The sequence below is a fragment of the Vigna unguiculata genome, chromosome 6 (assembly GCF_037176805.1).
Source record: "Vigna unguiculata cultivar grain cowpea cultivar isolate G323 ecotype 2 chromosome 6, ASM3717680v1, whole genome shotgun sequence".
Taxonomy (NCBI): Eukaryota; Viridiplantae; Streptophyta; class Magnoliopsida; order Fabales; family Fabaceae; genus Vigna; species Vigna unguiculata.
This window is the reverse complement of record NC_140797.1, coordinates 33,890,747-34,146,953: the sequence shown is the minus strand read 5'-3', so window position 1 is coordinate 34,146,953 and position 256,207 is coordinate 33,890,747. Positions and strand designations below refer to the sequence as shown.

Genomic DNA, 256,207 nt, shown 5'->3' with positions numbered 1-256,207 from the left:
TATTGACAAATCTATTTCTTTCGGTAATGTTTCGACGATAATACCAATAATTTTGTAATTTATAATATATTTTTCTATTTTTTAATAGCGTGGGCTGATAAAGTAATTAGTCTGATAATTAGATAAGACTTTCTGATGTAAGCGATGTACTTGTGATGTAATTTTCAAATTACAAATTCAAATCCATATAGTACGGTATTTCAAAAGGATTATTAACTCTATAAACCAACTAATAATTATAAACGAGCAAGAATATGTTGTATGGAAGCTAGCTGATTTCTTAAAGTTGTATTTTCTTTACTCTCCATTTCAAAAGTTGTTATTCTTTTGCCTTCTTCATATAGAGGAATAAATATGTTAGAACTCCTGTAATGTGACGTTGCTATCAGAATTTGTAATATATTCTTTGCAATTGAAATTGAGATATGTAAGATCCTCATTTTAAAAGTAAAAATTAACTCAAGAATAAATGGACTCATTAAAACTGTTTTTGCAAAAAGAGTTAAAATGATCTCACAATATCTTCTCTTTTCTTCTACCTTTCGAAATCTTTGTGTTGAGTTTTCGTTTTTCATCTTTCTTCTTGCCATTCAGGTCAATAATAGGTCAAATGTAATACTACTGTAAATTAAATGAATAGTGCATTTTGTTATACCTGTTTGATGGGTCATATATATATATATATATATATATATATATATATATATATATATATATATATATACTTGCTTTTGTTCTATTAATCGTTTGAAAATATTTTGTTGAATGTTGATTTTGAGTATTGATTAAATAAAATAAAATATTTTAATAAAATCACTTAATACAGAAAACTTAATTTTGGTATGAAATAAGATGAAACTTTTTTTTAATCAGTAGAAAAGAGTTAAAATATAGGAAGTCTCGGGGTAATTCAACCTATATATAAACCGAAAAGTTTAAAGTCTTGCAAAGATCTTACTCTACTAATACACAAACATAGTGACAAAACAAAGACACTAGACCAGAGCCTATTGTAAAAAGAACTAAAGAGACCAACACGGATAAAAGAAAGACAAAAAAACAAAGATTAGTCCAGGTGGTCATAAAGACTTTAAGAAAGATTAGCATGTCTGCACACCCAACAAGAATGGATGACCCTCCCAGAAAACATGTTTGAAATGTTGAGAATAATTCAAGTGTGAGTCAAAGTCTTACATTAGATAAAATAGACAAAGTTAAACGTTATATAAGAATAAATGTCGATAATACTATTGTAGATTTAGAGTAAAAGTGGTGTCAAATCCCTTATACATGTAAGACTTATATCATATATATAGAACCACAATCTCTCAATAATTATAATCAAACCATATGAAACATATCCCAACAGTAGTATCAGAGTGGAGTCCCACATTGATAAAATAGACAAAGTTAAACGCTATATAAGAATAAAGGTCCATATCACCCTTGTCTTAAGATTTTTTGGATAAAAGTAATGTCAAATACTTTATATGTATAAGACCAATATCATATATATATAACCACAATCTTTAAATGCCTATAATCCATATGATGAAATATATAAACCCAACATGAACTCCTTCTTTTGTGCCTTTTGTACCCTTTCCAACTTTGAGTAGCAAAATCTGCATTTGAATCCAAAGTCTATAGGCCAAAAACTGCAATTGAAGCCATAGTTCAGAAGCCTGTACTGTTGCTGAAAGAAGATTTTACTGCATTCCAATAACCACAGTCGCAAAACAAATAGAAGGTTTGTCCTTTGTATGCCTATCCTACCACATTTGATTCAGCCTACCAACCATAAACTTATTAAATAATTATCAGGATGTATATGAGAAAGCTGTAAATTATAGCTCTAGATTTATTATTTGGTTTTATAATGGAAAAGTATATTACTGATAAAAAAATATTGCTTAACCATGTTGAATTTGCTAATCATTTATATTAAGGCTTAATTTCTATTTTGATTCCTTAATTTGTTGGTTAGGTTCATTTTCATCCTCTTATTTTTTTTTTATTCAATTTGGTCATCTAATTCTTTAAAAATGTTCAATTTGGTCCATGTCGTTAAGTTGACATTAACACCGTCTCTGTACATGTCACATGTCATCTTGTGGAATTTTAAAAATTTTAACTTTTTTTTTAATTTTTTAAATTTTTTCAAAAATTTTTTTTAAAAAAAATAAACTGCCATATGTCACTTTATGGTTATGACACGTGTCAATTTAAGAACTTTTTATTTATTTTTTATTTATTATTAAAAAAAAATACTGCCATGTGGCAGATCACGATTGTGTCACGTGTCAAGCTAATATTGATTGTTTTCAATTTAGTTCCTCTATTTACAATTTTGATTCAATTTAGTCCCCCGATTTTTTAAATGATTCAATTTTGTCCTCTCTAATTTGAGACCAAATTAGTAATTAAGTTTAATTACAACTTATATATACATGTTAAAATAATTTTTAATATATTTATAAATCAAATTACTCTACCTAACTATTCAAATTATTATTTTCAAGTGTGAAAATTTACAAGTGAAAAAGATGTAAGAAATAAAATAACATGAGTATTTAGAGAGTAATTTGATGTATAAATGATAAAATATTATTTTAACATAAATACATAAGTTATAATTAATCTTAATTATTAATTTAGTCTCACATTGGATAGGACAAAATTGAATCATTTTAAAAAAATTGGGGAACAAAATTGAACCAAAATCTCAAATAGGGGTACTAAATTGAAAACAACCAATGTTAGTTTGACATGTGACACGATCGTGACCTGCCATGTGACAGTATATGTTTTTTTAAATAAAAAATAAAAAATTCTTAAATTGACACGTCTCACAACCATAAAGTGACATGTTACAGTTTATTTACTTTTTAAAATTTCAAAAAAAATGAAAAAAAATTCAAAATTTCACAAAATGACATGTGTTATGTACGAAGACGGTGTTAACATCAATTTAACGGCAGGAACGAAATTGAACCTTTTAAAAGAATTCAAAGACCAAATTAAACCAAACAAAATAAAGAAACCAAAATGAACCGAACCAAAAAATTAGATGACCAAAACATTAATTAAGCCTCATATTAATCACGAAAAGGAAAATACGGTAAGAAATTTGAAATGTTATTGAAATTAAGGAATGATGTTTTATTTAGAGTGCGTAAATCTTTTTCTTAATCGTTCACCTACAGGGGTATGAGCTCACACAATTGACGTGCCTATATGGTGATATCTATCTTCCAAAAAAAAATCAATCGAAATTTCTTCGTTATAATGTATCAAAAGTTATTCGAAATTCTCCCAATACTCTGATCTGTTGACATAATTGGATTTCTTACTCAAGACCTCAAAACATGAAGCACATTTTCAATTGTGAAAGCAAGGAAGAAGATAGATAAACCGCATGGTTAAGATTCGATTCCCTTATCTTTGTGGTACCGTATATATGCCAACATTATTCTTTGAAAATAAAAAAGTAATATGAAAACAAAACAACCTCATTCTAAAATGACTGATAATATATACACAAAGCAAATTATATAGTATCGTTAATCAGATTAACAGTTGATCCCACGTAACAATATAATACACAAAATTATAGAAAGCATTTTCCTAATAAAATATGCATGTGTGTTTAGTGCAGGACGGTTTTAAAAGAACTAAAAACAAGACATTTTCATTTACTAATAAAATAATTACTTTTATAATTAATTCGATTAAAGTATATTAATATAATATCACCCTGGTCCTTAAAAATTATATAAGAAAATTATTTATTGGTAAATTGTTTTTTAATAAATTTGACAAAATTTCTATAAATAAAATAAAATAGATTAATTTTTTATTTTTTAATAAAAATAAAGAAATAAAGTATTATTTTTTTATCTTAAAAAAACTAATTTGTCAAACTTTCTTGTAATTTTGTTTGAAAAAATATCATTATCCAATTATATATATATGATACGCGTTGCCCATGATGCAGCAACCTTGAGTGACATAGTTATATCTATCAAAGAAACAATATCCTCCATGGGAAACTCATCATTCAAAGAAACAATATCCTCTATGGGAAAATCATCATTGAACAAATCTGTGAAGATCGAGCTTTACAAATGGTCAAGTTCAGAATTTGCTGAAGAATACGCTCTTGTTTACACTTCAGTCGAGGATGTATTCAGAAGCAGTATTTTACGATTGAGCGTGGATACAGACATGGTACTATGTAGACTTGCTAGCGACATGTGTAAAATCCATCAAGCACGATGTCATGTGAAGATCAGTGCTCTGAGAGACAGCAGAGGCGATTGCAAGTTCGGGGAAGTCGTAGTTTCTCAACAAGGGGATGTAACTCCATACTTGTGGGGTGAATCCGCAGGGTTCACGTATTGGTGTGACAACAGACCATCTATTATTTATTTGAAGCCCACAGAACAAAAGCTAGATCGTATGATGGAGAGAACATTTTGGGAGCTTGGCTATTTTTATGATGTTGGTGATAAAGCGCTGCTTAAATATTTTGTGAACATTCATTGTAATAAAGAGACAGGACTTAGCGTGGGATTCAATGGTCCTTGGATGGGTGAGTCTTTGCTGTTGACGGAGAAACTAGGTTTGGCGAGTAAGCGAGAGGTGTCAGGGGAGCCACCGAAAGGGTTGACTGAAAATGCTGAAAGTGAATTTGAAGCCCAAAGATACACACTGTTGAAAAGAGATGAGTACGGTTGCACACCACCTTCTGGAAAAGCTAAGAAAGCCATTAACAAAGCTGCACAAACTGTGGCTGTGATTCATACAGCTGCACAAGCCACGGGGTTGATTAATAATATAGGAGGACACACTCAAGGTAATTTCAATGGTGCTATACTCAGAGATGTCTATTTTTATGGACCACAGTAGCTTCCACGCACTGTCCAGTCCAATAATTCTGTCTGGAGGGAGGAATAATGAACTCAGTACGCTCTTTATTTTTTATATAGTTTGTATAATTTGATAATGTAAAAGGACTGATATTTTGAAAATTAAATTCTGATAATTTTTTTTTTATAATTTGAGGTCAAATTTTTTAAGTGATTTTAAAATATAAAAAATTGAAAAAATAGAAAATTATTCAGAAAATATTATTTTAAATTATAATAAAATGTTGTCAAAATTTAGATATAAAAAACTATTTTCTGATTGGTTAAAATACTCCCTTCGTCCATGTTTTTGTTGAAAAATCTCAAATAGGTCCTAAGATTTTTTTTAGTCTCAATTAGGTCCATATTTTTGAAAATGTGTAACAATTAGGCTCATTCCGTTAGTATAGAGTTAACGGTGTTAAGGATATGCCACGTGTCAGCTTCTCATTTTTTTGAATTTTTTAATTTTTTTTTTAATTTTTTTTTTAATTTTTTTTTAATTTTTAAATTTTTTTTGAAAATTATTCATGCCACGTGTCAAGTTATTGTTTGAATCTCAATTTGGTCCATATATTTGTTATTTTAATTATATTTCAGTCCATTTTTTTTTTTAATTTTCAATTTCATCATTTTCAAATTGAAATCAAATTTAACTTTTATATAAATTTTATAATGATATTTTTATTAAACAATTTAATAATATTAAGTTTATTTTATATTTTGTTTTAAAATTTTAAAATATTTATTTTAACTTGTTACAAAATTGTTTTAAATAATTTATATACAAATGTTAGAGTTGGTTTAAAATTAACAATTTTATAAATTTAAATATAAAATTTTAAAACAATTTTGTAAAAAGTTAAAATAAAAATATTTAAAAAAATTGACTGAAATGTAATAAAAATAACAAATATATGGACCAAATTGAGATTCAGACAATTATTTGACACGTGTCACCTTACTGACTTGACACGTGGCACAATACTGACGTGACACGTGGCATGAATAATTTTCAAAAAAAAAATCAAAAAATTCAAAAAAAAAATTAAAAAAATTAAAAAAATTTTAAAAAAATTCAAAAAAATTCAAAAAAATATGGAGCTGACACGTGGCACATCTTTAACACCGTTAACTCTATACTAACAGAATGGGCCTAATTGTTACACATTTTCAAAAATATGGACCTAATTGAGACTAAAAAAAATCTTAGGACCTATTTGAGATTTTTCAACAAAAACCTGGACCAAATAAGTATTTTAACCTTTCTGATTTAAGACCAACGTATTTACTGATATAGTTCGTTTCATGCACCAGATGTGATTTTTTATATCCTTAAAATTAGTTATGAGTTAATGCCCTTAAAATTTGAGTTCATAACATTCTTTGTTTCTCCGTTATAGTTAATATTATTAATGTGCAGTAAATATTTGTGTTTAAGTTCGCAATTTAAGTTTGCAATTTGATTTTCAGAACTTGGTAAGAACTTAATTATGCGGACTTATAAAATTCTAAAAGTGATATTACAGTATAAAATATTAAGCATCATATATTATAATATGAAATATTATAAGTGTTAAAATTTTGTAAAAATTGTAAAAATATGAATGATATAAAATATATGTGATAAAGAACTTGTTATTTTATTTTATTCATATTTTTTTTTCTCTGTCTATCTATTATCTATTATATATATATATATAACAAAATGTAATAGAATATAAAATGAAATGATTTCATGTAATTTTTTCAAAAAATAAAGTCATAAGTTATTGATCCAAGAATTTTTCTTTTCAATTACAGATTTTAACAAGATGTGGACTTAAACAAATATTTACTATAGATTTTGGATCTTTAAAGTTAATTATATATCTTAGATTGACTTAAAATTATTTTTCTATATTTAACCTATTATTATTTCTTTTACTGTTCTTGAATTGTTGTTGAAAGTAACGTTTATCATCTTTCAATAGTTAAATATGGAAGCAGGTCGACAAAGTGGGATCATGATTCTATTCCTTTATATATTATAGCAATTGTGGCTCCATTATATATTCGGGCATATAATTCTTAGGGCCAAACAACTAGATTTGGCTACACAAAAGTAAATTATGCTAACAAAATAATTTCATTATAATTTACTAATAATGTTAGTATTTTAATCACTAGACTATATTTGAACCCATAAAGTAAAAGAGAAAGACAACTCAGAATTTCTGACAGCTGATACAATTATAATTTATATATAATACATGATAGTCATTATTCATTGTCCGTTAATTATTTAAATAATATTAACAAAAATATCAAATTAATTAAAATTAATGAATACTAAAATTAGAAAATATCAAAACGAGTCAAATCCAAAAAAAATGGGTCGGATTGAATATTTAAACTTAGGGGTTTTCTTCCTGCACCCCTAATATTTCTTCTGCACCTCCAAACTTTTCATAAATTCCAAAACTACCCTTTTAGTATTTTTAAATTTTAAATTAATTAATCTATATTTCTCTCTCCTATTTAATGTTTTACTTGTTTTCACTCAATCCTAGCTGCCACACACCCCTTATCTCTCATCTGCCCCACTCACCTCTCTACCGTGTCTCACTGTCGTGCCCCACTCCTTCTATTTTTTTGTCCGCTCTCCCTCTTCCCTTCACCATTCCTCTCCAACAGGTAAGTAAACCTATCCCTGTTGTATATTTTAATTTTTTAATTTTTTGATTGTTTCTGCCATGTTTGCTGTATGTAGTTTTTTTTTTTTATTTGAATATACATTTGTAAAAACACAAACCCGAAAGTCGTGGACTTCCATAAAACCAGGTTCAAAAGTGTAGACCACGCAAAAAAAATGGCACTTACGGAAGTCGACTTCCGTAGTTAAAACTGAGTTTCGTGAAAGTAAACATTATTGATTTCCGTAAGAGCATATGACTTCCGTAGAGTGTGGCGTGACTTCCGTACGCGAGTTCCACTTCCGTAATAACGTAATGACGTGTTCCGTAATGACATTATTAATTAATTTTATTTATAAATAATTATAATTTTATTTGTATAGTCTCTATCACTCATCTCATTTATAAAAGAAGAGAAATCTAAGATGAAACTCAAATTTACTTGTGAATCCATGAAATTTAAAGGGAGATCGTCCATCTTAGATAATTTTAATCACCTATAATCTAACATTAGTAATCAATACCACTTTTTATAAAATAAAATAAATATAAAAAAATTAAAATATTCCTCAAACAATTAAATAAGTATAAAAAAAATAAAATATACGTAAACACTCAACCATAAAAAAATCAAAATAAATAAAATTAAATCAATAAACAATAAAAATATTCATTCAAAAATATAAAACAAAAACACAATAAATAAATAGTAAATTTAAACGAATAATAATTAAAACACACAAAAATATAACAATAAAAAATATATAAACAAAAAATAAATATTCATGTAAATATAAGTTAAATAAATAATAAATAAAACATAAGTTATTATTCAAACCCTAACAAAATTATAAATTACAAAATAAAATAAATTAAAATATCACTAAGTCTAAAAGCATGGAAGTAGAAGAGTGAAAGAAAAAAAAAACAAAACTTAGGGTAAAAGCATCTACGGAAGTGGAAAACTGAAAAAAAAAAAACTTTGTCTAAAGCCATCTACGGAAGTGGAGTGGAAAAGTGAAAAAAAAAAAGAGAAAGAAGCATGGTAGAACATAGAAAGCATCGGAAGTGGAAAAAAGGAAAAACAAGATAAACCACGGAAGTGGAAAAAATTTACTCACCACACAACTTACCAAACAAATACTCGACTTTCGGGCGAAAAATTGACTTAAAAGAGTGGAAGTCCACTTCCGTAACGCTATAAAAATTTTACGTCACTTCCACTTCCGATTAAATCATACACTTCCGGAAGTCGACTTCCGTTTCACACATACATTTCCGGAAGTCGACTTTCGTAGAAGAGAAAAAATAATTTCATTTTCGTAAAATTAGATTTGGCTTCCGAAAGTCGACTTCCGTTTTATATATGCACTTCCGGAAGTCGACTTCCGTATATGAAATAATAACTTGACTTCACACTTCCGTAAATAAAATTGACTTCCGTAAAATGTAAGAATGAAATATTAAAATCGCAGCAACATTTATCTCAATATAAACTTATCAAATATAAACTTCTATTCTAAATGCACGTATCTCTCTCTGAGAAGAAATGAAGCAAATGGTAAAATAAGAGTGGACTCTCGACTGAAAATTTCACAACTCAACCACCAACGAAATTCTTTGCACTGAAAGCGAAAGTGTAAGTGAAACTGAAGAGGGGTGCAGGGTATATAAACCACTGGCCGGTAATAAATTCAGACACCCAACTAACTCTGCCATTCATAATTCTTTAATTATTGCGTCTACCTAATTAAACTTTTTTTATTTATTTAATTTTCCAAGGACATAAATGGAAAACCATGAATATTTGGAGGTGCAGAAGAAATATTGGGGGTGCAGGAAGAAACCCCCTTAAACTTACCTACCACTCAACTTGTCCCGACCAGCCCTCCAGTCCACCAGGCCACAAAGCGGACCAATCCGCATTCATCCTGCAACATGTTTTAGTTTTAAATGTTTTATTTCTTTTTGTTTCATCATTCAACCACACCACCCATAAGGCAGAGCTGAGAGAAACTTTTTTTTTTTTTTCTCTCCCTTTGTCTCTTGATTTAGTTTTTGTTTATCCTCAACCTTTTCATATACATTTTTCATTTTGAAGAAAAAAAAAATTAAATACAAACTCATTACTTTTTCTTTTACTTATCATATGTTTGTTTCATGAAGAAAATGACAAATATAATATATTTTTATTTTATTTTATTATTATCAAATATTTTATTTTATGATGGTAAATATTATGTTGTCTTTAATAAATTAGTATGAAAGTTCTAGTTGAGTTGCTCTTCATCAAACACCTTTTGTAGGTATTTGTGGGTATTTTTCCTTCTCATGACTTATATATATCTAACATTGTATTATATTTAAATTATTTTTCGCATTTTCTCCTTTCTTGTTGATTTCTTGTCATGGTGAATCCTACTTCGTCCTCTGATCATCTCACAAACCCCGAAAATCCCATATTTCTTCATACCGGTGAGAATCTTGCTCTTATCTTGGTGTCTCATCTTCTTTCTGATAACAACTCTCCGCAATGGCGACATGATATGCTCTCGTTGCGTTGGAAACAAAAAACAAAGATTGTTTTGTTATTAGCACCCTTCCACGTCCACCCTTTAATGATCTCTTGCATGAAACTTGGAAATACTGTAATAAGATGGTAATTTTGTGGCTCACTCGCTCAATAACGTCCGCCATTAAATAATAGTTATGTGGATGGAGTTTGCGCTGACATATGGACCGATCTTCTTAAATGATCCTCTCATGATGATAAGTTTAGCATCGTCGAAGATCACACTCTTCTGTTACATTTGATACTAAAATATTTGTTTCGTATTTTTTTATCTCGTGATTCTGTTGTATTTTAACTATAATGCATTTTTTCATAATCTTATTGATTTTCCTTTTAATAATTACATCCATAAATATTTAAGTAGATTCTCATATATAGTTTTATTTTTAGTCTTTAACTTTTTTAAATAAACGAATATATTCATTTTTTAGAAAGTGATAAAAGGAAATGTACATCTAAAATGAAAACGATGCAAATTAATTTGTTCACTTATCTTAGAGGATGATATTAATAATCTAATTTTTTTTATTTTTGTTTAATTAGTAATAATTATTAAATATATAAATTTTAGATTTATTATTTTAATGCTTCCAAAATTATTAGAAATTATAGGCAGCGATTCAAGGAAGCCTATACTCTGAGTGCATGAGAATAGACTTCAGTTCTTTAAAGAATTGAAGTTTATAGTGACGCGGTGATATTTTTGAAAATATTTGTATAACTATAGGGTTTTGTTTTTTAAAGAACCAAAGTCTATAGTTGTGAAAATATTTTTGAAAATGCTACCATGTTTTTACAAGGCTTTACTGGATGACAAATTATAGACTTTAGTATTAGGTTAAACCGGAGCCTATACCAATGTGCATAGGATAGATTTGTGAATTTTTACAACTTGCAAAAGGTCATGTTGCATAGCACCACTGCATCATTCTCCTTCGTCGCTGCAATTTCGCGTTTTCCTACATCATAGACTTCATTGAGATTTTTTATTATCTTCATTATTATTTATCTTCCTTCTCCTTTCTCGTTTATCTCTTCATTTCATTCTTGTTTTTCTCTTCCTACTCCTAAAGTTATTTTTCTTCTCATTTTGGTGTCGCCGCTACATTTTGGTGACAATTGTCATCTTTTCGTGTTGAGACATCACAACATTACAAGAGTTTGTCTTGATTTTTTTTTGTTTTTGGGACATCACAACATTGTTATTATCTTGATTATTGGTTAGCGTTGGAGCGGTTGGTCCTGGTCCCTTCTTTTGTGCCTTTTGTACCGTTTCCAACTTTGAGTAGCAAAATCTGCGTTTGAATCCAAAGTTCATAGGCTAAAAGCTGCAATTGAAACCAAAGTTCAGAGGCCTGTACTGTTGCTGAAAGAATATTTAACTGCATTCCAATAACCACACCTGCGAAACAAAGAGAAGGTTTGATTTGTATGCCTATCCTACAACATTTGATTCAGCCTACCAACCATAAACTTGTTAAATAATTATCAGGATGTATATGAGAAGGCTGTAAATTATAGTTCTAGATTTAGGGTGTGTTCCTTTGTGTAGATGGATATGGGGGAGAGTGTGAAGATGGATTTGTATAGATTTAGGTGGATGAATATTTGTGTTTTTTTTTAGTGAATTTAGTGGGTAAAGTGAGTGGATTTGGAGATAATTTTTATGAAAGTTAGTGAAAGATTTGATTGATGTGATAGATAAAATTATATGTTAAAATAGATATATTTATTAAGTTACCATAATAGCCTTGTGTAAAAAAAGAGAATGATTTTGTAATTTGATGTTATAAAAATAATTATAATTAATTAATACGAATTAAAAAAATATTAAAATTATATAAAATTTTAAAATAAAAAAAATTAAATTTTTATGAATGTAAAAAAAATTATATAATTAAATTTTAAACTAAAGTTAAATAATGTTAAAAAAAAGTTAAAAAAATTTAAAAAAAAAGTCCAAAAAAGTCAAGAAAAAGGTAAAAAAAAAAAACACCAACGACATCGGTGTCATAACCGATGTCACCCCTTTGAAAACAAGACACCGGTTACATAACCGGTGCCATCACTCTCTCACTCAGCTCAACACTAGTGCCCACACCAGTGCCATCCAACCCCAACACCACAGCACCTCACCACCACTGCAAGACACCGTGCCTCGCTCACCACCCTCATCTGTCAGTGCCATCCACTCACCACCCCAACACCTGCCATGCCCCCTACAACACTACTCACAACACCGGTGCCTTCCCATCCTCCACTGCATGTGAAATGAAAAGCGAGGGCAAATACGGTAATGTGCTCATAATACTCCCTAATCTGCTCCTTCTATGGTGATGAAAAAAAATGTGTATCCCTCAAATCCGCAGTCACTTATCCGTCCAAATAAATGCAATCAAATACAACTGAATTCATCGATCCGCGCTCCCTAATTTCTTTAAACAGTATAATCCATGCAAGAGAACTAGTCCTTATTATTCGGCTTTATAATGGAAAAATGTATTACTGATAAAAAAAATACTGCCTAACAATTTTGAATTTGCTAATCATTTATATTAATCACAATAAGGAAAATACGGTGAGAAATTTGAAATGTTACTGAAATTAAGAAATGATGTTTTATTAAGAGTACGTAAACCTTTTTCTTAATCGTTCACCTACAGGGGTATACGAGGTCACACCATTGACGTGCCTATATGGTGATATCTATCTTCCAAAAGAAAAAATTCAATCGAAGTTCTTCGTTATTGTTGGGTTTATATTTTATATTTTTTATATCATATGAAAAAGAAATTCAATCGAAGTTCTTCGTTATTGTTGGGTTTATATTTTATATTTTTTATATCATATGGTTTATGGTCATGGTTATTGTTATCGAGAGACTGTGGTTTCATATAGTTATATGACATTAGTCTTACACATATAATATCTTAGACACCACTTTAATCCCAAAACCTTAAAGACAATATTATTATGGGTCTTTATTCTTATATAGTGTTTAACTTTGTTTATTCTATCCAATGTGAGACTTTTTGATTCACATTTGCACTATTCCCAACGGTTATAATGTAGCAAAAGTTATTCGAAATTCTCGTAATACTCTGATTGTAGACATAATTGGACTTCTTACTCAATATCTCAAAACATGAAGCACATTTTCAATTGTGAAAGCAAGGAAGAAGATAGATAAACCACAGGGTTAAGATTCGATTCCCTTATCTTTGTCGTACCATATATTTGTCAACATTATTCTTTGAAAATAAAAAGTAATGAGAACAAAACAACCTCATTCTAAAATGACATACATAACGTAAATTGAAAAATAATTTTTTTACTACAAAAATAATCCTATTTTTTTTTAACTTTAAATGACATCTTTTAAGTAATATTTCATTTTTTCATTCTCAATATTTTAAAATTATTTAAAAAATTTTACCTTCTATTATAAAAGAAAATTAACAAAATTTAATAATTAAAATATCATTATCTAAACAAAGTATGTTAATCAGATAACAATTGATCCCAAACGTAACAAGATAATACACAAAATTATAGAAAGCATTTTCCTAATAAAATATGCATATGTGTTTAGTGCAAAAGACAAAAACAAATTTAAGAACAAAACATTTTATTTACTAATAAAATAATTAATATGATAAAAGTATATCAATATTACGCTGGTCCAGTGTTCTTACAAGCTGATTATATATATGTGATACGCGTTGCCCATGATGCAGCAACCTTGAGTCACAGAGTTATATTATACCTGTATATACAAAAACACAAGATCCTCTATGGGAAACTCATTCAACAAATATGCGAAGATCGAGCTTTACAAATGGTCAAGTTCAGAATTTGCTGAAGAATACGCTCTTGTTTACACTTCACTCGAGGATGTATTCAGAAGCAGTACTTTACGATTGAGCGTGGATACAGACATGGTACTATGTAGACTTGTTGGCGACATGTGTAAAACCCATCAAGTACGATGTCATGTAAAGATCAGTGCTCTAAGAGACAGCAGAGGCGATTGCAAGTTCGGGGAAGTCGTAGTTTCTCAACAAGGGGATGTAGATCCAACAGTGCGGGACGACTCCGCATGGTTCAAGTTTTGGTGTGAGGACGGAGGAGCTCATATTTTTTTGAAGTCCACAGAACAAAAGCTAGATCGTGTGATGGAGAGAACATGTTGGGAGTTTTGCTATTCCTTTGATGTTGGTGATAGAAGAACGCTGAAATATTTTGTGAGCATTCGGTGTAATAAAGAGACGGGACTTAGCGTGGGATTCGGTGGTCCTTTTTTGTACAAGGGTGTGATTTTTGAGGAGAAACTGGGTTTGCCGAGTAAGGTAGTGGTGTCGGGGGAGCCACCGAAAGAGTTGACTGAAAATGCTGAGAGTGAATTTAAAGGAAAAAAATATACACTGTTGAAAAGAGATGAGAACGGTTGCACACCATCTTCTGGAAAAGCTAAGAAAGCCATTAACAAAGCTGCACAAACTGTGGCTGTGGTTCATACAGCTGCACAAGCCACAGGAGTGATTAATAATATAGGAGGACATACTCAAGGTAATTTCAATGGTGCTGTACTCAACAATGTCAAATTTTATGGACCACAGCAGCTTCCACGCACTGTCGAGTCCAATAATTCTGTCGGAAGGATAATGAACTCAATACAGTCTTTATTTTATTGATAATGATATTTTGATGTATTTTCTTTATTAATTTTAAATTTATTATTTCAATCGTCGTCTTTATTTGGGTGTGTCATATCACTAAAAAAATTAAAATATATGATTGAAGAGTGATTGGAACAATAAATTTAAAAAAAAATAGATTAAAATATTATTATATATACTTTATTGTTTGTATAATTTTCGACAGGTTATATATTTTATATCCTTTAAAAATTAGTTATGAATTAATGTGCTTAGAATTTGAGTTCATAACATTCTTTTTTTGCATGACCATGATTATAGTCAATATTATTAACGTGGACTCTAAATCTCTTGAAAGTTAATTATATATCTTAGATTGACTTAAAATTATTTTTCTATATTTAACACCTATTATTGTTTCTTTTACTGTTCTTGAATTGTTGTTGAAAGTAACGTTTATGATTTTTCAATAGTTAAATATGAAAGCAGGTCGACAAAGTGGGATCATGATTCTATCCCCTCATATATTATAGCAATTGTGGCTCCATTATATATTCGGGCATATAATTCTTAGGGCCAAACAACTAGATCTTGGCTACAGAAAAGTAAAATTATGTTAACAAAATAATTTGATTATGAATTTACTAATAATGTTAGTTTTTTAATAACTAGATTATATTTGAAGCCATTGAGTATAAGAGACAGACAACGCAGAATTTCTGACAGCTGATACAATGAGAAGGTATATATATGATATGAAAGCATTGTTTTGGTCCAGCATTTCTTCTACACGCTAACTGTAGCAGTGATTTTATTTTCTCTCTAATATTGTCTTTTGAGTTTTTTAATAAAAAATTTATTACATGTTTTCTTTTGTTAATGAAGGAAAAAAAATAGACATAAACTCATTATTTCTGTCGTCATTTTTTTCATTTTTATCTTTCATTCTTAAAGAAAAAGAAGATAACTCTCCATTGTCTAACTTGATAGTGAAATATTTGTTTATTATTTAGCACAACCTTTTTATCTCATAACCATTTTGTATACTCATTTTTATGAATATATAAGAAAAAGTAATATATTACGTGATTTTTCATAGCCAATTTTTAATTGTGACTTGATTATCATAGGTTTTTTTTAAGTAATTATATCTTTCAATTTTTTATTAGATTATGATAAATTATTTTTTAATCTTAAACTTCTTTCTGAAAATAGATATATTGATGAAAAACAAAAGTATAAATTCATTTTTTTAAATGATAAAAAAGAAACTATCGGTGAAGATGAAAAAAGTACAATATGTTTGTTTATCGCATAATAATAAAATAAAAGTTGTGAAGACTTTTGAATTAATCTATGAACATTAATAAAATGGAAGAATCAATATATGCACATTAATAAAATGGAAGATTAATATTTTAGAGATAATATAATTATTTACATTGAAAAGAAATAACTAAAAAAATTTAGTTATGATTCAATTATTGATGAATAAAAAATGATAGACAATCCTTTAAATATTATAATTTTTTTATAGTTATAACTATATTAAATTATATATTTATTTTTATTGAATTAATAATAATAATTAAATATATAAATTTTAAGAATATTATTTTACCTTTCAAAAAATTTGGTCAAAATTCTACTATGTTTTTATGACCCTTACACTCAATATTATATCAAGGGCAATAATACTTACACACTCAATATTTGAGAGACGACATTCTTCCTTTATTTTCAGGTTTGTTCATGTTCATGGCTGCTTCATCTTCCTCTGACTCTTCTTTTCATTCTAACGTAGGTAGTGGTGGTGGTAGTGACTCCTTCGTGAGACAGGGATATTGTTTCTTGATATATTCATTTTTTATTTACAACATATTATTTCTTTTACTTTCCGATTTTCTCCTTCGATATTTGATGCCCTCAACACTTGCTTTTGCACTAAGCCAATATATATTAATATTTTGTTCTATTAACCGTTTAAAAATATTTTATTGTGCAAAATGTTTATTTTGAGGATTGATTAAATAAAATAAAATATTTTAATTAAATCACTTATTACAGAAAATTTAATTTTGGAATGAAATAAGATAAATCTTGTTAAAAAATTATGAAGATGTAAAACTATGACAAGGCAGTATATTATACTTCTAGAATTTATTATTTGGCTTCGTAATGGAAAAGTATTTTACCGATAAAAAAACACTGCTTAACCATTTGAATTTTGCTAATCATTTATATTAATCACGAAAAGGAAAATACGGTGAGAAATTTGAAATGTTATTGAAATTAAGAAATGATGTTTTATTAAGAGTACGTAAACTTTTATTTTAATCGTTCACCTAGAGGGGTATGAGCTCACACAATTGGCGTCCCTTTTTTTTAATCAGCAAATAATTAAATTAAATTAAAGAGAGCACTTAACGGGTGTTCTAGTCGTTATACAAACAATCATGAACAAAATGATGTTCTTACATAGTTTTACATGTCTAACAAAACATAATTTTCAGCCTGAACCAAACCCACATAATGTACCATCTTTGTGATTCTCAATCATAGATTTGCATCTCCAGCAGATAGAATTTTAAACCAGAGCTTGATTCACAATCATAAAGGGGGAGCAATATGTAAGCATCCTTTCTTTAAGCTTAAGAATTCCTACAGAACTGACTCAACCACATTTTTAATTATTGCTTATGTGTGTTATACTCCATTGCAGAGAATAGGATAGCCATATATACCAGAATATGATATTGAAACAGTGAGAAGGGGTCTTTCTTACGAAGGAAAGAAGTATTTGCCACTGACAGTGGCTCTATTGTGAACCTCCTCCTCGAATAGTTGGTTCATATATTGTAATTCATTCCAAATGAGCAGCCTTCCGGCCATTCATACCACAACCACTAACACCTTCCAATCTATCTTCTGGAGTTCCAGCCTTGATATTGGTTTATATTACCTTCATTCATAGCACTGCCTCTTTAAAAAGTCCTTCTATCACATATATGAATCTCCTTCAACCCTTTACCAGAATAAGAGAACTTCACAGTTGGAATCTTGTGTTTCATCCACACCCAAGCTACCACTTGAGCATAACTGAAGATTTCTATAGGATCAACTTTCTTATGCTTAAAAATTACCCCATTCCTATGATTCCAGATTTCCCCTATAATAGTTAGCCACATTCCTCGTTGAGCTAAATTTTGTCTACTACTAAGGTCAAAAAGATGAAAGTGTTGAAAGTTAACCCTAGCTTTTACATGGTGCACATTACTCACCCCTAACCAACTATCACACATATTCCATACCTTTTAGGACACCCTATTGTTAGGTTTATAAGGAGGGGGTATTACTGGAGAGATACAACACCAATGAGACCTGAGCCCAACCACATAAGACATTGACATCACTCTCAACCCAAAACCTTAAGACAATGGGTTTATGGGTCTTTATTCTTATATAGTGTTCTACTTTCTCATTTCTGGTCAATGTGGGACTTAAACTCCCACTTGAATTCTTAACACCTACAAGAGAAAAATAAATGCTCAGCGATCTCCTCGTGCTCACTATATAAGTCATAGAGGTTATGTTGTAATTGGACCTCCCCTTACTTGTAAATTAGTCTTAGTTGGTAGTCAATTCAGAAATACCCTCCAACCTAGTATTTGAGCATTTGGAGTTACCCTTGTGCTCCACAACATTTTGAACTCTTCATTCTTTTCATCTTCATTAGTTCTTTGCAACGTGTTATAGGCTGAGTTGACCGAAAATACCCCATCCTCACCTTCTTTCCATTTACAGGTATCTGGATAGCCCTTACAAAATCGAGGAGCATTAATAATAAAGAGGAGTTGTTCCTCCATAGTTGACTCCCAATTAAATCTAGGTCTCCTCCAAGTTAGGTCCCAAGTTCATACGTTATCCTCCTAGTGTCCAACCTACCCGATAACCATATCTTTACACTCAGATAACGAGTATAACCTTGGGAACCTACATTTAAGTGTTGTTTCCCCTGCCCAATTATCTTCCCAGAACTTCACTTTTCTCCCTTCTCCTACCACCCATTCAAAGCTTTTGTCAAACCAAAGTCCTTGCGTCGTACTCTCGCACACTTTATTAATGTGTTTCCAACACCTTGAGGCAAACCTTGATATGTTAGGATCATTGAGATTCCTCCATGATTCATACTTTGACTCTATGACCTGTTTCCATAAGCCATTATCCTTTGTTCCTAATCTTCATTTCCATTTGGCTAAAAGTGTAGTGTTAAAATTCCGAATGTCTCTTATTCCCAAGCCCTCTGCCTCCTTTGTTTTGCATATATTTTTCCATTTAACCCATGCTATTTTCCTAACTTCTGATCCCCAACCCCAAAGGAAGTTTCTTTGAATATTTAGGAGTTTATTACTTACACACCTTGGCATTTTGTAGAAAGACAGTTAGTATAGTGGCAAAGCAGATAGAACGGATTTGATTAGACATACCCGACCTGCCATGCTTAATAGTTTGCCTTTCCACCTGGATAATCGATTGTTAACCTTCTCGATCATAGGTTGCCAGAATTGTTTGAGCCTTGGATTCCCACCTATTGGCATTCCTAGGTACACAAACAGAATTTTCATATGTTTACAATTTAAAGTGCTTGAAATCTCAATTATCATAGTCGTATCCAAACCTAACCCCCTACTTTAGTTTTGGAAAAGTTAACCCTTAGTCCTGATACTAGCTCAAAATATCTTAAAACAACTTTTAAGATCCGAGCGTTTTAAGATTTTGCTTCGCACAAGAAAAGGGTGTCATTTGCAAACTGCAATAATCCCACATTGATCCCATCAGTGCCCACTTTTGTCCCACTATATAGGTTTTTCTTAACAACTTCTAGGCCCTCTGCTACAATAAGGAATAAGAAGGGGGCCATAGAATCTCCCTGCCTAAGGCCTCTAGTAGGAACGAAGTCCTTAGTGGGACTCCCATTGACCAGAACTGATACCGACGAAGAACCCAAACATTCTTTAATCCATCCAATCCACCCATCACAAAACCCCATTCTATTTAGCATATAGTACAGAAAATCCCAATTGACTGAGTCGTATGCTTTTTCATTGTCAAATTTTATTATTACCAACCTCTTTTTTGTAAGCCTACATTCCTCCATTGTCTCATTTGCTACCAATATACTATCCATGAGCCCTCTTCCTTTGATAAACGATGATGGAGAACTGTCTATAACCTTAGGCAACACATTCTTAAGCCTATTTGCTAGAATCTTAGAAATTATCTTGTACACACATCCAACTAAAGAAATTGGCCTGTAATCATCTAGGCCAAGAGGAGTTTGTTTTTTTAGTACTAGTACTATGAAGGATGCATTACAACCTTTTGAGATTTTCCCTTCTTTCCAGAACCATCTCACTGCTTGATTGACTTCATTCTTCAATGTTCCCCAATTGTGTTTTAAAAACAAGAAGTTAAAACCATCCAGACCTGGGCTTTTAGTTTCTCCACATTGGTTTATCATCTCCTCTGTTTCCTTGTTTCCTATTTCCTTCGTTAGTTGCGAGTTATCTTCCTCATATATTTTTTGAAATTCAATATTTTTGAGATTAATGCTGAAAGTTTTAGGTGTAGAAAACATTTTTTATTTAGGCTTGTCTTACCTTATGTTTTACCTTTTCTGGGTCCTCACAACCAACCCATTCAATTCCACCCCTTTTAATTCATTAGTGATCCTTCTCTATCTTATTCTAGAATGAAAGTATTTTGAATTAGTGTCACCATGTTCTATCCATTTAAGCCTTGCCTTTTGAGTCAATAGTGCACTATGTAGTGATACTATCTTCAAAAAGAAATTCAATCGAAATTTTCGTTATAATGTAACAAAAGTTATTCGAAATTCTCCCAATACTCTGATCTGTTGACATAATGGGATTCTACTCAAGACATGAAGCACATTTTCAATTGTAAAAGCAAGGAAGAAGATAGATAAACCACACGGGTAAGATTCGGTTTCCTTATCTTGTCATATCATATCTATTCCAACATTATTCTTTGCAAATAAAAAGTATTATGAGAACAAAACAACCTCATTCTAAAATGACTAATGATATATATACACAAATAAAATTATAGTATCGTTAATCAGATTATAATTGATCCCAAAGGTAACAAGATAATACGCAAAAACTATAGAAAGCATTTTCCTTATAAAATATATGCATCTGGGTCTAGGTTTTTTACAAGGTCGTTATATATATGTTATACGCGTTGCCCATGCAGAGTAATATTATACCTAAATACAAAAACTCAAGATCCTCTATGGGAAACTCATCCAACAAACGTATTGACATAGAGCTTTCCAAATGGTCAACCACAGAATTTCCTCAAGAGTACGTTCTTGTTTACACTTCAGTCGACGATCCATTCAGAAGCAGTACTTTCCGATTGAGCGCCAATACAGACATGGTACTATGTAGACTTGCTGGCGACATGTGTAAAAAACATCCAGTACGATGTCGTGTAAAGATCACTGCTCTAAGAGACAGCAGGGGCAATTGCAAGTCTGGGGAAGTTGCAGTTTCTCAACAAGGGTTTGAAGATCCATCAGTGGAGGACAACTCCGCATGGTTCAACTATGGGTGTGAGGACGAAGGAGCTCATATTTCTTAGAAGAAAGCTTGAATATTCTGTGACCATTCAGTGTAATAAAGAGACAGGACTTAGCGTGGAGTTTAATGGTCCTTATATGTACAAGGGTGTGTACTTTTATGATGCATTAGGTTTGCAGAGGAAGCGAGAAGTGTTAGGAAAGCCCCCACAAGAGTTGACTGAAAAGGTTGAAAGTGAATTTGAAGGAAAAGAATATACCCTCTTGAAAAGAGATGAGAACGGTTGCACACCACCTTCTGCAAAAGCTAAGAGAGCCATTAACAAAGACGCACAAACTGTGGCTGTGGTTAATACAGCTGCACAAGCTACAGGACTGATTAATAATATAGGTGGACACACTCAGGGTTATTTCAATGGTGCTATACTTAACAATGTCAAATTTTATGGACCACTGTAGCTTCTACGCACTGTGTGATCATGATTTTATTCCCTTATATATTATACCAATTATCGCTCAATTATATATAGTTTAGTTAGACTAATTCTGATAAATATTCGGGCATATAATTCTTGGGGCCAAACACCACTAGATCTTGCCTACACAAAAGTAAAATTATGCCAACAAAATAATCTTATTATGAATTTACTAAGAATGTTCGTGTTAATGGTCACGTAAGCAAAAGACTCATTCACCAAATGTGATTTTTTATATCCTTAAAAAATAGTTACGAGTTAATGCGCTTAAAATTTGAGTTCATAACATTCTTTGCATCACCATTATACACCGATGGATTTTGACTAAAAGTTTTGAAGGGACCAAAATAATATAATTTTTTTGTTATCTTATTTTATCATTATAAGCTTTAAAGAACGACTATCCTATAAATCAGTTGGATTGTTATATTGAATCATTAGTGTAATGCTTTAAATGTGTTAAAAGATATGAAGAAGTATAATTGATCTTGTTTTTATCTTCACGTATAGTTTCCCTTTTATAACTTTTACAAAATAAATCTATTATCTTATTGTTTATCGATATATTTTTTTTACATATATTAAAAAATAATTTATCATGATATAATAAAAGATTGAGAGACATAATTATTAGAAAAAAAATATATATTATAATCAAGTTGCAATTAAAAACCGGATATAAAAAACACATAATACATTGTTTTTTGCTTTTATAATCATAAAAAATGAGTATGCAAAAGGCTCAAGAGATAAAAATTAATTTTAATAACTATTAAAGTAATATTTCATCAAGTGAAGAGAGAGTTACATTTTTTTACTTCGAGATATGGAGGAAACAAATGAAAAATAAGAGCAAAAATAATGAGTATGTGTTTAACTTCATTTCTTTTTAAAAAAACATGAAAATAAGATATGAGTACAATTTTGTGAAAAATTCAAAAGGCAATGACAGAAGAAAATAAAAAAAATATCTTAATAAAAATGGTTGGCTTAATTACTCTTTTAGTTACTGTTTTTTAAAATGTCAAGATGGTCCCCAGTTTTACTTAGTCTCAATTTAGTTCCAATTTTTTAGTCGCAATTTGATATTTTTAGACGAAAACAGAGACCAAAAGAGTAATTAAACCCAAATATTTTTATTTTATATTATATTTTATTATTTATTAACATTAAATGTTGTATTTTATAAAAGGTTAAAATACTTATTTGGTCCAGGTTTTTGTTGAAAAATCTCAAATAGGTCCTAAGATTTTTTTTTAGTCTCAATTAGGTCCATATTTTTGAAAATGTGTAACAATTAGGCCCATTCCGTTAGTATAGAGTTAACGGTGTTAAAGATGTGCCACGTGTCAGCTCCACATTTTTTGAATTTTTTTGAATTTTTTTAAATTTTTTTAAATTTTTTTTTTAATTTTTTGATTTTTTTTTTGAAAATTATTCATGCCACGTGTCACGTCAGTATTGTGCCACGTGTCAAGTCAGTAAGGTGACACGTGTCAAATAATTGTCTGAATCTCAATTTGGTCCATATATTTGTTATTTTTATTACATTTCAGTCAATTTTTTTAAAATTTTTTAAATATTTTTATTTTAACTTTTTACAAAATTGTTTTAAAATTTTATATTTAAATTTATAAAATTGTTAATTTTAAACCAACTCTAACATTTGTATATAAATTATTTAAAACAATTTTGTAACAAGTTAAAATAAATATTTTAAAATTTTAAAATAAAATATAAAATAAACTTAATATTATTAAATTGTTTAATAAAAATATCATTATAAAATTTATATAAAAGTTAAATTTGATTTCAATTTGAAAATGATGAAATTGAAAATTAAAAAAAAAATGGACTGAAATATAATTAAAAAACAAATATATGGACCAAATTGAGATTCAAACAATAACTTGACACGTGGCATGAATAATTTTCAAAAAAAATTTAAAAATTCAAAAAAAATTCAAAAAAAAATTCAAAAATTCAAAAAAATGAGAAGCTGACACGTGGCATATCCTTAACACCGTTAACTCTATACTAACGGAATGAGCCTAATTGTTACACATTTTCAAAAATATGGACCTAATTGAGACTAAAAAAAATCTTAGGACCTATTTGAGATTTTTCAACAAAAACATGGACGAAGGGAGTATTTTAACCTTTATAAAATAAATATAAAAGCAAGATTTAATTTCTATCAATTTTTAAAATATACTATCTATATTATGAAAATTTTCAAATATATATATATATATATATATATATATATATATATAATTTAAAAAAAAATAAGAAACATTTGGGGTCATGGCTTCTCCAAGCTTGCTTCTATATGCTCCGCCGCTGCCATTATAGTCAATATTATTAATGTAGACTCTAAATCTTGAAAGTTAACTATATATTTTAGATTTACATAAAATTATTATTCTATAATTAACCTATTATTATTTCTTTTACTTGAATTGTGGTTGAAATTAACGTTTATGATTTTTCAATAGTTAAATATGGAAGCAGGTCGACAAAGTGGGATCATGATTCTATTCCCTTATATATTATAACAATTATCGCTCCATTATGTATAGTTGAGTCTAGACTAATTCTGATAAATATTCGGGCATATAATTCTTAGGGCCAAACAACTAGATCTTGGCTACACAAAAGTAAATTATGCTAACAAAATAATTTCATTATCAATTTACTAATAATGTTAGTTTTTTAATCACTAGATCATAGTTGAACCCATCGAGTGTAAGAGAAAAACAACACAGGATTTCGGACAACTAATACAATGAGAATTTATACGTATGATATAACACGTGGCAATAATTATTCACTTAGTTTAGCAAAAATAACCAAATTAATTAAAATTGATGAATATATATAAATAATTAGTAAAAGTAAAAATTGAATATAATTAAAAAAATATTAATATTTAAATATATATATATATATATATATATGTATATATTTTTTTTTTCAGAAGTCATTTTTTGAAATTTAAAGTCCAAATTTTTTATTGGATGTCGAAATTCAAAAATATCTTTACTGAAAATAAGTTTAGGAGTGTTGAGTGTAGATTTTCTAAATTGGTCAATAAGTATTTTTGAATTTTAAAAATTTTTTGGAAGTGATAAAGAAATTTTGGAGGTGTGGGAAGAAATTCCCTTGGTTTTAAATGTAAGATCTGGGAAAAATTAAATAGTTAATTAATTAATTATTTAATAAATATGGGTAAAGAGAACCTTTAAAATAATAAATGTGGAGTGTTGTGATGTGGAAAAGTTTTAGCTTAAGTGGTTGTGAGTATTGTTATTGTGTGTGAGGATTTGGGTTCAAGTCCTAAGTATGCTATTTTTGTGTTTAATTTATTAAATTAGTATTATTTTTATGTATATTAAACATGTTGTGGAGTTTTATAATAATTGAATTATATTGATTAGTATGAAATCTGAATTGGTTGAATAGTTTGGCATTGGTTTGGTATGTGTATGGGTGTGGGTTTAAACCTTGGAAGACCCAAATGAAACTCTATTTTTGCCATTTTTAGTTTTGATTTGAAGTTGAAGGGTTAAGGGAAACCCTAACAGAAATAGCAGTCAAGGGTAGCTGGAAAAATAAGATAATTAAGTGAGCTTGAATGGTCATTACCCCACTTCTTAATGCAATTTTCGTTTTAGGGCCTTAAACCACCATTAAAACACCACTAGAAAGCTAATTGTGAGAGAGGAGAGAGATTTCTGCAGAAGTTATTGTGAGATAGGCAGAGGAGTACGAATTGAGAGTGTGAGTGGATTCTTGGGGGCTGAATTGAGGGAAGCCAAGGAAGGCCATATTGGTGTCAAAGGGAGGGAGTACAAGATTACTCAGGGAAAGCTTTAATCCAGGTTAGGGGAGCTTAATTTTCATGTTATATATATATATATATATATATATATATATATATATATATATATATATATATATATATATATCATGTACATGTTTTTCGTATTGTTCTGGATGATTTGAAATGTGCATTTTGAGGTTGCGTTGAATTCTGTCGGATTTCTGGAAATTTCCAGAAACCGCCTTGCGGTGTTGAAGGCCCGCCAGGCGACTCGTACCTCCAGACGTGAATTCTGGGTTTTCTTCTATCCACCGCCTGGCAGCTATGCGCTGCCCGCCAGGCGACACCCATTTGACCTACCCAGTTTTTCTGAATCGTGATGTTTTCATGTTGTGGGGAATGCTGGGAGGTAATTCTTACGATATGATAATCTTTGGTTGCGTGAATTGTTATCTGTAAATGTCTAAATGGGAAAAATTGGATGGTCTGTTAGGGTTCATGTGTTGATTGGGGATGAATTACATAATATTGGATAGGAGAACTGGGTTTAGTTGCGATGTGATTGTTGATAAAATGATTAGGTTTTGAACCCTGAATATGGTGTGTATGCGAAATTGTGTCTGTTCTAAGGTAAACATTAATGTTGGGGGGTTGGAGAATTCTGCTGGGTGCGAGAGGAAGCTGGGCAGAACCAAACTTTTCACGCACCGCCTGGCGGCACTGAGGCTATCGCCGGGTGGCTCATCAGCAGCATAACAGCGGTATGGAGTGAACTCGTGATATGAGAGTGGGTGATTGGGATACATGTAGAATGTGTTGTAGAGTGCAATATCTTGTGTTTTAAGGTGTATGTCATCTAGTGATATTCAAGAGAAATATGTGTGTGCGTTGGGTGGGTTAAGTGTTCCATACACAATGGTTCTGCAGTGTTGGTTTTATTTAGTAAGAATAGATGCAATTCAAGATAAGTTATGGTGGCAGGAGTAATATGAAAAATTGAACTATGAGAGAATGAGGATTAGTGTACTTGGTGAACAGGAAACAAGTTTAAGGTAATAATAGAGGAAGTGTAGGTGCACGATTAAATTGATTTGGTACGATTTGGGATTGTAGCTGTGGTGTAATGGAGTACTGTGAATGATCCAAAATTGTGCAATTGCAAAAATGTGGGTATCATAAGGATCATCTCTTGACTGTTTTACAAATGAATAAGATAACTCATGATAGAGCTTGTTAATATCTAATGTTGGGCATGAGTTAATTATACTTGTTGTGACTAGCAATATGTTGTGTCTTAAATATTATATTTGATGCGTGAAGACTGAATTAGATGTTTGAGGTCTTTTGAAACCTGTTAAAGATGCCAAAAACCAGTAGCACAACACTACTGGTATAGCGCCCGGCGGTGCGGGACAAAACCGCCAGGCGATAAAGTCATAAATTAGTGGCAGTGGCCACTGTTAGCAGGAGGTGCCTGGCGGTGGGGTTGTGTCTGCCAGGCGGTAACGGAGTTGGAGGGCTCCTGTATGGTTGCAGGCGCCTGGCGATAGGGTGTTGGCCGCCGGGCGGTTTTCTGCCAGTATCCGCCTAGCGGTGTCTAGGTGGTGCCAGGCGGTTTTTGTGGCTGTATAATTGGTTATTGCTTGATTAGTGGACTTGAAGGACTAAGTTCACTTCTTTTGTGCTTGGGCTTGATGGACTAAGTCCAATAGGGGTCTGGGATGTGCTTAGTGGTGGGGACGCATGATGGGCATGGAACCAGTTGGTTCCCGTCGGCTATTAATGGGCGAGGAATCCTTAGTATGGTGATTGCATGCGTCGGGCACACGATGGGCATGGAACTAATTGGTTACCGTTGGCTACTATTGGGCGAGGAGTCCATAGTATGGTGATTGCGTGCGTGTCAGGGTCCAAGCTGAGATGACTTAGATGTTTACTACAGACGAGGAGTCTGTGGGGCAGGACTATGAGCGGGATATGCTCATAGAGTTGGACCACGAATGAGTTAGTTTCGTGGGAGCACAGGGAAGTCCCAAGACCTAGTTCCATGCATATGACTCATGAAGGAATATGAGATCAAGGGTGGATAATTTGTAATTAACATATATCAGTAGATTTTATTGGGATGGGTATCATATTTAATTTGTTTTTATATATGCATAGCTCACCCTATCTCTGTATGTGTGGCGATGATCGGATAATTTATTATCCGGAAGCAGATGATTTGACAAGTGAGTCAGGCGACGCTTGAGACTGGAATGTATGGGTTTTTGAAGGCTTGAGTTTTAATACTTTTATATTTTGAACATTAGCCATTGTGGACTTTTATAGTTGTAATAATTCTGAATTGCAAACAATTACAATGTATTAAACTTCACGATTCTAATTTTCCCATGTTTTGGGAACATGTGTTTATAAATAAGGAATTACCAATATTATCGCGGTTATTTCATTTTATTTAATTGTTTATATTATTTTTCAAAGTAATATTCCTCATAAATGTTACATTAAATGTTTTATTTCTTTTTGTTTCTTCACTAGTTTTTATACCTGCAATTTTAAAATGTATTTTTTATTACAAATATACAATTTAAATAAATGATTAAATAAAAATACTAAAATTAGAATTTAAAAATTTTCATTATATTTAATATTATTATATGCGTAACCATTATATATATTAAAAAAATTAAATAAAATTATATAACTTGATTTTTTAAAAATTTATACGTCTTAATTTATATTTTTAGTAAAAAAAACATGTATAATTTAAATTATATAAAAATGATGACTACTTTTTCAAATATCTAAAGTTTTTAAAATAAAAATTATAAATGAGATAGTAATGTAAATGTTTGTATCCAAAAGTTAAATTTAATAAACACTTAATTATATTAAATTTATAACTAATATTCTTTAATTAATGTTAATATTTATCTTTTTTAGTAATTAAAATATATTAATCGTATAAATATTCGTTTAACTTTTACTCGCAAAAATATTTAACGATTAAATGTTCTTATGAAAATAATTATGATATTTGTGCTTAAGTGATATACTTTGTTAAACTAAATCTAAATTTTACTTTTTACTCACATAGATTCATTTATCCATTTAAAAAAGATACCGTAAAAAATATATAAATTAATTAATAACTACTAATTTTAATAAAATACTAATAATAATACAAATAATTATTATTATTTTAATATAATTAATTTCTTTATATAATATTTTTTTAAATATATAATCATGTATACTTATAAATAGAATATTTAATAAAAAGTTTAATAATATGACAAAAATTAAATAATTAATTGCAGTTATTTTTTATAACAAATTAATTAAAAATAGATAATATTATTCTATAGTAATATTAAATATAATAATGAATTATATTATTAATAATATAATATACGAATTAATACCGAACTAAATTTATAAACATAAATTATATTGAAATCTATGTCTTTTAAAGTTATGTTTAATATAATTATTACTATATTTGGAAAAACATTTATTTCTTACTTTTTTTTTTCTTCCACATTATATATATATATATATATATATATATATATATATATATATATATATATATATATATATATAGAATTCATCATTACGGTGTTTTTATGTTCTCGAAGAAGAAGTGTTCATCCAGACGTTATAGTTTTAAAAAAATATAAAATTGTGTCTCCTTACTAATACGGTAGGGATGGCAACGGGGCGGGGCGGGGACGGGTTTCGCTATCCCATACCCATTCCCGCATAAAAAATTCATCCCCATCCCCATACCCAAACCCAACGGGTATCAAACCTTTTTCCCATCCCCATCCCCACCGGGTAACGGGTATAATCTCGTACCCATACCCGTACCCGTGTTCTAACTACTTCAATATTAATTTTTATAAAAGAAAAAAAATTATGGTAAAGAAAACATAATATTATGAAATATTCAATATTAGGAGAATTTTCTTCGATGCCAAATACCTTAAAATAAATTATAATTGTTTACATTTTATATTAGAATACCAAATAAAATTTCATGTGAACCAAAACATTTATTAAATTTGCAAACTACAACATTGATGAACTTAGTTGATAAAATTAAAAAATATTTCAAAAAAATATAAAAGGAAAACAAATATTCAAATTAAAATATATTTTAAATATTTTAAAATATTTGTTTACTTCAATTTTTTAAATTCTAATGAATCTCTTTTTTATACACTAATAAAAGTTATAATATATCACTTGATCAAAATGACACAAAGAACAAATAATAAAAGGAAAAAAATATTCAAATTAAAATATAGTTTAAATATTTGTTTACTTCAATTTTTTAAATTATAATGAATCTCTTTTTTATACACTAATAAAAAGTTATAATACATCACTTGATCAAAATGACACAAAGAACAAATAATAAACATAATAATAAAATTTTGACATAGATTTTGTATCTTTTGAACTTCAATATATGTTGGATAGTGACAAAAAAATATTCATAGAAATTACATTAAATTTTTATATTGTAGTAAATAAAAGTTATTTATACAATTAAAGTGAAAAAAATTACAGTATGATTAATAGTGAGTTATAAAATAACAAATAATTAGATAGAATATATCGAAATATTATTCTACATGATGAAAATAAACAATAAATAAAAATATTAAAAAACTAACAAATGTGTGTTTTAGAAATAATTTGAGAGACTATCGAAAGAAATCGCACAAAGGAAATCAAATGTATAATTAAGGTATGATAAAATGAAAAAAAAAACCTTAGAGAACTAATTATTAAATTATGTTTGAAGTGGTTAAAAATAAATAGAAATATCATTAGTGACCAAAAAATTTGTCATTAAATTACAAATAAATTAGTAATTAAATTGGTCACTAAATCAAGTACCGATTCGATCATTGAATCAGTCACTAATTTAGACAATAAATCAACTACTAGCACCAATGATGAAAAATAGTGACTGATATGGATTACTGACTAAATCAGTCACCATTTCATGTTTTTCTTGTAGTGAATTATCATATACTATTCCTAAATATCATTATATATATATATATATATATATATATATATAATTTTAACCACTTCAAACAGAATTTAAAGTGAAAAAATTACATTATGATTAATAATGAGTTATAAAATAAAAAATAATTATATAGAATATATCGAAATATTATTCTACATGATGAAAATAAAAATATTAAAAAACTAACAAATGTGTGTTTTAGAAATAATTTGAGAGACTATCGAAAAAAATCACACAAAGGAAATCAAATGTATAACTAAGGTATGATAAGACAAAAAATATCTTAGAGAACTAAGAAAACTTTTCAAATATCAACATATATACTTAATGGTTGAAAAATAACGAAAATTATTTTAATGAAACAAAAGAGTTCTTCAAATTAAACAAAAATTAATAATAATAATAAGTAAAGAATTTTTTTATATTACCTTAAATTGAGAGTATAAACATTCTCATGTGAAAGGAAAATTTATAAAAAATATAAATATTAAAAAATAATATAAATATTCAAATGTGAGGCATAATTTTTTTTTTATTAACATACATCATTTTAACATAATTACATAAAGGTTATGATAAGATAAAAAATATATTGGAGATGAGAATGAGTATAATGACAAATGAAATAATTAAAAGAAATAAAAAATAGAAATATATATATATATATATATATATATATATATATAGGGGTTACTTGATTAATTGTGAATATTTTAATAATTTAAACGAGAATGAAGATATGGCGGGGACGGGTATTATGGCGGGTATATGTACATCCCCATACCCATCCCCATACCCAACTGAAAAAGTCGGGGATTCCCCATACCCATACCCATACCCAGTCAATGCGGGGATTCCCCGTCAAAACGGGGACGGGTTCGGGCAATACCCACGGGGACGGGTTTATTTGCCATCTCTAAATACGGATAAGATAATTCGATTTTTAGCTGGGTTCCATGATTTGATCAGTTGAGTTTCCAGTAACCCCTTTATAATATTTATTTTTTATTTTATAATTATTTTTTTGAATCGATTTTGGATCTCTTAGTTTGTTTCATGAATGTTAGTAGTAGTAGAAGGATTGGTCTTATTATAAATAGAATGATTGTGAGCGGAACAATAAGAATAATTGTAAACCTAATTTTTTTGAATTTAATAATTTTTAAATGAATTGTTTTACATGTTTAAGTACCTGCTTGATTTGAGTATTAAAAAATTATTTTACATAGGATACGTCGAATGGAACAATAAATTCAGCCTCCTCAATTTTAACTATACAATAAGTTGTAATAAAAAAAATCACATAAATTTAATTAGATGTATTTTTTAAAATATATAAAATGAGGGAAACTTATATTTATACAATATATGTAAATACAATATATTTAAAATATGCAATTGAATAATCTTATATAGAAAAAAAATATTTATAATATCTTTTGTTTACGAAAAATAATATAAAAATTGCAAACTCATAATAATATAACAATCAAATTTGAATATAAAAAAAATAAAACATGAATACAAATAAATAAATAAATATATATATATATATATATATATATATATATATATATATATGATAAAATATTAAAGAAATTGTAAATTAATGTAGAAGTTTAGATTGATTTCCTAAAAGAATATCATAATATTTTTAATATAATAATTAACTTAAAGATTTTTTTACGTAAAAAAAACATATTTGAGTATTTGTTTTTAGGAACCTAATATAATAAAAATTAAGTTTTTCAGGAAAGAAACAGATAAAAATTCTAAATTTTCTAAAAATTTATTTGATGTCAAAAAAATATATATTTGAAGTCATAAAAAAATGACTATTAATGTATTTTTTAAATTCTAATTTAATATAAATTTAATTTTTTTTTCAAAATTTTAGAGAACTATCTTTAAGTGTTGTTTGAATGTAGCTATATTTCATCCAAAAGACAAAATTTCTTCCAAAATCTCACCACAAAATATTTGTTGGCTTAAAATCATAATTTTTTTTTTTTGTCAATTTTTTATGCTTTATGCTTAAAATCATATATATTAATTACCGTCAAAACCCTTGGTTGTACTAATGAATCTACAAATATAAATTGATCCTATAAAAGATACTTTTATAAAAGGGTTTACAACATGTTTTTATACTTGATAAAATTGATATATTTTTCAAGGTAAATTTATCAAGAGAAACCATACTAATAAAACATAAACTTAACTAATATATAGGATTGATCTATTTCTGAAAAAATAAATATATACCTCCTAGAAATTCCTTTGATGTTGATCTACCCAATTTTTTAATCCAAAATATTATTTTATTTTCGTTACCAATCTTCCTTCTAGAATATATTATCATCAAAGCATCCACTTCGATTATTTTCACCACACATTGATTGTTGTATTCTTCATTCGCTTTCCCATATTTGTTATTTTATTATCTTGCACCATAAAGAGTTATTTTATGGTAGCATACTCCATTTTCCATTTACCTAAAAGGGTCTCATCAGAAGTATCTTTAACACCTAATCTTTAACCTTCTTTCAATTTGCATTTGTTCTTCCACTTCACCCACCATATTTTCTTATTCTGTAGTTGATTTATCTTTTTTGTCACTTTATTTATGATCTTAAAAAAGGAAACAAAGTGCAATGTTCTGCATATTGCTTAATAAAAAACTACTATTGAAATATATAACATGCAGAGCTTTTAAAATTAAATTAAACATGTCAGTCTTAACATATTTTCTAACATTATTCAAATAATAATTTTAAAGATTGTAATTTTTTTACTTTATTTTTACTATGAGTACATTTTTTCCTTAATATTATATATAATTCCCAATACACCGACAATTTTCAAGTGATATTAACCATTTGTTGGCACCAATCAATCTATGTAAGAACACCTGATAACTTTTCTTGATGTGTTATGGTAATATTTATGTTAAGAAATTTAAATACGAGTTTTTTGTTAAAAGATTTAGTAACATATAAAGAAAAAGATTTATAAATTATTGTACTAGTATTTTGGGTTGGATGAAATGTTAATCCCTTATATTGAATTTTGATTTATATTTCATTAGTATTAGATTTTTCCGATCAATATTTCTTGAAAATATCTATCATTCACTATTTTTTAAATATGATTATGTATAATATTTGTACTTAGACTCATTACCCGTTTATCTTTTCTTTTTTAAAAGTTGACTTTAAATCTAACTTAATGTTACAAATTCAACTTGTAAGATAAGATTTACACTCACTTATATATTATAAATTTAACTTATTTATATAAATAAGATGAATTTATGATATATAAATATACGGTAAACTTTCTATATCATGAGAACTATGATCTCAAAAGAACGGTCATAAAAAAAGTCATTTTTGTTAGGATATAGATGTGGAATCTCCAATGCATTCACTCACTGCCGATGTATATACATATCGAACATAACTAGATATTAATAAGTAGTTCAATAATTGCCCAATAATGGGTGACATGATAGGTCCAACAAATAATTATAAATCTAGATAGGCTTCTGATAATTTTGATATCATCTTAAGAATTGGATTATAAATCTAACTCACTTTATTTAGGGAAATTATACTATAGCAATTAAATTTTGACAACTTTCTCTTATAACCTGAGTTGTTATCTTTTAAGTAGCTTTCATTTTTTTCATTTTTTCATTTTCCTATATTCCAACCCCACTTAAAATATGTCAACTCAAGTTGTAAGATAAAGTTATCAAAATTTAGTTGATATAGTATCATTATAACTTTTTTTTTATTTGTAATAGAATGGTTTCTTTACTTTTGGTAGTAGAGGCAATCATTGTATAATGTTCTAATAACTCCCAAAGAAAAACGCTTTTTTTTTTCTTAATTAAGTGGGCCAATAAATTGATATATATGAAGCAACAAGAATACGGATTCTCCATGTGTGGTTCTCTTACAAAGTAGCAATGTTATTAATATACTCTTACCCGTGAGGTAGCATACATCCTGGAGTAGCGCAGGTGATAGAAATGCACACCCTAGCCACCTCCATGGCCAACAACATACCCAACACACAGCTCAAGTTTGACAGGTACAAATATTCCAGTTCAGAATTTCCTGAAGAGCATGCTGTTGTATACTCTTCACACGAGATCGAAACCAGAACCAGCACTTTACGATTGAGCGTCAAGAGAGACATGGTGCTATGCAGATTTGCTCACGACATGTGCAAAGATCACCCGATACGATTTCATATGAAGATCACTGCTCTAAAAGACAGCAACGGAGTTTTCAAGCTCGGGGAAGTAGTGGCCGGAGATGGAACTGACCGAGATCTAAGACCATTCCCGAACAGGTAAAACCCTAGTTTTAAGTTAAAGACTTACAAATTATTTATTATTAATATATTTCTATTAAATGTTGTTTTAGGATTCCGAAATTCTTGAACCGCTCCGGCGGCGGAGAACGACCGGCAGCGGTGGAGAAGGAGCACGCACGGTTCGCCTACAGGTGTGAGGAGGGAAGTGGTGATTTTGGTGTGAAGAGCGGATATGATTGTGAAAAGTGGAGGTTTTGTCACTCCTATGATGGTGGTGAGAGAGGAAACCTAACATATTTTGTGAGCATTTGGTGCAATTCTGATACAGGGCTTAGTGTGCTGCTGGTTGGGCCTTTTATGAACGACGGCAAAGGTGGACGTTTAAGGATGAGTAGGCGTGAGGTTTCAGGAGAACCCCCAAAAGGGTTGATTGCAAATGCTGAGAGAGATTTGAAATTAGGAAAAGAGTATACCGTCTTGAAAAGGAATCAGTTTCAAGATAACATGGATGATATAAAATCTAGTTTGCATGCTCTGACGACCGAGATTAGATATCGTAGGGAAGAAGCTACACGAGTGATGAACATTAGGAGAGAACGCGCACAGGAACAAGGAAAAACATATGGAGGTGAATCGCCACGAGCTAGAAGTGATTCTGAAAACTTTTGTGGGAGGAATAGCGGCTTGCAAATCCTACAAGGGAAAGAGAAACCAAACGGAGAAATGAGGATTAGTTCAGAAGAAGCTGCTAGAAGAATGGTACTAACCAGGAGGTTAATAGAGAGGTGTGAAGTGGGTAAGAATAGAAGTGCAGAAGGTAGGGCAGAAATTAATGGCGACGGGGATTCAGAAGGTAGCGTGATAAATTTTTCGGGTGGTGAAGGCAACGAACTCATTAACAATTCAGTTGGACACAGTACTCAAGTTGCTTTCTATGGCCCTGTGTACCTTTCGTTAAAGGGTCACCCGCAGCCCCTTTTTCCTTCTTACTATTGAAAACTACGTATATATGTAATACAATTTGGATAGATTCATAAATAACAATAAGTAAAATTATATTATCACTTTATTTTTCTTATTTTTATTTTATATTTTTTAACATTATTTAGTATATGATCATTGATTTAAAAAAAAAACATAATATATTAATTAATAATCCATATTAAATCACGTCAAATATAAAAAATAAAAATAATTATATCATTTTCTTATGTCAAAAAATGTAATAAAGAAAACATGTGTATTATGGCACCACCTTGTATATTATTTAAAAAGAAAAATTAATAATTTAAAATATGGTCAATAAATATGCAAGCTGATATCTTAAGATAACAAAGAATCAGAATAGTATTCTACACTAAGCTCAGGGAGAATCAGAATATTATTCAACACTTACATATTTTAATAATTATTGCTTATACTTTTTTAAAACCAAACTTTTTTAAGTAAATTCCTTTAGAAAGTGACAGGTTTAAACAATAAATCCTTCACAATGCTATGTAAAATTCTAAGTAATGTATGTCAGTACCGTGTGAAAAATAACTATAGTATATATGTCCATACAATTATGTATGCTCCACTAAAATTAACTACTATTGAAAATACAAAAAAAAAAAATCATTTCATCGTATTTTTAAACTTTTGTAATCATGTACAAAATAAAATATTTTGGTTACTAATATTGTTTTTTTCCGAAAATGAGTTTTTAACAAAAAAAAAAAAAAAACTTGTTTAACAAACTTGACAAACTTTCTATAAATAAATTAAAATAGATTAATTGTTTATTTTTTAATTAAAATTAAGTAATAAAGTAGTATTTTTTTACCTAAATAAGTAATTTGTCAAACTTTGTTAAAGTGTCATTTTCCAATCAATGAAAAAAAACTTTAAAAAATTAATTTTGATGAATATCACTCAAACTAACTATATATAACATTAATTAAAGATAACCTCAACGTAAATCAATAAAAAGCTCTTTCAAAGTTAGATGACAACATCTTACAATTTTTTCCTGAAAAATAACTTTAACCAACATTAATTAAAAAGCATCACAAACAATAATTTTGAAATCATAAAGTATTTTTTAATGTTAAAATAATTTTTTTATTTGATAATAATTAATATACTCTGTCCATATAAAAAAATTAAAATCTTTAAACTATTTTTTTATAAATAAACTATTTGAAAGGTAAACACACTGCAAAACTAAAATAAGTCAAACTGAGTATATTGGAATTTTTTTAAAATATGCAAAACTTTTCTATCTAAACACAGTCACAAAGATCAATCTTGATCTACTTGGTGATGTGTTGCTCATAAACCTAGCTAATATATTTGTATTGCATCACTGTCGATGCTGCTACTTATTGTCCACAAAGTGTTCTCATTTTCTTCACTAGTTTTGATTGAAAAATAAAGAGACTTAAAACCCATTTAACTTACAATATCGATATAAATAAAATTTTCGCAGATAATTATTATTAAAGTCAAACGGTGTGAAGAATAGAAACGTGTTTCTTCCTTTTATCTTTGTACTTTTGTTTACTATCACGCCACTAGGTAAGAGCCCATAGGCTGACATAAAACAAGTAATTACTTTCTGCACCCCATAGTTTTCTTGTGCAACTACTCATGGGGTAGTAAGAAGACCAAGCTGCCTCTCATGGCCTTGTCATTCTCATTATCTTTGTTGATGTGTTTTGTCGTTGATAAACTTAAAAAAAGAATTTATTTTGGATTATGTAATTCAAATTTATTTTTTTAAAAAAAAATTATGGATTATATAATTTAAAAGTAAAAAAAAATATTGTGTAATAAAAAAAATCATGCAAAATATGATTTATGGATTACACAATGTGAACGAAAAAAAACTTTTGAAGTGCACAATCTTAAAGTAAAAAATAACTTTTGTATTTCATGAAAATAAAAATTACTTCCAAATGTGCAATCCAAAAATAAAAAATAACTTTCAGAACCAGAATGTAATTTTAAAAACAAAGTGATAACTTTCATATTATTGAGTGGAAAACCAAAATATGGGGCAGCAAAAAGAAATTGCCCATAAAAGGGTAGAAAACAATGTAGTCCAACACTGATAATTCACAACTAAGGCCTTTACCATTCCCACCCTTCTTTTGTCTCTTCCCACCTCTAAATTTTGTTTAGATTTAATTATGTTTTTAGTCTTTATTTTGATAGTAAAATTTCAATTTCATTTATTTTACTTGAGATTTTATTACGAAAATGGAAATTAAAGATATAATTAAACCTTTTATTTAATAACCTTCGTTTCTCAGAAAGCCCCAAACAAAAACTTGTTGCCATTAAATTTTAAACACAGTGAAAATGCATTTTTGTTCCAGTGTATATTTATTTTAGCACCAGAAAAGTTGCTAATGGTTAGTGCGTTAGTGAATCTATTTGGGTAAATTTATTAATGTGACAACAAAATTGTACAATGGTTTTTTGTTGAATCATTCACCCTTCATTTAATATAACAAGGTAATTATTAATGATAATTTCATGAAAAGTTTGAATAAAAAACGTACATAATGTATCGTATTATTGCAAGCAGATATGCTATGTGGAGGAATAATAGAAGGCATGTTAAGATTACTACAATAATGCACATCCCTAATGACTCATGCTATAAACTTATCTTTTTCTTCCTTTTCACGTCATTATTATTACAAACTTTTTGTGAAGAGGTTATGGATTTAAAAGTAATTTCGTTAGGTTCCTGGAGATAAATATTATAAAAAAAAAAATAAGAATTAAATTTTCCATAATTTTTGAATTAAATGCAGAAAAATGTATAAATGATCAACATTTATTATAAACCTTTTCTCTTTTCAGTTTTCACACATTAGTTACAATTCGTATGAAGAGATTATTAAACTAAAAATGGTTTACTTAGATTCCATTAGATAAATATCATAGGAAACAACTAAGATTTTTTAAAAAATCAACTATAAAAAAAATACAATTTATTAATGATACTAGTTAAATTTAAATGATTATTAATCAATTTATTTTTAACAATATTTTTGACATAAAAAAATAATATATTCATATCTGAAATTGTTTTAAATTACTATTTAAGTCAATATTTTAATATAAAATTTAATAAAATAAATGAATAAATCAATCAATCAATAAATGAATGAATTTAATACATTAATATAATTTTTTATGTTGAACTGTAGTTACTTTTGTTAAATTTAGTTTTTAACAAAAATACTCAACAGAAATTAATACATAGAAATTTATTCAAAAATTTAAAGTATCATCAAAATATAATAAACTAAATATTTTATCATGAATCATATTATAATTGTAAAAATATAAACAACAAATTAATTTTTAATTAATCAATACTTTCAAAATCAATTTCTTTAAATTTAAAAAAAATAATGAATAACCAGCAAAAAAAAAAACCATTGAGTTTAATATAAATATATTTTTTTCATATTTGAATAAATTTTATTAAAAAATTAACTTTCTATATAAATAGTTAATTTTAATAGTAATTAATATATAAATTAAAGTTTAAAATTTATTAAAGATAAAAAAATAATACAAATTAACCACTAAGAAATAATTTTATTACTAATTATGTTATAATTTAAAGTATAATACATATTTTTTTAACAAAAAATTAATTTTAGAGTTGAATACTTAATAAGAACTATTGAGTAGTGGAAGTGCCAGAACTCAACTTTTCATAGATAAAAAACAAAAAAGAAAACAAAGAAGGGAAATCAAACCTGAATTTCCCTTTTCGGGAATTAAAAGTTGGATATTTATGAACATAAATTCCAGAGTTTGGCATATTCAACCAAAGAGCTATTGGGAGTGTGATATATGAGGAAAGAAAAAGCCTTCATTAGTATTATGAGTATATGAGTTTTGTATTAAAAGTGATAACAAAAATTTAAAAACCTTAACAATAAAAAATATAGTTTAATACATTAGTAATTTAAAAAAAAAGGTCAACTAAATTCAATATTTTCTTTAAGACATGTAATAATTATATTAAAAATGTCAAGAGAAAATAACAAAAAAAATAAAAATATCAAGAGAAGACTAAATCAAAGTCTTCTCTCACTCACCATATCTCAATCGTCAATTAATGATTGAAATTGCGTAAACCAAACATTTATTTGGTGTCTGCAGTTACATAATATCAATGAGACTACGGTGACCTGACGCCAATGAAGGTAAGAGAGCAACGTTAAAGTCTACGCAGAAAACGACTCCCAAGTCTACGGAGAAACAGATATAGAAGAAATGTTTTATAAATAGAAACCAAAATTCTCTCCATTTTATTTTAATATATACCATAACGAAAGTAGGTAGAAAATTTCCATAAATACAATCTTAATATATATAATTTGTTTCAAAAGGATAATTAATTTAGGTTTAGAGACAGTTATACGTCAAATTTAACGAAAAAAAATTATAGATCAAATATCGTGCACTAATTTCAATATTATTATATAATTAAGATTCCAATAACTTAAGACCCGTGACATGCGTTGCTTCTTTCGGTACGATTCAGATTTTGTAGTACACACGCTTTCTTCTCCGGTTCACTTGGAACTAACAACACGTTCCGGCATCAAATGAAAAATAATAATTTTGAGATTAAAATGTATTTTTAAGAACTAATTCGATAGTAAACTAAGAACTATTAGGGATAAATATAAGTTTTATTTTTAATTTTTTTACATTTAAAAGAAAAGAAGAATTAAGACGGAAGCAAAACATGATTACGATGGCTTCACCGGTCCAACGTAGTACAAACTGTGTAACTCTCACCTAGGCGCAGTACAAAACTAAGTTCTAAACCTTGTCACCAATCAAAAACAAAGCAACGGTCCCCTCCCATTAAAACATTCACATCCATTTCCATAAATTTTGACTCTTCTTCCTTTCTTCAATTGTAACGTTGCAGCAATGTCTCCTTCCTCACGCACACTCCTCTTCCTCTTCACGCTCTCCCTTCTCTTCTCCCTCCTATGCGCCCATGGCGGCCACGACGACGACGACGACGGCGGCGGTGATGAAACCGACTCCAACGACGCTCCCGTTAACCTCCACGAGAGGACCTTGATCCTGGCGAAGGTGTGGTGTCTGATCGTGATCTTCTTGGCGACGTTCGTGTCGGGGGTGTCTCCCTATGTGTTGAAATGGAACGAGGGGTTCTTGGTTCTGGGGACCCAGTTCGCCGGAGGAGTGTTTCTGGGAACTGCCATGATGCATTTTCTCAGTGATGCTAATGAGACTTTCGGGGATTTGACTTCCAAAGAGTACCCTTTCGCGTTCATGCTGGCTTGTGCCGGCTATTTGCTCACCATGCTTGCTGATTCAATCATTTCCTCGGTTTTGGCGAAGGTGGGGCGTGATGGAGATGCAGATGTCGAAATTCAAGGTTCGTACTTTCGCTTCTGCTTGTGTTGGCTCGTTGATTGGTATGCGAAAATCAAAATGTGATTCAGTTAGTATTGCTACCACTACTGCTATTAGTATTTGCTTTTTTTCAGAGAATAACTGTTATGTTTTTGGGTAAATAATTATCGAATGGAATAGTAGATATGTTTTCAAAACTTTTTAGACATACCTTTTTAATATTTTTTAAGAACTAGGATGATTAGTAGCAATTTGGTGTTTTTGTTGGTAATTCGTGTAATCAGGGTTTCTGTGATCCATATAGATTGCTAAGAACTTGCAAGTTCTGTGAATCAAAAAGGGTATAAGAACTTGAATCCAAGTTTTTTCCTAATTCTGTCCTCTACTTTTGAGGTGTGATTTTGGATTATAATTTTGGTGGGGAATGAATAATGATTCAGCTAACAGACTGGTATTTTTTTTTCCTAAGACTGTGGTTGTTTTGTTTTGTTGAATGTGTTTTTCATAAGCTGATTGGTTGCTGTGAGTGATGGAGTATTACATATCTCTTATTAAAAAAAGAAAGTAACATTATATTTTAATTGTGCAGGAGCTGATACGAGCAAAGTAAGTGGCAACGGAGTTACTTCTCAGTCACAAAACCAGGTTAGATATTCATGTTTTTGTATCAGTTCAATGAGTTGTGAACAAGGTGTTGTAATTTTAGTGCTTGCCACCTCTTGGTACTAATTTCTTGTTTCTCTGTGGTATCAGAACCATTCCATTTCTAGCACCGATCACCACTTCGCAAGCCCTGCACTTGGCTCTGTCCATTCACTTGGAGACACGATCTTGTTGATTGTTGCCCTTTGTGCACATTCTGTGTTTGAGGGCTTAGCCATAGGAGTTGCTGAGACAAAAGCAGATGCATGGAAGGCCTTATGGACAATCTGTCTGCACAAGATATTTGCAGCCATAGCGATGGGAATTGCACTCCTTAGAATGATTCCTAACCGTCCCCTTGTGTCATGTGCAGCCTATGCTTTCGCTTTTGCCATCTCCAGTCCAATTGGTGTGGCCATTGGAATCATTTTGGATGCCACAACGCAAGGTCGTGTGGCAGATTGGATCTTTGCCATATCGATGGGTTTGGCCTGTGGAGTGTTTATCTATGTATCAGTAAACCATCTGTTGGCAAAGGGATACAAACCGAACAACCCAACAAAGGTTGACTCGGCCTATTTCAAGTTTTTTGCAGTGTTGTTGGGCGTGGGAGTGATAGCAGTTGTCATGATTTGGGACACCTAAGGTTGTTCAGAAGTAGGAGACATACATAATGATAGCTTTAGTTCCAAGATAACTTCTCTTTGCAGCCTATGCATAATATTTTTCTTATTCTGTTTTGATCTTTGATTTGTCTATAGTCATCATGATTTGATGGTGAATACGTTTTAGAAAAAGTTGTGCTAGTTCCTATGGTTGAAAAGGTGGCAGAAATTTCCTCAAATGATGCAAAAGATGAGCTAGTATTGTGAAGTACTAACGCAAGTATTGAGAAGAACTAACCTTGTGCTTCGACAAAAAAAAATTTAATAATTTTAAAAAATTGAAAACATAGTATTTAATTACTTAAAATTGAATTTTTTTTTCTTGTTTGAATTCAATAATTGAAATATCTTAGATTTTAATTTTCTTGTTGGATAAAGTAATTTAATTTTTATTTTTAAGATAATTTTATTTTGAAAATATTTCAATCACTCATCTCTATCCTTTAGTCTGAGTTGGTTTAGGTTGATCTTTTGTTTGGGTTGAGTCGGCTCGACCTATGACTTAGGTTGATTAGTTTGACCATCAATTTGACCTTTAGTTCATACCTGACTTAGCTCAACCTTCGGCCTAGGTCTGACTCAGTTCGAATTTTCACTTAGGCTTGACTCAGTTCGACCTTCGAAATGGGTTCAACTCGGTTCAACCTTTTGTTTGGGTCCAACTCAGCTCAACCTTCTCCTTAGGCTCGACTTTGTTGGACCTTTAGTCGGGGTTTAACTCTGCTCAACTTTCAACCCAGTCTGATTCGGGTTGACCTTTGACCGAGTATGACTCGACTTGACCTTCAACCCATTATGATACAACCAGTGTTGTTAAACTCATGCTTCTTAAAGGGATCAAATAAACAATAAATTATTGTAACTTGAGGATTGAAACTCGACTGGTAAGAGTTACCAATTAAAGAAAATTATGTTCATAGATAGACGTATTGTTAACACTAGTATATGAAGGATAAAAACAACTTGTAATAATAATAATAATAATAATAATAATAATAATAATAATAATAATTTTAAGTTCTAAACTTAAATACATAAGTCCTTCATAAAAAGAACCAATAAGTGGGGATGATATCTTTTTCTTTCAACACTTGAGCCAGCAGAAGAACTAAGGCAACCATGTCAATAAAAGGATCGCTAGAAGGAACATAGGAGGAGAGCAAGAAAATATCAACATGACCTATGATCTTTCAATTCAGCGATCATCCTCGCATACTCACTCTGATCCGCACCATTTACAATCCACCCTCTGCATTTACTCATTGGGTGGTCCAAACTTGCAAGATCATACGAGTTTACTATCTTACTTGTGATGTTAACAACATTGGACATAGCTCGACCTTCGGTCGAGATGACTCGGCTCAACCTTCGGCACCAGCCCATTAGTAACTGAAACTTCAACCCGAGCACTCAATTATGGTCCGAGTCAACTTTGCACGACCTTAGGTGGTCTGGATCGACTCGACACGACCTTCCTCTTAGTTTGACTTGAAATGACCTTCGACCTTCGACTTTCGATCGAGACCAACTCAACATGACTTTCTATTCAAATTGAGTCAGCTCAACCTTTGTCCTTGACTGATTTGGTTCAACCTTCGGTCCAAGACGTCTCCGCTCAACCTTTGGTCCTAACAAATTCAATTCAACCTTCGGTTCAGACCAACTCAACTTAACTTTTTCCTCTTGTTGACTTATCTTAACTTTTGATTTAGGCCAACAAGTTTTGACTTTTAGCCAAGATCGATTTTAATGAGCCTTCGATCATAACTAACTTGAGTGAGTCAACTTGATTGAACCTTTATCCTAAAGTCCACTCGGAATCTTTGTGAGTAAAGTGAAAAACAGTGAAATTTTAAATTTCTTATATTTTTAGTAACATTTAAATTCTTTTATTTTATAAACTTGATATACCTTCTAAATCTTTTTAAATTTTAATTGTTTCCTAATTACTTTATTTAAACAAATCTTTTTATTATAAAAAAAATTAAAATTTTCAAATAAATTCATTAGTGGGTAACCAAAATCATTAGAGATAAAGTAAACAGAGAATAACTATACTACTAACATTACTTACATCAGAAGACTATGAAATGGCTTAATTCATTTAGTCTTAAATTGTTTGAAAAAAAAAAAAAGTTGTTGTATAGTTATGATTTAATAATATTGAGCTTTGAAAAATAAGCTGGTTAAAAAGAGAGCTTAAATATGTTTTCCGGTAGTTTAAATTTGAGTTGAGTTTGTTTTTACCTTTTAAATTTAAAGTCATCTTCTTTAATCTTTGTGATTTGAAAAAATAATATTTTTTTTAATATCTTGTCCAAAATTTTTATACCTAGACCTTATTAAAATGAACACTTTAAAAGAAAAGATAATAATTATGTTGCTGAGTGTTTGATGAGGAAAAATATAAAATTAAAATAAACTATATTATAAATAACCTGTATTTTTTCAATTATAAGAACAAAAAAATTGAATTTAAATTTAAAAGATTAAAATCAATCTTATTGTGCCAAATTGATCATGGGATCCAATTTTATGTTATTTTGGTATTAGGTCTGTTATACTGTAAATTTTCAGCAAAATGTTAATGTTGGTGTTAATATAGAAAAACTCTAAAGTTTGCATTGAAAAACATTATTAAACAGGATTTTTTCTTAAGCAACAATATACTTTTGAATTTAAGGTTTGGAACATACGAGTAACCCCTTTAGTGTTAGACAAAACAATTTACCTAGTGTTATTTATAATTGAATCTTTATAAACTTTTAAATAAATCTTTATAATTTTTCAATTGTTTCGTCATATTTTAAATTTACTTATATATATATATATATTAAAATAGATGTTATTATTATAGCTTAAATTACATATTTTAATAAATTTTGAAGTCACCCAGAGATCATATTTTCAGAAATCTATTATCAGAGTAAAAACTAATCTTGACAGCTTAATACATTTTTTTTTTTAACTTAAATAATACAGTTCGGGTCGGAAAATCAGCCCGACCCATATCATATGGCCCAAGCCATAAACCCTAACCTAAACAAGGGCTTTTCCTTTTCTCTCTCACTGTGTTTTGGTTATGGTTATGGCTTCTCGAAGGCTTTCATCATCTCTCCTCCGACCATTTCTCTGTCGATCTCCGCTGCAATTTCAACCCACGGGATCTTTCCGGTCTTTCTCTGTCCCAAAATTTACCTCTAATGTTTCTCCGATCGCGGTAAGCATCACCTCGTGTCATTCACTTCCTTACACTTTTTTATGCTAAAAAGATATTGTATTTTCTTGTGATCAGTTGATATAATGAATACCAAAAATGAGTTATATTATATGTCCTCATATGATCTAGATCGAACTTCATGAGTTTTTATTTCATTTCCCTGTCTTACAATTTTTTTTTTCATTTTTACGCTTATAATTAAGTATGATATCATTCTCTCACCAAAAGCTACCATTTTCGGTCGTGTAGTTGGTCTCTGCTACATGCTAGGTGCTAAATGCTTGAAGGTGTAGGAATTGATAAAAGAATACTACACACTCCTAAATGTATGTATATTGAAATTGAACTTGAAATTAAAATTAAAATACATTATTTATTGTCAAATAAATTTATATATCAAAATTCCATAAATAAAGTATGAATTGAGACTGGAAGAGTGACATGTTTCTAGTTCACTGAATTGTATTTTACAATAATTATCTGTTTTAGTAATGTGTTTGTTTCTATCAGTAGAATCCCTAATCTCAATCTCAAGTTTTTTATTTGGGACATATAAATAAAGTAACAATGAAGATCTATTAATAAGATATAATCTTGAACTGTGATTGGGAGATTTGTTAAGCTGAAGATAATAATGTTTACTGGATCTTCTCAGTTTTCTTGATTCTTTCTTGTTAATTATGTATGATTGAGTGGAACGAATGAAGAAGTTTAAAATGACAATGACATAAGTATCTAGAGCTCGACAGTAGGTTTATTTGAATAAATTTCTCCACGTCACTCATGTAGGAGAGTAAACTAGAAGGAAAAACTAAACAAGCTTCTTCATAACAGAAAATTAGCCTTAGGAGGCTAATTTGTAGAAGTCTTTTCACGTTAGCTTTTTCAAAAGCTAATTTTTAACTTATGCCTAACTAATTTTAGCTTATGGACATGCTTATTTTATTTTCCTAAAAGTTTTTATGGAGAAGTTTATCATGATCCAAGTATGTTTCAGTTTAGTTTTTCAAGAGTGTGACCTGATTTATGGACTTTAGCACAAATTATGTGGGATATCAGCTCTTATGGGTGCTTGCTTTTGTAGATTACGAAATCCCCTCAGACTGGGGCATTCTCAAGATTTGAATATGGCTATGGTTTAGCCTCAGTTCAGAGAAATTCTGAACTGGGACCATTTAAGAATTCTAGGGGGATCGCACCACCTTTAGCTAGCAGGTATATGACAACAGAGGCACCTTCTGTTGATTCTTCTTCTCAAGGTAGTTTGCCGGAGCCTGAAGTTCCTCCTCGTATCAAATTTAAGAGATTAGACAAAACCGGCCGGCATATTATGCAGGCATGTGACTGATCTGTATTGCTTTTTAATGAGAAATTCATCTTTTGTCATTTGTAAAAATGGTTGGTATTTATATTCTTTAGATTTTAGACAAGGAAGCAGTAGAGGAGGTGAGAGGGCAAAGGGAGATACCTGACATAAAGCCTGGTTACATTGTGCAGCTCAAAGTGGTATGAAGGTTTTTTATTTTCTGTTCATTTTTTTTTTCTTCGTGTTTGTTTGTTATAGATATATGATCTTTTGTTTACTAACATCTGATATAACAGGAAGTACCTGAGAATAAGAGGCGCATTTCTATTATAAAAGGCATTGTTATTGCCAGGCGTAATGCTGGACTCAATACTACATTCAGAATTAGGAGGCAGGTGGCTGGGGTTGGGATTGAATCTCTATTCCCTCTGTAAGTATGACCTTCCCATATTTTAAGTATAAATGTATTTATACGTGCTATTTGAACTGGTAAAATAATCTTTTCACATTTGTTGTCATTTGATGATTGTGTATTTAAATTGCTTCACTCACCATAAAGATAAAAGGATTATAGAAATAATTACTTGATGTGGTGATAATTATTTAAAATTCTATTTATGGTGCTGTTATTTGTGTTGTTTACTATTAATCTCTTTTAATTAAATTGTCTAAAGTATTGATGATTGATGAGTTTTTTAAGAAAAAAACTAAAAGGAAGTGATCTACTTTAGGGAAAATTCAACTCAATCTGTAATTTCTCCAAGCATTATCCTTAGGGAAAATGTGATCTACTTTGCTTCAGTGTACATTCAGACTGTATTTTTTGTTCTCTTTCATGAGCTTAATTTAAGGTAATTTTCTGTGATTGGGATGAGTTGTTTTTGTTATACTAAAAGGATCCTCTGTTTATCCTCATTTCAGCCTGCCATATGATTTATGTACTATTGTTTTGGGTTGGGAAGAGGGGAGGAGGAATTGATGTGATTTTGTGTTGGGTTTTTTAATTTTCAGCTGGTTGTGCTTGTAGTCATATTACATAATGGTTGATGCCTGAGATTTATGCCATATGTGAACTGTAATAGGTATTCACCTAACATAAAGGAGATAAAGGTGCTTGACAAGAAGAAAGTGAGAAGAGCTAAACTCTACTATCTGAGGGACAGAATGAACGCACTTAAAAATTGACATCAATCTTCATCTTGGTGGACATTTTTTATGATTCATTTCTCATACTTAGTATCTACATTTACATGTGTATTAATTAATTTGCTGCTGTTATGTCGTCAATTAGATTTTTTGTTTTTCAATGTGGCTTATTACAGCCTAAGGATATGGTTCTTCAGTTTTTCTGACTTATAACTTGTCACGTTTTGAATGGTGGGTAGTATCTCTAGTAATAAGAAGTTAAAGTTTTCTTGGAGGCAAGTTTCCCCGTTATGTTACATCTGTGAAAAATGGGCTAGCATACTGTGGATTTTGATTGATTAGTATCTAATTGTCCAATTTCACATTTGTATCGAAACATTCAAGCTATGATAAAACTATCTTTTAGATATTTATCAATCCATACCAGATGGTTACTGATCTGCTTTCTGGTGAAGCTAGCATTGAGTTGGGATTTTTTAGCCCTAGGAAATTGAAAAGCAAATGCTTCTTAGGCATATGTTACTGGAATATAGTTATTTGAAAAAAGAAACTTAGTGTTACTTAGTAAGAGGAAAAAAATATAATGATTTCTGCCTCTGTTGGAGATGCATCAATCTTTGAAAGGAGACGCTCTTTTTGAGCTGTGTGTGCAACTAGCAAACTCTGAACTCTAAATCTGAGTGTTTAAATTTAAACAAAGACAAAACCTAGGTATAGTATCTTAGATTTTTGTTGGGCTTTTCTTCGATTATAATTAAAGTTCCACCTCGATAATGTTCGTTGATTATTATTACGTACTATTGTTACAAGAATTGTTGAGCTAAAACTCCATTTTTAATTTGAAAACGGCAAAAACAGTAATACTTTTGTCCTTTAGAAAAATACAAAAGACAAACAAATGAATTGCTTAAATAAGTCAGTAAAAACAAACAATTAAATAATGAAAGTAAAAATTTGAAGTACCAAAATTCAGAGAAAAGAAAAACGGCAAGACATAACATAACTATATTACAAATTTTGATAACTCTTTGTTTTTCTCTTCAACCCTCAAAATCAACTATTCATGGTCAAGCTCTCTTTTTTTTCTTTTATAATTTTTATGATAGTAATAAATAAGTAAATAAATAATAATAATAATGATAAATAAGTAAATATTAATTGCGAATAAATAATAATATAACTTGTAAAATTGAATACCTAAAAATACATTTATTGTATTTCACTTTCATTTTTTTTTCAATTAAAAATCTCAATTTTATTTATTTTCAACAAAATAAATTTTATTTCCACTCATTTGTTACACATATTCCTCTCTATTTCTTTTTTTTTTTTCTTTTCCAATATGTCTGTTTCGTTCCATTTTACAGAAACAAAGGATCATAGTTTTTTTTATAGATGAGTTAATTTACTTAGGAATTAGTTCAGAAGAGATTTTTTTTTTCTATTGTATAATAGACTTTATATATCTAGGAATTACTTTGATAGAGCGTGTAGTCCTGAAGTGTCTTACTTTTGGAGATTCTTCTTTCCAAAAAAATTTAAATATATTTTCGAACTTGTTTTTGTCAATACATATTTATTTAAATATACTAAAACTCTTATATATATTGAAATATTTTTTTCTTAAAAATTAATAAATGATTATGTATTTCTATAAAAAATTGAAAAAAAATATTCTTCTACTTTTAATGAAAAATATTGTAATAAATAATGATTATTTCTCCAAAATAAATTAAATCAATTATGCATTAAGTGATATCCTAATCATATCTAGTAGTTGCTGTAAAAAACGGTACATTTTTTTTCTTCAGAATTTAGATGAGGCAGCCACACGTGTGACGGATTCAAAATGCCGTCCAGACTCGCGCTTTAAGTTTGGATGATCAAATTTTTTCATTTCGTCTTCGACTCTCTCTTTTGTTCTCCATTCACACCAAATCCTCTGCGATCCTTCACCAACTATCATCGTCCTCTTCAGATTCTTCAATTTTCACCGTCAATTCCCTTCCTTCTCTCTCAATTACTGTAGTTTTTGCTTAGTTTGGGATATAGGGTTTTTGAGGATGAACGTGGGCGACCTCAACAAGGTATGGGAAATCAGAGCTCTGAAGAGGAAACCCGCGGCAGAAGAAGCGACGAAGATGTTGGAGAAGATCGCTAAACAGGTCCAACCCATCATGCGCAAACACAAATGGAGGGTCAAGATCCTCTCTGAATTTTGGTACTTCAAATTTCCATTTTCATTATTTATTGGTTTGTTTGTTTGTTTGTTGGTTCACGTGTGCAATGCCATTCATTTTCAATTACTTGAAGGAGAAAACTTACACCCAGTATCACTGTTTTCAATTACTTGGATGGAGAGTATAGAGTTTCCTGTTTACAGTGATCAGACTCGGACCCAGGACTATTGTTTCGGGTGAAAGATATTTGTTACCTCCTCTGGATGATACCTGTTATTGACCGTATATAAAAGTTTCATTTTTCCTTTGAGTTTTCTGTCAATGGGTAATTAGGGTAAAATGAAGCATTGAAGTTTGAAAGAGTGGAGTTTTCTTTTTGGAGTAAATACCACTGTTTTAATTACTAAAGGTACTAATTAAATTAACAGCCTTTTGTGATTGGAAGTAGGAACGTTTCAGTTTATGTGATTGTTGATTTCTTTTAAAGTTTTTAGTTTGAATTATGCTTTTGTTTATACAGGAGAAAATTGTTTTTCATTTGGTGAATATATTTTTATTTTGGCCTGATTTACATCTGTTCACCTTTTAATTTTGGGGGGAGTGACTAAAGAGCTGGTTAATGTGATTGTAGCCCAGGAAATCCATCTCTCCTGGGAGTGAATGTTGGAGCTGGTATACATGTGAAGTTGCGGTTACGGAAGCCAAACAGGGATTTGGACTTCTACCCATTTAATCAAGTTCTAGATACGATGCTTCATGAGCTTTGCCATAATGCCCATGGCCCTCATAATGCCAACTTCTACAAGCTTTGGGACGAGCTTAGAAAGGTTCTTCTTGTTCCTCTGATGTTGTTATAACCTATAAATGATCATTGGGTTTCCTGCATTTTAAAATGCATTCTTTTTGCATTAGAGAAATACCCTCTGAATTTAATGTGACCTATATTTGTCGTATTTACTTTCAAGTGTATTTTTTTAGCTAATATTTTACTGGTTTAACCCTCTAGTTTATCATTTCTTTCCACGCCGGAAGATATTAGCATCGGATGAGAAGATATGTTTGTTTAGCATTTTTATAAGCTAAGATTCCCCGACAAAAATGATAATAATACAAATTAGTAAATAAACAAGTAATATGAGGCCGGAATTTTATTTTCCCAGCAACTTATCCTTAGTTGCTGGTCATGCTAGAAACTGCGGGTTACTAACAAGATAGAGATTTGCAGAATCCGTTCCATTTAACATCTTCTTTTGATGAATCATGTTGTACTTTTCAATAAACAAATATTTTACGTGGCGAATTTTTTATTAGAGGAATAGTTGAATAACTGATGCTTATGATTGTTCTAAATACTCGTGTACCGCTGTGAATACTTAATAGCAAGTTATAAAATTTATGAGCGTCTTTCATATGTACTTGATGTTAATCATGCACAGGAATGTGAAGAGTTGATGGCTAAGGGAATAACTGGCGCAGGACAGGGTTTTGACCTTCCAGGAAGGCGTTTAGGTGGTTATTCCCGGCAACCTCCACTTCCATCCCTCCGTAAAACTGCACTGGAAGCTGCAGAAAAGAGAGCACGATTGGGATCTCTTCTTCCATCTGGACCAAAACGTATTGGTGGTAATAGTATTATAATGAAAGCCCTTAGTCCAGCACAAGCTGCTGCAATGGCTGCAGAACAGAGATTGCAGGATGAAATATGGTGTGGTTCTCAATCTTCCGCACATTTGGATAAGGAAGATGTTGACTATGATGATGCTGAGAACATTGTGCATAAGGGGGAAAATGTGGGAACCTCAAGACTACCAGATAATTCTACTCTACCATCAAAGCTCTTATCTCGAAAAAGAAGTCAGGATACCTCGTCAAGTTTACTTGGCTCATCATCTAGTAGTTCTGAATTAATAGATTTGACTATGGACACACCAAAAAGGGGATCTAAACGAAGTTGCTATGGATCGGAAACCATTTCACATTCTCAATCCAATTTTCATGAAGGACCTAGTTCGGCAAATTTATCAAGTGTGTCTGTATCTGGTGATAGTAGAACATTTCGTTCTGATGAATCTGGAATGTGGGAATGTACGATGTGCACCCTATTGAACAACGTAAGTATCCAAATATTTTTGCGGACATTATTTTTTCGGTAGTTAGAAAGTATATTATTTTCATTCATTCTTCTAAATATATAATTAGCACTGCCTACTTCTGGCATTAAAAAATAATGACTTTTCTAATCTGTGTGAATGATGTGGATCATTGCAGAAATTGGCTCCCATTTGTGAATTGTGCGGCACTCACCAGCCAAAAGATGTTAGTACCAAATACAACAGTTGGTCTTGCAAATTCTGTACGTTGGAGAACAATGTGAAGTTGGATAAGTGCTCTGCCTGTGATCAATGGAGATACTCTTGTGGTCCACCAGTGTCAACCCTGGCACCTAACGTTGGTACATAGCAGAACTGTGTAATTAGCTTAATGGTTTTTTATTCATTTTTGGCTTTAGTCTTCACAAACCTGCTCCACCTAATTATTTATTGTTGGTTTCTTATTTTCTATGCACCAGTCTAGATTTAGATCATATCTTTTCCCATTAAGCTCAACGCTCCCATCATTTCACAACAGGATCGAAACATCTTTGAACTGTGTCATGATGTTTTCTGTGAGTCAATAAAAAGCAACACGCACAAAATATTCTCAGTTTTAACTGTTGACAGAATTCATGATGATATATAAACTGAATTAATAACTACAGTCCAACACCGTACAATGCTCCAAATATAGGTGCACAAAATTCATTATTGTTACCCGAAGAGAAGTCTAACAAATTATAAAAAAAAGAAGCACCCTTATAAAATATCCCCTTCGCCCTTAGCTGTGGCACTGCAGTTGCAATAGCTCTTACAATATCAATATATAGGGGAAAATCTGGTATCTACAGAGTCAAAGGCAACCAAGTGACTGTATGAATAATGATCAAGACCTGCTTGTATTTTTCATCAACGACAGAGAAATTATCTGAAAGAAAGTTGCAAATATTGTAGCTACAGATCGAAAAGAGAACATAAGTCTAATAGCACTTTAGTGGCAATTTTCTTGGAAAATATGTTATTGAACACAATTCATTTATGGTTTCTGATGGAGGTTGCCTCTGTCACTGTAAAATTCCACCAGGAATAACGGTAGAGGGGGCAAAACAAACATGAGGAAAAGAAAGACTTGTGATGTGTTCTTGAGCCACTCGCTAACATATCTTTAAATGAGGCGTTAGTGTGATTCTTTGAAAATCTCCCATACAGCTTTCCCATTCTTATTGGTTCTAACTTTGAATTACCCGTTCTCCAGTTCTCTTATATATTACTCCATGTAAACAAGAGTGTGAATATATGTATTGTACTGTTACTGATAAAAAAAATGTCTTGTGCTGTTGAAAATCATGTCATGTTAATTAATCATGTCACAAGGTAGTGTGTGCACCCGTGATAATAAAAAAATAAGGGGATGAGAAATAGAGATCAGCTAATACAAATTATATTTCAGATGTGAAAGAAAAAAGTATAAGAAGAGCCTCGAGCAACAAGAATAAAAAAAGAAAACTCTATTTACAGTTAGACCTATGCTCATCTTTTATAATAATATATAAAGAGATATTTTAAGGAGATATTATCTTTTGTATTCACATTTTGTTATTTCAATTTTATTTTTAATTATTATTTTATAAATAATTTATCTTTAACGATTATTTTAAAAACTTTTTTTTGTTTTTAATAGTTATTTTAAAAATTTCTTTTTGTACATATTTTTTTTAGTTTTACATTTAACAACTATTTTAAAATTTAATTATATATTTTTTTATTAATCTTAACTCAAATTTTTATAAAGATTAAAAAATATAAATACACAAATGTGACCTTTCTTGTGTTTTCCTTAGTATTTATTAAATGGTTTAAATATATTTTTGATTATCAAATTATTTTTAAAAATTGTGTATTTGTTTTTAAACTAAATTATAGATTTATGGAAAGTCATATATTCTCTTTAATAAATTGCGGTTAAAATGTTTTTCATCTAACAAATAAAATTATAATTTTTTTAAATGATTTGTATAAAGTACAAGAATAAAACAAGTAAATAGTATAATTTAAGAATAAAATACAAATTTTAAAAATAATTTAAAGATATATTTAATCGTTATTAAATACTAAAGTAATACTACCAGATAATTATAATATGGTTTATTTTAATTATATTTCTACTTCCATGGAATATTTTCTAATTTTAATAAATACTCATCTACTTAATTAAGTTCTGAGTGAATTTCTCTCTATAATTAATTGTTTGTTAAGAATAAGGTAAAAAAAATTAGACATAATTTGTATGATATTTTTAGTTTTGTTTTGTAATTAAAATCAAAGTTTTATTTGAGGAACATGTGTATATTGTTATTTCCATTTAAAAAAAAGATGGTTTAGCACTTATTTCTATATATTGAGTGATTTTATGTTTTCATTCGTCAAGTTAACTAATAAGGATAATTTAATAAAAAGATTAACTTTTATGAAAAGAAAATCTTAAATCTCACTGATATGAAATATATATTGATTTTCACAATTTCAATCCACTAATATTGGGACCAATGGCATGTTAATAATTATAATATATTTAGGAATAAAGAGAATAATATTTAATATGGATCTTTATGAGATGAATTATTTATGTGCAACTTGTTTCTTGTTAATCTAAATTTACTAGTTAGCGTGGAGCTGCATACATAAGGTAAAGTTTAATCAAAATAAATGAAGAATGATTTTTTTTGTTCTTACATTAATAATTTTTAAAACTAAACCTGAAGGTAGATATCATTTCTCATTTAATCTTTAAATTTTCTCACCTAACACAAAAACATATATCTTCACAAATACAGTCTTAACGATAAAAAAAAGGTAAAATAACTTACATATGAATTAAGATCAAGGATGTGAACAGAGCGGATATGGTACATGTAGTAGCTCTATGGAGCGGATAGGGTACATATAGTAGCTCTATGGAGCAGATAGGATACATGTAGTAGCTTTTCCATACCCTACCTGTTGAATAAATATGTGCTCCGTACCCATACTCATATATGTTGGGTATCATGGGTACCCGTGATTATTTACAAAATTATTTAAAAAACAAATATTTAATCAAATATTCAAATAAAATAAAATATATCACTATGTCATAAATTTTAAATAAATTTCAAATAAATCCAAGTTCATACACGTTCAAATAAGTATAAAAATAAATATAAATGACGTTCAACACAATGAAAATTCTTTAATTAATGCTTTGATCAACAAGTTCACTTCCTCCGATTGATTCTTGGAAAATAAACAAAATAAACAAATAATAAATTTCAACTGTCACGGGCCAAGTATTCTTATTTTGATTCTATCATTTGACAACAAGCATACCATAAACGTCATTGTCTATATAAAGTTTGATGTATATGCCCAATCTCAAAGAAAGAAAAGAGAAGAATGTTAAGGAGTGTACTTAGAAGAAGACAACATACTAATACTTGAAGCTAAAAGAATGAAGATAGAAGACAAAATAAGATGTGCAATTTAGAAAATATTAGGTCAGAACATGCGGGTTTCAAAAATACCCGCACCCATGAGTAATGGATATCCATTTTTAATATTTATTTCCTACCCATTACGAATTTTATTTATGAATACTCGCGGGTATGAATTGTTTTGACATTCCTACTTAAGATCATCTTATATTAACTCTAATTTAAGTCAAAATCAATTTATCATAAAAATCGATCATATATGATATTATATCATATTTACTGAATTACTGATTATAATATTTATATTTGTTATAATTAGTATTAGTTAAATACATATAATTTCAATTCAACACCTTAAATCTTTTATATATATATATATATATATATATATATATATATATATATATATATATAAAATATGATTGAAACTCACATGAAAAAAATATTGCCAATAAGGGAAAATAGGATGACATTATTCAAAGATTCAAATAAGTAAAAAAAAACAAGAAGAAGACGATAATGATGGTGATAATTAAAATAAGTAAACAAAATAATACAAATAAGTAAAAAAAAATGAATAATTCAATTAATAAAGGGAAATCAACATATGATCGACATGATCCATTTTATAACCAAAATTGCTTTTTAAATTGAATGAAGTAGAAAAATTTCTTAAACACACAAAAAAATTCATATAATTTTATTAATGTTGTTATAACTGAATACCTACAATATATATGCTCCATAATTGAAGAGATCATTCTCAATTTATCATCTGATAATCATGTGTATATTATAGGATTGTCAAAATGAGTTATTCGGTCCAACCCGGCCCAATTCATCACGAGTTAGTCACTTAGTGAGTCAATTCAACCCGGCTCATTTATTAGCGAGTCTAAAAAATTCAGTCTGGCCTATGGTGAGTTAAACGGGTTAGTTCACTTAATTAAAAAAATATAATTTATTTTCTTGAATCCTAAAAAAACTAAATTATAATTTAGATTAAAATATAAATAAGGTTAAAGCATATTTTAAGTTCAAAGGTTTACAAAATTTAACCGAAATAAATGGTACTAAAAGCCAAAACAAAGTGACATTAAATTGATAACTATGACTCTGGTGTGCCATTTTACTCTTTGAACTTTTATTTTATACACATTTACATAGTTCTATTTGTTATAAATATCTATATAAAGTTGTATCATTCATTTTACATAAAAAATGGACCAATTACACTACTTTAGAGAGAGAATTTGATAGAGAAAAACTTTTACCGTTTTAATTTTTTTAATATAATTTAATATCTAAAATTTATAGGTGGGTTGGTGAGCCAAATCGACTCACCACGAATTCAATCAGTATGAGTCAAGTTCTTAGTAAATCGGGTCTAATTTTGACCTATACCAAAAATTTTAAATTGTTTTTAACATAATTCAACTCGTACTTGTGGTGAGTCAGATTAACTTCCGGGTTATAACCCATTTTTACCACTATAGTATGTATATGAAAAAAAAAATGTGATATGATTTCTTTTGTAATTACTCCATACGTAGCATTTAGTGAAACTCAACAAAAGGTTAGATATGTTACAAGTGAGAAGATATGGTAATTCAGAAAATAAAATAGTAATAAGTGATTTGACTCTTATCATAAAATTTAGAGAATCCAATACAATAATGAAACCCTTAAAAGTAGAAAAAGACACGTAAGGTTTGGATTTAATAACGTGAAAAATTCATTAATGAAAGAAAAAGTATATTACATCAGTAGAATGAAGTTTTAATAAGTAAGAACATGAAAAGTAAAGAATGATATAGTCTATGTCTGTTGTTGACCAATGACAGCACGGTCCTGAGAGTTCTTGGTCCTCTTCTTGTTGCAAACCCAAATCCATGTTATAACTTCCAAAATGACAGCAATGGTAGCCAGTGATATGATTGTGCCCAAATAGCTCTTCTTCCACATCTTTTCAGCATTCAAAATGTCAAAACCTTTTAACACATTCCATATGGCCAAGCCAATAGTTGTGTAACCAACTATGTAATGAAAAATGTTCCAAAATATTCTGTACTTGTGATCCTTCTTAGGCCTCAAAAACACAGCAACACAAACTTGTGCAGACGCAAGACACATTAGAGTGATTCCAACGCATCGATGAGGAACATGATGAACCCCATTGTGATTTCCAATATACAAACCACTCCCAAACCCAGCAATGGCGATCAAGAAGGCCAGTGATTGGCATGCTCGATGCAAGTGAAACCAAGTGCCTCCCAAGCCATCAAACACCTTCAAGTAACGACCCATCATCACTCCAATCGGCATCATTATTCCCCAACTCACGGTATTCAATATTCCATGAACCTGCATATATAATTCACAACCTCAAATTACACTTCCACTTAAAATGTTTCAATATGAAAATACAAATTATTTCTTACGTTTCTCAACATGGTTCGTGAGTTCACGCCTTCAGTGGCTTTAGAAACCTTGCCGGATATGAAATCAATGGTTCCGTAGGATCGAAGATTAGAGGGTGAGAAAGAGTGGGGCCTGAGAGTGCCATCATCAGAAACCAAACCCTCTTGCCAAGCATGGTTCACCACAGTCTTGTTGGAGGGAAGTTGAAAACTTGCGAAGATGATGATGCGACCATTTGTGTATGACGCAGAAAGGTTGTAAACTGAAAAACTGAGATTACCCTCTTGTAGCATTGTTGCATAACTGGTTATTGGCGATGTGTATGCTCTGATGGTGGCATTTGATTTATGAACTGCGACGAATGATTGTGAACCCAGCATGCCCTTTGAGGTAGGGTTGATGGCCCATGCAACCCAACTTGAATCCTTTGCGTTGGCCTTGTTGAATGCAACATCCACTACACCTGACGCTGGATGATAGTTCCAATGCAATGAGGATTCAAGAACAGGCAAATCCTCACAAGCTGCGTAGTTGATGTTGTTCGAAAACCTGTATGAGTTGCATGATTGTGAGATGTTAGGGATAATGGTAGCTACTAAAAATGTCAACAAGAAGAAGATTGTGTTTTGAATCGGAGTCGATTCAAATTTTGTATGTAAATGGAAAATTATAATATGACCATTCTTTTACTCACATACTTTATTTTCTGACGTGATTTATAGTTTTTATTGATTATTTCAAAAAAAAAATAAAGATATATTAATTAATGATTCATACTAGGTTCTTTCTAGAAATAAAAGATGAAAATTAAAAAGTATTATCATTATCCTATGTAAATTCATATTTTAAAAAAGATTACGGAGTTATGCTTTTAAAAAACATAGGTTTCAACCAAATATATGAAAAATAACAGTAATAGTAATAGAAAAAGAAAAAGAAAAAGAAAAATCGTTATTCACATAATAAAAGATGATTTTTTTTTCAAGACCTGTATAAGTTGCATGGCTGGGAAGTGATAGGGACAGTAATGACAACAAGAAGTGTGAAGAAGAAGATTATGTTTCGAATGGAAGCCATTCTAGGAGAGAAGAAAGGAGAGGAACACAATTAACTTCTAAGGTTGCTAAATTTGGGATGATGAATAAACAACTATCACTCATGTATTTATAGATTCATAAGATTGTATATAAAGATAAAGATTCGTTATATTATCTAACCATTAAAAATATCTTTTTAAAAGAATTTTAATTTTAATCTTTTTATCTTAAAAGGTTGAATTGAAATGATATCTTTTATATTTTCTATATTTAAAAAGGACCAGATTTAAAATTCAAGAAAATTATTTTTACTAAAATACCCTTTTTTATTAAATATGTATTTGATTAAATTTTAAATATTTAAGCGAAGATTATCTTCTCGAAATATAAAAAAATGTCAACTTTTTATGCATATCTTAAGATGAGGGTTAAGATATTGTATTTCTTAATTTAAAACATCTTTTATATTTTTATTTTATTGTATTTAGGTTTGAAACAAATAAGATTTAAAACTCAAAACATATATAATATATTTACTAAAAAATATTTTCCAATTAAAATTATTTCTTAATTAGATATTGTTCTCAAATTTGATCAAGAAAGATCTTAAATAAAAATAATCATAAAAAATGAAGAGATTTTATATATATATATATATATATATATATATATATATATATATATATATATATATATATATATATATATATATATTTAAAATCATTTATAAAGAAGTGGACTTTAAAAAGAAAACCCTCTTTAATTCTCCTATTTGTAAAAAGAAATTACACTCACTTAGTATATAATCTCAATAATCAATATGGTTAACATAACAAAAGGTTATGATTTTTTTACTTTTTTGGAACAAATGATCCCTATTTTATTATTATAAGTCTTATTTAATAAAAGAGCTTATAAAATAATTTATTTTTTAATTAAAGTATAAATTATCAAATTATCTATCTATTATTTATATGTATTCCATCATAGTTGTAAAAGAAATATTATTAAGATTTTTTCTAAAAAAAACATGAATCACCTTTATTCATACATCTAATACAATTAGATGGAATTGCAATACAACATAAAATAATTTGATAATCACATGTCACTTTTATACAGATATATAAATATAAACAATGAATATAAGCGTATAAACATAATCCAATATTCAACCAACCAAAAACATCTTATAAAATACTTATATCAGGTATGTCATATAAATACTAATATCTAATCTAATAAAAATCTTATAACAATAATGAATCTAAAGATTTAAAGGTCATACTTTTCACTCAAATTTATGCAACTGTAATAGAAAAAAGAAAAATTGTTATTCACATGATAAAAGATAATGTTTTAAAACCTGTATAAGTTGCACGACTGTGAAGTGGTAGGAACAGCAATGACAACAAGAAATGCAAACAAGAAGATTGTGTTTGCAGTAAAAGCCATACTAAGAGAGAACAACCGAGAGAGAAAAAAATTAACTTCAATGTTGCTAAGATTTTTTAGAGTGCATAAACATTCCTCACTCATGTATTTATAGGTTTATAAGATTGATAAATAAATATATCTTATATTATCTAACCATTTAAAATATATTTTTAAAAGATTTTTCTTTTATCTTTTTATCTTTAAAGTTCAAATGATATCTTTTTACTTTCTATTTTTAAAAAAGATAAGATTTGAAATAAAAATAATAATTTTATAAGATCATAAGATTGATAAATATCATTTAAAATATCTTTTCGAAAGAATATTTATCTTTCTAAACTAAAAGATTGAAATTCTATTTTTTTATATATTTAAAAAAGTATCCAAAACTCAATAAAATATTTTTACCAAAATATGTTTAGTTTCTATTTAATTAAAATTTGTAATATATATATATATATATATATATATATATATATATATATATATATATATATATATATAAAAGTTCAATCTTTTATATTTACAGTTGCTTATTTTTAATTTATCCTTTACATTAAAATTATTTATTTATTTTTTAAAGACTACCTGTTATATTAACATGTTTTTTATAAAACTATTCTATCCGTTATTTCTTTCCTTCATTAACAATTATTTTATCTTCTTTTCTTATTCATTCTACTTAAATTTTAATTATAAATTTATTTTATATATTAACATAATAATATTATAATACCATCATTTCTAATATAATATTATATAATATTATATATATATATATATATATATATATATATATATATATATATATATAATATAAAAAGCATACACCCAAATAAACATTCTCAGAACCTAAATAAAGACGATCTTGGATTAAAGTTAGGAATAGTAAAGCGGGTCAGTCTGACCCATTTTGGTCCACTCCTCGTTTTGGTCCACAAAGTGTGGGTGTAATATCAGATTCATTTTTTTGACTCGTCTTGCCACGTGGGTTGGACCGTGGGTTTGCGGACTGACCCGCATTTGTGAAAAGCAAAATAATTTTTTTTATGATAAGAAATTCTTTTTTTCCATAATAATTGATATTCATTTTTTATCGAAATAAGTTAAATTAGTTTACCTAATCAAAGAAAAGAAACAATATCAACGAAGATTAAAGCTAAATACAATAATAACATATCACTTACAAGACATGTACCTAAAAATGCATACAAAAATATTTCATATTCAAGAACTAAATTCATTATCTTATATACAATGATGATGATGATAATAATAATAATAATAATAATAATAAATATAAAAGGAACTATGGAAACAACACGATGACTGATGTGAGAACTACAAAATAAGAACATTTAATTTTATAAGAAGGTCAGCAAGCCAACCCTCCCCGACTTTAGCCGCGCAGGTTGCGGGCCTATCGGGGTGGGCCAGCGGGTTCAACAACCCAATCTGCCTTGTGTTTTTTTATGCAGGCCTGCAGGTCAGCCCGCTTGGCCCGCCCCGAATTTCCATCCCTAATTGAAGTCTTTCAATTTATCATTTGGTCACAATGAATAAAAATGGATTCGTTAGAAGTTAAAAAAACTTAATTTTGAAAATGTCACGTCAATCGTGTCAAAAGTGAGTCAAATTTTAGTGTTGAAATATCATTTTCTTATTACATATTATATAATAATGTATATTGTAAATAAAAAGTAAAGTGAATATAATGATCAAGCGCTTACCACTAGGCCAAAAGCTATAACTAATAGTCAGGGTGCCACTTTTTTTACTTAAGAGTGTAATAGTCCAAGCGCCACAATTTGATTGTGACCCAGCTCACTTGGCCTCCGCCGGGACAATTGATGCCACATGCAACAATGGTATCAAAGCTATGGTTCTGTAGATTTTTTTCTTAGTATGCTTTGTGGTTGCAGTATAGTCTGATCTTCCACATCAGAAAAAATTAATTCCTTGTTGTTGGAGAATCATCCTTGTTTCCTGAAGTTGCAATGAGAATTTTGACGGAATGATCATTGTCAGAGTTGTGTTGACGCGATGAATCTACAATTGAGTTCATGGAGGTGCAAGGATTGTGAGTCGTGCTGGATCTGTAGAGGAGTTCGCGTGTGGTGAAATGCTCTTGGATTTGCGAAGGACGTCGTTGTTGGTGCTCACTTGGCCCTGTGAGTGATGTACGATGGAGATCTGATCTGTGTGAGTCACGGTTTGCGGCATGTGCGTGAAGGAAGTGCTTTACGGTTTACAGATATGCTTTAGCAAAAGTCAATGGAGGTGCTACGTAAGCAGGTGTTATGTCGACGGGTGTTGCGTCTCTAGCAAGGGAATCAATGGCACGATGGCTGCGAAGTGCAGACGTTCGATATCTGGTTTTTTGCAAGGTTTGGTGGTTTTGCATCATGGGTTACAACATGGTTCCGACAAAGGGTGTATGGTGTTTATGCGCGAGCATTGGCTAATAATTATGCAAGGTGTGTGGTGATTATACACGAGCATTGGTTAGCATTGATTCATGATGCATGGAAATTCTTGGGATGACTTAATTGGAAGTGAAAATTCTTGGAATGGTTTAATTCCAAGTGGAAATTCTTGGGATGGTTTAATTTCAAGTGAAAATTCTTGGGATGGTTTGATTCAAAGTGGAAATTCTGGGAATGGTTTGATTCAAAGTGAAAATTCTTGGGATGGTTTGATTCCAAATGAAAATTGTTCGAATGGTTTAATTCAAAGTGGAAATTCTTTAGATAGTTTGATTCCGAGTGGAAATTCTTGGGATAGTTTGATTTCTAGTGGAAATTCTTGGGATGGTTTGATTCTAAGTGGAAATTCTTGGGATAGTTTGATTCCAAGCGGAAATTCTCTGGACGACTTGATTCTAAGTGATACTCCTTATGATGGAAATAGAGTGTTGTGAGGTGTAGCGAAATTCTTGCTCTAGAGGGTGTGGATGTACTTGGGGTCAAAGGGTTGAGAGTGTTTTTTGTGTGTTGTACAAATTTACACATAATGATTATTTTTTGTAGTTGTGGTTTTTCTCCGTATTTGGAGTTTCCATATTATATTCTCTGTGTTAATCTTATTTCTCTATTAATGGATGATTCTTGGAAGTAAAGACGATAATGTTCTTAATTAATGATACATTTTTCCAATAATATATATATATATATATATATATATATATATATATATATATATATATATATATATATATATATATATATATTGGAAATAAAGGTTAGAAGATTGTGTTTTCTATGTCATTTATGGTTTTATTTTTAGTATCATATGAAAAGGCAGTGTTTTGTAATTTTGGTGTATTATTATTAAATTTTGGAAAGTCGCTAAAGTGTGTGGGTTTGGTATATTTTATTTGTAATGGCAACAAATGATATATTTGGGTGGTTTTATTTTCTTCTTATTATTATATGGTATTAAAAGTCAATTTCGTGTTATAGTGAGATTATAATATATTATGTATATAAAAGATGTTATATAATAATAAAATTAATGTAATTTTATTAGAAATTGGAAATGCTATTTTGTTTTATTTTATTTATCCGAAAATACTCCATGTATTTGTTTGGGACGTAAATGTATGTTTGTGTGGTGATTTGGTGAAAAGTAGTGAAGGATAACTTTGTGTAGTTATACCAAAAATGTACTTCATTAGAACTCTCGATAAGAGTAATGGAAAGTTCTCAATAAGAGTAATGAGAAGTTGTTTACTTCGTTGGAGCTCTCGATAAAAGTAATTGGAAGTTGTATACTTCGTCAGAATTCTTAAGAAGAGTAATGAGAAGTTGTGTACTTCGTCAAGACTCTCTCGATAAGAGTAATAAGAAGTTGTATACTTTGTTGGGACTCTCGAGAAGAGCAATGATAAGCTGTATACTTTGTCAGGACTTGCTAGGAAAGTAATGGAAAATGGAGTGGTTATTAGTAAGTTGCGTACAAGAGTTACAAATTGGATCCTTTTGATGAGATCACTAATGATTGTATTATTTGTTGTGATAACATGTTTTGAACGTGTGATGATGTGTTTAAACTATTGTGTGAGACATTAGGCTTTGTGAATGGTTGATAATTGACGAAATCATATGGTATTGTTATATGCTAGAAGTAAGAAAGGTTTGGGTGAGCGTTGTATTATGATTGATGCATGTTGGTTATGATGTTTGGATGTTTGTATGTTAGGTCACCCTTACATAGGTGATTTTCACGTGCAACGATCGTATATGTATTGAGGAAGATGCACAACACTTGAGAGAGTGATCAATATCGAGAAACATTTTAGAAAGTGTTTTAGTCTTCAATTTTTTCTTTTCAATAAAGTCTGTTTGTAATTGAAATTTTCAATAAAATAGGAATGAAATTTTATTTTAAATCATGTAATTTGTGTTAATTATATATTTTAGTGAGTGAAAAAAAAATAGGATGTTAGAATGAACGAGTGTTGGGGGAGAAGATGCATGTAGGGTCTGAATTCATCCTTGTGTGATCCATGTGAATGGGAATGAATATGATGGTTAGAAGAGAAGGAAATTTTTTTGAGAAGGGATGGAGGAATTGGATTTAGCCGTGGAAGGTAGAGTAAAATCTAGAAATTTGAAAGATGGTGATGGACATGTGGTGATAGTAGGCCAATGAGGTGTGTGAATTGTGAAGGGAAAAATGGAAGAGAGTGGTGAAATGATGCTTAGTATAATGGTTGTGGATAAGTATATTTAAATTTTAGAGTAATATAATGTATATATATATATATATATATATATATATATATATATATATATATAAACTAATTTCATTCAAAAATTAAAATAGTATCATAGGGAAATAATCAAGAATTAAATAAACTTTTTATATTTATTGATGCTTATGAATTATTTTCACTAATTTTGATATACAATGTCCATAAACATGATAATTATGTGATGTCCGATTTTTCAACTTTCATTGACAAATCAAAACCTCGAGTTAGAGAAAACAAATATTTATGTAAGAGTAGAAAAAAAATTTCACTGCAACCAAACCAAACCAAACAAAACAGGTCCCCACTTTCTCTCTCGTGTTTTTTGTTTTTATTTTTATTTTTTCATAATACAACGCCTGCGGCTACATTGGAGGCACAATTCATCAGTTCTGCAACTCTCTCTTTCTCTCCATCTCCATGTTCATGGCAATCTCAAGGTACTTTTCTTCTTCTTCACCTTCCTCTTCATCATCTCTCAGCCCTCTCTCTTCCCTCCAACGCCGTTTCTTCCTCTTCAGTGTTCCCACAGACCAAACCTTTACCGCAGTCCCTCTTTCTTGACTCATCTGGGATCACCGTCACCATTTTTACTCAGGGTATGCTATAAAGTTATAGTCTTTCTATTGGCACCCCTTTTCTTCTTTCAATTGGAATACCCTTTCGACCTTTTGGCTGATTGTCACCTCTGGAGCAGCCAAAGACCCAGTTTTTCTTTTCCTGTTGGATATTTGAGCTCCTGGATCAGTTTTCCTGAAGGGTTTCTCTCTGATCTGTTCGGAGGCACATATGTTTGTTTGAGGTTTTTGTGGCTTTGGTCAACTTTGGAGCATTTTCAGTTTCTGGAGACGAGGATCGTGCCTCTTTGGAGGCTTGTTAGATTGGACAAAAGGGATCGATTAGTGATCCTTAGAGGATGTTTTTATCTGATTTTAAAACCCTTTATAATTGCTGAGGGGTTTTTGTCTTATTTTGTTTGATGTAATTTTGGAGGGTATGCGTGCTTAATTAGGGTTTCTGATTTTTTCCCCACATGAAAAAGTACTTAGTTTTGGAGGATTCTGGTTAGTTTTATGTAGTAGACATATTTTTGTTAACCTGAGTAGGGTTCTTCCTAGTACTGGGGAGACTGAGGTTTTTCAAAAAGGTTGTTTGTGATAGGATGATGGTATGCTGAAAGCTTCTTGCTCTGTGTTATGGATTTGCTTGATTGTCCTTTTGGACTACTGAATCCAATGGGTCTGCACCCTTTGCCATTGTTTTGAAAACAAGTGCATATCTGGTGTTCTGTTAACCCCTGCTGGTATTCTCTTTAAGATGGCCGTGAACAATCGCTGTTTTGTGGAATGGAAAGAGCAATTTGTTTCACAGGAGCGTGGTAATCGTGTGGTTCACTATTACCTGAAGGATGCTGCTGGAGAATCTATCCTTGCAGTGGTTGGTACTGAGAGGAGTGTTAGGCACATGTGCTATGTTGTTGCTGAGGAGTTCCTTGAAATTTGTGGTAAGGAAGGTTCCATTCCAACTGGTTTCAAATGGAGATCTAGAAGAGAGGTGGTGGATTGGCTGACATCAACGCTATCAAAGCAGAACCTGCAGGGAGATAGAAGTGGTACGTTGATACTTCTTTATTTTAACCTGTTGCAGTCATTTTTAACGTTTTTGATTATATTATGTCGAACAATAATGTGAGAAATAACTTAGGAAACTTTGACATTATGAGCAACAAAGTGATGTAGCTATTGAACAACTACATATGTGTTTGTTTTGTAAGGCAATCACATGGATGTGGTTCTATCAATGAACCAATATTTGGTTCCCTTCTCTGTTACAGGAGTGCATATCATATGGATGTGGCTCAATCAATACTCTTGTTCACTGGCAGTTTTCCTTAATATTTTCCTATTCTTCCTTGTATTTGTTCAATATGAGAATATTTTTTCTACCTTTGTACTAGTACTCTCTGTTCATTCTGATAAAATCCCTTCTTTTATCCTTCCCATAATAAAAACAGCAGATGTTCTCAAATAAAAAAAATGGTGAAAGCATTAGGAAATTTAATATCATAAAAAATAATAGAAGATCGGTAAAGATTTTTGCCTAGTAACTTTCAGTTTCAGCATCTATGTGCTAACAGTACCTATACGCCAACTGGTGTGAAATATTTTTCCAAACATGAAAATTTCCATGCTAAAACCATTTCCAGTCATTCAAAACATCCAATACCATACTTCAGTAGAAAAAAAAGGATTAAGAACCGCTGTTTTCCTATTTTTTCATACAAATAAGATAACCAACAAAATTTTCAGTGAATTAGGGATTGAAACCTAACCTAAAAATATAACACTAATTAGTATTTGAAATGTAAGGCGCTGAATTCAAATTATACCGTATTTAATTAATATTAGTCGTAGCAAATTATACTCTATTATCTCTTATTTTATATTTTAAATCACAGTATCACCTGGTCATAACTTGGTTCAAGCTCATGAGACCACAAATGATAGTATCAATGAAATTACTGGAGCACGAATAACAGATGATAAGGTATATCCCCCCTCTCCCCCCCTCACCCCCCAATATTTTCCTTTATATTGTTTCTAGTCAATGTTTTTGACATCTACGTACTCCTCTTTCTCAGGACTTTCCTATGAGTAACTCCAAATTATCCAATTCAGACATTGTTTGGTCAGGAGTTGCGTGGAGATGTGGCAAACAACTTAAGCATTTTCCTGCTTTTTGGAGGAATGGCATCAAAATAGAGGTGAAAAGGCCTTGAACTAAATTCCTTAAAGATCTCACTTCTATCTTACTTGTAAACTCCTTGTTTTTGTTGTCAACTTCTAATTAGCTTCCTATTATTAATAATCAACCCTTAATCAATTTCTTCCGGTATTGACAAGTAAAATCCTTAATGATGTTTCTATTTAGGTGCGTGTTTCAAGAAAATTTCTTAACAATGAAATAAATTTTTGGTTGCATGATATTTGCTTGATGCCATGGACTTCACAGATGCTTGAATGCCCCTGCTCTCCAAAAAAAAAAGATCTATTAGTCAAAGAAGTCTCCTTTTTCTGTGGATATAATAATATATAAATGGTTCTATACCTGACATTTACATTCTTCCTGATTTCCAGATTCAATCCTTTGTTTTTGTTATGGGAAAGGGAGAGAATCATTATATTGCTTATGTAGAGGATATGTATGAAGACAGAAGGGGGCAGAAAAAGGTCAAGGTGAGGTGGTTTCACCATAATCAGGAAGTCAAGGGTGTAGTTCCTGTACGAAATCCTCACCCTCGAGAAGTTTTTATCACACCTTGTTCTCAAGTTATTAGTGCAGAGTGCGTAGATGGTCCTGCCACAGTCTTGACTCGTGAACACTATGAAAAGTGCATGTCTTTTTTTTCGCCCACTTCAAGGGACAGAACACATTTGTGCTTTAGGCAATTTAGAAGCAACAAAGTTAAGCCCTTTGACTTGAGTAAACTGCGTGGCTACTATGCCCAACCAATTCTTTCTTACTTGCACCTGGATTCAATTCAGAACCCTGAGCAGCTTGCAGGAGAAAATGAAGATTTGACTGCAGGTGATGATGTGAAGGTAGGAACCAAGAGGAGCAGAAGTGATAAGGGGTCACCTCAGTCTTGGATAAGTCAACAGGGAGTTAGGAAATTGATGAGAAGTAAGCAAATGATGGTATACAAAACCTTCCAGGTTGCAAATTATGCACGACCAGAAAGGAGACTGCTTTCTCGGAAGCAGGTTGAGTGTGAACCTTGGTCTATTCACAAATACAAGGTTGATGACAAGATTGAGTTGCTTTGTCAAGATAGTGGCATCAGAGGCTGCTGGTTCAGGTGTACAGTTGTTCAGGTAGCCCGGAAACAGCTGAAAGTCCAATATGAAGATGTCCAGGATGAAGATGGAAATGGAAATCTGGAGGTACACTTAAGCTTTTGAGATATTCTATATTTGATTTTCTGGTCAGTATTTAGTTTGCTTGTAAATATGTGCATAAATAAAGGTGGTTCCAATTAAAGGTTTGATCATGAACCAGAAAGAAAATTTAAGGTTATATAGTTTTAGGCTTTTAGCAACTGATCTTTAATCCTTGCAGTTGAAGTTGAAGTAAAATCTTTTGAAGCGATGAAATAATGGGTTTGTGTGTAGAATTAGAAATCATTCTAGTTTAAGTTTAATGTGAATTGTTGAAACTTAGACTGAAGGAATCTAGATTGAATCTCATGGGATTAACTAATAGGGCTAGAGATATTTCTTTGACTGTATACTGACTTTGTAAGAATGACAGGAGATTATGTAGGCTGATTTTATGCATGGATGGATTTTCAAGTGAAGTACAATAAATTCATTACTTTTATACTAAAAAATGTAGAGGGTAATGGAATGGCCAATTATGACATGATTAGAATGGCAAAGTCATATGATACAATTTAAGACGATAGAAAGATATGGTTATAGAACCAAATGAAAAGCAGAATATTCCAAGGAAAGGTTTTGTGGAGTCATTCATTGCATAGTTTTACAGCACTCACTTTTCAAACTTTTATCTGAATATTCTCTATATTTTAGGAATGGGTGCCTGCTTTCAAGTGTGCCAGGCCTGATAAACTTGGGATGAGGCATTCTGGCCGGCCCACCATAAGACCTACTCCAACTCTTGAGGAACAAGAACTGGCTGTTGAGGTTGGACATGCAGTTGATGCATGGTGGAGTGACGGCTGGTGGGAAGGGGTTGTAACTAGAATTGATCACTGTGGAGATGAAAGTGTTCAAGTATACTTTCCTGGTATGTTGTTTTAATTTAATGCCTTTTTAGAGTTTTTTAAATGATTTTATCTTCCCTTTTTTAATATATATATATTTTTTTGTATTGTATCAGGGGAATGCCTGTTGATGGAAGTGTGCAAGAAGGATTTAAGAATATCTAGAGATTGGTTAGGGGACAGTTGGATTAACATTAAGGCAAAACCTGAAATAACTACAACTATATTCTTCACTCCTAATAATAGCTTTAACACAAAGCTTTCTGTGTCCCCATCAATGGACAAAGTTGCGGACACTGTTGGTTTTGGTAATTTTTGTCATGGTGATCCTTTTAGTAAGAAGTGTGATGAAGTGGCTATTGAGGACCAGAAAAATGTGTCTTGTGAGGGCTTCACTGAAGATGGGGTCTCTGTCCCGGATAATAAACCCTCTTCAGAAAAAAACACTGAAGCTGATAATATTGAGATACATGGCTGTTGTGATGAGCATGACAAAGTTAACAGTGATGATGATAGTATGAAGAATGGAGATAATAATAATAATAATGGTAATAATAAAGATATGAAGGTGTTTGAAACTTCTGGATCGGACTGTGAACCTGTAGAAGTCATGGAAGTGGGTGTATAAACAATTTTTTAGAGTCATGCATAAAGGTATGGTAGTGCTGATTGTAGAGCTATGCCATAATCTCTCGTTGTGTTGTAATCTGTGTCCAAAGTTAGTGTGAGAATGTAAATAGTAGTTACAGGGTCATGTGGGAATCCAATTGATTGTTAACTTCGTAGTTACCTTCATAGGTGTACAGTGTTGAGTGTAATGTGCAAGTGTGTTGTTATCTTTCTTTCCATTGATTGTATTTGAAAGTAGATTTCTTTCACACGAGACAACTATTGTTGAGTAATTTCAATTGCTATCCAATTAGTTCCATTGATATGAGGCAGTGTATATTATAAGATTTTGTGTGCAGTATATTTTATTTTCCCTTGCTCTTGTCAATTCAGGCTAGGCAAAAGGTACTACAATAATTTGGAGAAGATATTCGTATAAAACTTAATAAATATAAACTAGTTTTTTAATTGAAAAACAGATTTGAGTAAAAATACTTTTATGAGTTTTAAATCTTATCTTTTTAAGATATAGAAAAGAAAAATAGCATTTCAACATTTAGGATAGAAAAGAGTTTTAAATCTTATCTTTTTAAGATGTAGAAAAAAAAAATCATTTCAACCTTTTAAGATTAAAAAGATAAATATTTCTTCAAAAAAATATTTTAAAAAGTATTTGTCAAAATATTATAAACATAGAAATACATGTGTGACAATTTTTTATTCACTCCAAACAATCTTAATACCGCAAACACAATCATCTACTTTCACATTTTTAGTTGTCATTATATGTTCTTACCATTTCATAACTATGCAACTTATACATGTTTTCAAAAATATCATCTTTTATTATGTGAATATCATCGTTATTTTTGCATTTATTTAGATGAAAAATATGATATTTAAATCTTAAATTTATTATTGAGCTAAGTTTTTTATTGGATTAGATATTAGTATTTGAGATAACATATTTAATTTAGATATTTCATAGGAGGTATGTCATTTTGTTGAATCTTGTATTATAATATATATGAACATACTTTTATATATATATATATATATATATATATATATATATATATATATATATATATATATAATTTGATAATTTAATTTTAATTAAAAATTAAATTATTTTATAAACTCTTTTGTCGAATAAGACTTATTATAATAAATTAGGGATCATTTGCACCAAAAGTAAAAAAAGAAGTTTATGTTAACTTTCTATTTTATTTTAAATTGATTATTGAGAATTAGATAATAAGTGAGTGTAATTCCTTTTTAAAAAATTATTAGTGCTTTTTCTTCTAAATTCTTAGTTCTTCCTTTTGAATTTAATAATTATTTCCATATCATTAGGACTGATATGAAAATCTTCATTATTTATAAATAAATAGACATTTCATACAAAATTTATTTGTTTGGAAAATATTACTTTATTTTTTTTAATTATTAACGTTAGTAATATTTATTTATATTTCAAATAATTTTTTAATTATCTGGAAGAGTAAATATTAGGGCATATATTTACTTCATTCGTTATTATATTTTGTTAAGATAATATAATTCAGATTATCCATTTAAAATTTCGTTTGACTAAAATTTAGTTAATGTATTAATTCATTTTATTAATGATTTTGTAGTAATAGAAGAATTAAAGGAGGTTTTCTTTTTTAAAGTCCACTAACTTCTTTTTATGGACGACTCTGCACTTTTTTTCTCTTTTAAGATTATTTTTATTTAAGATCTTTCTTTATAAAACCCTAAACCCTAAACCCTAAACCCTAATTAAAAGTTTAAAATTTAATTAAATTCAAAACGATATTTTAATTATAATTTTTCTTTTAGTAAAAACGATTTTTATTGGGTTTTAAATCCTACTTTTTCAAACATAAAGATAATAAAATAAAAATACGAAAACTATTTTAAAATAAGAAGTACACTATCTTAACTCTGATTTTAACATATGCATAATGATATTATTATTTTATCTGTATTTGATGAAAATATATTTTGGATAAAAAATATGTTTTTAGGATAGAAAGATAAAAATAATTTAAAAAAGATATTTTAAATTGTTACATAAGATAAAAACATCTTCATTCATAAACCAACCATGCAAACCTATAAATATATGTAGCTGTAATCTTTGTTTACCCAGACTCAGAATTTTAACACCACTGCAATTGATTATTTTCCTCTACTCTCTTTTCTTTCATTATGAGCTCCATTGGAAATACAATATTCTTATTCTTAACATTTTTAGTTGCTAGCATTGTCCCTACCATCTCACAATCATGCAACTCATACAGGTTTTCAAACAACATCAACTATGCAGCTTGTGAGGATTTGTCTGTTCTTGAATCGTCATTGCATTGGAACTATCATCCTGCATCAGGTGTAGTCGATGTTGCATTCAACAAGGCCAACGCAAAGGATTCAAGTTGGGTTGCATGGACCATCAACCCTACCTCAAAGGGCATGCTGGGTTCACAATCATTCGTCGCAGTTCATAAATCAAATGCCACCATTAAAGCATACACATCGATAACCAGTTATGCAACAATGCTAGAAGAGGGTGATCTCAGTTTTTCAGTTTATAGCCTTTCTGCGTCATACACAAATGGTCGCATCATCATCTTCGCAAGTTTTCAACTTCCCTCCAACAAGACTGTGATGAACCATGCTTCGCAAGAGGGTTTGGTTTCTGATGATGACACTCTCATGCCTCACTCTTTCTCAAGCTCTAATCTCCAATCCCATGGAACCATCGATTTCATATCCGGCAAGGTTTCTAAACCCAATGGAGACGTGAACTCACGAGCCACATTGGGAAACGTAAGAAATAATTTGAATCCTCATGGAATAATGATGCCAATTGGAGTGATGGTGGGTCGTTACTTGAAGGTGTTTGATGGTTTGGGAGACACATGGTTTCACTTGCATCGACCATGCCAATCATTGGCCTTCTTCATCGCCATTGTTGGGTTTGGGAGTGGCTTGTACATTGGAAATCACTATGGGGTTCATCATGCTCCTCTTCGATGCGTTGGAATCACTCTAATGTGTCTTGCATCCGCACAAATTTGTGTTGCTGTGTTTTCTGGGCTTAACAAGGATCATAAGTACAAAACATTTTGGAACATTCTTCGTTACATAGTTGGTTACACAACTATTGCCTTGACCATATGGAATGTTTTGAAAGGTTTTGAGATTTTGAATGTTGATAATGTGTGGAAGAATAGTTATTTGGGCATAATCATATCTTTGGGCGCCATTATTGTCGTTTTGGAGGTCATAACATGGATTTGGATTTGCGATGAGGAGACAACTACAGACTCTTAGGATCATGCTAACATTGATCAACTAGAGACATCGACTAGATAGTAGATAGTATATTCTATTTGAGTATTTTCAGAATTTTCAATAAGAGAATAGTTTCAAAACATATATATAATTTTTTTTAAATGACATTATCTTATATATCTTTCAAGCAACTTATATTATAATATCTACTTTATATTTATAACAACATACGAAGAATATACGAAGAAATTTTCTCTTTTGTATTCACATTTCATAATATCAATTATACCTTTAATAATATAATTATTTATTAAATTTTTTAAAATTAACGGTTATTTTTATCTATTTTTTATAAAACTGTTTATCTTTTTTTCTTTTTTTTATTCATCAACAATTAATTTCTCTATTCATTTCACTTTATTTTTAATAAATATAAATTTATTTTATATATTAACTTAATAACATTACACTATTATCACCTATTAACATACTATCATTCATATTTAAAATAAATAGGAGAATTAAAATAAATTTTTTAAATAATTTGTAAATCATATTTTCTTTAAATAAAAAAAAGTAATAAAACCTTGAATATATATTTCTTAATTATTATAATATTTTAGGGTCTTAAACTCTACACAAACTTATTTGTTTGAAAATCTTACTTAAGTTTTTTTTTTAATTATTAACTTCCACAATATTTATTTATATTTTAATTAATTTATTAATTATATGGAATTGTAAACATTAGTGCATATTTGCATTATCCTCCACTATTACATTTTTCCAAATTATTCATTTAAAATTTTGGTTGACTATAATCTATTTTATTCATGATTTTGTAAAAATAGGAGAATTAAAGGAGATTCTCTTTTTAAAATCCACGTACTTCTTTTTATGGATAAGTGTGTATATACATAAACATTATCTCTCTTCATTTTTCTTTTTTATGATTTTTTTCATGATCTGATTTAGTTTTGATTAAATTTAAGAACAAAATCCTATCCAAAATTAAAATTTTAAAATTTAATTAAATTCACAATAAAATTGTAATTGGAAAAATATTTCTTTGGTAAATATAATATTCCTTGAGTTTTAAATTTTAAATTTTTAAAAAGATAAAAAAATAAAAAAAATGACATATTTTAAATTAAAAAATACGATACCTTAACTATGATTTGAAGTTGCATGCATATTAATGATTTATCTGATGAAAATATATTTTGAATAAAACCCTTTTTATAGCTAAACATGTTATCAATTCAATAGTTATAAATAAAAAATAAAAGTATAACATAAACGATATACCATCAAACTCATTTCTAATAACCTTAACATATACGGGAATACGATAGTTTAACGAAGTTATTTTTTATAAAGTTTAACAAACTACCTTTTTAAATAAAAAGTTACCATTTTATTTTTTTATTTTAGTTAAAAGATAAAAAAAATTAATCTATTCTAATCCCAGTTATAAAATTTTTGTCAAGTTTATAAAAACAAATTGTCAAAAGATAATTTTCCTTAAAATAACTACCGTTTTAAAATTTTACCTTAAAATAAAAATGTATTTATACACAGTCAGAAGATTCAAATATTTGTATTTACCTTGATTATCAATAAAAATCCTTACAAATCCCTAAAAAAGAAAATTATAATTATCTAATCCAAGGATTCACAAAAATTCAAAAGTATTTTCAGATTTTCCAAATATATTATTTATTATTCTTTTCAAGATCTCAAACAAACCAATGATAAATTTAGGTTGACTCCTCTTCTCTCAAAATGTATGTTCTTCACAATATTTACAAAAATTAATTAAAAATATTTAAATTTATAAAGAAAATTTTAATTTAATTCTATCAGTTTTATTTTTGATAGGAAAAATACATAAACAATATGATAGTGCAACCGCCAAAATCAAACCACAAATATTTAAAAATATAAAATTTTTAATACTTAACATATTTTTTTTTAATAATAACTTAATTAATATTGTAACATTTCATCTTTAGTACGTAGTATAAAACTAATAAAATAAGACATTTCATAATAATATTTAAAGACAGATTAACAAAATAAAAAATATATTAATACAATTCTTTAAGGGTTCATACTATAAAAATATATCATTTATATAACAACACCAAACCTTTAAATGTATTCCTATATTGAACATACTAACCACTTATACATCTAGTGCAATCTCACAACTCTAATTATGGACTTCTCATCTCTCAAAATTGTCTATAAACCTACATCTTCATCTACTCCCACTCAAAATGGTGATCATCACAAAAGAAGAAAAAAATACAAGACCACACAAAATGCAATGGTAAGCTAGTATACAAAAGAGTTATCATAAGACAATTAAAACATATCAATTATAAGTCACTCATAAACAAATTTCCATAATTCACATAATTGCATACAGACAATTCACACTAAACTCAATTATCCGAATAGATGCATTTGAAATCGAAATCATTGAACTTGCACTTGTGGTGACCTCTACCGTTCTACAAAGCCACTGTCAATGAATTTCATCCTACCACACACAAGATTAATCCATGATCATCTAAGACCATTATCTTGCCTTAAACTAGGACCTTCTCCTACTCTCACCGCATGAACCATTCTATTTTATTTGAGTGTGAATGATCATTAGAGTTTCAAGATGTCACCTTACTTGAATTCATAGTTCAATGCATACACTAAAATAACACCACCATAAAATCTTCCCACGAGACCGATGAAATTACGTCAAACACATACAATGCTTGTATATACATATTCATAAACTCATTATCATCACAGTTTCACAACAATACTTTCACATTCATATACATCCTCAATCATATTTTCATATTCACATATCATTAATTTCATCTCAAATTCCAGAAATAAAACAATCACATATTTTGCAACAACATACCAAGTCAACTCTCAAAATACCAACATCATTCATGCATACATGTTTTTAAAATTAACTGAAAAAATCACAGGTTAAAAATAGGGAATTAAAACTCTGAAGCATTCTCGCTTCAGCTAGAAATTCTAGCTCGAGCGATAGGACTCTCACTTAAGCTAAAGATTCTTACTTAAGCTAAAATTAAACACAAGTAAAAAGAGTTTCAGTGACTTTGTCGCCTAAGCTAGAAATTATTGCTTGAGCGACAAGGCTCTCGCTTAAGCTAAAGATTCTCGTGCAAGCTAAAATTAAACAGAAACAAAAAGAGTTCCAGTGGCTTTCTCACTTAAGCTAGAAATTCTCGCTTAAGCAACAAAAGCTCTCGCTTAAGCTAAAATAGCAAATTTTCACCTATTCTCAACACACAAAACCAAAAAACACAAACCACCACAATTCACATGAACTCATCGATTCAACACATCAAAACACAACTAATGACCAAGATAGGCGGTTCATTTCAAATTTTCAACAAAACCTAGTTACCTTTACCTTGTGGTGCACAACAAAGATTTCCCCTCTCCCAGAAAGCTCTAACATCAAAAACCCATAGGAGACTTCTAGAACACACAAAGAGCATGGATTAGAGACTCATTCTGTTCTTTGGAATCACACTTAAAAGAAAATTCTTCAAGAGACTTAAAAGAGCACATGGGAAAAAAAAATTCTTATATGTGTGAACCAAAATAGCAAGGGAAAAAAAGGAACCGTCAATTACCTCTGAATGGGACTGAGTAGCTAGGAGTTTAGGAGCTTCTCCTTTTGATTGAGTACAACTCCTGGGTAAAGAAGAATGAGAGAAAATTTTGAGATACCGAAGAGGAAGGAAAAGGGAAAGAAAGGAGGTTAGAACATAGAAGAAAGTAAGTTTTGGTAGTAATAACTTTGTGAAGAAGGAGATGAGTTTTACAAATATTATATTAATTTATAAGAAATTTAAATATTATTTAAGCCTTTGTTTGATGCTAGTAGGTAGATTTTTTACACTAGCTTGATTTTTTCAATTCTATTCAACATTTAGCATCCTATAAAATTCTGTAGTCAAACTCTTTCATTTTAAAATGAGCATTCCAAGATCGAAGTTAAATAAAATAAATAGAACTGGTTTGACAAAAATCATGCATTCATATATATGTTCGAAATATGCATTAATAGTGCTTTTCCTACTTCAATTAATTATTTCTTTTGTATTTAAAACTTGTAAATGAAGAAACATATTTGGGCCATGTTCGTAAAAGGTTGTATAGAAAGCCATAGGGTATTTTTTCCTGCACCTTCATACTTTCTTCCTGCACCTGCATAAGTAATGTGAAAGGACAAATTTGTCCTCATCTTTTTCCTCCACCTTCCCATCATCTCATTTTCTTTCTCTACCTAGAATATAAATTTATATCCAAATTATACTATCCAATATGAAAAATAAAAATATACATTTTGGTTTATATAATACAAAATATAAAATAAAAATATCTTGACAAAAAAATCTATTCAAGATTGTATAATCTGTACTTTAGAAAGATAAAATTCGAATTTTATAAATATATGGTGGTGTAGGAAGAAACTATGAAGGTGCAGGAAGAAATGGCCGAAGCCCTATTGGATGGGCTTTCGGGCTGTGATCCATAATCTAAAAAATCAGAAAAGAAAATAAATTGTGGATAATTCTATGAGAAGTGTCGGAACACAACCTTCCATAGAGCTAGATACTAGTTCGTTCATTCAGAGTGAGATAGAATTGTTGAAGAGCTTCAATGGCGGTTTCTTCTCTCTCTGTTACTCCTCTTTCTCTCTCCAATTCTTCCCCCTCTCTATCTTCGAAGCTAAAGTCTCCATCTTTGTGCCTTTTCTCGGGTAACTCCTTGAGAGTCACATGCCCCAAACCTCTGCACTCATCAACTGTGGTTCATGTTGCTCCGGAAGTGTTGGACTCTTCCCCTGATCCCTTGGACCCACCTCCAGAAACCCTTGATGATGACTCTGAACCCACCACTTATCAGGTTTGTGGGTGTGTGGTTTGGTATTTCTTCATTGGGTGATGATGCATTACTATGAATTTTCCAATTGCTTCATTAATTGTGTTTCTAGAATGTACTAATTCAGCATGTGTGTTATTTATCTGTTAAGCAATGCTCATTGTATTTGTTGATAGTGTAAGATTTGGGGAGATAAGATGAAATGAATAATGTAAATTACGACAATGTTATTGTTTTTGTCTTTCGCAATGTCATAACTTGTTTTTTTGGAGATTTAGGAAGTATAATGGCACTGGCTTTAATGTTACTATGGTTTAGCTTGTGTAGTAGTTTTCCTTACACATGTTGAGTATTGCGGAAGGAAAAAGAGGGAGGAAAGTTTGAAATTTAAATTGAAGAAAAAATCGGTGGGGAAAAAAAAATGAATATTTGTTTGTTCAAGTTGATTATTGTTCTCCCCTTGATTTCCACTTTCCCTTTAACTGAACAAAGGAAACTTCATTGTTATCTGTTTCATTTCTGCTGTAATGTCTTTCCTCCCATCCAAACATATCATTAATGTTATGTTTTGAGCTCATTAGTGAAGTGGAGGGGTTTAGATGTTAGATGGCCATGGTACAGTTGGTATCCTTGTTAATGCAATATTTTGGCGTTTTAGGTTGGTGACTTGGGGACTCCGAGCACTTCGGCAATTAGCATTGGCGCTGATGCAGATGCAGTATGTTGATCATTTCCTCATTTCCAGTTGCTATTTAATATTTGTTTCATTTCGGGTTTTGTTCTATCTTGTACATGCGATGCTCAAATTTCAAGTGAATTTATCCAGTAAAAATCGTTGAAGAATCATAATAAGAAATGATTGAACATTTTAATTTGTGAATAGTGTTTGGTAAATCAGGTAAGAGGTTAAATGAGTTGTATTTGATGGTAGCCAGTTAGTATGTTTCATGAATATATTTGAAAGTTTATTAAAATCACATGATTGCACTTTCCATAATTTGAATTGCATAGTTTGATTCAATTCAGCAACCTAGCAATTTATATCATGTGATGAATCACTTATTGCTTTGAAACTGAAAACTGTAGAGGTAGAAATTTCTAGATAATGGATTTTAAATTTAACTTAATCTCAAAATACTAACTTATTAGATAAGATTTGCACTCACTTATATGTCATGATTTAGTCATAATATTAGTCGATGTGAGATCTTTAACACATTTTATATCCACAAACAATGTAGAGTAGTACATGTAGGATGAACTATTAGTTTGCGGGAACTCATAAAGAATCAACACTATTGAGTTTCAATTATGAATTTTTGGCTTTTGTGCTCTAGTACCATTACAATTTACTTGTCCGTAGTGATGTATGCAGGGTTCTGGCATTTTAAGTGTCGGTGAATGTGTACGTTCTAAACTGAGAAAAAGTTACTATTTGCGTTTCAAAAACCAAGTATTCTCTGTATAGTTCATTCTTTGACGGGTATGTTGATGAATATTAGTGTTGTATATATCATTCTATATGAAGCCATTTCGTATTCCATGATGCGTGATGGCCTATTAGTGTTGTATCCTCACCCCTAATTCATCAAAAGTGGGCCTAGCTCTGCATGATATAGAGGCCCCAATGATTTTAGCTTGTAAAAAATGGCAATCAAATTCAGAGAGGGCCTGGTAACTATTGAGAAGTTCCATTTGCCTATCTCAACGGGTTGCAATTAGTATATATGTTAGGCAACTTCCTTTTATGTCTGCTGGTTTTAAGATGTAATCTGACATTAATGTCCTTAGACTACAGCCCTAGGAAGTTGTCCAAGTGGTGCAAATGTTTCCTTCATGAAGAATTTGGCTAAACGTGGTGTCTCATATCTTGTTTGTCACATACCGGATGTTCTCTACAAATTTGTTGTAGTTTGTTTTGTTGGACAGTTGGTTGTTGAATGTAGAGAAAGGTAAAGGCAGCATTAGAACCTGTTAGGAACTCCTATATGGATAATGGAAAAAGAGGTCTTACATTGGCTATTAAAAATTTGTATTGTTAGCAGCTAATGTGGAAAGAATTATGTTAGAGGCTGTGTGGAATATATATACAGAATGAAGTAAATGAGTGAGGTTGGCAATCATTTGGGGTAATTTTGGGATGGCTGTTGCCAGTGTTGAGAAATTTCCTCTCATTGGTTGTCATTCTTAATTCCTATACTTTGTACCTGTTGTTCTAATCTGAGCGCTGTTCCCTGAGTAAATTCTCTATTTGTGTCCATAGTAAATTCAGTTCCCATCAAAATGACTCTTATCAACTATCTGTTTTCAACTGTTTTAGTTGTCAAAATTAGGTATTATGATTTCTTATTTCATGATATTATAATCATGAATTTTTACAATAAAAAAAAATTAAGCTCTCACTCAGCATGTCTAACTGCATTTTAACATCGTGAAACATACTGTGATTCTTTACTGTATACTGATCACTTTGATAATATTTATAGTTGAGCATTATGGAATTAGATGGTCGCTGCATTGGAAACTAATATTCTCTAATCACTGTTCTTAAGGATGTATTTAGAAATCTTCCATAGTTTATAAATAGTTTAATTCTTTCTGTACTACACTTTTCATGTAGTAAAAACCTATTTTTTCATTTTTATTTTTTGAGGTAAGTAATGTAGCATAGGCTGCTATTAACAGTTAGATTATTTATATTTTCTAGTTCTTCATGGATGAGAGGGGTTTTGTATGGCAATTCTACTATTTGGGGCTTTGAATTAATGTTGAACTAAGCGTGCTGTTAGCTTATTTTTCATAAGTTCCTTTGTGAAGTTATCTGTAAGTTCAGTTGAAAGGTCCAAAAGTAACTCAATGGTATGAGATTTTGAGTATTAAACCATTGATTTGTTTTTCTTTACTCTAACCAGAAATTATAATAAACATTTCATGAGATGTCTTTCTTTTTTGATGTACTGTCATAAAATTAAATCCTCGGATAATATTTTCTTGTTCCTATTCTTAGATGGCGCCGAAGCAGAAGATCAGAATCAAGCTTAGATCTTACTGGGTGCCTTTGATAGAGGATTCCTGCAAGCAGATATTAGATGCAGCAAGGACTACCAATGCAAAAACGATGGGACCCGTGCCATTGCCAACCAAGAGGCGAGTCTACTGTGTTCTTAAATCCCCTCACGTACACAAGGATGCTCGGTTCCATTTCGAGATCAGAACTCACCAGCGTCTCATTGATATTCTGTATCCTACTGCTCAAACAATAGATTCTCTTATGCAACTAGATCTTCCTGCTGGTGTTGATGTTGAGGTCAAGCTCTAGAGATATTATCTTCTTAGGTTGCTAACTATCTTGAATTTGAGGGAAGTTAAACTTGTTATCAATAGCCAAGTACATTAGTAGATATCATGTATTTCGCTGCCTGAACTTTACTTGTGTGGACGATGCAAAATATCCCTTTGTTTGCTTCACCTTCTGTCTTCAACAAGGTTTTCATTTAGTCTATCCCTGAGTTTCTGTTATTGCACAGATATGTGTATATCATTTTCAATGTTATGTAATTCTGATATGTCACGGCACAATGTTTTATTTTTCCTGTTTAGTTATGCATAAGAATTTTTCTTTTGATTGATTTCAAAGTTGAATAAGATGTCGTTCTTGTAGGTTTTAATCAAGGGACGGAATTGTTGAGGGTGTGATTGATTCGAGAGACCCTTTTCTTGTTAACTATTTTCACAAATAATTAAGCAAATGTTTCTTTGTTTTCATTTTATTTCATATAGTTCAAATAAATGGTGAAAAATAACAAAAGGGTGTTACTGTTTACTGTTCAAATGTTTTTGTTCCTCTCCTCCTTTACATATTGCCAAATATGTTTAAAACCAGTAAAGATCATACTATCACCTTAAATTGAAGAAATAAGAATCATACACTGAAAATGTTCTCAGTTATGAAGTTGCAGCTCTATCTGACGTTATTTTTAATGTATATTCATTGCAGTGTCAGAAGTGTTTTAACCTTTCATGCTGTATGCACTGAAAATAGTGTCAGTTCTGAACACATTTGAACTCAGTAGCATCAGTTTCTTTTGTTCATTGTGGAGGGAACTTGCAGATTGTTGTTAACTAGGAAGTTGGCATATATGGCTCAACCATTTTTATATGTTCAAGTTGAATCCATATTTAATTATGTGGAATTGGTCCACGTCCACTTGAAAATCTAGTAGCTAACGAAAGTGCTTTGGGATATTTGCATATAATACAATATGAAAAGTGCTTTGCGGATATTTATTCATTTATTTATTTAGTTTGCTTTATCCTTTAGTTTTCTTACTCTCTTTTTTTTTTGTACTTGCTCAATTATTCTTTAGTTGCTTGTGGAAGTGTGGAACCAATGTCAACCGTACCAATCATATCCCTCTCGCTTCTTTTATTTTTGTCCTTCTGATAATGCACATTTGAACATGGATCTTGTGGAGAACATCATTTTCAAAAGAACTTGTGGATTGACCAAGTCAAACATCCAGTTCATAGTTTGGTTTTATGCTTGTTAACAACATTCATAACAATTCAATATTTCTTTTTATACCTTTACTATATGTTGGCTTACTACTTGCATCATTGTTCTTACAATAGGCAAAAATGGTGATACGATCACACTATCATACAGAGCTAAGTGTGGCTGTAATTCAAATTACTAAATCACATTGTAGATTCATACATTACAATATAAAGGAAACACAAAATAAAAAATTAGTTAATTCAGCTCAAATCAGATTGACATGGTTCAATCTACCTTGACCGTCATTATTAAGATTTGATCAAACTTAACTTCTTCTTTATTTTTTACAAGATTTTGACTCGGCTTAGATTAGATCTTGTTAAAGATTTTGACTCGGCTTAGATTAGATCTTGTTAAGAGTGTTTTCTAAGTCTGAGTTAATCTAGCTTAACTTGGATTTAACCCAAATAAATTTGTCTTGATCTAATTTAATTTGAATCTAATTTTATTTGACTTGACTTTAATATGGACTGATTATAGTTTCTTTTTGTTAATTAATCTAATTTTGCAAAACTTGGATCTAACTTGACTTTACTTAATTAAGCCTAGTAAGTATGATTCAACCTAATATTTTATAAATTGAAATGATCTAAACACACATTGATTTTGAATTTTCAAAATCCAAACATTTATCTAATTTATATCAAATTCAAATCTAATTAAATGAAGCAAACTCAATATCTAAAACTATGGGTTTGGATTTAAGATAAACCTATTTAAACAGATTTAAAATAATATGAATTTAAACCATTATAGATAAATTAAGAATTTTAATTTTTTATCACCCTTAAAAAATATAAATAGAAAAAAAAAGCCTTCTATTCCATCTACTCTTAGAAAAAAGGTCCAATAAGGACCATTGTCTACTATGAATGATCAATCTAGCGTGACAATCTTGTAATTTATTCTAACATAGATATTTCTAAGCAACAGAAGAATAAAAACTCATAATCTAATCGAACACTGTTGGAATCAGTTGAATTTAGTAATGGTTCTAATGGGTATTGAGCAGATAAGTTCACAGCCGTATTTCATACCTGGTAAAACTGCAATTTAGTTAATGAATTAATTAAACAGATTCTCGCATAAAATTTGTGAGGAACAATGATGAAGTATGAATCATTTGATTGGTGAATAATACATTATTACACGTATCCTTATGCATATATAAGTTATTTGTAATTCTACGGAACCGCTTCATAAATTAGAACCAAAAACACCAAATCACAATTATAAGAATTTTGACAAGAGAATGGTTGTCTGGGATCACATCACGGCATATATGACATATTTAGCAAAACATTTAAAGGGTAGGCAGAGATTTAGTCCAGAATAGGGAGTGAACCAAATCCTAAAAGTTGGATTGTGTGGCTACCAAATTGCTATGTTCTCTTGAGTGTGCAACTTGCTAGATTAGCATCTTCAATAATTCAGACACAGTTTCATGGCTAGATATGAGATATGGTGATAAACAAGTTCTCAATTTGTCTTATCTTTTCCTAGGCCTGTCTCATAAATGGCTAAATTGCACTTCTCCCTTCAAAAAAAAGGGAGGATTTATGTATGGAACCTATTGTTGCATATGATGGAATAGTCCATTTAACAACAATTTTATCTCAATGTCGTCTTTCACTTCAATTCTTTTAGTGATTTGTGTTAAAGAAATGGTCTTTTAAGTCTTGCTTTTAAAGTAAGGTTTGCACTTACATATATAACGGATGGAACAATAGACCTAACAAATATCAAATTTTGTTAGGATAGACTCTAACCATAATTATAATACTATCACAAAATCGGTTTGTAAGGTGAGATTTGCACTCATATATATACTATAAATTCGTTCTATTTCTAGTCGGTGTGGGAGGGATCTCCAACAATGTGAAATTATTAAACATATTACAACAATATCTGTTAACAAACAAATATAAGTTTAAGTCCTACATTAAATAAAAATAAAAAAGTTAAACACTATATAAAAAAACTTATAAATTCATTGTTTTAAATATTTTTTTATTGAAGGTAATGCCAATTTCTTATATATAAGTTATGTTATTATTTCATTTTTTTATGTGTAAGTTAGATTCTTGATTTATTATTATTTATTATTTAAAGTTTGTCATATTCAAATTGTAATTTATAGATTTATCGAAAAAGTAAAAAGAAAAAGAAAAATCTTTTTTGGATATGATGTTCAAGCTTTCTCGATTAAAGAAGTACTTTAACATAATATGAAACATAAATTTGGTTAAAAGAAAGTTGCTGATTTGAGTGTTTTCTTAAAGCAAGTAACAAATAATTACATCTATAAATGATCTATACTTTCTCTACTTTTGCTTGCAAACATATTCTCGCACTACTCAATTGCAATGTGTTCAAAGCATTGTATTCGGATTCTTTTCATGCTGAAAAATACTACTTAATCTAATTGGAGATTATAAAATTTTGTTCTCAAAAATTATTTTGGTCCTCCACTTCTGTTAAAGTTTCACCAATGATCTTATGTGAAATCACTGTGCTGTGTATTGTGGTTCAGGTTTTATTATTATAATGTAACTGTTTGAGATAATGTTTTGTTTCATTCTTGTAAGAAAAGTTGATATGTGTCTATCCTTTAAAAAATATGCGTTTTAAAGAGCTCTTCATTGTGGTTCACTTTATAGTTTTCTTTTGTTGTTGAAATATTTCAAACTTGGCATATTTCAGAAGCATATACCTCTGCACTGGTCCACTCTAAGCATAAAAACAAATGACAGAGAATCTAAGGGAAATGTTTTGTTTCTTTATTGTAGGTAATTCCAAAGCTTTAGCAGAAAACATAGGCATGCTCACTTTGTTTTCAAATATTTTCAGATATTCTCTGCTATAAATTTTACTCAAAGTATAGCACACAAATTACTATTGCATTATAAGTTCTGTATTGTAATGATAGAAGAAAATAGTTCCAATTTAAATAGGAGAAAAATAAAATAAATCAATTTATTTAACTCGACAAAATAAAATAGGATTAAATATATTTTTGATAAGTTGAAATTAATTTATCTTTGAAACTTTGGTTCAATTTAGTTTACAAATTTTGTAAATGTATGAATTTTTTAGTCCAAATTTTGTTAAGCTTATTTAATATTTCAAATACGTTTTATGTTTACGATAATATTTGAGTTGTTTATCCTATTTAAAATATTTATGTTTCAATGTTAGCAATCTGTGAAACATAAAATAAACTTAATCAAAATTGATAAAAATAATTAAATCCACATACTTTTAGAGATGACAAACTAAATTAATCCAAAATTAAAAAAAAAAAAACTAATTTTAATTTTGATAAAAGTTAAATAGATAAAAACATATTTAATCCAATAAAATACTATAAGTTTATAAACCTGAAATAAGACATTATTTTAAATACACTAGACCATGTTAGCAATTTAGCAATTTAATTAATTAAAATTGATTGTGCTATTTTCTGTTAGTAAAATTTGTTTCCATCATTTACCACTTATTAAATGATGCTATAAGAGACAGAATCTCATGAGACCAAAATATTAAATGATAACAATATAACTATTATTTACTTTTTTATCCGCTAAATATTTATCTTTTTAAATACTAAATCATTTAGATACTAAATAATACAATCTGTTTTTAAAAGTGGTATTTAAAAAAAATAAAGAAAATGTTTTAAAATTATAAATACTAACAAAAATAATTCAAAATTCATAATTCAATTGAACAAATTTTAATCTATCCTAATCAATAATGCAAAGAGTTATTGAATTTAATAAAGTAAATAAATTTAACTTAATTCAACCTAATTTTTTTTATATAAAATTGAGTGATGAATGATTGAGATTGTTGATTTGTTTAAACTTGGAGATAAAAAAATAATTTAAGAAAAGAAAAGTATTTGAAAAGGGAGGTGCATAAAGTAGAATATTTGTGACGTAATGGATTACATAACAAAGTCAAAGGATCATTGAACTTCGACGGCGGCTATTATTGACAACTCACTTTTCATTTCATTTGTTAATTATTATATTTTTTATTTTATTTTATTTTATGTGATGCCAAAAGTCATTCTCAATGTTATTTTCAAATGTTTTAGTCACTTATTTAGTTAAAAATATTGAAAGTATTGAACTCTTTTACACTTGCTATTGAATTATAAAAACTAAAGTACGTAGAATTTGTTTATTTGCTTTTTAAAAAAATAAATTATAAAGTAGTTGATTTTAGTTTATAAAAAAATAAAATTTTTAATTTTTAATTTTTTTATAAGTATTTCTGAAGAAATTTTATTTGAATAGTGTGGTTGTCATACAGATAAAGTAAAGAAATTTTTATTATTCCAATTTTAAATATTGCAGCTAGAATAATTTGGCTCTATTTGCATGTACAAAACTTTTATATCTCATAATATCTTAAAATTAAAGTATTATAATTACAAAAGATTTAAAATGTATTTACAAGATATTATATGGTCATTCAATTAATGTAAAGTAAATATATTGATTTTTTTAAATATAATTAATCATTTTAAAAATAGTTATTTTATTATTTATGTTAAAAAATTGTTAAAAACGAAGAAAAATTAATCTCTTTTTAATATTAGTTCTTTATGTCTTTTTATTTATCCATTTCAAAATTTAAAACACGTTATAATTAAAATCTTCATTTATATTAAAATTATGTTTAACCTACCCTATTATATCCTTCAAATCGAAAAATTGGGAAGATATTTAATAATTAGATAAAAATAAGGACTAAAAAGCTCAATTACCTTGTTCTATCGGTATAAGATTTTCAAGTTAACCAATGAAATTAAAAACGACATATTAATATATATATATTAAAAATGTTTTAATTAAATTCATAATAAACTAGACTAAAAGTTGAATGTAAACTTGATCTTATAAAGTGAATTACAAATTTTTTTTATCATAGCTCACATTTTATGAAACTTCACCATTTATAAAATTCCAAATGGTATAGAACTTTTATTTTTTTCTATTTTTATTTAACCTCTTAATTGATTAAAAATGATTACCTAGATATAAATTTCTGTAAAATTGTCTGTCAACTCTTCAATAATTTTTCTGTCTCTTTTCTAGATATAAATGATATTTATATTAATTATTTCTAATTATACATAAGTTTACAATAAAAAAATAGTTGAAGAAAGTTATAAATATTTTTCTAAAATAAAACTAAAAACTGTTATTATATGAAATAAAAATATTATTATTGGAATGTGTAAAAAAACTTGATTGGATTCACAAAATCCAAAGAGATATGAATACAGATGTGTCTCCTATGAAACAAGAATCCACGATTTCCATCTCTTATACTATTCGGTGTGAAGCTGCACATCGAACACGTAAACGCAATTCACGAGATGGCACCAAGACAAAGGGATCATGCACTACCCACTTTATACCTTTTTTTTTTCTTTTTTAATTTATTTTCTTTTTAAATTACTAAAGTCTCAATTTTAAGATCATGTTTGTCTTCCATGAATAAATTACTGATAGTTGTTTTTGTTTAGTATTTTTATGAAATTTTAAATTTTGGTATGAACAACTTATCACATAGTATTGTAGTAATCATATTATTATCAATTTTGACGAAATAAATTATATTTGAAAAAATAAATTAAAAACATTTAAAGTAATGTGATGGAATTAATTTTTTTAAAATTATTAATAAAAAATAAAACTACATTAAAGAAACAATAGGTGGAAGGAGCATAAAAACAAATATATAATAAATTTATAAATGGAATGGAGTGTGTAAAAGTATATTAACTTTATTTATGTGAGATGTGGCCTCCTTAAGACCAGGACCAGCCCTTCCTTTCCGAACACGAATCACAGTCATTCACTCATCAATCTTTCATATTTCATCAACCAAAGCAGCACTCAAACAAGAAGAAAAATTTATTTTCCCTTTCTCCTATTTTTTAATTATTAATTTTCCTTCAAAATTTTCCTATTTTCCATGAATGTTCTGGTTCTAGGGCGCTTTTTCACTTCTCCATTATATAAGACTTCCCCTCTCACTCCCTCCCAAATCCAATTCACACCCATTTTCCTTCATCCCTTAAAGCTCCAACCTTTGCACGCAATTCACCTCTTCTCCCTCCACATGGCCACTTGCGTGGACGCCCCAACCCCTCTTTCTCGCAAGCCAAACGCCCCCAATTCCTCCGATGACCATTCTTTCAATTACGTCAAATTCTGCCGACCCACCTTCTCCGATCGCGTCCCCTGCTTACCCATTTGCAAGAATCGGGAGATGGCCTTCTCACGTGTGGAGGACTTGGACACACGTGTGGAGGGTGGTGTTGGTGTTCTTGAGTTCGAGGTTGTTGATCTGTGGTTGAAGATTCAGGAGGAGGCCAGGTCGGATGTGGATCAGGAACCTATTCTGTCCAGTTACTATTTCAGTTCCATTTTGTCTCACAAATCATTAGAGAGTGCCTTGGCCAACCAACTCTCCACCAATTTGAGCAGTTTGAGCCTTCCAAGCAGCACCCTTTTTGAACTTTTCTTGGGTGTTTTGATCGGTGATGGTGGAGATGACATCATATGTGCTGTGAAGGATGATTTAGTTGCTGTCAAAGAGAGAGACCCTGCATGCATTAGTTATGTGCATTGTTTGTTAAATTTCAAAGGGTTTCTTGCATGCCAGGCTCACAGGATTGCTCACAAATTGTGGCTTCAAGGGAGGAAGGTTCTGGCCCTGTTGATTCAGAATAGGGTGTCTGAGGTTTTTGCTGTGGATATTCACCCTGGTGCACAGATTGGACGTGGAATTTTGCTGGATCATGCCACTGGGCTTGTGGTGGGGGAGACTGCAACTATTGGCAATAATGTTTCAATTTTGCATAATGTGACTTTGGGAGGGACTGGTAAGTCAAGTGGCGATAGACACCCTAAGATTGGTGATGGGGTGTTGATAGGTGCAGGGACTTGTATTTTGGGAAATATTAAGATCGGTGATGGGGCTAAGATTGGTGCTGGTTCTGTGGTGTTGAAGGATGTTCCAGCAAGGACTACTGCAGTTGGAAACCCTGCTAGGTTGATTGGAGGGAAGGACAACCCTATTAAATTGGATAAGATGCCTAGTTTTACCATGGATCACACTTCATACATCTCTGAGTGGTCTGATTATGTTATCTAGGAGCTATTTAATTGTCTGACATGTTTTAGTGTTATGCTTAGGTTTAATTGCCACGGTTGAGGGGACTTGGTTGTTGTGCATGAGAGAATCCAAGTTCTCCAGCTGACAACAGGTGTCCTTTTAATCCTTGTGTTAGGTTCTAAAAATAGTTAAATGTAGTGCTTTGTTGTTGTAAGTTTCCATGATCACCAACCCTTTTGTGTAAAATTTATGAATATGGATTTCGCTTGTTTTTACATTCCTGTTCTCTCTCTCATTGCTCTCTGCTTATCCTGCTGGAGGATTCAATTGATTGGCAATGTCAGATATCAAATTGTTGCTGTGAATACCGATACCAGACAAAAAGCAGCATGGAACTTTGTTCTGAATTTGGATTTTCTGGTAGTTTTTTTTGTGTTACTCTGATGTAACTTCAAAATAATAAAAAAAAGACAAACCGAGAAAATGCAGTAAAAAATCTGGACTGCTTTGTTGTTTGAAAAGTTTGCTAATGGTACCTTAATACTCTGTCCTGCCCTGCATAATACAATGAGTTTTTTTGGGATTCCCTTTAGTTCAGCATGTGATATATGTTGAATTATCTATATTTTTCAACTAAATTTTTTGGAAGAGTTTATTTGGGTTTCTGTCATTACCCAACTTAAGTGTTTCAGAGAACATATAAAATGAAGTGGGTTTATGATATGGTGATAAACTATGTTTAGTTTATTCTAACACTATTTAAGGTAAAAGAGTTCAATCTTGCTTTCTCTTTAGACATGAAAAGAACTTGTAAACAAATGTTTATGAGAAAAACTACTTGTCAATGAGTACATAATTAGTCAGGTTACTGTTTCATAGAATCAATAGTGTTGTTCTGTTTTGCGTTTTGAAAAGTGTAAACGGACTTTTGATGTCGTTGAAATCTCAATCCAAACACATACCAAGTTGTTTATCTAAACTTGTCTCAAGCTGTCTCTATTTCTACTTTTCTTCCTAAACTGTTTCTGTTGAGTTGATAACTATATTAAAGAAGAAACACTGGAGTTCTAAAGTGTCTTTAGTTCTGGTTTGGAACATCAAAAACATAAAATATTATAAGAGTCAAGATTTTGTTCATTATGGTTTGGACTTTGTATACAGAAAAAACCAATCACTCCTGGAATCAGCAATAAAGAAAGTCCAACTTGGCCGCAATTTTTAAAGTTATGAGATTCAGTAGCCAACAAAATGAATAATGAAAAGGAGAATAAGACCATAATTGAATTATTAACACTGTAACTCTTTCAGAGCTTAATTATGACCTTTCTTTTTATTAGTGGTTACATGAATTTAGAAAAGATTCTATGATGCTTTGGATTTAGAAAAGTTTAGTGAGTAGTGGCTGTGCTCAACAGCGTGATAAACAAGTTGGTCAAAAACAAAAGTAGTGGCATCTATAAATTAATCCATTTTAAAAATAACTCCAAGTTTGTCTTCTTTTGTTTTCTTGATGATTATTTATTTCTGGTGAAGCTAGTAATTTTATTTTAACTTTTAACTTAGGTTTCATCATTTTAACTCAATTTTTTCCAGTTTCCCTTTGGTCTTCCCAATTAAAAACATCTCAAACACTTTCTGTCTATTCATGCATTAGCATATTTCAATTATAAGTGTATAAATATTTTCATTAGTATTGTGTGGTATTTAAGATCTTACATATTATGAGAGACTAAATATAATTTTTTGAAGACTTTTCAATGATTGAAATCCATTAACATTAAACAGTTTAGGGTTGAAAATATGATATACTAGTTACAACAACTTTTTTCAATGACTTGTTAAACAATAACTTCTAGATTAAAAAAAACCCACTTATTTGGATAACCCACTAAATAATTGTAGAATATAAAGTATGCTAATTACAGTAATAAAGACTTTTCAATGACCCATTGACAAAACCATTTAAATGAAAAAAGTCTTCAAGGATATTTTATTTTAAAAATAGATTTTTTTTGCATGCCATGTTTTAAAATATAAAATTCATAAATATAACCAAATCAACAAATGAATACAAGAGTTTCAAGTACTCAATAATGAAATCATTAAAATGTATTGTATATGTACCATAACTTTTTGGAAAAAGTATTATATAAAATTTAAAAGATAACTGACACTTACTGTCCTCATACTTGCATCATTATTCATTCATTTATCATTTAATGTTTTTCGTGTTAAATAATAATAAAAAAAGTGTTTTGTTCTCTTTTTTTTTTTTTTTTCACTCTGTTCCTGATTCCATTGTTACATCATCTTTATTGTGGACAAGCAGGAAGAGCAAAAAGAAAGGCTTTCTCTTTTCCTTATAAAGTAGCCAAGATTTTATTTGTTTCTATCAGTGGATGGGAATTTTCAGAAAAAACAAAAGTCATTCTTTCAATTCTTTTTTGCAAAAGCGATTTGCAAGTCAATTTTTTTTCCTCTTCATATATTTTCCACAAATTAGTGATGACTGGTTGTAAGTGAATAAGAGCACTCACTTTAGAAACATAATGTCTCTTTCATTTATTTGAAAATAAAAAATTGGTGTTAAGTGAAAGATAACACATTAGTTTTCATTCTTTTTATACTATAAGAGGAAATAATAAAATTATAGTTATAAAAGTAAATATAAATAATTTTTACAATTTTATTATAAAGTTTTTTTTATGTACTTTAGGTATTTTCTTTATTATAGATACTTATTTTTTGCTTAAAAAAGAATCAAGTTAAAAAAGTCAAATAAAAAATAGTTAAAATTAAAAATAAGATAGCTACTTAAATGTTAAAATTGGTAAAGTAACCACTTTAGTTTAGAAAATTTGTTACTTATTAAAGAGAGTAAGATTAAAAAAATGTGTATATCAAAAGGGGTACAGATTTAGTTTAAAAAATCTTATGCTAAAAATAGTCAAATGAAAAACAGTTAAATTATAAAAAAATGTTACTTATAGATAAAACTGACAAAATAATTATGTATTAAAAGGTAAAGATAAAAAATGTACATTAAAAGAATAAATTCTATCCTATAAAAATATAAATAATAAAGTGAGATTTATATTTATTTATATTTGGTAATTTGATGATATCACCCTAACAAATATAAACCGGTGTTTTCAAAAGTTGTTATAAATTATAAGTATGTTTGAAAATATCTTAAGGTTAAATTATGAAAAAATAGAAGTCTTTTAGAATATAATACTATGATTAATATTAGAAATGATTCGGAACTATTAATAACTTTAATTTTGGAATAACCTCATGGCACTTTTTCATTTTTTTTAACAGATAAGGACATGGTAGATGAGTTAGGGTACAAAGCGTGTATAGAAAAGTCCAAAGGTAAGGCCACTTGCCCTGAGGTGAACGTGTTGAGTTGAATTCCGTGTGAGAATGGGAAAACCAAAATCAAAACATGCCTCAGATATTATTGGGTAAGTACAATTTGAAGTCAAAAAATTGCTAATGGAGTGTCCAAAATTGTTAAGGATGTTGGTCACTATCCACATGTGTTAGATGAGATTAACTTAATGAATCAGAGCCATTTGCTTAAGGCGTTCAAGAAACATAGACTCATAATCTCAAGTTGTGCACTTTGTTTGTACAATAGTATAAAAAATGTTTTTTAAAACAGAAATTTGTCTTTAAAAGATTTATATGTTGAAAATATTAACATAATTTTACTAAAAAAAATATTTTAGGGATGTTTAGTTTTATATTATCAAGAGTTAAAATTTTCGCTAAGTAAATTTGTTCAGATTATATTTTTTCCAGACAAACCATCTTTTGTTCCTCAGAGTTTCTTCTAACCAAAGAAAAAGCTAACTTTGTATCCCTAGCATTTAACAAAAGTTTCAAAACCTCTGTAATATTATGTTGGTTTAAAAATTCTTGTTAATTATTGTGAGTTATTTAACTTTCATAACATGTATATTGAAATAACCTCCATAACATGTATAATGAAAGAACGTAAATTATTTTGTGTTTCTTTCCAAAGAAAGACAAAGGTGTTTCAATCCAAAATCTTTATACTCCTTTCTCTTAATAAATTTTACCATATGTTGTTTATTATAAAAATTAGTTAGTTCAATCAACTTTATTTATATCTATATCTTTTTTCTGCTAACATTATATAGTGTCTCTTCCTGTCAATGAATCTTAGGATGTCTACATCTAAGCTAACTCAGTTGTATATGAAGGAAATGATAGTAAGACAACATAAAGTATCATCAAATGTTATATGAGATCAGACAATCGAGGGAAAAGGCAACCAATTTAGACCATTGAACACTATATCAAATAGTATAGAGGTAAGCTTTTGAGTTTGGAGACATGATTCTCAAACTCAGTAGTTAAATAATTAAATCGTTATTTGTCCAAGTTTATGTTTTCACTCACCCTAAATGAGTTGACTTAGAAGCAAACTCATTTTTGGAGCAAACTCGGTAGACTCGTCGTGAACTCAATTCAACTCACTAGTCTACAATCCAGTTGGCGAGTCAAGAGGGTTTTTTTTTGTAAACCCAAAATGACCCATTTTCTACACGTGTTAGGATTCGTGTTTGTGTTCTTCGTAGTTGCAGGTTGTTGGTCATTGTCGTTGTCTTTAATGGTCACGTTCGCACTTCATAGGTGGTCGCTTGAGGTGACATTTGTTGTCGCGGTGGTGTTAGTGATTGCATTCTCCTTCTTTGTGATTAGCTTCTCTTTACTCGTAGTCTCTGTTCCAACGTTATTATCGTTGTCATTACAAATGTGTTGCTCGTCATCTTGTGTTCATTTGCAGTTGCATAGGTGGTTTGTTCTTCCAACCTTCTTACTACACCGGTAAAAGGAAAAAGTCATGAAGATGAAGTCACGCATGTAAAGTTTCTGTTGGCCAATTGGGCCGAATGTCTTTGGACTTTTGGATGTCAAACTTTAGACACTTTTTATGTTATATTAAATATGATATATATAATTAATTAAAATTATTATAAAAAATATTAGTTAAAAATATTTAAAAATATATAATATGATCAACTAATAATAATAATAATAAAATTTCAATAAATACATAAAAGAATATTTATAATATCATATAATAATACATTATTATATTATTTATAAATATTTAAATATTTTTTATCTAAAGTAAACTGCTACGAGTTTATGATACTTCCACGAACTTACGCAAATTTTTGAGTTTAACTACCTTGGGTACAAGTGTGGTGGAGCGGTCAGTCAGATGATGTCATGCGCGAGCTAGGAGAAGACATGATAGACTTTTACCCTCATTTCTTTCGGGGTAAGCAAATTTTCAAGCGCAAAATTTTTTGTTGTTAGGCAGCCCTTAAAAGTTAGGTTTTTCCTTTTAAACATAAAAGTAGAAACTTTTTTTAAGCTTCATGTTAAAAACCCATCACACACAACAACCTTCTTCTAGAAAAGAAGGTTTCCTTTCAAGTTTTTTTTTTCACAGCTTTTTCTCTTTTGTTAGCACAAATGGATTTGGTACATATAGATTTGATAAAGGATTGAATATTTGATTGAGATTTGATGAAAGTTTATGATTTGTTCAAGCTTGAAGCAATTGTTTGAATTGGCTACATTTTGAAGCTTGAAGATGTGACTGAACTTGAAGACGTATTGACTTAGAAATAGAAGTTTAGTGTTTGGTTGTATCTATTCAATATGTCAAAATAGTTTTTAATAGATTAAACAACTTGGTATTATAGTTTTGCAAATAACATACTTGATCGAATGAAATATTATTCAATCAGCTGATTTCACATAAAGTAAGTGAAATCAATCAATTGAACTTAAATTTCAACTTGTTCAATATGTAAACTATATAGCTTGTTTTTTCAGTGAGAATGGGAGATTCATTTTGGGCGTGAAATCACTTTGATACTTCTGGAAAATCTCAATCTCTTTAAACATCTCAGTGCTGGAACTGTTTGTGATCATCATTAGAGTCTTGGAGTTGTTAGTGCTCTTGGTGTAGGTATTGAAGTAGGTTCTTGGTTCACTAGGGAGAACCACCTTTGAGGTTTGATCCTTCTTATACATTTTATGGTGTGTTTGGTTTGATTCCAGACCTGGAAGAGAGGTTCTTGTTGTGGGCTTCTTGTGTGATTCAAGAGCCTTGGTGATAAAGAACTATCCCAATATTCCATACAAGAAGAACTTGAAGATGAACCTTTACAATTTAAAGGACCTATGACAAGGGCAAAGAACAAGAGATTGGAATATCAAAACTATTTAAGGCTCCTGACGCTACAAGCAATCTAAAATTCAAAAAATATGAAGATCATGGCTTGAAGCACATTTGAAGGATAGTTTTTAGGAAAATTAGTTTATGTTTTTAGACTTTGGGTTTTCTCTTAGAAATTAGTTATGTTTATGTTTTTGGGCTTTGGGCTTTCTTTTATGAATTAGTTTATGTTTTTATGTTTTGGGCTTGGGCCTTCTTGTAAGGTTTTAAGGTTTTCTTAAACTTATGTGCCTATATATAGAGGTACCAAAAACAATGTAGACACTTTTAGTCATATATTGAATTTGATTTCATTGAAGAGAGAATTCTCTTTGTTCTTGGCTTAGGCCTCTGGTTCTTATCAAAGATTAACATCTTTGTGGCGAATCTTCACTTGACTTATCAATCTGCTAGATTGTAGTGTCCTCCATCTGTCTTATTTTGCGTCTCTTCTCTGATTTATTCGTGTCATGCCTTTTGAGGATTCAAATTCATAAATGATCATACTCTTTCCTGGATAGGATCGTATCACTTGGTGTGTTGTATTATATTTTCAAAAGTATAATCTTGTAAGGATTTTACAAAACTTTTAAATACCAGGAATCACAAAGACTTAAGATACATTACGTCTAACCCTCGTGAATAAGGAACCTAGCTACTCTTATACATTCTGAATATTAAAATAAAATGATAAATGGCTTCAGCCTCCAAAATGGATATGCACCAAATAATTAGGTTTCACCTCTCCCACAAAACGGGAAGTTTTGTTTTGTTTGTTTTAGTTAAATATGTTTTTGGTCCCTTAACTTTCAGTAAATTTTGGAATTAGTCCATTTTGAAACTTTAGACCAATTTAGTCCTTCATCTTTCAAAATACGTCGATTTAGTCCTTTTAATCAAATTTTGTTAGGTTTATTTGTTGTTGACCAATGGCAGTGTGGTCATGAGGATTCCCGGTCCTCTTCTTGTTGTAAAGCCAAATCCATGTTATGACCTCCAAAAACTGAGATCACCCTCTTATAGCATTGTTGCATAACTGGTTATTGGCAATGTGTATGCTTTAATGGTGGCATTTGATTTATGAACTATGACGAATGATTGTGAACCCAACATGCCCTTTGAGGTAGGGTTGATAGCCCATGCAACCCAACTTGAATCCTTTGCGTTGGCCTTGTTGAATGCAACATTGACTACACGTGACACAGGATGACAGTTCCAATGCAATGAGGATTCAAGAACAGGAAAATCCTCACAAGCTGCATAGTTCATGTTCTTTGAAAACCTGTATAAGTTGCATGGCTGTGAAGTGGTAGAGACAATAATAGCAACTAGAAATGTGAAGAAGAATATTATGTTTCCAATGGAACTCATACTAAAAGAGAAGAAAGGAGAGAAAAACAATCAATTTCAAAGGTTCCTAAGATTTTTGGGATTGAATAAACAATTGTAAACATTTTTTTCTAAATTAGCATGACAAAAATGTGTATATTTTTATTTATATTTTGTTAAATAGCACGACAGAAAATGTGTAATATTAGCAATTTTTTTTACTATATGGACATTTTCTTGGAAACAATTCATCATATATTGGTGGTGAGCATGATGAAAACATTGGTTCTTGATTTTACTATGATTGTCATCTCATGAGTTGCTTAAAAAATTATTTAAATATTTGAATACTTAAAAATAAATACATAAATAATTTTTTTATGTGGGTTGGTGAGTCAACCCACTTAATCCACCAACCTGTGGTGGGTTGAGCCGGGTTGCAAAATTTCTAGCTCACCATAAAATGAGTCAGGTTGGATTCACTCATTTTCAACTCGATTCGTAGTGAGCCAACCTGTGTGAGCCGGATTGACTCACTTTAACAAAAGTATACTCTTATATGGTTACGTACAAGCTTTTTTCCACCACCCAAATAACTTTCAAGTGGTCCACATTTGTGCACGTTTGTTTTTGCTACAAATAAAGTTTGTGGTGAAAATTAATTCACAGGTCTTTTAGATTTTGAGTTGTGGAATAATTTTCTTCTCTCAAATTAAAAAGCACAGACCTAGAGAAAAAGATGTTTAAGTTATTTTAATACTCATAGATGCATCCAAAGGATAAAGGCACTAAGGAACGAAGATATATTCATGCTATAGGGAAAAAAATCACATTAAATCTAATTGATATTATTTATCTTCTAAAACATTATATCCAATAAATATCCGAGTAAAAATGGAGTGTTTTATTTTTCTATAGTCGGTTTATTGCCATGTCTCATTTATTTTAAGATTTCCATACATTCTTATTGTATTTTCAAAAGTGTTAAAAAGGTTTACTTTTTTTATGGGTTGTAAATATTTTGAATTATATCATCTGAAAAATTATATTAAGTAGTGAAATTAGAAAATATATATTTTAGAGTATATAATCTAAAAATATATTATAAATTATATAAGAGTTGAAAATTATATAAATTATTTAAATTATGCAATTCAGAATATATAATTTAAAAAAAAAAGACTTTAAATCACACAATTCAAAAGTATATTTTCAGATTGTATTATGTAAATATCTATTCCGATTGATATTATTTAAAATATATTTAAAATTACATAATTTAAAACATAATTAAAATATCTGAAAATTTATTTTAAATTTCATAATTTAGAATACGTTTGTACATTAAAAATTTTAGAAATCCATAAATTTATTCCGAATTAGATAGTTTATAATATATTTCTAAATAATCAATCCAAAATTATGAGAATTCGAGACTGTGTGTAGTATGAATAATGTTTACAAATAGAAATTTCGTACACCCTGATGGAAGTGAATAAAGAAAACATGGGGTGTAAACAACAATCGCCCACAACATATCCTAAAGGGAGAAATCTACTTGAATGACAAATCTTGGGGTCTTTCTTCCTTTATCTCCAAAATTTTTTCTACACCTCCAAACATTTCTTTAAATCTCAAAAATACCTTTTAACTATTTAAGTAAAGTCACGAACATCACACTTCCAAAATATATAATCGAAAGTTCGACTTTCAGAAGTCAAAACATATTACTGGAAGTTGACTTCTGGAAATTAAAATATTAACGAAAGTCAACTTTCGGAAGTTAAAATATATTACCGGAAGTCAACTTCCGAAAATAAAAATATATTACCGGAAGTCAAAATATAATACCGAAAGTCAACTTTCAGAAGTCGACTTCCGGTTATATATTTTGATTTCCGGAAATATTCTTCACCAAAAATGGACATTTGGAAATAATTTTGGAATGTGATGTAAGTGACTTCACTTAAATGATCAAAGGATATTTTTATAATTTAAATATTTTTAGAGATGCAGAAGAAATTTAGTGGTGCAGGAAGAAAGACCCCAAATCTTGTAGCACAGTTGGCAAAACTTGTGTATTCGATTTGCGGCTTTTCTCTATGCACTTTGATCTCTATCTCCAGTGAATCTCCACTCTTCCACCTCACATATTGAGTGAGTGATGGAAGCTGCAACGCTATGAGGAGCCTCCAATGGTTCGGATTATAAAACATTTTTGGATTAAAAAAATTATAATAAAAAAACTAAATTTTGGATTCATCGATACATTTGTCAAAAAATAAAATAGATTTATCATTTCCAAAAAAAAAAAAAGAGATTTATCTTGATATTAATGTTAAAAAAAATCATATGACTGATAATAAATATTTATTTTATTATATGACATGAAGTGCCAAATGGGATTTGATTCTGGTGACACAAAATCAAATACTAGTCATGTTTACTTTGGGTGGGGTGCAATATCATAAATATGATATAGCATGGAAACAAAGATTCTTGTTGTAAATATTATTGTTATTGAGGCAGATTTTTATATATGATTTATCATTTTTTAATAAGGCTACTTCCTATTGTATTATGATAGTCAAGTTGATATATATATATATATATATATATATATATATATATATATATATATATATATATATATATATATATATATATATATATATATATATGAGCAAAAGTTTAATGAAAAAAGACATATGAGAGTAAGACATATGCATTTAAGACATTAGAAACTTATGACTCATGATATTATTTTTCTTGCCTTTGTCAAGTCAAACAAAATTTTGCAAATCATTCTCAACCCAAAACCTTAAGGCAATGGGTTTATGGGTCTTTATTCTTATATAGTGCTCCTTAAGGCAATGGGTTTATGGGTCTTTATTCTTATATAGTGCTCCACTTTCTCATTTCTAGCCAATGTGGGACTTAGAATCACACTTGGATTCCTAATAATCTCCCCCTCAAGGGTAAGTCCCTTCAACCACATTGGTACACTCCCCCTCCAGCGGAAGCATTCCCAACCACGAGTACCCCTTCTCGTATCGCCGTTCATCTTAACGGGACACGCTTACCTGGAACCCTTGCCAGGAAGACTTTCGATACAGGGACCTGCACTCGTCTGAGTCGGTATTAACCATCGGCTCTGATACCACTTGTCAGGTTTTATAAGGAGGGGGTTTCACTTGGGGAGATCAACACCAATGAGACCTGAGCCCAACCATATAAGAAACTGACACCATTCTCAACCCAAAACCTTAAGACAATGGGTTTATGGGCCTTGATCCTTATATGGTGCTCTACTTTCTCAATTCTGGTCAATGTGGGACTTAGACTCACACTTGGATTCCTAACAATCTCCCCCTCAAGGGTGAGTCCCTTCAACCACATTGGTACACTCCCCCTCCAGCGGAAGCATCCCCAACCACGAGTACTCCTTTTCTGTGCTTACCTGAAATCCTTGTCAGGAAGACTTTCGATACAAGGACCATATTGCACTCGTCTGAGCCGGTTTCAACCATCGGCTCTGATATCACTTGTCAGGTTTTATAAGGAGGGGGTTTCACTTGGGGAGATCAACACCAATGAGACCTGAGCCCAACCATATAAGACACTGACACCATTCTCAACCCAAAACCTTAAGGCAATGGGTTTATGGGCCTTGATCCTTATATGGTGCTCTACTTTCTCAATTCTGGTCAATGTGGGACTTAGACTCACACTTGGATTCCTAACAATGTTTCATTACTATGGCGAGCGTATACTATAAATTGTGGCAATAAGGTTGAGGTATATGTATTATTATGCTCATTTTTTAAAAACACCTCTCAATAAACCCAATGACAATTATTGTAGGGGTGTGAGTCACAAACTACCCTTTAAGGGTTTATCCTAGTGAGTGTGACGGTGGGATTGCCATTGTAAGACATGAGCAAGTCTCTAAGTGACACTCGTGAATTAAGATACATACACAAGGCCATAACACACACCATTGATTAGAACCTAAAATGAACACGAACACCGATATTGTATGTGTTATTTACTAAAATTTGAAAATCTGGTTACAAGATATGTAGCACAAGACAATTAAGTCTCTACATTTTCTCGAGTGGAAGTTTATAAGCACTAGGTGTAAGTCTCAAACTCGAAAAGTTCCTTATGCTGAAATAATTAATATAATTTAAATAATAAATAATTAAAATAAAATATTATTTTTACTAATGTTTTATGCAATATTAATTTTAGAGGTAAATGTTATTTATAGATAAATGGTTTTTACATTTATTTTATTTTAAAACCAGTTTTGTTACAAGTTACTCCTAAGTCTCTCTTTTATCTATAAATACCACCTTTATGCATGCGAAAAATCCAGAACAAAAAAAAAACATTATAGTTGATACAAGAGTGTTGTCTTCTTCTTTATACTATCTTTTAAAACATTGTTGTTCATAAGATTCAGAGATCTTTTGTTGCACTCCATCGATCTAACAACTCATACAAGAGTGTTGTCTTCTTCTCTGTGGCGGACCTTTTCAATGACACATGGGAGCCACGACTCCCTCATTTTTTTTCATTTAATTTTTCATATATATTTAAATGATTTATTTATATATTTATATATTTATATATTTATATATTATTTATATTAATTTTTTAAGTTTTTAAGTTTTTTCTTAAAATCTCATATATATATATATATATATATATATATATATATATATATTTTCTCCTCTTTTTCTCTTTTGTTTTTTCATTTCTCTATTTTCTATTTCCATCTCTTTTTCATCTCTTTCTTTCTATCTCAGGTTTTACCTTCAATATCACTTCTTTTTCAAAATAAAGTTGTACCACAATAAAATTGATAAGTTAAAGAATATTTTAGATCAATTAATTTATTCTTTTGAATTAGTTTATTTTGTATCTTTTTTCTTCAGCATATATTTTCCTCTTACATGTGATAAGTTAGGTGGTGAAAAATTCATATTTTTCCAAATAGGTGAGAGGTGGTAAATTTATATCAGAAAAATTATGATAAAGAGTAAATGTGTACCACTAGGTGGTGACAAATTCATTTTTTTTAAATAGGTGAGAGGTAGTAAATTTATATTAGAAAAATTATGATAAAGAGTACAATAATTAATTTTTTTCAAGAATAAGACTTATGATGCATGTACATCAATTAAACTTGAAAAATTTCATGAAAATCCAAAAATTAAAGATTACCAAAAACAACTATCTAAAGTTCTCAGAGTTACATATAATGAATTTGAAAAATTCTAATTTGGCACCCATAAATTTTTTTTCCAAGTTTCGCCACTATTCTGCTCTATACTAATCTTATAAAACAGTGGTATTCATAAGGTTCAGAGATCCTTCATTGCACTCGATTAATCTAATAGTTTGTTGTATACTGGGAGAGAAACACAAATCATTTTGTTTTGTCCTGTGTTTTTAGGACGTTTTCTCTCTAAAGATAAAGTTATAAGTAACTCAATCTAGACTATTTATACTCCTTAGTAAATTTATAATTTTGTTCTATATTATTATTATTATTATTCGATGCTTGACTTTATAAATCTTTTATTATCCATATCTTTATCTTATTCTTATTATTATATAATTATTATTATTATTATTTATTTTGATTAATATTTTTCTAACATGTTTTTCTCAATATTAATATTTAGTTGTGTAGGAATTTGTGATTTATCTTTGGATACACGAGAAAGATCTAAATTAAATTATACTTTCAAAAAAATTAGATTAAGATCTCAAAAGAACTAACAACCCCAATCATCACTCAACAATAAATTAAGAAATTAAGAGTTTCATTCTTAAAAGAAAAAACACAAAGAAAGTCATAAAAAATAATAGAAAGGGTATAAAGGAACAAAACTATACCAAGAACTAGACCGAAATCAACGTAGATTACAGAAATACGAAGAAAATAGCAATTATCTAATGCCATAAATTTAGTCTATTGTGAAGATATTTTGCGAAATTAGATTCTGATTTTTTTTTTCCTTTTCACATTACAAGTATGCTTTGAGTGATTTTTTTATTATCTGAAACTACTCATATACAAGTTATACCATTGACTTTTTTTTTTCTTCCAAAAACTAAGTTTTAATTTATGTACAAGCTAGTTTGATCTTTTAAATAAATTTATTTCATTTTTTTCATAAAAATGTTTACAGAAATTTTTTCCATACAAACATAAAAGAAGTTTTCTGTCTGCATCTTTTCATATTTTTTTACGTTTACTTTGAGTTCTTAAGCAAAGGGATTTAATGTGTTTGTTCCCAACAGATTTTTTGTGTGCATATAAAAGCCAATAAAATTAAATGATTCAAGGAACCACCAAGTTGCACTACTCTTCGGTTCAAAGATAATGACTTCATTGAACTAAACGAAACCAACTCCAATTGTACCAAACTAAGGTTAAATCCTTTCTTTGTAAAATTTAAAAATCCCAATATAGGAGAAACCAAGATGATGACTAGGTAACAACAAACGTAGTTAAGAATGTTGAATAATTGTCTATTTTAACATACAAAAGTAAGATAAGACCAACATTAGAAATTAGGGACTTTTTCCTGCACTCCCATTTTTTTTTTCTGCACCCCCAACTTTTTCATATTTCCCCTATTACCTTCTTAATCTTTTACTGTTTGACTCTATTTTGACTGAATCTTTGACCATGGTTTTTACCGTATTTGATGTCTCCAACCTACCGTATAATATAATTAGAGATGACAAATAAACTCGACATTGATTGAGTATGGGGAATCCTCGACTTTTTAAATTGGATACGAGGATGGGTATGGAGATGTATATATCTGATCTGTTTCCGTCTCCATACCTATCATAATACCCGTCCCCACCATATCCCCGTCTCTGATTAAATTATTAAATTATTCATAATCAATTTAGTAATCTTATATATATATATATATATATATATATATATATATATATCACTACACACTTTTTTTTTAATTCTTCTAATTTTTTGTTTTTTATGAAATTCATTCGTATATCCAATATATTTTTCATCTTATCATAACATTTGTTCAATTGATGTATGTTAATTAAATATTTTTTATGTCTTACATTTGAATATTTTTATTCTTTTATAATATTTTTATTTATTATATATTTTCCTTACACATGAAAATGTTTAACACTCTCAATTCAAGTGTTTAGTAGCATAAATCTTTCATTTATTATGTAATATAAAAAATTTATCTTCTTTACTCTATTATTATTAGTTTTTGTTTCATTTCAATAACTTTTTTCCTATGTAATGTAAAAAATTCATCTTGTTTACTCTATTATTATTAATTTTTGTTTCATTTGAAGAACCTTTTTGGTTTCCTAAAACAAATTTCTCAACCATTGACTATGTTGATATTTGAAAAGTTTTCTTAGATCTCCAAGGTATTTTTCGTCTTATCATACTAATAATTATATTTGTTTTTCTATGTGCAACTTCATTCAATAATCTTCCAAATTACTTTTAATACACATATTTGAAACTTTTTAAATATTTTTATTTGTTGTTTATTTCTATCATATAGAATACTATTTTAATATATTTTATATAACTATTTTTTTTCTAACTCACTATCAAAGTGTAATTTTGTTAATATAATTGTATAAATAAATTTTATTTACTATAATATAAAAATTTAATATAATTGTTATGAATTTTTATTTTATCATCATCCAACATATATTAAAGTTCAAAAGATACAATATTTATGTTAAAATTTTATTATTATTAGTTTAATCTTTATTCTTTGCATGATTTTGATTAAGTGATGTGTTATAACTTTTATCATTGTATAAAAAAGAGATTTCATTAGAATTTAAAAAATTAAAGTAAACAAAAATTTAAAATATATTTTAATTTTAATATTTGTTTTCCTTTTATATTTTTTAAAAAATATTTTTAAATTTTATCAACTAGGTTTCATTAATATTTGAAAATTTAATAAATGTTTTGGTTCTCATAAAATTTTATTTGGTATTCTAATTTGAAATGTATACAATTATAATTTTATTCTAAATATTTGATATCTAAGAAACAACCCTCCACTTAATATTGAATATTTGATAATATTATGTTTCCTTTACTGTAATTTTATATTATTTTATAAAAATTAATTAATTAATATTGAAACATTGAAACAGTAAGAAAACTGGGTATGGGTACAAGTATATCTCTTACACGGTGGAAATGAGGATGAGACAAAAGTTTGATACCCGTTGGGTTTAGGTATGAGGATGGGGATAATTTTTTTTTATGGGAATGGGTATGAGATTGTGAAACTCGTCCCGCCCCCATCCATTGCCATCCCTAAATACAACCTCTCTCTCAATTTCTTTCAATCTCGTTCTCAGGTCCTCACTCCATTTGAGCTTTCTATTTTTCTCTTTTCTTGTCCTCACCTCCAAGGCGCTAACGTCACTCAACTCCTGGTCACCACCCCCTTCAATCACTTTCTTCCGCCACAAGCTGCTTGTCACTTCCTCCAGCCCCTTTGTTGTTAGTTTTTGGTTGGAGCTCTTCAATGCCATTTCATCTTCAATTTACAAGGTAACTAGTTTATTTTGGTGATTGATTGTGTTTTGGGTTATTCTTTAGCAATTATGTGTTTCTAGAAAGACATGAAAAACATGAAGAAGAGTCATCGGGTTTCACATTTTTAGTCACTAATTTTCGACATCCGTTTAGGCATTCTTGGCTTTTAGAATCTGATATTCTCAGTTTTTAGAATCTGGTACTCCTAGTTTTTAGAATCTGGTATTCCCGGTTTTCAGTACAGGATGCGGTAACACCATCTTTTGAAATTAGTTTTGGTTTTATCAGATTTCAAGATACGATTATACCAGATTTCGTAATTCGGTTTATTCACGTTTATTTTTTATTTTTTATTTTAATTTTTTATTTTATTTTTTTGTTGGTATATTTGAAGTTATAAGTTTTTTTTAGATATGGCAAGAACTCGCAGTGATTGTACAATTCAAGGAGAAAGCTCTCAATAGGGTGAGAGAAGAAGGTCCATTGTGTGTGCTCGGAGAAAAGCCCATGAGATGAAGGTGATGATGATGTTGCAACAGGGTGGATTTTGTTGGTGAACACCAACATGTGGAGTACCATCCCCTTGTTGACGAGCTGCAAGATGTTGAAGAAGTGCAAGAGGACCACCAAGAAGGAGTTATATATCTCGGAGATCCATATGATACCTCTTTAGTGAGTACTTATTCAGATCACATAACATTTATACTATGACAAAGGGAGGCTAGTATTTTCGTTGAAGTTTGTTATTGTTTGAATGATGTGTTTAAAATTTATATGGTTTGATTCAATTTGTTTTATCTTAACTCTAGATTAATAAAGAATTACTTTTATGCATTATCAATTCATATATTATAATTTAACTGAAGTAGTCATCATGATTGTAATATAATTGTGTAAAATATTAGAAAAAGAGATTTATTATTTTCTAATAATCATATTTCATTTATTACCTAAAACCAATTTAGCATATTGAAAGGTTGATTAATACTAGTGAATCCTATTTTGGAACTAATTAAAAGAATAGCAAAAGCCCGTCTAGCTCAGTTGGTAGAGCGCAAGGCTCTTAACCTTGTGGTCGTGGGTTCGAGCCCCACGGTGGGCGTTGAGATTATGTTTTTAATTTGGGAATTTCTTCCTGCACCCCCAACTTTTTGGAACTAATTAAAAAATTAGTAAAAGCTCGTCTAGCTCAGTTGGTAGAGCGCAAGGCTCTTAACCTTGTGGTCGTGGGTTCCGAGCCCCACGATGGGCGTTGAGATTATGTTTTTAATTTGGGAATTTCTTCCTGCACCCCCAACTTTTTCATATTTTCCTTGTTACCCTTTTAATCTTTTACTGTTTAACTCTACATGTGTTTTGATTAAATCTGACTATGGCTTTTACCTTATTTGATGTCTCCAAGTTGTCGCACAACACAACCTTTCTCTCACACTTTCTTTCAATCTCGTTCTCACCTCCTCCTCACCCCCATTTGAGCTTTCTATTTTTTTTTTCTTTCATCCTCACCTCCAAGGCATTCACGACACTCACCTCCTAGTCACTACCACCCTTCAATCACTTTCTTTCATCTACCACGAGCTGTTTGTCACTTCCTCCAGCCCTTTTGTTCATGCCATTTCATCTTCAATTTATACGGTAACTTATTTGTTTTTATGATTGATTGTGTTTTGGGTTATTCGACAGGATGCGGTAACACCGACTTTTAAAATCCAATTTGGTTTTACTGAATTTCACCTTGTTTCTTCATCTACCTATAATGGGACTATTTTGTCCAAATGTGTCTCTGGATACTGTTGGTGCTTTGGCGCTACTAATTGAGTTGTTAGAGGTTGATAGGACAAAGGCCACATATGAACTTAGGCAATGTAGGGGCCCATGTGCGATCAACTTGGTTGAGAGATTTGTATCAAGATTGTTATGAACAATGGCACTAGGAGTGCGCCATTTACATTAGTGTGTCATACCTATTGTTGTTCAGAAATCTCAGGACATGTGGGGGATATGCATAAGGAGTTGCTACACAGGCACACATGTAAGAGCAACTAGGGACGCATGCTTTGCATATACAAAGCAATTAGTTGCATATCTGACTTTTTTACAAGTATACATTGTCCTTCATTTTGAATTTCCTTTAAAATTTGTTAATGAAATAAACTTTCATTCATATATAAAATGGGATATATGAGCACTTTCTTGAGATGGAAAGGAATGAAGGGTTGAGTAGCTATGATGTGATTTGACCTCGAGTAACACGTTTGCATACAGATCTGACCTAGACAACATGTGAACTATTAACATGTCCTGTATCGATTATTCAATGTTGCCTTATATCAGCAAGTGGTGTACAACATAGTGGAAATATTGTTATACTTTTTACTAATAACAAACACACTAATATGACATTATATCTATTGGCAATAACATATCTCATGTCAGGTATAGTCATCCATTTCTCCATGCTACCCTAAACATAATTACGCAAATGGTTATAAAAATTAAATGCTAAAGTTATACTAAGTAGTGTTTAGGATGTAATGGAAAATACCTTTGACTGGGAATCCACTAGCAAGGAATTCCTTAGTTCTTCCACTTGGTCATAGCTTCCTAATAATCTGGCATAATCATCACGATATTGGCTCAGTTCTTTAAATAAATCATGATTATGACACCCACATATCACCTTTAATACCTAACCATCTGCATGGATACTAGTTTACCTATCAATTTAAAGGGACAATCACATTTCCTTGTCCCAGTTATACTAGGTTGAAGATTAAACTTATATTTCCTATACTTTCAATCTCTTTCACATCCTAGCAACACATGTCTTTCTAACATGTTGACCATTAGTTGTATCATATCTCATAATAACAACAAGGTGAAAAGTGATACCTCATATCCACTCAAGTAACTTAACACGTGTAGAAATTACCTTTTGAGTTGTAAAATTCAAAGTGTAATCACCATCCATTTTAAGAACAAAGATGGAAGAATCTTCCATGTTTAAGCTTTGATTCACTCCATCTGAGTGAGAGTTAGGGAAGGCAAAAAGGGCCAGGCCCGGAAGGCCAGCTCGCAAGTTGCCAAAAAAAAAGGTCAAGGTAGAGAATGCAACTCGCCAACTCACAACAGCCCGACCCGCCAACTCGACAGTGAGTGAAGTGAGTGCGAGGCATCCAAAACAAAAAGAACAACACAAAGCCACCACACTTTTGTGAACAACACAACATTCTCGTGTCTTTCTCCTTCGTCCAACGTGATACCCCAATGGTGATGAAGGCAATGCAACCACCACAGCCTGATAGCGAACGCAGAGCCATGACACCATGATGACAATGCAACGACAATGCAAAGCCACCACACCACGTCGGACAACGACGATTCTGACAAAGGGCGACCACCACGAACAAGTTCATTCCTAATTCACCATTTACAGCCCTAATTTGTGATTTCTTGCTCTAATTTGTAAATTCCCTATCCCTAATTTCAATTTCCCTCAATTGGAGTTGAAGGTGTTGTTGTTGGACGAATTGTTGTTGATAGCTGTTGTTAGACTAATTGGACTAATTGTTGTTGTTATAATTGTTGTTGATAGTTTATGTTGTAATTAACTTCTTTGGAGGCAATTGTTGGTCTATTTGTTGTTGTTTGTGTAGTAAATTGTTGTAATTAATTGTTGTAATCAAGTTGTTTGATGTTGGGTTTTCGTAATTGTTGTTTGTGTTGTTGTTCTTAGTACACATTTATGTTGTTGGGTTGCTTTAATTGTTGTTTGTATTGTTGTTTGAGTACACATTTGTTTTGTAGTTTGTGTTGCTGCCGGTTGTTTGTGTTTTTTGTACTGAATTATATATTATGTTTGTCTTAGAATTTAGTAAACTTGGAGTGGTTAATAAGATATAATGGATGAGTCAAATACTAATTTTCCTTCAAATAGTCATGATGAAACTTAGAATGTTGATGTGGTTGAATAACCTTTCATCTACAAATTAACCAATTATAACCACCTACAAAACACAAAACTAATACATTATTCTCTTCATTGTCATTCTGAAAAATACATTTAAAAATAAACAAAATTAGTACCCTAAGAATTCTAAATTCGGTACCCTCAATATGTTATTTGTCTTTTCATTATTACAGCACTAGTTTTCCTTTTGAATTGACTTATGAAATTATTGTATTTCTTCATATACCTTTTTTTCCTTGTACGGTATAATTTCTTAGATTTTTTTAAGAGTACTGTAAGAGTTACATGTATAAAAATTGACATGAATATTACTAAACAGATTTAATAGACTTTCAATATACATTCAATTTCCATTAAACTCTGTAACAAGTCAATTTCCATTAAACTTTGTAACAAGAAGTTATTCAACATAGATGTGTCTTAACACTTTATACTTTTCATATTCATACTTTTTCCTTTTTGTTATTTTCTTTTTTATACTTCTTGTTCACTCTAACTAAAATCATAAAAATTAGTAACACATTGCAAGAAAACTATATATTAGCTTCCAAGTGATAGTATATGCGCAAATGCAGTGTTATTAGAGTTGACTAAGTCACTCTAATGCAATGCATAAGAATAATTTTCTAAAAGGAAAAGTACAAAAGCTTAAAGTTGTTTTTAAATTTAATTTTATAATATATAAAACATATATGTTAGTTAAGTTTACGCTAACTATAATTAACCTACGGTAAGTCATTATAATAGAATCTACTTAGGATTGGACACTAATATCGTCCACTTAGTCAAATTTAAGTCAACATTAACCATTTTTAAATTCTTTTAGTAAATAAAAGTATTTGTGTTATTGTCATAATAGTATTTGATTTCAACCTTCATAAATGTCAAAAATAAATAATAGGTTAAAATACTTTTTTTAGTTTCAATTTTCATCAAATTTTGTCAAATAAATTATAATTTTGGTTTTGTGTTCAAATATGTCTCAATTTTCGTCAATTTTGTCCAATTGGGTCCATTTTTGCTAACACCGTTTAAATCATTAATGGCCATGAACATTGACTGACACGTGTCACTTTGTGGTTTTTTTGAATTTTTATTTTTATTTTTTGAACTTTTTTTAAATGCTCACGTGTCAACCCAACAGCGTGCCACGTTCCAAAATTAATGTTCTATATTCAATTTGGTCCCTATATTTGTTATTTTTGTTCAATTTAGTCTCAATTTTTGTTAACATGAACCAATTTAGTCTCTCTCCAAATTGAAACCAAATTTAATTTTTATATTAAAATTCACATTTTTTATTAAATATTTTTATATAATATATTAAAATTCACATAATTATAACTTTGATATAAAAATTAAATTTGGTCACATTTTAGATAGAGACAAAATTGGGACTAAATTAAAAAAAAATAACAAATATAGGGACCAAATTGAATTTAGAACATTGACTTTGACACGTGGACATTTAAAAAAAATTAAAAAATTAAAAAATTAAAAAATTAAAAAAATTAAAAAATTAAAAAAATCACAAAGTGACATGTTAGTAATTTAAACGGTGTTAACAAAAAAAATGACCAAATTAAACAAAATTGACAAAAATTAGAAACTATTTGAACACAAAACCAAAATTAGGACTTATTTGATCAAATTTGACGAAAATTGGAAACAAAAAGATATTTTAACCTAAATAGTATTAGTGTCTGTTAGTTGACATTCATTTTATTTATTTTTAATATTAATAGTTATTTAACTTGGCATTGGCCAAAAAAAATATTAATTTTATTATTTATTTAAATTATCAGTAATTAGGTCGATTTTAATATAATATATATTTGGTATATTATAAATCCATGTGTGTTTGTGACATCCAATATGAATCTTAGATTATTTTAATCCAATGGTTCATATTTCCTTACTTACAATTTTTTGTTAGTGTTAGACTATTTTCGCATGATACAAACTGAAACACTTTAAGACAAACAGATAGAGCATTAATAGTTAAAATTTTCTCGTTTCAAGAAACATGATTTGTTTACAAAATATTTTTGATTTATTTTTTATTATAAGAAATATTTAGATAATTGCGCTTCATTGATTTTCATTCATCATAGAAATTGTCAATCATAAAAAATAAGAATAATTAAAACAACTAATACACTTTTTGAAAAATGCATAAAAACAACCAATGAATTGTATGATCAGTTCAAACGTTGAATCCTCCAACGAGTTCATTTGTAGATTTTCTTATCAATAATCATTATATGTTGGATCGTCTGATCCGTACAAATTCATCGATATACTTTTTTTAATAATATTAAAAAATAATTTATAATAATCTAATAAAAAAGTAAAAAAAGTAAAAGAGATAATTATTAGAAGAAAATATATTATAATAAAATCATAATTAAAAATCGATTATGAAAAAATATATAATAAAAAATAATATTAATAACTATTAAATTAATATTTCATTATCAAGTGAGATAAGATAGAGTTACATTTTTTTTAAAAAGAAAACAAATGACAAATGAGAGTAAAAATAATGAGTTTCTATCTACCTTCTTTTTTTTTTCTTCAACAACAAAAAGGAAACATAAGGGACGAGTATAATTTTGTAAAAAACTAAAGAGATAATAAGAAAGAAAATAAAAAATATATTAATAGATATTTGGTTTAGTTACTTGTTTGGTTCCTATTTCCTAAAAATATTAAGTTGGTCCTCAAAATTTTTTAGTCTCAATTTACTCATAATTTTTTAATTGCAATTTGACATTTTTGGATGAAACCAGAGACAAAAAAAAATAATTACACCTAAATATTTTTATTTTTTATTATATTTAATTTTATATTTTATTATTTATTAACAATAAATATTGTGCTTTAAAAAAATAAAAAGACACAAAATTTAATTTCCATTAATTTTTAAATATACTATATTAATAATTTAAAAAAAAATTAAAATTTTCTATATATATATATATATATAAAGTTTTTTCTTTTTTACAATGTTACTAACTTATGAATTAGTTAGCATATAATTAAATTTTCCACCTATTGTATGCTTTTAAAAGTTTAACGAAATTTATTTTCAATTATCTAATACATAATAAAATCGTATATTTATAGTAAATCAAAATAAACCAATAAAATAACAATTTAGTTCAAATACAATAGATTACGTTGCTATTAATCATATAAGAAAAATCTCAAATAATAACCAATTTTAGTGATAAAAACATTTTAATCACTATAGTGACCAATTTAGATATCAACTTACAAATAAAAAATTATTGGTTTGACTAAAATAGTCGCTATTGTGAGTAAAAAATTATAATTGACTACCAATTTAGTGATTAGTATAGTAACGAATAATTTTTTATTTTTGTAAATTAGTATCTAAATTGGTTATAATGACTAATAATTTTTTTATCAACAACATTGGTTGTAATGAAGAATTTTTTTTAGTAAATTTTTATATTAAGAATTATTAACTTGTGTTATCTTCACTTCAAAATTCATAAACAAAATGTTATTTTTTTATGGATTGATCTCTAATTTAAAGTCACTATAAAATTATTATATATAATAAGTTGGATATTTTGTTTTTCGATATTATAATAAAATTTTAAATAAACATATTAAAATTAAACATACTAAACAATATTTTAGTTGAAAATATTGACAATATAATTGTTTTCCATGGTCATCTAATTATGGGTGATTGTTACATATTATATAGGTTTAAATACTCTTTTGGTCTTTATTTTCATGGTCTTTGTTTAATTTGACCTTTTTTTTTTTTGCGCATTTAATTAGGTTCCGATTTTAGTCAATTTAGTCTTTTATGTTAACCACGTTTAAATAGTTAATGTATGTCACATGTCAGTTTGTGATTTTTTTTAATTTAAAAAGAATTGTCCATGTGTCAAGTCAGCATCTTGTCATGTGTTGGTTGTGTCATTCTCTTTTGTTCGATTTAGTCTTTATATTCGTTATTTGTTTTTTCAATTCAGTCCTAATATTTTGTTAAAGTTGAGCAATTTTATCCCTTCCAAATTGAGAATGAATTTTTATATAAATGTTATACTAATATTTTTTATTAAAATTGACATTTTTTTATTAATTACTTCTTAAATTTAATTATAAATTATTAAATTTAATTATAAATTGAATATAGATCTTATATTCAATTATTAAATAGAATATAATTATTATAATATTATTATTAGAATATAGTTATTAAATATTTTCTTCTAATAATTATATTTTAAATATACTAATATTCCAAAAATTCACATTTAAAAATTTTATAAATATTTTATAAATATAATTATTCGAAAAAAATATTGAATAACTATATTCTAATAATAATATTATAATTATTATATTCTATTTAATAATTGATTATAAGAACTATATTCAATTTATAATTAAATTTAATAATTTATAATTAAATTTCAGAAGTAATTAATAAAAAATGTCAATTTTAATAAAAATATTAGTATAACATTTATGTAAAAATTAATTTTGTTCTCAAGTTGGAAGGGACATAATTGTTTCGTTTGAACAAAAATGAAAACTGAATTGAACAAAAACAAATATAAAGACTAAGGTGAACAAAAAGAAATGACACAACTACGAACTAACACATGATATTGACATTGAAATGTAACATATTATTGACTTGACATATGGATAATTTTTTTTTAAATTAAAGAAATTAAAAAAAATAAAAAATAAAAAAAAAAACAAACCATGACCTAACATGTGATATGCATTGTTAACACGCGTTAACTATTTAAACGTCGTTAGTAAAAATGATCAAATTCACAATAATTGATAAAAATTATGATTTCACACAGAAAATGACTAAATTGAATAAACGTGACAAAAATTAAGACTAAAAAAGTATTTAAGCTTATAATTATTATACAAGAACTATCTTGCAAGATATTTTACATAATAACATCTCAAAATTAAACTAATAAGATAAGATGATTAAAGTTAGGGATGACAACGGGTTGGGTCTGGTAGGGCCAGCTAGTGCCTATCCGTTACTCGGCTTGCAACAAAAAAAAATCCACTCGTTACCTGTCAGATATCCGCTTAAGAGATACCCACAAAATTCTTAAGACAAAACAACGAATGTCCGTGGATACCCACAAATATCTAAAAGAAATATTTTATAATAAAATCTAAATAAAATTATAACAAAATATAAAATATAAATTAAATTAAATTTAACCTAATAAAATATATAGTAAATTATAATATAATTTAATTTAATTTAATAAAATAAAAATAAAAATTAAATTTTTATTTTTATTTTTTTCAAGTAACAAATATTTGTGAATATCATTAATATGACACTCACACCTGACCTATTTATAAACAAATATTAAAATACCTGTAGTATATATATAATTATTAGCGGACACATATATTTTTATAATGGCCAGTTTAATTAATCGGTTTTGAAATTTAAAGCTGTAGACACTTTAATAGAGAACAAATCTACCACCAAACATAATATACCAAATACCTACACAAGAATAATCTGTGATGGGATTGAGACCCGCACACAGTAAATTAAGAGATTTGGCCATCGCTTTGATTATAGGGGCACAAACCTAATAAAAAAAATCCATAGTATCTAAAAGTTGGGTGGAATCAAAATTAAAGTTTAAAATTTACAAACTTACGTTTTCTTTTTGAGTATTGTTAGATCTAAGGATAATTAATATATATTGAATTCTATAAAAATATATACATAATATATATTGAATTCTATAAAAATATATAGGTAAATGTAAAATTAAATAAAATTTGATCTAATAATCATTAATACAATTTTATTTTTTTTAAAAACAAAAATACTTATAAATCTTGTACGTGTGTTTCTAATATTTTATTTAATATTCAAAAATAAAAGTTAAAAATTAATTAAATAATAAAATAACTATATTTTAATGTTGTTAAAAATTAAATATAATTAAATATAAGAAATTTTAAATTAACAGAAAAAATAGTGTTAAATATCTAAAAATTAAAAAAAAAACAACATAAAAAAGTATAAATTAACAGAAAAATCAACAAAAAAATTTAGTGTTAAATATCTAAAAATGTTACAACAAAAAAAAAGAACAATTAAAGTGAGACTTAATTAAATATTTTTTTCTTTTTAGTAAAAACCTTAAAAATTCTAAAATCCTTGTTTTGTAACAGTAAGTTATTGTCTAAAAAATTAAAAGGATATTTTTGTTTTTAAAAAATTTATTATGTGCATTTATACTATTTTAATTAATGTATTTAATTATTTCAGCTTTCAATGTAAAAATGATGATAATAAAACACATTTATTATTCCTTAATGAGTGTCCTTAGGATACTGGTTAGCATTCTCCTTCTCTTTTTTATTTGTAATGTTTTTTCATTCACATCCTTTATTTAGTGAATCACTACGATTAATATGTAACTGTTTAAATAGCTTCAAAATATTAATGTTGATTAAATTGCTGTAATAACTTTCACTGGATTTGGATATTAAATTTTAAGATTGTAATTTAATTTTATTCGATAAATAGTTTAAAAATTTGAAATTTTAAAATTTTATGAAAGTATAAATAAAATCCTATACAAAATTCCCAATACAGGAGAAACCTATAAGATCACTATAGAACAAAAGGAAAATTTAACATCAATAGTAGGTAAAATGATGAATAATGTGTATATAAACAGACACTAGAACGATCAGATTGACATTGGAAATTTGCTTCTCTTCCATGGCTGAACTAGTCCTCTACTTTTCAGCTCTTATCTTCTTTGTCTTCCTAACCCTTATAGTGAGAAAAAAAGGAAACACAAACAAGAAAGCTGAGGAAACACCATGTAACATGCCCCATGGACCTAGAAAACTACCTATTATAGGAAATATACACAATCTGCTATGTTCTCAACCCCATAGAAAATTAAGAGACTTGGCCTTAAAATATGGACCCTTGATGCATCTTCAACTTGGAGAGGTTTCAACCATTGTAATTTCATCTCCTGAGTGTGCTAAGGAAGTGATGAAAACCCATGATATTAACTTTGCCACAAGACCTAAAGTCGTATCTATGGATGTACTCAGTTACAACTACACAGACATAGCTTTTGCTCCTTATGGAAGATATTGGAGGCAACTAAGAAAAATTTGCATGTTGGAGCTTTTAAGCCTAAAACGTGTTAACTCATACCAGCCAATCAGAGAAGAGGAGCTCTTCAATCTTGTCAAATGGGTAGATGCACAGAAAGGATCCCCCATCAACCTCACTAAAGCCATTATTTCATCAATTTATACAATTGCTTCAAGGTCTGTCTTTGGCAAGAAATGCAAAGACCAACAAAACTTTATATCAGTGGCTACAAAATTAATCAAAGTTGCTGGAGGTTTTGACATTGGAGATTTTTTTCCTTCTGCTATTTGGCTGCAACATGTCACTGGCATGAGGCGCAAGCTTGAGAGGTTACATCAAGAAGTTGACCAGATAATGGAAAACATCATCAATGATCATAAAGATGCAAAGTCTAAGGCCAAAGATTACCAAAGGGAAGCAGCAGATTCATCGATAGCACCTTTGACTACAAAGGAAATAATTTCGAGTACATTCCTTTTGGAGCTGGAAGAAGGATATGCCCAGGAAGCACGTTTGCATCCAGAGTTGTGGAACTGGCCCTTGCAATGTTGCTGTATCACTTTGATTGGAAGCTTCCAAGTGGAATGATAAGAGAAGAATTGGACATGACTGAACAGTTTGGAGTCACAGTTAGAAGAAAGCATGATATGTTCTTGGTTGCTGTTCCTTATCTTCCTTTGCCTGTCTCATGAATTTCACATTAAGCAACAAACCCTTGATGATGTTGAGATGGTGCACTTTGATGCTATCGTAGTAGTTTTAATCTTTTAATAACTGAAGATAAGAATCTGTCATTTTGCGTTTAAGTAGATGCTTTTTATATTATTTTTCATGATCAGTAGTAATTGCTAGAGTGATGAAGCATGGTATTCTATTATATATATAAACTATCTTACTTTAGAATTCATTTCTTATCTCTGACTAGTACAAAACGTTTTTACAAATACACTTTTCTTATCACACCATTAGGAAGCATATAATTGATTGGCTAACAGAAAATGACATGGCCGCTACAGTAGAATAATTTTAGTAAAGAGCTCCGTGTCTTTTTCATTTTCATTTTAATTATTTTTGTTTACTAATTCTTAATCTTAACCAAACCAAAAAGGTTTTGTAAACTTTGAAGTAGTTAAGGTGTAACGTGTTAGTGGTGTTCTGCTAAGTAGTAACAGGGTTTCTCTGTATTCTACCTCTTTTCGTCTCTAAAAACCAAAAGAAATGAAGGTTGTGCTAAAAACACTAAAATAATAGTATCATTTCCCTTTAATAATATGATATGTTTTTATTTTCCTTGAATGATAAGTGTCGAGTTTTAGGTTAGAGGATTTAAAGAGTCAATGAAAAAGGATGTTATGTTTTGCAGAAAAGTCAAAAGCCAACTATGATAAAGTGTTAAAATCTAAATGTAATCTTGAGTTATAGAAATGAAAAAATTGAATAACATATAAAAGAAAAAATTTATAAATTTATTATTTTAAAATGGGTTAAATATATTTTTTATCTTGAAAGTAATGTTAGAGTTCTTCTATAGATTTAACTCATGGCTTATTGTCTTAAATCTTTCTGGTTAATATCTCTAAAAAAACTCATTACGACAAGGGTCAATATGAACATGATCTTGCTCGTAATAGCTATGAAATTGAAATTAAAAGGATAAAAGACACTCCACCTAGTTCTTTGCTACATGTAATACCACATATGAGTGACTTGTGAGCTAGGTGGAAGAAGGTAGTGAGAAAACATTTCGAAGTTGCTTAGAACTAACAAAGTCTATCAAAACTAAATTTACACAATGAGATATTCATGAAAAATGAGATTTTCTCCACTTTTTAAAATAAAAATAACGTCTTCATTCAATTAGTTTTAGATTTTTGAGTAGAAACTAGAGAGAAGATTTATATGGTTTTATATAGAATGAAATTCAACTATTAGAAATTCTTATATATTTTAAATTTTTTATTCTTAAAATATTATAATATTTTATTTAATAAAAAATAATCCATCAATGCTCTTAAGTTGTTTTTTAAGTTCTCTCAAAATACATACCTATTATGTTTTATTTTATAAATTAGTTACTTTATCATTAATCATTTTTATATCTTAATTCATATTTACTTTTATTAAAATTATTTATTATAAATTATTATATTTGTTAATTTTTTTTTAATTTTCATTTACATTATACTTTCGTCCCCTCAAGTTAAATAATTTAAATATATAACATGAAATTAGTGATTTATACTAAATATGCAACATTAAATCAATTACTAAACATTATTAATCCAGTTTTTCAACTTTAAATTAGTTTTTTAATTAACTATTTTATTTTAACTATATTTAAGATTTTATTTTAATTTCTTGTAAAAAAATATTAATAAAATAAAGTAAAATGATAAAAATATAAAATTATATTAATATTTAATTGCATTAAAATTCATATAATTTCATGAAATTTTTTTAGTTTAATCATGTTTGATCGTAGCGAAATCTCAATTTGGTCCATCTATTTTTTTTTTCATCTCAATTTGGTCCCTATTTTGCAAATTTGATCTTAATGTAGTCTTTTTCGTTAGTGATACAGTAACAACGTTAGATGGGATGTCACGTGTCAATTCTTCGATTTTTTGAATTTTTTGAATTTTTTTTTTAATTTTAATTTTTTTTTGAATTTTTTTGAATTTAAAAAAAAATTGTCACGTGTCAAGCTGTCATCGTGTCACGTGACAGTGACAGAGTTATGTGACAGTGACAATGACATGTGTCACTTATGTCATTTTCACTTTCTTAATTTTGTCGCTCTCCAAATTGAAATCAAATTTAATTTTTATATAAATGTACACAAATATTTCTATCAAAATTGATATTTCAAGTTAATATTTTTAACAAAATTAAGTTCATTTAATTAATATTTTACATTAAACCTTATTTAAAATTGTTTTAAAGTTGTTAATAAAAAATAATGTTAATAGAAAAAAAAATCATAAATTAACTAGTTCATATAACAATAAAAAGAATATAAATTTAAAATTTGAAAACAATTTTAAGCAAAGTTGAATATAAAACACAAATTTAAATAAACATAGGCTGAGGTTAGAGAGGTATTCAACATGAAAGGAAGGGTAGATGAAAATTCCCTCAATGAACTCAAATATTTGAAACTAGTTATGAAAGAGACCTTGAGGTTACACCCTCCAGGTTCTCTTTTGCTTCCAAGAGAACGTGGTCAAACATGTGAGATACATGGCTATAACATACCAGCCAAAACCAAGGTCATAGTCAATGCTTGGGCAATTGGAAGAGATCCAAACTATTGGACTGAACCAGAGAGGTTTTATCCCGAGAGATTCATTGATAGCACCATTGACTACAAAGGAAATAATTTTGAGTACATTCCTTTTGGAGTGGAAGAAGGATATGCCCTGGAAGCACATTTGCAACCAGAGTTATGGAACTGGCGCTTGCAATGTTGCTGTATCACTTTGATTGGAAGCTTCCAAGTGGAATGATAAGTGAAGAATTGGACATGACTGAAGAGTTTGAAGTCACAGTTAGAAGAAAGGATGATCTGTTTTTGGTTCCTTTTCCTTATCTTCCTTTGCCTGTGTCATGAATTTCGCATTAAGCAACAAACCCTTCGTGATGTTGAGATTGTAGTAGTTTTAATCTTTGAATAAGTGAAATAAAAATCTGTCATTTTGTGTGTAGTTGATGCTTTAAGTTTTTATATTATTTTTCATGATCAGTTGTAGTTCCAGAGTCATGAAGCATGGTACTTTATTATGTTATTTAAGTGTGTCTGAATATGAATTTCAGTGCATAAATATACAAGTCTCTGCTGTTTTTTTTTCTACAATTAAAACTAGCAATTGATTCAATGAAAAAAGTTCCATAGAAACATAAACTCCAAAAACCATAGAGATCGAGTTAGATCCACAGAGTATCATGGAAAAATAAACTCCAAAAAGATCATAATCAATGAAAAACGTTTTATAATTGCATGCCTTTTCACATTATATCTCAATTATGAGTCCTTTCTTTTCTCTGATGTTCCTCAATAGTCCCAAAATCCTGCAAAGCAACCTTATCCTACCCTTCTAAGCCCAAAATATGTGGCACAGGATTGACAGTATTGTCATCATTCATTACATTATTTATTTTCTGAGCATCAAAAAGTACATTCTGCATTTCCTTCTCTGGTTGAATACCATGGCCGTATCCCCATTTTGCTTCTCAGATTTCAGTGTTATCCACACCCTCAACCATATCATTTTTCTTGGGTTATGAATGCTTGAATTTAATGTTTTTCATCTTTCAAAAGAAAACCTTTTACAAAATTCTTTCTAGACGGATTAAAGTAAAGTAGTTTTAATTTATTACACATGTTTAGAGGGATTAAAACTACATATTTGTAAATATTAAGAATGAATACAGTATTGCTAAGGATTGCAGCAAAATTTTTAGCGCTTTTAGGAATTAAAAACATTCATTCTTGATGCAATGTGTATCAGTCAGGTAAGGGGTATTGAGTGTAATTCAGTATGAATTCAGTGTAATTTTCTTAATTATTTATTGTCAAACCCAAGTTTCGTAAAATATATGAGAATGATTGCTCTAAAATATAATAGTTATCTCAGGTTCTGCAATTTTTTAAGCCATATGATTTTAGTAAGGAGTTCTTAAAACTAAATGTTTGTCACTTGATGTACTATTCAACCACTGTTTTGTATATAGAAATATATCTCTGTTTCTAGTTGTTGGCTGTGTTAACATTCTTGTCCATTTTCAATGGTTTTCCATTAATCAAATACATCAGCAAAATGCACAGTATATTGCAATCAGGAGATTACTAATACCAAATAATGGACGAAGAAGGTCACATGAAAACCTTGATCTGAGTTTTATTTCCACATGGATCTTCAAACCCTCTACTTCATATCCATTTTCATTTTTATGTTTATTGCATACAAAATAATAACAAAGAAATCTGCCTCAACTCCAAAATTGCCACCAGGGCCATGGAGGCTACCTATCATAGGGAACATACACAACCTTGTTGGCTCACTTCCCCATCGTAGACTGAGAGATTTATCAGCAAAACATGGACCCTTGATGCATCTGAAGCTTGGAGAGGTTTCTACCATTGTGGTTTCATCTGCAGAATGTGCTAAAGAAGTGTTAAAAACCCATGATCTTATCTTTGCATCAAGGCCTCCAATACTAGCTTCAAAGATAATGTCTTATGATTCTATGGGCATTGCTTTCTCTCCTTATGGTGACTATTGGAGACAGCTAAGGAAGATTTGTGCGTTGGAGCTGCTAAGCTCCAAACGTGTCCAATCTTTCCAGCCAATCAGAGAGGAAGAGCTCACTAAATTCATAAAAAGCATTGCTTCAAGAGAAGGGTCAACCATCAATCTCACCAAAGAAATCCTTACAACAATATCTACAATTGTTTCAAGGACAGCCCTTGGAAGCAAGTTTAGGGAGCATCAAAAGTTCATATCAGCTGTAAGGAAAGCCACAGAGGTTGCTGGAGGTTTTGACTTGGGAGATTTGTACCCTTCTGCTGCATGGCTTCAGAACATCTCAGGGTTGAAGTCTAAGATTGAGAAGTATCATCAACAAACTGATCAGATAATGCAGAGCATCGTGGATGATCATAGAAAGACTAAGTCAAGTGCTGCACAAGGCCAGGGTGAACTAGTGGAGGATGATCTTGTAGATGTTCTCATGAAGGAGGAGTTTGGCTTAAGTGACAATGGTATCAAGGCTGTGATTTTGGTAAGAGTATCTACATCTCCTATCCATGTTATTTTCATAGTAGAAACTCATGAACAATTCTGATCTTTTCCCTATGTGCTTAGTTTTATTAAATTGCTGTTGTGTGATGATAAGTTTTGAAATGTGTTAGTTAGCTTTTAAACTGTGATTACAAATTTGTCTACAAAATTTGTCCGCACAAACAAGAAGCAAAACTAAGTTGCTACTTCACACTAACTGTGATTACACATTTGGGTGGATTATGCTCTTGCTTGTTCTTCCATTGCAAAGAATATTAGTATTCCTGCAAGTGTTTCCTGTAAAATTGAGATGAATAATATGATATCATGAATTTGAATTAGGATATCTATGGAGGGGGGAGTGAGACATCATCTAAAACCATAACATGGGCAATGGCAGAGATAATAAAAGATCCAAGAGTGATGAAGAAGGTACAAGCTGAGGTAAGAGAGGTATTTGGTAAAGAAGGAGACCCTAATGAAAGTGAGATGGAGAATCTAAAATATTTGAAATGTGTTGTGAAAGAGACATTGAGACTGCACCCTCCTGGTCCACTTCTACTTCCAAGAGAGTGTGGAGAAGCTTGTGAGATAAAAGGGTATCACATACCAATGAAAAGCAAGATGATTATCAATGCTTGGGCCATTGGAAGAGACCCAAATCATTGGACTGATGCAGAGAGGTTTTATCCTGAGAGGTTCATTGGAAGTGATGTTGACTACAAAGGCAATAATTTTGAGTATATTCCATTTGGTGCTGGAAGAAGAATGTGCCCTGGCCTTACATTTGGCTTGACCAGTGTGGAGTTTCCTCTTGCATTGTTATTGTATCATTTTGATTGGGAAGTTCCCAATGGAATTAAGAATGAAGATTTGGATATGACTGAGGCTTTTGGAATATCAGTTGGCAGAAAAGATGATTTGCAACTGATTCCTGTCACTTTCCATCCTTGAAAGAGCTGAGGTTAAGGAGAGTTTATATAAACTGTTTGATGTTTTTCTTAGCGTTTTATGAACAAATATAATGAAAAATATGTATTTGGACACCAAGATTGGGTTGTTGGAAGATCACTAATGATATTTATAGTTTAAACAAGATATTTGTTTTTGGTTTCGAGCAAAAATGTGTCCAATAATTATATATAGGCTTAAATAGTCATTTGGTCATAGTTTTGGTCAACTTTTTTTACTTTGGTCCTACTTTTGAAATTTTTTCAATTTGGTCTTACTTTTCGTTAAATTTTTTCAATTAACTCCTTTTCCTTAACTCCGTCTAAATTGTTAACGGAACAGTGGCTAGCGTGGTCCTTTTCTGTGACATGGATTGTTGTTCAGTGACGTGTCTGTTTCCACTGTATGCATAGACCAGATGTTATAATTGAAAGTTAGGGTTTGTGTGATTTTGAAATGTGGTTGTCTTCCATCCATCTTCAGCTGAATAGGAATGTCTCGTGGGGCATCTTCCTCTTCTTGCAATAGTTGGATTCACCGAACTTGCAATTCATGTCATGGTGGTTCTAGGGTTTCAGGCTCACCCCCAATTTGCGATTGCGGAGACATTGCAGCGGTGCGCAATCATTAACCGTAATCCTTAACACTAATCCCAAACAATAGTCAGCAAAAATCAAACCCTAAACCAAAATCTACATCTGCGATGAACACCTTCAACCCTCCGCGAACGATTCTTCAAAGATCAACGTCAATATTGGATGGCAGAAATTGATCTGAAAGGAGCAATTGAAGGATATCCCCAAATCGATGAACAAATCCCCAATTCGACACCAAATCCCCAATTCCACGAACAGAACCCTAAACCTAATTCAATTAACCTTAAACCCTAAATGTTGCAATTACAATTAAATGGTCAACACAGTAAATTAACATACACGTCACTGAACAGTGCTCCACGTCACAGAAAAAAACCACGCTGGTCACCGTTCCGTTAACCATTTAGACGGAGTTAAAAAAAAGGATTTAATTGAAAACATTTAACGAAAGATGAAACCAAATTGAAAACAATTTCAAAAGTAGAACCAAAGTGAAAAAAATTGACCAAAACTAGGACCAAATGACTATTTAAGCCATATATATATATATATTATATTGTGGATATGAATTGAATATTTTTAGGTTTTTAGATAAAAAAATGTTCTTTTAAAATTTTTAAAACATGTTTCATTTTAATCTCTTATTTATAGAATTACCCTAACATATATTTTTCATGCAAAATATATTACCAATTTTAAACTTTTGTATGATGACAAATTGCTCAATCTAAATATCGTGATTTTTTTCTTATGTAATTCTAAAAGAGATAGCAGATCTTAATGTAAAGGATATAATGGTATTTGAGTTTTACGAATTTTGTTAAATGTTGACATGTGAAGAAAAACGATGTGTTAATTACGTATAAATTATGTGATTTTTTTACAGTTTTAAATTCAAATAATTTTGTATATCTAAAAATATTACTATATTTGCTTACTTTTTTAAGGATTTTTTTTTAAACTAAAAGTTGTTGATAGAAGGGATTCTTCAATAAGTGACAAAACCTCGTAAACTCAACACTTTTATGTCGTATTTGTTTGGGAATAATTCAAAAAGATGTTCATTTGTTGAGGTCTTTCTCTAATATAAGACAATGAAGATATGGTTCAATAGATGATGAGTCAACAATTTTGAGTTTTAGAAGAATTGGTCTTTAAAAAGTTATTTGAATCTAATAGTAATATTTTTTATATTTTAAGGAATTGTTTTGGTTAATAATAATGTTTAAAAGTAATGTGATTACATAAGTAAAACATAACTTATTTTGTCAACGTGATAATGCTAAATGATTTGAATAAAACTCAAATAGAATTATATTTATTATATTGAACAATATTAATTATATAAAAGTTATATAATAAAACAATGCGTCACTTATATTTTTCTTGTGACAATGTTCATATGATTAATTTTGATCTAATTGCAACTATTTTATGATTCAGTCACATATCAATACATCAGAAAATAATTATGTGTTTGTACTGGTTAACGACCAAATCAAAGTTTATGAAGATGAAAAAAACAGATTATAATGGAAACAATCGCTACAGTACAAAGCTACAAACATTCATCAGCCACGTGTCAACGCAAATAATGAATGTTTGAATATGGAACTATGAATTTTTCACCTAATCCCTTAGGTTAGGTTTGGACTGAAATTTTCATAATGTCCACAAATTTTCATAATTTTGTAGAAATTTCATGATTATATGGTTTAAACACTAAATAAAAAATTACCAATATTTGCATTTATTATTATACTAATATATTAATAAAGAAAATTGTAAAGTAAGTATGAATTTTATGGAAATATGAAATTAGTTCAATGATGAAAGTAAAAAAAAAAATGAGAAAAATTATGAATTCAATTCCTCAATAGATGGGTTAAAATACATTTTTAGTCCTAATTTTCGTCAAATTTTATCAAATAAGTCATCATTTTGGTTTTGTATTCAAATACGTCCTAATTTTCGTCAATTTTGTTCAATTGAGTCATTTTTTGTTAACATCATTTAAATCATTAACGGCCATGAAAAGTGACTGCCACGTGTCACTTTGTGATTTTTTGAATTTTTTAAATTTTTAAAATTTTTTTAAATGTCCACGTGTCAATCCAACAGCGTGCCACGTGTCAAAGTCAATGTTCTATATTCAATTTGGTCCCTATATTTGTTATTTTTGTTCAATTTAGTTCCAATTTTTGTTAACATGAACCAATTTGGTCTCTCTCCAACTTAAAACCAAATTTAATTTTTATATTAAAATTCACATTTTTTATTAAATATTTTTATATCATATATTCAAATTCACATCATTATAACTTTGATATAAATTAAATTTGGTTTCAATTTGGAGAGGAACCAACTTCGTTCATGTTAGCAAAAATTAGGACTAAATTGAACAAAAATAACAAATATAGGGACCAAATTGAATATAGAACATTGACTTTGATAAGTGGCACGCTACTGGGTTGACACGTGGACATTTACAAAAATTAAAAAAAAAACTCAAAAAAGCCACGAGGTGACACGTGACAGTCACTGTTGATGGTCGTTAATGATTTAAACAGGGTTAGCAAAAAAAGGATTCAATTGAACAAAATTGACGAAAATTAAGACATATTTGAATACAACATCAAAATTAGGACTTATTTGACAAAACTTGATGAAAATTGAGACAAAAAGGTATTTTAACCTGGTGGATGACATTTGTCGATAAAAAAAATGAATTTTTTGTTTTATTATCTCGTACCTGTTATATTGTGTTTATAAAGATATGATGGTATTTGAGTTAGAGGTAATGATTTGTTTCAATTACTAGGAAAAAAAAAGTGAAAAGAAACATGACTTCTAAGAATAAGAAAAATAAAAATTTTAAAAAATACTGTATATGCATATCTTACATATCTTTATTGATTAAGGAGAAATTCAGTATATAAGTGTTGTTTTTGTTTTTTTTTTCTTATTATAATAAATAATTAAAATAAAATGTTAAATTAATTAGTTTAGATTTCATATTTTATAAATAATTTATTTTAATATATTATTTTAGAATATAAATTTTATTTATTAAGATTTAATAACAATTTTTTAACTCTAATTTATATTTTAAAAAATATTTGTACATCAAATTATTTTACAAATCATCTTTTAAATATATAATACAAAAATATTTTATTATATTAATTATATCTATTACAATTTTTTTATTTCCTTTTTATTCTTTTTTTGTCTTCAATTCAAACAGTTATATTTAGGTTCAATTAGTTGGATGATACCTACTGTAGTTGAAATATTGTTGATAGTACTTTTAAAAATGTATCAATTGAGTCTCAACTTTTAAAAAGATGTCTCAATTAGATCATTTCATAACAAAATTATTAACACGGTTATTGACATCTAAAATCATTTACAAAATTAAATATTTAAATTTATATTAAAATTTAATAGTAAAAATCATGAATAAAGTTAATAGCGTTAAATTTTGTTTTTGTTGACTCAATTGATACACTTTTTGGAAAGTTAGAACTCAATTAATATCTTTTTAAAGACAAATACCAAATTAAGACAGTTGGATACCATCCCACTAATTAATAAGGTTTAAATACTTTTTTGGTCCCAATTTTTGTCAAGTTTTTTCAAATAAGTCCTAATTTTGGTTTTGTGTTCAAATATGTCTCAATTTTCGTCAATTTTGTTCAATTGAGTCCTTTTTTGCTAATACCGTTTAAATCATTAACGACCATGAATAATGACTATCACGTTTAAATCATTAACGACCATGAGTCCTTTGTTAAATTTTTTTTTAAATGTACATGTGACAACCCAGTAGCGTGCCACGTCTTCATGGTTTTTTAGAATTTTTTTTTTTTAAATTTTTTTTTAAATTTTTTTAAATGTACGCGTGTCAAGCCAGTAGTGTGCCATGTGTCAAAGTCAATGTTTTATATTCAATTTGGTCCTTATATTTGTTATTTTTGTTCAATTTAGTCCCAATTTTTGTTTAAAATTGACTAATTTTTCCCTTATAAAACATTGACTTTGACACGTGACACACTACTGGGTTGACACGTAGACATTTATAAAAATTTAAAAAAAAAATTAAAAAAAACCACGAAATGACACGTGACACACTACTGTGTTGACACGTGTACATTTTAAAAAAAATTAAAAAAAAATTAAAAAATAAAAAATAAATAAATAAATCACGAAGTGACACGTGGTTGTCACTGTTTATGGTCGTTAATGATTTAAATGGTGTTAACAAAAAAGGACTCAATTGAATAAAATTGACGAAAATTAAAACCTATTTGAAAAAAACTTGACGAAAATTGGGACAAAAAGATATTTTAACCGAAAAATAATTATATTTATCATTCCCTTCTTCCGTCAATTACTTTTCCACTCTGCATTCCAATCCAAATAAACAGTTATGTTGCCCTTATCTGTGTCCACAAATTCTCACATCAAACTTCTCTAATCAGCCACTGACTTGGTAGTTTGTTTTCCTTCACAACCATGGACATTGCTCTCCAAAACCTTCTCTCACTACCAATCTTACCCTTGTTCCTCATCTTGTTCACAGTGTTTACCATATTCTGGAGAACAAAAACCAAGTCTTCAAACTCCAAGTTACCACCAGGACCACCAAAACTACCCCTTATAGGAAACTTGCACCAGCTTGGAGCAATGCCTCATCACGGCCTGGCAAAACTTTCACACCAATTTGGCCCTCTCATGCACATAAAACTTGGTGCACTTTCCACCGTAGTGGTGTCTTCCCCTGAAATGGCCAAGGAAGTGATGAAGACACATGACATCGCTTTTGCAAATAGGCCTTATCTTCTTGCAGCAGATGTTATATCCTATGGCTCCAAGGGTATCAGTTTTTCCCCTTATGGCGGTTACTGGAGGCAGATGAGAAAAATTTGCACCTTTGAGCTACTAACTCCAAAGCGTGTTGAATCATTCAAAGCAATTAGGGATGAGGAGGCATCAAAGCTTGTTAAAGAGGTGGGTTTGAGAGAAGGGTCATCTATGAATCTCAGTAAGATGATCAATTCATGCTCTTATGGATTGACATCAAGTGTAGCTTTTGGAGGTAAATCCAATGATCAAGAAGCTTTCATAGCTGTTATGAAAGATGTGTTAAAAGTTGTTGCTGGTTTTTCTCTGGCTGACTTGTATCCTATTAAAGTGCTTCCAGTTTTGACTGGATTAAGGTCCAGAGTTGAGAAGTTACATCAAGAAGTAGATAGGATCCTAGAGAAAATTGTGAGAGATCACAGGGTAACAAAGGAAACCAATGAAAAAGAAGGAGAGGATCTTGTTGATGTTCTGCTAAAGCTTCAGAAACAGAACAACCTTGAGCATCCTCTATCTGACAACGTTATCAAAGCAACCATTTTGGTTAGTATTTTCAGTTACAAATCACATAATTTTCCATTTAGCATTTTGGAATACACTGTACTAGTTCAGTAGTGTTGCAAGAAATAGTTGGCAAATATGCTCAATTTAGCATTTATTTCAGGATATCTTCAGTGCTGGAAGTGGTACTTCAGCTAAAACCATAGATTGGGCCATGTCAGAACTTGTCAAAAATCCAAAGGTGATGGAGAAAGCACAATCTGAGATAAGAAGGGTGTTTGGTGAAAAGGGGCATGTAGATGAAGCTAACCTCCATGAAGTGAAGTACTTAAAGTCAATAATCAAAGAAACACTGCGACTACACCCTCCTGTTCCATTATTACTACCAAGAGAGTGCAGTGAGAGATGTGAAATCAATGGGTATGAAATAGAAGCTAAGAGCAAGGTTATTGTTAATACTTGGGCTATTGGAAGGGATCCAAACTATTGGAGTGATGCTGAGAAGTTTTTTCCAGAAAGGTTTCTTGATTGTTCAGTTGATTACAAAGGTGCAGATTTTCAGTTTATTCCATTTGGTGCTGGAAAAAGAATGTGCCCTGGAATCACTTTTGGCATTGCCAATGTTGAACTGTTGCTAGCAAATTTACTTTTCCATTTTGATTGGAAGATGCCTAATGGGAATAAGTGTGAAGAGCTTGACATGACTGAATCATTTGGTTTGTCTGTTAGAAGAAAACAAGATTTGTATTTGATTCCTTACATTTGGCATTCATTTTGCTAATTAAAATCATTGAGTAAGGAACACTTGTGTATATGCTCTCATTCATTGGATCTGAAATCACTACTTTTTGGTGAAAATGGAAGAAAGATCGAAGAATGAAGATGCATAAACTGCAGTTCAACAATTGTATCAGTGACTGATGAGAGAATGAAAGAAAAATACTTGTTTATTGTTCAACAATTGGCTGTTTCATAGATGATCCACTTTTTTAAATAAACAAATTATTAAATATTGATAAATTTCTTATTTTATCAATTATTCCAAATATTAATATTCGATATTTTTATTAACTTCCTCTTTTCATTCAAATAAGAAACTCAAGATAGGTGTATTTAGAAGTAAACATTTAATAAAAGTAATGGGTGAATGGTAATGTGTAACAAGTAACACTTAAAAAAAATATAATTCAGTTGTTAAATGTATGAAAAAATATAAATTGATTTATAAACTTCATAGTTTAATATTAAATTAGTCCTCAAAATCTATAATTTAACATTAAATTAATTATAAAATATTACATTTAATCCAAAGTAATCATCACACTTTTATACATTTATTGGGAAAATAACGTTATTGGCAAACTAAACTTTTTCTGAATATTTTTCATGATTATGGGGGAAGTAGATTGCAGAGTTCGACTTAAACTTGTTCTCATTCTCTCCTTTTGTTGCCTTCCAAATTAAGACCGTTAATTTTCTTCTAACTCTTCCAAAAACTTTTCTCTGTCACACCCTCATTCCATTTCTTCCAAAAAGTTTGCATCTTTCGAACATACTCATGGCCCGAAACCCGGAATCCGAAACCGGGTCGGGTCTGAGGAAGAGAAACGGAACGACCATCTCCGAGTTGATTTCCGAGCTGCGCGACTCGTTCCTGACTAGCGACTTTGACCGAATCGAGAAGGTGCTATTGGCGCGGGAAGAGAGGCTGGAGGCAGAGCTCGACAAGAAGGAGAGAGAAATTGGGTCCCTCAAAGAAAAAATCGCTATTGAGAGGTTGGGGAGGATCAATGCGGAGTTGGAACTGAAGAAGCTGAGGCAAAAGAAGGTAGCGATTAGTGATACTGGGTTTGGTTTGGGTTGTGAGACTGTTGTGAATTGGGAAAAATGCAATGTTGATGGTGGTGGTGAAGTGGAAGGTGGAAAGGTTGGAGCTTTGGGGAAAAAGGAGAGAAGGGTTGCTGCATTGGAGAGTAAGAAGGAGAGGGATGTTTGTGAGCAGAAGAAGGAAGTGGTTGGAATCAGTGGCTCTGTGTCTTTGAAGACAGATGAAGGTGGTTTAGGTGCTTCAGGTATGGATTTTTTTCGTGCTTTTTTTTCTTTCTAATTTGGCTATTTGGTTGTGGTTATTTGAATGTGGTTGTGGCTCTTGCTCGTGTCATCCTTCTATGGATATGGCCATATGAAATGAGTGTGGAGAAACAAAGATTCATTATTATTTCATAGAGGGTTGTGCATATTTTCCCTTTTAGATGTTCTGCTCATGGTTTGATTACTGAAGTTCTGGTTTTACATTTTAGAGATTTGAGAACCTGATGTCAGAACCTGCAATTGTTGAGTCTGTTACCTTTATTTCTCTGTTCTCGTAGAGCTGGCTTGTTTGTGTTGTATTGTATAAACCAAACAATTTCTTATAAAATCAATTTTGATGGATTCCCTACCATATTTATATCTAAATTTGATGGAAGTTTAGATCATGATCAATCACTTAAAACTTGAGAAAACTCTCCCATCAGACGAATCAATGTCACTTGGATTATGACTCCAGCTTCAGGTGGGTTTATTGAAAAACCTCTATTTAAACCTTTACATCTTAATTCTTAAATTTTAAATGGTAAGGAATACTACCTTTAATATTGAAATCTTGAATTGTTCACTCAAGAATATATTGTGTAAAATTTGTTGATCTTCAATTACTCATGGATCCAAATGCTGAATTTTCCATAAATACTGTCAAATTTTCAATGTTATACTGCACTTAGTTTTCTAAGCTTCTGCATAAGGTGTTTTTTTGTTGACAAATATATTGTTGTGTAGAACTAACATATCTCTCTGTTATGCCAGAAGGGGGCAAAATTGATGTTACTATAGGAAGTGATGTAGATGAAGCAACATTGGACAAGAAAGAGACCAGTAATGACCATCGAAGTTCAGCAGCAGCATTCCAGAAAAATCTTCTGAGTGGATTGACTGCAAGCATTGGGAATCTGAAAAGGAAATTTGTTTCTTCGCCCAAATTGGATGCAAATGTCTTGAAGGGCTTAGATAGTGATGCTTCCTCTTCTAGTTCCAGTTCCAGTTCTAGTTCTTCTAGTCCATTTGATATGGATAGTCTACCTATTTCAAACAATAAGAAAGCTAGAGCAGATGCAACTAGTCTTAGACTGAATTCATTGCAAAGGTAAAGAGGCCGAACATAGATGTAGGGTAATGAAAATACTTGGCACAGAAACATTTTGATGTATAGATCACATAATTAAGGGTGGGAAAAGGGAAAAGTGCGTGGTGATGTTCGGGTTTTTCTTGTGGTATATGTGGGAAATTTTTTGGTAGATAAGTAATCATTAGAGTAGTTTGTTTAAAGTTATAAAATTGAATATGTTTTGCATGGTGTTGAATGATGGTAATATAGCAGTATACGAAATAACATGTTCCAGATAACGAATAAGAAGACGAAAAGTGCTTAGAATAGGTTTCAGTGTTCTCCTTATTATGAAAATGTGGTTGTTAACCTCTTTAGTCGTGTAAGAGTAAAAAGTTATTTTCATCATTAGGGTAGTTTGTTTGAAATTATAGAATTGAATTTATTTTGCAGGGTGTTGAATGTCGACAATATAGCAATATAGTATAGAAAATAACATGATAACGAATAACGGATAAGAGGACTACAAGGGAAACAAGAGAAACTAAAGAAACAGAAGGCACAAGTAAAAGAATATGAATTGTATTATTATCTTAAAAACAGAGAAACAGAGAAGAGTGATATAGCATCAGGCTATTTGCCTACTGCCAAGTAATATAGCATCAGCATATCACCACATTGCAATCCCCATCTTTACTTTCGTAGTTTGGCTATCAGAAATGGCTATATTGATGGATCAAGATGAACAACAGTTCAAATCTTGCACGTCAAGGAACACCAAATTAACAATTATTCCATTGAGTAAAAGAACTTTTCATATATGGATGATTTTCAAGCAAGCCACAATTACTGGCCTTCCCAAAATTCCCAATGAGGCCGCATTCATCCAGTTATTCACCAATGATTGTGACTTGGTTAACAATGCAGATTAAGGTTATGCAGAAATTATTATATAAATATTATTGCATGCTTCTAGTCGATCTTTGTGCAACACTACTTTCCTCTCATAGTAAACATACACCTTACCTTCTACCTCATCTCGCCGCCATTATGTTCTAAAAGTATGGACCCTTAATGCACCTAAAACTAGGACAGTATCAAACCTCATTGTTTCTTCACCAAAAATGGCCAAAGAGATTGTGAAAACACATGATATCATCTTTTCCAATGGGTCAGTTTCCTCATAGTGGGTGCAATGTTTCAGGTCCATATGGGAAGAGGAATTCATTAAAGAATCAGTGAGAAGATTTACTTTCTCACATACGGAATAAGAGCTAGAGCAGCTATTGCTGAAAAGTGCAAGCACCAGCAAGGGTTGATATCCTTAATTGAGGAGGCTATATTCCTTGCTGGAGGACTTTGTGTTGCTGATCTCTATCCTTGCATTACATGGCTTCAAATGTTCAGTCTGGTGAAGGTTAAATCTAAAAATTGTTCAGAAATACTTATGAGATATTGGGCAAGATCATTAAAGATCACAAAACTAAGAAAAAAGGCCACTTGTGTGAAGCTGATCAAAAGGATTTAGTTGATATTCTTCTAGGCTATCAACAACCAAACAAGAATGCTCCCCTGCACCATCTTTTGGCTGATGAAAATGTTAAAGCAGACATTCCGAACTCAATTCCATTAAGATAAGGATCAATCACATTATCCAAGGTATTATCTGTTTTAATGTTTGAAATTCTTGTTACGATTTTGTTTTTAAAATGTGTTTTCAAGGTTGGTGGAGGATGTATTTAAATTGTTTTTGACCTTTTTGACCACTAAGGGATGCAGGATTATTGGATGTTTAAAGAGAAAAGGCTCTTTAAGAGGAGTTTAGAACTGAAAAATTATTTGAAGTCATTCCATGGAAGCATACTGTTTTAGGCGCACTTGACAAAGATAACTAAGTCGAAATTAATTATTACCCTTTTTGTTTTTATATTAGTTAATTTCTTTTGAGCTTGTTAAAGAAATTACCATAAACAAATAACAAATTTAACTTTTAGCAGGGGCCACATTGTTCATAACCACATCCCATTGAAATCAAGTATTGATAAAAAAAAGAAAAAGAACATTATCAATACTTTTCAACACATTTTTTTTCAATGAATTGTCTACTATTGATAAAAAAATTTAGTTTCTTGGTCCATTGTTTTGTAGGATGTCTTTAGTGCTGGAACTGAAATGGTGAGAAATCAAAGGTGATGGAAAAAGCACAATATGAGGTGAGAAGGGTGTTTAAGAGCAAAGGGTATGCGGATGAGACTGAATTGAACCAACTGATATACTTGAAATGTGTCATCACAATTCTGAACTAACAAAAGGTAAGTTTTTCAATTAAATAATATATTTGATCTACTTCTCATTTTAAATTTTTATCTACAAAAGGAATAAACGCTGATGTGTCAAGCTCTCAGAATTTTGAATGTAGAAAAAAAATTGAAAAACAAATTCATCTCTCTCTTTTGTACTTCTCACCATCCGCTCCTCTCCCTCTTTTGTAGATACCACGTAAGGTTTAATTGAAACTTCTTTCTCTCTCTTTCTCTATCTCTCTGCCTCCACCTTCTCACTTCTTTCTCTCTCTTTCTCTGTCTCTCTTGCTCTGCCTTCTCACTTCTTTCTCACTCACAGACATCCTAAACTGTTCATCTTCTTCTATATCTTCAGGGTTTCTCTGTTGTTCTCAACTTCTTCTCTCTTTCTCACTTACACATTCAAACATCTTCAGCTTCCTCTCTTCCTCTCAGCCTCTCAACTTTTCTTCTTCTCTCTTACTCCACCAGTTCGTCCTCCATCTACCTTACACCAATTTTCTTCTTCTCAAACTTTATTTCTCGGTTGGATGGAATTTTTGCTCTCAGATTTATGAGCACAGTGAGTAACACCAAAAAGGTAACAATTTTTTCTGCATTTTTTCGCTGTTCTAACATATTTAACTAAGTTTTTTTTGTTGTATTTCTTGGTTGGATGATTTTTGTGCTGACAGATCTACTTTTTTTTTTTTGTATTTCTATGTTAGATGAATGAAAGTTTTGCTCTCAGATCTACTTATTTTTGTTGTATTTTTGTGTTGGATGGATGTTGTGCTCTCCAGATCTACTTTTCTGTGTTGTATTTTTCTGTTCTATGGATGTTTTGCAGTCAGATCCACGAGCACAATGAAGAACACAAAAAAAAGGTAGCAACTTTTTTGCGTTTTTTCGTCTCTACATATGAATGTTTTGCTCTCATATCTACTTATTTTTGTTGTATTTCTGTTAGATGAATGTTTTGCTAACAGATCTATTTTTCTTGGTTGTATTTTTTCGTTCGAGGATGTTTTGCGATTCATGAGCACGACAAAGAACACAAAGAATGTAACAACTTTTCTGTGTTTTTTCGTTGTTCTACCATATTTAACTACACTGATGGATGAATGTTTTGCTCTCAAATTCATGAACACTGTGAAGAACACCACAAAGGTAACAACTTTTTTGCTTCTTTGCGATTTTTGTTCCTCTACCATATTTAAACATTTTTCTTTGTATTTCTTCTCTGTCGGATGAATGTTTTCTTGTGAGATTCATGAACACGATGAAGAACACCAAAAAGGTAACAACTTCTCTTCTTCTCTGTGATTTTTTTGTTCTTCTACCATATGTAACTACTTTTCTTTGTAGTATTTTTCTGTTGGATTGATGTTTTCTTGTGAGATTTATGAACACTGTGAAGAATAACACAAAAAAGGCAATAATTTTTTGTCTTCTCTCATATATTTAGTTCTTCGACCATATTTCACTACCTTTCTTTGTAGCATTTCTATTTTTGATGAATGTTTTCCAGTCAGATTCTTAAACATATGGAAAACACCCAACAGGTAAAAAATTTTGTTCTTCTCTTTGATTCTTTATTCTTCTATCATATGTAACTATTTTTTTTGTAGTATTTGTCGGTTAGATCAAGGTTTTTTTGTGAGATTTATGAAATGATTGAAGAATGCGAAAAATGTCTAAGTTTTTCTTCTTTTGTCCGATGTTTTCTATTCTACGTATCTAACTATTTTTCTTTGTATTATTCTTCTGTTGGACCCATCTTTTTCTTTGTCATTCATTAACTAATTGAAGAACACCAAAAAAGGTCAATGCTTTTCTTTTTCTGTCTGATTTTTTCTACTTCTACCCTATGTAATATCTAACTCATTTTCTTTGTAGTATTTAACAGTTGGATCAAGTTTTTCTCTGCCAAATTCATTAACTAATTGAGGTAAGGACATCCATCAAGATTTTGGGCAAAATAGTTCAATGAACTCATTGAGCAACATAAGAAAGGTGAAACATGTTGAATCAATATTTATCTGCGGGATGATTTAGATTTTTTAAACTTGTTTAATCAATAGTTATCTTTAAAAAATCTCTTATTTTGTTATTAACAGAGTTGACTAACAATCTTTCGTTTTTAAAACTTCATTCATTTTTTTCTTTAGATAACAAAGTGTAGTAACAGACTTCAAAGCTGCATTTTTGAGCATTATCAACATACATTTTTTATATTTAATTATTTTTATTTTATCTTATGAAATTATTTTATATATAATATTGAATGACTTTAATATATTGATAATAGTCAGTAACAATTTTTCAGTTTTAAAACTTCATTATATTTTTTTTTCTTTTTCTTCCAAATTTTATTCTTCACATAACAGACCTGCAATGTTTTTTGGAAGGATGAATATGGTGGGTGTTTGAGAAGAATAAGGGAGCCAAAAGATGTTTGTTGAAGATGCAAATGTGTGCCCAAGACATTTACGCAATTCCTAAGAATAAAAGAGCACATCAACCAATGCAGAAAATTTAATCTTTGGGTAGAACATTTATGTTTGATAGATATTGGAAATGGCATGTTGGAGAAGGTATGCATGGGAAGATACAACATTCATTTAATTAGTGAGGGAGTGCCATGTCCAAAAAAACAAACATAATTGGTTGTCTGCATAATTAATGTTTTGAAGCAATAAGTATCATACCAAGACACTTTAAAAACCTTTACAAAGTTTTTTCTTCGAGAATGTAATCAATTTTTTAAAAAAATTCAAAGTTTCTTGGAGAAAATAACTAATTTTTTTAGAATAAATTAAATCAAAAATTGTAATAAACAAATTGATTAAGATTTTGTGTGGAATTTAGAAATATTACACGATATTTACTAAAATGTTTTGCAGCCTTGAGAGTGAATAATTTCAAATATAATTTTAATGTTATTTTATAAGATAATATTTACTATTTGAGAATTATAATACTGAAGTAAATGAAAATTATAAACTACAATTTATTTTTAAAATAAATGCAAATCATAAAGGTAGAATCCAAATTTTCTAAATTTTTCAACAAACAAACTTAAAATAAAGCTCTTGCTCCAATCAATATTTCTTAAAGTTTAATAGGTTAAATCCATAACACACATTCTAAAAATTTCATAGTAAAAAAAAAGAATTATAATTTAAAATTAAAAGAAATACATAATGACTCAGTTTGTAACTATCAAATATTTTTATTTAAATGGTATTTTATAATTTTTGTTTTAAGAATAATCATTAAATATTACACATTTTTTTGAATATGATAAATTAATAATTTTTTATTAATTAATTAATAATAATAATAATAATAAATGAAAATAAAATTACTTTCTTTAAAGTTATTTATTTATCAAATTAAAAATTAAGACTTTTATTTTTATTTTACCTAGCTTATCGAAGAAGTTTATATACTTTTCAAATCTTATTTTTCATTATCCAAAAATTAAAAGATGTTGAGAAGAATAAAATAACTTTTCAGTTTCTTTCAACACTACTTTTCGGTTTCAAATCTTATTTTTCATCCTCCAAACTTAAAAGATGTTGAAAAGAATAAAAATAACTTTTCAGTTTCTTCCAACACTACTTCCAATGTAAACTTTAGTCTCTTCCAATGTCTTTTTGCCATTAATTAGCATTAATTATGAAGAAATCAACGAGGTTTTGTGTGTCTCAATATAATGTTATATTTGAATTTATTGTATTATAATTTTAAATGAAAAATACTTAAAAAAATCTACCTACTTTCTTGAAAAAGTTTTACATTGGTTTCAAAAATCTTCTCACCTTCAATTAAGTAAAAGTATTTTGAATTATCAAATATCTAATGGTATCTAATGTAATATGTAATACATAATATTATGTACAATTGCAAAGCTAACAATATTTTTTTGAGTTTTAAGTTTAACCATTATTAAACATAAATATTATAAATAAATGAATAAATAGTGAATAGTAGACAACAACTAAATTATAATAAAGAACAAAGAGAAATAACGAAGAATAAATAACAAAATAAATAAATATTTATTATATATAATATATAAAAAATACATATACTTTAGACTTTATAAATTTGTCAATAAATAAATAATAAAAGTAAAGAACCTGATTCCATACATTTATTAATAAATTTATTCTACATTAAATAAGTGTGCATATATATATATATATATATATATATATATATATATATATATATATTTATATTTATATTGAATTGAAATATTCAAATATATACAACATTCACACATACATATTCAAATATATGTTATAATGTATTATAAAATGTTTTTTGAAACTAAATTTCAAAATTAGTTTATTAGAAACGAAGATGTTCTATGCCTTTTAATTCAGTGAGAAATCTATTTTAACATATTAAATAATAATGTTTGGATTTAAAATTTGAAATAATAATAATAAATGCAAATAAAATTATTTACTTTAAATACATTTATTTACTAAATTAAAAATTAAGACTTTTTTTTTTATTTGGCTTACTGGATATGTTTTTTATACTTTTCAAAAAATACTTTTCATCTTCAAAAAATTAAAAGATGTTGAGGAGAATAAAAACAACTTTTCAGTTTTTTTCAACACTACTTTCAAGATAAAATTTTGTCTCTTCCAACACATCTTTATAATTAATTAGCATGAATTGTGAAGAAACCAATTTTAGTGTCTCAATACAATGTTATATTTGAATTTATTGTATTATAATTTTCAATGGAAAATGTTTTAAAAAATCTACATACCTTCTTGAAAAAGTTTTATACTGGCTCCAAAAAATCTTCTCACCTTCCCAGAGAGTAAAAGTCATTTTGAATGACCAAAATCTCTAATAAAATCTAATCTAATATATAATTATATACAATTGCAAAACTAACAATACTGTTTTGAGTTCTAATGTGCATTGTCCCAAAAATACATAATTATTGGTCTTCATAATTAATATTTTGAAGTAAATATTACAAAATAACAACTTTAGAAACTTTTACAAAGTTTCTTGGAGAAGGTAGCTAATTTTTATAAAATAAATCTAATTAAAAATTATAATATAATAAATTAATTAGGATTTTGTGTGAAATTTACTGATATTACATGACTGAAATGTTTTGTAGCATCGAGTGAATACTTTCAAATATAATACTAAATCTTATTTAATAAAATAATATTTACTATTTCATAATTTTTATAGTTAAGTAAATGCAAAACATAAACTACATTTTATTTTTATAATAAATACAAATTATAAAGGCATAATCCAAGTTTTAAAATTTTTGAACAAACAAAATTAAAATAAAGTTCTAACTCCATGAATTTGTCTCATTAATGATAACATAGACTTTTAAAAAGTTTAAAGAAGAAGAAGGATTTATAACTAACAAATATTTTTATATAGGTATTAATATTTTCTCATCTTCTACAGAAAAATTAGGTATTTTTTTAATTTTTTCTAAAAATAGTCATTACATATTACACTTTTCTTAAAATCCAATCAGTTAATAGTTTCTTAATAATTAATAACAATATTAATAAATGTAAATAAAATTAGTTACCTTAAATATATTTAATTATCAAATTAAAAATTAAGAATGTTTTTTTTTACCTAGCTAACTGAAAAATATATTTATATTTTTCAAAATCTACTTTTCATCTTCCAAAAATATAAAGATATTAAGAAGAATTAAAACAATTTTCCAGTTTTTTCTAACACTACTTCCAAGGTAATTTTTCAACCTCTCAAAGAACTTTTCAGTTTCTTCCAACCCTACTTCCAAGATATATTTTTACAACTTCTCAAAGATGAATGTTTTCGTCATTAAATAACATTAAATATTAGAAACCAACAACTTTTTGTGTTTTTCATTGCAATGTTATATATGAATTTATTGTATTAAAATTTTAAATGGAAAATATTTTAAAAAATTTGAAGAAAGCTTTATACAGGTTTAAAAAAGTTTAAAAATCTTCTTAGAATTTAATGTAGCTTATTGAATAAACTTTATAAATCAACACTTACATCTTCCAATATAAATGTAAAAAATATAAAGAATAAATGGAAAACTTTTCGTCTTCCAAGAATTTTGCATTTTGAATTATGACTCTATTTATTATGAACAACAATAATCATCATTTGTGGGACTCAATGAATCATGAAGTATCAATCAAACATATAATTAGAGTTTAAGACATTCACAAAAAATATTATTTATCAATTTTAAGTATATAAAAAATATAAAATTTTTATATCATCATGTTGTTTTTTGGAGATGTTATCTGCTTTTTTATTTATCCTTAATGATTAATACAAAATGCAAAATCTCCTTCTAATAATGTGCTTGAAAACTGATTCATCTAATATTACTTATTATAGTTGTATTCTTAACTTTATATCAATTATGGTTTTAAAATATTGCATTGAAAACCAAAATCTTCTTCTATTAATGTGTTTGAAAATTGATTGATCTAATATTACTGATTATGGTTGTGTTCTTAACTTTATATCAATTTATGATTAAATTTAAATATTAATTTAAGAATAAATTTATATTTATGTAGAATTAATGTAATATTATCATTATATATTTTTATATAATATTAAATTACATTGAATTTACATTGAAAATTATTTGTTTTCATTTAATATGCTTCGAAACCGAACTTTTCTTATAGTTGGTTTTTTTAAACATCAAGCAGTAGATAATATTAGATAATATATTCCTTCCGTGTATTTTTAGAATAAAATTCAAAATTAATTCATTGAAAATAAAATCGTTTTTTGGTTTTAAGTTGTGAAAAATTAATCATAATACATATAATAATATTAATAAATTTTGGATTCAAATTTGAAAACGTAACAATAAAAGAAAAAGGATGTGATAACAAAATTTAAATTTAACATTTAAAATGAAAAATATATACAAAAAGTTAATTTTTGTAATAAATACTTTAATATTTTTGATAAAAATATATAAATTCAAATATTCAAAAAATTTGATGACCCATAATGATATAATAATATATTATAAAATATAATAATATGTAATAATGTAAATATAAAAATATAATAATATTACTATAATTAAAATATAAGGTAAAAAATTATAAATTTTTTAAACTTTTAAAGATATGGAAATAATTAACTATTTCAATTTCAATATTATTGCAAGATTAAGATTCATATATTGTGAAAATTGGAATTCAAAATATATACAGTAACATTTTCTCTAAAAACGATTATCAAACTGAAACTTTCGAATGAAAGTAGATACTATTTAACTAATTAAACCAAAAATATATCAATAAAATTTGAATTTCTACATTCAAAAAAAAATTGTGAAATAGTGTAGGTTTTTTAATATATTCTTATAATATCTCTAAACAATTTTCAAATATTTTTAACTTATAAGAAAGGTTCGTATTTAATATATTATCAAAATATGAAAAATGATAAATTGAAAAAATTTAATGGAAATACATTAATATTCACAATTAAAAATAATAAGTTAAAAGTATGATATAGAAAATAAACAAGTAATATAATATTTAGGATCAAAAGCTTCGTGGTTCTTAATAATATATTAATATATTAGTCCTAATATAACAATAACAATAGTAAAAATAATTAAAATATGGTGTAAAATAGTAAATAAATAATTGTAAAATTTAAATATGAATTTTTAAATATTTTTAAATAATTTTTACATATTTTTGACGTTTTACACAAACTTAAATAATAATTCAAAAAATAATTTTTATACATAGACATTGGTATATCATTACAAGTTAAAATTATATATTCTTAAAATTTTTAAAGATATAAAAATCACTAATGATCTCGATTTCAATATTATTTTTTCTAAATTAGGATATATATTGTCAAATTTGAAATTTAAAATATATAGTAATAAAGTTTGAATTTAAATTTTAAATTTTAAAACCTATAAAATATGGGTGCAAAGTTAAAATTTGAAATTCAAGATCCAAAAAAATTGTGAAAAAAGGACTTTAATAGAGGAGTCTACCATAGTCTAACCTTTGAATTTTTGCATAGTGTACTATTTATATTTGTCTACATAGTCTACATTTTGTAAGTTTTGGTTGTTTACTATTTATATTTTGTTTGCAGTCTAACATTTTTATCTTTAAGAATCTACTATTTATATTTAGGTGTAATTAGTCGGATAATACTCACTTTTGTTCGGATATGTCAGTTTGATACCCGCTTTTAAAAAGGTGTCAATTAGATCCCTTTGAGAAAAAAAGTATTAAAGTCATTAACGGTATCGATATTTAAAATGACTTACAAGAGTGAAAGGAACCTAATTGAGACATTTTTTCAAAAGTTGGGACTCGATTGACACATTTTTAAAAGCGATTACCAAACTGACATATCTGAAGAGAGTGAGTATTATCTGACTAATTAAACATTACATTTATATGCACGATCTATCATTTGTAGCTTTATATCGTTTACTTTTCACATTTTTTGTATCGTATTCTACTCAATAATTTCTATATCGTCCATCATTTTTATTATTAGAGAATTAATTATTATATTTTTCTACATTTTTTACTCAATATTTCATTTAAAATTAAATTAAATTTCTTAATTTTAATTAACTAAATCTTAATATATTATTTAAAATATTAAAAACATATATAAATAATTTAAATACATTTTTATCATAAAATCGATTAAAATATTATTATTGAATTTTATAAAATAAAATTTATATTAAATTTAATTATACTTTTATAATTTTAAAATTCGATATCGCCGTGCGTTGCACGGGGAAAAGTACTAGTAGAAGAAACAATGAGGCTACACCCTTCTGCACAACTGCTGCTTCCCAGAGAATGCAAGGAAAAATGTGAGATCAATGGATATATATGACTTTCCTGCTGGGACAAGGCTCATCTTCACTGCATTTTATTAAAAAATGTTTTCAAATAAACTAACAAAACTGAATTTTTTTTGTACGTTTGGAAAATGTATAGATGATAGGTGAAGATTTTAAAAGTGTTGAGCAAACAAAACTTGAGTTCATTTTAGGAGACCAGGTAATTGAGTCTTACAATCAGGTACTAAAATTGAACTTCGACAATAATCTGCATAACAATACACAAAATATGCATAAATTATCCGTGAGAAAAAAGTAATATTATTAGAGTGAGTCTCATACTAGTCTTGTTAGAGTAATAGGAAGTGTAACAACTGAAACCTTTACCTAAGTCCAGTAAGGTAGGGTACACTAGATGAAATGCAATGGTGACCAGACACCACAAAATTTGTATCATCATGAAGAACATATCTGGTTGGTGCCTAATTTCAATTTAATTTCCGAAACCAGAGTTTGACCTCTTTGTGTATTCTGCCACTAGTTGAGCTAGAGATGAAGATTTGTTCTTAAGAAGTTTCTTAGGTGAATCATATTCTTCTATCAACCCTGCAGATCAATATGAAGAGAAATCATATTCACATTTATCATGAGAAGAAAAGGAAAAATAGTGACAAATCAAGAAGGAAGTTAAATGATGCTGCATTTCAGATTTGATTATTGCGAGAAATAATCACGTTTAATTCAAAAGCTTTCACGACAAAAGTGATTATTTCTTTGGAAAAAGACTAAATAAGCATGAGGAAAGAGACAAAGTGATGCATACCTTGATTTAAAAATAGAACCATGTCACTGTCGATGATAGAAGTTATCCTATGAGCAATGGTAATGACTGTGCATTCTGAAAAATGTTGCTTAACTATTTGCTGAATAATATTATCTGTGGCTGTATCAACTGATGCTGTAGCTTCATCAAGCACCAAGATCTTGCTTTTCTTCAGTAGAACACGGCCTAGGCAGACCAACTGCCTTTGACCCATGCTCCAATTTTCTCCATTCTCAATCACTGCAAAAACTCGTAACAATAAGTAACACTTCCTTACTACATTTAGACATATAATTGAAACATGCTAAATCAATGTTCAAAGTTTTGAGAAGTCACACCTATGGAGTCCAGCTTCCCTTCTTTTTTCCTTACATCATCTCCCAGTTGGCACATATCTAGAGCCTGGAATGTTTCTTATTAGAAATTAGCATCCTGCACTAAATAGACAGGTTTCTCATAGTTTGAAAAAAACCAAATTACCTCCCAAATCTGTTCATCTGTGTACTCTTCCAATGGATCCAAGTTGGTTCTTACAGTCCCTTCAAACATCGTTGGATCTTGAGGAATAATGCTGAGTCTAGACCGCAAATCATGAATTCCAATCAAAGATATGTTAATGTTATCTATTAATATTTTTCCATCCATAGGTTCAATAAGTCGGAGAAGTGTTTGCACAAGAGTTGATTTTCCACTTCCTGTTCTTCCCACAATACCAGTTTTTGATCCAGCAGTAAAAGTGCAAGTAAGACCTCGTAAAACAATAGGCAAGTGAGGAGCATATCGAACCTGCATAACACAGCTCCTCATTACAGTTATATACCATAAGAAAACTAGAAAAATATAATTGCAGCCTTCAATTCACAAACAAATTGAAAACCATTGAAATGTACCTGTAAATCCTGTATATGAACCTCTCCAAATGATGGCCAAGAACAATCCGGTTGGTTATCTTTAATCACAAGAGGAGCTTCACTTGGGAGGGATGTGTACTGGAGTATTCTTTCAACAGATATAATTTTTTTCTCCAAGTCGCAAAGAAACCAGATTACTTTAGTTTGCACAGTATTTAGATTAAGTCCATATGTCACAGCCAATCCCGCAATGCCTTGGAAAAAATAATTGGAATGAAAGATGAATGAAGTTGGTTGCTTAGTTCATAAAAAAGTAACATATGAGCAGTGAATTTATGTCTTATGAAGTACTCACCAGGAGCAGTCATTGAATTTGGGAAAGATACCAAGAATACCAAACAGAAGGCAAATATGACAGTGGATAAAATATCCAATCGGAAATTCAACCATTCAATTGCAGTAGCACTGTATAGTTTGGGTTGGGAATATCTGTCTATCAACTTCATATTTATGTCATTAAATCTTGATTCTTGTTCAAAACTTCTTATGGTTGTTGATCCAGAAATTGTTTCAGAAAAATGTTGTATAACTGGAGCTTGACATGTACCAACCAATCGTGCCAATTCTCTTGCAGATGCCGAGTAGTACCGCTACATTCATTGAATCACTTTGTTAGCATATACAGTGGTAATCTTTGCACAATGATATCAATCAGATTCATAATTTTCTTCCCCTCAGAACTTCTGAGAAATGTGAAAAATTAAGTGCATTTCAAATACTTAATAAGAAGGAAAAAAATTCTGACAGCTGGTGTTAAGAGTCTTCAAATTATAAAGGTTGGATATTATCCAAAACTACCTGGTACCATATGCTAGCTGCCATGACAGGAATCAATACTATGAACACCTGCCATGCAGCTTGAGACATCACAATAACATTTCCCAATAGTTGAACCAGATTGAGAGTAATTCCCCATAATATATTTGCAATGTACATATCTAGTGAGCTTTGGTCTATTGAAGCCTGCAACAAATAGAAAAACTATGATTTTGTCAACAAGTACTTTCAATATGGTCATTTAAAAGAAATCAAACATTCGAAAACAATGCAATTAGCCATTTACATCAGCTGAAAAAGTCTCTTCAAATTAAACCAATGAAGAATATCAACGAATACCGACATACTCTGTTGAGGATTCGACCACTTGGGGTGGAATCAAAAAATGATATTGGTGCTCGAAAAATACAGAAATGCATTTTATCGAAGAGCACAGTGGCTGTCTTGTATCCAGCTATCACAGCAAGAAATGATCTAGCAAAGGTGAAAATGGAACTTCCAATTGCCAAAGCAACATAGACAACCAGGAGTGTAAAGCTTCCAATATCAGTTTCTGCTGTTGCTGAAACAGGAGTTGCTACAGTCATCCAATAATTGCTTGCAATCTGAAAACCCACAGTGAGTATCTGCGAAAGTAATATGAAGGGCACAAGAGCTCCTCCATAAGCTGTTGTGATGTATTTCCAGAACACTCTAAATCCAACTCTCCCCTTTTCTCGTTCTTCTTCTTGAACAAGTTGTCCTTTGGGCTCATCAGTGTCGTTTCGCTTATCATTTTCACCATGTATGTTTTCCACATTTTTCTCAAGTTCAAAATCACTTAACGAATTTGTTTTCTCTTCGGTGGTACTTGATGTTTTAAATGTTGGTCTTCTCTCTAAGGACTTGATTGAAGACAAAGCTGCTGTGTGTGCCCCTACAAGTTCCATAAAATCAGTGCCTGTCTTGAGAATGTCATTGTATTTTCCTGATTGAGTTATCCTTCCTTCTCTCATGACCTAGATTAGTTGTAAGCAAGATTAAAACACTGAGACAATAGTATAAATTGACCAAATGCAGATGTTTCAATTCTTGAATATGAAATTTATGATTCAATCACTCACCAATATTAGATCAGCATCAGGTAAGAACTCTACTTGATGTGTTACGTATATCACAGTTTTTGATTTTAAAAGGCCAAGCAAGCACTCCTGAAACAGTGTAGTGTAAATGCAAAATCAGATAACTCATGTAATGAACTGAATAGATGTAAAGTGTTAAAAAAGATTCAAAGATTGTATCGAGTATTTGGAAGTCTAAAATTACCTTACCAAGAAAAAAACTAGATTGCGCAGAAAAATATATACCTTAAAGAGATGAGATCCTGTATGAGCATCAACGGCACTGAAGGGATCATCAAAAAGATATATATCAGCATCTTGGTATATTGCACGGGCTATTTGCACTCTTTGCTTTTGTCCACCACTCAAATTGATTCCCTTCTCCCCAATAATTGTTTGATCACCAAATGGTAGAATCTCAAGGTCCTTTGTCAAGGAACATGCCTCTAGCACCTTCTCATACTTCTCACTGTCCATCTCTTTACCGAATAATATGTTGTCTTCTATCTTGCCACTCTGAATCCATGGTGATTGAGAAACATAAGCCTTTGTTCCACATATTTTCAATGTCCCAGATATCTTTGGTACTTCCCCAATGATACAAGAAAGTAAACTAGACTTGCCTGATCCAACAGTACCACATACAGCTACTCTCATACCATGAAAAACATTGAGATTTATGTTTTTCAATGTTGGATTAGGAGAAGATAAATCCCATGAGAAGTTTCCATCCACTAATTCAATTGCCTTATCAGAACTTCCCCATGGAAGCTTCTGTACTATATCAGTCTGCAACTCCTCTAGTCGAAGAAATGATGCAATCCTATCCAGAGAAACTTTAGTTTGTGCAATCATAGAAATTGTGTCGGGAAGACTGTAGATGGGCATTTGAAGAATTCTGAATGTTGCAAGTGCTGACAACACCTTCCCTGATTCAAGTGGTATCCCCACAAAAATACAAGCACCAAATGTAACAACTGCAATAAAAGTTGGGGCGTTGTGGAAGATGAATCGAATAGTTGCAGTACCAGCAAGAAATTTCTTTAGCCACGTCTCCTCACTCTTTCTAATCTGAATAATCTTTGACAAGAACTTCATCTCCCATGCTTGCAGTTTTAGAATCCTCATATTCTTAAGGATCTCAGATGTAGCCTTCATTCTTTTATCTTTGAACTCCATTATCTTGCCTTGGAACTTTTCTTGCAATGATGCCACAGGATGGTTTAGCAACATCACAATTACAGTGGCAGCAAGAGCAGCTATTGAAGCAACACCAACACTTCTATAGAGAATTACCAGGGCCAAAGCAAGCTGCAAAACACACATCCATGGATCATGCATGTACCAACAGAATTCACCAATTCTCTCAGCATCGACAGTCATTAAGTTGATGATTTCCCCAGTACTACGAACCTCCTTTGATTGACAAGAAAGAGTCAAACCTTTAGCATAGATCATTGCCACCAACATGGATTGCATTCTAACCCCAACCTGCTGGAACCTAAACATCCAGTGCCTCTGTGAAAGACACTCCACAAGCTTTGCAGCAACAAAAGTCGCAGCCAAAACATAGCCTTCATTTTTAATCATGTATTCTCCATTGAGGTATTGAACAAGGATATCAATAAGAAAGGGTCCAACATAAGAAGCACACGCGTACAGGAATGCAAATAAACCTGATAAAAAGATCCCTTGCCATGTCGACAAGAATAAAACCTTGGCCAGCTTAAGAGTGGTCACATTCCTAACACTACCAAACTCTGACTCGACTTTGCTTCTAAAAGTTGGAAAAACCCCATAGGCACTGTCACCAGTAGCAAGAAGTGGGAGGTCCTCATGGTTTAAAGTCTTCTCATTTCCTAGTGTTATTAATGGAGTGATCCATGAAAAAGAAAGAACACTGAAAAATCCAGCATTTGAATATCGGGTCAAATTTTCATTTCCTCTAGTCTTAATAGGATCAGAATTGTTAATGGCACTAGAGTCACCATCCAAAAGAGGCTCTTCAAGAGGGGCAAGCTTGGCCATATTGCTAACAGAACATCCAATATAACACAGAAATAAATAAACCCGTAATAGTGGAATCTACGTCAGAAACAAGGCAATAACAAGACAACAAGAACTAAACACAAGTAACACAAAATTATGGACAAACATGGGAGTCCTGATCATATTTTCAAGGCCAAATCAGAAACTGTGGCAAACTCCTATGAACCATCATGTTTATACAAGTAAAAGTACCTAAGTAAGCATAAGACAAGGTTGAACACACGAATAACAAAGCCGCAAACAAGACTGTTTTTGTAATACAAAAGACCAGAACTTTATATTCCAATTCTTTCACTCTTTTCTGTGTGGTCGTTCACTTTCACTTTCTTTGATGACCATGGCTCGAGAAAGACGATTAACTAGACTATGTAGAGTGAAGCAGAGGAAAACTTGAGTTGGATGATGTACCATGGAAGAAGAGTAGCGAAAGAAGAGTGAAGACAGTAGAGCATGATGTGATATATGATAAATAACTATTATTAAAGAAACAGAACCAAGCAAACAAGAAGTTTCCCTTAGTGGGAAAACTTTTCTTGGTGAAGAGCAGTGTTTGACTTGTTGACGTTGCACCAAAGCAAGACTTCTTTAAAATCATCTTTAAATTAATGAATTATACAAATAGATTTTTTATTTATCAATTTAGCTGTGGGATTGTATTTTATTGATTTATGACACACTAATTTGAAATTAAAAAATAAATTCAACGCTTAAGAAGACGACTATTCATATGATTTTATTATTTTAAAAATATTTAAAGGAAAGATTGATATTTAATTATGGCTGAATTGTTATTTAAACTAACTAAAAAGAAGATAGCGAGTTGAAGTTGTAAACTAAGAAATTTAATTTCTAAAAGATCGTTGAGATTCGTGTGTCATTATACACTTTCGGGATATTATTTATGAAAAGCGACATAAAAACAGCAAACTATTCCTAGGTATTTAATGCTCAAGCTAATTCAATTTGTTTTGGAAAAATAGGATCACTTCCAAGTTAACCATTCACTTTTGGTGGAATAAAAATTCATTCTTATCTCAATCCTTTTATTCAATTTATATGTAATTTTCTTTGTTCTTGTATTTATCCTCACCAAAAAAATTATAATTGTATAAATATTATATAAAACTATAAGCTATAATCACTGCACAAAAGATCAAAAACTTATAAAAAAATAAAAATATTTAAATGTATGTCCTATAAATGTGTTAAGAAACTATAAACTAGAAATCAAAGATGGTTAGAAGACCATACGAGATAAATATGTACTTATTTATTTTCACCCTCAATATTTGATTTTAAAATTCAAATATTACATCTAGCCATACTCATATAATCACACTTGAGCAATGTATTTGTGATGAAAATTAGAATGATTTTAAACAATATTACGAAAATATCATCTTTACACGATAATATTTAGAGTTGAAACAACTTTTTTTTAATTAAAAGAAATATTAATCACAAAGATGTAGGGAAAATTATGATTCTAATTATTAGAATAAATACGAGAGATATTATATCAATAATATTATTTTAATATGTTTGATATTATGTCGCGTATTATTTCTCATGTGTGCAACCATCATTATTTATCGTATTCAATGATGACTTTTTTACAAAGATTATGATTGTATTGTATTGTATTTATATAAACACAATATCTGATATACGATAGCACTACACTATTTCTCCATTCTATCTTTCTTTTCTTTCTCGATATAAAAAATGAGTACAAAGGAGCATTTGTCCATTCTATCTTTCTTTTCTTTCTAGATATAAAAAATGAGTACAAAGGATAATTCATACAATTTCAATATTTATGCTTAATCTTAACAAAAAAAATAAACTTAGCTACAAAAAATAAAAGAGAAACAATTTTATGATCTATGAAGATTTCTCATTCACTTATTGAAGTTTGTCCTCTTCCCTTCGAAAAGTTTTTCTTTCTAATGATAAATTATGTAATAATAAAAAGCTCTTTCTTCTATTTACAAAATTCCAAACACATTTGGATTAATGAAGTGGACTTGCACATATCCTTTCTTGAGAGGGAAAGTCTTGTCAAATTTGTTCTAAGTACCCCTTTTCCAATTTTTTATGTTTTTTTTTCTTTTTGAAAAATATTTTTTGACAAATTGTTTTTACAAATTTGACAAAATTTTCATAAAAAATAAATTATTTTTTTATTTTTTAATTAAAATGAAGTAATAAAGTAGTATCTTTTGTATTTAAATAAGTAGTTTGTAAAAGTTTGTTAAGAAAAATTTTGTTAAACAACCATTTTCTTTTTTATAATGCCAAATTAGATGGAAGAAAGTCAGAAAAATAAAAAATTTTCTCTAGAAATAAAGGAAGTGAAGGAAAAAAAGAAGTGTCTGCCTTATAACGGGTTAACGTAATTCTACTTATCTTTGTCTAAAACATTCACCTCATTTCTTGTAGAAAATTCGGAAAAAACGTTCGTGTGGATTTTTTTTTCTTTTATATATATATATATATATATATATATATATATATATATATATATATATATATATATATATATATATATATATATATATATATATATATATATATATATATATTCATAGATATTTTTTAATATTATTATTTATATGTTTTTAATTTTAAATAAAATTATTTAAAATTAATTTTTTAACATATAAATTTAGATAAAAAAAATATATTAAAGTACCATTCAAATAAATTACACAACTAAATGTTAATTAAATAAATTTAGTCTTTTTCAAAAGACTGATTTATTTCAGTTGTACAAGAAAGTACAAGTTTAAAAAAATCAATCTTTTCAAAAAACAACTTAATCTCATAAATCTAAATAAGAAAATAAATATATAAAACCAAATTCAAAATAAGTGAACAAATAACGCATATTTACCTATTATATCATGACAGTCACATATGTCTAATTAATAAGTGAACAATTAAAAATGTGGACTCATTATCTAGAAATGTGAGATCCTTTTATTTTATTCTATTCTGAGAAGGGGTTTAGGTCTATCCTTTTCGAGGGTCCAGAGTCGGCCCATGTTGAGGACTCCAAGACCCCCTTCCAGCCCTAACAGCTTTCATTTGTCTCCTTTTTTAAAATCAGTTTCATCCCCTTCTTCCACCGCTTGAGCAGCAACTCTGCTAGACACCAGTTTTGCCTCCCTGAACTAGTGAATTATCCTTATTCAGAATTGTCTGAACTCATATCTCCATGTAAGTTGCATTAAAACCTCATTTTCTTTTCGCTTGTCTTTGTTCCTAAGCTATGATTTCACGAAGTCTTTGTCAATGTCTCATTTTCGTACTTGTATATCCTTCTTTTTCAGCTTCTTAAGGTACTGTTGTGCTGTAGTGAGCCTTGTTAGAGCTTTCTTAAGCTACAGTCTTCTTTTCCAGGTAAGGGAAGCTAGGGTTTATGTTTTTTGAAGTTATTTTGCTTACTCCTGATCTGTTTTACGTTTCCGATGCTTGAATAATGTTGATGGTTGCATGAAATTGTATGGTATGTGTGTGTGTGTGTGTGGCTGAACAAGGTGTTACAGGTGCGAATAGGTGAGAAACCTGTTGATCTCGCCCAAGTGGGTGACCCTCGCCTAAGCGAGAGTAGCAGGAACTCACCCATGGTTCCAGCTCGAATCGTCGCTTAGGCGACTAAATGTTTTTTTTTAGTGAGAAGTGGTCCCGTTTAGCGCGAGACGCTTTCATCTGAGCGAGGACTCGTTGGAACCTTGCAGCAACCACTGTTGAGCTTTCGCCTAGGCGAGAAGGGTTCGCTTAAGCGAAAGGACCCTTTCGCCTAAGCGAGGACCTTTAGCTTGGGCAAAAATTACTGGCAGAAGTTGTTGTGTTGGCTGATGTGGCTCCATGTTTGTGTAAATTACTTTTCCTTGCTCACGGTATGTGGCCATGCTTGATATGTATGCTTGAATGGACTGAAATGAATGTGTTATTATGTATTGAGCCATGACTTGGTTGGGTTGGACATTGTATACATTTATAAAGTATGAGATTAAATGAAATCTCGTTATGTTGAGTATGAAATAGAAAACATGACTTGTTTGGTTGGTGGTGAATTGGCATGAGACTTGAATGATTGAGATGGCATGTGGAATTTGTTGGTAAAAGAGTTTCAAGGGAAACTCTTAGTGATGGTAGTTAGTGTATACCTTGATACAGGAGATCTCTAGATAAATGAAGATATCCTGAATTCTAATAATCGTTCACGCTCACATAGAGCATAATGATTTATGTGGTGAGAATGACAGGAGGTCCTAGTCTTGGAACGTATTGGGCCTAAGACATTACAGGATTAACCCTGTGTGTGGTTGGGTGATAACCCCTTGTGTCTAAACTCTGCATAGTTTAGAAACCAACATATGTGCATACTTCCTTTAAATAGATTTTAATTCATCCCATGAATCATAACTTTAAGATTTTAATTTTAAAATCCTTGTACTAAAATATATCACCATCGAATAGTCTCCGATAAAACTTTTAATTATAAAAAAATGTCTAATGTTTCAAAAGTTTCTAATTAAATAAATAAATTAAAAAAGTTTCCTTTATTATTTCTAGTCCATAATGTAATCATATTGAAATCCACAAAAAGTAAAGCAGATTAAAATTATTAGAACTAAGATAATACCAATAGTTCATAAATAATAATTTACTTTAAGTATACCTTGACATATCGATTCATAAACTTATAAAAGTAATAACTACAATTTAAAATTTTATATTATATATTGAAATACATACTAAGTACTATATTTAAAATTGAAATTAAGTAACATAAATTTTAAAAAATTGATTTTTAATGTAATTTTTAAATTTTATTTTTATTTTCTAGCTTTGAAAATAAAATTAAAATGATTCGTTAATAGCATGTAGGTCAGATGAGGCCAATGAACCTTGCCGACCTAATATGTTTACATCAATTGATCAGCTTATTTAGGAATCTTTGTTTCTTTCAAATCCAATGCACATGCTTTGACTCTATTCTAAACCTCACAATTCAATATTTGTACGACCCACTCACTTTGTTTGTGTTGGATTCCACGTCTCTAAAACTCTTCAAAATGAAGTAGGTTTCTTGTGCTTTCTTTTTTCAAAACAACAGATATAATTGATGTAAAAGCAGAAGAAAAGTTTGTCCTTATTGATATCCTTCCAATTTCCTATCATTATTGGAAGGAAAGATAATCTAGTTGGGTCAACTACTTTTGCCTATCCTTAACATTTACATGTCATCCAAAACCCATGAAATTTAAGAAATCTTTCCTAAATTACTACTTTCATTTTCTCTAACTCCAAAATCAACCTATCCAAACATCATTACTGTCTCATCTTAGTTTTGACTTTCCTCTTGAGTGCATGGATATCATGGACTGATCATTGATGGTTTCCATCATCTGCCGAATCAATGCATTGTTCTCCTCTATAAGCTTCTCAGTATTTGAAACTTTGATCTGAAGCTCGTCTCTTTCTTTTCTTACTTCTTCCATGTCCCTCCTCAGTTCATCAAACTCTTGTTTTGTAATCAACTCCATTGATGAAGATGAACCATGTCTCTCAGTACTTGAAACTTTAGTCTTAATCTCATCTCTTTCTTTTCTTAGTTCTTCCATCTCCCTCCTCAATTCATCAAACTCTTGTTTTGTAATCAACTCCATTGATGAGGATGAACCATGTCTCTCAGTAATTGAAACTTTGGTCTTAAGCCCATCTCTTTCTTTTCTTATTTCTTCCATCTCCCTCCTCAATTCATCAAGCCCTTGTTTTGTAATCAACTCCATTGATGAAGATGAACCATGTCTCTCAGTATTTGAAACTTTAGTCTTAATCTCATCTCTTTCTTTTCTTAGCTCTTCCAATTCCCTCCTCAATTCATCAAACTCTTGTTTTGTAATCAACACCATTGATGAGGATGAACCATATCTCTCAGTATTTGAAACTTTGGTCTTAAGCCCATCTCTTTCTTTTCTTATTTCTTCCATCTCCCTCCTCAATTCATCAAACCCTTGTTTTGTAATCAACTCCTTTGATGAAGATGAATTATGCCTCTCGGTATTTGAAACTTTGGTCTGAAGCTCATCTCTTTCTTTTCTTACTTCTTCCATCTCCTTCCTCAGTTTATCAACCTCTTGTTTCGTAATCAACTCCATTGGTGAAGATGAACCATGATGGCATTGACCTCCTCTAACTTCAGTAGATTCTACTCCAAGTTCACCAAACTCTTGTTTTATAATCAACATTGATGAAGATGAGACATGAGAGCATTGCCCTCCTCTAAATGCTGCAGATTTTTCTCCAAACCCATACACCTTTCCTCTCTTCGATCTAGCCACATCAGACCAGACATCCAACTCATTTGGTGGAGGCTTTCCTTGTGCCAGTGCACTTTTGGTCAGTTGTTTCATTGTGCGAGTAAAGGCCTCCTGCCATCATCAATATAAGCATAATGTTTTAGAACAATCCAAAATAGAATAGAATCCTCGTAAAATATTACATGATTGTAAATATTAGGGTTCATTACATTTAGATTTTTCGATCTGCTGTCCACCCATGTATTGTCCTTGTGTTGGTGCAGGCGACGATACAACTCCAATGGGGTAGGGACAACTCCAGTCTCTTTAATCTGACAAGGAACAAAGAACACAAGTTCAGAAGTTGCTTGATTTTAAAGTCATCTCTAAAGTTACTTATAAAGTTTGTTAAAAGTAAAGCATTGTTGCTTAACAAAATTTATCACTGAAAACAAAGGACCAAACATTGCTTAAGAAAAAAATCATGTTTTAAATGAGAATAGTTTGAGTATTAAGGTGGGATCGATTGTAAGACATACAAAATTAAGTAAACACTTAATTTATTAACCTTAAAACATTGGAATTATTGCGTGTAGTGCTTAAATTTATTCCAGATCATAAGGCTTGCACAAATAGGAAAAACAATTAACTAAAAGACTATGCATTGTGGATGCAAAATGGCTTTTTTACACCAAGTCGTGAGATAAACAATATAATAAATCATATGTAGTAACAACTTTACCATATTAGCTCTATGCTGAGATGCAGAAATAGAGCCACCAGTGTGAGATGCTGCATAATTAGATGCTCGATTAGTTTTTGCTTGGGCACTCTTGCTTTTAAAATCTTCAGATTTCCAATGCTCACACAATTTCTCCCAGACTCCATCTTCAATCCAATTTGGTTTATCCAGTGTGGTTCGAGCCTTAACTAGTTTATTGGTCAACAATATTGAAGCTCTCTTTTGAAAATTCCGTTTTGCCCACCTGTAATCTGGCGGTCTAATGGAAAACTTTGTCTATATATATATATAAGTAAATAAGTTAGCTAAAATAGACTAAACATGCAAATACAATTTTTTTGTAGTCACCAACATATGAAATCTCACCAAAAACTCCTCAAACATCGCGTCTCTTGTTCTAGCTGGTATCTTCCTCCAAGATGGCCAAGGATCAGTATAATACCTTGTGATGATATCCCCAATCCCACTAGCAGCAAGTCGTGAAGGTAAAAATCTGCAAAGATTACATGTTAATGGATAGAAGTTTTTAAAATGTGAATAAGTAACAAAATACAACATACCCTTGCCCATCAAGGTGTAGCATTGGCTTGTCATCATTGCTCTGTGTCTCTAATCCAACATCTGCCTCAATGATATGTCCTGCGTCTGAATTATCTGAATTTGTTGGTTGTGGAGTACATGGTGTGTGTACCCCTTGTATTGGAGATGGAGGTGCCACATCAAATGTTGAAGCGGATGCATCAGAAGAACCAGAAGAACTGGATACTGTTGTGTGTGATTCCAGAAATTGAGAGATCTTTCGTGGTCTACCACGCTTTTTTGTTGGATGACTGTTAGAAACTGTTCCGTTATTCTGATATTTCTCTGCCATCTACAATTATCACAAAAATTAACAATTTAGACTATGTGGAGAACATGACTATAAAGGGAAGAGATCATTATAAAACAAATAGCCAAACAATACAACTCAAAAAGCATAATATGTAGCTTTTATCATGTGTTAGGTTTAAAGGAATAACTTGAAAATGAATGAAGCCAAGCCAACATGCACAATAAAAACACATCCTAGACCCCACGTTCAGTGCATACACTAAAACCAGATAATTGAGTTGCAGGAGTAAATCATAGAGATCAATTTTAATAGTATTCAAAGACAATCCAGCAGAAATTGTACAGAGATGCAAGCTACCCATCAACTTCACAAGGTAGCTTGTTCCTAGCCAGCATGGCAAAATATATGAGGAAAATTATTCATAGTCTCAAAATTCAACAACAAGCAGTACATGGCATGCGTAAAGCAGACATGAAATAGAACATTAAAGAGCACAAACTTTATGAGTGATGGACTCACACCAGCATAATGAAAGAATTATAAAGACCACGTCATCAAAAGCAGCCAAAAGGCATATCAATCACCAGATTCATGCACAACAATTATATATATAAGTTTAAAAAAATCTTCCATATAGCAAGATAAAGAAGCAAAGTCCCCTTCAAAGTACCTCCTTAATCCAAACCTTTCCAATTTCAAACCAATTCGTATCCCCTTAAATCCTAGTTTCAATGTACTAATCCCATCAACACTTATATTCCTTTTTTATATTCAACTTGAACTATCTATCCCAAACAAAAATCAAGAGCTTTTTGCTAATTAAGAATTCATTGGGTTTACAAATCCATCATTACTACACCAAACAGAATAGGACAAAACTTACATTCAAATCAGTTAATAAGAAAACAGAGGATTAACAGAAACAAGTGTTATTAAAAAAGAGTTATTTTAGCCCCTACTGTCAGCAATAGTCAAGGTCACTGCATTCTCATAATGATGAATCCGTCCCCCAAATTTTAGAAAACACGTGAATATATTATCTCCTTTCTAAAATTTCAGCACAGTTATTTAAAATTAAAAGTGGCTAAATCCAGTGATCTCGTTTTCAAGTTTGAAGATCAGATTGATCGATACGTGCATGTTTGTATGCACGTTCGGATAACCTAGTACAAAGCACTTTAGGGCTTAAAGATACGTTTGGAGAATGACATTTTTGTGCGTATCTTTAGCCAAGAAGCACTTCTAAAAAGAAGAATCCAAACCTTCTATGCGTCCCTGGAGGGAATAAAAAAACAATTTTTTTTCCTTCAAAAAGACATGCAAACACAATGGTGATGATCACAGTGAATGGTGAAGACCCAAAAGAATAATATCAATGAAATACATAATAAACAACATTACCTGGCGCTTAGTTAACTTTTTGCTAGCGTTGCTCTTTCTCCTGGCCATATAAGAGTCGATTTCTTCCGCGTTACCCTTCCTGCTTCTGAAATGTCACACATTCATCAAGGTGAAAAAGAAAAGCACAAACACAAACTCAATATAGAGAATGGAAGAGAAAAAAAAACAATTAAAGTATAGCACCGATTTTTACATGTTGGAATGTGAGAATGGGATAAGGGTGTTGCAAAGTACACCGAGTGAGTGAGTGAGTGAGAATTTGAAACGCCAATTTATTGGTTTTTATATAAAATGATGATTTGGGAATTTAATCACACAAAAACCGAGGAAAGCGGTGGCTACGATTCTTCCATACCAGCCTTCATTCCGGCATTCTTAAACGCTAAACTCCTTTCTTAAGTATTAAGAAAGAATTGGTTTTTTCATTTATTTATAATGATCCTCTTTTTTTTTTCTGAATTTTCAATGAATGAAAGCTAAATAATTTAGTTATTATTTTTTATAAAAAGTTTTGAAAAAAAAAAATCTAATTTATATGATTCAATTTTCATTTACTCGAGGGGTTTTAACTGGTATTTAGACCCGTGTGTACGGGTAGTTATTTTTTTCCTTTTTTTAATTTGTATTAAAACTAATATAATTATTATTATTATTATATTTATAAAAACAAAGTAATGAATGATGCGAGAACTAAAAAAAATGAGATATTTAATTTTGTAAACAGATTAGTGGATTAGTTTGTCCCATCTCGTCTTTGGTCTTAGCAGGTTGCAGACTTATGCGAAGCAGGTATGTGCGAGCCAACAGATTTAACATCTCAGTTTGTTTTGCATTTTTTTGTGTGGGTCAGTCCATTTGACCCACTCCAAATTGTCATCCTTAATCAGAATATCATCACCAAATAATATAATATTATATATTTAAAAAATATGTTGCATATGTGTTTAAGCTAATAACTAATAATACCAATAGATTATATTAGCAACAATGTTAATAATATTAATATTAATAATAATGATAAATAATATTTAGAGATGAATTTTTTTATTTTAAATTATAAAATTGATACGATTTACTTGGGATGTATATACACGAATGTCATTGTTAAATATTATGAATAATTGTTATATGATTAAAATTTAATTTAAATTTTTGAGTTAAATATTATATTAAAATGAAATAGTATACATGAATCTTAATATTAAAATAAAATGTAGACATAATGTGCAATATGATCTCGTCAAAAATAAATATAACATAAAGTTGATTTTTTTTTTCAAATAAAACACACACATGTGTATATATATATATATATATATATATATATATATATATATATATATATATATATATATATATATATATATATAATATATATATATATATATATATGAATAAAATTAACATAAAATGTAATCCCTATTAAAAAAAGTTAGAGAAAGATAGATTTAAGGTTAAATTTTTTAAACAAAAAATACATATAAATATTGTTATTAATATAGACATTGAATTTATAATAACTAGTTATTGATGTGTACACATGATTATTTGTTTGGAATGGTAATATTAAGATTAACCTATAATATCTGGATATGAATTTATTTGTGTTGCATTATAAAATTGATATAATAATTTATTAGCGATGTGTATATTAGAATAAAATGTCTATCTATAGATTATTGTTCAAGTAAAATGGAAGCATATGACACACATATTTGATGTTAAAAGTTATAAATAGAAGTAATGTAGATATAGACGTATCTCAATTACTTATACTCTTTAATTGTTTTGTTGTTGATTTATCTCTACATCGAAGTAATTATTTGAAATTAAAAAAGTAATTACTAAAATTAGTAAAATGATTAAACTAAAAAATATTTTTTTATTATTAATAATCATTTAAATTTAAAAAATAATAGTTAAGAGGATAAATTTATAAAAACAAAAGATATGTATCATGTTATATATAGTTATAAATTATTGTTGTTAACATTAGCAATAGTATTAACATTGACATGAATAATTTTTGGCATAAACATTATTATTATTATTATTATTATTATTATAAGTGTTTTTTAATTAAAAAAAATGTTATTGTATTAAATACTTTTCCTAAATAAATTTTTAATCTTTTAAAAAAATTATAATTTAATAATTATTATTAATATTATTATTATTCTTAATGCTTAAATATATACTTTTTAAATTTATTTAGGTAAATATAATAATAATTATATTATTATTCTATAAATAAAAAAAACTCGTGCATAGAGATGTCAAATTGGCCAAAGACATATGAGTTAACCCTAGCCCACTCCTTGTTAAGCATCCTATGAGGGGGGTCCTAAATGAGGAGACAAAAAAATCTTAACCTCCAAAACTCCCTCTCAAGTGGGTCAGGTCAGGACCAAGGTGCGTTTGGCCTACTAAAATGCTTTAACTAATTTTTACAAATGATATTTTGAGTTTGAATAAAAAATGGAGTGAAGCCGACTCGAATCAAAGGTTGAGATGAGCCTGTCCGGGTCCACAACCAAGACAGGCTGATCCAGACTCACATCTGATACAATTCGACATGGGTTAGCATGTGTCGACTGTCAAAAAGGACTAAGATGGTTTGGTCCATGTTGATGGCCAAGACGGTCCAGTTCGGGCCCACGACCGAGTAGGGTCAAACCAAAAGACTAACCTAAATCAAAAATTTAATGATATATTTAAAAGATAATAATATATTTTTCATATTTAAAAGAAACATCTATAAACTAAATTTTTTATTTTTTCTTTTATCTTGTAGACTCTTTTTTATCTTAACCCGTGAACTAGAACCGAGCCAAATTAACGGCTCTATCCGTGCGTATGAACGGATCACAAATTAATTTGTCATATTAACAAGTATTTTCTCTCATTTTCTAATATAATGTTCTTATGCTACATTAGTTCACGTGATAAGAAATGATTGGAATGGCGAAAGCAACATGAAATAGAAAAAGGTGATTTGAATTTATTATAAAACCTGCATTTCAATTAATATTTTATTTAATTAGTTATTATTATAGCACTATATTAAAGTTGTGATCACATCTCCCATGACGGTGTATATAAATATACTTATACTTATATATATATATATATATATATATATATATATATATATATATAAAATAAAACAAAAAAGAATTTGGTGACTGACCCATTAGCCTCCGAAATTGTCTTTGACGGGACAAGTCAAAAATTTTAACCCACTGGGCCAAATAGTGTTTCTCCATTTTGGTGGATTTGACAAAAAAGGCTGACCTTATTCATTTTGTTATCTCTAAATGACAGTTAATTCTTTTTATCTTCATTACTTTTTTTTACAGGCTCACAATTCTTTCCCATTTTATTCGGACTGCACAATTTAAAAGTTATTGTTTTCTAAAATTATTCAGAAGTAAAAGTTGACTTTTAAATATAAAAATTGACTTAAATTAATTTAAGTGTCATTTTTACCTATTTACGATCCATTGGATTGTATAATTTAGGGGGAAAAGTAGCTTCTAAAATGTTGCTCTATCTGAAAATCATTTTTTACTCCTGTGCCATCTGAAAGTTAAAAAATGACTTTCAGATTTTAGAATCTAGAAAGAAAAAAGAAATGAAAAAAGAATTTATGGAGGTGTAGGAAAAAGTTATGGAGTTGGAGAAAGGATGTGCCTTCTTATACATGAGTAAAAAAAACTTCTCCAACGTTCTATTTAAAAGAAAAAATAACGATTTTGTTTTTCGGCAACAAAATTTTTTGATATTGTTCAATGGTAAAGTTTTTTGTAATTATTCGTCACAAAAAAGAATAGGGTAAACTCTTTCTTGAACAATTAAGAATAAATCTTTATATTTTTCTGGCATTATAAAATTAGTTTTAGGGAACAATAGGATGATGATATTATATTGAAAAAGAAAGTAAGACACACTGATTATCCTTTGTAATTTTCCCAACTTGATGCATTCAAACAAATATGAAAAAAAAGAAGGAAAAAAAACTCTTATTTTAGTTGGTCAAAACTGGAATTGGACCTTGTGGTGTACTCTGCCACAAGTTGAGCAAAAGAAGAAAACCTGTCCTCTAGCAACCTTGCTGGGGAATCATACTCCTCAATAAGTCCTGCAACAATGTCCAATGAAATCATGAACAAATGTACATTAAAATGATTTAACTTCGTAGAAGAATGTACTATTAAAGCCTCTTCTCACCTTGATTAAGTAGTAGAATCATGTCACTGTCAATGACAGAAGTTATTCTATGAGCAATTGTAATGACTGTGCAATCAGAAAAATATTGCCTAAGAGTTTGCTGAATCAAATTATCTGTAGCTGTGTCAACTGATGCAGTAGCTTCATCTAGCACCAACACCTTACTCTTCTTAAGCAGTACTCTACCAAGACATACCAATTGCCTCTGACCCATACTCCAATTTTCTCCATCCTCACAAACTGCACCATCCATTTTCAATGTATTTAAACTAAATTCATGTCATGTATATTTATGTTCAACAAAGTTATGAAACAAACCTGCATAGTCTAGTTTTCCTTCTTTCCTTCTGACTTCATCTCCAAGTTGGCACTTATCAAGGGCCTACATAAGAGAATTCCAATTTGAAGTGAAATGTTTTGGATAGAAACTTCAATCTAGTCTCTTTTTGTTGTGACAAATGAAACCAACCCACCTCCCATATTTGTTCATCTGTGTACTCTTCAAGTGGGTCCAGATTACTTCTCACAGTACCTTCAAACATGGTTGGATCCTGAGGGATAATGCTCAGTCTAGACCTCAAATCATGAAGTCCAATGGATGAGATGTTGATGCCATCAATCATAATTTTCCCAACAGTAGGCTCAACAATTCGGAATAGTGTTTGTATGAGAGTTGATTTGCCACTTCCTGTTCTCCCAACAATTCCTGTTTTAAGTCCTCCATGGAATGTGCATGTAAAGCCATGCAACACAAATGGCAAATGTGGAGCGTAACGTACCTTCATCAAGTGTATGCAACTTCGCTCAAGTTTGGTAAATCAACAACAAAAGGAGAACATAATATAATGATAGAATCCAAATTATTCTTCTGAAATTTAGCCAATCAGCAATTAATATCCTGTAATTAAGCTAATCAAATTTCTGTTAATAGGTTCTTAAATCTTCTGTAATTATGCTGTACATAATTACATATCTGATTTAGATTATATTGTTATGTATATATACCTTTTCTCCAATGGATAATAAGACACACATTCAAATCATCTTTCTCTCTTACGTAAAATTCAACCATATTAACAAGTCCAATTACCTGCAGGTTGTGAATATCAATCCTGCCACATGATGGCCAAGAATCATGAGGCCGGTTTCTTTCTACAACAAGAGGTGGTTCACTAGGTATGGAAGTATACTGAAGAATTCTTTCCACTGATATAATTTTGGTCTCCATGCTGCAAAGTTCCCATATCATCCATGATTGTGTAATGTTCAGATTAAGGCCATAGGTTACAGCTAAACCAGCAATACCTTCAAGAGCAAGAAACAGATAGTACCGCGATTATGTTCTAGTACCCTTTATGAACACACACTTTTGATCGGTAAGTTAGATATTGGATTTGAGTTTCATACCTGAATCTATGAATCCATGTGGAATAGATATCAAGAATATCAAGCAAAAGGCAAATGTGATAGAAGACAAGATATCTAATCGGAAACACAACCATTCCATAGCAGCTGCATTGTTGAACTTGGGGCGAGAATATCCATCCATCAGTTTCATATTTGCTTTCTGAAATCTTGAAACCTGATCAAAGCTCCTGATGGTTGATGCACCTGATATTGTTTCAGCAAAGTGCTGAATCACAGGAGCGTTGCATACCCCAACTAAACGTGATAGTTCCCGGGCTGATGGTAAATAATATTGCTGATGAATTGTAAGTTTTTAAGATGTCAACTCAAAGCATGATAAATAAACTTGGCAAATGATCCAGACACATCTTTATACCCTGTCATCAAAGACAACATGGTGCAAAACAAAAATACCTGATACCAAATGTTGATTGCTGTAATAGGAATAAAGACAATGAAAACCTGCCATGCAACTTGAGACATTACTGCTACAATTCCGAGGAGATGGACTACAGAGGAAGCAAAGGATCCAGTTTGAAAAGGAATGTCTATATCCACTGCACTTTGATCAGTAGAAGCCTGAAAAGAGCATAGAATTTATTCATTTTTTTGAGAAAATTCGTCTTATAAATAAACATTGAAAAGTGAAAATAACCAACAATGATGTTGTGAAGAACAGTTAACTAATCAATGATACCCGAAAATATATATTAAGGATTCATATATTCTTCTCAAAACCATAACAAATGGAATGCATAGTGTGACATCATAGTTCCACATACCCTATTAAGGATTCTACCACTTGGAGTGGCATCGAAAAATGACATTGGAGCACGGAAAATGCAGAGATGCATGTTGTTGAAGAGTGAAGTAGCTGTCTTATAACCAGTTGTGGCAACAAGTGTTGCTCTAGCAAGGACACAGATAGAACTTCCTATGGCCAAAGCCACATATACAAATATAAGGGCACTTCCTCCAACAGGTGGCTCAGCATCAGATGAGATAGGAGTTGCCCAAGCCATCCAATAGTTGCTTCCAATTTGAAGAAGTTGAAACATAATTTCAGCAATCAATATGAGTGGTACAAGTGCTCCTCCATATGTTGTTGTTACATATTTCCAATAAACTTCAAACCCTACTTTACCTTTCTCTCTTTCTTCTTCATGGATAAGTTGGCCTTTTGGATCACATTTGTTATCTTTTCCACCATTTTTCTCATTTTTCCTTACTTCCTTTTCTTCAATACCATGAGAAACAACGAAACTTATTACATCCTCCTGTGATGTACTTGTTATAGCAGACGCTTTCCCTCCATCTATTGAATCAAGTGCAGACAAAGCTTCTTTATGAGCACCAACAAGTTCCATAAAATCAGTGCCTGATTTGAGCAGATGATTGTATTTCCCACTTTGAATAATCTTTCCATCTTTCATGACCTAACAATAAAGCATAATCTGGTGAGAAATGTAGGAAGAAGGAAAGCAAACTAAATGAATTAATGACAGCATAATTCTGAGAACTGCTACCAAAATAAGGTCAGCGGCAGGTAAGAACTCTACTTGATGAGTGACATAAACCACTGTCTTTGAACTTAAATGGTTCAGTAAGCATTCCTGTCATATTCATAAAACGAAAAGGCTCATTACTGGTACAATGTTCATGCTACTTTGAGAACATTTGACAAAAATGCTTGAGAAAGTTTTTGGTCTATAATATATACAAAGAATACAATAGAACAATAACACACTACATTACAAATTACAGTAGAAAATGAGTTACCTGAAAAAGATGAGATCCTGTGTGAGCATCCACAGCACTAAACACATCATCAAATAGATATATATCAGCATCATGGTATAAAGCACGAGCAATTTGTATTCTCTGTTTCTGTCCACCACTCAAATTTATCCCTCTCTCTCCTATTATAGTCTGATCTCCAAATGACAAAACATCTAGATCCTTCTTTAGGCAACAAGCTTCAAGAACCTTCTCATACCTTTGCCTTTCCATGTCCTTTCCAAACAATATATTATCCTCTATCGTGCTACTTTGTATCCACGGTGACTGAGCTACATACGCCTTTGTTCCACACACCTTCAAAATCCCTGATTTCTTGGGTACTTCTCCTAATATACAAGAAAGAAAAGTAGACTTGCCTGATCCAACACTACCACAAACAGCAACCCTCATGCCATGAAAAACTCTGAGATTTATGTTTTGCAATGTTGTACTGGGGGAAAATGAATCCCAAGAGAAATTACCATCAACTACTTCAATAGCTACATTAGAACTACCATGTGGAAGCTTCTCCACAACATCAAATGGAATCTCATCCAGACGAAGAAAAGATGCAATTCTGTCAAGAGAAACCTTAGTCTGTGCCATCATTGAAATTGTCTCTGGAAGATTATAAATGGGTTCTTGGAGAATCTGGAATGTGGCAAGTGTGGACAGTATCTTCCCTGACTCAAGGGGGATCCCTACAAGTATACAAGTACCAAAAGTAACCACTGATACAAATGCTGGGGCACACCAGAATACAAATATGATCATGGCTAACGTGTACATAACTTTTTTTAACCAGTCCTGCTCGATCTTTCTGAGTTGGGTTATGTTTGACAGAAACTTCATTTCCCATCCTTGTAGTTTGAGAATCCGCATGTTCCTCAAAATCTCAGATGTTGTTTTCATTCGTGCATCTTTTGACTCCATCAACTTGTTATGAAACTTCTCTTGGATTGAACTCAAGGGAATGTTTGCCCACATTACTATGAGAATTGCAACAAGGCCAGAAACTGAAGCAAGCCCAAGATTTCTATACAAAATCAACAAGGCTACTATAACCTGTAGAACTACTAACCACAGATCATGTAGATGCCAACTGAACTCACCAACTTTTTCTGCATCAACGGTCATGAAGTTGATTATTTCCCCAGTAGTGTGGCCGTGCTTGGATTGACATGAAAGATTCAAGATTTTATTATATATCATTGTCACAAGCAGTGCTCGCATTCTTATTCCAACCTGCTGCAACCTAAAAAACCAGTGCCTCCTTGTGAGGCACTCCAAAAGCTTTGCCACCAAAAATGCAGTCACCAATACAAGGCCCTCATGCTCAAATTTCCGTTGTCCGTTAAGGAATTGTACAAAACCATCAATAAGATAGGGACCAACAAAAGAAGCAAAAGTGTTTAGCAATGCAAGGATGGCTGTGAAAATAATCTCTTTCCAGCTTGAGAATACTAATGACTTCACTAACATTAGTGTGTCCACTGTGGTAATAGCTCCACATTGTGCCTCAAGCCTATCCCTAAAAGTTGGAAAAGCTCCAGTTAAACTGTCTCTTTTGTCAAGTTGTGGAACATCCTCAAGGTCCAAAGACTTCTTCCTTCCAAGAGTAATCAAAGGACCAATCCAAGAGAAGGTAAGAAGACCAAATATTCCAGAATTAGAGTAAGGTGTAACTGTGTCACTCCCCTTGGTCTCTTTTGTCTCAAACACATCATCTCTTAAGTCAGCATCCAAAAGAGATTCTTGTAAAGTACTATCTCCTACACCACCCTCATTTTTTACAAACAACTCCAAGTAAAAGAAGAATAAACAGACACAAACAGAGAAAGCATCAGAAACTAAGCTCTGAAGGGGCAAACCAGACTGCTTTTTTTCATACAGAGCAAAGTTCACTATAAAGCAATAGCCAGAAACAAAGAGGTAAAGGACGCACCAAGCTCTGAAGAAGAATGGTAATCTTCTTTGCCTTGAAATGAAGAGTTCCATGTGCAAGCAAACACCAACAACACCCCAAGCTACTGTTTTGAGCAGAAAATCCGAAAGGGTCGCAAGCTTTTCTTCTGACCAACCATTTTTATACCAACAAAAGTAATCAAACAGAAAGAGTAGAAAATTGATGGCCGAAACAAGAAGGAAACAAAGTGGAGCCTTTGCAAACGTAATGTTCTCTGTGGAACTTTCTCTGGTTCTAACTGCGACTTTCCTCAACACCAGCGACACTAAAAGCACCACCAATAACAGTAGATGAAGGAAACCAGAGAAGCCATGCAAGAAAACGGGCTTCACTAAATATGTCAGAATACTACTGCCAAACAACATTATGAATGTACAACAATTGAACTACAAACAATAACTAGGAATTTGAGTTTGCAGGGGAACCTTGCATGGATTCTAAAAAGTGGGTTGGTATCTGAATGAAGACATTCTGGTTATGGATGACAATGAAGTTATGGTCAATGAATGAAAACAAGAAACGAAGAAAAGAGCAAGAAAATGGAGGTTATATCTACCAGGAAAAATGGTTGGGAATGGAAAGTTGAATGTAAGCTAAATGCACAATGAATATCATATTGCACGTGATCTGAGTAAAAGTTCTGTGGTGCAAGTTAAACACAGTTGCCATATTAAATAAATCATTACAGTTGCAATGTTTAGGTTGTCTCACCAAGAACGTGAAGGTGCCAATAAATTCAATTTTTATTTTATTCAGAAATGCCCCAGGTTAACGTGCCCATAAATTCAATGTTTAGATTGTCATTTTTTTAATACACATTTAAATCCGTGTCTTAGAAATTGTATTAGTACCACAAATCCTGAATTTTAATAAAATGGTAATGTAATATAACAATGCGAATTTCGATGCAGTTATGGTTTACTTTTGTGCTTGAAGGATTTTGTTTGCAGTTTTTCTCTACATTGTTAGATTGTATCAACATATACTATTATAATATGATGAATGATGAATTGAAATTTATTAATATTTAAATTAGGTTGGTATGTAATAAGAACATATAATGTTTGTTTTATGACATGTAGCGTGCAGACACATTTATCAGAGAAAAAATACTGAGATATTTAGGTTGTATATTATATGTTGAGATACTTTTTCTTTGTATGTATTTATAATAATTAAATTTTCTAAAAATACTAAAACTAAAATCAGTGTCACCTAAACAAATATAACAAAATATAATAGAAATATTTTATTCCTTAAATTAAGACAACAGATGAACAATTTTTTCCTAACTTTCAAAAATGTTCAATAAAAGGATCAGGCTTAAGAAAAAAAATTAAATTTCGACCAACAAATTTTAATTTCAATGAATCATTTAAAAAACTTAATTTTAATTATTTAATCTTATAATTTCAAATAGTTACGTCATAATTTTTTTTTTAATTTAACTTAGCATATATATAATAGTTTTGATATGTTATGAAATGAATTGAAATGTAATGAATCCGTAGTTCTTAGTAATACATCAGTCGTATATGCATAGTATATTTATCGAAGGTAATATAATTATTTTCTTATAAAATTTAACTAGTCTAATATTTTCAGAACAATGTTTATTTCATTAAAAAATGTAATAAACTAATTTATTAAATTTTAATGTTAATGTATTAAGAACCTTGTAAATATTTTAAAAAACATATTAAATAATATATAAATATAATTCTAAAAGCTCAAGCGTAAAATATAATCTAAACTTCTTTGCAGTCACGTGAAATTAGTGTCGTGAAATTAGTGTCATGTCATCGTTCTCTCATAGGATCTGTTAACAAATAGTCAACTCTTTAAAATATTTAAATCCATTTAGAAAACTTTCTTCAACTTTTGTCAACTGTCATCTTGTTTGTATTCAGACTATAAAATTAACGTCATTAATGTTTTAATTTGGTGTCGTGCTGTCGTTTGGATGGTTTCGTGTTTAACTCACTCACATCGTCCCTGACATCTTCATTCATCTCCGATTTATTTAAACCAAACAATTTCTCAAAATTAATATCTTGGTTGAGTTACCAATTTTATTTTCTATAGTACCTTCTCCAGTTTCACTTCATATTCATAATAAGAACAATTCCTTCCTTTATTAAGACAATTTTATATAACTTTTTATGTTTTTTTTTTAAACAGATTGAACTTTTTTTTTCTTTCAATCTTTATCATTTTCTTAACAAAAATAAAAAATTTCAATACCATATATATATATATATATATATATATATATATATATATTAAGATTTTATTTTTTTTTGTTTTTTTCTAAATTGGATTTTTTTCCCATTTTTATCATATCCTTACAAAATTCAAAATTGGAATTTTTTTCTAACATTTTTCTCATAGTTGATGACAAGACTTTCATTTAATTGGAAATTAAATCAAAAAATAACTCAACCGAATTTGTATTTATTATGTAATTTTTATATGTTACCTCTGTAACTTACGTAAAAGAAATGTATACCGATTATTATAAGATCTGGAAAAAATTAAATAAATAAATATTTATTTATTTAAAATAAATATTTATTTATTTATTTTAAATAAATAAATATTTATTTATTTATTTTAAATAAATAAATATTTATTTATTTAAAATAAATATAATTAAAGGATCTTTACGGTAATTAAAGTGAAAAATTATAAAAATAACAATCGTAATTCAAGTGGTTAAGTGTATCGAATAATGTTGAGAAGATTAACCTCCGGTTGAATGTTCGATGTGTATGACATCGGTTAAATTTGAGATATACGAATTTTTGTTGTCTTGATGTATGTATGTTGAATTGGTTTGGAATACAGTGGAATAGCAAGGACTGCATAATAATATGACAATTTTATTAAACACTAAAGATATCCAATTTTTTAAAGGAAAATATACTTTAACCCACTTTTTTAACTTATTTTTAACTTATTATTTTAATTATCATTAAATCATCATATTATTAAAAAAAATCAAAATAGATAATCTAATGGTAATCAAAGAAGTGAGTAAAAAAGATAGATTAAAGTATCTTTATTCTTTTCTAAAAGCAGTTCAATGTTGCATACATTGGTCAAATTACCGGTCTTTTGACATGAGATGTTTTTTCATACACTAACTTTAAAATTTTATGCAGTAAAATTTTAATACTATAGTACTTTATAGATGAAAAACCCTGTTTTCTTTGGTGCAGATACAATAAGGAAATGCCAGAAAGGTGAATACTGTGCAGTTTACACGAATAGATGCTGGTTAAGAAATAGAGACCAAAAGTGTACGAGAGTTGCATTTACAATGACACCACAAGAATGGCTTTTTCTAATTTTAGCTAGATATCAGTTCTGACAAGCATTAAGCTTATAGAAAGTTCTGCATGTTTATTCAGTGGACTCAATTTTTACAAGATGTATCTCTTAATCTTACCATTCTTTTTGTGGCGGCAAAAGAGTGACGAAAACCTTTTGGGACAATATGTTTTTATTACTATAATAATAAAATCTCATACTTATTTTTATTTCATGAAAGAAATTGTAAAAACAGTAATGAAAAAGAGGTCAGTTAGTGATATGTATAGGCTCAATTGATAAGTTTTTAACTTTTGAGAACTTCTTACATATAAAACCTTCTAGTTGAAACAATTTTAAAAGTAAGAATGCCGAGTTCTTTTAAGTTTTTACAAGGGCATTGAGAACTTCTAATTATAAACTCTTGCCAAAGAAAATTTTAAAGCAGGAATGTCAAGTTATTTTAAGTTAATAAGTGCATTTAAGAAGTTATATGATAGAACTTTGAAAATAGTTCTCGTGTGAGTTAATTTTAACTTAAGCAAGAAATTTGTATGTCCAAACCAGCTCATAATTTGTAGTCTACATATCAAATTACGCATACACATTAAGTATAAAAAAGTGTTTTGTCTCTGTTCTCCCTCTTTAAGACTTCTTAATTGACTAGAAACTGGATGGTCTAGTAAACATGCTATAATTCTTCTAGAGGGTGTAAACTCAGTAACGAAGCTAATGAGAATTCAAAATGAATGGCTAAAACAAACAATTTAGGTGAGTGCCAAAATGCTAGTAGCCTAGGATCTTAATAAAATGGAATGGTTGTTTCTGATTCATAATGAATAACATTAATAATGACAGTTCCAGAAAGTTATGCAAATTCAGGTGTATTGCAACAAGTAGAACTCTATCTACTCACTCATTTATATTTGTCTTTGAAATTCTACAAATATATACCACAAATAAGAAGATCCCTCTCTAGTTTCTCCTAATTTTAATCACAACATACACCTATTCTAGGGTGTAAAACTGATAAAAACTCAGATACTGACCCCACTGGAGGTGTTCTCTAATGAGATAAGAAGTTACACACCTCACTAACATGCCATGAAAGTTAATGAAACTCAAATTCTGATTAGATAACAGCACCAACAGTATTCATGGTACTGCATCAAAGTTTTGTCCTAAAACTTAAGAGAGAGAAGCCTATTCTGCACAGGCTTTGAGATCAAAAAGATAACCTCAAACTGATTACACAAGATCTGGGTTCCATGTGAGCTGCTCAACACTCATTCTTCTCAAGGATCTAGCCATGTGCTCATTGGATGCCCGAATATGAACTAACCTATTCTGCATATTTCTGAAGGAAGAAACATTAATTGCATCCGACACTCTATCATGATACAATGGATCTTCATAAAAATTCACAAGAGCCTCAGTAGCATTATCCCTTAGATCCTCAACCTCATCAACATCATTCATCAAGTCTATGAGAATCGGAATCGCCCCTGCCTCAGCAAGTGACATTCTATCAGTTCCATCATAGCTCAGTTGAGCAAATGCCCCAGAAACACTCACCTTCACATCTTCACTCCCAGTCTCCAACAGCTCAACAAGAACAGGAAACGCTCCTGAATCTCGTATTACACACATTGAATGCTTGTAACCCGACAGATCCCACATCACATCCGCAGCAGAAGCCTTTGCCTCATCATTACCTTCTCTCAGAATCCTTACCAAGTGACCAGAAATTTCAACAGCATTAGCCTCAGCAACAGCCAATATACAAAAAACATCCTCAGCTATCTCTTTCCCTGAAGGATCAGGTCCTTCAAGAAGCTCAGCATAAAGGGGAATAGCCCCAGCTTGAGCAACCGGCCTAATGTAATCAACATGAGCAGATATCACACCAAGAGAATTACCAACAACAAGCTTTGTAGAGTGTTCTCCCTCACGAAACAACGACACCAGCACTGGAATTGCTCCCAATTCAACAAGCATACGCCGAGTCTGTCTGGTCACTCCAAGCAACCCAATTGCTTGACAAGCCCTTTCCCTAGACACCATGCTCCCACAACTGGCAGCCTCCACAACATAATGTAGAGCTCTTAGTCTAGTCAGAGCCTTCCTAACATCCCTTCTCATTGATAACGCACTCAAAATCTCCAACAAATACCTCCTGGTATCATCGGTGCAAGAACTCAACAAACCAATGATCATTTCCACCCCACCGTTGGTGGCAACAACTAGCCTACTTGCATTGCAATAACTAACAATAACCATCAAACATTTTATCAGGACCTTCTGCATCCTTCCATCAGAGTGAGGCAACAACCTCATCAAAGAACGAGGGGCATCGTGTGCACCAATTTCAACGGCCAACGCACCCTCACCCCTGCAAGCAATGCACTTCAAGCAATACGCAGCAGCCTCTTGAAGTGTAGGAGCAGAGTCATTTGAAACATTGTGACCAAGAATCTCAGTGAGAATGGGTATGGTGCGAGCTAAAACACGCTCAGGGGCCTGCTTAGAAAAACGCGCCAGCATCACCATGGCCTTTATTTTCTTACTCTTGGTGCCTGAAGCTATTACATCCTGATAATTTCTCAGTTCTTGATCCCAATCAGCAGGGTCCATATCTCCAATTCAATCTATTGATTGACTTATTTCAGATAATACAAATCTAATTCAATGAGCAAAAATTTAAAATCAAAACTATTACCCAAATGCCCTACAAAAATAAAATTATCACAAATACTTGCAATATTAGAAAATAAACAGACATGAAAACGATACGGGAACACCTTTTTGGAAAAAAAGTGGCTTAATTTGAAGAAAAGGGAACGAATCTTGTATGATACCTCTGAAAAATCGAAACTTTAGAACCAAACGAATGGTAGAGAAAAACCAACAGGTGGAGCACCGCGTCAGTCAGTGGTAGTCATGTTTTGATTCAACTTGCATCGGCAATTGGAAACATTGATCTTTTATACACATCTATTTATTATTTAAATTAAAAAATAAATATTGAATATGTGATATTTTGTTATATTTTATTTATATAAAAAATAAATCACAGGCTTATATATCTTGTATATCTTTAAAATATGTTTTCAGGAAAAAAAAATACAAGATTAATTTAGTTAAATTACATTTTAATTTTAAAAGTTAATATTTTTCACTTATTGTAAAAAAGTTACCCAAACCCACACATGTGAGATTTAAAAAAAAAAATAGCGTATATGAAAATTAAATATTTAACACAAACATTAATTAGTATCAATATTACACCAATATACATGTATATTATATTCTTATTTTCTGATATTTGTCAAATTAAAATGTTAATTTACCGACATAAACAAAATCAATAAAAAAATTAAACATTCAAATTAACCGACCATTATATAATAATAATAATAATAATAATAATAATAATAATAATAATAAACTAATAAAAAGTTATTATTATCGATCAAGTAAATCGAGTCAAATTTGATTCAAATTAAAAAAAAAAAAGTTCAACTCAATTAAACTTAACCTATTTAATAATGACAATAACTAAATTACCATTAATTCAATCATAAAACCATACTTATATTTATTTTATTTCAGTTAAATTTAAAATACTAAACTTAACCTATTTAACAATGATAATAGTTCAATTATCATTAATTCAATCATAAAATCATATACAGTGTGAACAAAACTCTACACACCAATGTACTAAAATCAAATCAAACTATAAGATTGTTAATTTTTTTCTCAATTCAATACATTTTTCACCAAAATTCAAGGATTTACAAAAACTTAAAAATATCCATTATAAAAAAAATTCCTTACCAAAATAATTCTAATTTATAATCAAAATTAACAACACTTACCACAAAAATCTATTATCTATCTTATAATTCCATTTCAACGTAAATCTCAATTCTTTATAATGAATCAATTTCTATAACGACTTAGACCTAGAAAATTATAAGTGATCTTACAAAAAGATAATCGATTATTTTATTATTAAAAGTCAGACAATAAATATAATTTTCTACAAATTGAGATTCATTTTATTATAACCATTATCTCTCTAAAACTTTTTTTAATTCTTTGTCTATCTTTTCTCTAAATCTTTGACTTCATCCTTCATTTGTTTACATATAGGAGTACACCATAGGACTTCGCAGCAAGATCTATCTTTCTATCTGATCAATTTGTCGGACATAGTAAGTTCCTCTTTTTGCTCTTTTTTAGAGTCTTTGGATCTTTGGTTTGCATTTTTTGTCCTTGGAGTTTGCATGTTTGGTCTAAGAACTCTAGATAAATTTATGTTCAATTAGGATTGTTAAGGTTTGATCTAGACTTTTCTTGTACAAATATTTTTTTCTCTATAATTAAGGGTATCTAGAGGCAGAAAAGTTGTTTACTCATACTCAAGTAAGGGAAATCATATGTTTAAAAATTGATTGTATTGTTAAATGAGATTGTTGTTGAATTTTATGATTTAGAGTGATTAAATTGATGTATTATGTGATTTTTGCTTGTGTGATATTGTGAACATGTGGAATGACTGAATTGATGAGTTAGATACAAATGATATGTGAGATTAGGGTTTGATGAGACATATGGTGAGAGGAGTAAAAGGTTCTAGTTTAATAGTTTTACCTTGGCCAAAAGCGTTAACGAACTAACCTTATGTATGATAGGATGAAATCCATTAACAATGGTTATGCAGAGCAATAGAGACAATCACAAATGCACAACTTGTACTATTAATAGAGACAATCACAAATGCACAACTTGTACTATTAATACACGTATCATGATAATTGAATCATTGGTTGAGTCTTTGTATAAAATAGAATAATAATGATTCAATATTTGAATACGTATAAGTCATTACTTGATGTCTTGTCTTGGAATGATACAGCCGTCTAACTAGTGTTTAAAACTCTTGTGTATCTTTTTATTTTGAAAAACTCTAGTTCTCAAACTTGATCGTGTAAATATATATTTTAATATATCTTTTTAATAACTGTAATATAATAGTCACATACCAGTGTTTAATGATTTTATACTAAATGGTATTTACAAATGTTCCAACTAAAACCTAAACACTCTTTTAAGTTATTTCTGCGGCAAGAGCTCAAAATATTCATTTTAATTTTACAATTTATAGTTTTTAATAAAGGAATAATTATTACCACACACTACTGAGACAATATGGTCAATAACGTGACAAAATTTTTAAATAGCCTCATCATTTATATTAAACGGTTAAAATTTGAAGATTAAAAAGAATAAGACAAACTAAAATTCATTATAGTTAAACCACCACTGGATATAAAACATCGTGGCAATGCAGACATCCAAAACTTAACTATGAGTAAGGAAATAGATTTAATTTATAAGGAGTCCTACAAAATTGAATCATATCAGAACTGAACATAGAATACACTTATCCATTTCACTGATTATAAGATTAAGACATAACAAAAAGAAGAATCAAGAAAACTCAGTAATCACACGTTCACATTTATCTTCCAAAATCTTCACAGCTTCGGTAAATAGCACTTCAGGTGGTAATGCTCCAGTTGATTCAATAGAAACTAGACAGACAAGTAAAAAATATACATGTTAGATCTTTTCCAAACTCTTCGAACATTCAACCTTTACAGAACCAATGTCAAACCAAATTTGCCAAAAATAAGTAGGAGGTCTTTACATCCATCATTTCATCTTATACCAGCCAAGATATATTAGGTGTGCAAAACTTCACGACACATGACACTATGTTTGGCCGAAATTTATTTATTGGATCAGCTTCTCATTTAATGATTCTCTTTGTTTAAATGTGAGATCCACCAAACTTGCGGTTCCCAATGTTCAATCAATCCTAATGAGTGTTGCTAGCATTCTTCTAAGAATTAATAAATATAAAGAAGAATCTTTATGTTTGCCACAGCCATTGGCTATAATCTAATATATCAACATTCTCGAGAATATTTCATTAGGAAAACAACATATGTAAGGCCATTTTTCTTAGTAAATGAGAATTAATATATAATGAGAAAGAAGCGAATTTTGGCACCAGTCATGTCAATAAAAATAATAACCTGCTCAATAAATTATTACTTCTAAGCTGAACCATTACAAGACTAGACTATTAAAAATGTAAATTTTTGTGTGTTTAAGATTTCAGATAACTTTGAAGGTTTAGTCCTGCTAATTCAGTAGGCTATATAACACTTACAAATGAAATGATGTTTAACGCGACGTATTGATATCCGATCTTCCCATTCTTTGCCCCCTCTTATGCATTCCCTACACAAAGTGCAATTCCGTGGTCTGGCTACTGTTGCCCTTCTTTTACCTACACACAATAACCAAATTAGCAAACTAAGAATCAAAGAGAAAAGATATTGAGATTACATTTTACTAATCAGTAGTAACAATTTGCAGCACAAGGCAGAAATAGGTGCAAAACAAGAATCATCCTTCACTGTAATATGGTCCACGACAGCACTGAAACAAAAGCTGAACTACCTTTTCCAATGTCTTCAATATCAAACACATTAGGTTGACATTTATTTACTAATTCTTCAGCCTGCTCATTCACAAAATCTTCCAAGAGTACAACCTAGAGAAAAAAAACACATTCTTACACATGACAGAATTTGCAAGTTTTTGGCAGCGTTCAAAGTGAATATGACTGCTAGATAAGATTTATCGTATTGCCTTACCTCCGGAAGCATTCGATACCAAGCAGTGGCAACTGGGGACCATTTTGCATGTGTCCTACCTATGCCTTTAACTGCATGTGCTTCAAGTTCAATTTCCTACAACAGTATTAAGTATGACTTTCAGTATTCTATACGAAGACAAGAAAACAGAAACGAGTTTCAAAAAATAGATAACTCAGTATCTTGCATTGCATGGCCAAAGAAAGGACAGATAGAAACATAGGTAAATGAACCTCGTGTGGTAACAATGTTACAATTATCTAGTCTACGAGAAAAATGGGAAATTGTCTAGGAGTGGAACTATAGGCATTGAAAATTAGGGATGGCAAACACACTCATCTCCACAAGGATTGTCCGAACCCATCCTAATTTCGACAGAAAATCTACATATTGACTGTGCACACAGATGGGTATGGGCAATATCCAGTTTTTAAATTGGATATAGATGGATATGTACATTGGAGTTAAATGTTAAAAGTAGTTTCAGGGTTGAAAGAGAACTTCACAATGTCACGTATAAAAATATCCAAAAAGCAAACCTTTTGGAGAAGAAAGTTATCCATGAGAAATAATTTATCTCTCTAAAGCTTAATTCATGAAATCCAGGAAAAAAATAAGTGATTATACTCCTTTTAGAGGTTACCTGACCAGGTCCAAGTTTAGCTAATATAATATCTGAATCTGTAAGATCAATTGAATTGCTGGGAAATCCAGGAAGTGAATTTTGGCTGCAAGTAAAGGATGTAAACGTCTTTGGCTTCGAAGATGTATTTGGTTTGACATCTTCACAAGGAAGCTCGCTCCCATTAGGTAACCACTTTAGTTTATCAGATTTCACTGCAATAATATCCCAATATCATCAGTCAAAACAGATAGCTAAATAAGAAATTAAGAGTAACATATATATTAGAAAGCAGGAGCTTCGTGTCATGTACCAGTAATTCGAGGTTGACCAACTTGACATCGTGCATGTAGCCCAAAGACAATAGTATTTCTTTCATTATTGTCATCTCCTGCAGTATCTATTCAAAAGAAAGAGAAAAATAACACATTTAACTGTGTCCATACAAGGGCAATATGAAAAGTGTACATACATAGTAGTTCAAATTTTCAAATTACATACGAGAAAGTCATAAAATTAACGAGAAATACAACTATGTATAGGTTAGTGTAATATAGACCTGGATATTCAAATAGCCTGGGATCAATACGAATTGGAACAAGACCCAATCTATGGGAAAGAACTTCATCTTGTACAACTGATGTATTGTTTGCGATATATACTCTTTCAATAGCCATTGTCGGAACCTAAAACATATAACCACAAACAAATATTATTTCCACTGGTACTTCACAACTACACCACTATTAAACTACTCAAAGCTATCATACAAACAGCAAAGAAAAAAACCAAAATAAGACTACTGTAAAATGCTATTCGTAACCGGAGCTAATAGAAGAAAATTCCATTCAGCCAGAAACATCAAAGCAAGTGAATTAACCCCCTCTCATTCATATGTCTCCGGATCTTAAGGAAATTTAAAGAGAACGTTCACCTGTAAATGCCATTACATTTTCTATATATATATATATATATATATATATATATATATATTATCATTTCATAATAAGTAATTCCATAACTATCCTGATGTAAGATTCTTGAATATGTTAATACAAAATATGCATCTTTTAGTGGATAATAAAATTTAGAGGTGTGCAAAATTCAATTTTCTTAAAAACCAAACCGCTTTAAAGGTCAAGAACCATTATTAATTGAACTGATATCAAATCATTTAAAATATTGAATCAGTTTAGAACTGGTTCCAAACCAGATTTCACTAGTCCAGGCAATGCATAGAAGAGATGGGTAGCTGCAACAACTTTAATCAAGAATCTTACTTAGTGTAACTATAAATCTGCAGCATACCTCAGTATGACAACGAAAAATTTGCAAAACCAAAAGAAAAATAAAAAAAATCCAAAGAGTAACCATTACCTACATTTATTGCTCAAAAATGGTAATTACCATTACCTATTCACCCAACATTCATCTTATTAGTACATAATAATTTTCTTTCTCTATTCCATGATTATTTACTCTTATTTCAAAGCTGATTTAATGACAGAAAAGATTGGGCAGCTTGAATAACAGTGTTTCAGACCATACAAAACGATTCACACAATTCAATGCCTTTAATTGTCTAGTAATATAGACACTAGATCTATTTGGGTCAATCGAAAGTAACTTGAGGCATCATAAAGGTAGAAATGGATCTCTGTTTCCTTTTCACAGTTTAAGACTTTGCAAAAAACAATCAACGTCTGCATTTAAGTAATTTCTCAAATTATTATTTAAAGTCCGCCAAATTCTACAATAAAACATTACTGTCTACAAGGATAGAAGGGTGTATCTCCCATGCAAATATAGCTGCTTGTACAATCAAAGGTTTAAAACATGTTAATTTAATTTCAAAGAATCAGACAAATCATTCTAGATACTACACAGAACATGGTGTAAACCCATTAGTTGTAAAATAAAAACGTTCAAAATTATAAACTAGTAAAAGCTCGTGACTGGGCATCATTCTCCACTATTGCCTACTTACTATTAAAAAACGAAATCTAAGAAGAACGAACAAGTGTTGGGAATTATGGCAAAGCATCTAACCTTGAAAAATAGCACTAACAAATGCATCAAAATATTAAAAAATATCTCGTCACCATTGCACGCAATTAGGGGAAGCAAAAATATATCACCTCTGATATAAGAATTCTTCGAAATGCGTTGGCAATTGCAGGATCAATACCAATCATATCAAACTCCATCTCACTATCAGTAAGCCGCTTCACTTCAACTTTGAAGTTTTTACGGAAGCTATCAAACTGCTGACTATTATCAACTCCCAAAATCGCATAAGCACCAGAATAATGTATAGTATCCGTCTACAAACACCAACATAGGAAAATGTAAATTAGAAAACAAACCCTTTATAAGATACATAGCAAGTGCGAAATATGAAAACATAACTTCAACACTTTCAGACCCTAATTGAGAAGATAGAAACTTTATCAAAACATTAATGAGTGCTAAATTTTTTTAAAAAAATGTAGCATAAAAAGTGTAAAATTAAAAACTTGAAAGAGGTCAAGAGCATATGAGAGTTTACATGTATAGGAGCATCGCTGTTACAGATAACACGCGTTTTGAAAAGTTCAAGGTGTGGAGGCATCTTCGACGGAACATCTTCTAAGCTTAGTATAAAATCAAGTCCTGATTCATTATCACTCTGTTCCGCCATTGATTCATCTTCCTCCGACATCTTTGTTGTGCTTCTTTCTCTTCTTCCTTCTTAGCTTTCCAGTGGAGCAGCAGAGCGGTTATGTGAATTGCGAACTGAGATATTTAGGGTTTAGGGTTTACCGGGGACAAACCGCTGCGTTTTATATTTTTCGAAAGGAAATAATATTCTATTTATTGAAGTTTTTTCTTCTTACCCCTCATTATTATTAAGTGGAATTCTATTATTTTTAACTAATATTTTATTTTAATTATTTATTTCTAATTTAATTTTTTATATATATTTTTTAAGAACCAACTGTTATTTTTACATGTTTTTTTATAGGACTGTATAATAATTATTTATTTATTTATTTATTAAGAATTGTTTTCTCTCTTTTTTCTATTAATGTAATATTATATATATTTAAAAATATGTACACAAATATAATAATGGATGTGTTTACACTAATTTATAGTTTATAATAAAGAAGATTAAATTTTTTTTTTCACAAAAAGAAAAATAAATTACCAGAAAATATCGTTCCAAAAAACTTTTTTTAGAATAATCATTCTAAAAAATTCATTATAAAAGGTACATAGAGTTGAAAAAGTTTCTTTCAAAAATTATGTTTTAAAAAGCTAATTCCAAAATGATATTATGTGTCATTACATTAAAATTCTTAAATAATAACATATTTTGTTGACAAAAAATATATTTTGGACCAATTTTTTAATTAGGTTAATTTAAAAACGATTTTCTTTAATATTCAAAATCTTTATAATTAATATTAATGATAAATTTAAAAACTGTTTTTATTATCAATTTAAAAATCAATTATAACTTTTTCATTAATAATAAAAATTATTTTAATTACTAATATCTAATAACTTTTAGTTATCAATAATTAATTTATAACTTTTAGTTACAATAAATTTTAGTAAATAAAATAGCTTTTATTATAAATAAAAAGTTATTAATTTTTAAAAAATAAACATCTAAATTGATTAGTATAATAATTAATTATTTATTTTTAGTTGTTAAAATTAAATTGACATTATTTACAAATTTCATAGTAGTTTGTGAAAATCTTACCTTTAATATTCTATACTAGAAATTTTAAAGAGCCTCTTCCGAACGAAGTATAAAACAGTCACTTTAAAATTATGCGTGTGTAGTTATAAATTATGGAGCTGCAGAAAGAAAATCTCTTTATTGATATCATGAATGAGATCAAGCTCCGCCTTTGAACCTCAAGATTTGAGTTTCTGAACGTCGATTAACGTGTTGTTGTTTTATTTAAATTATATTTGACAAAGAAAATAACTAAAAACTTAAATAAAAATAAAAATGTAATTAGTAGTAGAAATTTATTAAATTAGCATGTTGCATCATTGTTTTATATAATAGTCCTTTAAATTATTGGATAAATATATTCATGTTATGTTTTATACAGATATTAATAATTGTATTTATTAAAAAAATATTTAATATATTTGAATTTAGTCTAATTAATTTCGAACTCTTGAAATGTTTTTTCATATATTAATTATTTTAAAGTAAATGACAATATATAATAGTTTAGTCTCTTAAAATATTTCACTAATAAATTACTTCATGAAACCAATATCACTCCTATAAAAGTTGAAAAGCGAGACATAGAAAATAATTTGAATTTTTTCTTTTTCTATAGTTTTGCGTCTTAGGGTTTATCTTTGTTGACTGATTTCCTCTGAGTGAACTTTTTACCTCACAAATTCTGTTCCCTGTTTCATTTTTTTACATTTTATTCTGGAATTTTGTTTTATACAAATGATTTGGTATGATTTACTTCCTTCCCTCTTTTTGTAATTTTCGTGTTGCATTGTTTGTAAGTATCTTTGAATGTATTTATTTCAAAACTAAATAAGAGTATATTTAATATTCGTCTCAAATTTATTCACAAATATTTGCAAATACATATTTATTTTTCCATTATTATATGAGAGACCTTAAAGAATAAGTCAACTCGAGTTATTGTTTTATTTGGTGTAAGTGTAAACATGTACTAAAATAGATATTTGATTGTTATATGATATTGATTGATTATGATAATAAAAATTACATTTGATGATTTATTTTATATATATATATATATATATATATAATATGTTATAATTTTATAGGTCAAATAATAATTATAATATTTTAATTTAAGTTTCAATAAAATGATATTCATTAAAAACTTCTAAGTTTACATATTAAATAAAAAAAAGTGAAAAAAAAAATGCTGCGACACAGTTTAAATAAAATATTAAAATACACATTTTTATTGACCCCTCGATTTTTTTGTTCCTTTTCGATAAGTTTTATTGTTCTTTAATCAGTTTTTCTTCAATGAAATTATTACTTTTTACTTGAACTAGATGCTAGAAGATTCATAATTCTTTGTTCCTACAAGTCAGCTTAATCAGCTTAATTCGATTTTCACTGAACTGTTAAAATAAGTATATAAATTAAATAAAGAGAATATTGTTTTTGGAGAAAATGTAATTGCATTTTTGTAAGTAGTTACTGTTATTTAATCCAGCATACGCTTTAAATATCAACTTGGTAATTAGTATAACTTATTATAATCTATAACTATATATAAAGGGGATTCCCTCTTTTGTGTCCACATTTCATAATTCCAACTTTACCCTTTACAATTTAATTATTTATTAAATTTTTAAAAATTAACGGTTACTTTTACAAGTTTTTATAAAACTATTTACTTATCTCCTTCTTCTTTTTTCTCCTACTATCCATCAATATTTATTTTTCTCATATTTTCTCCATATATTTCACTTTAATTTTTATAAATATACTTTTATTTTGTTCATTAACTTAATAACATTACAATATCATCAATTATTAATATAATTCAAAAAATGCGTACATACAGACGCGATAGCGCCTGTGTTTACGCTAGTGTAACTATAATTTTAATTAAAACTAATACTATTTTTTATAATATTACATTTTAATTTTTTTTTTCTCTAAAACCAATGAACCAAACGGTATTCCCACTCTTTAGGTTGCTCAAAATTAAATCCATCTAAAAAGGTTAATAATTATTTAAATGTAATTTTCAACATTAAGTATAATTTAATGAATTATTAATCTCTCTTAGTGGTTGAAGACTTACTAAAGATATTTAAAACATGATTATTAAGAGAAGTTGCTATTATATTCACTCGAGTGTATAGAGAAGTCTAAGAATGAGGGAATGTATCACTGAAATATTTAATTATTAAGCTCTATTTTGTTTTATTAGTTATTAAATTAAAAAAAATCAGTAATTCATATGTAATAGTTGAAAAAAACATATTTCTTTTATAATATATAAAATGGTGTTACATGGATGATAATGTGGGTTTGACTCAACGAGTCGGTGTGCTCGTAGGCTTGTCAAAAAAAATGGGGTGGACCAAAATATTGAGCTCGTTGGCCGCAAAAGTTCGGTCTACGTAACTCGCAACTCGCATGAGCCAGAGGCAGGATACAACGGGTTGACCTATGACTCGCATAAAAGAAAAACTTGCACTTGTTTATGTTTGTTACTTTTTTTGTAGACTTCTATGGATGTTCCATATTCATGTATGAATGAAAAAGAGAAATATTATATATTTCTGAATGTGTTAAAATTTGAAGAATTTATAGTGCATATGAATATGAAGAAAATATTGGATTATTAATTCATCATTCAACTCTTCAAAGTCCTTGAAATTTTATGAATTGGTTAAAGTTTTCAATTTGTTAAACATTATAAATTTTAGGTTAAATTACTCTTTTGGTCATTGTATTTATCAAGTAGTGTCAAATTGGTCTTTCAGTTTTTTATCTCAATTTAGTCCTTATTTTTTTTAAATGATTCAATTTTAGGTTAAAATTATTTTTGTTTTTATATGAATAATTTTAAATTAAATTTAAATTTTATCCAAAACTTTAAACTTTGGTTTTGTTTTGAACTTAAATTTAGTTCCTAAACTTATGTATAACAAGTCATTTGATTATTAATCTTCACTAAGTTTGTATAGAATGATACACTTGATGCCTTTATATATGATGACAAAATGGTTAATTATTGAAATTAGGTTTGGGATTTAACCTTATTTAATAATAAAACTAAAAAAAAATATTTAATAAAAATGTCAATTTTAGTAAGAATATCATCAGAAGATTTATACAAAAAATAAATTGAGTCTCAATTCATGGAGAAACAATATTGCTTCATTTTTACAAAGATTGGAATTAAAAACAAATATAGGGACTAAATTGAATCATGTTTACATGTGTCACAACTGTAAGTGACATGTGTAAAAGTAATTAAAAAATTAAAAAATTAAAAAAACCACAAATTGATACATGATATTGACTTTAATGTTATTTGGTCAAAATTAACTACAAAAACTAAATTTAATATTTTTTTAAAATTAAGGACCAAATTGAGAAAAAAAATCTGACAAACTAAATTGAAACTACTTAACAAAATAAAAAGAAATAATTTAAGAAAAATTTTATAATAAATAATAATAATAATAATAATAATAATAATAATAATAATAATAATAATAATAATAGAAAAAACAGGCTGCAAAACAGACCAAAATTTTGAATCACATCTTAAAATGGAGACAAGCCAATCCAAGGACTTAAGCGAATCGCGGGCCCGATTTACTGCCCCTACATAAATCTAGCGAATTAAAGAATATAGTAAAAACCTTCTCTAAAACAGAAACTCTCTCAATGTTGTGGGGTCTCTCAAACATGCAGTGGACCCCACTTATCATAACATAGATAAATCTAGTGGCATAGGAAACACGCCACGTGTAGTTTGGATGTGGCATTAGCTTTTATACATTTATCAATATTTATTATAAAAACTTCCAGTGAAAAATGTGAAATTAATTTTCTTTAATTTATAAAAAATGTATTTTTATCTCATAACTTAATTTTAGTCCGTAGAAAAATTCATCACATTTTGTTTTTTTATATAAAATCATCTATATTGTAAGATAACATCTAGGCCATACATATTACAATACTTTTTTTTTTTTTAATTAGAGTGTATTTGAGTGGTTTAATGTAACATAAAATTCATGAGCATGAATTTTAAACACTACATTTTAGTAAGCTAAGAAAAAAACATTATTAAATAAAAACTTGTATTGGAGAATTTTTTTTATGGAATATTAAAAATAGAGTAGAATAAGGACTATAAAAAGAATAAATCAAGATGTAATCTTTACAATGGAGATAGGTATTGCAGTGTGAGGTTTATCCAAAAGTGTGATATTAAGTGGTTTGTGTTGTTTTCTCACAAACAGATTGAAACGTTTGAGCAGAAAGTAAGGATTTTTTTTGCCTTAGCAAAATTGCATGGAGCATACATATTCTTCTTGATATGGTCCCCACCAACATGATCTGAGTTTCAGAATCTCAAGGATCCAACTAAGTGGTTCAGATTCATCTGGGCCCCACTTCCCTGTTTTAATTTTTCTCCCTCAATCGAGACACAACAAAAATTCAGTTTGTGCCATACACATGTTGCAGACGTGTTCTTATGATCAACTCCTAAATTTAGCACATTGCTCATTCGCAGACATTTTTCTGTTCTTACTGTTAATTTAAGGTTTTAAATTTATAATAATAAGTGACAATGAAAGAGAAAATAAAATATGCTATGTAGATATTTTGTAAAAATTATTTTCAAGGACAGAATAGGAGAGTAAATTATAAGAAATTCTTATATAACAAGCAATTATTAAAAAAAAAAATGAATAAATTGAAGGATGTTTTGGTCAGTGGGGTAGTTCAAGAAGCAGTTATGGACTTCGAGAATTAAGCAAAATAATTTGCCTGGTATCTGTGGTTACGTAACAGCTGTGTGTGATCTTCAAAAGATGGGTATAAAGAAGGACAAATATAGATTAGTCACCACAGTGAATGAGTCACAAAACATAGAGTGATAGTGTTTAGTGTGCGAGTGTTGCTCACTGGCTTCACATAGGATTTCGATTCTGGACCTTTTCCGAGAGCATTCTTTTCCTCAGTTTGTGACGATACTGCTCTCTGAATGTCAGGTGAAGCTCTGAGATATGTAGAAGACAAAAGGGTTGTTGAAAGATCTGTGCTTGAAGCACGTTCAGGTTGCTTATGTCCTTCTTCTGTGTTTGATGAGTATGAACCTTGCCACATTTTTAACTCTTCATTCTTTTTCATATGCTTTCTTTTCTTCTGGGATCGGATGTTTGTGGAATACAATTTTTGTGCTTTCTGGGACATTTGATTATTTCTCACCATATGTTTCTGCTTTTGATGGGTACAATACAACTTTTGTGCTTTTTGGGGACATTCGATTATTCCTCACTGTTCATTTCCAAATTAGGAAACAGATAATTTATGATCTATATTGGTCACAAATAGGTTCATCACCTTTTGCTGAAAGAACATCACTCTTCTTGTTCTGAGATTTTATCCAACTTTTTTCTTATCTTCTTCTGCTCACTCTAGGACTCATTTATCTTCGATGTTTTTAAATTATGGCCACTTTTTCTTTATGTCTATTTTCTCAGCAGTGTTTAGTGATTTCTGTTGAGTGTTGTTTTAACTCTTTGCAGTGACTTCAAGCTATGGATATGGATATTTCAGAATACACAGGTATAGTTTTAGGTAAACTTCAGAAATTTGAGCCTGAGAAGGCCTCAAAGATTTTAGGGTATCTCCTTGTCCAAGAACATGGGGAAGAAGACATGGCGAAATTGGCTTCACTACCTGATGATGTGCTTCGTGAAGTGGCGTTCCAGGCCAGAACCAAGCTTCAAAGGTCATCATCAGCTAGATCAATCATTCATCCAATTTCACCTCCCATGAATTTTGCCCAGTTATCAGTAATCACACCTACCACCCCTCTCACAGCAACAAGCTTCCAGGTTCAATCTCCGTTCTGGGATACTCAAATTAACAATGCCAATGCAGAATATATGGCACAGGGTTATTTGGATTCTATCTCTGAACTTCAAAAGCAAACCCCGTTCTTCACTCTGGATAATCATATGGTAATTGCTAATGGGACTTCCGACACTCCAGGTATTGCTAATGATTACTATGGCTTAGATGCTTCACCAGCTCCGAATTTGGCTGGAAAATCTGGTAGAAGATTTGACCATCCAGTGAAGACCTGTCACTACTTTAACAAAGGATTTTGTAAGCATGGAAATAGCTGTAGATACTATCATGGACTGGATGCATTCCCTCACATGTATGGAAATGATGGTTTTAATGATGATCAAGTGATTTCACCTGGGTCACTGGCACAACTAGAGTCAGAAATTGTTGAACTCCTGAAACTGAAAAAGGGTGGTTCTATATCAATTGCTTCCCTTCCAATGGCGTACTTTGAGAAGTACAAGAAGGTGCTGCAGGCTGATGGATACCTCACTGAGAGCCAGAGACATGGAAAATCTGGCTACAGTTTGACAAAGCTTCTTGCACGGTTGAAAAATAGCATTAGGCTAATTGACAGGTGAAGATTTTTGTACTTTTCATATGGATGATTCTTGTGTAGAAAATTTGTTGAATATTTCATGCTACAATTTTCATTTTCATCTTTTGTGATGGTTGATTACCAGGCCTCATGGGCAGCATTCGGTTGTTCTGGCTGAAGATGCTCCAAAGTTCAATGGAAAGGGAGAATATGGTAAATACATCAGTGCATCACGACAGATATACCTGACATTTCCCGCTGACAGCACTTTTAGCGAGGCTGATGTTTCAAACTACTTTAGGTGAATGAATGTTTCAAACTTGTATGCAGTTAAGGATTTGTGTTGGAAAATTCAAATTGCTTTAACATGTTATTATTCTGTGTAGCACTTTTGGGAAAGTTCAAGATGTAAGGATTCCAAGCCAAGAAAGAAGGATGTTTGGGTTTGTGACATTTGATGATTCTGAAACTGTTAAAGCAATTTTGGATAAGGGAAATCCCCATTACGTCTGTGAATCACGGGTTCTTGTGAAACCTTACAAAGAGAAGCCAAAACTTATGCTCAGGTAAATTTCATGTTCTATCTCTGAATCCTTCAATGATGAAGTAAAATGAGACATTGACAGATGCTAGTACCAATGTACCATCACTGTTTTTTTATGTGATTTTCAATTTGGATGCAGAAAGCACTCAGATAGAGTTGAGCACCAGCACCCTGCTTATTACTCAGCACACTACGTAGATGTTGACACTGAACCTACGCCAAGTGAGCATGATATACTCTAGTTTGGAACCTAGATTTCATGCAACAGTTCAAAGTGATATATGTTCATGTTATGCATATGCTCTTTCTTTCACTCTGTTCCTTTTGTTTAAGAAGAAATTTCCACTAATACTTAGTTTTCATAGTTCCAAGAGGTTGCAGGAACCCTCGATCTCTGAGGAGCCTGATCATTGAACAGCAAGAGGAGGCTGCATTTGAATTTCAGAGAAGACGTTTTGCAGAGCTGCAGTTGGCCCAAAAATCTTTCACCACTTCACCCCATTTAGGCTTTAACGCAGCAAAAGCTTCAAATGGTGTGCAGTGATATATATTATAAACATAGATTGCATATTTTTCATGATCAGTTTCATTGCATTTCTCTTTGCTTATCTTGTATTTTTTGGCTTCTTGCAGATCATTTCAATGTCCATTCTGCAGAATCTCTCAATCATGTTCTGAATGACAAATCCGGATATATGGATAACAATTACACTGCTGAGGGCAGGTATGAATCATCTCCTTTTGGCTTTATCTTTATCCACAGCAATGCTAAATATAGTATAGATTACACTTTATTTTGTGGAAAAAAAAAATGATGCAGCAATCAAGGACTGAATCTCCCAGATAGCCCATTTTCATTTCCAGTAGATAGTGGAATTTCAGCAGTAATATAGTTTGAGAAAGACATAGAAGACTGCATACAAGATTACAAGAGAAAGAAGAGAAATATAGAGAGTTAGTTTGACACATAATTCGGCCCTTCCATTGGTCTCTTTCCTCAACTGGCTCATCACAGTTTAGTCAAAGTTGCAAGTACATAAAAGCTCAGTTGCTGGAATTAACAATAACAACTTTTAAGAAGGTTATAGTTTTCTTTAAAGAGTCACAGAAAGATTACGAGGATGTTTGGTTTCTACGACAGTATCAGTTCAGTAACCAATTACTCTCTGAGAACAGTCAAATAATTTAATTTGTGTTACAAGTATTTGGTTTTTCGTTTTCTTTACCTGATCTTCATTCCATGTCATACTTCGAGAAATGCTCTCTGGATTTAGTAAGGAAAATAAATTACAAGTATTTGTTTCTTGATCCCAAAAGAAATATTTGTTGTTTATTTAGTTATTATATATATAATATTTAGTAGACAGGACTTATATATATATATATATATATATATATATATATATGATCTTTAGGTATGAAAAGATGATATTTTAAAAAAACATTTGTTAACAACTTATGGTTTGAAGGGAAAATCTTAATAAATTGTTGGGCAAACAATCCATTTGTTTCCTAAAACAATCTCCTATTTATTCTCAATTTGATCTTTAAAAATATAATGGTTTAATTATTCGAATAATACCTATTTTTATTTGGATATGTTAGTTTGATACTACTTTTTATAGAGGTCTCAATTTAAGTTTGAAAAAGTACCTCAATTAGATCTCTTTCAGTACAAAATTATCGCCATATCAGTCTTTGTTTTTTTTTCATTTTTTTAATTATTTTTATTTATTTTTTCTAATTTTTTTTAATTTTGAATTTTTTCTTTTGATTTTTTTTGTTGGTCATTGGTGTGACATGTGACATTATCAGTGACACGTGACACGTCACACTGTCAGTGACACGTCACACTGTCAGTGACACGTCACACTGTCAGTGACACGTCACACTGTCAGTGACACATGCACTGTCAGTACACGTGACATGTCACACTGTCAGTGACACATGACACGTAACACTGTTAATGACACGTCACATTGTTAGTGACACGTGACACTATTAATGCCACGTGATAAGGTAATTGTGTTAGTGTAACGCCTAAATGTCATTGTCTTCAATTTAATTCTCACATATTTCTATTTGTTTCAATTTAATCCTCACATATGTCCTTTATTAAGTTATACATTTGATTCCTACTTTTGTTAAATTTTATCAATTTAATTTTAATGTTTTTTTAATCTGATTTCAATTTTCATCAAATTTTTTTCAAGTTGATCCTTGGGTTAAAAATATTTTTGGTCCCTTAACTTTTAGTGAATTTTTGAATTAATTCATTTCAAAACTTGAACTAATTTAGTCCTTCATCTTTCGCAATACATGGATTTAGTCATTTTAGTCAAATTTTGTTAAGTTTATTTGATATTTCAATTTCAAGCGTGTTTCATAATAGTATTGTACTTAAACATTAAAGAAAAAATGTGTCAAATAATATAAATAACTCAAATACAATCTTAAAATACGTACAAAATATCAAATAAATCTAACAAAATTTGATTAAAATGACTAAATTCACGTATTTCGAAAGATGAAAGATTAAATTGGTCTAAAGTTTTAAATTTACGTATTTTGAAAGATGAAGGACTAAATTGGTCCAAAGTTTTGAAAATGACTAATTCTAAAATTCACTAAAACTTAAAGGTCCAAACACATATTTAACCCTGATCCTTTTTGCTAACCATTTAAATAATTAACGTCAATGATCTGTGTCTACCACGTGTCAATTCGTGTCAAACTATCTTCGTGCCATGTGTTAGAATCGGTGCCACGTGTCGGGGTCACTATTTTATATTCAATATGGTCCTTATATTTAATATTTTTGTTCAATTTAGTTTCAATTTGGTCCCTATATCAGGATTGAATTTACAAAACTGAACGAAAACAAAGATCAAATGTGTAATTTAACATTTTTGTATCAAGTTTTTTTAGTTGTTTTGCTTTGGTTTTTTATATAAACTTTTTCGCTTTGACTTCTTTTTTTTTAATAAAATAGCCAATTAAAGCTAAAACTTTTTTTTTTTAATTTGAACTAAAATTGCTTCGCTTGAGTGAAAACCTAATCAAGACCAAGGTTGAATTCATGGTCCATTTTCGCCGCAAGTTAAAATAGGATCAAGAGCAAAACTAATTTTTCTACTCCATTTTTTCAAGTGACTGCAAATGGAGTCAAAAGTAAATGTTGAACTCCTATTGTTCCGATCCGACCCAAGTTCGTTCAGCCATTGTTAGGAACAATTCCTGTGTTTCTGAGGTATTATCTGTTTTAGAGCAGCGTGGAAATCCATCACAGTTTGTCCTTAAAATACGCCTCAGAAGGTGGAGGGAGGTAAGAGTATTTAAACTTCGCTGACCTCGACTCCTAAACGATATGAGACTTATTGAGTATACCAGAACACCTATTATATTTTAGTTAAAATAAATTTTTTTCGCTTAAACATAAATGTACTATCGAGCGAAAATAACAATAAATCACTTTCATACAACCAATTTCTTTTCAAACATTTATCCAAAATCAATGTAACAATTTTCAACTTTTTGATAACTCAAAATTTCAACATGAATTTCATTTTCTCAAATACAACTTTGCATTCTCATTAACTCATATATTAAATCATAATAATTATAAAAAAATAACTACTCTTTATAACAATCTCTATAACTTAACATACAAAAATCTATTCACCATCTCAACGTCTCAATAATAATATTCGAACTAAAGTACTCTAGAAAAATCTCTATTAACAAAAAAATTCAAATAACATTCTACTCTATTTCAAAATTTGCATATTTTCAAACAAAAGACAAATGCTTATTAGAAATCAAAACTACTATGACCAAATCATCTCACATCTAGATTATCTACCTTAAGATATTATTAAAACATGATATGGTTTCCCTCACTTATTAAAACTTGTTTATATTTAAAGGTAACCTTCCAACTTCTCTTATCACACAACAAACTTAAATTTATAGAGAAGATTTTGATCAATGATGTAAATATGCCTTTATAATCTTGGACCAAGAAAGATTTATCTTTATCTTAGAAAGTCCAAATACAAAAATCCAAACCTCTATACATTTAAAACTTTTCAAAACCAACTTAATATAAAAAATAAAGAGAAACTTATTCTAAAATAAGTTTTGATTGGATGTACTTACTCTATTATCTATCAAAATCCCTAAACGAAATCTAATTTATAAAAAATAACATATATTTCAAAAATTTAAAAATAAAGAAAAGTATTATGATAAAACAATGTTTTTTTCTAAAATAAAACTTAAATAATTTTTTCTATTTTATAATTAAATAATTAAATATTCACATTTTATCTTAATTATATCACTTTTTTCCTTAAACAACTATCTAAATCTAGGAGTGATCATGGATTGGATTTTTAATGATTCAATCCACATCCATTTTCGATCCAAATAATTGGATTAAATTTTTGATCAAGATCTATTTTTTCAAAAAAGGTATATTGGATTTTTTTAAAATTCAAATCCAAATATTTGGATCAAGTTTAAATCTAGATCCAAATATTTGGATCAAGTTCAAAATCCAAAATTCATTTTTCATAAAATAAATTTAAATTAAACTTTCTAAACCTTGTGTCCACAGGGCCGACATCATAGAATTTGACAATTTTTTTGTCGGGGACAACGAGGCCAAATTTCAGCATGGGATGGACTTAGCTGACTTTCGGTCAGGGCCGACCGAATTTTGGTTGAGCTCGACTTAGTCGAATTCAGCCGAATTTTGGCTGGAGTCGACTCGACCGAATTTTGGCTAGGGTCGACTCGGTCAAATTCGAACGAATTTCGGTCGGGAACGACGTGACCAAATTTGGGCTAGGGTCGACTCGACAAAATTTCAATCGAGATCGACTTGACTGGATTCGACCCAATTTCGGTCAGGGCCGATTTTACCTAATACGACCAAATTTTTGCCAGAGCCGACTTGACCAAATATGGCCACATTTGGGCTAGGGCCTGATCAGTCAAATTTCGGTCAGGGCTAACTTCACTAAATTCGTCGATCGGGATCAACTCGACTGATAATAGCCAATTTTTGATCACGACCGACTCAATTGAATACAGTCAAATTTCATTGGGACTTACTAGATCGAATACGGCTAAATTTGGGCTAGGGCTGACTCGACCAAATTTTGGTCATGACCAACTCGACTGAATTCGGCCAAATTTAGGTATGGACCGACTCGCCTGAATATGACCAAATTTCGGTCGCGATCGACTTTTTCGAATACGACCAAATTCAGGCGAGGACCAACTCGGTCAAATTTTGGGGCCAACACAACCAAATTTTGACCGGAGCCGACTCAACTAAATTCGGCCGAATTTTGATCGTGGCCAACTCGGTTGAATACAGCCAAATTTCATCCTATGTCGTCTCAGCCGAATATGACCAAATTTGGGCCTGGGCCGACTTGGCCAAATCTCAATCGGGGCCAACTCGATTGAATTCGACCGAATTTTGACTAGAGCCAACTAGGTTGAATACAACCAAATTTTGGTCGCAGTTGTCTCTACTGAATACAATCAAATTTTGTCTAGGTTGACTCAACCCAATGCAATCATATTTGGGTCGGGATGAACTCAATTGAATACTTCCAAATTTTGTCTAGGACTAGCTGGGCCAAATTTCGATCGGGACCAACTTGACTGAATTCGGCCGAATTCGGCCAAATTCCGTAAAGGGTCACACCAACTCAATCAAATACGACTAAATTTGGACAAGTCTCAACATTTAGCCTAATCTAACCAAAAATATAAATTGAAATTTTGGATTATCCATTTTGAAAGTCTAGATTTAGAGAATAGATATCTAATCCATAAAATATATAAAATGTAGATTATATTGATATCCAGATCCAACAAAATAAATTTTAAATGAATTAAATTTTTAATAAAATATATATTAAATTGATTAAATCAGAGAAAAAATAGATTGAATCATCAAAATTGAATTTTTTTCCGTGACGTTATCTAAATCCTTCCAATTCTCTATTTCCTTGCCCTCCTCTGTTAGCTAATGATATAGTACTAATATAGTGTAATAACTTTTTATAGTAAAATAGAGTATTATGAATAAGGAGGAACATGTGAAGTTATGGAAACAAATGGTGAGATTTTATCCAAAACAGAGTCAAATTAAGACATATCCCAAAAAAGGGTGAGATCTATTAAACCTATAATAACAATCATCGTATTTATTAAATATTATTGTTAGGGTTTATAATATCTATACACTGTGACCCATGTCACATCCTTTGACGTTATCTCTTTTCATATCTTAATTGATTTAATATTTAATAGCCATACATTGATTGGAGCTTCTAGGAAGGCTCTAACGTGTCAACATTTCAACGTTAAAAAAGTGTTTTCAAGTCTTCCCAATGGAAAATTCAAAGTCTCCATTTTGACAATTTAAATTCATTCAAATACGTTTAAAATACTCAACAAGAGAATCTAGGAATATTAGGACAATCCAATTAGCTTCTCAATTCAAATAAGTATAATCGAAGAACAATTACTGCATCTCATAATTTAATAAATAACGCACTTTATGACCTTTAATCTTTCTCTTCAAATTTGAGCATAACCTTTTAATACATTAATTAGTTCCGATTTTATATAGGTCGAGCATTAACGCAAATACTATTTTCAATCTTCTAAATTTTGGTGTTTAAATTGATGTGATTATCAAAACATAAATTTAAAGTGTTTTAGAAATTTTCTTTATTCAAGAACTATAAGTTATTCACGCATTATATTTGGATAAATTAGTAGATAACTCGACAAATCACTGAATGGGCCAATTGCTACCCACTTGTCATAAAATTGACCATTATATTTCAACAACAGAAAAATATTGCTTTGACTACAAAAGCTTGAAAACTCTAATTTTGCACTCCAAGTTTAGACCTATATATAAAGGGTATTAAATTTGTATCAAAAACCAAACTTTAAATCATAATTTCTACTTAAATTCATTTTTCTAAACATCCACATGTGTGAAGTTTTTATGTTATATTTATCTTTCAAATAAATATTAAATAGCCACTTATTGTATATTCAAAAAAGTTAGTGGCTGTCTCTATAGTTGTCCTCAGTGCTATTTTTAATAAACAAGTTTAATTAGTTAAATGATATCTACTTTCGTTCAAATGTGTCAGTTTGGTACCCGGTTTAAAAAATTTGTTAATCTAGTTCAATTCTTTGAAGAAGTGTTTTAATGAAGTCTTTTTCAGACAAAAATTACTAAAGTCGTCAACTTAATTCATGATTTTTACCACTAAATTTTAATATAAATATAAATATAAATATTTAATTTTGTAAGTCATTTTAAATATCAATATTGTTAACGGTGTTAATAATTTTTTGCTGAAAATGACCTAATTGCGGCATCTTTTCAAAGTTGGGATTCAATTGACATATTTTTAAAAGTGGGTACCAAAATGACACATTTAAATGAAAGTGGATACCATCTGACTAATTAAACCTAATAAACATGTGTCAAAATTTGATATATTTTGTGAATGCCTTCTTAGAGTATATCCAATAAAAGATGTTTAGCACAAAAGCCACAATTTCTTAGAGTTACTTCAAGCAAAAATGTTGGAAGAAAGTGATGTAGTACTAAAGTTTTGTTTAAAAAACATTAGTTACTGTTTGGAACAATTTATAGAAAAAAATGAGCTTGTATGAGACCCAAACTCTTATACAATTGTAGGAGACCACAGCATTACTCCTCGATCTCATTGCTCTCCGGTAGAAGAGTATTATCACGTGTATCTTCCTTTGTTTAGATAATTATGTGATCATTGCAAAAGAGACAAATAAAACACAAGCAAGACAAAACATGCAACAAGATAATTAGTGTGAAAAAGAATTATTTATATAAAATTAAGGTTAAATTATGTTTTTGGTCTCTATTTTTGTAAAAAAATATCGATTTGGTCCCTTTATTTTTATTTATCTTAATTTTGTCTAAATTTTGGGTTCGGGAGTCGGTTACTCGTGGAAAAGGTATTAGCACCCACAACGTCCATCCTAAGACGATACCTTTAATTAAACGTGCAAAAAGAATGTGGTTTTTTCAAAATGTTTATTTTCTCCAAAAATAATAATAAAAGAATATACTAAATAAACAAAAATATTTTTTTAGTTTTTTTGTTCGACAAAGACTAATCTTTCTCCTACGTATCTCCCAATGGAAGATCTGGATTATGCAGTTTTTTATGAATCTATAAAATTCTTGATTTGGCTTCTTTTTTTCTTTATAATTTTGAAAACTTTTTTATGTTTTTTTATTTTTAATTCTTTGAAAATGGATGTCATGCAACGCTAACGACCGGACACACACTAAAAAGTAAACAAAGAAAACTATTTTTTATTTTAGTTTTTTTAATATTTTTTTTTGAAGAAAAAGAAAAGAATTTAAAAAATTGGTGTTGGACAAACACTAAAAGAAATGGGGAAAACTATTTTTTGTTATGATTTTTAAAATAAGATGAAAAAAGAAGACCAAATTTAGGTGTAAAAAAAAGTACAATATTAAAACAAAAAAATATAGTGAAAATTTGGGAATGTATAAATAAAAAAATAAGAAGAATATTGACACTGACATACCTTTTAAACTTTTCAGTTGGTCCTCTTCTTTATCAATCTCATTCTTTTGTTTTCTATATTATAATTACCTTCTTTCTTCTCTTCCTACCCCATTTGGTAAGAATTTTGCTCTTCTCCCCAAAGAGATAAAAAGAAGGTGGGATTGTGTGAGTGATAATGAGAAAGAGAGAAGTGTAGAAAATATTTTTTTTTTCCGATCCCTTTTTCATATGACAGATTGTGGATACGCATTACAATATCAATGTAACTCTAACCAACAATATAAGGAAGAAATTAGTAGTTATGATAACAACACATCACCGAATATCAACTCACACCGAATCAAAGCAAATTTATCATTAGTAATATTGATTCTAATTATTAGAAGAGATATTACTTCTAATTATTAGAATCATATCATTGTTTTCTCTATAAAAAACAAAGGGTAGAAAACAAGGAGTGAGGATGAAAAAATGTTGAGTTGTTGGACTTACGAGGAGGGGTATGATAATTAGAAACAAATTGAGTTCTTCCTTTTTTTTCTCTTTTCTTTTCTTTTTTTTATCTCGTATTTTTAAGTTTGAAAATTTTTGAAGAAAATTTTATTTCACCTTTTTCTTATTTACCATTAACTAAAAAATATTTTTTCTTTTATTTTTTATTTTAAAAAAAATATTATTCATCTAGACAAAATTGGATGTTTACACTTGCCTTACCTAATTTAATTTGATCTAAAATTTCATTACTAAAACTAATTTAGATCTACCTTAATTTTGGATTTTTAAAATTATATATTCTATTTAAATCAAATTAAATGGATTGTACTAATAAATCTATTAAAATAATATATTTAAAGTAGTATAGATTTAAATAACTATAAACATTTGTTCACACTTTGAGGTACTGTGGTATTGGATATAATGTATAAGTTTTTTAAAACTAATAAAAGTTTTGTTATGTTATATTGTTCTGAGTTATTTATTCGTTAGATAGTATAGTTTAGCTTTTTTTTTTTTTCTTTAAATCCTCTAGTAGAATTAATGCCACCAATAAAACTTTTGACTAACAAAATCTAATATAAATAATACTTTTATTATATTTAATATTATAAAACACAGACTTAGAAATTTCTGTATATACTAACAATAGAATGATGGAGAATGTCCGAAACATATACAATCATGTTTAGATGTACAAAAAATAATAAAACGTGAACGGCAGGATTCGAACCTGCGCGGGCAGAGCCCACATGATTTCTAGTCATGCCCGATAACCACTCCGGCACGTCCACTTCTTGACATTGAAGCATGTATTTACTAAAACCTTTCTCTATTTAAATCCAATACAAGTTTAGTTTCTCCTAAAAGTAATATTTGTAGCGTGCAATTTTAATAATTATAATATTTTATTTATAAAATTAAGTAATAATATTTTGATTGATTTATATAGTAAAAATATAATTAAGTTATTTATATATTCTTTAAATAAAATATATTGTATATAATTATTTCAAATAATATATAAATAGATTTAATCAAAATTAATAATTTAAAAAAATATTATTTAAATAATATATAAAAAAAATAAAAATAATACATTTTAAATGATCTAGAAATTGTTAAGAAGATTTTTAAAAAAATATAAACATTATACGATACAAAAAGTTATGAACTGTAAATCAATATAAAACTACAAATGATAAATTATGAAAAAAATGTAAAGAATAAATAATATAAAAAAACAAATATTGGACTATGCAAAAAATTGAAAATAGTAAATTATATAAATTACAAATGATAGATCATTCATAAATATAAATAGTATTGTAAATATATAAATGTCACATGTCTAGTAGATTTGTCTAGTAGACTTGTCACGTTTTAACACAAATTTATATTTCAAATTCTTACTACATTGTTTGTCTTTAAATGACAAATTGTAAATAGTATAAATAGTTAGAAATACAATTATATTTAATAAATTAAAAAAAATATGTTTTCTTAATATTTAATTTGTTTTTAGTTTGTTATCAATGTCATTATTAAATTATTTAGGATTAAATATGTTTTTGGTTTCTAAACTTTTGGTAAATTTTATAATTAGTCTATTTTGAAATTTTGGACCAATTTAGTCATTCATCTTTCAATTTATATGGATTTAGTCTTTTTAAAAAAAATGTTAAGTTTATTTGACATTTCAAACCCATTTCATAATAGTATTTGATTTAACATTAAAGCAAAAATGTGTATTATTATTTTATATCTATTTTTTGTTTTATATTATTATATTAGTACTATTATGTTGTGATATTTTATTATATTGTTATTAGTATTATTAAATATTATTATATATAAAATATTATTGTTCCGACTTTACCCAATAGTCTCACATCGCTTAGAAGTCGAAGCCTAAGACAGTTTAAATATTATTTTCTCCTTCTACCATCTAAGACGCATTTTAAGAACAAAACCATGACGAAACACACACTCTCCAGAACGGACAATATCCCGAATATATGGTGATTGATAGTGATTCTATCAATAGACTTTGGATCGGAACATTAGTGCCTGTTGTGGGGTTGATAATAGAATTATCGGTCCCTTAAGCCATTCAATGGGGATGATCCGTCATTCCCCTTAGATCTCGATTAGGGAGTTTATATTCCTTTTGCGTCCAATAGTCCAAAATCACGTCCAATAGTCCAAAATCACTTATAAGTGGAGGCCTAATGTAATTTAAATACCCCTTCCTCCTTCCATCCACCGAGATGTCTTTTAAAGACCACACCATGACGGAGCACACGCTCCAAAATGAACAATACCTGTTAAAACGTTGACAGTATTTATAGAAATGAAAATGAGGTTTTATATATGAATCTTCATTCTCTTAGCCCTCAACAAAAAGAAAATAAAAAAGTTATTCTAAAAGTCAACCTTCTTCTTCTTAAACCTTGAGTGAGGAGCTTATTTTAGTATGACCAATAATCTATATCACTTAGCAGTCAAAATAAAAATAAAAAAAATTAAATACACATTTGTTCATTGTTCTTTCAAGATAATTTTTAAAAACAAAACCGTACTAAAACTTCAAACGTCATACTATCTCAACAAATTTTAAATCAGAATAAAATCCATCGTAAAACTTCTTTTTCTTAAACCTTGTGTGAGGAGCCTGTTTTAGTATGACCAATAGTATATATAACTTAAGAGTCAAAATAAATAAATAAAATTAAATATACATTCTTTCATTATTCTTTCAAGATAGTTTTAAAAACAAATCCGTATCGGACCTTGAAACTCTATGCTATCTGAACAAATTTTAAATAAAAATAAAATCCATCATAAATCTTATCAATTTATTTATTATATCTTGTTATCGTTAAGATCCTACGCATGATTCCTACAAGTATACTAGGAAGCAAACTTTGTAGGTTAATTTAATGCGGTTGACTTAATGAAGGGGACTTTTTCTTCTGGGCCAAAATTCAAGGTTTCATTAATATCTTAAATCCAAAACATTGCTAAGAAAAAAGGTACAGGCTATAGAAAAAAAGAGTTGGGTAAAAAGACTTTGTTTTGATGAATATTATATGAACAATTTGTTTTAAGGGAGGAGAAATATAATTTGAAGTTTAGATTAATTGACAAAATGTAAACGTCTTGATTATAATATCTTTCCATTAAACGTCTTCATAATATCTAAAAACAAAATAAAAGGATTTTCGATACAAATATTTTTCAAAAACATAATTTAACCCCTTTCTTAATAGTAAGATGTTACTTGTAAAATCCACAGAAATGAAATTCAGATTTTGTGATAATTTTAAAGATTGCAAGTTGGTGGGGAACTAAAATTTATCATTTTTTGATTGACTCGTGTATTCATTGCATAAGTCTCATATATCTCAAGGTCAACGTTATCTTTCTTCAGCATTTATTCTCTAAAGAAATCATATATTTCTAGAATGTAGATTCTTTGCAGGATTTTTTCTTCTGTTTGTATATTATCTCTTCGTAACATATTAATTATTACTAATTTTAACATTTTAAAATATATTAAAAGAATATTAAAATATTAATATAGTGTTTTTTTAATACTCACAGAAAATAACATAAAAAAAATTCAATAAAAAATCTATACTCTACCTCATAGGATAAAGAATTGAAAAATGAGGTTTATTTTTCTCTGGGATTTTACGCTTAAAATTTAAACATCAAGACCCTCTAAAACAAAATATATTTCATATCATATATATCCAATTTTGTAACTAATAACTAGATATTCTACTTCATAAGAATATCAAATCCAATTAACAGGCCAATTTACTAGCATAAACGATTCTTCTTCTAAATCATGCCACGGTTACATTATTAATATCATATTGATTAAATGACTCTTTGAAGTAGGCAAAATTATATTTCTTGTATAATTTTCTTTTTCAATAATTGATGGGAACCAGCTTTATCAAATGAAATATTTCTTGGTGTGAATCCAGCAGAAAGATTAGACTTTGCGGAAGTATTCCCATACTGATATAACAGTAATATTAGTAATATTTTTTTTCATAAAAAATTTTTTCAAAATTAATTACAACTTATTTAAATGTAATTTTATTTTATTTTTAACACCAATCATAATTTGGTAATCTTATTTTTTTATTTATCAAATTTTTTTATTAATTATATCAGTCAAATCTTTTATAAACTTTCACAAATTTTACTCACAAATTACTTTTAATGTTATCTACAAATTTCTTAAACAGAACAATATAAACGTTATCATCAAATCCATCCAAATCAATCATCTCGTCCTTCCTTAAATCATTCTTCTAGAAAAAATACATCCTTAGATAAGAAATTTGACAAGTGACTCTGTATACTTTTGTGATGTGTGTTTTTAACCGATCATCTATCTCTCGATAACTAAATCTAAACTCTTTAATGATATTGTAATAACTAATTGGATTACTAATAAATTAGGGTTGCTATTGGAACATAGAAGCTAAAAAATGGTGCAAATATGAAAAATGAAATAGTATAAACTATGTTTCGAACATCCTCGTAAATCTTATCCTGATGAGCTTTCAAAATTTGGGTCCTTGTTACATTTAAGAGTGTTTTGTCTTGATGTTTGAATAAGAGAAGAGCCACAATTTTGGACTTATATCGACAAGGAATTAAAATGTAACAAGTTACATCATCACATCACAATTAACATGAGGTGGAGATGAAATTATGATAGAAAATCAGAAGGAAAATTGAGACCCAAAAATGACTCAAAATGAACGAAAACCATTGTTGGCACCATGCGTGACGCACGGTTGACGATGAATCAATGTCATTCTACAGCATCAAATATGACATAAACAATCATGGCGTGCATTTTGGTGCGTTGAAAAACAAAACACAAAACAACAAATTGAAAACTTAACAAGGGAAAGTTTCAACTCAACTTCAACAAACCATTGCATAAGCTTTTTCACTTTCAAATATGTTTTAGCCACAGATAAAGAGAAAAGAGTTGTTAAAAGTTAAATGAACCTACCTTATAAGGATTCATTTGTAATAGGTGGAGTTAAAATTTGATCAATTCAATTTAGCTTAGTTAAAACTTTGTAAATCTATTCAACCTACCATAAAATAATGAGTTAGGTAGATTGACTAACTTAAATATATTTTATTCTTCAACTTATTTAAATTGGAAAAGAAAATTTAGAATCTATAGAAAATTCAGTTAGGAACTTAAATTTAAATATTTGGATTCATTAAACCAAATTTATTTTACTTTTCTCAAATTAACTTAACTCAAATTATAAGGAGTCATGGCATGCAACACCCTTGTTTTTGTTATCCTTTAGAATCTTCTTAATTTGGAATTTTGCATAGTTTTTCTTTTCTTTTATAACAGGAATGACAATGCAATTCAATGCATACTTTTTAGACTTTTTCACCTTTGAAATAAAATGCAACTTTGAATTTTGTGAATCATACATTAATAAAGATTAACTAAACAAAGTCATACAGAAAAAAGTTGAAAAAGAAAAACGTTATCTTTCCATCATTGTCGTCTAGGAAAATGCTGTCGTGTACTGTACTTTAAGTATGACAATCGACAACAAAAATAATAATTTATAAACACAACAAGAGTAAAATTATTTAAATGTTATTTAATAATATGTTGTCGTTTTTATTATTTTTGAACTGGATACAAATCTATCAACTTGTATATCGGTTCATGAATATGAATATATATATATATATATATATATATATATATATATAAGTTTAATAGTATATTTTAAAATTAATTCAACTATTACATATGACGCTATGAACCTTGTCCTAATTCTGCTTACATATTTTAACATTATATTTCAATTTTTGTTTAAATGCGTAATGATATGAATGTCATTATTTTAGTCTGTGAAAATAATTTGGTTTAAGTATATTTTTAGCTCTTGATCTAAAATTGAAATTCGTTTATGTTCGAAATTTCAAAATATTTTGGTTTCTAAACATAAAAAATAAATAAATATAGTTATTTTAACTCAATTACGTTAATTTTTTTTAGGAGTCGAGCATATTTTTCAACAAATATTGAACTGAGAATGTGTCAAACGGTGTAAATAACTCCAATACTAACATGAAACGCGTTCAACACGTAAAAAAAATTAACATAATTAGGTTAAAAAACTATATTCATTCATTTTTTAAAGTTTAGGAACCAAAAAATATCAAAATTTTAGACATCAATAAATTTCAATTTTAAGTCAAAGTTGATGAACTTTAGTTATATAAAATATTAATTAATAAAAAATATATTTTAATACGAGTTTCATAAATGTAAATTTCTTACAATTGATTAGCAACTCTCTTATTTCTAGGATTTATATTGACATATTTTATTATAAAAAACTCAAGCAATTTTTATATTTCTAGATAATTTAATAGTATGTACTGGACATTTAATATGTGAATAAAAGCGATGGTAAAATATTGAAAAAAAAAGGATGAGAAATGTCATTAAATAATGATAGTTAAATGAAGAAATATTATATTAAATAAAATGTTTATGAATTAAATAATGCCTAATTGGTAGTGCTTTGTTTTAACTGACTGTAAAGTTCAGTTTTACATCCAAATATAAAGCTGAATTCATGTAAAATTGATCCTTTGACCATCATTTTACTATGTAAAGTTGTAAATGAAAGTATATTTAGAAATCTATATTTATTCTATTATGTGAAAAGCAATACAAAATATTATAATATAAATATAACTTTATTAAAGTTTATTTGAAAGTTGACTAAATTAATGCCTAGATGCATGGCAAATGATGTTTTGTGATTACATGAAATACTAAACAATTACCCTTGTCCCTACTTAACCAAACATTCTTTTTCTCTTTTTCTAATGTTGGAGTTCTTACCTAAAACTATACCTAAAAGGATGGTTTACTACTTTAGTCTCAATGAAGTTAAACAAATATATCAAAGGGTTGGCTATGTCAATTAAATGATTTAGGGTTTCAACAACATGTAATTTTATAATAAGCATTTATTAGAGATTGTGGGTCACAACATGAGAATAATGTCAGCTTAAGCAAATAGTAGCATTAGAGAAAATAATGCATGATGACATTTATGTGTGTTGGTGTGATTGCTGAAAAAGTGGTTGAGATTAGTACCCAAAAATAATAATTAAGAGATGTTATTATTTCTATTAAGTATATTTCATGACAAGTATTTATTTCCAAACTTAAAATATCTTGATATTTTTATGTAAATATTTTCTTCATCTAAAAGTTGTTAGAAAGAATATTAAAAAAAATAAAAAAAACAAATATTTCACAGGGTGTTTGACAATAAATATATTGAATCAAGGTAGGTTTTATTAAACATCATATAAACAATTTCAAACTCACATGTATCAATACCAATTATTCCAAATTTCAAAAGTAAAATTTTAATAGTTAAATTGTAACATAATCAAATAATTTATTTTTAAAAGAAAAATGTACATTTTGAAAAATATAATATAATTGTTAACTTTTTATATTTAAATTTTTTCAATTTTTTTTTACGTATCATTTGAATCATAATTAATATTTGCAGTATAATTTATTTAAAATACTTGTATAAATTAAAAAAAAAAAAAGAGTAAGAATTTGTAGGACGGGTACCATGTAAATTTATCTAAGCTCGATAAAATTCGACAGGACAAACATCGATATTAAAATTTTAAATTTAGTATCTTATAACTTAAACTCGTCCCTTTTACGTAAAAGTAAAAAAATATATTTTTCATAGATAAAATTAGTGAATGGTATTTAAATTTATATAAAATACATCTTGCTGGTGTTCAAAAATTCATGGATATTTCTCACAGTTTATCTTAGGAAATTTCCCTAAGTTTATCCATAGAAAAGTTTCCATAATTTAAACCGGAAGAAAAATTTCATAATCATTTCTGTGAAATATATCTCTTGCAGAAAAGTTTTCAAACGAGGCGGAATAGTCTTTATTTTTTTTTTTAGTTTCATTGGTATTTTCTTAATTTCTATTTTGAATCACTCTAATTTGTTCCAAAATTTTAAAAACGCGTTAATATAATTTGTCTTGCCAAATTTATATCGTATGATATTAATTTGTCTTGCCATCCATATGTTATGTATCAATTTTGACTGGTGATATATCACTTATGTTATGTGTCATTGTTGGAATACTTTTATCATTATTTTGACAAATTTTAAAAACAAATGAGATTAAAGTACAAATATTCAAAATAGTGATATAAAATTGAAAAAAAAAAGTTAAATTATATCTTTAGTCTATTTTTTTAAGAAACCTTTATTTTATAAGTTTCAATTATGTCTTTATTTTCGAAAAAATGTATCAATCATGCCCATTATGTTTAATTGGATTAAACGGTTTTAAGGAATCAATGCATAAGCATGATTTTGTCTGATTAAATAGTGACCCGGCAAATGAAATCACGAATTATTCTTTTTTAATAATTAAGTTATATTAAAAAAGTGATACAAGGTAGTAATCCCAACAAAAGACTGTAATTAATTATATGTTGTGACTCCAAGAACTTACGATCTAGGAAAATTTGCCTTCACTAGAAAACAAAATTTTGGTTATGATTTGCACATTTGTCACTAAGGTAACTGATTGTTAGGAGCAAGTTATTTGAGTAAGGATTCTTGTAAATTTTTATCCATATGAAACTCATATTTAGATCAAGATCTTTCAATGTTGTGTTGCAAATAATTTTATCATTGTATGTATATCTTCCTTGTAGTTCTGTGCAAAACACATTTCCCATAAACACAAAACAGACATGGTAAACAAAATAAGGAAATATATATATATATATATATATATATATATATATATATATATATATATATATGTATATATATTCAATTTGAGAAAAAGAGAAATGAAGTTCCATATAGGTAACAAATGATACCTTTTTATCCACCTCTTAGTGTTATTCTATGGATCCCAAATAATTTTGTTATAAGAGTATTCTCATGATCTCCTACACGGTGATAATATTTAGGAAGCATCCTAAGGAGAACCTACACCAAAAGAAATCGTGATTCCATCAAACACGTTCCCAGATATGATCACCTTCACCAAACACCTCAATCTTCTATCAGTCTTCAATCCCCATTTTCCTTAATGAAAACCCTAATTTCACATAATCTCAATCTCTGTTTATAACAAAACCCCCTTCTAATAATCCACATAAGTAATTTCATTTACCTTTAATCAGAGAGAACCATGCCTATTCATTATTTCCTTAACATCGTTTAACCCAATTTAATATAAAGAACATGATTAATCCTTTTTTTGTTCAAAAATAGAGACCAAAGTGAGACTTCTAAAAATAAAGGGACCAAATCGATATTTTTTTATTACAAAAATGGAGATAAAACATAATTTAACCAAAAAAAAAATCATAACAATGAAAAAAAAACACACACACACGCATGCACGCACACTCACACACATACACACACACTCTCTCTCTCTCTCTCTCTCACACACACACACACACACACACTCACACACACATACCCACACACATACGTACATACATACACAAACACATGTAGGCACACAAACACACACACACACACAAAGTCACACAACATGTGTAGGCACACAAACACAAATACAAAGAGACACACACATAGACACAAACAAAGACACACAACACACACACACACACACAATAGCTTATATCATATAAGCAATGGACTATTGTTCAAGTGACACCCATGATAAGTCGTTATTGCATGCACTACTCAATATTGCTCAAGCAACAACATGAATTCTCAAACAATAGAGTATATATCTCAAACGATGACTTGAGTCTTGAACGAAATAGAGATCAACACAATTCTCTTTCCTTAGGAGTGAATATTACTCAAGTGACATGATGCCGCTAAAGTGAAAAAAAGGTGTTGGTGCTTGGATTTTGGAATGTGAGACAATGTAACAATGTATCAATACTCGAGCCATAATGTGATTTCTCAAGAGTTAAGTAGTGAGATCTGACACAAGAAGTAGTATCGCTCAAACAATGGTAGGAAGTAATATCGCTCAAACAATAATTGGGTGAACGTGTGTGTGAGAGAGAACCAATTAAGTAGTAGGAAGCCACTCAAATAAGAAAGTCATTTTGAATTTCAAAAAGTAAGATTATTAAGAAAAAAAAATAGAAATTCACTCAGTGATACCGTCTCATGGTATGATGATGTTGATGACTACTATGTGATGATGATGGTAATGAAGACTCTTATATGTGTGTGTGTGTGTGCGCTTTTTTTTTTTGAAAATAAGTTTATAAGATATTTGTTATTCAAAAAATGTGTTGCATAAGTTATTAATTTGTCTTTATCACTATAATCATTTATAGTACGCGAAGTTGTATCTATAAAGCTTATATGAAGACTTACTTTCTCACACCCGTATGTATTTAAACTCAAATTCCAATTCATTTTAGACGTTCTCTTCACTTTCCAAATGTGTGCTGCATATATATGGATAAAAATGTCTTATTAATCATTCAAGATCGCTAAAGTTCTAATGAATCAAAGAAAATAACTAGGTCCTATTTAAAAAATAAATAAACCTTATCAAATAAATTTTTTAGTAAATTAAAATTAATAAATATAGAAAGAAAGCCTAATTTTGAGTTATATAACAAATCAAGTTCAAAATTATAAAAATAGAAAGAAAAAGGAACTTCTTAGTGACATTTACTCTATCAAAAACAAAAATTTCCTTGAAAAATTATTGTACACGTATCATATTCTTGCATCATAACTCACAACTCAAAGATCTTACAATTTAACTAAAAAATAATAATAATTAAGATATACAATTAGAGTTAAAAACAAAATTAACTTCCACTATCTCAAAGTAGAGAAGAAAACAAATATACGTAAGTAACTCTCTTAAAATGTCCACACTAAGCATCAAAACAAAATATCTCCAATCAAGCTTTTAAATTGAAAGCCCTTTGATGGAAGAAACCCTAGAGGCATGCACACGTAGGGCTTCAACGTTCAACGCACTCTATCCACTTCATCTCTTCCACCACATAAACTCCTTTTCCTGCAACCTATCTTACAACAACTAAATTCCATCTTTTAACCAACTTATTCACAATTTAATCAACTTAACTTAAACAACCAATTCAACATTCAACATCTCAACCGTTAAATCAAATATAAACCCTATTTAATGATAATAAATAACTATTCAGCTTTACATTACTTTTCAACATGCTAGCCTTTTCTTGTATTATATCTACATCCTTTAATTTTTTTTTCAGATTTTTTGCTCTTTTGTTTTACAAATAAAAATTGGACATTAATCGATTCAGTATAATAAATACTAATATATTTTATTTTTAACATAATAAAAAATTTAATTATACTTTTAATCTAAGACCTTCATTTTGTTAATTTATTGAAATTATGCTAATAATTAAGGTAATTAATTAAATATTTGATTTTTAATAATTGCCACATAATTATTAAAACAAAAATTAATGTTAATATTTAAATAACTACTAAATATTTAGATTAAAAAAGTGTAAATTTTTTTCAAAGTTAATTTTATATTAATTTAATAATTATATATAATAATTATTTAAGATTAAATATTTATTTTATTATTATGATTATTAATTCAGTTTATATAAAATTTTTAAATTTTTATATTAAAACTTTAATTTTTTTCGTTAGACTAAAAGTAAACACTAAAAAAATATTTAATTAATTATCAATTTTAGTGACAAAAAAAATTTAGTAACTAAAATAATTTTTAAATTATTCTCTATATCGATCACTTCAATAAATTGATCTTTAAATTGATAACTAAAATTATAGAAAAAATAATCTTTAAATTTGTATATAAATTAGTCACAAATTAGACAAATTTAGTGACTAATATTTTAATAGCTAAATTCTTGAAATTAATTAATATCAATTTAGAAACTGTTTTAATTACTAATAATTTTTAATTTATAAATTAATATTTAAATTAATCATTATATTAATTATTTTTATTTTTAAAATTGATTATCAAACATTTGATTGTAGTGAAAATACACTAATATTTATTATTGGGTAAATTATCTATCTGAACAAAAATTGTTCCACGATCATCTAACATGTTTTAGGAGTTTACGTTTCTTGTACAAAATCTAAACATTACAAAAATATAAAACAAACTCACAAGAACTAAACAAGAAAATGATATATTTTCATAAAAAAATTAAAAAAATTAATGTATTTAAATGATGTAGTATAGTTATTTACTTTTTTGATGGAAACCTAGGAATTAAAATGATGAGAGGTGAAAGCGTGTGGGGCCCACTCCAGGAGACGCCAGCACATGCATCATTAGATGTTTACTACCACTCAATTCCATGACGTGTCTATGTCACTTACACCCACTTTTCTTTACTACCTTTTTAACAAACAAAACAACAAAAATTAATAATGTTCCAACTGTATTTTTTTTAATATTAATAATTCAATAGTTTTACAATTATGCATAATAATTTATCTATATAAATTATTTTTAATGAATGCGATGTATAAAATTACATTGCATTTCCAATATAATAATACTATTCAACTCGTACGTTTTTAGTGTTTAAAAGTGAATGCTCATAAACTTTCTGCAAGTGCCAACCTTTTCACAAGCTTATTTTACTCAATTTCCAGCTTATAAACAATTTTTTATTCACAGATTTTGTTTGTGTAAATAAGTACTTTCAAGAACTGAGGCAATGCAACTTTTCTTCTTTTGGATTAAATTTTATGTTAATTCCATTTAAGGAATTCCCTTTTACATTTTTCTCGATTATTTTGTTTGATAAAATTTTGATGAGTGTGAACTTAGAAGATTTGATATAATTGAAAAACAGTAATTTGAGATAATTGAGACTCTGTAATTGTATTGATTTGGTTTCACTAAGTTCTTTCTGATGTGGACAAAAAAAAGGTGTTTATATACTGTTTTTTATATATTTACAGGAATATTATTTTTATTACGTAAAAGCAATTTATGTAAAAATAACTTTACATTAGTGACATACAAAATAATTATAATTTAACGTGTTACATGGATAATTATATTTTGACAAAAAAGAAAAAGATTCACGAGAAATGCTTTTGTCCCTTCTTAAAATAAAGGTTCTAAAGTTTTTCTTGAATATAACAAAACTTACACTAAAACACTTAATAAGAATTAATATAACTCCAATGATGCAGAAATTAAACACACAAAAAAATATTATCATGTCTGTTTCTTTTCTTAAAAGAAAGAATATCACAACTTTCTTTAAAAAAAATGTCAATGTAACGATCACCCTCTTCGTCGCAAACCTTTGAACATGTTGATGTTAAAACTAAAATATTAATAGATATAAATATAGTAATAGAAATCCAAAGATATTCGAGAATAATGAAGTGAATAGAAACAAAAGAAAGAAAAAGTTAACAAAGTGATCAAAGTCTTTGTAAATGAAGTGCAATGTCAGAGTCAAAAAAGTAATTTGCCAGTATAGGAGACTTTCTATGTTGGCGTCCATATATAAAATGGCAAAACTGCAATTCAGAGTTCATAGGGACCATAGCACCACCCAACTACAACCTTTGTGACTTGCCATGTGTTCTAAGATTTAATCTCTAATTCCAAACAATTTTTCTTTGTATGACACATATGTGTATGTGCATGATAGAGTCTTCTCAGTCACTTTGAGCTTCAAATCCAACTGGGGCATCACTGCTTCTCAGTAATCTTCTTTCAGATCAGGTTTTTTTGCAGAGGTGAGAGTCTCTGAAATTTTTTAACTGCTCCCTTTTCATGATTTCTGTTATTGGTTGATATCATGAAGTGTCTCTGCTTGCTAAGTTTATGGTGGTGAGAAAAATGTGTTATTTTTGTTTTTTCTTCAATGGTTGTTCTTATTGAGTTTGTGACAAAGGGTTGTTGTTGGAGTTCATTGATAGTCATGGCATGTTGAAGCTCTTTCTGTTCTATATTTGAATGTTTTTTTCTAATTACCTTTTGGCTTTGTTTCAATAGTTGTTGAGGGAAAGCTTCTTATCTGTGTTTTTCTACTTTGTTTGAATATGGATTTGAATGCATACTTTTTGCAGGTAGTTTCTGACCAAGGGAAGGTTTAAAACTGTTTGATATAAAAAAACTTCTGTGTTAATTGAGTTTCCATAGTTGAGTCCAATCCAGAATACCAATAAATTTTTCCTAATTGCCTGTTTGGTGTTTTACAGAATAGCTTATCCTTTGTGTTTACCTTTAATTGAAACCGATGTATAGCATGTGAGAGCCTTTTCTCAATAACATCACCTTTTTTACTTTTTCTACTGAGATAAGCAAAGAAGAAAAAGAAAAGTGTCTTGTTTTACTTTTTTTATTGCTTAAATTTGAAACCACTGATCAAACGATTACACTTATAAAATTGCTTTCAACTAGACTTATGCACTGTCTCTTTTGGTTTTCTGTTTATGTAATAGCTTGTTACGAATCTGGGAAATATAGATTCTGATGTCAAGAAGCTTACTCTTCTGATTTTGAATCTTTTAATAAAAGTTTCATCTCAAATCTTTCTAGTTTCTGACCTTTATGTGAATAATAGATCACATACACCTTTGCACCCAACCTCAAGGAATAACAGATTTAGGAAAACTACATTACCTTCTTCAATCAATATCAATACACTGTGTCTTAGTATTGATTCTTTATAGTTTCAGATACCTTTGTTATCATATTTGTCTAAATTTCTTCCTTGACCTTCTGCAGATTAGTTCAGATATTCATTACACTGCAATTAAAACGTGGATAATGATAAACAGGCTTGAATAGAGTCCAGAATTCAGCTGATTTTGTGTCGAAATCTTTTGGAGTTTGACTATACCTGGATCTCAATGCAAACATCTCAGAATCATAAAATTTCTTATGGCCCTGGTGGGTTTTATGTTGAGCCCGTGCAAAATTTGGAGTCATATTGCTTACCATCAAGCGAGAACATAGACAATTACTCTTCCTCTGATAACAGCAGCCAAACAACCTACCCTTCTGTCCAAACCTTAGAGCAATATTGCACCCTTGAATCTGCTTCCACAAGCAACAGTTTCCCTTGCCAAAATTCTCCACCTGCTCTCAGTTTCTCATCAAACAATAGTCCGTTGTCAAAGCTAGAGTCAAATTCATATGTGCTAAGGCCACAGCATTCTCTTGAAATTGCCAGTGGCCCACTAGAGAATGATCCTTACCCAACTCTTGACCTTGATGACCTGTCCCATAAGATAAGAGAATTGGAAACTGCTATGCTGGGACCTAATGCAGAAATGCTAGATATCTATGGTGCTCTAATGCCAGGAGAAGCTGATTCAATTTTGTTAGAGGCTGAGAAGTGGAAGAAAATGATGGAGATGGTATCTAGAGGGGATTTGAAAGAGATGCTTTATACTTGTGCTAAGGCAATGGCTGTGAATGATATGGAGACAACTGAATGGATGATGTCAGAGTCGCGTAAGATGGTTTCGGTTTCCGGCAATCCGATTCAGCGGTTGGGAGCATACATTGTGGAGTCTCTTGTAGCAAGGATGGCTGCTTCAGGAAGCACAATCTATAAATCCTTGAAATGTAGTGAGCCTACTGGTAATGAGCTACTTTCATACATGCATGTACTCTATGAAGTTTGTCCATATTTCAAGTTTGGATACATGTCAGCAAATGGAGCAATTGCTGAAGCTCTGAAGGAGGAAAGTGAAGTTCATATAATAGACTTTCAGATTTCTCAGGGAACTCAATGGGTGAGCCTGATTCAGGCTCTTGCACGCCGCCCCGGAGGGCCACCAAAGATCAGAATATCAGGTGTTGATGACTCCTTTTCATCTTATGCCCGGGGAGGAGGACTTGATATTGTTGGGAAAAGGTTATCAGCACTTGCAGAGTCATGCAATGTACCCTTTGAGTTCAATGCTGTGAGAGTACCTGCTTCTCAAGTGCAACTTAAAGACCTTGAACTTCGCCCTTATGAAGCTGTGGCTGTGAACTTTGCCATTATGTTGCACCATGTGCCTGATGCAAGTGTTAACGGCCACAATCATCGTGATAGGTTGTTGAGATTAGCCAAGCACTTGTCTCCTAAGGTGGTGACTCTTGTGGAGCAAGAATTTAACACCAACAATGCGCCGTTCTTGCAGCGATTCGTTGAGACGATGAACTACTACTTTGCTGTTTTTGATTCAATTGATGCTGCTCTTCCAAGGGAGCACAAAGAGAGGATTAATGTGGAGCAGCACTGTTTGGCTCGTGAAGTTGTCAACTTAATAGCATGTGAAGGAGAAGAAAGAGTTGAACGTCATGAGCTTCTGAATAAGTGGAGAATGCGTTTCACAGATGCTGGATTTTCACCTTACCCTCTGAACTCCGTTATTAATTCTTCAATCAAAGATCTTCTCCAGAGCTACCATGGTCACTACACTCTAGAAGAGAAAGATGGTGCACTTTTTCTTGGTTGGAAGAATCAAGCTCTAATTGCCTCTTGTGCTTGGAGATGAAAATCTGACAATACTGAGTTCGTTTTTTGTTACTCCAGGCTTCTAGTTAGGTTATGTATCATCCTTAACTTCTTTCAACAATTTCTCCTCACTTTATAGTCAAATCACTGTTTTGTAAGAGAGCATCCTTAATCTGTCAGCAATACAAGCAATATCAATATATTCTATGTTTTCTGAGATGTATTTTATAACTGCAAAACATGTAAGTTGAAATATATAGCAAAACAACGTATGGATCTGGTATTTCTTACTACAGTTTCACTTTCTATGCTTAAATGCATTTCTCTTAAACTGGGTTTGCTCTGACCCTTCATAATCACCAGTAACACTCACATATCCTTATATTCTTTACTCTTGTAGTAATTTTGTACACTAAACTCCTAGTTCTTTGAATCCAATTGAATATGGCCATATTCAAAGTTGAATATGAATTGAATTATTTGTCATTGACAACCACTACACGGATCTACACAGGATTCCCAAGCTGTGTGAATGCATGTAAAATCTGAAGTGCCTTATTTTAGTAAAGGAGAGCTTTATTAGTCTAAAAAGCTCACGTGAAACCGTGTTGTTTGGCCTAGAAATAATAACTCTACCGTAGCAAGAGTGATCATTGACTCATAGTCTCTAATCATTTCTGTGCTTTATCATGTTTCTGGCTTCCTAGGAAACATTGCAACGCGTGTGGTTTGAAATATATTATGAGGAAGGAAGGTCTTAGTCAAATAGCTGTCTCCTAGAGTACAAAGTTTTCTGGAGACAAAGCAAAACAACACAGACTTTTGTCTGAGACATGTATTTACTTTTGACCATTTGATTTAAATATAGAGGACCGTTTTCAACAATGTTATTCAGTTTATTTAAATACAGTTTCATGTCTATTAGTTACGAACAGCAGTATAACACGAGTTAGAAACCAAGTATTTCTATGTATTACTTTTATTTAAAGCTATCGCAGGATACACAAGATATGGATTCTTAGTTCTTACAGTCTATCAACGAGATTCAGGATAATCGATAGATAGTTGACTTTCTTAATCATGTTATAAGGTATTTGATTTCTGGTAATGTGAATAGAAAAAAGTTTGGTTGAGAAAGACAAAACTCAACTTTGATGATCTCTACGCCTCTAGAAATTACACTCTTATAGTCTGCAATACACCCTTTGATCTGAAAAGTTGCCCCACAAATCAATGGCACTGAAACATTTTTCTGACGTTCGTCATTATGATTGTCTGTTACATTTGCACGTATTTGTAGCAATCAAACTCTTTCATCTTCTCAGGAAAAGAAAAAGAAAGTTTCTGTTGAAGTGACTTTAGTGTGCTATTCATCGCATCTACACTACACTCAGATTCGAATTTTATTCAATCTACTTAATTGTAAAACCAGAAAACAAAGCATCCAACAAAAAGGTATCCAAAATTACTTCAGTGTCACTTTGGAACCTAAAATTAAACTGGTATACACTTGAGATCAATCGAAACATCTAATATATCCATGTTTGGATCTGCATTTTCAAATAGCATAATCCACTTCTAGTCTGGCCCCAAAAATAGTGACAGTATCTTCAGAATTAGATACAAAAGTCTGTCCAGAAACACACAAGTATTTGTTTCACATTATATTGTATGCAAAAAATAGTGCGAGAAAACCAAACGTGTATTCCACTGTTTACACATGTCACCTGCCTTTGAATTTGACTAATATCAAACAGAATAACAAACAACTTCACGTGGGGAAGTTTGCGTTGTAACGAAGCTGGGGTAAACCATGGAATAAAAACAGTAAGTTCAGTAACAAGGTAGAAGCTACATCTTATAAATAGCTGAACTCACACTTTTACAAGGGGTTTTGTTGAAGCAATTGTGGTATAAGCTTCATATTTGTACAGAAGAATCTGTATATAATTATACAAACAGAAATTAGATTTAAGAGTCAACCTGAAGGGGCACAGCTACTAATTCTACTAAAGAACAGCTCTCAACATGTAAGGATCTACATAAAAGAACTATCAGCATTTCCAAAGAGAAAATGAGGAGCTATGCCTTTAAAACTTTACCCGCCAAAAAGAAAAACCAAAATGGAACTCAGTATTTCCTTTTATTTGTGTGCGCAAACAATTTTAAGGACCCATTAGTATTCTTCCCACGTTCTGAGGGCAGGGATATGCAGAATGGTTTAAAGATGTACTACTATCACTTGGATTTTCTCTAGAGCCATATGGGTTAGAGTTGTTATTCAGAACACCAAAGTACACAGGTGCCCCTGAAGTATGAACAAACTTGAAATTGGAGTTGCTGGTATGAGCATGGTTGTCCCCAAATTCAGGAAGCATCATTCTCCCTTGGCTGTTTGGCGTGTTTTCCGAAGCAGGGCTGATTCCCATACCAAGGTCAAGGCTGATGGTATCACTTTCTTCTGCCCTAATTCTTGTGTGTCCACCACCACTTGCTGATCCTGCAATGTCATGGCAGCTATTATTCCTTGCAGTTGGCACATCATGATTGTGTTTCCCCTCATATGTGGTTATCACAGCTTTTGGATCATGAGAAGCCCTCTCCACATGTTTCCTAACGGGGCACCCCGTGTTTGTGCATTTGTAATAGCTTCTGAAAAATAAAGCGAGTCCTTGTAAGAAATAAGGTTAACCAGAATATGTAACTAAGCATCATATTGTCTTCAACCACAAAATGTAACGATCTTACTAAAAGAGACCAGCGATTTTATTTTCATTTCATGCCAAAACAACGGAAATATATGACCAAATTATACTACAGATAGTTTTATGCACACAAAATGCATTTCAAGCGCCTTTCAATTCAAACAGATAGTTGCTCAAGTGAAAACTATGCTGGTATATTGTTTTGGTCAGCCAAGGAACAGGGGAATCCTCGAAATATCAAGTGAGCACATGCTTATAAGGAATGTAGATTTTGACCTAGAAAAAAACTACAATATTTGGCAAACATATTCGCATTCAGTGAAAAAGAACAAACTTTACAACACAAAATCTTAAATCTTGAATCAAGTAAATAAGTGGATATCATACCGGCTCTCCTTTTCCCCTAATTTGCCTTTTAACTCGCTCTTAGTCGACAATCGTGACAATTTTACATTGATATTTTTTCCTCTCGTAGCATAGGAATAATACATATAGATCTACACTTTCTTGATATCTAAGAACCTAACAACAGTCTACTGTCCCGTAAACTTCTCCATTGACACTTCTACGCACATTCTTAGCAATAATGCTCTTACAATCAACTAACTTTCATTAATATAACATTTTTTACCATTACAGTTCCCATTTGACATACCATCACCACCTTTCCTTAACGTAAAACCATACCTGTATAAAACTTTGCCAGTATTTTGTATTAGACAATAGGTAAAGAGGACAACAGAAATTATTGAATGAATTTTTAGAACCGGTTTGGAATAAAACTTTGTAAAAGCTTAAGATTCAGTATTTAGAATATACAACAGTTCACAATATATTATTATAGTAACTACTCTACTTTTCTAGAATATATCATAATGCACCACTCTTGTGAATGAGGATGAGGTTATCTCAGCATTCCCTACAGTGGGCGTAAGAGTGAACCGAACATACCTAGGGTTAGGATTGCCTCTCACCACCTTTTGCCCATACTTGCGCCAGCGGTAACCATCATCCAATATATCAACCTCACTCAGAGTTTGTACAACGACCCGTGGCTCCCTAATAGGCTTAACTACAGGAGTAATGTCAGCATTTGCAAACTCCATTTTTCTGCTCAATAAAAGAAATTCCGGCTATCAGCAAACATACATGAGTAGCAAAAAGAAACATAGGTCTTGGGCCTAAAGCTGTCAAACCTTCGCTTTGATAAGGGATCATCATCATCAACCTCATCACTATTCCGATTTGAAAAAAATCCTGTACCCTCTGGATCACCATCATTTGTTGCTGCAGGTGATAACTCTGGAGTACTGTCAGGCTCAGCTGGGTGAGACACCTGGCCACATATATTGGATCCTTTGTCTGCAATTCAAGAATTAGGAGAAAAAGAAAGCCACATTATTTGTTTACAAAAAGTACCAATAAAATGGCATCAATAAGAAGCATCTAGCAGGTATTACCATCTCGAAAGGAAGCTTTATCAGTCCTCTCTTCTTGCATAGTCATGATAGTTCCACTTGAGTAACGCCGGTTTGGCTGGGGTTTCGGATGATCATGTGTCCCCTTGTAAATTATCTCAGTGATTTGCCCATCATGAGATCGTTCAAATAGTTTCTTAACTTCACAGTTAGGATGTGTACATTTGTAATAACTGCGTGGAAATTCACTTCCTTTAACATGTTTCTGCCCATACTTTCTCCAGTTGTATCCATCATCAGATACTCGCTCAGCTGTGACGGAAAGTCCACTACCTCTATTGTCAACTTGTGATGGTTGAAGCCCAGTTGCTATGTTGCTCCTAGGGTTCAGTTCATCCAAATCACCTTCAACACGGGCATTAGCTCCCGAGCTAACAATTTGAACAGGAGATGATAGACTTAATTCATTTGAAGGGACCGCTATCTCACTTTTTACTAATGGTGATGATGAATCAAAAGGTTGAGCTTTTCCTTCACCATCTATTTGAGTAGATTTTTCACTTGCGTGATTGTCGGGGTCTGCAGGAACCTTAAATATACGAATAGCATTGTGTAAGTACCACGCAACCAGTAATCTTCAAAACAACATCAACCAAAACAAGAAACTTGAAATCAAATCTGGTTCGAGTTAACATTGCAATATATTTATATAATTATCGCTATGTAGCACGGATACTGATACAGACAATGGATAGGACACTTTGACATGTGTAATCTTTAAAATGTAAGACAAGGATCTATATTACATCATTATGAATTATTTCAATTGACAATCAAGAATTATGTATTCAAAGTCATCTATAAACAAGGTTAGTCAAATATAACAATATAAACATACTATCACCTAATATTAAAATGAGAGATTATATAAAAACATTCCCAATAATGCATATATAATCTAAATATTACTAATTATATAGGATTTATTTCTTATTTCTATAATCTTAATAGAGACTTATCCAATAAGCTTATGGGTATTTAGAAAATAATTGTATTTGTTCTTGTTAACATTGTGTTGGAGCGGTATCAGAACTATGTCAAAGACCAAACAAATATCTTTTAAATTAGACACTTCAGAACTATGTCAAAGACCAAACAAATATCTTTTAAATTGGACACTTCACCGATACGTATCCTACAAATGTTGTGTTCGAGCTTCATAGAATTATCCTATCTTGTTAACTTAGTATAAAGGTTATGATCAGGTACAATTAAGAAGAAAAACATCAATGTCAAGTCCATTTATCCACCATAGTTCAGAGTTTATATTCTTCAATTTTACTAGCAAAAGCATAGAGTAATTCATTACCATATTTGGTCTACTGTGCGGTTTAAACTCAAAGAAGCTGGGTTTCCGGTCATCAACAGTATTGGTATTGAAGCTTGCAGTGGTTACAGGAAATGAAGCAGATGCAGCAGAAGTCACAGAAGCATGCGCTGTTTGATGAAGCATAAAAAGGGATCCTGTAGTCGGTGAAGGTTCCACCTGCAAAGTATGTGAGAAAGCGTTAGATAATCTAAATAGGCAAGTACTGAACGAATCAAAAAAATATATAAATGAAGACACTTAAAAATTTTAATTTCTTAGAGCAACAAACGGACAAAGAAAGTGACAAAATAACAGGAAGTTTCAGAATACACACTAGTAAAGGGACCATGAATAATAACAGAAAGAAAGTACATACAAAATCATCAGAGTAACCACGCTATCGAGTATATTTATCAGCGACTTATGCAGAAAGATTCAATTACAATTGAGCAAATCCAAAACTCTAATTTTCCCTTCGGGATAACATTGCATGTTTATCATTTAGAATCTATACCACAACCTATTGCATCACTACGTGTGGAAGTTATATAAATTCAGCTCAGAAAAACCACCCCGCATTAATTATGCACAGATTAGGACCACTCGCACAATTACATCAAGATTTAACAAATATGTGATGTATTTTTGTACTTTCACAAAATTACAAATCTTGACCCACAATCTCTGACATTCCTCATATTACTCCAATGCCATGCCATACAGAACTAATATGGATCCACTAACCCTTGACAAAGCATTTATTCTGTTGTTCCACACATATAAATAGGGAAAGAGAAAAGCATTTCCTATAAAACCTGCAATGCAACACCGTTGAAAACAAAAAGGAAAAGCACCGAAGCAAAGGAAGATTCAGTATGTGAAAAAACAACACTGACGCAAAAGAAAATAATGAGAATGTTGAGCAATCGTAAGAGAAAGCCATATTCCAACAAAACACCGTATTGAGCATAAAGGGAAAATGCAGAATTCCATAAGAGCAAGCATCAGAATCTCATGGTCCCAACACAAATAACAAAATCTAACAAGTGAAAAAGATCAAGCACAGAAAAAGGGCCAGCCCTAATTGTAAAAAAACTAATTAAATAGAAAAAACAAATTAGCCTCAACCACCAGATTAAATAAAGCACATATACTCACTCTGTCACTCACATCGAATTTTTCGTGAAACAAACAGCATCTTCCATTCATCAACATTTAAATCACCTCATTTTTAAAAATTATTCCGTCCAAAGCATAACACTGTCCCATATGCCCCATTTTGATGCCCTTGGCATTTACATGAAAATCACACTGAAAAGACCACTATTTTTTTATATGCCACTCACACTGTGTGGACTTCAACACACTCGGGTCAAGTAAAAACATTTAAACACACCTTTGACCAAGTTCAACTAAAAAAAATTAAAAAACACAGAAAAACAAAAATCAAATTTTGCCGATGAATTCACACACCCATTTCTCTCTTTAAACTCCTTTTCTTTTTCTGAGCAATTAAACGGATCAAACGCGAGCCTCGAACCCAGCCAAAAAAATCAGAAACCCTAGAAATTGAAAAGACGAATGCATTCACCACTGACTAACCTTCATGTTGGAGAGCAGCACCGGTGACTCGAGAAACGAAGTCGGACTGAGCCCCGGCGGAATCGTGACGCACGGCGAGCGTGAGATCGGGAGCTTCGCCGGTGACATGAGCTTGTACCTTGCACCGCCTCCGGCGGGAGCAGCGTCGGCGGCGGAATTGGGCCTCGACCCAGGTCGATTTGGATCGTCGGAGAGAGCTTCGGCGGCGTCCATTACGGTGTAGAGAAAGAAAGTTTGTGTCTTGGAGGAACAGAAAGAGAAGGGTGGAGTCAAAGAAGAAGGAAATGGAGGCAGAGATGAGAGGGCAAAAGAGTCATTTCAAGTGAAGGGTATGTATGTCAGTGAGAAAGAGAGAGATCAAATTGACTTGTTGTGAGAATGAATCTCAAAACGAATTATGAATCTGTGTTCAGTGTTGTGTTTGGTCTTTGGCTTTTCATTTTAACCTTTTTCTCTGCATTTTTTTTCTCTCTTCTCTTTCATGGTGTGTGCTGCTTGTAATGTTCTACTGATTCTCATCATCATGTTATACAAATGTCTGAAGCTAACATGTCTCTTAATATATTATAATAGATATATTAATAATAGTGTTAAATATGTTTTTATCTTCAGATTTCAAATAAATTTAAAATTAAATTTTTCTTTAAAATATTATCAATTTAATCTTCTTCTTTAGTAAATATGTGAATTTAATATTTTTAACCAATATTTTTAAGTTTATACAACATTTTAAATACATTTTAAAATAATATTTGATTGTTTAACATGTTCAACTTTTATTTTAACATTAATTTAAATATTATCTTATAACGCATTAAAACATTAAATAAACTTAATAAAAATTAATTAAAAAAATTAAATTCATATATTTATAAAAATAAATAATTAAATTAATAAAATATTAAAAAAAAAACTAATTTCAAATTTTACTAAAAATATTAACTTTAAGAATCTAAAATATATGCATGTTAATAATATGTGAAATGGCAAGAACATTTTTTTTCTATCATGCTTCACTTCCTCAGACTCAATAACTACATACCAAATTTGAATTCTAAGATTTCAAATGAATTAAATTATTCAAATTTAATTTCTAATTTCAATTTCAAGATTTAAGTGGGTGATTTGATTTGGCTAAATATGTTTATTAGTCTTGAATTTGAATCTTTGATACGTGTTAAACACAAAACATGTATTACATAAAAAATGACATTATCTCACACAGTTCAAGATTATTCTAAAAATTAAAAAATAATAAAGACATGTTATTATATATATAATAAAAATTTGTGGTTAAACAGCAGTATAAAAAACATGCTTGTAATGCGTATATTTTTATGTATATTATATTTTGTTAAGAAATATGGATTCTTAATGTAAATTTTTTGCAAACAACCAAAAACTATATTTGTAATATAACTTTAAAGATGATTATTCTTATAAAAATTAATAAATTTATCATATAGAAATTTGTTATAAGGTAAAGTGTACCACATAATTACTACTAGAAATTCTCATATTACATAGGACTTTTCTTGCAAATTTGATAAAAAAATTTGCAAGAAAGAAATTTTTTCTGCCATTTTTTCTAAAAATTTTAATTGGTAGGTAATTCCTTCGTAGGTAATCATTTTCTACCAAATTATAAAATTTGTAAGTATTTCCTACAAAATTTGTTATGAAAAGTGTTTTATACAAAATATTTTACAAAAAAATTGGTAGCAATTACTTGCAATTTTTTTTTCTCAACAAAATTTGTAAGTATTTTCTACGAAAAAGAAGATCAAAACAAAATTGACAGGAAATATGAGTTTTTTTAGTAGTGAATATATTCTTTCATGATACGATGTTTATTAAAAGAACACGCGGGAGACTTGTTACTGTATATTAAAAACAATTTAGCAATTAAAATCAATAAATATAGTTATTTTGATTTGTTTAATTAATAATACCACAATATTAAGCTTGATTCTAAAAGCTATTCATGAAGCTAAATGATATAAAAGTTTATTATATTTAATAATATTACTCAAGGTACTTTTTAAAAGTATAAAAGTTAATAATTACTTAATAATATATATTTATATATATTATAATTAATAAAAAAATTCCACTCATTTATTTTTTTTTATAAAAAATTAGAAACTAATATTAATAAAAATAGTTTAACTAATAATAATCCATGCCCACCCCTAGTTTATTATTAGTTAAACTATTTTTATTAATATTAGTTTCTAATTTTTTATAAAAAAAATAAATGAGTGGAATTTTTTTATTAATTATAATATATATATATATATATATTATTAAGTAATTATTAAATAAACCATTAGTTTAGCAACTAAGTGGTATCTTTTAAGTAAAATCTTAAGTTCAAACTTTATGAATGGAAAAGTTCTTAGAAAAGGAAAAACTCTATTAATGCTAATCAATCATGTTTTTGAATTTATAAAAAAAACGGTGAATATTTTTGACCAAAAAATAGTAAAAAGTCATAACTTCTATGAATTCGGTATTTTTGTAAAAGTGATGTGCATTAATTACAGTATTTAGTTTATTAAAAATATAGATCGATATGTAAAATAATTATTAACTCCCTATTATGTTTTTTATCAATATTTATCAACTGTGTAAAATATGTAAGAATTACGAGATGAAAGTATATAATTAATATAATTAGAAAATAAAGTTAATATTGCTTGAAATTGTAAATGAACAAATAAAAATAACAATAGGTTTCAATTTCTTTAAGCTTACAAAAATTAAAATGTGATTTTATCATATAAAATCATTTAAAAATAACCCATGCATAAACATATTAATTCTCTTTATTACCAAAACTTTATTTAGGAAATGAAAACAAAATTTTCTATTCCTCCATAGTTAATTCAAGGGACACAACACAATTGGGGTGGAAAACTACAAGTGCAAAGACATAATAAAAAATATTAAGTGAAAAAAGTCACATGGATTTAATTATTTAAATATGAAAAAAAGTGTGGTATTTTTAATTTGGTAATGATAGTTTGATAGATGAGAGAGAAAGAAAAAGGGTTTGTGTGGATTGAACTTTTAGACTTTTTAAAAAGTAATGTGGTAGATGATTTTGTCAAGGAATTGTTTCACTATTGGACAAAGATTTGATAACAAAATAATTATTTATTTTGATGTGTGGGGAAATAATAAAGAATTGTGGTGTTTGATTAAGTGATTTTGTTGGGATAGGTAAGATTTGAAAGGGAAAAGTGGTGTGTATGCTAAGTAGCAACTCAATGTTACTCTTTACCACACAAAAAAGAGTTTGAGTGATTGGTGCACAACAGCAAATCAAATCTCTTTCTCAAGTTGGAAGTTAAGGCCACACCAAAATTCATGCCACAAAAAGGGATAGATTCAAATCATTTTATCAATTCAAACAATATCATCTTAATCCATCATTCTTCTTTATCACATTGCTTTATTCATTTCTATTCTTAATTTTAATAAATTCTCAATTTCATTGAAAAATAATGGATTAAATATATTTTTGTTATTTAACCTTGAAATTAGTATCTTTTTGAAACTTTGACTAAATTTATTTACCAACGTTAGAATTACGTATATTTGTCTTTTTAACCAAATTTTATTAAGTTTATTTGATTTTTTAAATTCATTTGTCAATTTACATTGAAGCGAAGATATGTCAAACAGTGTAATGTACTCAAATATTATCATGAAATACAATTAAAACGTCAAATAAACTTAACAAATAGTCGTTAAACAATAGTTATAATGTTACAAAATCAGCTAATATTTCAACATCCAAGTTATTTTATACTCTAAGTAGTCTTTAAAGTACAAAAAGAAAAAAAAAGTACAAGTAATCCTCCAAAAACTACAAAACATTTCAAATAGCCTAGTGAATTCTGCATAATGGAAGAATTAATCAAACAATTTCATTAGTTTAAATTCCACTTAACAATAAAAATAACATTTAGAGGACCAAATTAGTAGTTTGTTCATATTATATTCAAATTGGTTGTGTAAGTTATGTCAACTTTGGTCTTTGGATTATAAATCACATCATGCAAGCTATGTTATTGTGAATAATGAAGTTGCAAGTGGTGAACGAAAAACTAGGTCACAAAGTGATACTTTTGGTGGGGTTTAGAAAGTAAAAAAAATGAAGTTATGACTTTGGACATTGACTCCAATTTTTATTTATTTTTTGCTTCTAAATGAGGTAATTTTTGACCCTCACAAATTTGGATATTTTCAACCTTTAGTCACAATAAATAATGAGAATGTTCTGAGTTTCCATGGATATGGCATACACAAATGACAAAGAGAATGAGTTAATATGCTGGCTTTATCACTCTTCTCAGTTACCTATTTATTGATGATGAAGAAAATAGAAAGTTGTTAAAAGTGGTTAAGAAGATATTTTGTGGATAATTTATGATATAGGGTTTATAGGCTTTAATAAAACATGGTCTAAGAAAGGGTAAGCTATGTTACCTAAAGAAAAAAAAATGGAAAAAAGTGTACTTATTATTATGATTAGGCAAAGATAAAACAACCCAAAAATCTAGGACTTTAGAAGTGGTAGAGAATACTTTAATTTTCCTTTTCCACTTTTGTATATTACTATTTTTTTATATTTGTTTTATTAATGATTAGTTTTGGTCATAAAAATATTATTACTTTTAATGATTTTTTTTTCTAAAATTCATATTTTTTTTATTATTCGAACTCGACATTTAAAGAATAAATTCAATTCCCATTTTTAATGGATATGTTTTATCTTACTTAATGAATTATACTAATATTAAAAGATGTCACAATCAGTGCATGATAAATTCAAACTTTTATCCATATAAAGTTGTTGCTTCCATTGTTCCTCGAGTCTTTTCTTTATTGGTATTTAATAAACTTAAAGCATGAATTATTCATCATGTGAGTGCTACACTATCTTCTATTTGTCTTCTTTTAAAAGCATCAGTGCACTGAATATGTAAGATCAATAAAATTAAGATACTTATTTCATATAGTTAAACATAATAAATTTATATAATCTTATATTTCTTTTTATGACCATATTATTAAGGAATTTGAGAGATTTAACAACTCTCGTTAATTAAGTTATATATGAGAGATTTGACTTCACATTTTGTCGAAAACCTTAGAAACAATAAATTTGTGAAAATTTTCTCTTTATATATTGTTTACTTTATTTATTTTCACTTAATGTGACACTCGTGAATCTACACCTGAATTTATTGATGTTTCATCTCAAAAAAGATATTTTTAAAAAGTTATTATTATTCTCATTAACTTGCTTAAATTATTCTATATTAAAGCAAGTGATTTTACTTCTTTTTTTTTTCATTACTTTAAAATGCGTTTTCCTAATTTTAATTTGACATAAATTTAAACTCGTAATATATTATATCAAAACAAATTATCTTTAAACTGAATAATATTACCTCATTTAGGTTCAAGTTTAGGTTGAGGCTGAACGTCTTATGTTTTTTTAAAGCTATTACATTATAAAATATTATTGTTGTCATTACTAATAACATCATTATAACATGCCATCTATGTTTACACTTGAATAAGTTAACGTGTTAAACCTTTTTGCTTCTTGAATGACCCAAAATTTAAATTTTCTGGCTAAATAATCTTGAAAAATAAGCTTGACCAATCATGTATAAAGCATAGGCATGAACTGATCTAGACTTGAGGTAAACTAAACTATAACAAAAATCTAATCAACAAATAAACAAAAATTACATTTAAATTTGAAAATCTAATCATGAATATCATAAACATTTTAATAATAGTTTAATCATCTTGAGCCAGTTAGGTGAAACTGAATTTCAAAAACTCAATAATGTTGCCGATGAATATATCAGCCCATCTTTTCTTATTAAATAAATTTCAGAAGGACTCAACATTCTTCCTTTATCGAAGAGGATGAGTTTTAGATGTGATCTGATCCACTAACATGGCAAGCAATTACATTATTAATAGAGTGAAACATTGTAGATAAGTCATTAGTCAAATTTTCTTTCATAATTGTATGCCTCTCTCTATGTATTGAGTGTTAAGGAAGATTGTTGCCATGAATGCATGCTTGGTCCCAATACATTTTTCAGATATCATGAATGCTTAGTTTACTGTCATATGCTGTCACAGTGAATTGTAGTGTATTGTCTAATCACACCAAATGCATAAACAAGTGACTTTCAAATGTGGTGAAACAATGCACTTACATCAGGAATCTAGAATTTAGATATGAATGAAAAATTTTAGATTGACTAAAAGTAAAAAGTTATATAAAAAAGACAAAACTCATATATATCAACTCTTAAAGATTTTAAGATAGAAATGATATCATGTGTCTTGTACAAACAACTCATATCTCAGATGCAATTAATTTCCCCTGTCTATCCCAATAGATCCAGTTACTACAAGTTGGTGCTAAGCAATTCAATTTTTTATGGATGGATTGTCTATTTTCTTGTGAATGAATGGAATTATCAGCTATCAGGAACAAAATTTTTGTTGAACACATTCAGAACATGTCATAATAGTCATGCAGAATAACCATTTCCACAGCCAAACCATCATGCAAAAGGGTTATGGGGATTTTGAAAAGGTGAGAGGCACAATCTATACAACAAGAAGTAGTAATACTTACAAATCCTTTCTTTGGTAAAAAATCACTTCATAGGCAGAACAGTAACATGTTTCTCCAATACATTAACTTTGTTGAGCAGTGAAAAACTCAAGCCATATCTATCTTTTAATATATCTAGTAGTAACTTCCTCTAGTTAGAAGCTCCTCAAATGATTATAACTTCACTACAGTACTAACACAAACAACTTGTGCTGATATTGATAACAACACCATTGTAGTATTCTTATGGAAAATAGTAAATGATTTATGCACATAATGTAAAGAACTGTTACACAATTATTTAAGGTATGCTAAGATAAACTAAGAAAGGAAGAAAATGAAATGAAATTATCTGTTAGTTAAAACTATCTTATAACTTATACACATTAGTTTGTGTATAAGCTAATTTTAACATACAAATAAAGTTATTTCAATTTTTCTTCAAGAAGCCATATAAAAATGTATATCCAAACAGGCCACCAATCACAAATTTTCATATATGTCAATTATATTGCTTATACAATAAATACTTCTACAGTCATAATAATAATTTTATAATTAGTTTGACAGTTTAAAACTTTTTAAAACTGAAAGTGCACAGCAATTAAACTCCAGAAAATAAATATCATTACCAACTTTGACAAATAATCATAATCATTCTTATCAACCTAGATAGACATGGGAACCCACACACGTCCCAATTTGGGCTTCTTTTCACAAGAAAAAAGAGTTCAAACATTATAGACCAAAACATGCACAACGTGCTTTACCCAAAAATATAAAAACAGCATGCATATCGTGATCCAACCACATATCCCCAGAGCATTGAAGACAACTAACATCAATTCATCTGCCACATTACAAAAGCATTATATGGCCTCAATTAAAAATAGTTTTAATCACAAAAACAACTCATAAATTCATATATGATACCAACAATTAAATGAGACTTGGTCGTCTATACAGTACAAACCATAATACATAACAAATAACAGGTACCCTTCAACCTAAAATGTTATGAATTGAATAGATGTATAAAAAATTAAAATAAAAATGCAATTATATACAATGTAAAATTGACTTTGAATTTTATAAACGAGCAACAAAACTATCAAATGACCAAAACAGAGAAAAACAAAGAAACCAGAGGTGACTAACTGCACAACACTACGTACAAATCTTGTAGAAATACAAGCACAGAAAAATTACAAGATACATCTGGCCTTGGTCATCCAATTTGGATAATGCTTTATGAATCAATAGAATTTCCCAAAAAGCCTAATGGTAGACCTTCAAGTTATAGGGTCACTGAGTTACTGATCGATTTAGACACTCTAGTTGAATTCCATGAATTTCTGAATTAGCAAAATAATTAATAATTAAAATATGTCCATGCAGATAGCACTCTTCGCAGCAATTATCCAAGTACTATATTATGGTCTTAGTGGCAAGTTTTCAACCAGCTGCCTCAGGTTTTCTGAACAATGATAAAATGCTCCGCCCAGTTTCATGTTCCAGGGTTATATTAGGTTTGGTGACATCAAAGCGCAGTGGAATGAGTTTCTGAGTCAGTAGAATTCAGCTTCCGATACCGATCGGTTTAGGCCTAGTTTTAAAACACAGGATAGAACGGTACTTTCATCGAGTTTACATACTTTCATCGAGTTTACATTTGTGACAACATTAATAAAAGCCTATAAATATGATGCCCCCCATTTCATGTATGGATAAGAAAGAGCAGGGTTGAATTAGGCACTGGGCAGTTGCCAAGAGCCAATGTAAAACCTTTTTTTAATCTTTTATATATGGAACAAATAGAATATCAATTACAATTGTAGAACATTTGAGACAATACGAAAAAAATATTTAATAGAAGACTTTGTTCAATATAAATTTAATGGAAATTTGATAGTTCATAAAACCCATTGATGACTAACACATGTAACAGACCTACCTAATACTGGTAAGATACGATTTAATGTTGCCAAACACACACCACTATAATCATAAGAACAACAGTAGACTTGTTTAACAAATCACCATTCTCATTTGAAACATTAAAATTCTATTCCAGAGAATGTTAGCTCTCCAGATCCAGTCAATTCCCATTACTTATAAACAACAAAGCCTAGGGAATGGTGAGCTAGAGAGAATGAGAAGATCCATGGGCGCATGACCATGATTAACCTAGAAGTAAATTCTATACATACAATTACAGAGTGATTCGAGCAATAAAAAACTGTGACACTGGACATTCCCTCACAATTCTTAATTACAGAATCTACTTGTGCCCTATGTCAATGAAGCAAAGTCGCAGACTAGCATGTGACGACTAAACAGTCTGGGTGTAAAACCTTGAATATCAACCCTCCAGTTCAGTACTGACAAAATAACTGATTTATTGATCTATTGAGGGTAATAAGATGCTTGGTAATGATGTTGCAGACCAATACCACCAAAGGTTGAGGTTCTATCATAATAACCACCAGTTGGCACATGTGGCTCTGATGAGCTTAGATGAGAACCACTTACATTGGGGTTGCCACGGGGACCCATTGGGACACCATCATGGCCATAATAAGATCCGGCTGAAGGACCTGCATATGGAAGAAATTTTGGGGTAGAAGCCATCATGCCAAATGGCATGGCTGACGAGCTCCTATAGGGATTTGGATGCTCTGGAAACAAACCTGATGGATGGACACGAGGTTGCTGGTAATGGTGCATTGCTGAATTGACATTCTTGAGGACAGCTGCAGGAACAATTGGAGCAGATGCACGAGGATGCTTGATCCTAGGCTGCTGCTGCTTTTGCATATTCCTCTTTTGCTGTTGCTGCTGCTGCTTATGCTGAGGTTTTGAAGCAGGTGCTGCAGTAGATCGTTTATTATTTGTCTTCTGCCTCTTTAATTGCTCTATACGCTGCTCAACGGTGGCTCGTAGGTGTTCAGATTCAAGCTTATAATTCTCAATAATCTTGATCACCAATTTCAGTGTATGAATTTCTCTAGCAGTACTCTCACTCTGCAAACATACCTCAATAAATATAGAGTTTTATTTTAGGACACATGCATTGACAAGGTGACACACTTACAGATGAATTTCCTTCTTCGGAAAGTTTTCTAGCAAGTTTCTTAGCTTCATCCACAGCAGCTTCCAAAACAGGAACAGGTGGAATCTGATCAGCAAGATTAAACTCGAGAATATACTTGACAGCTGGGATATGTTTGTCCTTATCTATAAGTTTCTGAACAATATCTGCAAAACACAAGTATAGCCTTACCAATGAAACTACATAAGAGGGTAACACCATAAATTAAGCCTGTATGTCTCCAATATACATATGTATATGTACACACACACACACACACACACAAGTTTATTGTTCTTCAAATCAAAGTTATCAAACTTGAGAGTTTAAGTAAACTCATGGGAGCTTCATAAACTCAACAATGGGAGACTTTACTTCATAATAAAATACCTATAAAAAACATAATAATTCAACGTTTTAATTCCATAATAAAACAAACTAATAAACATCAACAGTAAAGTAACTAGCAGTGGATAGTTCTAAATAAGTTCAAACTATACAAATTAGAATAACAAAGCATTTTTTCCACAAATTCATTTTCTGAAATTTGGGAAAGGACAAGCAGTATGTTCAACCAAAACTATGATCCAAAGTACAAACAATAGAAAGTAAGGTGGTGTGCCAGCTGTATCTGAACTATTTAAATAGTTCAGTGACAATTTTTTTTCTTTTTTTGTGGTGGGGGGGGGGGGGGGGGGGGGACTTTGGAATCGGAGTGTGGAGAGTGAGGTTCTCTGTGTAACCTCAGTAGATAAAAGAATTGTAATTCTTTCAGACTCTCGTCTATTCCTACTGCAGTGGCAAGAAATGGATCTGGGTATAGCAATAAAGATTGACAAGAAGAGTGTGTTTTTCCTCTTCATTGAATACTAGTTTTATCAGTTAACTTCTAGGGAGATGCAATGCAACTAAAGTCAGTCCCAGGAAGCTGAAATTATGTCCAAGGAGCAACAGTTAGCAATTGCTGATAAATTCCAAAGACCAACAATAGAAGAATAATCATAGTGAGGAAGAAGAAATTGAAGTGAGGAATGAACAAAAAAACTGAACCGCAGTAGGGAAGAAACAAAGGAAAATCAAAGCGAGTAAATGATCAAATCCAATTCACAGATGAAGAACACTGAAGAAGGGGATGTGGTGATGGGCATCACGAATGGAAAAGGAGATACGAAAAGAATAATGAACCGAAGGGAAGTCGTGAAAAGCAATAATGGAAAACCCTTACTGCAGATCTTCTCCTTTTTCCTATTTCTGCAAGCCAAACGACAAAGACAGGGATGTTTCATTTAAAGAAAGCAGCCCATAGCTGAACTTGCCAGCTCGGTCCTAAACTCGCTAGTTGGCTGAGTTCATCCGAGTTCACCATGAGCCCACTGAGTTTACTATAAAATGATTCTACTACCTAGTCAACTTGAAAAGGAACAGTAGTTCGATAACCATACTCCAAACGGGAAAAAAACTGATTCATGCCGAAAGAAAACAAATGATGCTTAATTTTGGATTTTTACTCTTCTTTTGTCCTTTTATACATTAACTAGACATCATTTTTCATCATCAGGGAGAGAGTAATGGAAACTTTCCCTGGATCATCACTAAACCTTGCCAACACTGTAAACTGTCACTGTTAGTGGAAGATTCCAATTTTCAATGATTAACCAAGTCAGCCATCTTATTCACCATAAAGGAAGGGAGGTAAACTACACAGAACCTCTTGTGAACTATGTCAACGGTTGCACATTGTTAACTAATTTTTATTATTTATTGAATAGCTTTTATAAAGCTTCCTTTTTGGATGTATCTAGTTGGTACTAGAGCAGGTAAGATCCTGCATTACATCTTCTTCGTTACCTGTCTGGCCACTATGCACCACTGCCACCATCAATCACAATTTTCTCAAGGGAACCTAAGGTCAGGTGTGCCTCAAGGAGCGTAACCCAATTCAAGAAGTTGCATGGCCAAATACTCAGGTACGCTCTCTCACACTCAGGTTTTATCCAGCAATCTGCCACACACATGAATCTCACACACCACCCTCCACTTGTCGGAATCTCAACCAACCATCTCCACCAGCTTCATCACCATCTTCTGGGGACATCTCTGCCCTTAATTCTTGGTTTCAATCTACTTGAAGTTGGGCACATTTTGGTTCTCCATTTCTCCCTTTAGCAGCATGTTTTGTGCACTTGAAATGGATTTTGCAGGACCTGTTCTTCCTTTTTCTGGTACTCCTACCATTACAATTGTAAAACTCAACTAGAAAAATTACTTGTCTTGTTCTGCATCACTGCAGATGTGGTTCCTAAGTCAAGGATACCAAGACCATTTGGAGAAGGAAGCTATAGTTATTCCCATTGAAAATAAATCTCAGTGGTACAGTGGTTAAAATAACACCTACAGTGTCCTTTTTTTTCCATGTTCATTCCCGTACACTTTAAATTTTAAACTAATAATGACATTGTTTTTACCATATTTTCTGATTACACATTGCTTCCTGTTTTAACCATTTCTTTGGTATAATCTTCAAAACAGAAAACAAAGGTTAAACAAGACCCCCTTTTCTATTCAAGTCATACTACTTGCACATACAAAGCAAGTGCATAACTCTATCTACCATTAATTTCTTTATCATTCATCAATACACAACTGTTCTAATAACCCTAAGTGATATGTGTGTGCAAAACTAATATCCAATAATCATTTATCTTTCAATATATATTCTAACGCACAACTATTTTAAAACACCAAACTCCAACAACAACACATCAATCACATCATGCTCCAAGCAATTAAAATGTCAAACACCATCAACTCATACAAAAGCCAACATCCTTACCGGGAACTTTCTCTGTCAACCCGATCGCCCGGCACAGCTCTGGGAAATCCTCATTGGCGGGGGCCACGACCGAAAAGTCAACAAGCTCATCCCAGCTGAATTCAGACACCAAACCAAATGAAGCAATCAAATGCAAAAGCCCCAAAGCTTCAAACACGTTGTTATCATCACCCACCAACTTCTCTTTCCATGCCTGGGCCAACTTCACAGCCCTCAAACTGGCCTCAGCACTCAAACTTAGAGCGGCAACCCTGAATTGCCTCAACAGCACAACACAACTCTTCCTCATATTCCTCAATTCCCATTTCTTCAATCCGTTACCATCTCCATGAAACCCCTCCAACGCATCCAGAACCATCATACCCGCGTCCGGCGCATGGCGAAACGCACCGGGAAGTTCCGCCTGAACCCTGGCCATGTCCAAAAAATTGTCATTGACGTAATTCCTCAACCCCACGCCGTCCATTTTCTCGCAAAGAACGACCAATTCGTTTCCAGGCGTAACCGAGCCTGGAACGGCGTCGTTTTGGGGGGACACCCCAGGTGAAGATTCGACATGATTCGATGATGGGATTTTAGGGTTTGATGAAAAATGTGCTTCAATAGGGGTTTGAGCAGGTGGGTCGGGAATTGGGGTTGTGGTTAGGGTTAGGGTTTGGGATTGGAGGAGGTGGAGGCGGTGGGAGAGAGAGTGGTGGAGCGAGGTGAAGTGAGAATCAAGGTCTGGCCATGCGAGAGGAAGAGGAGAGAGAAGGGATTGAAGATCATCAAATGCTTTCTTCAGATTCTCTTTCTTGGAATCGACCAGGTTCAGTGCCGTTGAGATCGTGTTCAGTGTATCCATTGTTGGGGCTTTGAAAATTCACAGGTACATTCGAAATGGAGGTGCTTGAAGAAACTATGAATATGTTATTTTGATGAGTAAAATTGGGTTAAAAATAAAATTTAATCCCTTAAATCCAATATTTAAGGAAAAAAGAGGTTTTAATTTTATAGTCTTTTTTGGTTCTAAGTAGTCAAGGATTTTGTATTTTTTATTTTTGTATTTTATGAAATATAAAGTATAGAAATTTAAAAGAAGGAATTTTAAAAATTTACAATACTTTATAGAGTTAATGTTGGAAAGAAGAGAACAAGATAAAAGATTGACACCGGAAGACTTTTTAGAACTAGTCTCTGTACCGTGCACACATCCAGCATCCAGGTTAATTAGATTTTAGTTTTTTTAATTATTATCAAAAATACATTAAATAAATATTATGTGACATATTTAAATAAAAAATAATGAATTTTATTAATGCATCGTATACGTATTTTTAGATGTTCAAAATAGTATTCATAATGAATCGTTTTAATGATTTAAATATTTGAATATTTGGAATAGTTGTATTGTTTGTATGTTTCGTTTATTGTGAATTTATTTAGTGACCAAACTCAATAAACATGTAACAGGGAATCAATTTTGAATTTTAGCTTTAGAGTATATTTTGTTAAGTGTACTCAGACTTGGATGCGAAAAAAGTTCGTATTTGTGAGATTTGTGGGTATTTACGAATAAAATCCATAATGAGTAAAAAATAGATATTGAAAATCGATATTCGTGAGTAACGGGTATAAATATTTTGTATACTTGTATGTTAACAGGATATATATATATATATATATATATATATATATATATATATATATATATATATATATATATTGTATTATAGTATCCGTATCGTGGATACTTGTATCCGCTATAATCAAATTTAAATTAAAAAAAAAAATTATTAAAACATTAACATATTGATTTAGAATAGGTTATTTTTTATCAATTGATTTTAAAAAATCTCTACTTATCTATAAACTGTCATTCAACACAATTTAAATGAGTTATTTTCACTTTTTTAAAAATTTATATAAAAATTATGCATTGTATTTTTATTTGAATTTATGATTAAATTTTTTTTATTAAATATTAAATTTTTCTTTTGTAAATAATCGCGGGTACCCGTGGATATTAAAAAAATATGTTGATATCTGCATAAATATAAGTACGGTACGAAATGAATATTTATTTAACGTATAAGATACAAAAAAGTGACTACTTATACTATACCGGTCTCATTGAGACAACGAAATAAATCGTGTATAATAAGAGTAATAATATATTATTGGATAAGCTGAGTTGTCAGTATTAAATATGGATTGATATTGCATCATGTTATTTTACTATATTTTAGTATTAACATTTAAAATATTGTTTGTTTGTGCTAAATAGGTATTAACTTAAATTACTTTCATAAAAATACTCATTATTCTATCACAATAATTTATTTATTTCAGTATTTACATAACACTAATATGTTCAAATATATATTAATATATTTACGTGATTGTTCTTAAACAAGCATGGAAAGTTTGCATCCGAAATGTAATCATGATAAATATATTAACGAATTTATGCTTCAAATGTTGATTGAGGTTAAAAGGTTGTGCTGAAATTGTAGAATTCACAATCCTAAATTCAAATATATTTCTCATTATCCAAAATTTATATATTGTTTCATAATAGAAGTTGAGGGGAAAAAAAACATCATTCTTATTCTCTCAACTTGGTCATTTTCGCAAGTGTAACAAAATAAAACTCATACTTTCTCACACTTTTTAAAATGTCTACGATAGTTTTATGTACCCGACAAACATGTTCTTTCCTAAGAACTTATCTCTTTCTTTCCACAAGATGATAGTTAATATTTATATTTTTTTTTTCAAAAACACATTAGAAGGGAGAGTTATGATAAATTATTTACATATTTAATATACTATAATATATTAACCATTTTGCTTGGCAAAAAATTTGATTAGATGGCATGCTGAAAATTTTCACTTGTTCAATCAGACTCGTTTGGATAGAAAGCATGAAATAGTGAGGAAGAAGAGTGTTTTGACAACTCTGAAAAGCGAACGAAAAAAAATTGAGGATCCAAATGAATCTTTATCCGAAAAAATAAGAGAAAAAAAGGGGACAAACACAACATCATCATCATAAATACACACGCTTTCACGTTTATCTGTACCTAATTTTTAAATAACTAAATTATTTAAATTTTTAAAATTGTAATTAAAAAGGTAAAATTGAAAAAAAAAGTGTACATAGTAATAGAAATAGCTGTAAATAAAATAAATTTTATTTATTGAAAAGAATATTATAAGTAATATTTTGAAAGTAGTTACTAAAATGATAAAAAAATAAATATTTTTTTTATAATGAATAGTTATTAATAAAAATAGTTACTAAAATTATAAAACTGAAAAAATAGTTTGTTTATTATAAATAATTATTTAAATTTAAAAAGTGGTAGTTAAGAGGTAAAATTGAAAAAACAATAAAAGACATCAAAGAGATATATTATCTTTATATTTAGTTATAGAAAATTATTCTTATTACCTTATTATTATTATTATTATTACTATTATTATTATTATTTATTATGTTTAATGTTTCAATTTAAAACAATCTCATAATCAATTGTGAGAGGTTGTGATTTTGTAATCAATTGTAAAAATTCAAGTCGAGAAATAATGTAAAAGAATGGATTGATTAGGCATAATAATGAACCACACAACTGTAAACACAATTCATTCACTTATTAATCAATAAAAGGAATTGCATGATCTAACTCTGACATCCAAAAAACCAAAAACACATAGAAATGACTCATTCTTTGGACAAATCACAGTATCGGCATGTATTGAATTCAATATCTTTATGATTTAAATAATTGGAATGTTTGTTTTTCTTCAAAATTTTAATGACAATGCAGTCTGACGTGGCTCGTTTAGGCCCGGCCTGCATTAGGCTTGCACAATGCGGGCTGGCTCGCCCTGTCCCGCATATTTTATGCGGACCGTAAACACTGGCTCGCCCCGTACATATCTTGGTCCGCGGGTCTATAGGTTGGACCGCTTTTTAAAAAAAAAAAGAATTAATTTTTTTAAATTTTTTTATGATAAAACTTTCAATGTTTAAAAATTGGGAAACTTTAATAAGTTCATAAAATTAAGTAAAGACTTTAGGAGATTAGATGATAAATTGATAATTCAACATTTTCATCATATTCATACTATGACATACACAATGTATTCTTTAAATTTTAGCACATTAAAAAATACATAAGACTTGTCTTTTCTAGTTATACAAGAATTTGAAATGTTAATGCAAGAGTCCATAAAAAAAGTAATTAATATACACAAGTGCAAGTTGTTTTTTTTTAAATTTTATGTGAACTTGCGAGCCGATTCGCACGGGCTACGGACTTATGCGGGCCAGGCCACTACGGGCCTGCGGGCTCACAATCCTGACCCGCCCCACATTTTTTTTACGGACTTGCGGGCTGGCCTGACAGGCCAAGCCCTAATTGTCACCCCTAATTTTAACTAGGTTTACAAATTTTAAATTATCTTAATTGAATTTTTTTTTAAGTATGTATTAAATAGGTCATTTCTTTTATATACCGTCCAACAATATTAACTCTAGTGTCAGTGATTTTATTTTTATTTTTTTAATTATTTTTTATTTATAATTAAATAAAATTTAAATTTTTATTTATAAAGGATGAAAGTTTAAACAAAAAGTTGGAAGAGATACATCTCCCAGTTTGCCATTAATCCTTTAGAGTTAACCTATTTTATCACTCTAAATCTTTCATTAACATCATAGATTTATCACCCCTAAATATTTCACTAACATCGTGGGAGAGGATCAAGCTTTTTCTTTTTTTCTTTTTCTCTATCTTGTTCTTCAGTTTTATTGTCATCTGAATTTTTTATTGTGGGCTATTTTTATGTTTAGTGTTAGATCCTTGTTCATCTAATTACTAAGAGTTACATAATCCAAATAGATTTTGCTTTCGAAACTTGTTAGATTGATTCAACACTTTCAAGTTCACCAATATTGTTGATTCATATTCATAGTGTTTACGTTTGTTCTTTAAAATTTTGACAAGCTCTTCTACCAATTTTGTTTAGTTGGTGTTTACTTCTTGCGAATTCTTTCTTATTTTTGGAGATGTTTTTACTTTTAAATGAAATTTTTTGGTGGATGCAATTGAGGGTGATTATAGCATTTTTATTTCAAGAGTTATTCAATTATAACTTAATCTAATTTTTATGAATTTTATTGTGGTCTTACCACTTTTTATGATTTTTTTTTAGTTTTTATTTCAATATAAAGATTTTGTAAGATTCACATTCCTATCATTTCATTTGGTTGTTGGTATAAATATATATTTTCAAGACACAAACGTTATTTTTTATTTATGAGCTAAAAATTTGTTTTTTTTTATGTCATATCAACATATTTAATAAGGGAATATTATAAAACAAATGTCTTAATCGTATAATTCTTGCAATGAATATTATCTCTTAAGCATTATGATTGAAGTAAATCACTATTTATTTTTTTACAATTAAAATCACAAAAAACATTGTCGTAAAGTAAAATAATTTGGAATAGTTAAAAGAGGAAATTGCTCCATATCTATAGTTAAAGATGATCTAAAATCATTTTTTTCACAGGTCTAACGTGAGAAAAAACAACTATCCTTTTAATGATGGTTCAATTATGTTTTGTGAAGTTATTCAAAATATTTAATTTTTAAATTTTAATTTATACAAGCATTACACATTGGAAATTTTTATTTTTTTTTCAAAAATATTTAATTTTAACAAAATGGGTTGGACGTCAGCCCAATGTCCTAAAAGTTGCTGATGGGTTCACCCCTCTTTTGTCAAACGAACAACCTATTGATAGATAGGTAAATAAGTTGACTCATTAATTTACCATTTTCATTTCAATAAATAATTTTTTATGAAGTGTTTAGACATATGGTTCTTACATTCTAATTTAAAAAAAAATTAATTACTTCTTAAGAATCAAACAAATGTTTGTCATTGTATTAAGTTATTTAGTAAGTTCAATTCCTTTAATATTAACCATAAATTTTTATTCAAATTAAATTTAAACCAAGTAATTAACATATCCTGGGCATTTTTAGCAAACTTTTCAAATTAAATTAATTTTAAGAAATGAGAAGTTGATATATTTTTTTTTATCTGATATAGTAAGTCAATTCCCAATGTATAATTTTGATAAATCAGTAATAAGATGGGTTAAAACATCCAGTATGTTTCCCTTCTTGAATTTTTAAGAATGATACATTTGGATAATTCAGTATAAAAAATTATAAAAATCATTTTTCACAATATTATTAATAACTCAAAAGTTTAAAACAATTGGTTCATACGTTATATATATATATATATATATATATATATATATATATATATATATATATATATATATGTTACATAACTTTTTTATTTCTATTAGAATCAAATTTATTAAAATATTTTATTTGGATAAAGATTTTAAGAGAATAATTCATTTACTTTCTTAATTTAAATTCTTTAAAACAAAATGAGTTCTTTGCCTAATCAAATGAGGGATCCCAAAATACTTTGGACCTAAAAGTTTTCTCTTTGAATGGATAGTGTCAGAGTTAAAGTGTGTTTGACTCCATTATAAGATTGTAATTAACTCTTAGATATAAGAATTCACTTCAAACCTAAGGTTGAAGATTGAATCGAGTCACTTTAGGTCGAAGATCGAGCCAAGTCAACTAGGGATGACTCAACTCTACCCAGCCTAGACCGACTCAGGTCAACCTTTAACCCATGCTGACTTAACTTGATTCTTTAGCCTGGTCGACTAAAGTTGACCTTGTGTAAGACCCGTGAAAATCAATTTAATTAAATAATTAATTAATTAGTAAATGTGGGTAGAAAGAGCCTTTATGACATTAAATGTTAATTATGTGATGTGGAAAAGTATTAGCTCAAGTGGTTGAAAGTATTTTATTGTGTGAGAGGACTTGGGTTTAATTCTTATGTATGTCAATTGTGTGTATTTGATTTATTATTATTTTGATAATATAATTGTGACTAGTGAGTGATATTATAGTCATAAAATTATAATAGTTATCACTAAATATGACTTGGCATAGTGATTGTGCTTGGACCTTATGAGTGGAAGGTCACGGATTCAGACCTTGTTAGAGGTAAAGTAGACTTTAAAAGGGCATGATAATTTCGTATGGAATGTGTACAGGTGAGTCAGCGGAGTGCAGGGGCTACCTGGGCTTTTGAAAGGATTTTCATTTTTTAGACTTTTGATGTAAAATTTATTATGTTGAATATTGGTGGATTTTGTAATGATGTAATTGCGAACATATGAATTATGCTACAGTTAAAGTTCTGTTTTAATTTTCCCGCGTTTTGGGAAAGGGACTTATAATAAATGTGATTTTGAATTCCTTATTTTTATTTTATTAGTTAAATCCGTAATATCCTATCGGGATGTTACACCTTGGCTTACTTCTGGTCTGGCATACTTGGATCAACCATCGACCTTAACAAGCTTGGCTCGACCTTTGGCCTAGGCTACTTGGCTTGGGTTGCACGGCCCAAGCCAACTTACCTCAATCTTCAACTTGGACTGACTCAACTCTAAGCTTTGAACCTACTAACTTGAGTCAACCTTTGGCCTAAGCCAACTTGGGTTGACCTTTTCCTAAGTCAGTCTTCGACCTTAATCGGGTTGGTTTAACCTTTGGCTTAGATTAACTCAACTCAACTCTTTGGCTCAAAACGACTTTGTTTGATCTTTGGCTGGTTTGACCTTTAGCTTAGTCTAGTTGGGCTAAATTTGTTGGTCCTATCAACTTGGTTTGACTTTCGATCTAGATCATCTCAGCTCAATCGTTAACCTCAATCGACTTGACTAAGGCTTCGACCTAAGCCAACTCGACTCGACTTTTGCTGAAATGACTTTAGTCGACCTATGGCTCAAGTTATCTTGCATCGACTTTCAGCCTTAATCGGTTCGATTTAACCTTCGACTCAAGCTGACTCGACTAGATTCTTCGGCCCAACTGACTTAGGTCAATCTCTGACCTAGGTTAATCAACTTGACCTTTGATCAAATTGACTCAACTTGACCTTCGATTGGGTTGACTATGCTTAATTTTCAAATCGAGTTGACTCGACTCAACCTTAAGCTTGAATTGGCTTAAGTTGACCTTTGTCCTGGATGGACTCAACTCAACCTTTTAACCTACTCTACTCTTACTTTGATATGAGTGACTTGACTTGATCTTCGGTCCAAATCTTCTTAGCTCGATATTCAACTCAAACCAACTCGAGTTAACCTTCGGACCAAGTTGACTCTTTTGAATTTCATTACTCTTTTAGCCTTGTGGACTTTTTCTTGTGGGTTTTTTTGGCCATATACTTTGTTTTGGCTCCAACCCACGGACCAAGACCAAACCCTTTGAGTTAAACCAAATGACTAGCTTTACTCTTTCTATATATTATATACACATGTACATATTGAAAAAAAAATTAAATTGTTAAATTTATTTTAATATTTAAATTAAATTAATATTTTATGAAAAATTTAATTTTAAACTAAATATTTTTAAAACGAAATTTTATCTATTTAATTACTTTATCTAAATAAAAAATTAAAATATAAAATATTTTAATTATCTTATTCAAACAAAAAATTTAGATAATGAAAAAAGATTGAATACAAATAATTCAAATATCATATATATTACTTTTTAAAATTGTTGAAATTTATGGAATAAACATAAAGTAATAGTTATATTATTATTATTATTATTATTATTATTATTTTGTTATGGATCATTGTCTCCCATGGGAAGAGATACACAAAACTTCATCTTACTTTGCAAAATGGGCATATTGAAGATGACAATTTTATAAGAAAAGAAAACACACTCACATTATTCTCACTTTCAGAAATTATATAGGGTGGATGAAAAGATATATATGTAATATCTCTCAACATGTGATCTCTTCTTCACATGCATCACACCACAATTCCATTCAGATATTTCTTCTAACTAATATCACCAACAAAACCCTAATGTGTTGTGGCATAATTGATGAATAACTTTGTCGATTTCTTAAGCATTATGATCATGAACAAAGTTAGACTAAGATCTATGCATAAGTAGAAACTAATATCCATCAACATTTAAAAGATTAGACTATTTTTGGTGCAAGAACCTGATTAAAGAAACAAACAACAAAAAAGACATGTTAAGTTGTAAAGGCAGCAACTACAATTCCATCGAAACAATTAAGAGCAATAAAACATTGACAAGGTTGTGCAGAAAACCAGCAAATGGTTTCTGATACTGCTCATTGTTTTGGACACAGATTTGTTAAAATCACATGTTGTTTGGTGTATCCTTTATTAATTCCATGAAGAGCAAAAGCTAAACCTAGGATCACGGGAGAACGCAAGCCTTCACAGTGTTGAGGATTCATATCTTTTGCCAGTTAATGCAACACATGCTTTGCAAGATTCATGGAATAACACCACATTTTAACTCATTTTCAGCCATCAAAATAAACACTTGAACCTTTCAAACATGTTAGGGTTTTCTTTTCAAAATTCATTTTCATCAACCATGACCCAAGAAGAATATTGTTTAATGCTTTTACGTATGATTTGAATAAAACGTTGCATAATTCATTTTCATAAGTCATTACTCAAGAAGAATGAGTTTTGATGCTTTTGCATGATTTGAATAAACAGTTTCATAATTCATTTTCATCTTCCATGACTCAAGAAGAATAAATTTTGATGCTTTTACATGATTTGAATAAAAAGTTGCACAGTTCATTTTCATCCGGCGTGATTCAAGAATAATAAGTTTGAATTTTTTACATCATTTCTGAACGGTTGATAATTAAGTAAGTTTAAATTTCACATCAAATAAATTATAAGAAAGTTGAGCACGAAAAACCATAAATATATTGTATTAAGATATTGAATTGAAAGTTATGTCAGTTCTTTAATTAGACTGGACCCAAATCTCATTATCTCTTTATTGAATTTTCTCTTTAAAAGACTCATAATATATGTTATAGAATTGCTATATTTATAACAATGAAATCATGTTATAGAATATATAAAGTAAAATTGTCATTTTCCTGATTATGAGATATATTATTTCTTTATTTACTACTTACTTATGTTTTAAAAATTCAACATTTTAAACCTACATTGAAAAAATATCTATACCTATATGTAAGTAGATATCTCTTTTCGATGTCCACATTTTCTTTCCAATTTTTACCCTTTAAATATTTTTTTCTAAATTAAAATTATTACTTTACTAATTTTACCATTCAAATGACTGTTATGTTTCTTAAATTTAATGATTTTTCTCAATTTTAATTTAATAATCTTTTAGTTAAAAAATTACCTACAAAATAAATAAAAAATATTTATAGAAAAATTATAAAAATTATTTATATTTAATTATAATAAAAATATTATTATTAATTTTATTATTTTTTTACTATGATAAAAGAAAGTAAATATGCATGCTCATACAAATATGTTTTCAATTTTAAAAATTCACTACTCGTCCACTCAATAATTGTAAAAATACAAACACATAGCCGAAATAATTGTATTTTAAAATGAGCTACTCATTTTTACTATTAAATATTAATTATAATTAAAAAGTTAAAATAATGAACAAGTTTGAGAAAGATGATTTTGAAACTATATTAGAATTGTGATACAAACCTTAATTTCGCTAATAAATTTAACGAGGTAATTTGTGATTGTTTACTAAAGAATAACTATTAGTGATGGTTTTAAAAATCTTACAAATTCGGTAATCTAATTAAAATAAATTAGTAAGTAATTGGTGCATTGTCACGTCACGGATGATTTCACCCATATATTTATCAAATTATTATAAATAGTATGAAATTTGATTAGATACTTATTTATTATTTAAAAAGAACAATAACAATACTAATTAAATATTAAAAAACAACCATTATGATTATTATATATCTGACTACAAATCAATTACACATGTCTTTATTATTATTAATGGTATGTGAAAATGTTCTTTCTCAACTTTTCTTACACTATTTACTAGAAATTGAATGAATTAATATTCAAATTTAGTCTCAAAAGTTGGATAAGTTACATTAGGAGTCCAGATTCTCTACCAGTTTTTTTATTGTCCTTTATTGAACATTAAAAATACACGTATTAATATTTTAAATATTTTTTTAATATATTTTAAAACGTTAAAATTAGTGATAATCAGTGTCCTATACAAACACAGTAGAAAAACAACTCAGAAAAAACTAGGGGTGGCAATGCGGACCGGCCCGTCCCGTTTAGGCCCGCCCCGCATAAGGCCCGCACACCGCGGGCCGGCCCGTCCCGCCCCGCACACCGCGGACCGGCCCGTCCCGCCTCGCACATTTTATGCAGGCCGCATACTCTGGCCCGCCCCGCATATACATTGGCCCGTGGGCCCGTGGGCCGACCCGCTCTTTTTTTAATTTTTTTTATGATAAAACTTTCAATGTTTAAAAATTGGGAAACTTTAAGAAGTTCACAAAATTAAGTTAAGACTTTGGGGAATTAGATGATAAATTGATAATTCAACATTTTCATCATATTCATACTATGACATACACAATGTATTCTTTAAATTTTAGCACATTAAAAATTACATAATACTTGTCTTTTCCAGTTATACAAGAATTTGAAACGTTAATGCAAGAGTCCATAAAAGAAGTAATTAATATACACAAGTGCAATTTTTTTTTTAATTTTATGCGGGCTTACGGGCTGGCCCGCACGACCCGCGGGCTAGCCCGTGCGGGCTGCGGGCCTATGCGGGCCAGACCCGCGCGGGCCCACGAGCTCACTATCCTGGGCCGCCCCGCGTTTTTTCTGCAGGCCTGCGGACCGAACCCGCAGGCCAGGCCCTAATTGCCATCCCTAGAAAAAACCAATAAATAGATAGTGCCAGATACTCATCCAAATATGTACAACATAATCAAATATTATATTTTAATTGTGAATTATTTTGACTAATTAATTGAATCATAACTCAAATATTTCATTTTACAGGAAAAAAATCCTTAAATAGAAATCAATGTTACTTGATAATGATCTCAAATATATGACAGGGAACCACAACAGTTGAGTGAAATATATACTTAAAACAATGATCTTTTATCTAAAAATGAAAGGAGTATCATAATCTAAATTCATGATTTTCCTTATATTTTTATCAAGTGATTTAAAACACTATCTATGTGTTATTGTAGCTTTATCCAACAATAATATTATTGACTTTATTAATTTTATAAGCTCAACAAGTTTAATTGTCTTGATATATTACAAATTCATTTATTCAACGTGGGATCAGAATATTGAATTTCAAGTGTGTTGTTCTAGCTAACAACATTAATATAAAGGAATTTAAAATTTTCATTGCACATACAAAAAATTCATAGTTGAAGTGAACAAGAGATTTAATCAAAACTATTTTTTTAAAGGTATTATAAAAGTTATTGTCAATTAATAATAAAAGAGCAATTCCACTTCGTACTATTATTAATTACTACAAACGTTAACTATAAAGCAAAAATTAATGTATTCCAGTTATGGTTTGTTAGTTCTTAATTAAAGATAAAAAGGTAACCTTGCTGATTATTATTTGTTAATTAATTAGTAATCCATGAAAATTGATAATTAGTTAATATATTAAATATAATTACCAACTGAAGTATAGTATATATTTATTAGAAGAATTTTTACACATCTAAGATAATTAAATAAATCTTGAAATTGACTATAAAACATTAATATCATATTCCATTTATACATATACAAGCTTATTCTCTAATTAATTTATGATATAATCATTTGGACTCTAAAATGATGAATATGATTTAAGGTTCATATGTTATTTTGCAACAAAATTTCGATCTCAACTAAAATTTAATTGATACCAGTTACAAAAGAAAATTGATTAATAAGCATATATACGAAAGAAATGTATTTTGTTATAATTAATGTAACAAACAAACTAGTACTATTTATAAATTCAATATAATTTTCTTTGTTAAGAAATTCATTAAGTTTGAGGAATTTTAATTTAAATTATAAAAATATAAGTTGATGCTTGCTTTTACAATTTATTTTGTAATTAAATTGTTTGTTCATTTTTATTTTTTTTATATTCAAAAAATATTAGTAGTTAGTTTTTGAATTGAACACATAAACAGGGATGACAACTGACGAGTTTCGCGTTATCTCATATTCATCCCCATATAAAAAAATTGTCCTCATCCTCATACTCAAATTCAACGGGTATCAAACTTTTTTCTCATTTTCATTTTCACCAGTTAATGGGTATAATTTTGTAGTCATATCCATACTCATTTTCTTATTACTTCAATATTAATTTTAATTATTTTTTATAAAATAATAATAAATTACGGTAAAGAAAACATAATATTATCAAATATTCAATATTAGGAGGACGGTTGTTTATTTGATATCAAATACTTTGAAATAAATTATAATTGTTTACATTTTATATTAGAATACTAAATAAAATTTTATGAGAACCAAAATATTTATTAAATTTGCAAATATTAATGAAACCTAGTTGATAAAATTTAAAAATATTTTTAAAAAATATAAAAGGAAAACAAATATTCAAATTAAAATATATTTTAAATGTTTGTTTACTTCAATTTTTTAAATTCTAATGAATCTCTTTTTTATACACTAATAAAAATTATAATACATCACTTGATCAAAATGATGCAAAGAACAAATAATAAACATAATAATAAAATTTTCATATAGATTTTATATCTTTTGAACTCCAATATATGATGGTAAAAAAAATTCATGGTAATTACATTAAATTTTTATATTGTAGTAAATAAAAGTTATTTATTTGTAAGGGATAATGAAATTTTTATTTTGTATTTCTTTTCGTTATTATAGTTTACCAATTAGAAAAATATCATGTAAAAAACAGTTTCTGATATCTAATAACTAACATCTATAATATCTAATATCTAATCCTAATGAAATTACCCTTTTAACTAACGTACCCTCCTTGGTTTTGTGTATATATAGTTTCCTCCAATACCTCACCCTTTCTTGTTTTTGTGTCTCATTCTACTTCTTCTCACATACTTGTTTCTTCAGCTCCTCTTTCTTCTTCAAATAGCATTAGTTTTTTCTTCATGGTAATCATCTTCACTTTCTCTTTCTCTATTCTGCATTATCTTCTGTTATCAATTTCTCATGTAATGCTGCTAGTCTGCTCAATCATCAATGAATTGATTTCTATTTCCTTAGTTTCCTCTTGGATTGATTTTGATCTGATTTTCTTGCACACCAACTTGCCATTTTTTTTCTCTGATGTGGAAAGTAAGAAACTTTATATGAATTTTGATGATGGGGTTGGCTACTTTCTTCCTTTCTTTTTTTTTTTTTTTTTTTCTGTAACAAACCAGAGTAACAGATGATTTGTTCTCTGAAAACGAGACCTAAGAAAGAATGTTGTGTGCAATTATTTAGCTTTTGGCATTTGATTTTGATGGTGTTGTGATTAATGTTTGGGTGGCAGATGCCAAGTGTTAAGCCTGATGCATCTGAGAGAGACTCAGAGCCATTTGTTGAAATTGATCCAACGGGAAGATATGGCAGATACAATGAACTGTTGGGATGTGGTGCTGTGAAAAAGGTGTACAGGGCATTTGATCAGGAAGAGGGGATAGAGGTGGCATGGAACCAAGTGAAACTGAGGAACTTCAGTGATGATCCTGCAATGGTGGAAAGGCTTTACTCTGAGGTGAGATTGCTCAGAAGCTTGACCAACAAAAACATCATATCCCTTTACAGTGTTTGGAGGGATGAGAAGCACAACACTCTGAACTTCATCACCGAGGTCTGCACCAGTGGGAATCTGAGGGAGTACAGAAAGAAACACAGGCATGTGTCCATGAGAGCCTTGAAAAAATGGTCCAAGCAGATTTTGGAAGGGTTGAATTACTTGCATGTTCATGACCCTTGTATCATCCACAGAGACCTCAACTGCAGCAATGTCTTTGTCAATGGGAACACTGGCCAGGTAACATTCTTTTTCTTCAATCTCAAGTTTTATCTTCAATCAACCAAAGGAGAAAAAGTAATAAAAATTCTGAAGCTTTTATATCTGCACCTGTGATTTTGGTCGCATTGTCAAAGTTTTTGAAGTGTCTGTGACAACAATTGTGATTTTCACCGACCACATTTGCAACAAAACCAATAACAGACATGTAAAACCTTGGAAATTAGATTACTAATGCTTATAATCATTGAACTTAAGCAGGAGGTTAATTTCTCAAACAAATCTCAATACATTTATGGTTCAACCAGCATAGTTATAACTTCTGTTGTTGCTGTTTACTGCAAGATGTCACAACTGAATTTGTTTTGTTTGATCTATATTCTCAGGTTAAGATTGGTGACTTGGGTTTGGCAGCAATTGTGGGGAAGAGCCACTCTGCACATTCAGTTCTTGGGACACCAGAATTCATGGCACCTGAGTTGTATGATGAAAACTACACTGAATTGGTTGACATATACTCATTTGGGATGTGTGTGTTGGAGATGGTAACACTAGAGATTCCTTACAGTGAATGTGACAATGTTGCTAAGATATACAAGAAGGTTTCATCAGGTGTGAGACCTCAAGCCCTGAGCAAGATCCAAGATCCTGAAGTGAAGACCTTCATTGAGAGGTGTCTTGCTCAACCAAGGGCTAGACCTTCTGCTGCAGAGTTGCTGAAGGACCCTTTCTTTAATTTGCTTGATTGTGATGAAGATGATGACTCTAATGCTTCATGACCAAAATTGTCTCATCTGTAGTTTACAAGATAACATATTGATGTGCTGTATTGTTTCTATGAAATATGATTTATCCTTTTTTGAGTTGATAAGTCAATTGGGGTAGGCTTGATGACTATGCCACATTGCTTTTATTTTTATTTTATCTTCTTAGTTAGGGTGTTTAATTGGATAAGGGTTGAAGAATCTGTGAAGAAAATGAAGATACATGGGAAGTGGTTGGTGTGAGAAGTTTTCTGTTCTTTTCTTTGGGTAGCTGATAAATTGGACCAGTTCTGAAGAGTGTGTTGAATTGGAGATGTTGTCATTTTGTACATTGAAATATTATGAAATCTTCAATATTTATCTGTAAAATTTGCCAGTCTTATGTGTATGGGATGCAACAACTGAGAAAATGAATGGTGAATTGATTCTGTTCCATGCTTTTACAGAGTAAGGTTTTCTGTGTTTTATTGCATCCTCTTAGTCATGATAATCAAATCTTGGAACAATCAAAAGCAATGGAAATTGGAATCTTAAATCATTCGATTTGAAGTCAAACTTCTGTGTAGTCAAATGTTTGAATAAGGGTTTGGGCAAAACCATGCAGGATAATAGGCTAGCCCAGAAATGATAACTTCAACAAGCAATTAGGGTTGTTCAGATTTTGAAAATTGGCCTAATTTAAATGCATCACATTTATTTTATTCAGTTATTAATTATTGTTGTAATTTACGTGAAGAAAAATTAAGAAAAAAATTGATAATACAACATTTTAAATTGAAAAAATATCAATTATTTTGAGATAAAAAAAGCTACATATAATTTGGACAAAGGTAGTATAGTTTTAGTCTTTTTTTTTTCTTTTTTCTTTTAACAAACAAGGGCTGTGTGAGATTTTGACTTCAATATTTAATTTAATTTTAAAAAAAGAATAATAAATAATATTTTGATTGGTAGGTTTTCATAGGACGGCTTCCAATAGCTGGAAAATCATATTGAAAACAAAAAATTGCCTTTGATATCGGACTTTTAGATAACATAATACTCAAGAAAGAGTGTGCATCAAAGTTTGACCAATATAAATAATTTTCTTCTTTCACCCTTTTTCACATTGCTCAAACGTTCTTCGTCTTCCACTATCATGAAAAATATAAAAAAATGTATTAAATTATGAGTAATTTATATGTTGCAGTACATCCAATAAATTTAATCTAATCTTGTCTAAGAGTCGAGGTCAAACGTAATTTAAATACTTTTTTCTCTCTCCATCTTTCGAGATGTCTTTTAAGAACAAAATCGTAACGAAGTTCCACACTCCAAAGTCAACAATACCTCGAAAACGCACTATCGTTGTTCCTAACAATACTGTCATACTGACTTAGATCGGGTTGGAACAATATACAATTATGTTTGCTATTTTTTCTTTTTGAAAAATTGACTTGAGATATTTATCTATAATAAATTATGAATTATTTATATAAAATATTTAATATCACTTTCAACTACTCAAAATTTTAATACCAAATATTTGTGTATGAATTATGTATGGTCAATTTTTTTTAAATGTCACTCAACTTTTTTATTTTTATTCAATATAAAAAATTTAACTCATTTAAATTTTTATGGAATTAAATTTAATTTATAACTAAGTCTATTGGACTTTACAAATTGGCAGAAGAACAATTTGTTTTGAATAGATTAGAAAGTAAAAGAATAGGCGAAGCTTAACTTAGCAACTAAAGGGTGTGGGAAAGTCTACTCCTCGTTCTTCTTCTTCTTACCTTTCTCCTTCTCTCCAAAACTACCCAAGATAATTTCTTCTCTAATACCAAATTTTGAGTTATAACTAAAGGCTTTTCTTATTTCTTTTCTCATCATGATGTGGGTCTTCGGGAATCTTGAAGTTTTGAATTGGATTGTTTAGTAACTATTAAGACTTGAATTTTGTGGTGATCAAGGAACATTTAAGTGTGTACTTTTTAATGTTAATGGCGTGATTGTATTATAATTTTTGATGATTTTGTTTGTGTTGAAATAAAAATAGATTTGATCCATTATATAATTGTGAGAAAATATTATGGAAGTGATGATCTAACATGATTTGAGTATATTATGAGTACCTATCTATGTTAATAACATACTTTAACTTTACAAAAAATAAACATAAATAACTATTATAAAATATCTATTTACTCAATGCTACTAATAAGAATTTCCAACTACCAAAAAGTAGAAACTGGCTAAAATAAATCTTTCCAAACATAGTTGAAACAACAAAGACATATTTTAATAATTAAAAATTAGTACATGTGTCATTAATAGTAATGTAATCTTATATACAAACTTGAGCATGTAACATTGATTTTTTTTTTCATTTTAATGTCTTAAATGCATGAGATATCAATTCATGAAAAAAAAAATGAGGAGAGAAAGTGGCGTATCATCACTCACTATTTGTGATACTTGATTGTGAAAAGTCTTCTTCTCTTTCTTGATATGTGTAAAATGTGTTGTCCTTTTCCTTTTGTTTAGCTTTTATTGTACAAGTTTTGATCACTTAACTTCTTTTCCTTCTTTTACCTTTCCATAAATGCATGTGAATGCATCAAGTTATAAACTTAAACACATTGAGTTGTATGAGACATTTTATTAAAATATGTATAAATTCAATATCTTAACACAACTCTAAATTATAGGGATAAGAAATTACTTTTAACTTTTCAAAAATTAAAATTTAAGGGTTGTTAATTCCAAAACTTTGAGGCAAAATTAAAATTTCACTACAACAAAAATCACTTTAGACAACGGCATAAAATTATGATATAAATTATAAAAACTGTGGTTTAAAGATTAGACCACAATTTTTTAGGCGTGGTATAGGTGAGTGTAGCTATAGATAATAGACAACGGTTTTAAGTATGACAATATTTTTAAAACCGTTGCTTAAAATTCTCACAATAGACAACAATTTTACATGTTGATTTTATACCTTACCTATGTTTTTAGACCACATTTTTACTAGTTTTGCCCACATAGTTTAAAGCAAAAATTATATAATCATGGACTTTCATGATATTTATACATCATTTATAAAAATGTTGTTTATTATATGTTTAGGCTACATTTATTTAGCCGTTATCTATTTTAGTGTGGTCTAAACTATAAATTGTTGGAATGTTTATTTTTATTTCAAAATACAAATTGATATTTTTAAAAATGAATATATAGTCATTTTAACTCAGTTGTGTTAAACTTTTTTTACTTGTTAAATGGTGTTTCGGGTTGACGTTTGAGCCTTTTATAACATTTGACGTGTTTTAGTTCAGATGACAACCTAAGATGTTGTTTAACATGTCAAAAAATTTAGTATCATTGAGTTAAAATGGTTATATTTATTTATTTTTAAAGTTTGAAGAACAAAATAATAAAATGTAAGACAAAAACAAATTTTAATTTTACATTTAAATTTAAATATTAAAAACATTTAATATATATAAATATTTTAATATTTTTAAGTGTCAAATCATCATTTTAAAGTACTCAACATATTAACATTTTCACGGTTGTTACTTATTATTAGTTCATCACATAAGTGAAGATAAAAAACGAAAAAAAGTTTATTAGCAGATTGAGAGATAAAAACAAATGTTATAAACATAGAACTTCCAATATCTTTAATAATTTTATATCACTTAGAAATTAGACCGAGTTTAAATATATCTTTATCTAT

General features: G+C 29.8%; 20 protein-coding genes, 1 long non-coding RNA gene, 3 other non-coding genes and 3 pseudogenes across 32 annotated transcripts; 18 read left to right on the top strand and 9 right to left on the bottom strand.

Moving 5' to 3' along the window:
- Positions 1 to 34,721: 34,721 nt before the first annotated feature.
- LOC114187173 (uncharacterized) lies at positions 34,722 to 36,134 on the top strand. Its single transcript, XM_028075335.2, has 2 exons — positions 34,722 to 35,139; positions 35,214 to 36,134. The coding sequence occupies exons 1-2, from the start codon at positions 34,814 to 34,816 to the stop codon at positions 36,097 to 36,099; spliced, it is 1,212 nt and encodes a 403-aa protein (XP_027931136.2). The 5' UTR covers positions 34,722 to 34,813; the 3' UTR covers positions 36,100 to 36,134.
- A 4,829-nt stretch (positions 36,135 to 40,963) lies between these two features.
- Positions 40,964 to 42,897, top strand: ZIP11 (zinc transporter 11 precursor). Its single transcript, XM_028074486.2, has 3 exons — positions 40,964 to 41,536; positions 42,104 to 42,159; positions 42,268 to 42,897. Exons 1-3 carry the CDS (start codon positions 41,062 to 41,064, stop codon positions 42,799 to 42,801), a joined length of 1,065 nt encoding a protein of 354 aa, XP_027930287.2. The 5' UTR covers positions 40,964 to 41,061; the 3' UTR covers positions 42,802 to 42,897.
- Positions 42,898 to 45,822: 2,925 nt separating this feature from the next.
- On the top strand, positions 45,823 to 48,765 carry LOC114187070 (large ribosomal subunit protein bL19cz-like). Its single transcript, XM_028075194.2, has 5 exons — positions 45,823 to 46,041; positions 47,126 to 47,377; positions 47,461 to 47,547; positions 47,644 to 47,777; positions 48,430 to 48,765. The coding sequence occupies exons 1-5, from the start codon at positions 45,904 to 45,906 to the stop codon at positions 48,530 to 48,532; spliced, it is 714 nt and encodes a 237-aa protein (XP_027930995.2). The 5' UTR covers positions 45,823 to 45,903; the 3' UTR covers positions 48,533 to 48,765.
- A 1,613-nt stretch (positions 48,766 to 50,378) lies between these two features.
- On the top strand, positions 50,379 to 53,238 carry LOC114187169 (zinc ion binding protein). Its single transcript, XM_028075330.2, has 4 exons — positions 50,379 to 50,714; positions 51,305 to 51,500; positions 52,110 to 52,784; positions 52,942 to 53,238. Exons 1-4 carry the CDS (start codon positions 50,557 to 50,559, stop codon positions 53,131 to 53,133), a joined length of 1,221 nt encoding a protein of 406 aa, XP_027931131.2. The 5' UTR covers positions 50,379 to 50,556; the 3' UTR covers positions 53,134 to 53,238.
- A 4,816-nt stretch (positions 53,239 to 58,054) lies between these two features.
- LOC114188493 (cytochrome b561 and DOMON domain-containing protein At5g47530-like) lies at positions 58,055 to 63,538 on the bottom strand. The gene is made up of 4 exons (XM_085675108.1): positions 63,384 to 63,538; positions 62,319 to 62,329; positions 58,678 to 59,249; positions 58,055 to 58,600 (listed from the first exon to the last, which is right to left on the bottom strand). Exons 1-4 carry the CDS (start codon positions 63,536 to 63,538, stop codon positions 58,055 to 58,057), a joined length of 1,284 nt encoding a protein of 427 aa, XP_085531234.1.
- Positions 63,539 to 66,178: 2,640 nt separating this feature from the next.
- Positions 66,179 to 71,604, top strand: LOC114187163 (uncharacterized). Its single transcript, XM_028075317.2, has 7 exons — positions 66,179 to 66,324; positions 67,202 to 67,496; positions 68,343 to 68,431; positions 68,526 to 68,648; positions 69,022 to 69,828; positions 70,477 to 70,693; positions 70,787 to 71,604. The coding sequence occupies exons 2-7, from the start codon at positions 67,202 to 67,204 to the stop codon at positions 71,296 to 71,298; spliced, it is 2,043 nt and encodes a 680-aa protein (XP_027931118.2). The 5' UTR covers positions 66,179 to 66,324; the 3' UTR covers positions 71,299 to 71,604.
- A 1,892-nt stretch (positions 71,605 to 73,496) lies between these two features.
- On the top strand, positions 73,497 to 74,621 carry LOC114186612 (cytochrome b561 and DOMON domain-containing protein At5g47530 pseudogene; annotated as a pseudogene).
- Positions 74,622 to 79,221: 4,600 nt separating this feature from the next.
- LOC114186709 (Ribosomal protein S10p/S20e family protein) lies at positions 79,222 to 83,025 on the top strand. The gene is made up of 3 exons (XM_028074682.2): positions 79,222 to 79,547; positions 80,182 to 80,241; positions 82,531 to 83,025. The coding sequence occupies exons 1-3, from the start codon at positions 79,302 to 79,304 to the stop codon at positions 82,840 to 82,842; spliced, it is 618 nt and encodes a 205-aa protein (XP_027930483.1). The 5' UTR covers positions 79,222 to 79,301; the 3' UTR covers positions 82,843 to 83,025.
- Positions 83,026 to 89,927: 6,902 nt separating this feature from the next.
- LOC114188732 (serine acetyltransferase 1, chloroplastic-like) lies at positions 89,928 to 91,496 on the top strand. The gene has a single exon (XM_028077361.2). The coding sequence runs from the start codon at positions 90,076 to 90,078 to the stop codon at positions 91,258 to 91,260; it is 1,185 nt and encodes a 394-aa protein (XP_027933162.1). The 5' UTR covers positions 89,928 to 90,075; the 3' UTR covers positions 91,261 to 91,496.
- A 16,950-nt stretch (positions 91,497 to 108,446) lies between these two features.
- Positions 108,447 to 108,519, top strand: TRNAK-CUU (transfer RNA lysine (anticodon CUU)). Its single transcript has one exon. It is a non-coding gene; the product is annotated as a tRNA-Lys (tRNA).
- A 76-nt stretch (positions 108,520 to 108,595) lies between these two features.
- Positions 108,596 to 108,669, top strand: TRNAK-CUU (transfer RNA lysine (anticodon CUU)). The gene has a single exon. It is a non-coding gene; the product is annotated as a tRNA-Lys (tRNA).
- A 9,502-nt stretch (positions 108,670 to 118,171) lies between these two features.
- Positions 118,172 to 122,262, top strand: LOC114188492 (cytochrome P450 71D9-like; annotated as a pseudogene).
- Positions 122,263 to 123,404: 1,142 nt separating this feature from the next.
- Positions 123,405 to 125,440, top strand: LOC114187165 (cytochrome P450 71D9-like). The gene is made up of 2 exons (XM_028075319.2): positions 123,405 to 124,345; positions 124,687 to 125,440. Exons 1-2 carry the CDS (start codon positions 123,473 to 123,475, stop codon positions 125,296 to 125,298), a joined length of 1,485 nt encoding a protein of 494 aa, XP_027931120.1. The 5' UTR covers positions 123,405 to 123,472; the 3' UTR covers positions 125,299 to 125,440.
- A 4,875-nt stretch (positions 125,441 to 130,315) lies between these two features.
- Positions 130,316 to 132,219, top strand: LOC114187012 (cytochrome P450 71D9-like). Its single transcript, XM_028075112.2, has 2 exons — positions 130,316 to 131,300; positions 131,422 to 132,219. The coding sequence occupies exons 1-2, from the start codon at positions 130,410 to 130,412 to the stop codon at positions 132,037 to 132,039; spliced, it is 1,509 nt and encodes a 502-aa protein (XP_027930913.1). The 5' UTR covers positions 130,316 to 130,409; the 3' UTR covers positions 132,040 to 132,219.
- A 421-nt stretch (positions 132,220 to 132,640) lies between these two features.
- Positions 132,641 to 134,729, top strand: LOC114187524 (uncharacterized). 2 transcript variants are annotated; one of them, XM_028075793.2, is made up of 2 exons: positions 132,641 to 133,330; positions 134,106 to 134,729. In XM_028075793.2, exons 1-2 carry the CDS (start codon positions 132,817 to 132,819, stop codon positions 134,441 to 134,443), a joined length of 852 nt encoding a protein of 283 aa, XP_027931594.2. In that variant the 5' UTR covers positions 132,641 to 132,816; the 3' UTR covers positions 134,444 to 134,729. The 2 variants fall into 2 exon arrangements, with proteins under 2 accessions (XP_027931594.2, XP_027931593.2); XM_028075792.2 differs by having other exon boundaries at positions 132,642 to 133,330; positions 134,103 to 134,729.
- A 2,094-nt stretch (positions 134,730 to 136,823) lies between these two features.
- Positions 136,824 to 139,578, top strand: LOC146885827 (uncharacterized). Its single transcript, XR_014995778.1, has 3 exons — positions 136,824 to 137,283; positions 137,486 to 137,569; positions 137,706 to 139,578. It is a non-coding gene; the product is annotated as an uncharacterized LOC146885827 (long non-coding RNA).
- A 6,093-nt stretch (positions 139,579 to 145,671) lies between these two features.
- LOC114187871 (ABC transporter C family member 3-like) lies at positions 145,672 to 151,687 on the bottom strand. 2 transcript variants are annotated; one of them, XM_028076253.2, is made up of 10 exons: positions 149,427 to 151,687; positions 149,184 to 149,270; positions 148,428 to 149,078; positions 148,102 to 148,266; positions 147,599 to 147,893; positions 147,283 to 147,497; positions 146,873 to 147,178; positions 146,731 to 146,794; positions 146,393 to 146,632; positions 145,868 to 146,175 (listed from the first exon to the last, which is right to left on the bottom strand). In XM_028076253.2, the coding sequence occupies exons 1-10, from the start codon at positions 151,206 to 151,208 to the stop codon at positions 146,063 to 146,065; spliced, it is 3,918 nt and encodes a 1,305-aa protein (XP_027932054.2). In that variant the 5' UTR covers positions 151,209 to 151,687; the 3' UTR covers positions 145,868 to 146,062. The 2 variants fall into 2 exon arrangements, 1 of the variants encoding a protein (XP_027932054.2); XR_014995867.1 differs by lacking the exons at positions 147,599 to 147,893; positions 148,102 to 148,266; positions 148,428 to 149,078; positions 149,184 to 149,270; positions 149,427 to 151,687 and adding an exon at positions 145,672 to 145,837 and having other exon boundaries at positions 145,957 to 146,175; positions 147,283 to 147,515.
- A 4,649-nt stretch (positions 151,688 to 156,336) lies between these two features.
- Positions 156,337 to 160,889, bottom strand: LOC114187474 (uncharacterized). Its single transcript, XM_028075736.2, has 7 exons — positions 160,712 to 160,889; positions 160,519 to 160,603; positions 158,846 to 159,156; positions 158,652 to 158,778; positions 158,286 to 158,561; positions 157,774 to 157,875; positions 156,337 to 157,675 (listed from the first exon to the last, which is right to left on the bottom strand). The coding sequence occupies exons 2-7, from the start codon at positions 160,564 to 160,566 to the stop codon at positions 156,581 to 156,583; spliced, it is 1,959 nt and encodes a 652-aa protein (XP_027931537.2). The 5' UTR covers positions 160,567 to 160,603; positions 160,712 to 160,889; the 3' UTR covers positions 156,337 to 156,580.
- A 3,525-nt stretch (positions 160,890 to 164,414) lies between these two features.
- LOC114187464 (ABC transporter C family member 3-like) lies at positions 164,415 to 170,435 on the bottom strand. The gene is made up of 10 exons (XM_085674835.1): positions 167,935 to 170,435; positions 167,682 to 167,768; positions 166,938 to 167,591; positions 166,570 to 166,734; positions 166,156 to 166,450; positions 165,839 to 166,053; positions 165,222 to 165,527; positions 165,067 to 165,130; positions 164,749 to 164,988; positions 164,415 to 164,659 (listed from the first exon to the last, which is right to left on the bottom strand). The coding sequence occupies exons 1-10, from the start codon at positions 170,263 to 170,265 to the stop codon at positions 164,541 to 164,543; spliced, it is 4,476 nt and encodes a 1,491-aa protein (XP_085530961.1). The 5' UTR covers positions 170,266 to 170,435; the 3' UTR covers positions 164,415 to 164,540.
- A 3,645-nt stretch (positions 170,436 to 174,080) lies between these two features.
- On the bottom strand, positions 174,081 to 176,172 carry LOC114189076 (ARM repeat superfamily protein). Of its 3 annotated transcripts, none has more exons than XM_028077782.2 (2): positions 176,071 to 176,172; positions 174,081 to 175,892 (listed from the first exon to the last, which is right to left on the bottom strand). In XM_028077782.2, the coding sequence occupies exon 2, from the start codon at positions 175,844 to 175,846 to the stop codon at positions 174,461 to 174,463; it is 1,386 nt and encodes a 461-aa protein (XP_027933583.2). In that variant the 5' UTR covers positions 175,847 to 175,892; positions 176,071 to 176,172; the 3' UTR covers positions 174,081 to 174,460. The 3 variants fall into 3 exon arrangements, with proteins under 3 accessions (XP_027933583.2, XP_027933585.2, XP_027933584.2); XM_028077784.2 differs by having other exon boundaries at positions 174,081 to 175,860; positions 176,071 to 176,167; XM_028077783.2 differs by having other exon boundaries at positions 174,081 to 175,940; positions 176,071 to 176,150.
- A 2,335-nt stretch (positions 176,173 to 178,507) lies between these two features.
- LOC114186980 (uncharacterized) lies at positions 178,508 to 183,369 on the bottom strand. The gene is made up of 9 exons (XM_028075074.2): positions 183,120 to 183,369; positions 182,710 to 182,895; positions 181,131 to 181,257; positions 180,885 to 180,971; positions 180,593 to 180,786; positions 179,950 to 180,045; positions 179,753 to 179,846; positions 179,460 to 179,579; positions 178,508 to 178,815 (listed from the first exon to the last, which is right to left on the bottom strand). Exons 1-9 carry the CDS (start codon positions 183,270 to 183,272, stop codon positions 178,712 to 178,714), a joined length of 1,161 nt encoding a protein of 386 aa, XP_027930875.1. The 5' UTR covers positions 183,273 to 183,369; the 3' UTR covers positions 178,508 to 178,711.
- Positions 183,370 to 188,807: 5,438 nt separating this feature from the next.
- LOC114187293 (zinc finger CCCH domain-containing protein 18-like) lies at positions 188,808 to 192,601 on the top strand. Of its 3 annotated transcripts, XM_028075505.2 has the most exons (8): positions 188,811 to 189,431; positions 189,872 to 190,776; positions 190,883 to 191,038; positions 191,124 to 191,303; positions 191,421 to 191,503; positions 191,647 to 191,814; positions 191,915 to 192,005; positions 192,102 to 192,601. In XM_028075505.2, exons 2-8 carry the CDS (start codon positions 189,884 to 189,886, stop codon positions 192,172 to 192,174), a joined length of 1,644 nt encoding a protein of 547 aa, XP_027931306.2. In that variant the 5' UTR covers positions 188,811 to 189,431; positions 189,872 to 189,883; the 3' UTR covers positions 192,175 to 192,601. The 3 variants fall into 3 exon arrangements, with proteins under 3 accessions (XP_085530393.1, XP_085530392.1, XP_027931306.2); XM_085674267.1 differs by having other exon boundaries at positions 188,808 to 189,400; positions 191,915 to 192,601; XM_085674266.1 differs by having other exon boundaries at positions 188,809 to 189,431; positions 191,915 to 192,601.
- Positions 192,602 to 201,118: 8,517 nt separating this feature from the next.
- TRNAS-AGA (transfer RNA serine (anticodon AGA)) lies at positions 201,119 to 201,200 on the bottom strand. Its single transcript has one exon. It is a non-coding gene; the product is annotated as a tRNA-Ser (tRNA).
- Positions 201,201 to 214,056: 12,856 nt separating this feature from the next.
- Positions 214,057 to 217,283, top strand: LOC114188017 (scarecrow-like protein 21 pseudogene; annotated as a pseudogene). The gene is made up of 2 exons (XR_014995483.1): positions 214,057 to 214,273; positions 215,268 to 217,283. The product of XR_014995483.1 is annotated as a scarecrow-like protein 21 pseudogene (transcript).
- Positions 217,284 to 218,825: 1,542 nt separating this feature from the next.
- LOC114188132 (putative WRKY transcription factor 20) lies at positions 218,826 to 224,593 on the bottom strand. Of its 2 annotated transcripts, none has more exons than XM_028076673.2 (6): positions 224,088 to 224,593; positions 222,486 to 222,662; positions 221,159 to 221,705; positions 220,895 to 221,060; positions 220,650 to 220,808; positions 218,826 to 219,645 (listed from the first exon to the last, which is right to left on the bottom strand). In XM_028076673.2, exons 1-6 carry the CDS (start codon positions 224,298 to 224,300, stop codon positions 219,159 to 219,161), a joined length of 1,749 nt encoding a protein of 582 aa, XP_027932474.1. In that variant the 5' UTR covers positions 224,301 to 224,593; the 3' UTR covers positions 218,826 to 219,158. The 2 variants fall into 2 exon arrangements, with proteins under 2 accessions (XP_027932474.1, XP_027932478.1); XM_028076677.2 differs by lacking the exon at positions 224,088 to 224,593 and adding an exon at positions 222,862 to 222,990.
- An 8,179-nt stretch (positions 224,594 to 232,772) lies between these two features.
- LOC114188193 (truncated FRIGIDA-like protein 1) lies at positions 232,773 to 237,591 on the bottom strand. The gene is made up of 3 exons (XM_028076750.2): positions 236,673 to 237,591; positions 233,843 to 234,006; positions 232,773 to 233,772 (listed from the first exon to the last, which is right to left on the bottom strand). The coding sequence occupies exons 1-3, from the start codon at positions 237,514 to 237,516 to the stop codon at positions 233,155 to 233,157; spliced, it is 1,626 nt and encodes a 541-aa protein (XP_027932551.2). The 5' UTR covers positions 237,517 to 237,591; the 3' UTR covers positions 232,773 to 233,154.
- Positions 237,592 to 250,758: 13,167 nt separating this feature from the next.
- LOC114187597 (putative serine/threonine-protein kinase WNK11) lies at positions 250,759 to 252,868 on the top strand. The gene is made up of 3 exons (XM_028075882.2): positions 250,759 to 250,850; positions 251,234 to 251,737; positions 252,103 to 252,868. Exons 1-3 carry the CDS (start codon positions 250,848 to 250,850, stop codon positions 252,493 to 252,495), a joined length of 900 nt encoding a protein of 299 aa, XP_027931683.1. The 5' UTR covers positions 250,759 to 250,847; the 3' UTR covers positions 252,496 to 252,868.
- The last annotated feature ends 3,339 nt before the right edge of the window (positions 252,869 to 256,207 follow it).

What these genes read in the sequence shown, in the direction of transcription:
- LOC114187464 (XM_085674835.1), bottom strand. Translation starts at nt 170,265, where the DNA reads ATGTTGTTTGGCAGTAGTATTCTGACATATTTAGTGAAGCCCGTTTTC. An exon ending in CAGGATCTCATCTTTTTCAG is followed by an intron (nt 167,769 to 167,934) that starts GTAACTCATTTT and finishes TGAATATGACAG; the next exon opens with GAATGCTTACTGAACCATTT. An exon ending in TTGATATTCACAACCTGCAG is followed by an intron (nt 165,528 to 165,838) that starts GTAATTGGACTT and finishes CACTTGATGAAG; the next exon opens with GTACGTTACGCTCCACATTT.
- LOC114187070 (XM_028075194.2), top strand. Translation starts at nt 45,904, where the DNA reads ATGGTTATGGCTTCTCGAAGGCTTTCATCATCTCTCCTCCGACCATTT. An exon ending in CTAATGTTTCTCCGATCGCG is followed by an intron (nt 46,042 to 47,125) that starts GTAAGCATCACC and finishes TTGCTTTTGTAG; the next exon opens with ATTACGAAATCCCCTCAGAC. An exon ending in ACATTGTGCAGCTCAAAGTG is followed by an intron (nt 47,548 to 47,643) that starts GTATGAAGGTTT and finishes CTGATATAACAG; the next exon opens with GAAGTACCTGAGAATAAGAG.
- LOC114187293 (XM_085674267.1), top strand. Translation starts at nt 189,884, where the DNA reads ATGGATATGGATATTTCAGAATACACAGGTATAGTTTTAGGTAAACTT. An exon ending in AGCATTAGGCTAATTGACAG is followed by an intron (nt 190,777 to 190,882) that starts GTGAAGATTTTT and finishes GTTGATTACCAG; the next exon opens with GCCTCATGGGCAGCATTCGG. An exon ending in GATGTTTCAAACTACTTTAG is followed by an intron (nt 191,039 to 191,123) that starts GTGAATGAATGT and finishes TATTCTGTGTAG; the next exon opens with CACTTTTGGGAAAGTTCAAG.
- LOC114187871 (XM_028076253.2), bottom strand. Translation starts at nt 151,208, where the DNA reads ATGGCCAAGCTTGCCCCTCTTGAAGAGCCTCTTTTGGATGGTGACTCT. An exon ending in AAATTCAATGACTGCTCCTG is followed by an intron (nt 147,498 to 147,598) that starts GTGAGTACTTCA and finishes ATTTTTTCCAAG; the next exon opens with GCATTGCGGGATTGGCTGTG. An exon ending in CAGATGAACAGATTTGGGAG is followed by an intron (nt 146,795 to 146,872) that starts GTAATTTGGTTT and finishes GAAACATTCCAG; the next exon opens with GCTCTAGATATGTGCCAACT.
- LOC114188493 (XM_085675108.1), bottom strand. Translation starts at nt 63,538, where the DNA reads ATGATGCAAAACCACCAAACCTTGCAAAAAACCAGATATCGAACGTCT. An exon ending in CACGAACCATGTTGAGAAAC is followed by an intron (nt 58,601 to 58,677) that starts GTAAGAAATAAT and finishes TTATATATGCAG; the next exon opens with GTTCATGGAATATTGAATAC.
- LOC114187012 (XM_028075112.2), top strand. Translation starts at nt 130,410, where the DNA reads ATGGACATTGCTCTCCAAAACCTTCTCTCACTACCAATCTTACCCTTG. An exon ending in TTATCAAAGCAACCATTTTG is followed by an intron (nt 131,301 to 131,421) that starts GTTAGTATTTTC and finishes CATTTATTTCAG; the next exon opens with GATATCTTCAGTGCTGGAAG.
- LOC114186709 (XM_028074682.2), top strand. Translation starts at nt 79,302, where the DNA reads ATGGCGGTTTCTTCTCTCTCTGTTACTCCTCTTTCTCTCTCCAATTCT. An exon ending in CTGAACCCACCACTTATCAG is followed by an intron (nt 79,548 to 80,181) that starts GTTTGTGGGTGT and finishes TTGGCGTTTTAG; the next exon opens with GTTGGTGACTTGGGGACTCC. An exon ending in TTGGCGCTGATGCAGATGCA is followed by an intron (nt 80,242 to 82,530) that starts GTATGTTGATCA and finishes TCCTATTCTTAG; the next exon opens with ATGGCGCCGAAGCAGAAGAT.
- LOC114187163 (XM_028075317.2), top strand. Translation starts at nt 67,202, where the DNA reads ATGGCCGTGAACAATCGCTGTTTTGTGGAATGGAAAGAGCAATTTGTT. An exon ending in CACGAATAACAGATGATAAG is followed by an intron (nt 68,432 to 68,525) that starts GTATATCCCCCC and finishes CCTCTTTCTCAG; the next exon opens with GACTTTCCTATGAGTAACTC. An exon ending in GGAATGGCATCAAAATAGAG is followed by an intron (nt 68,649 to 69,021) that starts GTGAAAAGGCCT and finishes CCTGATTTCCAG; the next exon opens with ATTCAATCCTTTGTTTTTGT.
- LOC114187474 (XM_028075736.2), bottom strand. Translation starts at nt 160,566, where the DNA reads ATGGCCAGGAGAAAGAGCAACGCTAGCAAAAAGTTAACTAAGCGCCAG. An exon ending in AAAAGTTAACTAAGCGCCAG is followed by an intron (nt 159,157 to 160,518) that starts GTAATGTTGTTT and finishes TGATAATTGTAG; the next exon opens with ATGGCAGAGAAATATCAGAA. An exon ending in GCAGATCGAAAAATCTAAAT is followed by an intron (nt 157,676 to 157,773) that starts GTAATGAACCCT and finishes TGATGATGGCAG; the next exon opens with GAGGCCTTTACTCGCACAAT.
- LOC114188132 (XM_028076673.2), bottom strand. Translation starts at nt 224,300, where the DNA reads ATGGACGCCGCCGAAGCTCTCTCCGACGATCCAAATCGACCTGGGTCG. An exon ending in TGCTGCTCTCCAACATGAAG is followed by an intron (nt 222,663 to 224,087) that starts GTTAGTCAGTGG and finishes CATACTTTGCAG; the next exon opens with GTGGAACCTTCACCGACTAC. An exon ending in CGCACAGTAGACCAAATATG is followed by an intron (nt 221,706 to 222,485) that starts GTAATGAATTAC and finishes CGTATATTTAAG; the next exon opens with GTTCCTGCAGACCCCGACAA.
- LOC114187165 (XM_028075319.2), top strand. Translation starts at nt 123,473, where the DNA reads ATGGATCTTCAAACCCTCTACTTCATATCCATTTTCATTTTTATGTTT. An exon ending in GTATCAAGGCTGTGATTTTG is followed by an intron (nt 124,346 to 124,686) that starts GTAAGAGTATCT and finishes AATTTGAATTAG; the next exon opens with GATATCTATGGAGGGGGGAG.
- LOC114189076 (XM_028077782.2), bottom strand. Translation starts at nt 175,846, where the DNA reads ATGGACCCTGCTGATTGGGATCAAGAACTGAGAAATTATCAGGATGTA.
- LOC114188732 (XM_028077361.2), top strand. Translation starts at nt 90,076, where the DNA reads ATGAATGTTCTGGTTCTAGGGCGCTTTTTCACTTCTCCATTATATAAG.
- LOC114187169 (XM_028075330.2), top strand. Translation starts at nt 50,557, where the DNA reads ATGAACGTGGGCGACCTCAACAAGGTATGGGAAATCAGAGCTCTGAAG. An exon ending in AAGATCCTCTCTGAATTTTG is followed by an intron (nt 50,715 to 51,304) that starts GTACTTCAAATT and finishes ATGTGATTGTAG; the next exon opens with CCCAGGAAATCCATCTCTCC. An exon ending in TTTGGGACGAGCTTAGAAAG is followed by an intron (nt 51,501 to 52,109) that starts GTTCTTCTTGTT and finishes AATCATGCACAG; the next exon opens with GAATGTGAAGAGTTGATGGC.
- LOC114187524 (XM_028075792.2), top strand. Translation starts at nt 132,817, where the DNA reads ATGGCCCGAAACCCGGAATCCGAAACCGGGTCGGGTCTGAGGAAGAGA. An exon ending in AGGTGGTTTAGGTGCTTCAG is followed by an intron (nt 133,331 to 134,102) that starts GTATGGATTTTT and finishes CTGTTATGCCAG; the next exon opens with AAGGGGGCAAAATTGATGTT.
- LOC114187173 (XM_028075335.2), top strand. Translation starts at nt 34,814, where the DNA reads ATGCACACCCTAGCCACCTCCATGGCCAACAACATACCCAACACACAG. An exon ending in CTAAGACCATTCCCGAACAG is followed by an intron (nt 35,140 to 35,213) that starts GTAAAACCCTAG and finishes ATGTTGTTTTAG; the next exon opens with GATTCCGAAATTCTTGAACC.
- LOC114188193 (XM_028076750.2), bottom strand. Translation starts at nt 237,516, where the DNA reads ATGGATACACTGAACACGATCTCAACGGCACTGAACCTGGTCGATTCC. An exon ending in GTTGACAGAGAAAGTTCCCG is followed by an intron (nt 234,007 to 236,672) that starts GTAAGGATGTTG and finishes TGTGTTTTGCAG; the next exon opens with ATATTGTTCAGAAACTTATA. An exon ending in CCGAAGAAGGAAATTCATCT is followed by an intron (nt 233,773 to 233,842) that starts GTAAGTGTGTCA and finishes GTATGTTTGCAG; the next exon opens with AGTGAGAGTACTGCTAGAGA.
- LOC114187597 (XM_028075882.2), top strand. An exon ending in TCAATGGGAACACTGGCCAG is followed by an intron (nt 251,738 to 252,102) that starts GTAACATTCTTT and finishes CTATATTCTCAG; the next exon opens with GTTAAGATTGGTGACTTGGG.
- ZIP11 (XM_028074486.2), top strand. Translation starts at nt 41,062, where the DNA reads ATGTCTCCTTCCTCACGCACACTCCTCTTCCTCTTCACGCTCTCCCTT. An exon ending in TGCAGATGTCGAAATTCAAG is followed by an intron (nt 41,537 to 42,103) that starts GTTCGTACTTTC and finishes TTAATTGTGCAG; the next exon opens with GAGCTGATACGAGCAAAGTA. An exon ending in CTTCTCAGTCACAAAACCAG is followed by an intron (nt 42,160 to 42,267) that starts GTTAGATATTCA and finishes CTGTGGTATCAG; the next exon opens with AACCATTCCATTTCTAGCAC.
- LOC114186980 (XM_028075074.2), bottom strand. Translation starts at nt 183,272, where the DNA reads ATGTCGGAGGAAGATGAATCAATGGCGGAACAGAGTGATAATGAATCA. An exon ending in ACAGCGATGCTCCTATACAT is followed by an intron (nt 182,896 to 183,119) that starts GTAAACTCTCAT and finishes TGGTGTTTGTAG; the next exon opens with ACGGATACTATACATTATTC. An exon ending in GGTATCGAATGCTTCCGGAG is followed by an intron (nt 179,847 to 179,949) that starts GTAAGGCAATAC and finishes TTTTTTCTCTAG; the next exon opens with GTTGTACTCTTGGAAGATTT.